Genomic DNA, 288,358 nt, shown 5'->3' with positions numbered 1-288,358 from the left:
ATGACTGCTTGCAGGTCCATCAGGTATGTAGCTGTCAGTCAAACATCTCTGCACAGGAGAAAGACATCTTTATTGAAAAGGAGTTACAGTACATCATCACAAGTGAAGAATCAAAAAGAATAAACTACAGTAGTCATATTTTGAATAATATTTTTTCCTTGAAATAACAAAGACAAGTGTCATTGGAAGTTATACACTTTTACAAGAAATTACATGTACTGCAAGTAGAACTCAAGATTCTGTTTAATAATTTTGCAAACATAGGATGTGATGAATATATTCACCACATCTGAAGCAGCATGCTGGACACTAAGATGTGCAATGACTGTTCAGAAATTTATGTCCAGTTAAACCATATGTATGAATAATGAAAAGTGTTCAACAACAGAAAGAGGCTGTAATATCATGAGATTCAGCTGGTCTTGGAAAAACCTTGTCCCTTCAACATTTAGAACTATCAGGGCTGTGGTAGTGGTCTAAGACCAGCATATTGAAGATCTATGACCTGATTAATTAGGCAGTAGATGACACATAGACTAAAAATTTAGCTCCTGGATATCAGGACATATATAAAAAATGGAACATGCTTTTTGTTACAAAATATGTAACAACCAGTGAGGAACTTGGAAGCTGACACGTAGATTGCAGTAGTGAATATTTTGAAGAAATACCTAAAATAGGCTTAGGCTACTATCCACATGGCTAGAAGACTAATTGAAATTTTAAATTTCCTAACATCTCATCATACAGAGTTCAGTTTCCCTGGTGTGAAGTTCTGTCATGCTAATAACTAGCAGATTGTGTATAAAACAACTATTTCAACCACTTTTTATACTGACTGTAAAGTGATACAAGATAGGACAGATCTTCTTGAAATGTATTGAACTTGTGATTTTTGAGCATCTAATGCCAGTCTGAGACCAAGATAAGGAAAAGAAGTTGTTGCTTTAGGAGAGCTTCACATCTACCTGATACTGCTGTTGAAAGGAAAGCAGTTAGGCTAGCCCTGGGATCCACAGGAGGGGCTGGTGTGGACACTACCAGCCATAGTTTTTCCAGGCAAAGGAAAAACTGTGAGAAAAACACTCTAAACTTTTCCACCTCTTTATACCATCATAGAAAAATATGACCCAAAGAACCTGCAAGGCTTTGTTACTTATGTAAGTTAAGCAGAGAGTGAAAGTTCATGGTTGAAAAGCCTCCAGGTATCTTGCTTCAAACAGCGTGGGTAATTACCTTAGAAAAGGAGTAAATGGTTCATATTTCAAACATATTTTCCAGCATCTTTCTTCATTCTTTACAAAGAACCAGTTGATAGACATATGTGAATTGGAGTTTCACTGCGAATATTAAATGTTGATATCTTTTGCAGGTATCGATTTTCTAAGGAAGCAGCTCAAGTTTTTATTTTTAGTATATGTATGGGTCTGTTTCTATAACTGGAGCAATGATGCAAACTGTTAGAGAAATAAAGCGTCAGAAGTGAGGCTTGAGGAATGGGTATTTTCAGAGTAATAGATAATGCTACATAAGACCTCAGAAATAATTGTTCAGTGGGCCAGGATGAACACATAACCTGCTGTGGGTTTTAGTTTGTGTTTTAACTATGAATAGGTCTCAGTTCTGTTAGTGAAGGAGAAAGGGCAGGCAAGGTACAGATATTTCTGGACTGGGCTCTCTTTCTAATGAGAATCTAAAACTTTCATGACTCCTTGACTAATAAGCACCCCCAGCTGTATATTAATAACTGTTATTTCTCAGAGAAAAATCTAATTCTTCATGTAAGACCGGCCATTTTAAAAATGCACATGACAGACTTTTCTAACTACACTCCAGTTGATTTTCATTGCAATGGGTAACATAAATGGCACTGAAAGGTATCACTTGCTGCTTCCTTAGCAAGGAAAAACAACCAGATCACGTCTTCATACTGCATGTAGAATAGTCCCATTTCACATTCATTCAGTTAATTTGGAAAATTTATGGATTTGAATGTTTGTACAAATGGTGGCAAGATTTCCTCAAAAGATGTTTGTCATTATTCAAAATAATGAGCAGTTTACTATTTCGCTTATTTTGCAGCATAGAAACCAATTTCAGAAGAACGTTTGCACAGTAATTGTGAGTTGCGATACAGAAAATAATTGACATAGAAAGGAGTTAAGTCAGAATTAAACCTTGAAAATAAGCAATTTGATCTGCTGAGTAACTTCATGTGGTCAGAGAATTGACTGCAATATTTGCAGTGAAGAAAATGCTCCAATCTTGCTGATACTGTTGTTGCACATTGGGGGTTCCGAATCATAACCTCAGCCTCCAAAATGATGGATGCCACCTGCATTGCTCCATAACACTGCATGTCATGCTGCTTATATACACATAAGGAGGTGGTGTTAGTACAGACTGCAGAAAGTACTTCTGTGCTCAGAGCTGGAATTAAAGCGATAAAAATAGACTCTTGGGAGCAAGAAGTAACTGGAGATATACAGACATACTGAGTACTTTTAGGACTAAAAGCTCATGAGCCAGCAAAAAGGAACAGAATGATGTGTCACATTCATTCACGTGTGTGAATATCTGTGCAGAAAGAGTTTCCAAAAACATTATACTTATTAATTATTGTATGTTCCAAGGAATTATCTTTTCTGTATGCACAAATAATCAATTTACTTGCATTGATGGCATGTTTTGTGTTTGGTGTTTTCCCAACCTCATTAATTATCTCATTTACTTAAAGGTGACTTGCTACAGCAATTGAATGTGAATGTAACTTGTTAACAACGTTCATTCACATCTCTTCCTTTCAAGAGAATTAGGCCATAATTTGACATCATGACCAAAGTATTCTGTGAAAATGCTGTTTTGTGAAACAGCTGCTTTTAAACTGGATCCCCTTATGTTCTCGTAGTCTGGGTGGGATTACTGGATTGAAGTTCTTTCCTAAAGCTAGCACTCTCACTTTGGTAATATCATAGATTTGAAAGGAAGGACCTTTTAATTTTGAAAAGATCTGTATTTTCTTCTCTGTTCTATGCAACATCTCTTATAAGAGATTTCTTTTCCCATTCTTATAACTGCCCAGGCAGCTACAGTTTTTTTTCAAGTGTCCAGTGCATCTTCCAGGAATATTCCTTTATCCTTGCTTTATTTCCAGCTCTGTACACTTACACTTTTAGTTTCACTTCTTTGGTCTTCAGTATGCTTTCGACTAAATAATTTTCTGATGATTTCTTCTTGATCTCTGAGCCTTTCTGTTGAACTGAAATAGTAGGCGCAAGCATTTTTTCTATGCCTTTTTTTTAAAAATCCTGACTTTTTTCCTTTTCTATTAATTTCCATCTTGATTATTGGATACATTTCTTATTAGCCTCTTCTCTCTTTTTCTCCTGCCTCTAGCATGTTCCTCATTGCTCTTTCTTTTACCTAACACAAAGTTTTCATCTAGGACCTTTATAGCTTATTCTTAGACTACTTCTCTGCCATGATCTCTCTCAAATTCTTGCATCTCCAGCCTCTTTCAGAAGCCTCAAACCAGTCTCTAAAACTCCTTTCTTTTTCCTCTTGATGTCTTCCAATACTTTCCAATTAATTAATTAACAAAATAATTTTCCTTTCTATATAAGATTTACATTGTTAGTCTCTTGATTTCTTTATAACCTTTGCTATTCACTCACATTCAGTCTTACATTGTCTCTAGAATACCTATTTTGGTGGGGTTTTTGCTTCTTTTATTTTCAAGGGTCCCTCAAGACTTAGAAAGGAAAGCAAAATTTAATGGTAAGGATGAAACAAGTTTACTGCGAAGTAGCAAAATTAAGACTTTCTTTGACACCTCCTTTAAGCAATAAAGAGAATCGGGGTTAATAAAGGTCCCCAAGCTGAGTAACAAGTGGCCTGGACGCTGCTGCTCTGTCTCAACACCGTCACATACCTACCTGTGTCCTTTGGCCAGTCGTTAATTCATACCCTGTGGCCTTGTCAAGACAATATATTTCTCTTGTCTGGGAGAATGAAGGGAGGGTATAGCTGACTTCCATCACCCACTTCATAGCTGGAATGATGTATTACCTGAATTTCCTCTCTGTTTCTCAGCCTGAAGCAGGGTTATGACCTCTGCCTGAGGCAGGGGACCTGCCCAGTCTCAGTTACCTGAGCTACCTGGGGAGGCTAGCGGCAGGGGGGTCAGTTCTACCATCAGTGCTGTGTTCAGATTCACAACTTTGGTTTCTTCTTGATTTGATACTTTTGAAATTTGCCGTCATTTATTTCCTAGGTATCCAAATTGCCTTTGCTAAACCAGCTTTCTCCCATCAGTTCCAGTGAAACCATCATTTCACATAATCCTGTCATTACCATTCCAAAATTGATGTCCGCACATTCAAACACCTTAAAGTTTTCCCATACTTTCTCTTCTTATTATTCCACAATCATGTAATGCTTTGGATGTTGGATTTCTACATGTTTCTCTGTGTATCTTTTGCCTAATCTTTTAAACTATTTTCTTCCAGGGGACCTTTTTTCTTCTCCTTGCCAAGAAACCCCTCAGTAGCAATTGTCTTTCCTGAACCTACCCTTGTACCAGAAGACTTCTCTGTAATTGTAAGAAAATACTCTTGTGTGCAATAAAACTGGACATAGAGCTTGCTCTGTGTTTCTGTAGTGCAGTTTACATTTATGGCTTTTCTCATGTTTTTTTTAAGGAAAAGACCTTCCTTGAAATGGAACCTTCTTGTAAGGAAGAAGCCTTCCTTAATGTAACCTTCTTATGTTACTTCTCTTTACTGATAACAGGGTCAAATGAGGTAACATTCACAGAGAAAAGAATAATAATAAAATATTATTCTAATAGAAAAGTCAATAGAAGTTCACCCAGAGAATATTCAAGTGTGTACTTACAGATATTGTCTACCCATAGAAGAACAGTTCTCAGTGCTTCACAGACACTTTAAGAAAATTTGGTGAATTAGAGCCCTTACAAAGTCTTACAATGAGTCCTACTCCAGTGGAGCTGCCTTGCTTCATGTAAGCACAAATCTCAGTCCATATGGAACTGATCTTAAGAGAAGGACCTAAATAGCCAAAATGAAATGAAGTGAAGAAACAGAGGTGAGGGAGAGCTGAAAGAATATCATAAAATTATGAAAGAGCAATATTAGAAAGGATAGGATTCAGTATACAGCTCATTATCTCCTCTTCTTAATTTCATGTTTATGTTTTCCCCTACTCAGGCTTCTTAGTTTTAAAGTCCTATAAGTCCTGGGCTGCCATCTTCCACTTTTAGAAGGTGACACCATCTTCTGACTCCAACATTGTCATTTTTGCCCTACTCTTACTAAAAGTTTGATCATTCATTCCCTGTAATTCTGAATATTAGTTCCCAGCCAAGCTAAGGAGTGAAGTTCATTCTTTCATCTAATCAGTTGCAGCAGACACTTAGAGAGCTGAGTCACCTCCAACCCCAGAAAGCAATGGAGAAGGGAGTACGTGGGGAGGCAGCAGTACATTGTCTGATTATATGTATATCTGGACTACTGGCAACAAAACATATTGAAAATACTACAGCCAGGGACTTCTGTCAATGCAATATAATTTTAGTAAGACCAAAATCTATGAATTAACCAGTCAAACCTGGCCTTCCTATTTATTTTCTCCTCTCTTCATTTCTACTAGTTCAGTCTCTTCCCCTTTTTATTTGGGATGATGTTTAACCCAGATGTGTTATCTACTGCACACAAAACAGCACATTCCTTTTTTTTCCCCATGCAATTGATTTTATAATTAAGAGAAGTATGATAATTGAGCATGTCTCTGTGCGCTTTCACTATAGTTCTCTGTATCAACGCTAGAACCAAAATGAAAATCTAGTTTATATACTATTAATCTTTCTAATGAGTCATTCATTAATATTCCAAAGTCATTATCCAACATTTTAACCATTTTGACATCAATTAGATCTATAACCACATAAAGCCTGTGGCATCCTGTACCTTTCATAGTCAATCTTCATCTCAGATTGCATAGCAAATGGGAAACAAGAAGACACTATGCAGTCTGTAATACCACTGATATAAGAAGTAGCATACTGAATTCTAAAGCACTGAAATCATGTTTTAATTAAGATAAAAGATTAATAACTTCCTCTTCTTGGATTTGATAGTGTTAATACATAAATTTCATTGCTGTCCTTGACAAATGAAATATGATAATGGATTTCCTCATAGACCAATTAGCATTTAACAACAATTAAATGAAAAAAGATATGTAATGATCCAGATGGAATGAAAATATTTGTCACAGGCAATTCATGGGAGGAAATTATATATACCAGTCTGAACATGTTGAGGAAAATTCCCAGCTCCTCTACCTCTCGTCCAAACATATTTTAATGTCAGTCAAATGCTTATCTTGCTAGTGATTGGCATAATTTCCCAAATTCCATATCATCCACAATGATTGCAGATGCAGCAGAGGGGCACTCATTTTTTTTCAAAGTCCAGCTATTTTCCACAGAATAGGCAGACCACTAGGCAGGGTAAGAAATCCCATTCTATTCTTCCTTTTTTTTTTTCTCCTGAGATAATAATCATGTAACATTTTTATTTATCACCTGTCCCCCACTTACTGATGCCAAAACACAAGTACAAAAACCACCCACCTAAAACTGGAACAATTCTGGTGTAGTGTTATTGTGGCTATTATATATACAAACTTTTTTCTTGTTAACGTACATGTAAAATACAAATGTTTAATAAAAATGAAGGTCATTTGTAAGACAAGTGAGATGATGTGGCTGCTAATTACTCTGGGCAGGTCATGTATGTGTCTATTTGACAGGAGTAAAAGTCAGGTCACTGTGAAGAGCTCTTGAAATTCCACCCCTCTTTTATTTGCATTGGATGTCTGCTAGATATTTATAGGATTGAATCGATAAACTTTCACTTCCTTGTTCACATCACAGCTCATAATGACATTTACAGTAGCTAAAAGGTCATTTGATTCCTCTTTATGTTTTGGAGAGAAAAAGGCAGAATTATTAGGGAACATATTTCCAGAGATGAGAAAGTAAGAACTGTCTAGAGTATAAATAACAAATAAACTCTGCTAGTGACCTTTTGGTGATATCTTCCATGCATTATTCTAAAACTATTTTAATTATGTTTTTAACAGTCCTGTAGTCTTGGATCCAAGATGAAATACTGGTGAAAATCATGACTATTTTATGTGTGCATAAACTGAGATGCTATTATATTAACTAATTGGCCACTGGGCACCAAAATCTGACTTTTACTCCTTTATACCAAAAGTTTTAATTGCTTTCAGTGTTCTTTCCATTTATTCTTAATTCAATAAGGATTTGTATGAGTAGCTCCCAAAAATATTAGGAATAGCAAGAATGATTTGCATGCAACAGGATGAATACATAACCTTAAATTCACTATCTGCCCCCAAAACCAAGCTGAAATAGTCTGTTAATAGCAAATGTAATAATGACAGGTTGTGGCTCTGAAAGGCACAAGTAAAATTTTATGAATACTAAGGAGCATTTTTTAAAGTACCACTCTGTGTGGCTCATAGCCATATATTTAACTAACCATGCTAAGCTGTATATTCAACAGAAAATAGTTCATTTCTGTGAAGTTAAATATTTAAGTCAGGCGAGCTTTCAAGTATCATTCAGGTCAAATTGTTACTGGCCTGATGAAAATGGAGCACAATAAATTGCTAGTAAGTTTGTCTTGTCGTACCCTATAGGACCTTTCTGTAACATACAAGGAGTGATAGAAACGCACTGTGATATGGATATAAGGCATCATTAGACCATCAGGCCTTTCCTTTTTATGTCCAAATGCCACATTTAGATTTTATTACTATGCAAATCAAGGAGAAAAGTTCTTATTAAAAATCCGAAACACCTGCATTATCTATTTTAACAATAACTATAATATCGTAAAGATTAAATTCTATTAATGTTCAATTAGGAGCTAATATGCATGTGTTGATGGAGGCATATTTCATTAAGTACAGTCATTAAAAAATGCTTTAACATGCCCAGCAATATCCTTAATTTCTTTTGTTTAAGACAGAAGCATCAGAAGTCTCAAAGTAAAGCTAAATTCCAATATTTTCTTGCTGTTAGAGAAGTTCTGATTTTCTATTGCAGATAACCAGAGATGACATTTGAAGGACGGAGTATGTTCAGGTGGCAACAAATTAAGTGCAAGGAATGCTACTTTGCTAAAGTATATTCCTTTTAGTGAGAAAAAATGAAAGTTCGAATCTTTTATGAGCAGATAACAGCACAGCCAGACATTCAGCGATGGGAAAGATCATTCTGTTGTGGTCACTGCAGTAGTATAAACTGTGGTGACACAGAAAGATGGAGGCATAAAATATGCATTAGACTACTAAGTGCATCAGGCCGAAGTAATTTCCACGTTTTCTTTCTCGAGCATTTATGGCACCTTGCCAGTCATCTAAAATCCCCCAGGGATATCAGACACTGATCAAAACCTTTATTATATCATTTGTTTTTCCATATATGTATGTATGTATATTCTTTCTATTTGAAAAAAGGACGTGTGAAAGTGTAAAGGTCACACTTACTTGCCCTGAGAATTTGTGGTTTCCCACAAGCTGGGCTGTAAAATGGGCATTATCACAACTGTTTCATCAACAGCTGCGTTGATACGTTTCAGCCTGGAATGGAAAAAGCCAGAAACAAAGCCTGAATCTTTTGACTTTAGAAAGAAATGTGAGTCCTCCTCCTTCTCAGAAGGGCTGGGTGAGATGTGCAGCTATTAAAGGAACATGGAAATAATCTTCTGTCCTCCAAAACTCATTTCTGTGCTCTGAAGGATGTTCTGTGTGAACAAATAAGTGTAGACAGAGACCGCTAGTCCATTGTCTGTGGGACCTGGTGTGAAGAGTAAGTAATCTGACCCATGAACAACTTAAACATCTACCGTATTTATTTTTCAACTTAGTATACAGTATGTTGCCACTTCTTAACTAAGCTTATTTGACTGCTTGTGGAATAAAGTCTTACACTGTCCATACCAGCAGCAGTTGAAATACTTGCCTGCCTGCCTTCTCAAACAATAAATGAATTACAGTTGCATCTGTGAAGAAAGAAGCATTTATATCAGAAAATGTTTAAAGAAACATAATGGCATCCAAACCTGAAAAGGAGATGTATGAATTTTTACGATAGGATTAGATTTATAGCAAGATGCCCTTAATTTTAAAGCTCTGGCTTTATCTATTGTGATAATTTTAATACCTATTCTTCAGTCATAGTTCATCTATCCTGGTGTTACCAACAGTGCAAATAGAGCTTCAAGCGTTTTAATATAATGTCACATAGCTGGAGTGAGCAGCATTTATATCAGCAAGACTATTAACAATGGGAAGAATATAGTGTTGAGAAAGACTAATTTTCCTATCACTGATGCAATGTCAGTGACTAATACTTTGAGACAAATTCAATTATCAGTTCTAAGCTGAACTCCACTGAAAGACACATTGAAAATTAGAGTTGAAAACCTGGAAAAGAAAATCTAAGTCCTTCTTTATAACTAAAAAGGAAAGTGACTACTCTTTAGCAGAATTATTCATATTATTTTTCTGGTAATTTATTACTACAAGAGCAGCAGCTGAGGTTAAATGTATTTATAGGGCATACTAGAAGAACAGAATTTTTATCCCCTCTTCTGAAGAAGCCAGTTAATATTGTTTAACTTTAATAGAGTTAGATTTGAAATTCGTGTTGCCATTTGTTGCCATTGTAGATCAGATCTAAAATGGGTTTAATAGAATTTTAATTCCAGTAGGGAAAAGAATCATTGCAATATTGATCAATCTTACTTATTTACTTCTTAATTCTTGCCTGCACAAAAATCTTTATGAGGAAAGAAGGAAGATGAAATCTAATTTTTAGTGTTTAAAAACACATAAGCAAAGTTATTTATTTATTTTTAATAATTTTTGAGTGTTTACTGAATTTTACTGTGTTTTAAATTTCATACTGTTACGGTTAAAACCAATTCTATTCATACATCTGGACTAGTTGGTCTGAGCTGGGTATTTAGAATGTTTGGGAATGCTTAGAAAATGTAGTTGGATTCTGGAAAAATTTTGATGGAAAATGAGATTAGTTCTTGAACTATATAACTGGATATAGCTTTTTTACTAAGCTTTCTTGAGTTTATTACAACTTGAACACTACTGTAAAACATGACTAGCTCCACTGAGTCGCTTGGTGTGAGTATGAGCAATACTTCCATAGTGTTAATCTAACAAGCAAAAAACGGAAATGCCCTAAGTACCTTGGACACATAAACATCACATAAACCTAGGAATATTGGAAACCTGAGGATTGGGTATCCATCTACTGTTTCTATGAAATGATTATCGCCATTTCAATTCTACCACTGCTCTACTGATTCCTGCTCATTTACTGAACTCCCTTCTAGCCCAATCTAATACACACTCATATAAGCACAGTGATTAGCATCAGGAGCTATACATTGTTGTCAGTGTCATGCCTCTAGGTATCACTGTGCCAGAAAATAAATATTTGTGAGCCTGCAAGATTTATTATGAAGTTGTGATAAATTTTCATTCCTAGCTTTTATCCTTGCAAACAAAGGTGATTTTCTAGAGATTCCTCATCTGTGTTTTCTCTGGTAGAGGAATTTTTTTTTTTTTTTTTTTTTTTTTTTGAGGGGGTCATTTGGGACAGTGACAGAAATTAACTTCTGCCTCATTGGCTCATCTTCTTTGGCTCAATGTGGGTTCTGTATACCTGGAAATCTATTTTGAAATTCATTGTGAATTTTTCTGTGATTGGGAAAGATAAGTATCTCCCAGCAGGGATCAGTTTCAAGGAAGCAAGTAGCATTAGCATCAGCAGGGATCGCGTATGAGTCACACTTATGGAGGTGTTTGGAATAGTGTGTGGTGGGTGTTTCCTAATTTGATGGTAGCTCGCTGGTTAATCCTGAGGGAATGCCTACTACCCACTACTGTGTTTCAAGCACAGTCTTCTAGCAACAACTTGAAAAATAATAACTGATATAGACTTCTCTATTATATTAATCTCTGCAGTATTTAATTTATCCTTATCACAGTCTGGTGCAGCGGGCAAACATTTCTATGATATTGATGGGAAAGCAGGACACTGATAATTTCCTGTGAACTGCTGGTTGGAAAACAGCAATTGTGTCTTGTTTTCAGTGGTCAATCTTTTTGAAGTTTTCACCAAATCAAGGAGACCTACAAGTCTTTAACCTGGAAAAGATGATTGTCTCTGGGACATCCAGTTTAAGGCCTGTCTTCGTCTAATATGGAATAAAGCTCTGAACTTTGACCCCAAATTTCAGCCAATTGCTCTCAGTTACAAAGGGGAAAAAGGGAGCAAATAGAGGGGAGAGAGAGGATGGATTAATTTTGTTAGTCTCATTCAGATCTGAGAAAACAATCCAAAGAAACTACTATCAAAACCGGTATCTTTTGAAGATGTATTCAACAAAACAGCATACTTCGATGGGAACTGTTTTGTTAAAAACATTTTAAAAGCTCTGATTAAATTCTTTCCAGTGCTTTAGCTATGGGATTTTATGTGGTATTTCATGATAAATTTTATGCAGCAGAAATATTGTTATCTTTTTCACTGCTGAATGTATATATTTTAAGGTGTTTGTCTAGGAAAAAAATCAAAATTGTTTTGGAAAACAACTGCTTTCTAATTACCCAAAAAGAAAAACTAGACATAAAAAAAAATAAAAAAAAAATAAATTGATAAAATGCACATGTGTACAGACACTTATATATGCTAAGAATGAAAATTAACTTCACTCCTATGTAAATTCATTTATCATTTACTATAAGATTACCATACTGTGATAGAACCTCTATATGCTCCTCAGTTTAACATAATGATAATACCCTGCTGTATGTCCAAAGTTAGACTGACAGAAGCGGTACCAAGGAAATCAGCAGGAAACATAACAGCTGCAAGAATAAAGATGCTGAAAACAGTAATGCTGAGGCTCTAGTGGAACCGTGGGATGCCCAACCCCAGACTGGTATCCCCTAGGCTGGCAAAGTTTGCTTTTTCCAGACTAAGCTTGGGATACACGTACAAACTGAACTTGAAATGTACAATTCTAGGTAGCAAGGGGAAAGAACGACACTCAGCTTAACTGATGAGAGAGAACGTAGACAGATATTGCAATAAGCAATCTGCTCACTTCAGTATAAAGATGAAAATAAGTGGGCTAAAGGGAATGTAAGAAAGCTTTCTGGGGAAAAGTAAAGCAGAGAGCTTATTGCTTTATGGTTTTATGCTATGTGGTACTTATTGTGAAAACAATATATTAGTAGTCTATTCAGAACCTGTCTTCTAGTCATTTTAATCGCTTTGTTGTTCATAAGGTCCTGGAGGGAAGAAAAAAGAAAGTTAATATGCACGAGAAAAGTTAACGTGTTTGTGAAAGAGAGTCCAATGCATCTTCTCATTTAATTAGTGATAAAGCTGTGCAGTTCCAGAGTGAAGGGAAATGAAGGCTGTCAGATTAAAATATGTTAAGATAATATAAAATATTAAGATAAAATGTATTTGAAAGAGCCTGGCACCTGTAAAAGACAAAAATATATAGCTAGCCGTCTGCAATTTATGTAGTGTCCCTTGCTATCAACTTTTGAGCAAAGAGTCACAACAACTTTTTTCTGGTGAGCAAAGATACTGTTTAAAAGGAAGTTTTGAATATTGGTGTAGGGACCACTGCTGTTACTGTCTTTAGTATTGTCACAGCATACATATTTCATGCTGTCCTTAGACAGTAGAACAGGAATCTACTCTTCAATATTTTCGTAGTTCAGACAAGACAATCTTAAGTCTATCAGGAGGTAATTTGGTGAAGTAAAAGGCAGCAACACCAACCTGTTTTGCTGAAAGTTGTCTTCAAATACCCCAAAGTTGGAAGACGTTCCATATGAAGCAATGCAACCTTGTAGTAAACTAAATTTGCTGTGTATTCACCCAAAAGCTTGTTGGAATTCAGGCTGACATCCAATCTGTAGATACACACAAAATAGGTATGTAGTCTTGATTACTCTTTAAGATTTGATTTTACACCAAAGCGTGATTCTTCTGGTTAATTATTTGCAAGCATTTTCTCATCAGCACTTTATAAACAGTCATACAAATATATTTCTATAGATTTATCTATCAAATCTTTCTGAACCAACAATTTATCACATCAGAACAGTGAAAATGTTATTTGCAAAAGGAAAGGAGCTGTTTAAAAAGGAATAATTCAGAGGGAAGAAAAAACCCCAACCCTAATTTCTTCAAGGGACTGTATAAACCATGCAAAACACCGCATCGGAAGGGTAAACTTCACCTTTGTCTTAGAAGTGAAAGCTCAGCAGTTCTTTCAAGAAAGTACATAAGAGGGAGGTAGATCAAGGGAATTTGTCTATTTGCATTTACATCAGCTCTTCAGAATCTGTTGTTTTTGTTAAAGTTAGTTGCAGTAGCCGACTGACAAAATAATGAATCCTTTCTAGTTCTACCGAACAATTTGAGGCCCTTAGGACCTTATGTCAGTGCAATAAATGTTGTAAATGGCTATAAATCTCTTACCTGATTTCTGTTTCAATGCTTTCCTTCTTTCAGCTCAAAGTTTAATTTAAAATTTCCAAACTGGAAGTAGCAACTAGTTTTTGACTGCAAACAAGTATAACAGTGAAAGAATTAAAAAAAAAAAAAAAAAAAAAAAAAGGAGACAAGAGACAGAGAGTGGGAGGCAATATATTAGTAACAAGTACATGTATATTAAGTAGACTATATAGATTATATATATTGGGGAAGGAGAGGAAAGGAGAGGAGAGGAGAGGAGAGGAGAGGAGAGGAGAGGAGAGGAGAGGAGAGGAGAGGAGAGGAGAGGAGAGGGGAGGAGAGGGGAGGAGAGGAGAGACAGGAGAGGAGAAGATACAGCTGCAGGCAAACTTTTACACCTAACACTAATTCATGAGAATAAGGGGCATTAGCTGCTGTTCTTTCAAATGAAAAATATTAAGGAAGTTCCAAACAAGTGGGAAAAAGCCTGCTAAATCATACCATGAGCACAGTGCCTGGACCCACACTGAATGAACTCAAAAATACCATTGGCCGTAGGCAATACCGGTGCCCACTGTGAATCAAGCCAGTCTGCTCCTGCACAGAGATCAGTACACCTGGAAATGTTGCTTTTGTCCTTGCCATTCAGAAATTTTTCTTCAGGCGATAAGGAAGAAAATATCCTCTGTATTCCAACAATATGAAGAAAGCCTCAAGGCCAAAATGTCACCTTCAGCCTTTTTAAACTTTCTGTGAGTACTTTCAAAAAATAATGGGTTTTGTTTGATTTGTAGCCAAGTCACCTGACATGGTACAGTAGCACTGAGACTGGAACTGCAGGATGTTCAGTGTTGGGCACAGGGGCAGAAGTTCAAAAAGGTACTAGGGCATGCCAAGGCAGATGAATAGAATATATTTGTGTGTATATATATATACATTTATATATACATACATACATGTATTTGCATATTTAGTGCTTTAAAAGTAAACAGCTGAGCAACACCTATTGAGATTACTTACTTATTGGAAGGAAAACAAGAATATGATTCTAAAATATAGATGAATATGAAAAACACATGCAATTTTTTCTATATGAAGTGGGCTGACCCAGAGGTCAAGTGCAAGGATCTCCCTCTTGGTAATCACCAGGAGCTGAACTGAATTTCTCCAGTGCACAGGTCATGGCACACCAGATTTTGAGACAGCTTCTGTACTGGTTGAAAGTACAGAACCGATTTTATAATCTGTGATGGACAACAGCTGTGTATTTATGCTAAGTTTCCATCTTCCTTTAAAAAGGGAGAAACTTGGTCTGGTGGAACTCCCTAAAAGGGTGGAGCTTTGTCCTCTCCTGGAAGAAATTGAATAAACTCAGAGACAAATTCTTTAAGACTTCAGATTTTGAGACAGAAAGAGCTAATGCAAGGAGCTGGAAGGTTGCAGCACAAAGAGAAACTGCTGAGGAGAACAGACAGCAGCCAGGGAGAGCTCAGAGGTGGCAGCAGGGACTTTCTGCAGGCCAGTGGAAACTGAAGTATTTGTTGCAGTTTGGTATTTATAAAGTTATTTCAAAATTTTCTGTTCTTTTTAATCTTCTTTTTCTGTGTAGATTCTAATAGAGATTGTATTTACTGCTTAGTTATGTTCCATTTAATCTTCTTGGGGATCTCACTATGAGGAAGAAGTCAAGACAGATTCATCCCACAATTCCAGCTGACCTCAGTTCGGTCAGCCCATTCCCCAAGGGTTTTTATGGACCTGTGATTGCCAAAACATCTTTTCAGTTTTTTTTATTCTCCCCTACCTCATCTTTCTAACCACATTCTTGTTTCGAGAACCAGCAGTGTCTTTGCTCCTATCCCTGTTCTCACGCTACTTAGGATAATACTATGTATATAGTATAATATAAAGAAAGCCTCAGAAATATTCAGGAACAGCAATTACTGTAGGTACGTGAAAGCAGGGAATGAAAAATACTTGCAGTAAGGCCATAATGTGCCCATTCATGTTTATATCAAAAATAACCTGTCTGTGGTGAAGTGGTTCACTCTGGTTTGGGTGAAAAGACCTGCTTTTCCAGGATGGCAAGTGGCTCTGAGAATAGATAACAAAAATATTAAAAAATTGCATTCTTGAGTCTAGATTTTACTTACACTGGCCATTGCTCAAGAAATCCTAAAATTTAAAAGTCTGAAAAAACAAATGTGGGAAGAGAAGACATGAACAGTATGGTATTTTACCATATTACATGATTACATGATTAATTATTACAAAATATTACATTTTTTTTCCAGTCATGGGTATTTTAGTTTTTTACTTTAAAACTTAACACCTATTGACTGAAGAAAAAAATCCTCGCTATCGCTTCCTAGGTTAGAAAATGATTACAGAAGAGCAGGATTAGAAGGATAAAATGGAACATAGGTCTTTCAGGACAGTCTGTTTTCTGACCCATGGGACAGAATGTCAACATACTGAAGTTAAATTATTTTCCTTTGCAAAATTTTTGGCATTGGCTATGAAAAAAATTTAACACTTTAAAGTGGACATTGAGGGTTTAATTATTACATCATTTTTCTTAAGAAGTAATAAGACAACAGTCTTGCTCTAGGGATTAGGATAGAGCTGAAAGTGAGAAAGGAAGAATGTTAGAGCTAGCAGTTTTTTAATACTTTATGCTATTTATTTATTTGATGTTTTAGTCTGTAGCTTCCTGCCACACAGAAAAGAAGTGCAGTAGTTATCGGTAGCTCAAGGGCTATCGGAGTGCACACCATCTATTGCAGGGCAGTCAAAGTGACAGGAAAGTGGTAGCCTGCCAGAGGGTGAAAGGATAGGAAGGAGACAGTAAGAAGATAGTGAATTAAAGAACATATGAGGGGAGAAAAAATGGTAGAGGGGTTAATGTAAGTTCAGCACAGTGACAGAAATGAAGTCAAGAGGCTAAATAGTGAGTTCACTACCAAAAATGAAAGTCCAGTAGCAAGCTAGGCAATAAAATGAAACTTGGTGATTAGAAACCAAGAGATTTTGTGCTCTCCAAAACATTTGGGAAGGGATCTACCTTTGGAGCTGGATAGCCAGCTGAACCAATGCTGTTTTAGAGGATCAGTCAGCTATAGTGTGCAGAGCCAAACATAAAAAGCAAGAAACATGTGAGCCATCAGCGATTCGTAGAACAGGTTCTAACACACAGGCAGAGCAGGTAGTTGCCTAAGGCAGCAAAATATTAAGGGCAGCAAATTGTTTAGTGACCATTTATTGTGCCAGTGGAGTTTCACCTACGTGATGGTTTTCCTGATTGCCTGTGGCAGCAAAAACTGTAAAGCAGTTATCGCTAGTGTCAGCCAGATATCATCAGTAAAAAGCAGAGAGAGATTAGTTTTTCTTAAATGAGCGAAAAAATGCTGAAATGACTCATCAAAACTAGAACTAAGAATCATAGGAATTATTCCTACAAAAGTCCATTTTGTATTTTACAACTGTAGCTCCCACTGTGTGCGCGTGTGTGCGCGCGCACGCGTGCGTGCGTGCATGCCTCTGGTTTTGGTTTGTGTGGTTGGTTATTTTTTTCAAAAGCTCTTCTGATGCCAGATCCTATTGCTTCTGGAAAGGCTCATGCTTGTCTGAGTCCTCTGTTCTCTCATAAGTGCAGTCATGCTCAATACTTAGCGATCTTCCAGTGACCTTGGAGTCAGATCAATCTGGGCTGAATTAAAGCATTTAGCATTTAGGTTTTTCCATCACACTATAAAGTGTAAAAAAAAATAAAAATATCTGGCTGTTTCCAGATGCTGCCCCTTTGGAATTTTTATATGCAATGATTATGTCCAGAAAGGTTTTGGCTTCTAATTTTTTCCTATGTACCATGTTCCATATTTCCATAGTTATATGTGAGAAATTGCCTTTTATGTTTGAAAAGGAGTTTCTGATTTTTCATTTTCACTTTTGTTACTGTACTATTTTATTTTCTTCCAAGTTCAATATAAAGGCTTTTGCATTATTTTAGATCATAGAGAGAATTTTTGACTTTCTGAAATAGACTAGTTTGTTGAAGATCATTACAATGATTTTAAGTTGCAATCTCATAAATTATAGAAAAAACTTGACACTAAATTTTTTGTTTGTCTCATACTCATACTTTGTCTTTAACAGAAGCAAACTAACCAGGAATACACGAAGGCATCTGTTATGATGACATTTGTTTGTCAAATGACAGCTAAATAGATCATATTCATCAGATGGTTTCTCCTCACTAAGTCTTTGGGTTTTTTATAAGTAATTACAACTTTAGACCACATCTGCTTTCCTGTCCAATTCTATGGTTTGCACAATTAAGTTAAGCAAACTTGAAAGAGAATCGCATAAAAAGAAATCACAAAACATTATTTTGAGAGAGAAATTGGAAGAAATAACAGCTGTATCTTTCATTAATGTTGTCAGTTTGATGCACAAAGAGAAAGAAAGTTATTCAGTGCTGCAAAAATGACCTTAAAAATTATATCTTTGAACCGCTAGTACTTCCTTCCTCAAACACTGTCTTTTGGTTCCATGCTGAAGAGAAAAAAAAAAAAAAAAAATCAATAATATCTGAATACTTAACTAATGGATGTTAAACATTGATAAAGTAAACAAATACACAAAATTTTACCTCTTTTCTGATGCTGTGCACATTTTAGTTCTCTTCACAAAAAGAGAAGCTCGCTCTTTCTTTACAGAAGATTGATATTCAATAAAAAAATGTAGATCGAAAGGATAAAGATTTATGTAAAATTTAAACAAAACAATCAATTAAGGGCAGGAAAAGAAGTATAGGGACTGGATAATCGATGAGAAGAATTGGTAAGATCTATGCTTTAGATACAGAGCAATAACGTATAAAAGCAATAACTGAGAGTAAACTAAGAATATTAAGTGGAAACACCAGAAAATCATCATAGTCTATGAAAAGAACATTGTTTTTTTTTCCCCCCATTGTGGTTTTTTTCTGGCTAGAATGCTGCATGCTGAAGCAGCTTTCGTGCAGAGAATGTTTCCTAAATTACGTGATTTTTGTATGCATTGATGTGCATAATGTGTTAATATTTGTTGTGAAAAGAAAAAGGGAACTTCTTTTTTCATCCATCACATCTACTGTGACTACATAGTGTTTCATTACATAAGAAGAAAGGATTTCTTAGAGTAAGGGAAAGCATCTGAAACCTATCTTCTGTGGTACAATTATGTCTGAATGCTTTACACATTTTTGTGAGAGAGTAATTAATTTTAATACTTTTTTTCCCCTCCTCCTTTGAGATCTTGCTCATTGGCAAATACTTGTCAGCAATCAGTTAGAGTTTATTTCTAGTTCACTTCAGTTTGTCCTATTCAAGGAAGAGCTTTTAATCAGAAATTATATGAAGGATCCAATTGCAGGTGCTGCTAACAAGCCTTATGAGCTTTTAACATCCTGGAGACTGGTCTAAATAGTGCTGGGTTCTGAAAAAGCAATTCTGATGACATGCAGCCTGGCCAGGCTCCCCGTGAAACATGTTGGAGTGATTCTGCTGACCTGAGGAGCTAGAGCATTGTTGGAGACTGTAAGCTGAATTTGCAAAAGTTCTCTGCTGTGGTTGCTTTTATGGAAGCAAATGAGAATGTCTCTCTTAACATCCATGTAACTAGGCTAATGGTCTCTGGTTTGGGAAACATAACCCAATAGAACATGGATCACATCAAACCCAGGAAAAATCCTGTGGAAGAAGCATTGCCAACTGCGATACGTGATGGCTAACAAGCAAAGATACAGGCCAAAACAAGACAATTTGTCTGAAACCACACAGTAATCCTTACAGATATATAAAGCTTTAAAAATCAGACGTAAAATACATCCTGCTGAAATTCATGGACCTTGAAATGACATCAAGAAAAAAGAGAGAGTTAAAACCAGAATGAAAATCAAAACTCATCTCATTAAAAACACAAAGAACACAGAAATCAAAACCAACAGTGAGATCTACACACAAATTTGAACCCCAGACTTTCAGTTATTTTGTTCACTTGGATAACAGACAACTAGGTAGAGGGCAGCATTCTGAAAAGGTGCATGTTGGGAAAACAGCCCTGGCATACTTCTAATAAAGTCTGTCTCCCTAGGAAGTTACCAAAAGTGACTTCAAGCAGACTGTCAGTTCTAGTAGAAAGAGGTCTAGCTAAACGGAGAGAATAATAGCTTTAAGCTGCCGCTGCTGTTCTTTGATTATCAAGAGGTGTCATACAAAATTTGAAGCAATTTTGAATAGGCCATCAGTTCTGCAGGTCAAAAGCCATATCTCTAGTTACCTAACAAACCAGAACTGTATTTCTCACAAAGACTGAAAGAAGAAACTTACTGCTACTCTGTGCATCTTACTGTTGTCTTTTAAACTAATTTAATACCACTTTACCAGCAACTGATGTCATATGCGATATTTAAATTTTTATGTGGTTATGCATTAATATTTTTTGCTGCTGCAAATCTGCCATTTCCCCTTTCTGCCTTAATAAACTGCAAGCCCAGCTCACTGCCCTCCAGCTCTTTTCTGTCCTGTGTCCCTCGGAAACATTGGGTGAATCTTCGCCTTTAAGTTATAGAAAATCAAGGTATGAAATCCATGGTCAGTCTTAATTGATAATAATCTAAAGGTAAATATTTATAGACAGGCACTTTTTTTTTTTTTTAAATAACATTAATCTCATTCTGATTTGCATGTCTAAAGAGTCCAGAAAGACAAATTATCAAAACTATATAATCTTCATAACTGCTACACGTTTCAGACTGTTTCTGATTTCCTCCAGATTAATTCTTTGGCATGTGTAAACTCAAAGGAACACAAATCTTTGGGTAGTCTCATGAAACAGCAAATATTTGCCATTAGGCAAGAGAGCTGAAGAAGAAACCTTCTTTTTTTTTTACAAAGAACTATTCCATTATGTTTTTATACTGTTAATATGCCTGTAAAACCTTCAGCAAAGAAAAAAACGCTCCAGAGACATAGCGACATTTTGGATTATTTCCCTGATGAAAGCATTATTGTCCCCAAAATTCACTTTTGCTGCTATCCTAGCAATCTGTCGCTTTACATCCTAATTTTATTTAGCAAACAAAATAGTTCACTGTCATTGTAACATCATCAACAGCATGTTTTTTCATTAAATCTCAAAGCAGATTGTCATTAAAGGCTAGCCTGTTAGGCCTTTCACAGATATTTGTAAAAACCTGTGGTTTTGCTGTCCAATGTAATTGCAGCATATTTTCCTTTTCCTACATGTGGGAAAGCAGTTTGTTTGGTTCAGGTTTTTTGTTTCATTAAGGTTTGATCCAGTTGAGTTTGTACCCCCTGAGGTCTGTATTTGGTTTGAAATAATGATATACTTGCACACAAGCCTGAGTATAAGCTGACTGCCATACAAACCACACATCTACTACAGACCCAGCCTCAACCAGTAATTCTGTGACTGATCCCTGCACAGCTTCTTTGAGTTTGAAAATCAACCCAAGTTTTATATTGAAGATTTTGTACACTTCTGTTCAAAGACCACAACAGAAAATACATGTAATATTCCAGAAGCCCAGGAAGAAAAAACTAATAGAAGCTCTGGGCAAAAACTTGGCTGTGAGGAGCTGACTAACGTTAGAAGCAATAGTGCTTTTCTGGTCCTTGCTTTTATTTTCGCCTTGTTCAGCTTCAGAATACAATGAATCTTTCTGGATTCCTTACAGTTGTCACAAGAAAAACTATTGTGCATCTCCCAGCTCTTCCAGTGAATTATTTCTTGGATTTTCCTGTTAGATTTAATTGTCTTTCGTTCTTTACCGATCTCCGTGACTACAAACTCAGTCAAACTTTTTCCCATTTGTAAGGGTAAACAGAGACACTACTTTTCTTCTTAGTAATAATAAGAGTCTAATTTAGTCAAAGCTTTTAAAAAAAAGCTTCATCGAGGTCCTGGTGAGGATAAAGAGGAGTCAGATCCACAAAAGCACCTAAACGGATTTCAGTTCCTTTAAAACTGTGGTTTTAAACCCCCCATCTCAGTAGCTACCAAACTTTGGAGACAAGCAAATACCTTTGGGGCCATAAGTTTTATCTCACAGTTCTCAGATACTTCATATTTTATCTTTTTGCCTGTTGTGAAGAAAGAAATTCTACTCCAGGCTGAACTCTCTCTCATTTCAGCCTGACCCATATTTAGAAACCTTCACAGATTAGGAGAGCACATGCTTCTCAGAGCATGCCTGTATACACCTATGTATAAGGAGGGGTTAAAAGATGGAATTTTGGTCCGTGGATGAACACTGGGGGAGAAGTAGATATCCGAGAAAAATGCAGTCAGCACAGAAAATGGATGGTTTGTTGCCTGTTGCTTGGAATGCTGACCATGGAGACAAGATAGCTGAGCAATACTGGGGGAGGACGTGCAGTGGGCTGTTGCATGGTACAGCTGTTAGCATGGTCAGCACATGACTGCTGCATTATGAAAATATGCAGCATGTACAAAACCCATGATCCAATAGACAGGATCGCTATGGTGTGTGCAGTGCGCCTGGCCAGCGAGCGCATGGGTCATAGGCTCCCTATGTTACAACCAAGGCGTGTTTTTGCACCCGCTGGCCATGTGTGCCGAAACCTCTTCCTCTGCAAATGTATAAATACCGGGATTTCCCGAAGAGCATCGAGCTGGTGCTCGATGGCAAGACCACCGTTGCCTCCGTCGGGACACCCACGTAAAGCTGGCACCTACCGATTGCTGGGCCGAGCTCACGGCACAAGACGGCACAAGAACGTACGGATGGTCCATCTTCCTCATGGTCCTTGGGTCGATATGTTAATTTGCTTTACAAGATACCCTTAGCATAACACATGTCTGGAGTTAATAAATGCTTGCTTTTTCCCTTATAGTCAGTGTGTGTGTTCGCCTTCTCGGGAATCCTCGAAACCACCCTAAAACAACCTACCCGAGCAAACTCCTCACAAAGTGTGGGCTAGGATGCTTTGGAAGTAAAAGATATGTACTAGGTCCTCGTCAAGGCCTCTTGACTGAATACTTTTATATGTAAATTTATCGAAGGAAAAGTAAGAGACCTCAACATCACTAGCTCTGTGAAGAATGACTTTAATTTTTGAAAGATATTGTCAGCAGAGGTTGGAAAGAAGTGCCTCCTTGTGTACAAGACACTGGTAGATCAGTATTTCTTTCAGGCCAACAGTAGGTACCAGTCTGGTGATAAAGTTGGTTCTTTTGTATTACTTTTTAAAGTACCTATTTTATATATATATATATACATATATAAAAATTATAAATAGATGAGGTGCCAAAATAGGGTTCTGGATTTAAAATACATTAATTGATTAAAGCCCAACATCTTTTGACAAAATATATGCTATTCCCTTAGGCCCTTCTCAGTTGATCTCCAGAGATTGTTAAGTGGTTCTACTCCTACAGCTGTAAATTTGAGGTTAAGGATATGTTTCTTTATGAGACATATTCTTTGTATAATTACATTTTTGTATTTTCAGAGCCTTAAACAAATAGTTTTAGGAAAAAATCTTACCATGTTTCTTTATGTGCTTATATTTGAGTGCCAGGGTTCTACTCATACTTCAAAAAGTAAACACGTACATGAGTCATTCCAAATTTAAGTCTCTATTACTTCACATTAATATATATTAATATTATAAAATTATCTTTCCATTGGAATATAGACAATAACTTTCATATCACTCCTGATAGCTTGTGGAGAATCTAGGAAATTAATATCAAATATACGTATATTTTATATAGCAATAGTCATGCAAAAATTTAGCACTATTGGCATTAGTGAAGAGAAAATGGATTCCTGAGGGAAAATAAAAACCAAAGATAACTGGAGTGGAAGACTAGGTTTAATGAGTGCTTTATTTCAGCTGCTGCAAACTTGCAGGCAATTACAAATATTTACAACTCCTAATTTGGGGAATGGTGTATTAAACTGAAACCACTGAGAACAGTTCTGTGTCCCTGTTCTAGCTGCTTTGCATAGCTTCAAAACAGCCGCTAGAAAGTTGCCCTAAAGACTCATTCTAGGTTTTCTCAGAAGTGTATACAATTATCCTGCACCGACCCTTAATTCCTGAGACAGAGGCAGCTCTAATGCTTTTCAGCTGATAGGAATTTCAACAGAAAATTTTACAGTAGATGTGTGTGTGTGTGTGTTGGCCTGTATGTAACACAGAGAAGGCTTAAAGGAAAAATATTGCACAAAACAACAGTATATGTCATTGATTATAAAGCCAATACCAGTAAGATTAAAATATTTAGTTATAATATGATGGAAACCAGAAAACTAGATCACTGACTTTTCTGTTTTCTCCTATGCACCTCTTCTCAGCTTAGCCTGAATTGTCCACCTTGGGCATAGTCAGAAAATTCCCAAGCGAGGGCTACTGTGCAGGCACACAAATGCAAGAGCTTTGTAATGCATTTACTAAACCTGATTCTCAAGACTGAAAAACCCGATTGTTCACATTCACCATACGAAGGAGGGCTGAAGCATACAGTTATACAATAGACTCACACCACTCATGGACAAAATCACAGGACAGTTGGGATGCTGGGATCTTCTTTCTCCTCCATGCTGTTTTTCATGCTCATCCTGAGTTGCCTCATGCCCCCCTCTCTAACTTTGGGTATAACCAGAACTACGCCTCCCCCCCCCCCCCCCCCCAATAAGTACAACTGTGTAAGATGATGATGGACTTGATGACAGCATGTGCACTTTCCATGCTTAGCAGGAGGAAAATATGGCTCAAAGAGTTATAAAAGTGTGTTGCCGGGGGTGATTCTTACTATCCTCAAGGTATGACAACCCCAGTATGAGAAAAGGAGAGGGAACACTAAGCAAAGGACATAGGGCACAATAGCTAACATCCAAATGACTTTTGGCAGCCTAATGGTCAAATCAACTCTTGACGTAAACTGGATGTAATCTTCCGCTAGCATGGGTATCTCACCTCCCCAAGGAGTGTCCCAGCCACCAGACTGCAGGTCCTCTAAATACAAGGCAAAGGAGAGGATTTGTCTCCTTATGAAGAAAAACTGTGCTTGTTATTTTATGTGACATATTTTCTCTCAATTATATGACCTTTAGTGCTCCTGAAGTGGAGGGTGAATCATCTAAGAACAAATGTGCATTTTTATTCTTAAATTTCTCCCAGAACAAATAGGCCAAAGGGTTGAAAATGTGCCTACACAATTAAGAGCTGGAGTTCTCTAACATTTTGCTTCTAAGACACTTACATATCTTGGACAGTTTTCTTTAGACCCTCTGTAAATTGCTGTCATTCTTTCCGAGTCAACAGAGTGGTGATAGCCTGTAATACTGGCCCTATGTTTCTAATGCCATAATTATTATCGTGTCTTTAAGTAGCTATGCTTGCCTGAGAACATTTTATCTTTTTATATGCTAAATGTCAAGTATTTCCATAGGATATAGTTATCAACAAACTCTAGATTTAGGAGAAAATGTTTGCTTTTCAGAACAGACTAAGATGAATTGCGGACTTACAAAACACATTTTATCTTCCAAGTCTTTATGCAATTGGTGCCTTCACCCACATTATTGTACAGTCTTTACCTGTTAATAATTTTTCTCACCTGTGTAATCTTTTATCTTAAGATAAAAGCTATGAGAGCACATGGTCCACAAACCCGTGGTTAATAAAAAATGTGGCAATTTCAAAACTTCAATTCACTCCAGCTCAGTTTACTCAGAAGTCTTTCTTCCCTTAGATAACTAGAGCTATGAGATTTAGATAACTGCAAAAGAAAGAGGAACACATTGATTAATGTAAATCCCTGTACTTCGCTTGGCTAATAATGGCTACTTGCAATTCAGGGTATGGGAATTTGCATACTATGCTAAATTACTAAGATAGAACTCTGTTATCATTATGCAAATATAAGTGCAAGAAAATGAGTGACTAAGAAATAAGCATGCATACTGAGCTGTAACGGTGAGTCAGGTAAAAATGTAACAGCATTCCTGAACTCTGACTGGCTGAAACATTTCCAATTTTGAAGCAATAGTGCTGGGATAGTTAAAATATGCAGAAATATAAAATAGGAAGAGGAAGAACAGAGCCTGAAACAGTTTTCAGTGACTTTCCTAGAAGATAATTTTCTGCCAATATTCGTATTGCAAAATGAAGATAACATTTGTTCACCTTATGAAGATGTATGGGCTCTTAAACCCGTAATGAGGTCTGAGGCCCTTAAATGAAAGAGCTAAACTGGAAGTCTTAGGTGCTATAAGAATGATGATTAGTGTTAGGAATACACTAAAAAAGACAATTATTTTATTCATGCTTCTATTTAAGTTTTTATCTGAGGAAATGTATGTTTTCATGACATTTGGAAATTATATTGACTTTTGGCTATTGTTTAAACTTAGGTGTATTTTTTCTGGGTATAAATACTATGGAATGGGTCTAAATGTATCATAGAAATGAGGCTTTCCTTATTTGCTCATAGCCGATTGAGTGCTCATTAAATGGCACGTTAAAGTAAACATTCACTATGCATTCTAGATATTCTAATTGTAAAGGGGACCCTGCTCATCTCAGATCAAATTGCGTGGTAACTATTGCCAAGATGATGTCAAACCTGTTACGCATGATATAATGATGGGATCTAGGAAATGGATAATTGTGTTACCTTGTCCTGTACAAGATTTTCCTGACATTTCCACAAAATTGTCATAGGATGAGTCTGCTGCCTGAGAGTATATCAACAATATTGATCACCAATTAGACTGTATGATTCAGCATGAAGTTGCCTGGCATCTAGACTGCAGGACCTCAAGGAAGCTCTGTCTCCATGAGATTTTCCCCTCACCTAATTGCTTGTTTCAGCAGCAGAATGAATAACCAAGCTCATAACATCTTGGACACATTAGCAAATTATAAAAGAAGCTGTTCTAGAAAATTGGAGAGAAACACTATGGTTTCTGTGTTTACATCATTGTTTACATCCTCTATTTTAAGTCAGACTTGCTTTGCTTTTCTGTTTTCACTTTTCAAAATGGCAATCATGATTTCACTGCCAGCAGCCATAAAATATCACAATGAGTTTTACTTTGCCAGAATTATTGTCCTATGCCGCACTCTACAGGGATGTTCTCACACTTTATGCCTGCACAGGCCCAGTTTTGTTGTAAAAGCATTTCCACTTCTGATGACAGAGCACTGTCTGAGCTCAAGCAAGAGGGAAAGGGATGGAAATCAGGAGAACCAAAGGTACATCTGCGTGGTATACAATCCATGAAACGCCATCCGTTGGATCATGTTGATACTGTTTGTCAAGTAAGCATTTTGTTGTCAACATGGCATTTTACTTTCCTGTTGCCTGATACGTTCCAAGACAAAATGGCATGACCACAACCAGCACTCACAACTATGAACTGTTGGTGTGGTACCAAGAGTACTTTGAGAAGCAGCAACAGAACCCAGAGGTTCCTCCAAAGGTCCCAGTATAAAACTCACACGGTCATGTCAGGGCTTTAGCCAGTCTTCTTTTTCAGCTGAAGAATTGACGGTTAGAAATTATAAGGGAATTCAGACTGCAAGGTTGATTTTTTTTCTCACTGTCTGTGATATGAAAAGACATAGCCATATGTATAATGATGAGAGAAATAATCACTAATTTCAGAAAGGAAATGTGTAAGGACATAAGGTGAAAGCGAGAATGGGAGCAGATTGTAAGGAAGAAGTTAGAGGAGACAGATGTTGAATATGAGAGATTTAATTCCTCATCATATGTCTGTCTGGTCTATGCTGCTGGCCAGAATAAAATATATGAACTAGGGACCATATGAAATAGGGTACTCGATATGTTAAATTCCCCTTCTGGAACTTCGCAATAGCCAACAATGCAATTATAACATTAAGAAACTTTAAAAAAAATAAAAAAATCCTATGCTGAAACATCTCTCCGCAATGTTTATTTTTCTTAATCACACTCAGAGGATGTTTATACAAAAAATACACCTGGAAACGTTGAAAGATATTGATATTTTATTCTGCGTTCCATAGAGTCAGAAACAATGTCAGCTGCAGAAATCTTTAAAGATACAATTGTAACATGATGAAGTAAGACAGCTGAATTTTTAAATATTAATTATTAAACAACATAACAATATGATAATTCAGTTCTACAAGCTTTTTAAAGTTTCTTTCTTTTTTTTAAAGACATCTCTACCACCACCTCACTATGAGTATTTTTATGAATATATATCTGTAAGTAAGAATATGATAAATAAATGAATAAATAAAGGATTCTAAATTATAAAAAACAGTGTTCAGGTCTAAAATATTTCTTTTTCAATTTTTTGCTTGTTTTCTTGCTTGTTTTTGTTAAGTTTGATTTTGACCCAGTTCCCTCCTACCCCATTTCTGATTTGGAAAGCATGGAGGAAGACTGTAAGAAAATGTTGTGTTTCAGGTAAAAACAAAATACATTTTTTCACATATATTTGTCACTTCATCCCTTTGAAACAGCATTCAATGCACGTTGAATAATGTTAGAGCAGTGAACCATGAATGGCTTTCCTGCAATGGAGAAAGTTTTTCCTAAGAGTACATGAGATTCATTCTGACACAAAAGAAGAAAAAGTAATTTTATTCTTAGATATTTCATGGTGGTACAGAAATATTTGGGAAAGAGTGGTCACAGGCATAATTCCTTTTTTGATGGCAATATGAAGTAATAACCACAGTAATTTAATAAATAATACTATACAGTACTCCAACGTATATCTTAGTTAACAGCAATACATAACATTATTTAGACAAAGAGGATGAAGATTAGGGAACCGTACATGGTCCCTGGGTTGAGCTAGAGAAAAGGGAAAAGTAAAAAGCAGAGAAATAGCTAGCTGAAGAAAAAGCAGGGGAATTTCTTTATAAGACTGAGTTGCGATAATGGCTCAGGTGATGTAAGAGTAGTCTTCTTCGACACAACATTGCTCTAAATAGCTTTGAAGCCAGAAACATTAGGTTTCTGACAGTGAGATAACTGGAGAGTTTCTGTGCCATATTTTTGAGAGCTGAAAGTCAGAGAACAGAAGTCTTCAAATAAGTGCTGATTGAGTGAAAGGGATGTTTTGTATTAGCACTTTTGTGAAATGGAAGTTTGCCCCACAGGGCAAAATGTAATCAGCATCTTTCACAACCAGGACCACTCCTTCTCTGCCTAGCACTATCCGTCATGTTTGCTATTGATCATTCTTTCAGGGAAAGAATAGCAATAGCAATCTAATGTCCTACCTTACAACGTCTAGGGTATAAACTGATGGCCTGATGGAATTAAAACATAATTTAGGCTTAGATTCTGGTAGAGACTCACTGGTTTGACAGTGCGTTCGTTGCAAAACAGGGATGTAAATTTTTACTACTCTCAGTAGGCAGTATGTTTAAGATAGAACAGAATTCAGACTATCTAACATTAAACACCCAACAGGCCAGTGACATCTTTCTAGAGGATGATTCAGGGGACTTACTTAGGTTAGAAAATTCTCCTCTTAGTTTTCACATACCCCTAACTCATGATATTCATTCCAAGAAAAGGTAAAAAGTTTATGCAATAGGTAAGCAGATATTACATGATCAAAATATCTGGATCCAAAAGAATGCATTTCCGTTGATGCAGCATTCATGGAAAAAGAAAGAGATAAGGTTAAGTGATATTTAACAAATATTGTTTCAGTAATTCCGCAGACTCAGAAAATTCCCAAAGCCTTAAACCTTACTTAAAATTTGTAGAATGGCTGAAAATGTTCATGAATTGCTCATGGCTTGGCTTTGGGCCATCTAGTTTCTAATCAGGGAAATTAATGAGAAGGGACCTGTTTTGTCATACTTTACAATGCCTATACAAAAGATAACATCCAGAATATCAAGAAGTAAATGTGCATAAATTCAAAAGCATCTTTTCCTCACTAATATCCGTGCATCATTTTTGTTTTGTCTCCCTTAATGGGAGTCCATGTTTTTATACAACAGCTTTCTCAAAGACCTCAATCTTTGACCATTTTCTTATTTTGCCAGTAGCTAAAGAAAGTGCTTTTCTTTGGTTTTCCTCCAGTTGCAGACAGCGTCAAGCACTGATGTAAATGAGTGTTGGTGGCCACCATTGACTTTATGCTGCAAGCAGAATGTTGTCAAATGATGTGAAAGAGATAGAAGGTCGAGAGATTATTCTTCCCCTAATTGGACAGTGAGAAAGAGGTTGCCTTTCCTGACAGCTGTTTACATATATATAGGGGCATAAGAAGGGGCTTGAGCCTAAAAGATTTGGCTGTGATATTTCCTCATTCACAAGGTGGTTGTCTTCCTTTGCTATGATGATTTTTCTTTATCCCATACTGCTACAAAAGATGCGATTATCTGCAGAAATAATATTCAGGAAATAGTTTTCAAGAGCAAATGTATTGGAAAAAATTCAATTTCTTGAAGAATTAAAAATTCATCTAATACTAAATTTCTCTAAACAAAACTGCATCTGGAAGGAGGTACCTGTTACAATTTAGTGATGCATATGTAACAGTTTATGAGCACATCTACAATGATAGGTGGAGATCTCAATTGCATGCTTCTTAATTACAACTGTAAAGGTTATTTACACATCTCAGTATATATTCCTTAACCTCCCATTTTTAAAGAGACTGAAAAACACAGAACCTCATTTTCAGACCGGTCATGTTCATAAACAGGACGTTCCTCTGGATTTCTAGTGTGAATGTCTGTCCAATGGGTATTCTGAGGATACTTAGCATTCACCAACTTCAGGAATTACTTTCAAAACTTCTTTCTTTTGAAATGCTGCTGGAAGTATCAATAATGTTAGTATTCTTTACAGCTTTCCTTAATGAATTGTTGGTGGCATTACTTACAGCCTTCAAGCTTTCCCCCCCCCCCCCCCCCCCCCTAGATTTGCAGACATGTTTTGTTTAACCAGAGGTCAAAGTGCTGAGGCCAGCTCAGGAAGTGTCAGTCCTGGTTTCAGCTGGGATAGAGTTCACTGTCTTCCTAGTAGCTGGTATGGTGCTGTTTTGAGTTCAGTATGCGAAGAATGTTGATAACACTGATGTTTTCAGTTGTTGCTCAGTAGTGTTTAGTCTAAAGTCAAGGATTTTTCAGCTTCTCAAGCCCAGCCGGTGAGAAAGCTGGAGGAGCACAAGAAGTTGGCACAGGACACAGCCAGGGCAGCTGACCCAAACTGGCCAACGGTGTATTCCATACCATGGGACGCCACATCTAGTATATAAACTGGGGGGAGGGGGGACGGGGGGAATCACTGCCTGGGGACTAGCAGGGTGTCGGTTGGCTGGTGGTGAGCAAATGCAGTGCGCATCACTTGTACATTCCAGTCCTTTTATTACTACTGTAGTCATTATAATTATTAGATTCTTCTTTTCTGTTCTATTAAACCCTTCTTATCTCAACCCATGAGTTTTACTTCTTTTCCCAATTTTCTCCCCCATTCCACTGGGGGAGGGGGGAGTGAGTGAGCCGCTGCATGGAGCCTAGTTGTTGACTGGGGTTAAACCTCGACAGTGTCTTATATTCTCAAAGTGAATAGGGAGGATGATGTATTTCTTTAGCTGGATAAATAACTCTATTTAAAAAAAGTAAAATGAATAGTGATAGGCAAAAAACATATACTGGAATTTCTTTTCATGATTTAAGATGTACAGAAATAAAGAGCAGTTTGATTACTGAATTATTCAATATACTGAGAAAATGTCTTGCCACATATTGGATCTTTTTCCCATTTATGCTACTGGAATGAAATTCACATAGAAAAGTATGTCCTCAAAATGACCTGTTCACAGAGAGCCTGGAAAATGGAGAAATATTATGATAATACACAAGAAATCTTGTGGTCTAGAGGTTTCTATCGGATACAACAGAAATATTTCTAAAAGACCAATTCCTACAGTGTTTAGTCATTCTTCAGTTACTAGTCATCACATCATGTCCCTAGGAAAACTCAAGAGAATTTTTAGGAATTCAGGTAATAACTAAGCTCTTTACTAAAGACAGATAATGCAAGTTTGCTTGGTATCTTTGTGTTGGCATCTTAAGATCTCAAGGGGAAAAACATTTTGTATGCAGTATTTTTGAGAAGCAATACAAAATAGTACAATCTTTGCTCCTTTGTTCTTTGATGAAAAGGACAAAAAAAGGTAAGATTTTCTAAAAATGGTACTTCTCAATCAAGCAGATATTTATTGCATGCTAGAAAAAAACCTGACTCTACACTTTACTGCATTTTTTAAGTCACTGAAATAGAGGCACCAGGATATAAACTGTTCCCAATTGTTTATGCCAATAAAGAAGGTGAAAATCTTAGGAGAATTATCTGCAGAATCTCATTCATTTTTAAGAGACTGTATGAAAGCAATATGTCATCATTTTTGTACTGAGACATAGATTTCATGCTGCACAAAGTCAGTTGTCATAAATGGGAATCCATATGTGAATTCATACCCTCCTGACACTGAACAAGGTCTAATTTTTGTATCTCCTAACCTCCTGTTGTTCAGTGAATTTTAGAACTGTGGAATTCAGATTGTTCAGATTACAACGTAATGGAAAGAAGCAAGACCATGACTTAACTAAACAAATGACCTGGAATAGACCTGGCATAACACATTTGAGAAAGGTCAGGGTTATAAATAAAATTGATTTGATCATTTTAATAGTTTCAAGGGAATGAAGCAGTCTTCACAATTGGTACAATTTTAAAAATCTTTTATAGAAATGATACACTGATGCTTACCAGGGGAAGTTAAACCAAATAGTTGGCTGAAAAATGCTACAAATATTGGCCTTATGCAGTCTACAAGGTGTTTCCTGAATATACAGACTTCACTTGAATATCTGCTAAAAGAAACTGTCATTATTCTGTTTCTCTCAGGAACGATCATTTTAACAGTGAAACCTTGCCATCAGTTTAATCATATTTAATTCATGTAGCAGAGACAGTGGAGTAGAGCAATGCCTCCTGCTTCCTGCCTTGAAAATGCTATCCCTCGTCATTGGGACATTTAGAAAAAAGGTCATTCACAGGGCAGAGAGGGAAGCATTAAGTTCTGACTTAAGAAACAGTCTTTGAGCATCTCGTGTTCACGCCAAAAGTAAGTGAGGAATATCAATATGTCTCCTGTGGTCTTGGGAGTTAAAAGAGAATTATATTACAAAAGCCTAATGTAAATCAGGCTTCATACACATTACTGTAATGGAGAAATACTAGATTACTGCAGCTGAAGATATGTTCCACAAATGAATGTAACATGTGAAAGACAAATCAATTTTCCATCTCCTCTTAAATCCTAGAAGCTCGAGAGTATTTCAGAAATCAATCTAGGATCAGGTCCTTCTCTCTGGAGAGACTGATCTCCTATCAGGGGAACACCGAACTCTAACAGAAGGTGAAAAAGATGTAATACTGTCATTCTCCCTGATTTACGGTTTTACCGTTAAATAAAACAGGCAACAGTGTAGGATTACGGGCACTTCCCTATTGCTGTTTTCAGCATGCTGCCGCTGAAGGCTTGGCCAGGGGGATGCATTGCCCTGGCCCTGGCTGCGGGGAGACTGGATGCAGCTCTGAGGGCAAGAGAATGTAGGCACCTGCCTGCAAGTGATGCCATCCCATCTGGCCTCAAAACCCTGTGCAAGTGGCCCCTGGGCTGTTATATTTAGGGAGTTGCTATTTTTTGACTATTTATCAGCCACCGAGAGAGCGTATACCTGAAAGATGCCGTGAAGCACACCGTATCTGCATCCTCACCACGTGGCTGTAATAAACACCCTACAGGCTACCCAAGTGTGCAGAAAACCATGTTCAGGCATGTTATGGTGTGTGTCAGGCTAGAAGCCATGCTCAGGAATTCAGAGGTCCTGTGCTCGGGAAAGTGGGTTTGCAGGCTCTCTCTCCCTGTAGACGATGATAACCTTGGTCTCAAAATACCGCTGAGCTGTCCCCTAGGTACACCTTTGTTCTCAACTAGTTCGCCAGATTTTCTGGAGGATATGCTATCAATGATTCGTGAAAGATAAGGTTATGAAGTGATTAGATATAATTTGCCTAAAATGCAGTTGGAATCACTAAGGCATGTTAATATTTGTAGGCTGCTCAGTCCGTAAGTCAAGTCACTCATTTCCTTTCAGCAGATGTGTCTTTAATCCTTTTTAAGAATTATTCAACCTCAGGCTTTCTTCTGCTAAACAAATGTAGAGTAATACATATATTTCTTATTCTGTTTTTAGTGGTAGTCAGATATTTTTTCCCATCTTCTCTGTTAAAGGAAGACTCTTGCCCAATTTAGCCAGGACGTGTCTACCCACTACATCAAATGAGAGGAAACAGATGAAGTGATCTCATTTCCCCTCACAAGCACTTAACATTAAACCAGAAAAACTAGAATTGCAAAGCAGACATAAAAATGTAGTGAGTGAGTCTAAAACCAGATGAAAACTTTAAGATTGGAATTAAATTAGAAAAAAAAGGATAAATTAAAAGAAAAGCTCTTCAGAAATGGCAATATAAGCCACAAACATTTCTAATTATCACCAAATCAAACAAAAAAAGTAATTTTTTCACATCAGAACTGCCATAATATTTTAAAATGCATATAATTTTAACTTTTAAAGCATATGTACTCTGCACAATTTTTCATTTTTATAAGCAAGGAGTAATCATCTGGATTTCAAAAGTGGAGAGTTCTGAGTAATATACACATCTTCACCAAGTACTAAAAAAACCCCCATTATTTATGCAAAATATCCTGATTTGGACCATTCATATCAAGCTAAAGAAGGTTTTTGAGAAAGGAGAACCCTGACATGGACTTTGCTGATTATGTTCCCTATCCGACATAAGTTTTATATTCTGCCCTTTGAAGTCTCAGATGCCCAGAGAGATCCTGGAGGTCAACTGTACCTTATCTATGGTTCTTGGTTTTCCTCTGACTTTTTGAGATTTCTAAGAGGCTGCATGATAGAAATTATGCTGAGGCTGACCAGTTCAAATAATCTGCATTATAGCATCTAAAATAAATATAATAATTTTGGGTTATATAAACTAAAGATTTTTAGGTTTTATATTACACAGAGATAATTTAAGGAAAAAAGCCACCAAGAAGATGTAAAAACCTTAGCATTGTTACATTTACACAGCACTGTATTTTCATAGAGTGGTTCATACTTCATTTTAAAGACACCTGCTATGATATATATGAGATTAAATTATCCTATGTGTAATAAAAAGATTATTTTCATCATGAAGAGGGAGAAGTAGAAGAAATTTTTTTCATGCTAAGAGAAAGCAAAGCCAAATGTTCAGATTTTTTTAGTATAACTTTATGGATAATTCAAGTAAAATAACAAAGTATTTCATAGCTGCAGAGAAAGCTGAAAAGGAGTCAGTATATGACAAATCAGAGTATTTCAGAATTTATATAGAATACTTCTGAAAAGAACTACAGTTCCATCTGATAAGGGTTTTTTTCCAAGTTATATATTGAGCAATAACAGGAGAAAATAGTTTTCTCTTTAGTTTTTGCTACTGCCAATTTGATAGTCGTAAGTGCATTAGCTGCCAAAAATAAAAACTTGACTGAATCTCCAACTGGACCTTGTTGATAGCAGAGTTGCTTAGGAGGTCATAATTCTGCAATGTTTCAGGTACAAAACAACAGAAATGGCAAATTATCACCATTGTCTGGGACTCAGACTGAAAAGGTTTTCTGGGCTTGCCCATCATACATAATGAACTCTGACATACCACCGAAGTATTTAATAGCATATTATTTACATGGTAAAAAAGCGGTCCTGTAACAAAAAAGAGCAATTCTGGATTGGAAGAGAAAAAGATTTTAGAACACACTTCAGCACTGACACAAGACATTAATGTATTGAGAAAAATGTTATGGCTACTTACTCATGGAGATTTTCAAGTATTGTAATGTCACAATAAGGGCTAAATTGAGTCCAAAGAAAGCTGGAAGAAAAAAAAATTCTCTATAGTGATTTTGCATTGGCCATGAATCTAGAACAAAAATGCTTCTTTCCCCTTTCCTTGAACTTTGAGGAAATCACACATGATGATTTAGGACTCAGATTGTGGCTGTCCCTTGAAGTGCCTCTCTGGATTGCTGTTTAAAAAACCCCCAAATACGTTTTGCTTAAGCACCCATGTTTTTAAAAAAGTAAGCAATGTTTTCCTTACACGCAGTACTTCGTGTTTTCTTGGTCATGTTCCAAACCCTGCTAGGCTGTAGCTTTTTTTGATATGCCAGCTGGATTCAAGTTATTAAGTTTTACAAGATATGGACTTGGCAAATCTTTATTCATTGTGAATGAAAACACAAAAAAGTAAGTAAGTTTCTTCAATGATCATTTGCACTTTCTGTACACATATTAATAAAGGTAAAATCTGACTAATAAGTCGTTATTTCCACAAGGAATAACTTTATGAACTTAAAGTCAATTCAAAACTTTAACTACACAGTATTGAGTAAAAAGCATTTTGTGGCTAGTTTGCCAGTATTGATTTGGACCTGAGATATATTCTCACTCACTCTATTACACCTCTACTATATGTGATTTATGGTAATGTCTACTTTCTGCATCCATGACTCCCATTCTATTCCCCGAATTCCCACTGGTTTCAAAGGTTAAAATAGGCTTTTAACACTGTCTTGAGACTACTATTTATATCTTTCTGGAGTACAAATTACTCCTGCTGTATCAATCTGTAAGCAAGTCATAAAGTATGCCCGCTTTAAAAAAAAAGTTGCTAAATACAAAGGGGAACTTAAAGCTGGAAATCAAAGCACGACTGATAATGCATGGCAATCCTGTTGTAGGAAACACTTACCTATGTGGGCCAGGTATGTGGTGACTGTACTCCACCTGTACTTCTGTGGGACTTACCCATGAGTTTAAGTATCTCAAGTGATGAGGCTTCCTTAAAAGGGAGCCTAAATAGCTAACAAAAGCACACTACTCAGAATCCATCAAAAGACGTCTAGGATTTAAAAATGCATAGCTTTCATAGAAACAACAACCAAAAAAAATTAATTTCATAGCATATTATAATCTTTCCATCAGCCTATGTCCTATTATTATTCTGCAGGTGTCAAAACCTCTCTTTCACTCTCTTACAGGTTTCGTAGGTCCTGTCTGTACAGATAAATGAAGGAGGGTCAGGTTTGAGATGGTACCACAGTTATGGTCTGTAACTGTATCATGGTTATAGGCTGTTACGACTGCATGCTCAGTCTTTGCCATGTTCCTTCCTACAGCTCTGGCCATGGTTAGGTGGCATTCTGCCCAAACAGAGGTTGGCTTAAATAGCACATGACAAGGACCGTGTCACACAAGCAGTTTTGATGTTGCCCACTTCTTTTGGGGGAGAAGAGTACAGGCATGTGAATGTGAGCTAGGCAGTGTCATTTTGATCTCAGAGCTAGTGAACAGTTCTTGACAACCTTTATTTGCCACTATACTCAGCCCCCGGGACCACCAGATGATCTCCGTCTTTACAGAGAAGAGATCTGTTGGCTCTTCAAATGCTAATAAAGCCTTTCTTTCAAGTTTCTAATTGATTAGTGAAAATATAACCAACTATGATTTCATGGATGTTTTGCAGCCAGCATAGGAAGCTCCAGCCTCGATGCCATGTCCCACTACTTTTAAAACAACTATTGGTAGCTACATGTTACAGATGCATAAACTGAAAATAAAATATGCTCATAGTTACAAAAATGCTGTCACTTAAAGATAATTTGGGAAAAAATAGTTTTTCTGAGGATTTTTATAAAGCTGTGGAGCTTTGAAAAGATACATAGATGAGGCTGCACTTCTCTAACATGTAAATTGAACGTATTATTGTAGAAGGAGGAGGAGTACTGGATGAAAAGGATAATGTTTGAAGAAATAAAAGTGTGAAAATTAATTTAGATTTTGACTTGAGCGGCGACACTGGTGTCAAAAAGAAAGGATATGTATTCGTATTAATGATGCTTTAAAATGTTATGCAATAATTTATTCCATGGTGATAAATTCCTGTTTGCCAATTAAGAAAGGAACACTGTGCCAAAAAGCAGATTAACTCTTCATTTAAAGTGAAGATGATATGAATAATTGCTAGATTTGGCCAGAAAAGGGGAATTCTATTCCATAAAAAAAATTTATGTTTAGAAAACAAGTTCTTTTCTGGGAAGTGGGGAAACAGAAAGTGTCCTGAGAAAAGCCCACACTGAGAATATAGCTCATGGCCTGGTGCTTATGGCTGTCATCTACTTTGTGGATGGCTGGGGTCCAGCCCCTATTATGTTGGTAACATGCAGAACATTTCAATGAATAAGCATATGTTGAACAACTCCCAGAGAGCACCAACTGTTTTAGCTGTTGTTCCCACATAGAGATCAATTCTCCTGCTGTTGTCTAAGCAAAATGTCAATTTGCCGTTGGGGAAGATAGAGTTGACGGTACTTTACACCTGTGGAATACAGACACAGAAGATGATAAAATTGTTAAGGCAACTCTTTCCTATGGTCAGCCCTATACTGCTGTTGGAGGGACAGAATTCAGGCCTCTGGTGTTTCTAGTCACTTAAAACCATATTTGAATATTATGCATTTGAATGCTATGACAATGCTTGTCAACGGAGAGAGTGAGTGTTGTGGAGATAGTTAAGTCTGAATCTGTGGGTGATTTCAAAGCACAGAAACACCATAATATATAGGTCATCAACCTTCTCCTCTTTAACAATTGAGAAAGGCCTCTGCGATCTCATGAAGTTCATTTTGCCGTTGTGACAGGCAGCAACCCTCTCCTGTCTCTGTGAAATGGAAGGATCCCTCCAGAGCTCACCCCGCAGCCGGGGCACAGGGGTGGTACAAGGCGCCATCGCCATCGCCGGTCGACTCGGGGTCAACAACCGCGGGCTGAGCTGGCGGGGGCAGAGCCAATTGTTTGCTGGGTCTGGTGATTAATCCTCATCTGAGGTTCAGGGGCATTTCAAACATCTCAGAAAACTTTTTCACGCCGTCTACAAACTCAGGCAAACAACTTACTCCTTACCTCCCAAAGGGCGCAGGATTTCAGACTGTAGTTACAGGCTCCTTTCAGTTAACCTGTAGTGTGGCCTGTAGTACCACACTTCCCTCTCACTTGGATACGATTTGCTATTATCACTATTCCTACAAGTTTAGATACAATATTTCTTAAATACCTTGGAGAATAGGCATCTTGGAACAGCGTGATCGATGCTTGCATTACATTATTGCAGCGGGAGCACACTGTTACATGTGGCCCGGCGGATGGACAATCGCAGTCATTCAATCACTTTCTATCATTCCTAATACATCAGGCTGAGCTCACACATTAGACTCCAGAGGGTCCTGCGGTCCACATTTCCATCCCTGTTCTAATACCATGTAGTATATAATACTTACATTTCAATTTAAATTATTTTTAATTTTAATGAAATCATTGCATCACTCACCTTGTAACTTATCATGACCTCAAAAGAAAGGGTAGGGACTTTGTTCTAGTTGTGAAGATAAATCTTTTGTAGTCAATTTATAATCGTATGGTACGATGCTGCCATTGCTGTGTGGCCTATATAGTTGCTTGCTCCCACATTCCCTGTGATTCTGTGTTCTCCTGGGCTTTGTTTAGTAAAATAAAAGAAGACAAGCTCTACCAGTCAAATGAAAGGTTCTTTGTCTCTATACCCATCCTAGTAGACCTTGACTGCAGGTTCCAATGTGAATTCTATTTTCCTGAACATTGGCAACCAGAATTATATGTAGCTTTCCAGATACGGCGTTCTCCAGTGCCTCACAGTACTACTTCCTCTGCTAACAGCAAAGTGCTTCTGAAACCTGCTGGTGGCTTCCTCGCCCTTCTCATTTTAGGCTAAATATGTCCCAAGATTTAGGAGAAACATGATTAGTTTCTAATTATACAAATTTAGATTTTGTACTGCTGCAGTTCTTTCCATTTGTATTACTTAAAGTCACTGTGTTGTTTGGTTCTATTTCACGTCTATATGATATGCCAGTTCTGTTTCGTTCAGAAAATACTGTCTTTGTTTTGTCAGCACTTTTATAAGCATAGCCTAGGTTTCATGCCAAAACCATTAACAAACCTATAAAACAAGATAGAGCACAAGACCAGTACTAGCGGAAATCTAGTAATAAGAGTTTTTCAATCTCATTTGACTTTATCATCAACTAGTAACAATTATTAAAGAAAAAAAACACTTTTCAAAAACATACATTTCACTGAAAACATTTATGAGTTTAGTAGTTATGGACCTGATAAACTTAAAAACATCTGATTATTAGAATTAGTTTAAATTCATCTTTCAGCCACATTTACTATTCAAATAGCAGTAAGATTTTTTTTCCCAGTAAAAATCCTTGTCAGCAAAGATGATTTGGATGGGCCTTAGAGGGTGAACTTGTAGAAAAAAATATCAATCCAGTTATACTTTAGTTTTCATTAACCTAATCAGGTCTGAGAAAGTACATTCAGCCTATTCCTATATTGTCACTTCTGAAAGTGGAAAATGTAGTCAAAACCCCACAATTACAAACAAACAAATCAAAAGGAGGAGAGTGATATTTTTTTAAAACAAATCCTGAAAAAACCAGACCATCTATCTATGGTAGCTACTATTTTCAAATGTTGACATTTTTAATTGAACTTCAATTATATCCCTTAGGAAGAATTATCTTTCTTGTTAGATTTGTGGTAAAGAGGCTAACTATGTACAGTATAGAATTGTGAAAATGTGTCCATATGACTCACTCTCTTCCTAAAGTTCATGCATTCTGCCACACAACATTTGAAAACTCTTGGAAGATTTAACCTATTAAGTCCCAATATACTGTGCAATGTAAGGATGAAAAGGCTATTATGCTTCTGCTTTGATCATTTTATGGGCAATTTTCTTAGCATATTTGCTTATGTTGCTACATATGTATTTATCATTCTCTTATAGCTTTTATGTTTGAAGACTATATTTTACTTATTGCAAGCACTGATCATAAAGAATAGTATACTTTGGGTGAAATCTGTGTTCTTGCTTTTGTACAGTTCTGCTTTTACCTGCATTAACCATTTTTAGTTTCCTACCTCTTTATCTTATCTCTTCATCCTTTGGTCATGTTCTCTAATTTTTTCTCTACTTTGGTCACTTTTCTTCAAATCCATGTGACTTGAGGAAGAAAAGTAGGACACTTGAATATTTTCCTTGAGTGATAAGCACCAGGGAAGATACATTAATATGTACTTCAAGTAGTTCTCTTAATTCCCATATATTTTTATGTCGTTAGAAAATGTTGCTACAGAACTTTGTAACCAAATCTATAGTAGTTTAATTCTCTGTTCTAACTGATATCAAACCTAAAGATAAGTATGTAGTAAAGAAAAAATGTGTCAGAGACTGACAGGAGTTTTGTGAATATAACAAGTATAGATCTTTCTTGACATTTAGATTCAGATGTATCCATCTAACCTTATGTGGTTCATCAAGGCTCTTGATATCAGTTCCTTAAATTATGCTAAATGTATTCAATCTCTAGGATTGCATGGTACATGCTGGTTGCTGGAAATGGAGGTGAGCCAACCTGTTGTACATTTCAAATATATCTGTGTTTCTAGCAAGCACTTAATCCTTTCTTACTCACTAAAACCCCTGTTGTTCTGGCCTGAAATGTTACAGTGCTGTGACCCATGAGTTAAGAGATTATTCTCTCTTTAGAACTTGTCTTCTTTCTTAGTGTCATGCCTTCGGCCTGGTGGCTTTAACGGGTGTCAGAGGAAGATCGCATTCCCGTATCACTTTCTTATGATCTTCTGTATTTTCATGCAACAACACACACTTGCCTTTAAAATGCAATATAAATATATTATAAAAATAATTTTCAGTGAAAGCGTTAAGTCAATAATAGTCCTAAATCTAAATGTTTAGGACAGAGAATATGGAATTTCTAGCTTAAGAAAGCAATGCAAACAGTGAATTAAACAAGATGATATTCAGCAAAAAAAATTTGTCATATTTTCTCTTGGGCATAAAGCTTTCCCTTTTGTGTTACACTTTTTCTAGCTCGAATAAGAGGTTCATTAACTAACAATCAGTGGAGTATTTTCATATTAAAACTCCACAATTTTCTCGTTTGTTTTTGCTAAATGCACAAAAGCTTTCATAATGTATGACCTTGCTGTACATATCTTATACAGCCTCAAAATCAATGCACTGCATTAGTTTGATAGGCTTAAACTAATAGCTTAGATGGTTATTGCATCAAGGCTTAATTAGAAATTTACCTTAAGAAGAATCTTTCATTTTAACATATTATAGGGCAAGTTTACTTTCAGCCAACTCAATGAAATATACCTACTCCACAGTGCTTCAACAAATTGTGCTGTAAAAATAAAAATATTTAGCAAGAAAAGACTATATTTTAAGCTGTAACATCTACTTTTTCCTGTCTGAAAATTAGTTAGGAGTAAAAAATGAGGCTTCCATTTCCTTGTCTCTGCCACAGGGCACTGTCTAAAGAAAATGGTTAAAACTTCAGCAGCCAAATTTATCTTCTCCTGTGGGTGAAATGCTTTACTATGGGAAGACAGGCTTGAAGAAATGGCAATTAAAGAGGACTTTGAGTTATACTGTGCATTAGTTCTAAAGCAAAATGAAGCATTTTTTTCCCTTTAGAATCAGCTTCAGGAGAGTGATACCTGTAACAGTAAAAGGTTTTTTTTTCACATCATAGAGACAGTATTCTTTAGTCAGCCTTTTTCATGTGACCATTACACCTTCCCCAATGTTCATGTTTAGAAACCAACATACATAGAGATATAGGAAAATGTAACTGACTTAGCCAGGAGTTGATTTTTTTTCTTTACCATCCTGAATTTTTCTCTCTCTTTCAGAATGTGAATACTCTAAGAATTTGAAACATATTTCTTGCTGTCTAATTGCAACATGCAAAGTCTTGATAGCTGTAATTATAGTTATTTTTTGCTTTTGAATAATGTAGTTCCTAGTGCTATGAAGAAAAAGAAAGTTGTCTAGTATTACAGGTGGAACTAACCTACACATAGTCACTTACATGAATTTATTATTTGTTTTCTAAAACAAATTTGTTTCTAAAATTTGGGGTTTTTTTCTAAAAAGCAAAATATTGAAACATTTAGAACATTAAGTGTGAATGCTATTGACTTTAAACACAAAAGAAGCTCTTTCTGCATGACTCAGATTAGTTTGCAGATAAATACCTAATAATACAATGCAGACACAGGAAAACTTTGTTTCTAGAACGTAACACATGGAAAACTGAATCTGACTTCCCTATCCCCTATGTGGATACAAAGGCAAACTACAATTTTAAGTTTTGAAGGATTAAACTTCATCTTACTGAGATGGTTGGGAGGACTGGAGCATGAAGTTTGTGCTTCCATATATGCAAACAAGGTGAACAAATGAAAGAATGGAAAGAAAATTCATAACTAAAATATATCTTAATTATTACTTTTGTGTCAGTGTTGTATCTGATTATCTTTGAACTTTTTTCCTTGAAAAGTCTAGGGTGATCTTCGATTAAAAAGGACTGTGAAAGTGGAGTTTCCTTCATAACATGGTCTTGGCTCTATGGGCAGCGTTTTCAGACTAAGATAAAGAACTACATTTACAGATTCTGGTTATATTTTTCAACCACATATGTTTCTTAAAAAAATTTAAAATATGCAAGATTTCCAATAGACATCCAACTCATAAAGTTCCCTTTTTCCCTGAGTGCATTAAAAGACTCTCATCCAACATATTGTTAAAAAAATATTTTCTATTTTCCCTTTGTTGTAGATGGGAAAGCAGATTGATGCAAACTGCGAGAATTTTAATGGCTTGAATTAATAAAAATGGAACATTTAATCCATTATGATTGAGGATCATGGTGATTTTCAGCTTTTAGCTCCCAGCTACCTCAAACCTGCCAAGTTAAATGTCTAGTCCTCATTCTCATTGAAGAGAGTCCTGTTTATGTTCCAAAAACACTCCTGCATTTTCTCATACATTTTAACAATTGGGTTTTTTCATTTTACCCCAAAATATGCAAAAAAGTGTGTCTGTGACAAGCACAGATGAAGAAAAGCAATAATAGCAGATTTACAGAGCTAACAAAAAATTAAGCATTTTTATTGACCTTTCCATGCTTTCAGCTTAACTTGTGCTTCATTTTTTTTCAAATGAATATAGAGGTGTATTCTGATCATGGTGAACAAACTATCAAATTTTGACCCTAGAAATTTACAATAAGTTTAAAGATTTCATGTTTTCCTTTACTACATCCCTAACACTAAGCTTCTTTCATATTCAGTATTTTCTAAGTGCTGCTGGTTGCATATTACATGATACAAGGTTTGAATAATGAGGTAAAGCAAAGTCAGTATGTGAACCTCAGTGCAGCAAAACTAAGAGGTTGACACCATGTCTTTTGATGGAAAAATGTGCAAGTGATCTCTAATATTTCTAAAAAAGAAGTTCCAGATACTCCTTGCTGATGACAGCAAATTGCATCTTAGGCTTCTTTGGGCTGGACAAAGTACATCTTCCTGTAGCATTGATACTGTGAGCATCTTTGTACTTTCAGAATATTTTGAAAAAAAACCCCTCTAAAATTAGATTTTAAAAAATTACATTAAAAATTGAAGAAAAATTAAAAGCTAGAGATAAAAAAAAATTAAAAAGAAAACAGAACTGTGTAACATTATTACCTCCATGGTTACATAGATCATACCTAGAGTTTTATAAGTTGATATTCCTGAGCTGCCTCGTACAGATAGAAAAGGGTTCCAAAACTTGATTCATCAGAAATAAACCAAGACAGTTAAAACATATACCAGTACATGGTACGTAGCCAAGCATAAAGGAGATATAGTACGAGTTAATGTACACTAAAAATACATTTTTTTTTACACACAGCAATAGTTTTTAACTTTACTGTGCAGGAATACAATTCTTTGCAGAATTTTATTTTTTTTTTAAGATCAATACCTTGAAATTTGATTGCAGAGACTGCAAAGTTTTTTTACAAGCAAGGCAAAAGCACAAATAGAATAATTTTGTAGTGAGAAGCAAAAATCTCAAAAAGCTGAAATTCTGTATTTACATGGTAACAAGCTGAGAAAAAGATCAAAGGCAGAAAGTGATGAAGAGGAGCAAGAAGAACAGAGTTCACAATTACAATGCTTATTAAAAATAAAATAAATAAAGTTGCTTAACACTCTAAAAGAGAATACATATGAAAAAACACCCCAACCCTTTAATGTTTTGTTGCTGCTGTTGGTTTGTTTTGGCTGTATTTTATAACCAGGTGCTATGTAACTTAATCTTTGAAATGCTTATATGTTAATTTTGGATAGATTTCTTTAACTATCCAGAAGCATATGCTGGTCCATGCAGTATTAAAAAAAGGATTGCAATAATTGATTTTTCAGTTTGGCAGCAAAACTGGGGAAAAAGTACTTCAAAGTGAAAAAAAAGGAAAAAAGTAATTTTCCCTTACCAGAAATGAAAATTGAAGAAAATCAAATCATATTGTTATTGAACATTTTTTTCTGTTCATCTTAAAGCTCAGCAGTTGAAAGAAAGAAAAACAAATGAAAGGTAAGGTTCATAAATCACATGTAGTTACTTTTATTTCAAATCTCAGCAGTTAAAGTTGTCAACCAGGATGCAAGGCAAACAAACAACAACAAAAACACAAGGAGAAAACTAGTTCTAGCTCTCTCCAAATTTTTTTCCTGCCTCCTAGTGGAGTGCCTTTATCTCACAGCTACTGAGCAATACTTACCAGGGTAAAGGTAACTGGTCTTTCTGGATCTATTCCACCTTGAATAAAATACTTATTTCTTAAGCGTTAGACATATCTCTCACTAGAGAATATATGTAGTTATGTACATGCAGAGAAAAACATAAGATTTTATCTAGCATGCCTATGCCAGGGTTGAATGAGACTGCTAGACAAGTCTGAAGATCCAGAAAAAGTAACCCATCACATAATATAACCTTTCCTTCAACTTATACATGGTAACTCATAAGTTATACAAAGTGGCTGTATTTTTGTTAACAGAACAGAAACCAGCAGTATGGTTTTTTTCTGAAACAATTGTGATTTACTAGCAATAAACTCGGTAAGTTTTTTCTATGGTTGTCGATCAAGTTGTGTCATTCTTGTATTCTTGACTTTCCATTGCTAATTAGTGTAATGAATGACAGTATTGGAAACACCTCTTATCAACCATAGAGAAGTATATCAATTTTGAGCACTTGGGAACTGTTAACTATAGTGCAGCACAGCCAGGGTTGTATTGGATAATTCATGTAGCCCCAAAAGAATTGATACAATAGTTTACAAGAGATGACAACAATAGAATAATGGTAGCGTAAATCTGTTTAATTACGACAATGGGGTAAGTTGACTCGAACTTATGTTTTATCCACTGTTCAAATTACTCCAGAAAGAAATGTATTACTATTGCAATAAAGACACTTGTATCGGATTTATGTGGCAAGGTTTTAGTAACAGTGAAGGGGCTGCAGGTGTGGCCTCTGTGAGAAGACACCAGAAGCTGCCCCCATGTCAGACCGAGCCAGTTCCAGGCAGCTCCTAAATGAACCCACCGCGGGCCAAAGCCGAGCCTGTCAGTGAAGCTGGTGACTCCTGTCTGATAACGTATTTAAAAAAGGGTAAAAATGCTGCGCAGCAGCTGTGTGAGAGAGAGCAGTGAGAAAAATGTGAGAGGGACAACCCTGCAGACCGCCAGGTCAGTGCAGAAGGAGGGGGAGGAGATGCTCCAGGCGCCGGAGCAGAGATTCCCCTGCAGCCCATGGTGATGAAGACCGTGGTGAGGCAGGCTGTCCCCCTGCAGCCCAGGGAGCTCCACGGGGGAGCAGATCTCCACCTGCAGCCCGGGGAGGAGCCCACGCCGGAGCAGGTGGACATGCCTGAAGGAAGCTGCAGCCTGCGGAGAGCACACGCGGGACAAGGCTCCTTGCAGGAGCTGCGGCCTATGGAGAGGAGCCCAGCTAGGAGCAGGTTTTCTGGCAGTAGCCGCATCCCGTAGGAAATCCACGCTGGAGCAATCTGAGCCTGAAGGACCGTGACCCATGGGAAGGATCCATGCTGGAGCAGTTCATGAAGGACTGTGTCCTGTGAGAGGGACCCCAGGCTGCAGCTGGGGAATAGTGTGAGGAGGGGGGAGCACAGGGAGGAGCTGTTATGGACTGACTGACCGCAAGCCCCATTCCCCATCCCCCTGTGCCGCTCAAAGGGAGGAGGTAGAGGAGTCAGGAGTGAAGGAGTGAAGTTGAAACTGGGAAGATGGGGGAGGGGAAGGTATTTTTAGTTTTGTGGGGGTTTTTTTGTTTGTTCGTTTTTATTTCTCGCTATCTTACTTTGTTATTAATTGGTAATAAATTAAAATTCCCCAAGTTGAATCTGTTTTGCCCGTGACAGTAATTGGAAAGCAATCACCCTGTCCTTATCTTGATCCTCGAGCTCTTTCATCTTATTTTCTCCCCCTCTCCTGTAGAGGAGGGGGATTGACAGCGGCTTGGTGGGCACCTGGCAGCCAGCCATTGTTAACCCACCACAACACTGCAAAAAGAGAATTTTGATCAATTTATACCTAATTACATGTAAGCTTTCGTAAGGCATTTAAGTTGGAAAACAAATCATTGTTCCATTACATGTAGTAAAAGCTTTCAAACTTCCTATTCCACTCAACATGATTTTTAAGAACATATCTGACAATACATAATAAGAGCAAAATAAGGTGCAGAATTAGCATACAACAAGGAAAGAACAAAATATGTGATTAATCCCATAAATTTATAGTCTTATGTCAAAATGCTTTTGGGATTAATTTTTTGTTGTTGTTTTTAAGAGTGGATATTTCAAAATACATGTCTAAGATACCTCAAAAGACATTAAAGATGCTGTGTTTCTTTGTTTATGCTGTTAAGGGCAGACATCTCAAAGTTTAAGATTCTTCCTTATTCTGATTTATTTTCTTAGAGAATTACCATGGCACTAACTACTCCACACAAGTTTTTCTTTTTTTGAAAGGGACTCCAATGATTTCACTGAACTCTAATGAATGCCAACAGGATATTAGGGAACAACTACAGTGCCCTTCAGAAATATGCTGCCATTTCAAAATTATCAAAGCTGTGCCTCTTCAGTTCTGTTTGTGGATACCAATAAAGTAGTGCCATGTTTAATGAGAAGCTATGTAGAACACTGGCTGTTGAATCCATTTGTATTTTTATTGATTACCTGACTGGAAGAAAAGCATTCATTTATTAACAGAAATATAGTCTATTGTACATGTACCATAGCATTTTGTTGAGTTAATGAGATTAGCAAATCCACTTCTATCTTCTGATGTGTTCACTGATTGATGGTATGCTAATACTTCTTCATTTTAGACTGTCTTACAAAGAAAAAAACCAAAGCTTAAATGATAAGTAACATGGCTTTGTTTGTCCTTTTCTTATCTGCATTTTCTTCCTTTCAGATGTTAATAACCTTAAGAATCCAATCTTAGCATAAGCAGTCATTCATGGCCCTTTTCTAATTACAATCAATTGGCTCCTGAAATGGCATTGCCTGGAAAATATCCTATTCATGATTAAAGCAGTCTAACATAGTTATATTTGTTGAACATATTAAGAACATCCCTTGAAATTAGTGTTTGATTTTTAGATAATTTTGATTTAGATCGTACAATATGAATATACCTTTTTGATTTCAGTAGAATAAAATTGCTTGCCTTCTTCCTGAAGTCATGTGATAAAAGGTCTGTCATGGTAAAAGGCATCCAAGAATCTTCGTAGTTTCTGAGAAATAATTGCTTACTGGCATATTTTTTACTTAGTGTTGGAGGATTTTTTCCTCTTAAGGTGAGGAAAATAGACTGAGGTTACTCTGAGATAGCCCTTCAGTTGTGGTAAGATTTAATCATGGAAGTCACAGAGACAGTAGGACTTGGGGAATAAAAAGGTAGAGATTTCAGTAGGAAAAAGTCACCAGTTTTAATTAAACTCTGATAGCTCCCACTCTACTGGAGACAAAGGTTAGGACTGGTCATATGTTTTTCATAGCTGTTTATCAAGTGAACAGTAGAATAAGTATACATTGTTCTGGCATGTATCTTGAAAAGTGTTTACAGAAGTACTGCAGAGGGAGATTGAGACATCTCTCAGAAAAGTAGTGCTTTATTTAGGAAGGAGGAGGTCAATGAGCCGTCTGTTTTCCGCACGTCAGTCAACACAGCACAGTCAACATGGGTTCACAAAGGGAAAGTCCTGTTTAAATAATTTGATATCCTTCTATGATAAGGTTACTCAACCAGTGGATGAAGAGAAGGTGGTGGATGTAGTTTTCCTGGATTTTAGTAAGGCTTTTGATAGTGTCCCTCACAGCAATCTTCTGGACAAATTGTCCAACTGGGGAATGACTGGGTTCACAGTGTGCTGGGTGAAGAACCAGCTGAAAGGCAGAGCTGAAAAGGCTCTAGTGAATGGGGCTACCTCTGGCTGGTGACTGGTCACCAGCGGTGTTCCTCAGGGTTCAATTCTAGGGCCAGTTCTGTTCAATATATTTATCAATGATCTGGATGCAGGAGTTGAATGCACCATTAGCAAGTTTGCCGATGATACCAAATTGGGAGGTGCTGTTGACTCTCTTGAGGGCCAAGTTGCCTTGCAGAGGGATCTAGATAGATTGGAGCATTGGGCAATGACTCGTGCCCTGGCAGCCAAGAGGGTAAACCCCATCCTGGGGGGGCATCAACCACAGCATGACCAGGCGATCATAAGAGGGGATTATCCCGCTGTATTCAGCGTTGGTGTGGCCTCACCTTGGGTACTGTGTGCGGTTCTGGGCCCCACAATTTAAGAAGGATATTAAGGTACTTGAAAGTGTCCAGAGGAGGGCAACCAAGCTGGTGAGAGGGCTGGAAGGCATATCCTCTGAGGAGCAGCTAAGGACTTTGGGTTTGTCTAGTTTGGAGAAAAGGAGGCTGAGGGGCAACCTCATTGCTCTCTACAGCTTCCTGAGGAGGGGACGTGGAGAGGGAGGTGCTGAGCTCTTCTCCCTGGCATCCACTGGTAGGATGCGTGGGAATGGTTCAAAGCTGCATCAAGGGAGGTTTAGGCTGGACATTAGAAAGCATTTTTTACTGAGAGGGTGGTCAAATACTGGAAGAGGCTTCCTAGAGAGGTGGTCGATGCCCCAAGCCTATCAGTGCTTAAGAGGCATGTGGACAATGCCCTTAAAAACATGCTTTAACTTTTGGTCAGCCCTGAACTGGTCAGGGAGTTGGACTGGATGATCATTGTAGGCCCCTTCCAACTGAAATATCCTACCTTATCCTATCCTATCCTAACCTAAACACAGTGTTAACCACTGTTTCCCTATCGACTGCTAGATGACCATCAGACCACATAAATCATTCTTTCCTATCTTTCTGCATTTGTACAATATTAAATAATATACATGTTTATGGTATTAAACAAGGTTTAATGGAACTTGCCAGTTGTGAAAATTATTTGTAGGTCTTTCTATTACTGTGTTTATAATCAGTTTGTAAAACCGATCCACATAAAACATTCATGCTATTGATAATCTTAAAAAAAGAAAACAAGACTAGATTTTGTGAAGTTTTTCTAGAGAAAATCCACTTTTTTAGGCACCACTCATCTCAAGAGATCACCACTCATCTCGAGAGAGAAAGAAGAACAGCTAAATGGTTTGCAACCAGATTTAGGGTTAGGACTTTTCCTGACTTTCCCATATTTATCCTTAGTGATCTTCAGTGAGTTCCTTCTGCACAAATCTGTCTGTCTTCCATGCCCAGGTATAAAATGTGAAGAGGAATGGATGGGAATACTGGTATATAGCAAATATCATGGATGTATACTTAAGATCAGGAGACATTCTAGTATTATGATGAAAAGGTCATAAATTAACATTTTCTGACAGTCTCAACTACAGCCAGGGCAATCATGTATCATCATATTTTGGCTCACTTTCAAGTGACTAATTTATGGGTTTACTTCTTCACAGAGACCTCTGAAGTTGTTTGTGTATGTAGTTGCTGAAATAAATATTTTATATAGTTAATGGAAGCAGCTGAGTTTTCTCTTACTCAGGGAATAGGGAGAAATAATGAAAAATGAAAGCATCTTGTGTGATCTATCACAATCAAGCAAGAAAACTTAAATAGCGCAACTAAGAAAGCACTTGAAAGTAAACTATGATCAATAAGTGATTACAAAGAAGTGTGTGGGATAAATTTGAATATTAACTATCCACAAGAAATTATAATTTCCTCATGAGAAATAAAAGATACTGTATTGATATTCTGAAATTATAAATTTCAAAATTAGCATCATCTGATGATCTTTTTATTGTCACCATGACCTTTGGGCTAGCCAGGTATATCACACCTGTTGGGTATTATAATACAGTTAACATGTACTAAAGGTTTATATGGTACAGCCAGACAGAGCAGCAGAAGCTAGCTTCTAGTTTAATATCCATCAATATCCACATTACGCTACCAAGCTGTTAGCACAGAAATGTTCTCCAGCACCAATTAAACATCATTTGTTTTTCTTACATGTTTGGAGATACAGAGGGGGAAAGACAGAATCCTAGCTTCCCCAGCAACTCATAAAACTATTTGACTTGATTTTTAACCACGGATATTACTGTGAGTTGAGAGGAGACCCTGGAGCTTAAAGAGATTTTGTCCAGTTGCTGAAACCCTAGGGCTTTATCTCTAAAAGAACCATATTTCTAATGGCTTCTTTGAAAAAAAAAAAAAAAGTCTTGTCTCTAAAGCTTATCTAAATGATACAAGCTTTTATCAGTAATCTGTTGTGTGGCATTACTGTATTTTCAAGTGCTTCAGTGTAACCATAGAAGCACATTTGGCTGTTACAGTGTTTGAAAATCAATAATTATGCACTTTCCATTTCTGTTGTGCACACTGACATTTTCAATACAGCTATGTTACACGCTGGGCTGTCATGAAGACGCTGGCGTAAGAAAAGCAGATGGAGTATTAGAGAAAGTCAGTGTGATTTCACAATCATGGAACAAGGCCAGAGTTCTCTTGCTTAAATATAAAACCTTGAACCAGTAAACTAAGAAAGGGAGAATGTTTGGATTAAAAAAAAAAAAAAAAAAACAACAAAAAAACCCACAAAAAACCTATTATGAATCTTATTTTTTGTCAATTCCTGTGAGTTTTAAATGTTTAAACATAAATTGTCTCACAGTATCTCTGTACCTTGTTGATGAACTTGTGTATCAGTTACTGGCAACAGAGAAAGACAGTATCCCTTCATCGTGTATCCCTTCGTGTATCCTGAGAGGTAATGGCTGGGATTAGGTCAGCATTTGTAAACATGAAATAAGGTTGTGAACATAAGAAAGCAGTCAAAACACAGATCCTTCTACTTTAGTATCCCATCTTCAGCCGCAGCCAAAAGCTGGTGCTCCGGGAGGGCCATAGGAACCAGTAAATCCTGCTGGCTGATCCCAGCCTCCAACCCTTTGCAGCTCAGGGAATTCCTGGGCAAAGTGTGATTCTTATGTAATTAATAAATTTTAATGCTTTCATGAACCTGACCAACCTACACTTGAAGCTAAGCAAATTTTAACTATAGACACACTGTCTTCACAAAGACTTCTGTAGCACAGTTACCTGTTGCGAAAATAGTTGTTTCTTTTTCTATGGTCCTGGGAAAATTACAAGAGAAATCAACAGGAGATCGCACAATCTCTGCAGCAGGCTTTGAAGGAGAATGTAATATATTAGTAGCAGGAGAAACACTGTTGGCTTTAAATACAAGTAGAATTCTCTTACAAGCTTTCAGTTTATATGGATATAAGGTATGAAAAAAACCATATTGCTGAGCAATTAGAATGCGTTTACAGAATCTTTATGAAACAGAATCTGCATATACCCATTAACAACTCTATATGGCAAACAGCAACCCATTATAATTTGTGTCTGACTTGATGGCTGAAAGTTGCTGTTGTTTTTATAAGTCATGAATTTTCTAAAATTCTCAAAATCTGCTTTTGCAGTTTATCTTAATATATTCGTGTTACTTCCTATGTGATACTTACAACTTTTACACGGAAAGTTAATAAACTCAAATTTAAATAAAAATGTGATCTATACATTAAGATAAATTTGAGATGCATTGCTCTATGTATTTCTATTATGTCATGTACATTCTAAAGTATTTTTTCCCGAAGGTAAACTATGGGACATGTTAATTAAAGTCCACCTTTTGCTTTCAAAGAGATCAGTTAAGATGATTGGAAAAGAGGACAGACAACTGCCAACAAAAATTCTAAGTTGGTACACACTGACACTAGCATATTTTCCTTGGTTCTTATAAAAAAATCTGGAATACATAAGAACAATGCATACAGTGTTCCCATATATGTCCGGCATGCACTTCTTCAGTGAAATTTCCCTGTAAGTCTTTTGTCCCTCTTTACTATGAGCCTTGTTGCTGCTGGGCTGTTTGATGATCTCCCACATCTTCACTCACTGTCTTTGTAGAATCTCCAGCAGCATATAAGGAACTTTGTCTGGTCCCAAATCCTGAGTTCACTTTCTTCTGTCTCTTTACCCTGAAATGAAATTTTTAAAAAAGTGTGACCACAACACTAAGCCGAAAAACCAATTTAAAACAATTGCAGATCAAATTTCTTCTAAGAAAAAAGTTTCACTAGGAGACAGTAGAATTTAGATGAGAAAATCCTTCAGTACTGTTAACTTTATAGAACACATTGGATACTTTTTCAACTGACTCCTTAATAAAGAAGAAAAAAATATAGGGTTTCAAAGCAATTACTTGGAATTGTCTTTAACAGTGAGAAACAGACTACACTTGCTTGCTTCACTTTTGATGACTAGGAGCCATTATTTATTGATTGACAGTTCTGAACTGCAGTACTATTGCTATTCAAGATACATTTAAAGTACTTATATATAACTCATGAATCTTTATTGGAAGAAGGGAAAGTGGAGAATAGTGAAAAGGATCAAAGATATCTCAAATCCCTCATGTGACAGAATTCTAGCCACTAGTCCAGCATAATATCTTCATATTACATAAATAGCAATAGGGAGAGATTATTTACAAAAGCATAATCATCATCAAGATTATCATTGAAACACAACCATGCCAAAAAGTATATTAGCTTTTATAAATTTTGGGTTGATAAATCACATTCTCAATAACAATGTGCAGCAGAACAAGAACATCTACTCAAGCTGGGCATCAGAAACAGGCTACTACACTCTCTGGAATTCAGAGCACAGGGAACAGACAGTAACCCTGCACAGAACAACAAAGATTTATGAAGATTTAGGAGCTTAAGTACTGCCCAAAGTAGCTACACTACAAACTGACCCAAGAAGACTGCATGTAAGAGTGATTAAATCCTGGCAGATCTAAAACATTTCTGTATATTACTAGGTTTTCTCTCATCCATGGTTAATTGACAATTTCCCGTGCTTTAAGATTAGGGGCATACATCTCCCGTTCTCTCCATATCATCTTTGCACTTTCATGGAAATCCTACCACAAGCCACAGTGCAATTCCTGCGTTTCTTGTCTTTTTTATATATCTTGAATAGGTTTTCAGAAAAGGGAATTCACAAACCTGTTGGTTTAATCCTGACTCTGGGACCCTAGAAGTCTTGTGAACAATGTCTGAACAACAAACATGTCAAGGAACCTGAGATTTTTTACCAAACTGTGGAACATGGTGATCTCCAGTTACTTCTTCGTAGCTGTAACCCAGTTCCTGGCAGTGTGACTGGGTTAGTCATGCCAGTATACATAGACATTGAATCTAATCTGTCTACTATTTAGAAACAACTATGTCTTAGAAAAACCCAGCATCACATGTCAAAAATCACTCTGGGTTAAGTAAGATGCCAAAGTGTAAAAGCCTTTAAACTAGCATAACAATGTGATTGCTTACAGTGTCACAGACCCCATGATGCTCCTGTCTACTGATGAACATGTCCACTAAGCATTCCAAATACAAGCTGATTGCCAAGCCCTACATCAATAAGAATCAATAAGCTGGCAAATTCTTCACCCTATTGGACACACAAGACTAGGCTGATCAGAAACTTAGTTGTCACCACTGAATTTCACTGGATTTTTTTTTGAAAAAGATGGCTGTTTCTTTTTTAATTATTTTTTATTTAATGATTTCCAATAATAACTTTCCCTTATTAAAAATTTTGGATAAGTTCTACTAACAACTCCTTGTTATTAAAAATACTTGCGTGAATATATTAAGGCAGTATCACTCATAGTTCTTTCCTTTTGCATTCATTTTGCTAATCTAAAATATATTAATATAAAGCAAAAATAAAACCCCTAAAACTAGTAACTGAAAGAGTTGTAAATTAAATTTAAAGAAAATAAACTAAAAATATATGAAAAGTATTAGCTGTAACTGATGGCTATGGGCTTAAATTACCTCTTGTTCCCCTGGGAATACACATAGTACATTTTCAAGACAAATCAAGTTATTTGTTTTTAATATGTCTAACTTAAACATTTTAGAAACACTTAATCTGGTGTTTCTAGATGTCGTGTTAGTCTACCCAGCATCTATAAAACAGTAAGAGAGTTTCATTCTGACTTCTATTTCATAATCAAATTAATGCAGTTACACATATAAGCTACTACTAAAACCAGTATGTGAATACATAGAGCAGTAAGCTTTGGATGTTGAACGAAAGCATACATACTTGCCAGAAACCAATAGCATATAGACAATCTTATTTAAAGACTTGTCCCAATCTGTAATGAATTACAAAACTTAAAGAGTGCCCTTTGACAAGCTAACGTACAACAACTTCCTTTCATTTCCATGCTGGTTTACAACAGTCTTCAAACACCTCCTGTAAGAACCCCTAGGATCACTGCTTTACGGAAGGGAATTTTTGCCAGGCAATAACTGGAGTGTGTCATGTGTATGTCAAAAGGGTTTGGCTCCATTGCTCTTCTCTGCTTGCAAGATATAATTCCTCTGAGCAGTTCTGCACTTTTGAGACTTCAGCGTGTGTATTCCATGTGATGGCAGTAATGAATAGCCTATTTAAATGTGAACATTTAGGGAGCTCGTGCCATTAAAAAATTAGGGAAATCTTTCCCTTTGGTAGTCTGCACCAGCCAGCCTTGACAATGCCTGACATTGAGGGAAGGATGGGGCAAGAAGTTGTTCTGTTGTGTCCCTCGGCCACGTGATGGAAGGGCACTAGGAGCCAGGTGAAATGGGAAACGTGTCTGCTTCCAACCGGAGCGTGCCGACATTCCTCAGGGCACACAGGGAAGCAGTCAATTGCACAAGTGCCCATCCTGGTTGTGCAACACCCGGTCAGCTCCGCAGCTCCTGCTGTTGCTTCAGCCCTCTGTTTCGCCAGCACTGAGAGTGAGTCAAAACTCCTCTGTATGGGGAAGTTCTATCAACTGCATTCCAAATTATTGCCAGACAGGGACTAAAACTGTAGAAAGCCTAACAATAAAAGTAATATGTAACTGCTCTAGAAAAATAAATAAATAAATAAGTTGGGGGTACAAATGAATAAGCAAAATAAAATGCATGGGCTTTGAACTCCAGATAAAGGAGCAAAACATTTTAAAGCCCTTTTCCTAACAGCCTACAAACAGAAAATGCTATCAAAGTCGGCTAACAAAATCATGAAAATGCACAGGCATATAAAAAGGCAGCATACCATATGTCCACCAATATCTAGTACAACAGGAACATTAAGAAAGCCATTAAGATAGTGTCCCCATTGTGCCCAGGTATACAATAACATATGGTACATTTCCTGCTTCACTGTGCATTTCCTTGCTTTCATTGTTTAGCATCACTAATTTAAAGCTCAATTAATATAGTTTGTGTGTGCAGTTTTCTGAAGAATATTTTAAAATTCTTCATTGCTGCTTAAAATTAATCTTTTTTTCAGTGCAAGTGCACAGTAAGTATTAACATAAGTTAGGATTTTTTCCAAACCTTAATTAAATGGAAGAGCTAGATAGAATTATTTTAAGGTAGCTACACATGATACTTAAATTATTATTGTCTTCTTATTTAAATCCTCACACAATCTGCTGTAATGATGCTACAGAGAGACATTACAAGGTTGTTGTTGGTTTTAATCAATGAAGACTTTCCAAGGACAGATGTGGATATCTCTCAGGAGTGTAGATTAGAGGCAAAATAATAAGGGACTAATGTAGCAGTGTTAAAGGAAATACAACAAGAAATATAAGGTGACTATGTACTGATAAATGTCCACCTGTACATGTGGAGAAGAGAGGGAAACCAAGATGTCTGAAAGATTTTTCTTCTTCATGGACATTTATTCTCAAAACCCTAAAGGTTAAGGAATCTCAGGATTCCCCAAAACAAGATGAAAATTATTTGTAAGACACATTGCCTCTCTCTTTTGTATTTACAGATTCCACCTGTCTCCTAGAAGAGATGAACTTTCCAACGCTAGCTCAAGCATACCAAGGTTCCTATTTGATTTCAAGACTCCTTATGGAAAAAAAAAAGTTCTCTTCTCAAAAGAGTATTGTTAATTATCTTATCTGCCTTTCTAAAAGATTCTTATACTGTTTCATGAGTTTGATATAGAAAATGAAATTAGAATGAAAATAAAAAAATCCCACCAACTTCTCAGATGCTTGCATCAGAAATGTTTAGATCACATAACTGATTATATCAAATAATTAATATCCTAATATTTAATTTTAAAAGATAAAGGGTGAGAGTTCACTTAATAATAATAATAAATAATAAAATCAGTCCAGACTCACTAAGATTTGCCATTTACTGTCTCACCCATGACAGTGGCGCTACGCAGTACTATTTGAAAAATCATGCATTATTTATTTCCAAGTGTGGATGGGGAAGGAAGGGATCTTGGGTATGAAACCAAATCAGAATGAAGAAAGGAAATCATTACAAGCTTGAGTTAGTATCTTCACTGGTATAAACTGTAGCTCAATTTTAGACATTTATTAATGCCTAAAATAATTAATATTCTGAATGGAATTATAGGTTCCTGACCAAATTATAGTAACACAGATTTATGTCAGCTTCTGATTTAATTAAAGCACATTTGCCATTTAGCGTTAGGGGACTGTTACAGACCACGAGAGAACATATGGATATTGAATTACATTTCATATCTTTACAAGGCAGAAATTTCTTAGACCCTGTGTAAACTCATCCACTATGCAATTCCAATCTCTAAAAATACTATATGGGCTCTCAAAAAAATACTATATGGGCTCTCAAACAGTATAACTTTTTCTTTAAATGTTGTGTTTCCTTTGAAAGCCACAAGACCCCAGGTCATGTTTTTCTGTATTTCTCATTCAATTACTTTTACTTCCTTGGAACTCATGCAAAATCATGCTTTTTGATTTTCCTTAGAAGAAAAGGTTTGTGGTTTGCCATATAGTTATATCCCCTTTTAACTTCAAAATTTGTCTCACAATGAATTTCCATAGTACATTTCTGGGTACAGTGTATTAGAATAGCTACCACTGAAACTTTTGCTACTGCAAACTAGAATCAACACTTTGCAACTGAATCACTGTAGTCGTACAGATCAGAACCTGACATTATTTCTAAAGATACATAGTTTGAGTAAGTCACCGACTTTAAGAATGGTAGAGGATGAACATTACGCAGTGGGTACCTAACAGAGAAGGACTCCTTGAAACACCCATTCATAAATTCAGGTGTTGTTAACAGTGAGGTTTTCCAAAAGAAGAATTATTCCCATTTATATCATAACAATTTCACTGTTCTGGCACATAATAAAAATTAAGATGACCTTTAGAAAAGGTCTGTTTTTTCTTGAATTGTTTTTCCTTAATTCTCAGATAATCACACATTTTTTCTCAGTTGACTTTGCCTAATAACACCTTTCTTCAATTCTAACATTTTAGAATCTGATCATGCCAGGCTATGGCATGCCCAAATAAAATCAGTTTTCTGAAGAAAATGCTTCCTTTCAACTACATGATGGAAGAAAAAAAATATATCCACTCTCCTCAACAAAATGGACATGAGAAATAAATAATTTTGACTTTTAGGGAACTGACAGTAACCTTATGGATTTTCTAGTTTTGATTTTTCGAATACTCTGAACCTACTGGAATGAACTAGAATATCTATACCATCTGTGTTTACAATGAAAGAATGCAGAAAAAAGCACACTTTTCACAACTTGCTTGAAAAAGCTTTTTTTATTACGTCCATCACTATTTATCAGTCTCATGTAATTCTGCCAATAAATATGTAATTCTTTTCATATTACAATAATGGAAAAGAAAATATCCTTATATTTGAATACAAAGCATACTTCAGCTCTTTTCCTATTGCTAAGCATACATTAAGGCTAAACACAAATTGGTTTTGCCATTCTTCTCTGCAAATCATTGTGTTTGACATTCATATCACAAGCCTTCAGAATTTAAATACATTGAAAGGCAAAAATTGAAAAGGAGGTGTCAGAAATATTGAATAGTGATCAACACAATACAATCAATATGGTTGGGGTTTTTTTTATAGGGTCAGATTAAAATAGAGAAAAGAATAAAACAACTCATGAACTTTTAGCTAAATGACTTATTGTTAAAGAAAACAATCTAAACTCTACCTGGGAAAGTAGATACTGTAAGCGGCTATTTTAAGACTAATTAGATAGTATGAGACTTATTTGTGTAACATGGTTTCATATTTCTTTACAAAATATCTTATGACTTCTGAACACAGGAACAGTTCTTTTAGTCCCACAGAGAAGAAGTTATCAATAGTATATACACTCCTTTCTGTACTAAGAGGTGTGATTTGCATGGAAGGCTTTTTGTGGGCATTTTTTTTCAATAGCTGAAAAAAATGATAAAAAAGTACACTTGGCACAAGCTCTTTTCTCAGTCCTTTTTTTATACATTAACATTGACTTTTGACAGTAATATTTTCACCTACATAATCTCCAGGCCAATAAAAAGCATGATCATTTCCCTTCCCAGTAATTACATGGTTGCCAGCTTCAATTTAGTTCCATTTACCCTTTCAGAATTCTTAACTTTTAACAGTTGCTCAACATGCATCTTCATTACTTTCCTCTTACTTCTTCCAGGTATGAAAGGTATTCAACTCTGTAGCAGACATTAACTTTCCTCCCCCTTCTCGCCTTACCCACTTCCTATTCTCCATCCAAATTTGTCTTGAAACTAAGTGGGCTGTCTTCAGACTCATGTCAGGTAGGCTCTTTGTTATGTACTGTGTTTTTCACACTGAAAACATTGCACTACCCTAATACTTAAACTGAAAACGTAGTTCTCTTCAAAATAAGGAAAAAAGCCATGTACACTCAACAAAATCAACCATTTACTTCCTGAAAAAACCTACTCATTATACTGCAGTATCATTCAATATTATGCCTCCTAGTTATAGTCATTGAATGAAAATTATATGAGAGTTCTGGGAAGCACTGGAGAGTTCTGCCATACACCATGTTCTGCCTTAGAACATTGCCCCGAACACCGTTCATCTTTGACAGTATTAAAGTCTGATATCTCTTGAACTGGCTGGAGTGGAAACAAATACTGTACATCACTGCTGTGCTGTGATTAGGAGCTTTGCAACAATGAAAACATTTCTTTTAAAACTTCTAAGGCTGAGAGATATAATGTGAATGTGCACATTACAATTACTTATTCTGCTCCCTTCCATTCCTCCCAGCTTCGAATTCTGACATGATAGTAGCTACTATCTCACAAGCCTGTTAAAGGTAACATGCAGCTAGAAAATTATCTAACTGGAAGTTTGAACCTCGGCTTTCAAATATCACAAAGCACTAATCTTTAGCTCTGTGGTTTGTAAGGTTTTGACTGAGGAAATCATTTGGGAGCTGAAGTGAAAAGCAACAAATGGTGATGGTAATCTGGTGATGTGAAGGTTTCATTATCTTAGTGCCTACCATGTCTGATAAAATAGTACAAGTGCTCTCAGGACCAGTAAAATTATCTTAAGTATGCAAACAGCAGAGGAAAAGCACTGATCGCTAAATGACAGTAAAGCAGACAAATACAAAAACAGACAAAGAGTAAAGCAGTTAAAGACAAGAGGTAAAACACAATCAGATAAGCCATAGAGCACTCTTCCTTTTTTTTTCCTTGTCCATTTTTTGTAACAATGTTTTATTTATTTACCAATGTGTTAGAATAACAAATTGGTATTTGCTAAATACAATTCGTAGATCTGTTTTCATAATGGGAAAAAATAATAACATGTGTTTTCTGAACTTTTGGGTAAGAAAAGATGCCTGAAGTTTTCCACATCTCAATCACATTCATAATGTACCTAATTCTCAATACAGTTCAGGACACGTTGACCTATTATCTACAAACTTCTTTGAAAACTCTAATTTTGGTGTCTCTGATTGCGATAGTGCCAGGACATAAGCTGTGTTTCTACTGTCTATTTTTCTGGCACTCCTCCAGCATTCCGAACCGTCGTATGAGGAATGTTTGGGGATACATGCCTGCTTAGTACTTTCAGGATGCTCTTATTGACCTGTTGCCCAGCAATTCAAATAATCCCTTTTGGAACCAGCCAATACACTCTGCCTGAGTGATCTCTTAAGGCAGATTCACAGCAAAGAAGTCCTCAATCATTTTTGTGACCCTTTGTAGACTCCCTTCAGTATGTCCATGTCTTTCTTATACTGTGGGCCTGGAACTGAACCCAACAGTCCTGATGCGGTCTCACTAGTGCTGAGTGGAGGGAAAGGATCACCTCCCTCAACCTGTTGGCCGTGCTCATCCTCATGTTGTTGGCCTTCATTGACTTGAGGGTGCATTGCTGACTCATGGTCAGCTTGTTGTCCAACAGGACCCCCAGCTCCCTTTCTGCACAGCTGCTTTCAGCCAGTCGGCCCCAAGTCTGCCCTAGTGCAAGAGATTGTTCCTACCCAAGGGCAGGATTTGGCATTTCCATTTGAATTTTATGAGGGTACTGTCTGCCCATTTCTCATCTTCTTGAAGTCACTCTGAATGACAGCACAACTACCTGGTCTATTAACGACTCTTCCTTGTTTTGTGTCATCTGCAAACTTGCTGAGGGTGCACTCTGTCCCATAATCCAGGTGATTAATGAAGTTAAACAGAAGTTTAACTAGCTCCAATATTGACCCATGGGGTACACGACTAGTGACTGCCCTACAGCTACACTTCATTTCACTAACCACAAACATTTTAGCCCAGCAGTTCAGCTAATTTTCAGTCCACCTCACTGTTCATTTATTTAGTCTGTACTGGAACAGATTGTCTATGAGTATGTTATGAGGGGCAGTGTTGAAAGTATTCTTAATGTCAAGATAAACAACATTCATTGCTGTCCCATAATCCACAAAGCTAGACATTTCATTATAGAAGGCTGTCAGGTTGATCAGGCATAATTTCCCCTTTATAGATCTATGCTGACTGCTTACAGTCATCTTCTTGTCCTCAATATGTCTGGAGATGGTTCCCAGGATTAGCTGTTCCATCACCTTCCTGGGGATCAAGGTGAGACTGACCAGTCTGTGGTTTCCTAATCCACCTTCCATCCCTTTCTGCACAAAAGGCTGCACAAACTGCTGAGCCTACTTGCTGCTTCTGTGATTTGTGCTGTCCTCCTGGCTTCAGTGCTACCTAGTTCTCATATTTGGTCAACAACAGTGGCATGTTCAGCTTATCCACTACCCTCACGATTCTGTAAATCTCATTCATACCCCTTGCAGTTCTCTTCTGTTCAAGTCAAAGAGACCAAGACTCTTTCCTTGAAAAGCAACCTATCCATCCATTTGACCCATTCAGAAGCTGAAGCATATACAACTGTGGTTTTATTGTGTATTTTTTCTCAAAAGTAAAAAAAAAAAAAAAATAATAAAAGGCATTTATCTATTAAGATGGAATATTAGCAGCTCAAATTATATGTAGTTGAGGTTAATTTCACATATTCTGCAATTTTTTTTATAAACTTCAGTGAAAGAAAAAGCCTTATATTTTAAACATTCTTGCTTTCAGTAACAGTACAGAAAACTTGTATTTTCTCTTTTTTGTCTGGATAGATTAATTTTATTACTGTTGAGATTCTCCTTCTGTCTTTCACTTTTCAATTCCTTGGTTTTCCATATCTCTAAATCTTCTGTTACTTTCAAAGATTGAATCTGTCATACTATTCTTTAGATGCCTTAAACCCTCTACTTTTCAAAAATATTGTTGCAATAATAATAATAAAAAGATGGTTATCTTCCTATTTATGGCATCAAAAATTAATAGAATATTGGACTGACACACTATGAAGCTCTCCTGTGACCAGAAACAGAATCCAGCTTTTTGTTATGTTGTTAAACCAGGCATAACTGATTCAATGTATTCTTTTTAGTTCCTGAAAATTACGAATCACAGCGGGGGATTTCGAGTGAGCATCGTTCTACTGGCATCAGAGATAGCAAAAGCAGGTTGAGAAAATTGTCTGCATGGTAGATTTCTTAGGTTTTAGGAGCTTTTACAGGATTTTATGGAAGATACAGAATCCACACGATTGTTAGAAAGTAAATGACATCACCATAGAATGTGTAGAAGTCAGAGGCAGATGCATTATCTTTACTATTTAAGAAATACAAAAAATGAAAGCAAAAAAGCTATTCTTTTCATCATATGGTTCTGAACTCTGTTCATATGTTGTGTTGTAGGTGCTGAATTTGATCAATTTTGTGCCAGTATAATTCCATTAACTTCATAAACTGATGCAAGAAGAGTATTAGGACTATTCACTGTGAGATTCTTGAAATGGATGGCCATGTCATTTTGGTAAAGTAAGCAGCTCATCTCTTTCAAGTTATATTAGATAGAAAATTGAGGGTAATATAATGATATATGAAAATATAGACAGCTGTTTGTTACAAATACATGTATGTGTATGAGTTAATTTACGTCTGAATAAGAAGACATAGCATTTATTCATAAACCTGATGTGAGAAATATTGTTTCCCCCTGAAAATTGTGAAGTAAGCACCACCAACAGCTCCACACTGATGTATCTTTAACATCCATTATTTTACAAAACTAACACAAGTCCAGAGCATACATAAATAATTTCATGGAACAAGTTTTTTTAGTGTTAGTAAGAAGTCTTCCCTCCTTATAGCCTAGAAATTTAGAAACAATACACAAATAATATGTATAATCTCAGCTCAACTTTTACTTTACAGTCTTTTAGTTTGGCACAACTATCACTTGGGAATTTTTATGACAAGTGCCACTGTACTGGGAAGGGAAAGTAGTTCCTTAGTGGCAGTGTCATCTTCAGAATGAAGCACTGAAAGTCCCTCCAAGAGGAATACATTTGCATTCTTCAAAAGACTGTAGGTCTGGGGGAAGAATATATGCCCAAAACATCCTCGCCCTAACAGACTTCTTAGCTTTGAACCTAAGAACTATGAGAACTTTTGAATGCTACATCTTCTCTTTTCTACTCATTTTCTAAATTTTGGAGCATATCTTAGCTGAAGCATGAAAACAACAATGAAAAGTAACTTTGACAAATACTTTACAGGTAATAGTAAAGAAGCACAAGCTTATAAGCAGCACAAATGCTGACAGGCCCATGAATATCCTCCTGATCATTTTCTGTAGATAAATATATATGTCTGTGTAATGGATACAGAAAAAATATATTACTGTTTCTCTGTCTAGAAAGATAGAAGAAAAAAGTGCAGTATTTGGAGTTTGAAATAGGCTCAAGAAACAATTTCACACATCATCATTCAGGATCTCTGAAGGATGGAGATGAATTGCAGTTGCTCACAGTGATATGGAAGAGAGTTATTCCTTGCCTGCTTCTAATTTGTCTTTCAAAAAACCAACAGAAGAATCTAAACAACTTGCATGCACAGTTACCTAACTTTTCGTTAAAACAGTGATCTGGAAAGATGTCAAGCATTTCTGAGCAGGAAGAAAGTATTTAAATTATTTGTGAATTACTAGACATACCTGTACTGTAAGAATAAATTAAGAAGTTAAGAAGCAAAGATTATTTTTTCACTTCTTTGTATCTTGCCTTTTAACTTCTTTTCCTTTATTATATTCCACTGTAAAATTTCATATACATATATATTATTGCAGTCTTTCATATATACTTTGCTATGTAGTTCGGAAAGTAACTGTATTCATACATCTGATTAAAATCCCATGTAAATCTGTACATAAATTTGGTGTGAGTTTTAGACAGGTGGCAAGCTGCCCAGTGGACAATCAGAATTTAAAATTTTTCTATTGTTGACTTAATGTAACAAAAGAAGAATTTTTAGAATGTTTTATAACAAAAGAAAAGGAAACAAACCCAACATAACTAGTAATCTTAAAGTGAAAATTTACAAACAAAGAAGGTTTCTGGAATAATTATTTCCTGTCAGTCTTTATGTAGCAGGATAGAACCATTCAAATTGGGCTGTTGCACAAAATCCAGAAAATGCTATCAAAAATTGTAATAAAAAACCCTTGTGACATAGAAAAATCACCAGTGTAATGGCATTAAGAACAGAAACTAATGAAGGTTGTAAAAATATGCCTATAAAGATGATAGTTTCAGGTAAGTGAAGTGACAGTGAAATCAATTCAGTGAGAAGTGATCATCAGACTGTCAATATTCAAAAAAGAAGAAAAAAGTCATTCAGGAATAGCTAACTTCTGATTAGTTAGAGACAAGTAGATTCTAAATAATCTGAAGGCAGGACTGGAAGAAGCAAGCTTCTGAATTATTCCATTTATAAAACTAATTGGTTTTTTTTATTTACTCCATTGCTTTTTCAGGGAAAACATGTTGCTCTTCCTTGAATGCGAAAAAGTTGTTAATTATGCAGAATTTGAAAAGTGATAAGATAATGTAACTATGCTATGGAACAGTAAAGAAAAAAAAAAAAAAAAAGATGTGAACTATTGAAAAAGAAATGGAGAACACAATAGTTTTTATGCTACCATATTAATCCAATAAAATGACCCCATCTTGAATACTGGGGTATACAATATTCACTGTACCTGAGGGGAAATCACACAAACCAGGAAAAGGTTTGCAGAGCAACAAACATGTAAACAAATGTATGGGATGGTTCCACAGGAGGGATGACTAAACAAACTTCAGGATGCATACCATGGAGTGAACAGGAACAGGTCATAAACTCTAACACTATGGAAAGTAGGGAGCATCAGATGAAACCAGCAGAAGGCAGGTTTGATGCAAGAAAGAATAACTTTGAACAGAACACAATTAAGTCTTGAGAGCTCTTGTAGTAGGCTGTTACAAAAGCTTTACAGGGATCCAGAAAGCTATTGAACAATTTAATAGAAGAATACTCCATATAAGGCTTAAAAGATACCGTCTCTGACTGAGGAGTCCGTGACCTTGATTTTCCTGGAATCTGGCACTGTGCTCCTGGGACATATATCTACCTGTCTGCTTTGCTCTTAGTCTTACACAAATCCACTTTTGTCCACCACCAGAACCAGGATATCGGTTTAGATGGAACTTTGTGTGGTATTATTCTGTCATAACTGTTAAGCATTAATGAGCATAAAGAACAACATTTGAAATTAAGATTATTTTTTTTTCAGACCCCTTCTTCAGTTTGCATCAGAAGAATTGTAAGTGTGAAATGCACTCTGCTGGGACTTGAAGGACTTTTTGCTTCAGCTGTTACATCCTCCAGCTACATTTAAGACACATAGTCCTACTGACCAGGGAGAAACTTTCAGACTCAGAAGCATGGATTTCTAGTTTACATTAAATTAGTACCAATGTCTCAAAGTGCAGGAAAAGAGAGCACAAAGTTCAGGCTTTTATATGTCAGATTGTGACTTCTCTGTGTCCAGTAAAACCCAGTGGTATTTTGCATGTATTATGACTTCAAGGGTGAGAGGAAGTTACAGTTTCTGCTTTGGAAGACATCGGGCTATCTTCACCATTATATTTCCTTGCAATCAATATTAACTTTCTTGTTAATTTGATGAATTCAAGGAATTCAGATAATTATTATAATTTTATTTCCTTTTTGAGATTGAACCTGGCCTAACAAAATGTCAAAATAACATTTCCCTATTTCTCACTTAAGAATTAAAATCCATTAGAATAGTATTGGACTCCAACAATGCTGCACCTTATTAAAATATGTGAAACTGGAAGCATCACAACTCTTTTGCAACTTTGCTATATATGCTCCAGTTTCACACAACATCATAGCTTATTTGGCACAAATTTTGCAATATTGCTTCTCTAGCTCTACACTTTCCCATCATCCCATCAGAAGATATTTCATTTTTCAGATCTTATGGAACCAGTTTTAGTTGCAGCCTTCCTCCTTAAAAGGGGTCATGACACTAGAATATGGAAGTAGATCTTCTAGGTACTTATGAAAATAATTAATCATTCAAATGACAGGTATCCAGGACCTTCCGCAAAATGCATTTCTGCTTATAAATCCTAGCAGTTGGTCATACATCACTTTCTAATTAGTGTACAACTTTCACACTACTTTCCACATTCTCACTCTTCTATTGTGTCTCTTTGTTGCAACTGTATCAAGTACTTTCTTAATTATTCTGAATTCATGTACTTTGCAACAAATAGCAAGCTTCCTGGTAGTTCAGGTCTGGGTAGAAGTATTAATTTTTCATTTAGCTCTCAAACATAAAAGTTGTGCTTCTGAATTATTCCCATTTGTCTATTTAAAACTACAATGCAATAAAGAATATACATTCATATTTACTAACTGGCTTCTTAAATGAACTAACATGTCATCAAATCCTGATTTGTGTGTGTCAACTAAACAATCTGGCTTAAATTTTGAAAATTTGTACTTCTTCAAAATCTAAATATTGATCATCAGATTTCCTCATATTTAGGCCAGTGATCACCAAAACAGAAGTTTTATTGAAGAATAACTTTACCACAGCTACTGCTGTGATGGGATGATACCACACCCTGGTGAATTTTCTCGGATTGTGTTTTGTGAGAATTGTCACAGAATTTTAATTGGTAACGGTGGTCACTACAGAGATGTGACGATGCTTCAAAATTCTTCCATGTTTTTTGTTTGCTGTAATATCTTTAAACATGCTTCCAGTGCGGGCAAGCAGACAAAATCAATTATTTAAAAGCATCTCAGAAGCTTCTTTCACAAAAAAATGAGTAACATACATTGATATTTTTTTGCAAGTGACAGTAAATGCAAATCACAGCAGGAGGCTTTCAAGTATGGAGCTGATGGATGACAAACACGTTACCCTAAAAAAAAGTGTATGCAATGTAAGCTTTAACTTTTAGGAAATATTGTTGAAAGTAGCTATCTCATAAAAATGCTTCACATTACTATCTGAAAACTAGAAAAAAGGTGACTCTTCTGGTCTCCAGAATAAAATATAACTGAAATATGTGCTGAGAAGTGATAAGCACATCTAAAAGATTTAATTAAAGCTCTCAGGAATAAAGGAAAGAGCTACTGACACAGAAACTGTCATGACAAATTATCTGTTGAAGAATCTTTAAGAATCAGAAAATACACAGCTGACTACAAACAATGTTTTAAAACTCTTACTGAAGAAAATTAGCTAATCTGGGCCATGATAGACATTTATAATGTTCTGTATAAGATCATCCACTAATGCTGATACATTCAGAAAAGTTAAAATTTGAAATGATTTGTAAAAAGAAGTGTCTTTCTTTTATAACTCGTATGCAACCAGTGTGGATCCTTACAAACCTTTTCCATAAAATTACATTTCAAGATTGTAATATTTAGTATCAGCAGTAAAGCATTTGGCTGTTTCATTACCAGGCTAGTAATTCTACTAATCATTCTACAAATGGTGCTTGTGTTTAGTGACAGAAAAATTTCAGGAAAGATCAGTGACTCATTTTAAGAGCAATCATGGTGATACTCCACCCTTTTCTGAATGCTATATTTAACAAAATCACGAAAGTTAGCTTTAGAATAATACACTGGTTATCTCTACCTTATATAATAACCATTAAATGAATTCAATCCCATTGAAAAACTGGGTTATTATCATGAATAAGAAGGTTAAGGGGAAAAAAAAAACCAACCACATATTGAATCTAATTGTTTGTTGCCTTAAAAAATGCTAGCGATTTTACCAAATACTTGTTCCACTAGTGACCTAATCACTTCTAAATAATAAAGTGAAATAGATAGTATGCATCTTGTTGACGGAATTGTATGTCAGGTTTTTCCTTTTGGATTGGTTATAGAATAATGTCAAAATGCTTGTGCTTACTGAGATGGATATTTAGTTCAGATACAAAATACAAAAGAAGATGATGTTAAGAAAACATTCTTTGCTGGTAAGTAGATAATAATATATGTATATACTGTTGATATTGGACATAAGCAGCATAGCATAAAAATATCCTCATATATTGAACTTACCCAAACCCATAAGAAGCAATGTGGGTGATACTGTGAACATTACTATATTGTCAGTCAAAAAGAAAAAAAAAAAAAGACTTGGATTATTAGATCACTAATTTTTTTTTTCTAATATGGAAATGCTGTCATTAAATCACTAGCATGAACAGTTTAGCAACTTTTGCAGCTTTAAAGAAACCGATGAAAACTGCATATAAGAGGGGCTAAGTGCAGAGAAGCAGGCTATAATTTCAATGGATCATTGATCGAAGACTATTGCTTGGCTTTCCAATCTAATAAGAGAGGGCAAATACAATTATAGAGTGTTCTATGCAACTCAAAGAGCATGGAAACTCTCTTTCTGTTATGTTCCCCTAAATCATAAGTAATCCATCCACCACCTCCTTATATTTGCTTCTGCATATGTTCTATTAAACATCAGAAAACTAAAATTTAGTGACTTTTTTAAGAGATTGTATGCATGCAAACAACACAGAGAAGTCTTATGAAATGCCTGCTCAGAATCAGCCTGCATAAAAGTTTTAGAAGAAGTATCAAACAAAAACATCTTGCACAAGTGTATTTCTCATTTTCAAAAAGCTGCAGGTGAAAGTATTTGAAAAGAACGGCAACTTAGCTCAGGCACTTTCTAATTAAATAAAGAGAATATAAAAAGAAGTAAAAAAGAAGCAAAATTTATCATTTCCTTTCCTTAGTTGATTTCTGAATTGAATTAAGGACCTGGGTAAATGCATTTTTCCATGTACATTTGACAGATAATTCCTCATAAAGACTATGAATGAAAACAAGTTACTCAAGGTCTTAATAAATATATCATGAGATAAATTCATTGCTGATGTTAATTTAGAAAACAGATTCAATTTTGAGAATGAAGGATAAAGAAAATGTAATATATTTAATTATTAATTTAAATTTTCTGGAAGACCAATTCTAAAGCTACAGAGTAACAGTATTAGTATTTCCTTATTTTGCAGAAGTAAATAGTGCCAGGATGCCATGCAGTTTCTCCTTTGCCTGAGATTTTTTATCTGGTAGAATATGTATGCAAGATCTTGTCTTTACAAAACTGTTATGTATCATTCAATGTTCTTCTGCCACATTCATTTTACACACCATAACATAATCTTTCATGTTCATTGAAATAGTATCCTTGTGATTCCTGCCTGCCAACTTGTCAGGTCAAAAATGTGAATATTTTAATCTCTAGATTAGAGGAAGAGTTGCTATAGTATTACAAGTTTAGAATCAATCAATCGCCATGAAGTGATTCACTTCCCAAGGCCCACTGATTCAATTCTTTGAATTGTCACCCCCACTGTGATAAATTAATATATATATATCACCATTCAAAAATTAAAATAAAATAAAATAAAATAAAATAAAATAAAATAAAATAAAATAAAATAAAATTTAATTAAATTAAATATCCTTTCAAGGTACTTAATATCCCCTCTGCAGTGGCAACAGCATCAAATGCAATTCTTCACACTGTTTTGCTAAGGGGAAAACCCATCTTTTTTTAGAGCCAACTTTCAAATAAACTTTCCATTTTGAATTCGATAAAAGCATAAACATTTAGCAACGTTGATGAAGTCACAATGTTTAGCCATAATTTACTGCTCCTGCAGGAGGTAATACTATAGAATGCACACCAATCAGATTTTAACTTCTTTGGGGTTTTGTCAGTTCCAAATCTCAAGTATCTAATTTTATGTTACTGAAAGTTTCACCTCTTGTCATTCCCTGAATAGCAGGATCTGCTTAAATACATTTTTATTTTTAGCAGAAAGAGTGATTTAAATAATTATTTCAATACTTATTCTATAGATTTGTTGCTTAATGCTGCTGGTAAGCTAATCAACTATATAATTTTAATTAAAGTTTTTTTCATTCTCCTGTGTGTGTAAATATTTAAAGAAATATGATCAAATCCTTATTGAAGACTTTTATCCAGTAAACACAAAACATAGAAAAGAAAGCAAACTCAGAGTAATTAAATATTTGCTGAACCTCAACATTTGACAGCTATTAGGGAAGGCAAGTTTTCAGTGAAAGAAGGTTAAGCTAGATCAAATAAGACTACTGCCCCTGTAAGTATTTGAATAATTTATTTTTTGTATAGTCTGAAATCTGGAACCTTATTCCCAGATGACCAATTTCATTTCAAGAAATTAAAATTTTATAACTTCTTTTCAAACTATTTTTCCATGGAGGTAACTCGTGTACTTCCGAGAAAGAACTGAATTACACTGGATCACGGATTCATAAGATCATAGACTGGAGGTTAAGAGGCCCCTTAATACAGACAAAACATTTATTTTCATTCTTTCAATCCTATGTAATAAAAAGTTAATTTTCTTCCGTAAAAATGGAGATATTGATCAATTTAATCAGATCAGTCTTTCTGAAAAGTTTAAGTTTGCCGTCTCCTCCTCCCTTGCTCTTGGAAGACATACTGTTACTGGCAAAAAGACAGAGAAAGAATTTGTCTCCACAGAGATTTTGGGCAGAGGGAAGTGACACAGAACTGCAGATTTTATCTTCACCTCAGTACAGGGAAAAAATGAAAAATTCAAACGGTGGAGCAAACGCGTTATGGAAAAGTAAGGCTTATGGCTAGGCTGTCCTATTGCCTGTTGCTACAAAACCTAAAGAGGTATATGGTTTCAAAATCAAACATCTCAAAAATTACAGAATTGAGATCACCAAAATTTTGTTGCACCCAAATTTTACTTATAATAGTCTTACTTGCATGGTTGAGGACTGTTCCCTTATTCCCATCTGCCCTGTTAATGACCCTCTGCTCCTACTCTCCCTCCGTCCCATCTCCTCCTCCTATCTGATTCTTTGGTTTTTCCTTCCTATTTCGCCTCTGATCCCAGTTCCTCCACTCTGCATCATGCCAGGTCCAGCCCTGCTGCCCTTTGCCAGTCTCAGCCATGCTGCTCTTCCTCAGGGTGTGGGTGTTGGGGGGAGTGTTGCAAACACAGAGCAGAACCTGTCCCAAAACATGGTGGCTGGAGATGTCCTCTGTGGCTGGAAGGAGCAGTTGGAGCAAATACGCTATTACCTTGCGAGTCAGGATTGATGCATGCCAGGTACACAGAGAAGCTATGAAGCATTTTGCTGCAAAACTCTTAACAAGCCTCCGATGAATGTGGGAAATTGATTTCTACAGGCTTCATCAGAATATTCAAGCTTTCATGGGAAATGCAAAAGGCATATACCTGACAGCAGAATAATCAATCAGCCTAATTTAAAGTCCCTACTCCAAAGCACTATGAGCGAAAAAGTTTAAACTTAAGAATTATTTTAACATAGGCAAATCAGCGCATGGTCCTGGAGGCTGCCAAACCCTTATAGCAGCTTTATATAGTTATATACACACACAGAGGCACGTACACCCATCGCTTCAGGCCATCCAGCACAATGTAACACTCTACCATAGAAGTCTGCCAAAGTTATAAGCAGATAACAGACAAAGGGTTTTAATTGTTACTATTATTATTATATCCAGGTACAATGATTGCTATAAGCATAAGCTATTTTTTAAGTAAACCAATATAAAACCAATGTCTTTTTCTGTATAAAAGCAAGCCTAGGAGATTTTGAAAATGGAAGTCTACCTTGTGAGAGTCTGATCCATCCAACGTTCTGAATATCAAGATTGGTCTCTTCTGTTGTCTATGAGCTGTTCGTGCATGCTACCCAGCTGGAACAGAGCTTTTCAACATTTATGGGTACAATTTTACTGATGTCCACAGGGGAGTTGTGAAATTCTCTTTGTTACCAGGAGGTTCTTTTCCAATCTACTAAACACAGAAATAAAACTGTACTCATTGCACAGCTGTATTTTTCATTAATTTCAGAGAGCTGCAGGTTTCCTAATAGCCTCCATGGCGTCCTCTGGCTTAAAGTTTAAAGTGATTACGGGAGCTAAAATCTTGTCATCCTTCTCGTAACCTGCAGGAGAGCAGGACATGAAGCTATGATATACTTTCCAGTGTGCAATAAAACCCACACTTACATGGTCACTGGTGAAATTAGAGTGGGAAGAACTGAGACAATCTCAATGTTTATTCACATATTTCAGAAAAGATTGATTGATTTTGAAGGGGAAAGCCCAGCATTTTCCTGTTGAGCCAGTTCTAAAAGCAAATACACATTATATTATATTCTGAAATATAATCTTGAGAAAAACCACATCTATATTTTGTATTATATTATAACGTGCATTTGGGTACTGGTCTAATTCATTTGGGGATCTTTTAGTTTGGTTTAGTTTGTTTTCCATCTTTTCAGTCATTATTTAATACCTGTAAGTAAGTGAGAAATACACTAGATGCATAGCTTGTGAAAAGGAATTTCAAACAACAAATGAGTCAGGAGTTTGAAGTCCAAAACAGGTGAGGCTGAAAAATGTGCTAATGCAAGCTCTGTAGCACTGATTTGTCAACTAGCTGTTGAACTCTTACTCCAAATCAAAACCAGTTCACTAAAAATGACAACTTGTATTTGAGGAAGAGCAGTGGGTGGTGCAAATGGTGTGGGAGAAAAAGCGTAGAATGGTTTGGTTTTCCTTTTTCCCTAAGTTTTCTTTGGTGGTAATTACGCTATTGTAGCAACTTAAATGAACAAAACTCATGGAGTAGGTATCAGTTTAATCTCTTTTCTTAAACTACAGAATAAACTATAGCAATAGTACTAGAGAAAATTATATAAAGTTGGAGGTACATGAATCTTTCTTCCAGGAAAATTATCTGGTATTTTCCTCTACTATTTTGAGGTTTCTTATACAATTGCTAAATATTTTTGAAAGGTGTCAGTTTATAGATCTCAGGATAGCAAGAACAATATGCAGAAAAGTATGGATAGGTCTCTGTGTCAAATATAAGCTTTACAACCCCTGAAGAGTAAACAAACTTTAAAACCCCACCTCTCTAGTTATTTCAGGTTTTCACTACAAATGCAGGTGTGACTGAAATACCTGCAAATCTTTTTCTTTATTCAAAGATAATTTTTTTAAATTTTAAAAACCTTAATTAAATGCCAGTAATATCCAATACAGACTTAGCATATGAGTATGTTAAAGAATTTATGAGACACCCCTTAAATGTTTCAATTTTCCATTACTTAGTATATTTTGCAGCTATATTTTATCATTCACTATCAACAGTTTCAGTGAGATTGTGTAAATCCTGACTTTTTAGACAAAGGCTTTAACAACATTATTTTAAAACCAGAGCACACCAGTAGTTTGAAATCTATGCATTTGCTTTTAAAATATTTAAATTTATATGTATTTTGTTTGTACTTATTTCCCCTGAAAATTAATAGGACCAAATGTTACTCAAATTTCCAGTTGATTGAGAAAAGTCAAAAAGAAATTAGGAGCATCCCCCAAAATAGATATATTTATCTGAAGAATCAGGTTATGTGTTTCTAAATTATTTTCAACAATCTTGAGAAAGCTGATGGGATCTTCTTGATGGCTCTGAGGGATATTATATGCACACAGGAAAACAAATAAAACACTAAAGTCTTTTAAATTGAAAATGTTCTATTTTATAACATTAGAGTGTTTATATTTTTAGAAAAGCCAATACATCATATAAACAAAATGAGCTGCAGTATTAATATCTTGTGTGACAAGCAGATGCAATCATGTCAGTTATTTTCCTCCAAAAATGATTTTGTGTTTGAAAGTGCAGCCTTCTTCAGGTACTGCAATAGCTCTACAAGATGTCTGTGTTGATCAAACCAGTATACTATTAGTGTGGGGACTCACCCCACCCCTCAGATACTATCAGCCATTTTACAAGAATATATATATGAATTCAACCAAAGGCTGACTGGGAATAATTTGTGTAATAGAAGATATTTAGTATTTGCCTTAATCCTGGATTTAAGAGTATTATATTCCCTTTCCAAATGATTTGTTTACATATGCTGACTCTGTCTTGTTAATTAGTCTTGCTAATGCATTTGAGAATGTATTCTTTAGCACCAGTGGTGCCACAGGTTTGAAATACATCTCCTGATGATTGGAGCCTGCCATATACAACATAGGCCAGTTGTGATAAAGATGCTAGGAACTCAGTTAAGAGTATTACATATGGACACTTTCCTCTTTGGTTTTACTTTGATATGAAAGTGTTATAGTAAACAATTTTTACATTCCTAATACTGGTGCTTTGTTTCAAGGAAGTTTGTCTTTGTTCTTGGCATTATTGTTTTGCTCACCATTTATTTTATCCTCCGTTGAACAGGCACATTAACATTGGAATACACATGCCATTCCATCATATTTGTCCAGCTACTTCTAGCTGCTTTTTTAATGCAGATATTTCAACAGCTCTAGACTACTGTCATTCATGGTTGCTGTGCTGGAAGTGACAGCAGCTATCACATGAGCTGAAAAAAACCCAAACAACAACCCAAACCACAAAATCCCATATAGCAACAATACTCATATTTTGAGTTTTATCCCTGGATAGAAATATGGTTGCTTCTTAAACTGCTTCCTAAGTTCATTAAAATGACACACCACTGTTTGAGAATACAGGTTTAAATTACTTTATAACGTGTCTCAGAAGATGGCTCTATGGCCTCACTACATTGAAGCAATATTTTTATATTTCTTTGTTAAAAAAAAAAAATTCCCCCCAAATAAAAATAATGGCTGCAGCTGGATTGATAAATGCTGAGATACAACATTCAGAATCAGGCACTATTCTATAAGTTTTACTGGGCATTCCTAACTTTAGCTGGCATGTCCAACAATTCTCCCGTTCTTTCCACACCACAGGCTGCAATTCCCCCACAAATGTACTTTTCAGCTTCCCCATCTATCTGCTAGCCTGTTTGTATAGGTGGTAGGTTGTGGTTTTGTTTTGTTAGGTTTTTTTTCCTTTGTTGAATTCTATAACAGTATTCAAAGTCTATTTGTTCTAGCTGAGGATTTCCAAACACACTGAGAAAAGCAGTGCCAGCATGAATAACACTTTTATGTTCAGTATGATTGACCTTATAGGTAACCAAGGCTCGGAAAGGGATCAAATGCTGACCATGGAGAACAACTTCCTTTTCAGTCCCTAATGTGTTAGATGGTAATTAATACAGACAGAAGTTTTGGATAATTAGAATAAAGGGATTGTAGTTAATACAGACCCTGTAGCAAGTTACTGTGCTAAATTACAAAATGTCAGAAGCAGTGGTTGAACTTGGCTTTTCCACTTACAAGATTAAGAAAACTCATTTTCCCCTCACATACTTTCTTTTCTTTTGCCTGTGATGGGAGGAAGAAAGGATTATTCTCTCAGTTTGTCTTCAGGCTAGATCTTTGGAAATGGTGTGGATATGCTTTTGCTGCCACAGATGACACCAGTCTGCCTGTAGATTAAAAGACCCCATACTACAGAAGGGAAAATACTGGAGGAGGTATAAGAAAGTTGGTCTGGAATACTGGCTGTATTCACAAGTCTAGGTAAACTAGTTTTGTCTTAACAAATGGAACTCATTTAGTTTTATAAACAAAAATTTTCATGCTATTGCACAGTAAATGGGACATGGAACTTGGAGTCAGTGGTCACTCTAGGGAAAGCCACAGCAAAGCAGAAAGGATAATTAACAAAGCATGTGAGAAACACTGTGAGGGCACCATGGAGGCCCGCAGTATGCTGCCAAAGACATATTTACAAACCAAGAAGAAAGTTTGGACAACACGAGGTAGTGGAACAAAATGTAAGTTAACTCTTAACCTACGTTAAGAGTTAACATAGGTTAACTCCCTGTTAACATAAGTTAAGAGAGACTAGTTGAGATCATGAGGAACCAGGGCAATGTGGACAAAGCTTTTCTATGTTCCCAGTAGGAATGGGAAGAAAACAACAACAAAACCTGTTGTCAAGGTTTATTCTCGCCACCTAAAAACAATAATGATGTCAACAAGGTCACATAGAATCATGGATATCTCAAGTGGGAAGGGACCCAAAAGGATAAAGTCCAACTCCCTGCTCCTTGCAGGACTAGCTAAAACTAAATGATAGACTAAAAGAGCATCATCCAGACGCCTCTTGAACTCTGACAGGCTTGGTGCTGCGACCACATCCCTGGGAGCCTGTTCCAGTGACCAACCACCCTCTCAGCAAAGAACCTTTTCCTAATGTCCAATCGGAACTTCCCCTGACTCAGCTTCATTCCATTTCCTTGTGTCCTGCTGCTGGTCACCAGAAAGAGGAGATCAGCACCTCCCCAGCTGCTGTCCTCCTTGAGGAAGTTGTAGACTGCCGTGAGGTCACCCCTCAGCCTTCTCCTCTCCAAGCTGAACAAGCCAGGTGACCTCACCTGCTCCTTGTAAGTCTTGCCCTCGAGACCTTTTAGATGATAGCAGGCACGATATACTCCTGTGGGGAAGACTATTAAATGCATGTGTTGGAAAACTGAGAGATCTGGCATCCAAACATATATCAGACATGTCAAAGACAGGATTAGTTGACAGGCATGTGATTCCAGGGTACAGTGCAGCCGGTACAGATTCTCAGATTCTGGGGAGCCTTGGATGTAACGTTTGCAGGTAAAAAAGGCACAACCTAAATAAAGGGAACAGGATTTGGTGCAAGTTCACAGGCTTCAGGAGACACCACAGGCATGGAACAAATCAGGATGCAGACATTATGGCCACATGAATATAGTAAGGAGAGGAAAGAGGGAAACAGAAATATAAGTGTTCAGCATAAAAACAGCTTATGGTGCATAGAGTAGATAATGGGAAGCCTTTCTTGTCACAGTAGAGGCTTGCTTGCTTGCTTTCTGGAAGCTGTATCCATAAAAATGGGAATATATGTAATGTGACTTTAATGTAAGACTAGTGAAATACACGAACTGTGGAAGCACGCTAGCTACTATTCAACCAATAAAATGCAACTCCGCACCCTGAAACTCTACATTTGTGTCTCTGTACAGAATTTGTCTCTCTTCTCCAGATTATGAAGGATTTTTAGTTCAGGTAAAGTAAAGCACAGCTCCAAAACAGAAAGCAGCTTGGATTGGTGCAGCATGCAACCAGATAAACCTTCCTTTAAAACACTGACCTCTGGGGACATTATAGAGAGACGTCTAAGTAGTGTGCCAGTTACGCTGTAAATTTCTTGGCCGACAGATATGGATACAGTTTAATGATGCGTATGATCTGAACAGTATTTTTTTTTGCTCTGTTCACATTCATTTGAAGCTTGCAGAACCTTGAGACAGGTAATACAAACTGAATCAGAACAAAAGATAGAAATCAGGGACTTTAATGAAGGAAGAAAGCAGTAAGACTCCCCCTGGAACAGGTCAAGTCTCCTTGGTGCCTGGGCATATAAAAAGGGCATGGGGAATGGAGAAAGAGTTACTGGTTATATTGTTTTGCATGGACTGTTTCATCAATTTGCCTTTGGCCATACAGCAGATGTGCAGTCTGAGCAGAAGCTATTAGAATATATCATGAAGATGGCCCAATTGAACGCAATGCTCATCTAACTGCAGTGCCAGCTATTGAGATTCTAGCTCTGCAAGGTGACAATAAGGAATATCCCAGGAAAAGCAGTACTGTTGCCAGATGCAGTAACCAACTTCAGAGTACCACACAGATAGCTCTTTGGTACAGAAAAGACACACTTACATGCTGCTGTATCTTTGCTTCAGGGTCTGGGAGGTCCAGCAACCTGGGACCCAACTGAGCAGGCTGAGATGCTATGGAGAGCAAAAGAGTTCATGCTCTAGAGATTGTCTAGACCACAAATAATCAGGTAAAAAATTAGCTGCAAAGAAAAGATGGAATTGTGTTTACAAGGAAGTAAACATCAATTCTAAAATACAGGACATGCCATAAAAAAAAAAAAAAAAAAAAAAAAAAAAAAGGCAAAAAAAAAAAGCAATACTTGAGAAGCCAAACTTCAACTGTATGAGGAATTCACATACGGAAAGAGTGAATGACAACAGAAGACAACACTTTATTTTCTGTAATACTCAGGAAGTGTCCAATGATTCTTCTTTCTGCCTTCCTGGTCTCTAGGCATGTATGGATCAGATTATAATAAAATAATGAAGTCAAAGAATTAGGGTTAGGAGAGGCTTTAATATACTGTATTAACCCCTTTTGTACTTTGCTCTTTCAATGATCGATTTGTGCAATGAAGCCTTGACCTGGTGGAAAGGCCCTACATGAAACACAAAGCTCATAAATCTTGCCATAACGCATTAAGTAAAGGAATATGCAAGAAAGGGTTATTCATAAAGCTCTAACATGTTAACAGTAATAGTGTATGATCCCATCTATTATGGAAAAAAGATAGCAAGTAATAATATTTATGTATGGGATAGTTTATTCTTAATTACTTTCTGCTACTGATATTTTCCTCATAGCTACTCAAAACCCTGCAATTTTAAATATAAGACAAGTTACTTTTCTCAGAGAGTATGATATGATGGATTTCAGTTTATTATAATTGCTTAACCTCCAGTGATTTAGTTATAGAGTTCTTATATGTTTGTAGAAATAACCAAAATGAATTACGTCTTATTAAGAGTAATTAGGAGGCAATTAATTAAAGAAACCCTTAATAAGAATGACCCTCTTTTCAGCAGGTTTCCCACTTCAGCTACAGTCTTATTGATTTAGAAATCAGATACTTAAGGTTTTACCGATGTATTGCCGTGGAAGACTTGGAATAGTTCATGTCACAATTAGAGGAATACAAAAATGTTCTGATAATTTGAAGAGAAATATTGTTGGAAAACTACTGACAGTGTGATGGCCAAGAATCATTAACAATCTGGTGCTTATTTTTGAACAGGTGTACAATTTAATTATCAAAGCCAATGGGCAATATTAATGCCAATTTTAGAGAAGCAAAACACTGCTGGAGGTTCTGAGCCAACGAGCGAATAAATATCTCATTTTGGTCAGACAATCTAGGATAATCAGGAGTAGTCAACAGTGCTATGGAAAATACTGCAGGCAAGAAATAAAAATGGTACTTTAATTCTCTGTGGTAAAAATAAGCAGCACTTGTCATACTGACACATTCCTGCCAGAGTATTTTGCCCTTCATTAGCCCCTGAGATAATTCCAGATCTCATGCAGAATTACAAGGGACAAGATCTAAATAGATAAGATACACATAAGTGCTACATGCTATTATTTGGATTCTTTTCCTTTTTTATTTAATTATCTTAAGTGACAAGCTTCTAAAAGTTTTGACTTAGAATAATTTATCCAAACCCCCAAATGTATCAGTCTAGAAGATGCTATTTCCTTAGGTTCTTAGAAAAAAAACCTTCTAGGTGCTGGAATAAAATAGCTTTTATTTGTAAACTCTGTTAATTTTTTGAATACTATTACATTGTACAGAAAAACAATTTTAGTTAACTTTTTTTGAAAAATTCCAGTAGAAATTATATTAGTATTTTTGGACATTATTCATACCAAAAAGAAGTATACTCTTAGGTAATGCCCAAAAGTGAATAACCAGTTTAAATTATTTCCTGCAAAAAGGAAGATCTTATTCTAACAGATTCTTCCATCTTAACTTTTTAAGATTCTTTAAAATTTCTAATTTATTTTATTTATAACATTTATAACACATCAAATATTTTTCTACACATTTTAATGGGTAATTTAAAAAATGTCCCTGCTCTCCAGTCTAGTTTCATATGTCAAAGTCAAAACCATTGTTTCTTCACAGAGTGTTTTTGCTTACATAGCTTTCTTATTCATGTTCACAGCATAGAACTAAATCTTCATCTAATGGATCTGCAATAAAAAGTTTTCCTCAAGCTTCCATTGGTCAAATTTTACAGTGTTTTACACTTGAAGGCCTCACTGGTGTTTTGGGGATTAAATAGCATGAAATTTGTTCCTTTTGACAGACCATGATATTTACATGGTTAGGTCAAAATCACAACAAAATTGACTTAGATTGAAAGAATCAAATCTGAAATCTTTTCTTGGCCATGTCTGCTTAACATAAAATATGAATCCCATGGCACTTTTGGGCAAGACCTATGGCACTTATAAGGCATGGGCAAGGTGTAATAAGTTTAAATAATGAAACGTTCCAACCAGTCTGCATAGGTCAGTGTTCTGTGGTCTGCGTGAGCTTTAAATAAACAGGGATAACTCAGCCGTGTGAGATACTCGGTGATTTACAATCTGGTTCTCCTGCTGCTGCCATAGTTGAAAAAAGCCGTATTGAATCTGGTGATCCATGGTATTAAAACAAATTAAAAATGAAAAGAGGGAAAGAGACAGAGAGGGAGGGGGGAAGAGAAAGAGAACAAGTGAGGGGGAAAGAGCGATGGGAGGAAAGAGAGCTAGAGAGACAGGAATGAGCTAATAGTCTTCTCTCTTAGCAGCTCCCTGTTTTGGTACTCTTGCCTTGATCTGGCAGAACTGGGATTTGTCAACTTTCAGGACACTGAAAAATACAATTTTCCCCTAAATGTTTGGCCAAGGCACCTCTGTCACTCTGAGTTTATACAGCTGGTGTGAAACATACTGCATCTTTACTATACTTAATTTTCTTAATTAAAAATATTTTTAAGTGTATTTAGGCAGATGCTTGCTTTTACGTGATTGCACACTGATCAATTAAAGAAATTATTTCTGCACACTATATTGTCACCAAAATGTTCCTAGAAACTATGTTAGAGGACAGTAATGTTATGTCGACGTGCAGAGATGCCGTTAGAAAAGCAAAAGCTCAGCTCAACTTAAAATTGACCAGAGATGTCAAAAATGACAAGAAAGGATTCCTCACGTATGGAAAAAACAAGCAGAAACAAGGAAAATACTAGCCTGCTGTTAAACAGGAGAGGTGAATTAGTCACCAACAACGCTGAAAAGGCAGAGTTTCTCAACACTTTCTTCACGTCTGTTTTTACCAGCACTGTTGGGTCCCAGGCCTTGGGAACAAAAATCCCTGTTGATGCAAACCTGCTGCCAGTGAAGGAAGAGTTGGTATGTGAACTATTACAGGAGCTTGATCCTTAACAAATCAATGGGCCCTGAAAATATCCACCCAAGGGTGTTAAGAGAGCTGGGTGATGTCGTTATGAGGCCACTCTCCATAATCATTGAGAAGTCATGGAGATCAGGGGACATTCCAGAAGACTGGAAGAAGGCTAATGTCACCCTCATCTACAAGCAGGGCTTAAAGGAGGATCCAGGAAATTATAGGCCCATCAGCCTTACTTCAGTCCCTGGGAAAGTTATGGACTGAATCCTCCTGGGGGCTATCACAAGTCAAATGAAGAACATGATTGGGAAAAGCCAGCAGAGATTCACCAAGGGCAAATCGTGCTTGACAAACCTGACCACCTTCTATGACAAAGTAACCGGCTTGGTTGATGTGGGGTGAGCAGTGGACATTGTCTACCTAGATTTCTCCAAGGTTTTTGATATGATTTCCCTCAGCCTCCTCCTAGAGAAACTGATGCGTTACGGTCTAGAGAAGTGGTCTGTGCAGTGGGTGGGGAACTGGCTGACAGGCTGCACCCAGAGGGTGGTGGTCAATAGCTCCTGTTCAAACTGGCAACCTGTCACAAGTGGGGTCCCCCAGGGATCGATACTGGTCCCAATGCTGTTGAATATCTTCATAATACCAAACTGAGCGGGGGAGTGAACACTTTGGAAGGGAAAGCCACCCTGCAGGAAGACCTGGATGGGCTGGAAGAGTGGGCTAACAAGAACATAATGAAGTTCAGCAAGGACAAGTGTAACATCTTCCACCTGGGAACACATAATCCAGGAGTGCAGCACAGGCTGGGATCTACCCGGCTGGGAAGCAGCTCTGTGGAAAGGGAGCTGGGGGTCCTGGTGGACAACAAGCTCAACATGAGAGAACAACGTGCTGCTGCAGCAAAGAAAGCCAACAGGATGCTGGGTTGCATCAACAAGGGCATCGCCAGCAGAGATAAAGAAGTCATTATCCTACTCTACTCAGCACTTCTCAGGCTGCACCTAGAATATTGTGTTCAGTTTTGGTCCCCACTATATAAAAAAGCTGTGGACAGGCTCGAGAGGGTCCAGAGAAGGGGCACAAAGATGATCAAAGACTGGGAAGCCTGCCGTATGAGGAAAGGCTGAGAGAACTGGCTTTGTTCAGTCTTGAGAAAAGAAGGCTTAGGGAAGACCTTATCACCATGTTCCAGTATTTAAAGGGTGTCTACAAAGAAGATGGAGACTCCCTTGGAAAAGACGAGGAATAATGGGTACAAGTTACTCCTGGGGAGATTCCGACTGGACACAAGAGGAAAATTTTTCAGTGAGAACAATCAGCCATTGGAATAATCTCCCCAGGGAAGTGGTGGATTCCACAACCTTGGACACTTTTAAAATTCAGCTGGACAGGGTGATGGGTCATCTTGTCTAGACCATGCTTTTGCCAAGGTTGGACCAGATGATCCTTGAGGTCCCTTCCAACCTGGTATTCTATGATTCTGTGCTAAAATGGCTTGTTAATCTTCCATGAGACAAAGCCAAGATGTTTTGGGAACCTTACATATGTTGACTACTGTAACTCTATTATTTCATTTGGCTGATCACGGCTTGCAAAGGACAAAGTAATATCCAACCTAAACTCTTTAATTAACTTATTCTGTAATTAACTTCATAAGTTACTTAATTGCAATGTTTCTTTCTTTGGTAGAGTGGTTGTAACTATTTTTCAGGCTTTTTGTTTCCCAATGTTATATTTTGTGTGTTTGTGTTACAATGAAGTTTATTCAAAATATTAAGATTGAATACGACAAGATTTTTCAGAGATTCTCTTTATATTTCTACATAACCTCAAATAAAATCTGACTTTCTTCAATGGCCTTTCTTAAAAGGGTTTACCTCTAGATGTAATCTTTGTGCCAGGAACCTATCATTATTCATGAGTCACATTAGTATTCACATTAGATTAAAAATTCAAGTAAGCAATTAGAAACTTTTGGGGAAGCTTAAGACATCACTAGGGGATGACAACAGCAGAAGTAAGTCAAGCAGCCTGCAATATGTTCTTATGGTTTTTAAGATCAAACAATACAACAAACGTGAAAATCTTTTCCCCTGATGTGATGCAAATATACTTCAACAACATCAGAAATGAAAAGACTTGGGGTTTTGTTTCTGTTCTTGGTGTTACAAAAAACCTAACAATACTGACAGAAAACAAAACCAGCACCCCAGCTATTCCAAAAACATTAAGCTCTGAAGAAGGCAATCTCAACAATAATAACTTAATCAGGCAGTCTGGCAGTTTAATACATAAACACAGCTATTATAGTAGAATAAAGAAAAAACAACAACCCAAAGCCCAGCCTTCTCACTCAGCAGGCTGAGTGGTGTCACTCCTGACAGTAATTATACGGTGCTCTGCTACATACAGCACATAATTTTGTGTTTAGCTGATATTTGTAAATTACAAAAAAGCCAACCCAGCAGCCATAGTTTTGAGTCATACATTTTAATCATTGTTTACTGCAAGCATTTGCAGCTCATATTAATTTTAAAGAACTGCATAAGTGCTACATTCCTAGTCATCAAACTTTTAATTAAAAAAAAAAACAAAACCAAACCTAAAAACCCAAAAAGACACAGTAAGGTAACTTTATGTATGCAATTTTTTTTTTTTTTCTTTTTCCAGTGCTCAGGGCTTGATGATGACCTCCAGCGTATGAAAGAGTATTGCTCTGGAGCTCACATACCAGAAAATCACAAGGATCCAAGCCAACGTTAACTGAAAACTCAAGAAGCATAATTGATTTTGCAATCCACACAAGGCTGCCTACTGCCCACTATCTGAGAACCTTTATTAAGCCAACACAATATCACAGTCCAAGAGAGCTAAAAATTCGACCGTTCACACCAGAAATTATACCTCTATGAAATAGTCCCATGGATTTTTCTCAATGTGTCCAAGCAGTTGCCTACATATTACAAATGTGAATTTCTCAACATTACCAGGAAAATCATTGCTACATTCCGATGAGACTTCCAGATCTCTCTTACGTAAAAAAAGAACAACAACACCTCCCCCCCCCCCAAAAAAAAAAACCAAACCACAAAACAGAGCTGTAGATTAACTTCCTGTTAGTGTTGCGAATGTTTAAGAAAGATCTTTAGCAACACAGGTCAGACAGACTATGGAGGCCATATTATATTTTCACTGCAGTAAGTATGAATGTCTTGAAGCTATGCAAGCATCCTTTCTTTTATAACCTAATTTCCTACAGATGACAGGACAGAAAACATTCAACTTGGTTTTCCAGTCAGAAACTCTGAAACCCAAAAGCTCAGGAGAAGAAGTATTGGTTCTTACCTATGTATTCATCAAAAGAAAAGAGAAAAAAAAATACTGCTAGATTTGACCATTTAAATTATTTGAAAGCTCTTGATTTGTATAGTCAGTATTTCCGTCTGTAATCTATTTCTGTTTGTTTACATCTCAAATGAATCTCTTCAACATTACTTTCCTAATGGTTAAAAAGAAGGAGGTTTGAAGATGACCTGCTGTAAGAAAAGAGCAGAACCAAAAGGAAGACCACAACTTAATCATTCACTGAAGAAAGGTTACATGCTGACATAAATAATTAATTTATAAACTACAGCCAAACTTCTGATCAAATGCTTTTCATGGAGTATCAGTATATGAAAAAGTCTCTGTTTATTTATTCAATTAATTTGCTGCCAAGTAACTCCACTGCAGTAGAGATAATTTAAAAATAAACTTACTGTTTTGTGATTCAAAAATATCACCAATAGCTCTAGAAATAAGCATTTTTTATATCTGAATTATTATTACAATTACTATTTGCAAAATAAGAGATCTTCTGTCCTTGAATACTCACACTGAATATGATTTGACAGGCAGGAAAGTTTACCACGGAACCGAGGCTGGAGAAATGCATTGAAGTAGGGGCTCTGATATTTGGTTTTCACTTTCGTAGCTGGAACAGCAAATTGCTAATCTGAGTAAAGCAAAGCAGGAACCCAACCAGTGGTCCCCCGATGGGGATTCTCATCACTGAGCTATTACAAGATGACAGGAACCCATAGGACATTTCACAATATAATACTTTTGTAAGGAATGGGTATTGTTTTAGAACATGAGAAGCTCCTAGCTAAAAATAATTAAGAACAAATTTCCAGTGAAGAACATCTTTCCAGATACGTTTGTAAAGATATAACTCTTATCTGGCTAATGATGCGGTGCCGATTGGCAGGAATGTCGTATACAACAGCACACTGTGTCTAGTATGATCCTGTCTAAGGCTGTTATGAATAGATTACAATTGATTTTCAGTATTATTTATCTGAAATGCTGTATTTAGTAAAATCTACCCCTAGCCCTGGGAACAGTTCATAACACTTTTTGCTCTGTAGTGTTAATTTCTACCCTTGCCCCCCAAAATTTTCTAAAGGGCCTAGTCTTGGGTTACAGTTTCTTGTGAAAGTCAAATTCTTGCTTTCTTTGCTTTCTGCACTTCTGAGCTTCATTTTTTATTCTAATTTTGACATGAATAATTTCTCAGCACTTTTAGCTATGAACTGTTGTAATAAAATGCAACATTGTGAAGAAACCGGTTATTATAACTCTGATTATAAATTTAGGGTGAAAGTCCCTTCATCAATCCTTGCTTCAATTCAGATAGCTTTCACGTTAGTGGCTACTCTAATTAGAGGGTATAAGAGAAAGGGAAAAAAAGACACAAAAGAAGACAAAAAGGGTTCCTCTCAACTAGAGAGCTGGACACAATGTGAGAAAGAAAGTGATTCCAGGATCCTGTATCATAAAAAAAGAAATTGGAACCTCATAATAACAGTAGAAACCTACAATACCATCTGAAAAATGGCATAGACAATATTTCTTTGTATTTTGCTTACCTTCCAATGAAAGTGCTCCCATACTTGATTTCCATACTAGGAAAATATTTGTTAGTGACCTTATGCAGTGACACAACTGACACCGTGGGGTTAAATCTCGTATAGGTACGCAATGTAGGACTGAATCTGTTTAATACGTCCGAATGTCAGTTTGGTATCTATTTTTCCCTTCATCCTTCTGGAAGCATAATTGGAAGGTACTAGAAAAAGCTTGCAGGTTTTCCTTTCATAGTCTTTCAGCTTTCTCCACTTTGCAAGTGCAAACATTCAATCTGAATTATTTAGATGACTGCCTGTGTTATAAATTAGAAATGCCAAAGGAAAGTAAGGTTATCAAGCTATAAATATGATAGTAGTGTTGAAATATCTAGCTGGAAGTAAAACCCAGATGTCAGGTCTTTCTCTACAGAAGGTAAGGGCTGTTCTGAAAATGAATATTGCTTGCTGGAAACAATACATAGAACAGTTCTAATTTGTTGTTCACATATGCCTTGAAGCACCATATAACTCTAACATTCCTCTTTACTGTGAGCTGTTATTTGACTACGAAATTCATATCGGCCTATGCACAAGCTCAACAACTTCTGACTAGACACGGGGAAATGCTGATTGATTAACATCTCCATTGTACTTTTATTGTACTGTTTATCCCAGGTTCTCTTTCTCAGCAAAAATTTCCATCAGCCCAAGTTTCATGCCATTACTTTATGTTCTGTGTAGTCCCCTATTATGCTATGCATTGTTCTTTAAGTAGAGCAAGACTTCCGAATCCTATGTCAGAGAAGTGCTGTTGGTAGCAATGAGACCTCAGTCCTATCTATATCCATCTACTACATTCCTAGAGAAAAGGTTTTTGTTCTCCAAAATTCTGTAGTCACAGTTTTGTTCCAAGAGGACGAGTGGGTTTTGCAATTATTGAGAAGCATAAGACTCAGGAAATTAGATTTTTGGAAATTACTGCTTTTGAATTCTTACTTCAAGAAACATAACCCTGCTTGAAATCTGGCCCTGCTGACCTCATTGATTTCAGAAGACCAGGATTTTAACCTGTGTTTTAACAACTCTCATTTCTCCATTAGCTTGTCTCTTTTCTCAGGCTGGTTCCTGAATAAAATTTGCTTTACCAGAATGCATACATTCCTTTAATGTAGGAGGAAAATGGTGGTCCTTTTTGTATTGTACATTTGCATTTAAATTGCTGCTATGGAATATGGGGAACACATTACTATTTAACTTTTTTCTCTTATTAAAACTCATGCTATCAATATTCAGTTATTGTGCTTCCTTCACTATTAGCATGGCAGTACAGAGAGTTAATTAGTCATGTTAATAAAATGTGACTGTTCCCTAAAAGATAATTATTAAGTAGAAAATTGCAGCTTATCAGCAAAATATTAGCTTTTCCTCCTGAAAATTTTTTAAAAAATTGATTTGTCTCTAGAAAAGATTATTAGATGACTTTAATTTTCTCATGTTTTTCCTTTATTTATGCTAAAATTGGACAACCATCATTTTTCCCATCTACCCTTTATGGTTTATTAAGAATCTTTAATAGAAATAACATTTTTACTCATTAGTTATGTATGCTCATTGAACAGTGTTGTGAACATGTGGCTTCAGCTTTATGAAACCAACAGAACGTACTTAAATTACCAGTTCAATGCATGTATTAAGTAGACATTTTTCATCTTTCCAATTTCCTGAAACAAAGCTTACATTGGGCACTAGATCAATCTTCACTTATTCTGATGAATACTGTCTAGAATTAGGAAGGATCAGCACTTTAATAATGTAAATTTAAATTCCCATGAAAATATTGCTGAGTGTTTTCCTTTCTCATCACTTACGTTTACACAGTTCTTTACGTGTGTATTTTTTAAAAGTGAGGTAGGGGAAAAAACCTTTGACAGTACATTAAGACTAAGCAGAATGGTCACTGTAGCCATATCCATTTGCCCATCATTTGTTTTATCATTAACCTTGCACTTAGAGATTAAGAACTGCAGATTAACTAAGAATAGTTAATGTCAATTTTAGGCTTGTGTGAAGCTAGAAACCATTACCAAATAATCAAATATACACTCCATTGTACACAGCCAACCTCTTTCCTCTCTATATTCCTTAGATTCTGCTATATTCAGTCTGTGGAGGTGGAAGAGAAGGAGTAAACTAAAATATAAACCAGAGATAATAATTGCATCAAGTACTTGCCCTTGCCTTCTTACTTCAGTTTTAAGAAAGAAGTTTTAGAATTTTAGTACCTTCATTTTAATAATATTCCTCTCTATTTTCCCTTTTTGTTTCTTTTTCTTTTTGTTCATTATTTTCTGTGTTCTACATTTTCAACAAGGACATCCAGTATCTACTTGCTGACAAACAATGGTACAAACAAAAGACAAGAACATCTTGCTATAGAAAGCAAACCAAGATATAAGATGCAAACTGTTGCCAGTTCAGGTGGATTTAGGAAGTGGTTATATTTGCCAAACAGGTTTGCCATAATGCTAGGCTTATAAAGTCTTCCAGCCCTAACCTCACTACTAATTAGGTCACAGTGACAGAAGCAAACTCAGACTACAATAACTGAAAAACTGAATAACTGTATAACTGAAGTTATACAGTGTTCTGCCTTGCATATTTTACATTAATAACAAGGGATTTAATGCCATTAAAACACAGTTTACTATTGTTTTAGAGACATTTAAAAACTGTGATGAAATCAAAGAATTTTAAATGGGTAAAACATGGCTCATTCCTCTCTACCATATAAATGTCAAACATGGATCTTGGCCATTCTCCCAGCATACATGTGATTTTTGTAACAATATAAATAAGATGCACATGTTAAACTGCCCTTGTTTTACTTTACTTCCTGAAGAGAAAAAATAAGTCCACCTAGGTATCAGTATTTTAAATGTAATCTTGTATAACTGGCAACAGGTTGTCATGATGAAACAATTTACTGAATTTCATTGATACTAAAATAAATTCTAAGCTTACAGAAGGCTTCAGTTTATTGCCACCTATCTTTTACAGCATAATTTTCTTACAGAAATTATTATAAAATGCTAGAGCAGTAATGAAAACTAGTCTTTCCTGAGATAGATAGATAGATATTTTTAAGAAGGATATTATATTATGTCTTATTAACTCTAAACACAAGAAAGGTGCTAATTTGCTTAGCAGCAAATATTGAGAAATTTTAGAAACTCTTCACAAAGTGAAAGGAAGAAATTTTTACCAATACTTCTTCATGACCACACGAGAAGAACAGATGGTAAGTGCATACAGATGCTGCTGAAGGGAGATGACTACTGCTCAGTTTCAGGTCTTGAAGTAAACAGTAATCTAATTACCAGCAATGGATTGTCATTGTAATGAGAGTAAACAGTAAAATAAAACTGAAGCATCATAATTTTCAGGAGCAGATGCATGCTCTAATCAAACTAAACAATACTAATTCTTATATGTAATTGTTGATAGTGTCAAGATACGACAACATATAAACTGAATTGGTAGGATAGCAGCCACAAGAAATATTTCCTCCCCTTGACAAGCAGACAGCCAAAGATGCCATATACTATAAAAAGGACACAAAAATTCATACCTCAAAAAAGACCCACACAAAGTATGACTGTTATATAGTCATACTCTAACATTTATGATTACATATGAACGGAAATACAGACTTTAGTTAAAGAGAAAAGAAATATAAATATCTGCTAGGAGAGAAGAGTAGAAAGTTAAATGAATAACATTATGGAATAATATGTAAGATCACATCATTCTGGTGATCTGTTACTCAGCAAATAAATCAGAAAGGCCAACAGATATTTTGCATGCAGTATTTGCTGAGAATACAGTCATACTTGAAATTTTTCCTCTCCTATTTTCTTAACCTTTCCTTTGTCAGCTAGAACTCCAGATAAAAATATTAGTCCAATATTGATATACAAATTCTCTTCTAGCTCACTAAGCTTGTATAGGCTCAGTGCCCATTGTTTCTTTTGAAATTTAAATTAATTGAATAGTCAATAATTTGTGTTATTATTACTTAAAAAAAAAAAAAAACAAACCAAAACACAACCCCAAACTTTCTTCCATGTTCGTGGAAGCGTTACAAGCAAAACGGACAAGAGGAGGACATTCTTTTGTCTGTGCTTGTTGCTTTGATTGTTTCTTCTGTTGTATTTTGTCCTCTAGTTTGCCACACTGACTGACAGGAGTGATTGGTATAAAAATGTAACTAAGTATTACATCAATCTGCTATCAGCGTTCAATTCCCATTTCAAAAATGTCCATACTTCTGAAAAATGAGTACTATGTCATTCAGCTCTTCATTTTAGACATCTCAGTAATAGCTCCTCATATTAATTTTGAATGACAGCCTCTAATGAAGGGCAACTCCATTAAAATGGAATGGTAAATGTGTTTACCTATGAAATTCATTTAATCATTTTGCAGATGGAACATTTAATCTTGCACCACAGGGAAAAGTGATACAGTAAGCATCCATGATTTGGACAGCTGCAGAAATGATGTCTGTTTATTTTGACTACAAGGTAATTGTTTTGTTCAGAACACAAACTCCAGGATGCTTTTTTTTTTTCCTTCTTGAGAGACAAATTCACTTTGCCATGCACCAAGAATTTATATTGACCGTAGGAAAGTCTATACAATGATATTGTGTATCTAGCCCCTTGTTCCAGCTCTGGTTCAGACACATATCCATCTTCCCGTTTCCCCCAATGCTAGAGGCAGATATCTTGCTCCCTGACTGTAACAGAAACAGTATTAACCTTAATCCCGTTGTATGGTACCAGGTATCAGTTTCTAAGTTTCAGCATTTCTTATAAAAAAAGGGAACTTATCTTTTACTTTCACATATTGTGGAAATAATGCACTCACTTCTTTCACTTTATCAAAGATTTTCCTTCATCTTTTAAAGCACTGGACTTTGAAACCTGACTATGATTTATACTTTCAGTATTTTTAATGAACAGCAGTTGTCATAACCTATATCAGTGAGAAAAAAAAATCAAAATGATGTATATAAAAGTTAAGTGATCTTGAATAAATAAAAAATAACATTAAATGAAGAAATAAGTAGATGAAACCCACAGAAAACAGGAAAATAAAAAAATACCTTAGTTTGAGATTACAGCTGGCAAGGTTTAAAGAAGCTCCTGGGCTAAGATAAAAATGCATTGCTTTGACTAAATCAACGGTATTACGCTTGCTTAAACTAGATATGAATTTATCCATTTCTTTTACTCTCTTCCAATCTTTCAGAATCCTCTTAAAAACTTAGCTTTCCTTTATTGCCATAGAACTGTTGCAAATACCTAGATAGCTGGTATCTCAGAAGCAAACTGTGCTTGTTCCTTCAGACAGTATTTTACCGATCATTTGTTCATCATTAGTTAGCTTCCTCTCAGAAGCTTACCTTATATTGTGTTTAGGTCGGGGACTGTTGTTGAATGCACAGAAGTAAAGTTCCAACAAAAGAGGTTGCCTGGACAAGTTGCAGAGTCTCTGTTGCTGGAAACATTCAAAGCATTGACTGGGTAAGGCTCTGAGCAACCACGTTAATCCCTGAAGTCAACTCTGCTTTGAGCATAGGGTTGGGCGAGATGTCCTCCTTTTCTTAGGTCCTTTCCAACCTAAATTATTCTGTGATTCCAAAACGGCACTGAAACTTGGCTGGAATATATAGGTCAGACTAAAATGCAAAACTTCATTTTTCAATTTTCCTTCTGCTGAAAAAGTAATGATTGTTAAGCACTTTGAAATGTTTGGAAAACACAGCATCTTGATTGATTTTTATTACCAAGTATCTTAATTAGAAATAAGACATGATGCTAGATTCTACAACAGAGAATCTTAGGTACATTTAGGTACATTCACTATTTTCCAGTGTGTTATTAAGCATAGTAAGTTCACATGGTTTACTTTTAATAGTCTGATTTGAAGAAATATACTGTATTGATAATAAAAATGTGGATGATTAATCATTTGCAGCTTAGTTACTCTGCTAAAGACTTTAGCTTAAGTATGATGTTTGTAGATTGAGGATCAAAACCTATCAGATTTGAGCCAAGATTTGTATCAGTTGCAATTAATTTGATTTGAAAAATCCTGAAAACATAATTTCATTATCCAAAGTCTACATGAGTTCCAGAACTTAAATTATCTTCCTTATTAATTTCTGAAGGTGAGAGGGTTTAAATTTCCAGACACAAGGCATGAATATGAATTTGTGTAGGTAACAGCTATAACTTACTAAAAATAATCAGATCTTCTGTTGTACAAACTGAAAAATCTGTTATTTTATGTTTCTAATCGTATGCTATAAATTTTACAGTATCTTTACTTTGTATTAAGGAAAAACAGCAACATAAACAGAATTTAAACAGAAAAGTGTGATATACAATGTAAACTATAAAGGCAATATTCTTCTTTCAGCATGCTATAAAAATATAGTCTTTCTCTTTTTCTCCCCTCCCCCCACAAAGTAAGGCTAGAATCTTTGTTTAATTCTTAGTCTCTTCTCCTGAATATCCTGAACTAAAATTACTTTTATGTAACAGTCTTTCGAGGATTGTGTTCACAAAACTGTCCTCTTTAAATAGACTTATTTTTACGTTTACCAAGAAGTCTTGTAGACTTTGATCATTTCTGAGAGTAACGACAAAGAAAGAGTAATGTAGACACAATGTGCTTCAACTTCTACTGCAGACATAGAACTCCCTTTCCCAGGATTCTTGTAGAATCAGAAAGCATGGAAATCTTCTGATAAGTACAGACTGAAATATTCACTATGCCCTCTTTTCCCTAAGCAGCAATTTCAGTCCGATAAGGAAGGAGTCTGGGGAAGAAAAAGAAAAAAACCCAAAGAAATTTAAAAAAAATTGTCTCTGGACATTTACTAAAAAAAAAAAGAAAAAAAAGAAAATAATTGATAAAGAAACACTGATCACTAATCTTGATCAGTGGATGAGTAAGTGAAAGGGCTACTTACATAAAAAGATGTCATCCAATAAACAGGAGTTAATTTATTATCAAAGGAGCAACATATACAGCATACAACAGTGTCACATTTAAATAATCCCTTTTAGAATAGAATTGCATTTAATATTTTTATTTATCCATGTAATGGCAGCAGTAATAGCATTTTCTCAAAATTTCTCTGCTACCATTTCCCCATACGTCATATCTTCTGATAAGAGCACTAGCCCTAGGGTCCCTGCTGAAACTACTAAAAAAAAAAAAAAAGAAAAAAAAAAAAGAAACCCCAAACAAAACAAGAAAAACCCCAAACAATAAAATAAAATAAAATAAGCAAGTCCAATTACCGATTCTATGCATTTTACATTACAATGCAAGCAGATTATCTGGTGTTATTTTTACTACAATAGACACCCTTTTGGTTCCTGGCATAAAAATAGAGGCAAAACAATGCTAATGAAAAATATTAATACATAAATGAAATGAATGAAGGAATCTGAGTTCTGGGTTTTTTTTGACTAACCGTGAAAAGATGGGCATGGACACATGCTCAGATAACAATGCTGGTTCCTGGAGGGTGTGACATACAGGAAGGAAGCAAGTTAGACCAAAGCCAAGGGAAAAGACTGAGAAGAAATAAATTTGCATTATTAGTGCTTTCAGGTACCAGCCTAGCCTTGAAACCTGGATCCTAAAATGGACTTTCTGATTTGGTTCCAGGTTGCACATAATTGCCGGAAGTGGCTTGGGTCTAATTAATTGACTATAAAAGCCATTAGAATTTGGTGTGTTTAGAAATGAGGAATTATGCTCTTTAGAAAAAGAAAATATCAGTAACCAATACTATTCTATGTAATAACAACAAAATACAGAAATTCTAGCAACGAGAAACACAACTAAAATTTCTATCACTGCAGATAAACCTTAGATGTACAGGTTTATACTGCCAAAATTTGAACTTGCAGAGTCATAAAACAGTGTACTGGAATAGATGAGGCTCTTAAAGCATTTAAAACCACTTTATCTTCACAATAGACACAAACAGCAAAAGTAATTTATCAGTGAACTAACAGATTGATGTGTTAGAGCAATGAGACTAAAATCCATTTCTTGGAAATACTATTTCCTAGCACAAAGTAAAGAAGAAAACATGGATAATCAAGCTGTACTGTACAAAACAAATACTGAACTTGGAAACCTTAAACACAAAAGTAAGAGAAGTATAAACTTGCAGCAGTTTAGATATATTATGTTTAAATTGTTATGCCATAAACTGCAAAGCAGCATTGGCTTTATATGCAATGAGCACATTTACACGAAAATAATGGTCTACAAAAATTGAGGTTGGAAAGCTAGGACAGTGTGAACTACAGCTGAGTCTTGGCAACTAAACCCACAGTATTTAATGCTTTATGAGGGATGCAATAAAAAACCCAAACAAATGTAATAATACTAAAACAGAAATCACCATTAGAAAGGGGGAAAGAAAAACACCATTAATGCATTAAATGAGATAATGTGTTAAATGCACAACATGAAGAAATAACAATGGTTACTGAGGTCTAAACATTTCTTCATCCTAAGGACTTCAACTGGAATGCAAAAGCACCCTGAAATATCCTGAAAGCACTATATAACTCAATATTATCCTTTTATGTCAAACAAGGTCTCACTAAAAGGAACCATTAAGTATTAGGGTTATGAAAAACACATGGATTACCATTACCTGGGCAAGGCTATTAAACAGGAAAGTGTCAAAATCCATGAAGTCATCAGAACAAATTAGAGTAACTCCTTGTAAATGTAAATTTCAATTCTGAAAAGTTTCATTATAACCAGGACTTTTTTTCCTTGTCATTTATAATTCAGAAAAGCAGACCATAAACCACTGAAGGATTCAGACCTCTTACCCTGAGCAGGAGATGATTCTTTGGTGGCAATTCATTACCCTTAAAGGTTTGGAAAATATATGCTGCTTTTAGGGAGGCCTGGAAAGTCAGCTGTTGCATACATTACGCACAGATGAATTATTTCAGAGGTTAGAACTCAGGCTGTAAAAGATCTAGATTCAATTCCTTCTCTGTCTAAATGGATCTGAACCCACATTTTCCACTTAATGGAACTGTAAGTTACAAAGTAATGTCTAAGTAAAGTAAAATCAATAGACTATGTGTTAGAATATTTTGATTCTGTAATGAATAAATTAAATTCCAGTGCAAGAGTAAATAGGAACTTCATGGCTAATGCTACCCATCTAAGAGGACAGATTCTTTGATTATATATTTCATGAGAAGGACTGTCTTACTATTTTACATGAAATTTTTATTTGACTTGAATATGAACAAACAGAAATGGGTAAGGAACTTCAAGTCTGCTCCCTCTTTCCCCAAGGTCTATTTTCAAAAAATATTTTTTCTGGCTAATAAACTGGAATATATCTGGTAAACCAAATGCTTCAGTTAGTCTGATGCAAATTAGAATGAAGCACATATGGTAATAAACTTTTCTTATCAAAATGCCTGTGGCAGGAAAATTAGGAATAAGAATATAGACTATGCTAAAAATTAAAAGTTAAAAAATTAGCTTTATTAATGGGCGAGGGAAGAAATCCCTTGGAAAAAGGTATTAACAAATGGCTTCAGTGGTTTGGACAGAATTGCTATGGACAGGTTACTATGTGTATGCACTGTACATTTTTCATGAACTTACAGGGTAATTATGCTTTTCTTTTCTTAGACAGAATTATCCAAGTGTCATGAGAAGTTTTCTTAAAAACAGAAAAAAGAAAACCATTTATATGTTCCTGCTTTTGATCAGAAATATTTCAGTTGAGTACTTAAAGAATATTTTGAATCAATTACAGCCTGTATACTTTTTAAAAGAGTATCTATCAGAAACTGGTTCTAGTTGGTAACCATTAACTTTTTCTACTAGTGGTTCAGTCATATATGTCATTATAACCATTAATAGTCACATTTTAACAATGATAGGAAAAAAAATGTGCATCTGTAGGCATGGCACAAATATCATCTTTCACTACTCAGTATACTGGAACCAGCTAGTGTTCAGCTAGAGATGCTTAGTACAGTGAGAAGTGACTCTTCACAAACAAAAAAACCCACAACAAAACCAAACCAAGACATTCTCTAGAAGCTAGATTCAACCCTCTTTTAAGTTGAACACTACCGCCTTCTGGGAAACAGGTGTTTCCTGCAGCTTATGATTAAAAAAATTATGTATGCATTTCTAATTAAAATAATCTTCAACTTTTGTTATCGAACATTCATATTATTACTTTTATTTGCTCTAAGCTGGCATTTTCTGTCATTTACAAGCACCACATTGGTTGTTTCCTTTTATAACATATGTGTTCTGCTTACAGGATATACATGAACATTCAGTTTTTCTTTAAATTTCACAAATTTAATTTTAAATCTTAAAAAAAGTCATATGTAAATGTACTTTTTTCAAGCTAGAACACCTCTATTAATCTCCATAACTCATTAGAGGTATGCTGCTTTTCCAAAGCTGCTAAATGCTTTTTTGATCAATTGCAAAGATGATAGAGCATTTGTAGGATCAGACACAATAAATAATTCCAAGTGTAGAACAACAGTGAATATAAATTAAAAAATTACTGAAACAATTCAGCTTGATCATTATGTTGCTGTATAGTTCATGGAACCATAACAGAGAGTCTAAACCCACGAGGTCCTCAAATGTTTTCTCTCCATGCAATTCTAAAATAAAATATGTAAATACTTTGATACATAAAAGATAATGATATAATGAAAAGAATTAAAGAGAGCACTCATTAACCGTATTAGGGAACATGAAGTGTTCTTATTATCAGACTGACTAGTGCTAATGTAAATGCTGCCTCACTGCAACAATGATTTCAAATAATTTTGTTATATTTTAGAAAAAGCAATTAAGATTTAATGTACAACCTGATTATTCATTCATGAGGCTTGATTAAATCTGATTTTTATTTTAATTCCTTTGTGACAAAGAACTTAACCAGTAGACCATGGAGTTTTTCTTTATGCACTCTTCCCAGCCAATTCAAGCAATAAACCTGGGAAAAAAGTTTATTAAAAAAAAAAAAAAAAAATCCAAATAGAAAACCCAACCCCTAACACAATTACAAAATTATAGAAAAAGAAGTTTCTTCCTTGCTGAGATTTCTGCTATTTGGGTTTCAAAGCCCACGTTAGTCATAAATCTTTGTCTGCAGGCAGAGGTTTGTAACAAATACTAAACTGAACCCCCATGAACACATCTAAATCTATGCTCATCTGTTAAACACAGCCATACACTTTGAAGATCAAGCATCTTCAGTTAAAATCTGCTCTATTTTATACTGGCATTATAGACAAAGAACTTTGAAAGACAAATTATTGAATACTCTCTTCTCACCGTAAATAACACCCACAGACTCATAACAACCCTTTCAGAACCTTTTGTTTCTTATTTTTCTACTCTAAGTCTTCATTACCTGACCTTCATGAGAGGTCTTACTGTGTCTATGATTTTCCATTGTAATAACACCAACGCACAGCAGCATGCCCCCATTTTTCACTAGAACTTTAATTACAAATGGACATCAGCTCTAGATTGCTAAAGATAACATATTATAAAACTTACACTAAAGCTAACACCTTTTGTCTGTTAGGATAAGTCAAAAGACATTTGCATAAAAATTTCTTTCCTAAAATCTTACCTGAGAGTAAGATACAGAATGAATACAGAAGTTAAAGGAAACAGGAAAGTCCGTAGCTTTCAAACATTCCAATACATAGTACTATTCAAAGGTAGTACAGGTTATCATGCTTACTGAAATGCAGCACTGCATATTTGAAGTTCAGCTATTTTTTCCTTTCCTTTCAAATGCTACATAAATGTTACACAAGGAGCCACTATTTTGCATAATAAGATGAATGAGGTAGTCAAAAATAAGTGGAAAAATCATTAATTTAAAGTAAAACCTTTTTTCAGTGATGCATGCCATATTTTCATTGAGAAATTTGGCATAATTTTGCTTTCAGCTATCAAAAGAGTTATTTTGGCAGTTTCTATCTAAATTATTTCAGGTTTTCTATAAAATTATTTAAAAGCAACTTATTACATAAAAGTATTATACATACAGGCTAACATATAAACACCTCCCTTATCCTGCCCCACTCCAAATAGTCTGGAAACTTCAAAAGTTTGCCATATATACTGAGTGAATTCTATAAAAACTAACCTTTAAGTAATCATGTCTTGATTTTCTCTTCTAAAAATGTCTGTCCATGAAAATATAAATACTATTTCTGAAGTCTGGCTCCAAGTCACAACTGCTACCTTTGTAGGAATTTGAGAAAAGAATAATAAACTTCATCACAACATTTATTACACATAAGCAAATGTGAAACACAGCAAGTTGAACCATTTTTATATGATACACCTTAAAATTTTACACAGTTCAAATGGCTGTATGGGCAGGATTTCAAAAGTCGGGCTCAAAATATATCAAGATAAAGGGGTAACTGAGGGAGTAAGAGTACATCAAATGCGAACAGTAAATTATACTGAAATTCAGAGTTATCTCACAGAGGAAGCAGGATACTAGTCAATGCTCACAGGTGCATTTCATGGACTCTGACCCTGAGCTCAAGGAAGAAAAATATTTCAGTACACGCGTAAAAATATATAAATGGCTGGCTATTAAAAAATAGACTAGTTGGCAGAACAGTGCCCTAATGAGAAAATGGGAATAAAAGTGTTTCTGGGTGATTTATTATCAGCATCCTTTCTAAAATGAGATAAAATGCCTGGAGAGATACACAGCCTACTCCTTGACCTTGCTGAGATACGTCATATGAACTGCAGAACCACAAAGCACATTCTCTAAGGAAACAAATAACATATTTATGATTTGCTTGAGTTCATTTACTAGAAAAATGGTTAGCTAGCGTTATCATCCTACCCTGTGAATAAAAGTATTTGGGAAAATTAGTAAGACCAAAATGCACCAAAAATTATTGGTATATGTAATCCATAGCTGAGTTAGTATTACAAAGAAGGCTTCTACATTGTCAGTGAAAAGTAAATCTAAACTTTGAACACATTTATTTCCTTATTTTCTAATTATGAACAGAGTTATAACAAAGAAAGAACACACAGAAAATGTATCTATACAGAGAAACTGAGCCACTATGCAATTCTCAAATATAGTCTAGCCTGCCTATCCTTCCTAGACTCACTATAAATTTGGTATCACAACACAGTAATATTATTGAATTTTGTTTTGTAAATGCATTAGTAATTTAACTACGATTAGAATTTATGTTTTAGTGCAAGGTTGGGATTCTTTGTTACAGCTGAGTTACAACTAGTTACAGATAAATACAACTCAAACTGAAATGAGCCACTCAAAATATTTTTGTGTTGTTGATATCAAATGTAGCCAGATTAGATTGTATCAAGATGTCGGAGTTAAGATATTAACATAAATTAAGCGTAAGACATATTGCCAAAAGTATCATCTCTGGCTGCCCAGAAAACTATATATATATATGAATTTAACTATTGTGCTGTAAAACTATAACCACCAAGGATTAGAACTATAGGAATATTTGCACAAAACACTTAAAATTTTATTAGGGATTGGGACTTTTTTTCGTGAGTTATTTCTACCTGATCTTTCTACTTTATATTTAAACATCAAAGTTCTACTTACGTAAAACATCAAAGTTCAAAAATCAGCACCTTTCTTTATGCTTAGTGCTACTTCTCCAAAACAATACCAGAGGAGCTTCCCGCACAGAGGAGAGTATCAGTGCATGTTGTCGCCACCAGCTGACTGTGAGGACAAAGGTACAGTACACTACAGACTTTCCAGACACAGATTCTCACTTCCAGCATGTCTAAACAAGTGCAGAGAAAATTACGTGGATCTTTTTGTTGGCATTTGGTTCCCAGATGATTGCTCACAAAAATCAGCAACAATCTTTGACTCGATGGCACTTGGTTTTATGCATTTGTTTTATGCACTGGCACAGTGTATTATCTAACTTCCAATAAAGTCAAAATTTCATGAAACAATTCCCATGATATCAAAAGACATCTGGTAACTTCTTGTCTTAAAAACCAAACCACCAGCAACAAAACCACCAAGAAAATGAGACTGAAAGAGGGTTACTATCCACTTGCTGCCAGAAGACCACCAGTACAGAAGTAGAGGAACCAGCAAGCTACCATGCAAAACAGAAAGAGGTGTTAACAATCTTCCTTCTCACCTGGAACGAAAATTTACATTTGGAAAAAATAAAAGAAGAAAACAAAAAGAAAAGAGAAGGAAAGAGGGGGAAGAGGGGGGGAGAGAAAGAAAGAGGCTGAGAAAGTTGTTGGCTGCAATATCTTTTTTCCTTCCCAAACTCACAAATAAGAAATTCAGATTTAGAGTGGCCTCCAACAATAAAATGTAAAGATGTGCTGAGAGAAACTTCATGCTAAAGATTTGAGAACCTAGCAGGCTTAATTTTTACAGATTGACTCAGGAAAGTTATTTTACCTTAAACACTTCATGTAAGTGTAATTATCACAACCTCAGTGACTTTTAAGTCCTTCAGGAATATTTATACCCTGAAGTGCTAAAATTACAGCTGAATTTAAATCCCAACTGTTCTAGATATTACAGAAGTGTATAATAAGGAGTATTTCATAGTCTAAAAAGACAAGAAATTAAAATGAAGAGACAAAGAGAGGATGCAGAAGGGGGGAAAACAGGCCCAGAGAAGAAGTTATTGATCCAAAATCTACTGCAGAGTCACTGGGAGAGAAGAGCGTGTCCCAAATCCTAGTCTAATCAGTTCACTGGTAACCCAGAGCAGTAACATTCATGTCACCGAAGGGAAACAGTGGTTTCATTATATAATGAATGTATCTTATCCAGTAGACACAATGAGAAATGGAAAGAATTTTATATTGAGTAATACTCTTTTCATATATAAACCCATTTCTTTTTCTTTTTGCCATCACTATGCTTTAACCGAGTCTCTCAAAGTCATTTAGCTTGAAAGTAACAGGGACTTGCCTTTGCCTAAATATCGCAGCAGCTCTAAGGGAGGCTTTTTAGTTTTATGCAGATTTTATGAGCTCAGACACTCTTCAATACCATCCCCAGTAAAAAAAAGTCATCTTTTTAACATCAAAAGACACATTTATTACAGGTATGCTGATTCACATCTTTACTGGGAAGCTGAAGTCTGTTTTTCTTGGGAACACTACAAAGTGAAACCAATGTTAAAATACTGTCAGAGGCTAAATAAGAGCAGGTAATGACCACAGGCAAGATCCTGTCTAAAGGCTAAACTGTGAACAACTTGTGTCAATAAAAAGTTACTTCAATCAAAAGTGGAATGTAAAATTCCTCTAAATGAAATCAGTGGATGAAAACATTTACTTAGGACTTTAAACTTAGTCTAGTTAAGGTAATGTGCAAGAGTAGGGTAAAATTTTCATATCAACTTTGTCTCTTACAATCCGATTTCTTGAACTGAAGCTATTATTCCAGTAAATCTAGTGGGCATTTGTCCTGGTTTCAGCTGGGATAGAGTTAACAGTCTTCCTAGTAGCTGGTGCAGTGCTGTGTTTTGAGTTCAGTACGAGAAGAATGTTGATAACACACTGATGTTTGCAGTTGGTGCTCAGTAGGGTTTAGGCTAAAGTCAAGGATTTTCCAGCTTCTCATGCCCAGCCAGCGAGAAAGCTGGAGGGGCACAAGAAGTTGGCACAGGACACAGCCAGGGCAGCTGACCCAAACTGGCCAACGGTGTATTCCATACCATGGGACGTCACATCTAGTATAGGAACTGGGGGGAGGGGGGGCGGGGGGATCACCGCTCGGGGACTGGCGGGGTGTCAATCAGCAGGTGGTGAGCAATTGCATTGTGCATCATTTGTACATTCTAATCCTTTTATTATTACTGTTGTCATTTTATTAATGTTATCTTTATCATTATTAGTTTCTTCTTTTCTGTTCTATTAAACCATTATTATCTCAGCCCGTGGGTTTTACTTCTTTTTCCCGATTTTCACCCCCATCCCACTGGGTGGGGGGAAGTGAGTGAGCGGCTGCGTGGTGCTTACTTGCTGGCTGGGGTTAAACCACGACAGCATTAAAAGTAATCTTTTTGAAAATATTCTTTAATTTGTTTTAAATATCAATCACAAAAAAATTAAAAATTATCAGCCAAAGTTGGAAAGATCTCTGAAGTAGCCTAGACTTCTAAAACAATTTTAATATATATCAGAAATGAATAGCCACTCATAGACCTAATCTGAATCATATCTGTGTTTCTTACATACTGTAAATTGATTTTATGGTGTTAGGTAATAGGTGAAATCTGTTATCCAAAGGTGAAAAAAGAAATATGTTGTCATAAAATGGTCTTCAGAAGGTTTGAATATTCTCCTTCTGAAATGCATGATGGTAGTTTACTTGGATGCTCTTAAGACTCAGAGGAAAGCAAATTCAACATGATATTCTCTTTTAATGAAGACACTGTTTCATAGCATCCGGATTCTTTCTTGACATACTATCTTCTCCTCACTATTAACTCAATTTAAGATGCTTAGTAGTGTTTAGTTGGCTGCATGGCAACAACAGGACATTTTCAGCAGAAAAACTGTAGAAAATATCTTGGACTGGTTGGCAGTGTAGGAATATATTTAAAAATTTGAAATAATTTAATTTATAGGAAGCAGCAGACAAGTGTTAAACACAGTGCTTAACTAATAATTCTATGAGCATAATGCAACATAACTAATATCCTACAAATCTTATGAAAAATAATTTTTAATGAAAAAATAATTCTTTATATTAAAAAGATACTTAATTCTGCTGGAATGGTATATTTTGAAGATATGTACAAAGAGTAAGGCAGTGATAGCTATAAAATTCTCTACGTTTCTTAATAGCTACATAATGTTCTGTGACAATTAATCCTGTAAATTGTTTATTGGGACTTCATAACTCCATGTTACATAACTTAGCATTTGCAGGAATATTTATTCTTTGATTCTGGCTATTCTACTGAAACTCAATAACATCACACAAAAAAGATGCATCTTGGGTGCTAAAGAACCAGTATTGCAGGAAAAAAATCCTCAAGAATTTGAAAAAGCAGTCTGCGATATTTGTTTTTTCAATGCTTAAAAAAAAGTGCCAATGCATTACAATGCATAATATTTAAATTTATTCCTTTTTCTTGAAATGGTGAATTTCTGTTCTATGATCACATTTTTTTATGTAAGACCATTATTAGACTATACAGCCACTGATTTCTTTATCAATATTATTCAGTAGAAGAAAAGAATAGTAAAGAAATAAGCCTTTTTTTTTTTTTTTCTTTTTCATTTAGATGTACCTAAGGTATTTCACCTATGTCTATTTGCTTAGGTAAAAACAGTATTGTAGTATTGCGCACCTTTCTTTAATATTGTTCCATAGTTACACATAGCACTGCAAAATAAATAAATGGTAATATACAGATAAATTGTTTGGAAAGGGATGTTTTTATGTTCAGGGTAACCATGGATACAGAAAACAGCTGGTCATTAAAAGCTCATGGAACTGAATAACTCCAGCAGTAGCCCAAATTTTTATTGCAACCCTGCATTTTCAAATACAATCCCATCTGCCGACATGGATATAGAGGTCTCCTGTGTGGTTTGCAGCTTTTCCAATACCTGCACATTCTGTCAGAAGTGCACTCAGACCCCGCAAAGAAGTCTGCCAATTTTAGTATGTGAATTAACATTTTCTTCATTATTAAATCCATACACCTTCAACTATCCTAAGAAGGTAACACCACAAAAGCAACAAGAATATTGCATTTAAGAGCTTACCTGTTCACTTGTGGTAACTGGTTTCTGTAATGTGGCTGGCAGCATTGGCATTAAAACACCTCACATACCCAGCTGCTCTGCTGTTTTGTAAAGTAGGGGCAAACAACTAAGAGGTTATTTACAAACGGAGTAAATGTTAAATCTTTTTGATTTAACACATTGCTAATTGTCTCCTTAAGAAAGTAGCTTTCATTCAGAAGGCTTAATCTGTAGGAGGTCTGTAGCATTCAGACTTTGCTAAGGCTGCAAATTACATAATCATGCCGTTAAAAAGAAAAGAGCAGCTGTTAATTTTGCCGTGTCACAAATACACGTGTACTACCATCAAACAATGCTATTTCCCTGACCTTTCATTGCTCACTGTTCTTAATATCCATCTCTGTCAAAAACATGCTGTCGTGTTTATTAAGATGATATTGGATTATAAGGTAAACATTTGGACTTCATATAGAACATCCACAGAAAACAAAACAACAACAAAAAAGTGCTACTTAAGAGTAAAGCAGCTGACCATTGCATTGTATCCAATAGATTGAAATAAATTCTGAGTGTGATAACACAAATGACACCAAATTTTGAAGTAAATTGGAAGGTTTATACAACGTTATTTGATGTGGACAAGCCATGTTTATGCAATTCAAGTATGCTACAATAAACTCAATTTGATGACTGGGTGTATTTCAGTGACAATGCAGGAGAGCCTGCTCAGTCCTTGGGTCAGCTATAACCTGTAGGAAAAACAGGTTTGTCTGGACCGATGTTTATGCTTGCATGAAGCCAAGTCAAGTTTCCTGGAGAGGTTTTTTGAAGGCTGTTACATTTCTCCATCAGGATATTTTTCCAAAACATTTTCATTCTAATTAACTTCCTGGAAATTGAATGCTCATATTACCCAAGAGAAGCATAGCTTCAGTATTTTTTATTATTATATTATATTATATTATATTATTCTATCTAAGAATCAACACTCCTTATCCAGCCTAAGATTTTTTCAAGGTTGCACTCTTCTATTAAGTAGCAAACCAGTTATTAACTGGGTTACCACAAAGGGATATACTTTCAAGAGTCAGACTTGTCTATTATCATTTTCCACATCAACTTCCTTTTGGTTAGCCTTTCATTGTCATGCAATTTATTTTTAATACCAGTTACATATTATGTATGCCAAATACCTTTATTTTCTCCAGAAACAATTAGGAACAGGATCTATAGGTACGACTTGTGTACGCATAGCCCAATTATCTATCCCTCATGAAGATCCTTCTCCAGGAGCATGATATTCTTTTTTCTTTCAGCAATACCACTGTTTGCCTGTACTTTGTCTTTACACTGTGTGGTGGTGCATTTCATTCCCCCTCTCTGGGCTGATTTACGAACGCGGGAAGTCTCACTAGGCCTTAGCATAAGTGTAATGAGTCGGACAGTTAAACATCCCTTGACGGTACCTGGAATTCTCACACAGCTAAGACAGGGAGTCATGTGGACCGTCCCAAGGACTCCCGCTGTCCAGTGAAAACAAAAAATGAAAGTAGAGATAACTAGTTCTCTCATGACAACCTTGAGACATCCCAGCCCTCCCCTGACAACCTTGGAGCATCCCATATCTGAATCTTAAGTCATCCTCTGACAGCCCCAGAGTCTTCCTTATCTGAATTGTAACTCGGGTAAAATGGTACCAGGGCAGCTGGAATCCCAGTAATTTACTGATCACTAAAGCCAATCAGCTCCTGAACCTACAAGCAGCGGTACTGAGACACTTTTTGTTCTCCTGGACCACAGTGGGCTGTGACCAGCATCTCCCTCGGAGCAGGGGATACCTCTCAGAGCTCACAAACTTTTGTTTGCAAAGATTGGAGGTCTGTTGCTGAAAGCCAACAACACTTGGGCTGATACTCTCCGCTCCTTGAGACCTGACTCTTCACCTGCTGAGAAAGATGCTGAAGCATTTGACATGAATGTTTTCACGGAACTCAAGGGGAATTTTTAACAGGTATACCTCTTTTACTTGCTTACTTATTCTAGTGCCTTTATGCTTGTGTGTGTACTAACCTGAATATTCTATAGCAAGTATATTACAAGTTATTGCTTTTCAAATCTATACTTAAATTACTGTTGTGAACTGTATTCCACTGTGAATGAATCTCAGGCTGCTATTATACTCATAATCTCTTTAGATATAAACTGTTGACCAAGTCTGGGACTAGGAGTTGATCGAGCTGCACCTAGACTCTGACAGGAGTTTAGAAAGCAATGGGGTCTTCTCTGAACCTTGTGACTCAACAGGAGGGTCTCCCTTACCCTTTTTACATTCCCAGTCTCTGTACAAATCATGAGAAATTAATTCTAACTCAATTTTCTTTGTATATTTCTCTTTTTTTTAACCCATTGCATTTTTTGGTGTCTGTATACCTAATTTTAGTCTGTTTCTAACTTAATTTTCCTGTGTGCATTTCGTCAATATACTAAGTAATAGAGTGAACCTTACCATCGAATTCTGTGAAGTCACACTTTTATATAAATTACTATTCAATCATTTTTCTTTTGCTGATACCATTAGAAATGATTCTTAAGCTGTCCAAACCACTCCCTGTCGCGACACATTGTTACATCTGACCCTAAACCCAGCATTTTAGATTTGAAAGCCAGATGCAAAATAGAAAAATAATAATAAAAAAACTTAACTATAACTATTGCTGTAAAGTGCAAAGCAAATCAATGTATAGTGCACCTTCATTTAATCTACCTATTTTAACATTACCATTAAGACCCAACTGTTGGTGTCATCTAATACGCTTTTCAAATGGCTAAACTGAACTTGCAGATTTTCTTTTGCTTCTCTCTGCTTATGCAGGCACTGTTGTAGCTTTTGAATCTAATTTAGCAAAACTTCAAGCTGAAAATAAATAGACTGATTTTCAAATTTCCTAAGTACATTTTTGCTTTGATGTTAGTTATAATGTAAAAGTAACATCCAAGAGTATTTGAAGCTGTTCTCTATACATGTACACGTTTCACTTTTTAAAATGTTTAACTTCAAAGAGTAGTATTCTGCTTTGCATGCCTTAAATTAAAGTTGTCAGATTTTATAGCATATATATCATTGTACTGTATATTCTAGGCTATACACAGAAATCCTATTGTCTTAGCTACCTTGAAATTCCGCCATTAAAATGTTATGTGACACTTTATGGACAACAGAACAATACGTACAACTTTCCCTCTAATCACAGACAAGGACATTTCTTTATCTTAACATATTTCTCCAGGTTGTGTGCCACTGGCAATAAAATATGTCACAAGACTGGAAATGCAATATAATACAGAAATGGTTTAGAAATAAGCCACATATAACTTTCATTCCAGAACTGTAATTTGCACCCTATGAAACCTCTGCAATGAAAAACTGATAATGGATGAAACTCTTTTTTTCTGTTTTTGATAAATAAATACCTGATGTATGACCAGCATTTTGTAAAGGCTTCATCAAAAAAGTTCTGAGCTTGAGCTGATTTCAGTGCTCCATGGCTTTGTGTACTTGCAGAAAATTGTTGACAGCCTGAGGCAAGTATTCTTACTATGAAGAACAAAAATCAGCCTCAAAGGGAGAAGTGAATATAATATGGCAATTAAGTTTCTAAAAGGTATAACCTGGGGGGTCAAAATCTTGCATTTATATTTCTGAAAATAATTCTGAGTGCATTGATGTGTATGCATACCTATAGTGGTAAGATTTATTAACTTAACATAGAGGAAAAACTTTTAATGAGAGGATTGACATTATGACTCATTTACAGTTCTGATTCAGGAACATCTTTGCAATCAGTATCAAGCCACTTGTAAAGTATTCTGATTCTTTTCTAGACAAAGGCAGTAGAATACAATTATTGGCATCCTGAATTATTTCTTATTGGTTAACAATATGTAATTTTGTCCAAAATAATTCAAGACCATTTCATAATTTCTCATATTACATAAAATGTCATAAAATACAATTTATGAAAACATGTCTTATTGAAAATGGAAACAAAATGTTTGATATACTTAAATAAAAAAAAAATTGGTTTAGTTCTCTGAACTGACATGAAATTACGTATATTAAATTAGTTTAAAAAAATATTGATTTTCTGGAATGGTACTCAATCATAGCTTAGTATGTTCTCTTTAATCAGACTATATGTGTTACTCAGAATTACATGAGACAAACTTGCATCATAGTAAATATGATTCAGCCATGAACAATGTCCCATACTGGAAAAGTGACTTGAAATACTATTTTAAGTGGAAAGAAAACTTATATTTCTGTTCAGCTTTCATTCCAATAGTTGCTAAAGAGAAATCTTTTGTATATGATAAATATATTTAAAACAAAGTGCCATTGAATAAACTGTTCTCCAGGACTTCCAGATCTATTCTTGTATTCTTATGACTCCATACAAATATAGCACATTTTTAAGTTACTATGATTGTATTGTATATCTGACTGTTATCAGTCACAATAGAAACTGCTGTTCTATAGATCCTGTTACTTGATTACTTTGGGAAAAAGGATAAAATATTATACCATCGGTTGTCAGGTCAATGCCATTGACACGGTAGATAAGGTTTCCTCCTAGATATTAGGACAGTTATTTCTAACTTTACAATGTTATTTTGTGTATTACTTTTTAATCAAAACCGGAATGCAATCATTTCAGTGACATTAACTCCTCTTTTCTTCACTAGATAATTCACTAGTTTTGAAGGGCAGGAACTGAAAGTAGTCAACCACTCTGAAAAAAAAAGAATTAAGAAGAATAAAGTCTTGTCTTCAGGAATTTTGCACATGATAAATTTTCAAAACGTTTCAGATGCAATTCTTGAGCTTGGGTTGTTGCTTGTTTTGGGGGTGGGGCTGGTGTTTGGGTTTTTTTTAACAATTTATTTAAAAAAATATTATGTTTGGCAGAATCTCACACTGTTGAAGAAATCAGAAGTACTTCTTTTCAGGAAAAGTCAGACTATTTGAATAACAATGAGCTTTTAGAAGTTGTCATACCAACTTTCTGTAACAGTAACTAACTCCTGCCACTAGTACCAGCTTTCATGACAACATTCAGCTTACTAAATCCTGTCAGATTTGTTGTTGCATGGTATTGTAGGAACTAATCTTAAAGAACTGAATAAGGGTATCCATTCTATAACGGGATATGGTGAAAAAACCCAAACAATTTATACACTGTTGACAAATAAATCCATCAAACATAAGCCACATATCTGAGTCTGGTGAAAACTAAGACAATGTTAGATCATCCGTTGAAAGTGCATTCACTCCTCTCTGAGTGAGTTCTGCTTATTTTGCTGTGTTGCATGTGTTTCTTCCTGCTAAATAAGACATTTAAGCCTATTGTGCACAGTCAGAATGAGATAAAATAGGCTCTTTGTCCAGTACTTTTTAAAAAAGAAAGGACATAATGCCTAGTGGAGTCCTGGGCAATGTTATTTAAATTGTTTGTGAAATTGTACTTGGTTACTAAGCCGTGAGATGTAAATATAGCAGAATTGAATTTAACTGAGCACTCAAAAATGGATGGGAAAAAGAGACTGGCAGTTCTACTTAATGTACGTATTTCAGTATAAGGTGCACTACCTCTTGGGCCAATTTGGAACATGAAGACAGAATATAATTTCCATGTTGCTGATTTTTTAAATTATTCTGCATACAAGTAGAAGGCACACAGTATTCGTTAAGTTTTCCACTAGATGTAGCGGTTTTATCTGGCTTCATTTCCAAGTAAAGAGCACCCTCACTTTTATGTTTTGACCAAACACGGATAGGTCCCTGGAAGCTGAGTGCAAAAGAAAAAAATTCTCAGTATGCAAAAATTATATGGGTCATTTCTGCACACAAGTATTAGTAACTTTTTCTTGTCATGTTGCTCGTGTACATATCCTAGAGCTAATCTATAACTCATTGTTTTCACAAGGGAACTAAATCTTGATAATAAAGTTCATCATCAGAACTTGACACAAATAAGAGTGATAGGCATCCTAGTAACTATGAAGAAAGCAATTTTCTACAAGAGACTGAAGAAAAGTGATAGCATTCACTGATAATAATAAAGTAATATTTCTTGTTCTGAGGAATCAAAACCAATAAACAGGCAGCTTCTGAATGGGAGGGAGAAAGGCAACATTTGTGCTATTCTGTAGTTTTCTCAGAAAAATGAAAATTATTTACTTAAAAGGAAAACAAATTAAATAAACATGGGCAACCTAGACTTGAAAAAAAAAAAAGTTTTTCTAAGAACCATTCACAAGAGTGTTTGGGACATCAGCAGCTGACATGGTATGGTATTCACCAGACTCAAACTGGAGGGAGCACAAAATAAAATCAGTGTAACCACTTTGATGCCCTCCCATTTGTCTAGAAAACAAGTTTTCAGTTTAAAAGATCGTATGCTCTTATCTTCATTTCTCAGATTACCTCCCAACAATTAGCAGCACGATTCATCTGCCTTTCCAAGTGTGCTTGAATGTTACTGGCAATAACTAGTGGCACCAGTGACAATGGCTAGCACGCTGATGGAGGGAGAAGTCAATCATTGCCTTCTGAGTTTTCAGTACACAAGAGAGCTCCTCCTACAAATAATGCACACAGGGAGTTTCACTGCATACAAAATATACCAATATGCCTGCATCATTTCCTATGGTTTCTATTCACACTGGAATAACATCATCAGTTTATCTGGGAGGATCTGTCATTACAGAAAGTTTATTGTGAATAGAAGCCACAAAAATGAGCCGTGTTAGCATAGTCCCTAAGAAATAATAAAACATGTCCCAGCCAGATGGTTTAGTCACAGCAAAAGAATCAAGAGAATAAAACTCTTTAAAAGTGGAGTAATTAAGAGAGCTAAAGGTATGTAACTATCTTTCCTAATCATGACCTCTGGAATCCCTGAAGTTATGCTATGAATTTCTGAACAGCTTCAGACAAATGGGTTCAATGGATATACTACATTAACTTAATTCCTTATTACAGTGAATCTTCAGCTGCAAGGAAAGCAATATAGTCACTCTCAATATTTCCTTGAGATCATATGTAGAACTACACAAATTTACATTGATTACCTCAACTAAATGTAAAAGTTAAACTTGGAGACTTTTGGTGGGGTACATACATTATGATTTGTAATGGTGGGTGATGTTAAGAATTAAAACAAATCTATAAATACACAGAAACTAGAAAAGCTGATAAGTACGCTGATGTGATGGACTCCAAAACATTTGGGATATTTATTGGAAATGTAAGCCTTCAAATCCCAAAATCTTAGATCTCAGTATCTTTTCATAAGAACACAGAAAGGTGACAACACAGGAATCTCACTGTTGCTGAATTTAATTTAAAACTAAGGTTATGTTTACAGTCAAATAGCGAAGACTACATAGTAAACACCTCAAAATAGTATCATTACCCTAATACCTGGTAAAAATCTGCACCTTTGAGTGAAAATTCTTTTTTGATACCTGTGACAGAGATTAGAGAAGGAAGAGAGGGAATTCTTCAAGGACTCTGAAATGGATGTTTCTAAGACGACATTAATAGCTATGAGATCAAGTCTTTCACTAAGTCTAGTAAGATTTGCAATCGTTATAACTACTTTTGCAAGTACTTTGTTAGCCTATGCCTAAAAGTGCAAATTTTTCTGCATATATTAATATTCATTTCCTGTACTCCCATTTCTTTGCATGATTGATTCTGGGTATTGCTTTCTCATCATATTTTAGGCTAGACCTTACTGCAGAATTTTCTTACTCTGCATCTGTCGGTCCTAACCACAACTATGAAAGGAGTGAAGCAAGCAAATAGTCATGCATTTTGGAACATAATACAACTTTGTTAATAAAAAGCATTTGTTGTTTTTTTTTATTTTGCTTTGTTATGTGGTTTGTTTTTGTTTGGTTGTTTTTTTTTTTTGTTTTTGTTTTTGTTTTTTCCCAGAGGAAATAGATGTTACTTAATGGCAAGTTCATTTATTTAAGTTCCTCTACAAAGTATATCATCCTTAATTCAGTTGGGTTGCAGGACTGGAATAAACAGAGGTCCCAAACAGACTTCAATATATTAAAGTGTAACAAACTAATTAGACTCTAAGACCCTCAAGACCTGCACTGTGTTTGGTTCTGTGTAGACAGATTCTTAGCAGTAATATGAGCATGAGGATGCTGCATTGCTACCAATAAAAAATACTGGTTTAAACATAGAAAAACATCATCTATACAAACCCTAAAACAGAAATGCAGGTTCCTCAAATATGAAGGATGCTTAGCAATGTAGGGAATGAAAAACACTGAGCTGAACTGAAACCATACATAACTGTAGTTATGTAGAAAGTAATCACGCGATTTGGAAGGAGGCCAGAGAAACGCAGGACAAATTCTGCCATCTGTTACAATCATACAATTGCACTAAAATCAATGGACAGAGTTTGGCTCAACGCTGGTTAAACCCTCTGAGTCATGGGACTTAATCACTGCAAGCGGCCAGGACCTTGGATCTGTGCCTCTTTTAAAGAAGGAGTAGACATTCAGCAGATTATCTTTAAACAGCTGCCTCTCATAGAAACCCTCCCAATCTTCTAAACAGAAAGAACCTTCTATTACCACACAACTGGGTTAGAACATGACCTGCCAGGCTGAAGGCATGGGGGAAAGAATCAGGTATCACATCTGAAATGGGCTATATTTGAGACCGATAATATTTCTTCCAGAGAATTAAAATTCTAAACAAAAAGTCATCTTTTATTTCTGAATTGGTTTTGTCCCATGGTTTGTAGCCAGTTGAAATGCTACATAGTAAAAACATCAGTATATCAGAAAAGATCTAACACAGGAGACATATGCAATTATCTTTTTTTTAAAGGGTGTCAATTCATAGCATGGAGAAGTGGCTTTCTTGACATTATAACAGCTCAGTGGCAGAACTAGAATGAGAATTCAAGGTTTCTGAGCCTTAATTCAGTGCTCTATCATCTGTTGCATGCTAGTGCCATCCACGACCTGAAATGTCTCTTAGAAGTTTTTATGACATTTATCTAAAACATAATTTAATGAAAATATTTAATTAATCTTACTTTTAATGTATCTCTGAACTTTCTTTTCCCTCTTAAACTTCTTGTCTTTCACTCTGTTGAGTGAATTCGTGGTCTTTTGAAGGACTCATGGTTCAACAAATGGAAGATAAATTTTAATTCCAAATAGACAAAAGTGGCCCTTCTTATGGGAAAGAGTTTCGCAAGGGGGATGGCCTTGCTTTTTCCATATAACAACTGTTTAGACCATGATAGCAAGCTTATCTCAAACATTCACTCAACCAACCATAGAAAAAAAAATAAATCTAAAACTGTACATATACAACAGCGCACTACTATTACACACACCTGAATAATGTTCTGTGTTTGAAATAGTGAAGGAACTTGGTAAACTTTATACCACAGTGAGCATATATTAAAACAGTAAATACATTGAGCCAGTTCTTTGTTAGTATTTGTCTTAAAATGTATGGGGTGTAAAGTTGCAACAGCCTTGAAGTCACTGAAAAATAAAAATATAAAACTGTAAGGATTTTGCTATTAGATCTTGGAAGGTTTACTCAGCCAATATTGAGCTAAATATGAGGGCTGTTATTTCTTGAGGTATGAAAGATATTAATACTTATTTTCAGGAAAAGCAGTTAAGAACATAAACAGTACCAATTCATTTTTTTCACCCATAACAAGATCTGACTCTAGAACACAAAAAATATATTTGTACTCTTCAGGTACAGACATCCTTTTTTTTTTTTTCTTTCACTTTGCAGGAACAATATTGCTCCTAAGAAATTTGTGGATGGCCAAATATTCAGCTAACAGAGTTATTTATTAAAATCAAAAGCTGTTAGTAATGCCTAAGGCCACTCAATCATTTCTTGTGCTTAGGTAACATCTTTTAAATTATTTTCCCTTTATAATAATCAAGCATGTGCAGAAAAGTTCCTGCTGAACTTGTTATGCAGAATCAAAGTCACCTGAAACCCTGCAGAAAAGAAAAGTCTGACAATTTATCTTCTCAGGTCTTTTGGTCTGAGAATTTTGCTTCCTTTCAAATAAATGCTAGCAAGATACTGTACATTTAACTTCTCAGAATTCATCAGCTTTCTCAGCTACACGAGTTACGTTTTAGAGATCATTGTGAGAGATGTGGGGCCATTATCATGTCTGTTCTCTACCACTGCAAGTAACAAACTAATAAATCTGCTGGATTAAAACCATGCACTTGTTTTTAGACAGTTATCACACATTCATGCGGTATATTAGTGCATTCTATGATCCTAGTAAAAAGTAATAATGAAACTTTTTATTCCTTTCAAAGACTTTCTCATTTAAAAGCTATAAAAAACCTGCATTTGCTCCCAGTGATCAGTCAGCTAGAGTAGTCACATAAACTCACTCAAATATAAATATTGCAGTATAGCGAGTATAATCTAGACTAATCCCTCAGATACTATCCATATGCTTCTAGATATCTTTGCCATAACAAATAAGCAACAAAACTTTCTGAAGGCATGTATGGTAAGGATAGATCTCTTCTACACAGTTTAAAAAATAAATATGAAGAATTTTTGTAGCTCAGCAAGTTCGGCTGATCAGAAAGTAACCGTTAATCTTTCTGTTACTTCAACATTTTTAATAGTGTTTTTTTTTCCTTCCACATTATTGTGATTTTCTTTTGTTCTTCCTCCTTTTTCAGTGCCCAATAGTATTAAGATGGACATCCAAGGTACTTTTCCCAGCCCTCCTTCAGAAGCACATCTTTTCACTGTATACAGTCCAAAGAATCCTTAAAACAACTTTTCTAAACCTAGAAAAGTGTACTAACAAGCATGGTCTTATTATGGTGTTTTCTAAGTTACATAGTGTAACACCCATAAGATACAAAAGAAGATTTATAGATTAAGCAAATTATTACCACAACTTTCATCTGTCTGCCAGGTGACAGTAAAATGATGTTCCTAGTGGTTAATTTTCAAATCTCTTCTTCAACTTGTACTTGGTTTTGATCACAGATACAAATTTTGAAAGAGAAAGGCAGCAAGCATTTCAGGATCCACCCCTGCCCCCCACACGTCCACTAAGTTGTCTTCCCCATTCAGCAGTGGGGCCACATCTTCTCTGACTGGGAGCTGCTACAATCCCTTCTTGTTATCCTTTGCATTCCTTTCCAGTTTTAGATCCTGCTGTGCTTTTGCCTTCCTAATTTTATCTCTAAGTGTCTGAGTTTTACGACTCCTCTTTTGTAGACTTGGTCAATTTACACATCTTGAATGCTTTGTGGTTTAATTCATTAAGAAGGCCACGTGATCTTCCATCAAATTTTCCAGCCTTCCTGCACAAAGGATGCTTTGCTTCTGAGGACTCAGTAAATTTTCTCTAGAACTCAATTTCCCAGCACATTCTTCCCTTTATGGTAGTTTTCCAGAAGATTTTACCTTATAGTTCCCTAAACAAGCTGAAATCCAGTTTCCTGAGTCTGAACTCTTCTGCTCAACTTGGAAGACTTCCTGCAAATCCTGAATTCAGTCAAATCACGGTAGCCACAGCCCAAGCTGCCCAAGATGACCACATTTGTCACTGCTTGGAAGCAGCAGGTGAAGTAGAACTTTACTCTTGTTTGGCCCTGAACCTGTGAGGGGAACAGTTCCAGGTGGAGATGGAGAAGTCACAAGCTTCTACTGCCAGAAAGTGCATGTCCTCTTTTTGCTCATGTATTGCCTAATTTGTACCCTCTTTTTTGTCTTCCTGAGGTTTAGGCTCTTGTCTCTGCAGAATCCTTCAAAGATTTTTCCAATCTGTTTGCATCCCTGAGATGGTGGGAACCTGCTCACCTCATGAAGCTGTCTCTCCTGGTGCTACAGGGAGTATATAGAGCATACCTCCCAAAGGTGAGGCTGTCAGCAACACCCGTCCTGATCCTGGCCCCAGGATGGAGAACAGGCCCACGTTTGCAGTAGCGACAGAAGCAGCGGATGCATTTGCCAGGGCATGGGATCATGTCATATTAACTTATCACCACCATCTGTTCCTCTCCCTCCCTGAGCAGCATTTCTGAGTGAGCCCCACCTGCTACACTGTTTTATTTCTGTTTGGACATCATGATCAACGGATCTCCTTAGTGTCAGATATAACGGATGGTGGACATGAGTTCACTCCATCACTCCACAAGATTTTACACTCAGCAAAGAATCATTTGTGCTTTCTGTGGGTCTTTTTTGTTTTGTTTTTTTTTTTAAACTTGTGATTTGTTAGCCTGCTGCACTTTTACTCTTCGCATGTTGCAGGCCAAAATTATTTGTATGTAGTGTGTCTTTCCCTTCTTGTTTATCTTTTGGAGCCATAATATCTAGCAAACAAACTGTTATCAATACCAGAGTCTGAAGAGCACAAGTCATGATCCTGCCTAATAGGAGTCTCATTACCTCATTTGCAATCAGAGGCTCAAAGGCTTCATTCACCTTGATAAACTTTATCAATCTGAATGCATTCTGTGTCAGTTGTTTCTGAGTTGCTGTACACCATACTGTTTTAAAACAAATCACTAATTACTGATACCACTTGCAGTTCAATTACTTTTTTTTTTTAAATTTCATTCTGTGTTGATCATACCTCAAAACGCATGCATTTCATTAATTTAGCCTTCATCTGGGCTAACGTGGTTGAAAAACTATTTCCATATGCTTCTCATCTACAATGAGTATTGAAACACCTCAATTATCATGATATGTCATTTTAACTATATGTTTAGTTCTGATGCTAGCATGCCATTCTGTCATTTTCAAATCTCTCTTGATTTGTTGATGTCTGGTCCATCAAAAGAAGGGCTTACATTTACCTAATTCTGTGTTTATCAACGATTTCATTTCACTGAAGATAGATCAAGTAAGTGAAGAATTGTTCCTGGAAAGGAACTAGCTTTCAGGCATTTTCTATTTCTTCCATTTACCTTATCCTAGAATCATTTAGGTTGGAAAAGACCTTTAAGATCACCAAGTCTGCAAGTCCTCTTATTACAGCTTTACGTGGAAAAAAATCCCCAAACTTCTCTTGCCCATTTTTTCACTTGAGTGGCATCAACACAGGTAGTTAAAACAGTTATTCTTGCAATTATTGTCTGCTATTTGACAGTAGACTATACTAGCATTGCCTAAACCAAACATATGCTACCATATGAGATTATTTTATACATATCTTAGGTGAACATTTCACATATCAGGATTTCTACACACCTGTTCTAACCTATATTCTAGAATACATAGAGCAGAGTTATCTGGTGTTTGTGAACAATGCATGGGGATGACCTGGTTCTGGTAGTTCTTCAAGGTGGTAGTTTAAACAGATTTTATTAAACCCCATTGAACTGAATTAGTAAGTTTGCATCACTAGTTTATGCAAACTGCTATCATTTAAGAGAGGTGTAGTTTTGATAGAAATTAAAATGAAAGGACTATTTTAACAATACATTACAAAGGCATCAGTATAGAGTGAGAGAAAGTGTCTAGGAGAGAAAAAAAAAATGACTCTGTCACAGTAAGGAGCAGAAATGAGATCAAAAGCAGGCAAATAAAGCCAGGAAAGGAAACAGTCGTGGTGTTGAAAGTTTTTCTCTGCTTTTCAGTGAAAGGTTAATTATTTTTTTTTTCTTGAAATGTTCCATGTGATCATCAACTTGAAAAACCATTAAGAAAAATTGCTAGTCTACAGAAAGAAAAGGCATAAATCTGTTTAATGATTGCAGCTTGTAAGGGTAGGAGCTGTGAGAGGCATTTGAAAAGAAATGGTTGAAACTGAGAAAGGGAGTATGCTGTTATCCATCCTTCAACTAACTAGTGCAAAACCTTTCAATGAGATTCCTTGTGAAATACTTAAAGCAGTCTGCAAAACAAGTAAGTGTTTAATATTCTGGCCGTGGTTCTAGTCACCTTAGAGTTTGCCTTCACAGAATCACAGAATGGTTGAGGTTGGAAGGGATGTCTGGAGGTCATCTGGTCCAACCCCTTTTCAAAAGCTGGTTGCCCAAGACCGTGTCTAGAAGGCATTTGAGTATCTCCAAGGTGGAAGAATCCACAACCTTCCTGGGCAACCTGTGCCAGTGCTCAGTCACCTGCACAGTGACAAAGTGCTTCCTGATCTTCAGAGGAAACCTCCTGTGTTTCACTTTGTGAAAATACAAAATAGTTAACACAAAAAAATTTGGAACAATGTAAATACAGTTCTAAAATGACTATGTGAATAACATGCCTCAATTATTTACTGATTAAGAAGACAGAGCACAAGACAAAGACCAAATGCAAATTCATGCTAACAAATTAATTAATGAAGCAGTATCTTACAAGATCCTAGCAGTGTAATAAAATATAAGTGTTTCTGATTTTATTTATTCACGGAAGAGTTTTCTGCAGCAAAATTCTTTTCATTTCTAACCAGCTCCACATTATGTTGTTTTGGGGATAAAACATTCTCTTTGTTTATAAATAATTGGTATTGCTTACACCTTGTTCAGCATGTATAGTCTAGTTGCATAACTGTGTTTTTATACAGCAAAAAATATTTGATGTAAATCTTTAAAGGAATATCTCTTTCTCATCTCTCATGACAAAAATATAGTTTTTCTAACTCATCATAAAGAAGTTCATCTACAACCACATGATTAGAATCTAAACATTTATAAACATAGGGAAAAAAAAAGAAAACATATTCTATTGCTCATTATTATAATATCTTCCTGTACTCTTCCTGTACTCTAACTTTGCTGGAAACAAGGTATTACTATTTGCTGGAATATCTAGAGCTGTACATAAACATAATTTTACATACAAAACGTAAGTGCTACATATTGTTACCACAACTGTAAAAGTTATTTCACTTGAGAATAACAAAGCTAAAGAAAAAATGAACCTCTTTATCCTTGAAATTGGAGACTTTACTATCAACTCACTGACAATAGTGTTTGGAATCACACTTACCCCAGAAAAGCCTTGATCACTTCAGTGATTCATGTCCTAAACAGTACAGAAAATAATGAGAAAATCTGACAGTACCTCAGATTGCTGCATTAATCTGCATAAATCAGATTAAGTATTAACTGCATGTAAAATATCCCTTCAAAATCTGCTAGGTTAGGCTATGGCCATATAAATGTACTCCTAAGAGGGCTAGTGAAAATTACTATGGATCATATAGTAAAATAAAAAGTAGCGGAGTCAGAAAGACTGAGAACTTTCCATCTTGCTATGAGTCTGAGAATACATTGCACATTTCATCTGAATACACAAGGTAATTTCCTGGAAATGAAACAAAGAAAACAAACTACTTTTGTGGTGTGTTAAAGACATATTACCTGTAGTGTTAAGTACAATTCTTTTGTGCAATGTATATTAACAGTGAACATCATACTGTAGTTAAGTGCTATCTGAAGAAACTTACATTAGCATTTAGTCTTCTCCCTTTATTTCTATCACTCAGATTTAAACTGAAAACAGGATCTTCACATGTTTGCTAAATCACTGATAAACTGCTGTGTTAGGGAAAAGAACATAAGAATAAATGTGATACTTTCTCTAAAAATACAATGTATCTCTCTCTCCCTTTATACAAGAGGTTTTTAAAGCAATAAAAGAAAACATATTACTCCACTACTGGAGGCATTTTTCCTTTGCTCTACTTATTACCCCAGAAAGACTCAGAGATAAGACTTTTATTGAGTATCAGGGAATTCAGTAGGTAAACAACGTTATGGACTTGAAATCTGCCTTTTCACAAAACAAAAAATGTTCAAGATGAGAAGTTGTTTTACAAAATCCCCTTACAGTATTGTAACTTGTATATTTTAGTAAAGGAAGCTAAATTATTTCATATTAATTCCTTATATAAACCCTCTCCTGACACTTACAGCAGATGTGCCAATTAATTTCAGAATCACAGAGTCAGAGAAGTGCTGAGGTTGGAAGGCACCTCTGGAGATGGTCTAGTCCAGTGGTCTGGAAACACCTCATGCACCTTTATCAGTAAAAAATGTTTGAGCAGGCACCCCTGATTTATGTATATTTATTTATAATGTACTGCTGTATATTATCGATACTATATGGACATTATTGATAAAAAGTATAGAGACATGGTTCCTAATGCACTGCAGTCAGGGTCTTTTCCTGGCATGATAACCCTACTGACTGTATCTCAATAGTTTGTGAATCTTGATATGCTACCCAGATTTTTAAATAACTTGGAGCCTGTGGCAGTTAGAGTTGCATGTATGCAGCTAATCTACAAGCAAGCTGTTGGGTCACCTGTTAAAGCAGAGGTGAGGTTCGGCTCAAGACTAAGGAAGATCATGAACAAGCAAGCTATGATACAAATTTCAGTTTTTCCAGCTAGACTGGGGCAACTGAAGTTTCTAAACAGGAATATATATATATATATATATAGCAAGAGTTTGAACTTAAAAAAACCACCAACAACCAAAACCAAAAAACAAAACCAAACCCCATAAAACCAATAAACCCAAAAAACTTATCAGTGACTACCATCCTGTATTTTCCTATTAATCCTACCATTCCTATCTTTTCTTTGAGATCTGTTTGCTTTGGTCTTTGGGTGTATTTGACTGTCAGAAAGTCAACCACGGTAAGTGAAAAACCTTCCAACAAAACCTCAAGTTAAAAAAATCCACTCACTCTTTCAGGGTAAGGGAAGAACTTCTTTTTTTAGTTCATCTTCACTTGAGTATTTACACATTGTGTTATTTCACAAGGGTGATATTCTTTGATAAGAAAATGTTTACCCTTACACACTTCTATAGAAGAAAGAAAAACTCAAAGGTGAATGGTAGGGAGAAGTCTTCTTTACACTGTATCATGACTATGATTACAGAAAGGACTTATGGGTTTCAAAATGCAGCTAGTGACTCACTTCTGTCTGCCCCTTTCCATGAATTCAGAATAGAGTAAATATGTGTCTTCCATGCACTTCTAGAGGAAGAGTAATCCTTGAAATGAAGTGTAATAAGTCCAGACATTTTGCAGACAATGAGAAAGGCAGCTACTTCATGACATAAGAATACTTTACTCACAAAAAAGAAAAAAAACCCCTTTGAGGCTGGTGAGAAAGCATTTTTTAAGCTAGATTATTTTCAGAAAGGACAGACAGAAGAAAGAAGAATGCATACCTTGCACAGACAGTTTTAAAGGCAAAGGTTACTATCTCTTTCTTATAATGCCTCTTTTGAGGGAAGTATAAAATTAAATATTCATGAGGATCTTAAACCTGAATTTAAAGAAATTGCTAAAAATTATTTACAATTACAGTTAATTAACAATGGTGCATTGCTTCTGCCCAATACCATTTTTTAGATACCAAACTTTAGTTTAATTCCCATCTCATTAACAATTTTAATTTATAACTCCTTCAGTCCCCTTCAAAACAAATAATTCTGAGACCTGAGCAAAAATCAATTTCTTTGAATTTATACTAACATGACTGTTGAAACTTAGTTAATTACGTTTTAAAACATGCATTAACATTTTACCATCAAACACATGCAGTGTTTTACAAATTACCCTGTCATAATCTCAATGATGTATACAAACACTGACAAAAATGTCAAAGTGTATACATACACACACCCAGAGGTAGGAAGGCAAATACATGTACAGACGACAGATATGCAAAGAACAGTATCAACAATGGATTAGACCGATCCTTGTCTAAATTCAGAGTATAAGTCTTGATTAATTTCCAATAAATACATAAATTTTCAAAATTAACAGTATTACTTTTTCACATGCCAGTCAGCTGCTTCTGACAAAATATCATACTACTAGTCACTTCTACTTTGACCTACCTCAACTTTTGCCTCTTTTAGCTCCCTAAGAATTCCTAAGAACTCTCAGTATTTGAACTTCAGTTTCATGCTGTTCTACTTCTATGTTTGCATATATCAGGTCTGCTACTTTTTCTTGATACTTCTTTTTTTTAGCTGGGTATAAGCATGCTGCAGGTTTTGGAGCTACTTTTAATTAAGAACAGAAAAAAAAAAACCCTGACACTCCAAGATCTCATCTAGAGTTAAGCCTAGAAATCTGACTACTGCTGGGGAAAAAAAAGCATTATAACATTTCCCATTATGTATGGACAAAGACACTGTATAATGGTACATAAACTGAAACATATACTGTATTTTGTTAAGTCTGTATCTGACCACATTTGCTATATTATCTATGGTAAGACTTTCAGAGACAAAGATTTTTAAAAAATTATTTTAAAAAATTCCTACTTTATTTATACTAATAAAGGTTATTTATACTAACATGTATGTTTTTGTATTTGAAATGTAAGTAACGGCAGAGATTATTTGGAAAAGAGAATGGGATTTAAAAAAAAAATCCACTGTGACATATCTGCAGCTGGTGTAATTTGTCAAAGGTCACTGCCACAGTTTATCACAGCATGCTAATTCCCTTGTTCCAGACACTGACAAAGAACTAATAGTGCTTTCAGCAGAAAGATTACACAACTATCTAGCTATCACTGTTATCTTGTGCTTTCCTACCAATCCTGTGCACAATCTGCTATCTCCTTCTAAGCGCTGGTGTTGTATATGGACATTGAGACAATACTGTACCTCCCTTGTGATGAAGCTGGCATTTGGTGAGCAATCATAAAATCAGTGCAGGTGGGGAAATGACAGCAGGGCTTATTTTATATCTTTAGTTTGTAAAGGTAGAGCATGGGACCAACTTTTAACAGAAGCAAAAGCAATATAGCCTATAAATGTGTGAAAGTGACTTAAGAAGAAAAGCTGTATTTCTTATCGTCTTGGTGCTTGGTACCATTAGACTACCGTGGAGTACCGTTACACTCTGGTGAGAGCAAACAGAAAAAGTAATCATTACACTGAACAACTTAGAACATAAATAAGATGAAACTTGACTGAAAATAAAGTCTGAAGAAATCTGGCCCATCAGCTGCAAAGCTGAACAATTATTATTGAATACCATAGTGTTAATTTTTCTTAGTATTGAAAAAAGCACATTAGTGATTATATAAAAGAAATGGTCCATAATTCCTATCTCCACCATCTATTACTGTAATTATCACCTCTTGTAGTTCCCAAATGGTCAACAATATGTCAGAATGACGTTTGTAATGACTGAACTGAATAAAATTTGTTTTGAGCCTCTAAGTGCAGTGAATTAGTCATTTCTAGACCTTGCACACTCATACCTCATCCACTATGCTTATGTTGCATGTGTGACCTGTTAGATAACAGAAATTTTCAGAAAGACATCCATTTTAGGATGAAATGAACTGTACCCTAAAATAGCCCATTCTGCTAAATTAAGTGAGTTTCATTATATGTATCCAAAGTTACATTCGAAGCCTGAGCTGCATTCATGCAGGCAGCGAACTTGCAGACAGAAAGAGAGACAAAATGAATATTTCTATTCAATTAAAAGTAACAGAGAAATACTACTGTTATGGTGTAAGATAGTAAATGGCTTTACTAAATACACTTTATTTTTCAGCTAATTGCTCTGTTACCAGCCCACATCCAGAAGACCAAGGTTACACAACCTGCAACCTTTCTGAGCTAAGGTGTAAAAATATTCACCCTCCTTCAGAGAGTAGACCCTGAATCACCAGTATTTAGTTAGCTACAAACATAAATTAAGATTCTACTGCTATTTAGTATTACCAGTGCTTAGTTCCCTCCCTTCTCCCACACAGATAAATATGTATAGACTGTATTGTCAGTAAAAATGGTCTGGAATAATTCAAGAACCATGATTTGAAATAGGTTACTGCATCTATGACTTTCAAAGTTGACAAGATTCACTCCAGATACTTCAAAGTATTTATGTCCAATTCTCTGACAACTAAAAAGCACTTTAGAGATAGCAGTGTCTGTAAAAAGTTATGATTAAGTAAAGAGCCTTGCAGAAAACTAGTATACAAAGCTTCAGCCTGTGAATTCTGAATGTTAACAGACACATAATTTAAATTTTTTTAAAATTCATCTATATGTCTATATTTACCTGCTTCAAATTAGTTCAGCTGCTCTAAACACATGCATTAGTATTTCTGAGACAGGTTACTGTTTTCTGTCAATCAGTTCTGCATTCAGTATCAATTGATGCAAGAATATTGACTAGATGAGGATAGCTGTCTTTACTTATGAAGTCGACTAGAAATTTACCTCACATAGATGCTGTGAACATCATGAGATCTTGAAGAATCACAGGAAATCACCTAAATATCAATCCCAGAAGATCATCACTTCTCAGAAAAGCAGCCATAAATGAACATTTATTCAGGTTCTTCACCCAGAGGCAAATAAATAAGAATTTCCTTAATAGGTAGAACACAATGATTACCTTTGGGCTAACTGAAAAAAAAAAAAGATACTGTTCTAAGGGTGACCTCTTATTTGGAAGTCAAACCCATAGGTGAAGAAATGGGGAGAGGGTATAATATTGGCACACAGTGACACCATTTATCCACACTAGAATGCTTCAGTCCCACAAACACATGGTAACCTAATCTTAGAAGTGATAGCTGAAGGAGGAAACAGAAATTATCTCCCACCATGGCTCTAATTTTCAATCTGGAAATTAAAGCAAGAGCACTTTTTTCAGTTCAGTACCACAAGTTTTGCCAAGGTTTTGTGCAGTGTAGAGTATACTGGATATATTACGCACACCAAGAAACTGCAGAAACACTGTCTTTTGCTGCTGCCTTTTGCTTCACAGGTGTGGGATTCAATCATATCAATTTAGATTGTGAGATGATGAGCCATCATGGTAGTCTTAGATCTATTATCTCCTAACATTTTTAATATCCTTTTGTCAAAGCAAGCTGGCTATTTACATGAAGTGGTAAAACAGTGGGTGATACTAAAACTTTTATCCTTCCTACCTACCAGAGAAGCCAACACAAAAAATATCTGACTATAGGTAAGCCATGGAGTGCTGAGTGCCTAAGTTTTAAAAAAAAAAGTCTGGCAGTGAAACTAACATTTGTTTGAAAAAAAACCCTAACAAAACAAACAACAGCCACAAAAAAAACAGCAACAACAAAACGTGACTGCGGTTTATGCTTAGCTGTATCACAACTCTCCATGTCACAACCAAGGGTTGCAAAGAACTTTGCCTGACAATGCGTGAATGCAAAGACTCTGTGTGTGTGTGTGTCCATATAGAGAGCAAGAAAAGCAACTACATGGGAATAAACCAGCAAGGTCCGTATTAAAATATGCACACACCAGAATACAGTAATTTCATTTTGAACTGTGCAATTCATTGTAAGTACAAATCTGTACACAGATACATTTTACTTCAATTCAAATCAATCATTACCCAAAAGCTGTCAAAAATCAGCATTAATAGCTCAGCTCCGGTGCATTTAGCTGTAACATTTGAAGAGGTTTCTACTACCCCTGCCCCTCTCATCTTTTAGTATCTATCCCCACAACAGAACGTGAAGAAAGAAATATTACCTAAGTTTGAATCCTCCAATTCACAGTTTAATTGTTAATGAAGTTGGTGAGAATTCGAACTTTTGTGCTAGTTTGTAAGCTTAAAGGATTTAGGCAAAATTAGTATAGCTATAATTGATTCCAATATATGAAAGGATAACAAAATTAAGTGACAGGTGTCACTAATTAAAATGTCATTCCAAAGATGAAATATAACTTCCAACATCAAGCATCAAAAAGCAAAAGGTGAAATTCATCCATTACCTAAGTACCAGCTGTTGTCCTGGACTGCCAGAAGACAGACAACTTTCCTGGAAATCTAGGACACCTACAAAATCTAACTTATCTCATAATTAAGGAGAACCAGTGATCTTTTTTGACATCTGCTCTATCACACATCTCATAACCTAAGTCTGTAACTTAGGCTACTGGGCAACTGTGAAAAAGTTGAAAAAAACATGTAAAGACTGTTCTGACAGGGAAAAATATAATATCCTAACACCTTCCTGTGTTGTGTGGCAACTATCATAATCTCAACACCTTTCTGTGTTGTGTGGCTACTATCATAATCTCCATTTATCAATCAAAAATGTTCATCCTTGAAGATGCAGTGATAGTTTTGTTTCTGCTGCAGTATGTGATATAACGTGAAAGCAGAAGGAGAAAGGCAGGCCTTCTTTGGGGTTCAAAGAAGTCACATTTTGACAGCAGTCCATATTTTGGCCAACAAACCAAGAAACAACCCATTCAATGAATGAAGTGCCAGATGTTTGAAATCAACCTTACCTTAACTATTCGCCCAAAATATTTTTATAGTGAGTTTACAAAGAGTGATTCAAAACTTAAGTACAATAGAGAAGGGAGAAAGAAATGTGAATAACAAGATATATTGGGACTTGGGTTTTTTTAATTTGTCTTTGTTTAGCTGTTATATACAGACATTATGCTACTGCAATTTAAATTTTTAACATCTACTGCTAGATTCAACAGAAATCACTCATGTTGTTCTTTCTTGTCCACGTAACTCTCCTACCAAGGCAAATTGTAACATAAGATGAATCTGGTCTTATTTCCACCCATATTTATTCTCTCTCTACTCTGTAATTTTTGGTAGCTTTTAACTGCTGTCATTTAAAAGCTGAACAAAGGGTAGGCAAAGTCATAGGAAATGTAAATTGCTATTATCCATAAATGTAGTTTTTATAAAGATGTTTAAGTTATTTTTGGTTTTGATGTGATTATGGACAAAGCTCTACTTTTGGATGAAATATACGACATGCAAAAACCTTTAACCTTTCTTTAATGAAAAAAAAGGTATTATAATATTTTTCTGAGTTTGGAAAAAGGCAAGAGAACAATACGCATCCAGATGTCTAATATTAATACAGCTGCAGTAAACTGAAAATTATGTATAGGAGCAGACCAAGTTGGCTCCTCTAAAAAAAAAAAAAAAAAGGAAGTTTCTCTGTGGGTTTTTTTTTAACTTTATCATATCAGCCCCATATGATGAAAGGAGTACCACCTTCAGTTATAACTAGTATATGCCATTTTTTCAGGAAGAACCTGTTTGCAAGTGAATAATAATGCCTCATTCAACAACTATAGTAGAACTCTACTTTCAAAACTGTGTCCTGCTTGACTGCATTGTGCTGATAGCCTTGTTACACTCCAGCTAGGTTTAACAGGGGGCATGTACAGGAACAGTTATTCTTCCATGGAAACAAGTTGATTCAAGTACAGAATGTACTAACACCATAATCAAAGCTGTTCATTTGAAAGTGAGTTAGACACATCAACCATAAGCCAAAAGAAGCACATAATAGGAAAAAACCCAACAACAGACAAAGCATTATGCAGAGCATTGAAGTATGTCTGGTGTCCCTGGGCTTGGTCTTATCATATTCAAACTTGAACTTCAGCCAAGAATACCAGCATACATGAACTTCACTACATGGTGAGTTGACCCTGGCTGGATGCCGGGTGCCCACCAAAGCTGCTCTATCGATCCCACCTAGGCTGGACAGGGGAGAGAAAACATAACAAAAAGCTTGTGGGTTGAGATAAGGACAGGGAGAGATCACTCACCAATTACTGTCACAGGCAAAACAGACTCATCATGGGGAAATTAATTTAATTTATTACCAATCAAAATCAGAGTAGTGTAATGAGAAATAAACCCAAATCTTAAAACACCTTCCCCCCCATCTCTCCCTTCTCCCCGGCTCAACTCCACTCCCAGTTTTCTCTACCTCCTGCCCTGCAGTGGCACAGGGGGAAGGGGAATGGAGGTTTAGGTCAAGTTCATCACACGTCTCTGCTGCTCCTTCCTCCTCAGGGGCAGGACTCATCACACTCTTCCCCTGCTCCACCATGGGGTCCCTCCCACAGGAGACAGTCTTCCACCAACTTCTTCAAGGTGAGTCCTTCCCACGGGCTGCAGTTCTTCATGAACTGCTCCAGCATAGGTCTCTTCCATGGGCTGCAGTCCTTCAGGCACAGACTGCTCCAGCGTGGGTCCCCTGGGGGGTCACAAGTCCTGCCAGAAAACCTGCTCCAGCCTGGGCTCCTCTCTCCGTGGGGTCACAGGTCCTGCCAGGATTCTGCTCCAGCACAGGCTTCTCACAGGGTCACAGCCTCCTTCAGGCACCCACCTGCTCCGGCGTGGGGTCCTCCCCGGGCTGCAGGTGGAGATCTGCTCCCCCGTGGGCCTTCCTGGGCTGCAGGGGGACAGCCTGCCTCACCTTGGCCAGCAGCAGGTCCATCCTGGAGCCGGCTGGCATTGGCTCTGTTGGACACAGGGGAAGCTTCTGGCAGCTTCTCACAGAAGCCACCCCTGTAGTCCCCTGCTACCAAAACCTTGCCATGCAAGCTCAATACACATTAAGAGACAGTTCAGGCACTAAAAAAACCCCAACAACAAAAATTCAAAAAAATAATAAAAATTCTATTTAGGACAATTATTTTTTTTTCCAAACAGTCTCCCACCATTATTATTAAATAGATTTGTTTATATTAAAAATTACATTTCTCTCCTTTTGCATTGTCATCTGATTTTAGAAACTTATAGCAAAAGTTCTAGAAAGATCAGCATGAGTAGTCAAGAGAGCTAATCAGTAAAAAATAACATGCAAATCACCTATCACAAAAATATTTTTTTAAAAAAGAATGATTAAAACACCCACACCCATCAATAAACTCACATTTTAACTACTTACTTATATTTGCAAAGGGAATTGAACTACTAGATCAGCCTGAAGAGTAACAGAATTATTATTACCTGTTGCATCAATACTACCACACCGTACCTGCCTGGCTTCAAGCACACCATCAGGGCAATGTTAATTTAAAGACCTGCTGTTAAATATCTTTTGTATAGAGGACAGGATCTACCTTCACAAGAATGTCTGTTCATATCCAGAATCTACTAGCCCTAGAATTTGCACTCTTTCTGCTGAAACTAGGAGCTCGCAGCTAAAATGCATTAATTAATAAGATATTGGTGACATGTTTGGTCAGACTGCACCAGCACAAGACATTTCTTGCATCTGTTACCCTTTCATCTGCAGGTGAAAAAGTAATGGATATCTTCTCCATCAAATTTACTCTCTACTTGAGTTAGAGTGCTGCCAGATTTTGATGCATTGGGACTTTAGATGAAGAAAGAAAGTGGGAAAAATAAATAATCATTGACCCTAAAGAAGCAGAACAAAATCTCAGGGACTTCACCCCACTCCAAACTCTTGCAAGTCCATAAAACTTCTTCAGCTTTTCCTGATGGCCAACACTACAAGTTAGTTTCCAGGAAGTTTTCCACTAGGCATTACTTACTTTACACCCACCGACAACAGACATATTCCTTTAAAAGGTTCAACAACATTACTCTGGAGTGACTAGCATCCTACTTGTCTACTTCACAGTAGAACATATATTTCTGAATCCTTAAACAAGTAGGCTCCTTAGGGCAAGAATCTGCAGCAGCGTCTAGTTAAGCTATCAGTGCTCTTTGGTTGATCCCTATATGTTGTTTATTCTTTCCTCACAAAATAAGAGAAGTAAGAGCATCTAAGGAGCTTATATGCTTTAGTAAATAACACCCCACCCAATCAGCTAGGCAATGGCTCTATGCAAGTAATTTCTGAGGGGCAGGGATTGGGGTATGTGTAGTATGTGAGATCACACAAGGTGATGCATAGAGTTGCGTGCTAGTGCAAGATGGGGCAACCCATTACCAGTTTAAGACAGTAGGGTCAGGCCTAGGAGGTGGTGTGGGATTTGGACTATAACTCATTTCACTATCATAAGTTATGTGATAGCAGAGCGTAGGGATTGTGGATACTGGAGACACAGCTCTGCCTTTTGATGCCCCCACCTGACAAAGAGTCAGGTATTGCTTTTTCCTAGAGTGTCAGTGATGTCTGCTGCTAGGAATATTACCCAAGTATAGAAAGTGTTACCCAACCCACCACTGATAGCTGAACATAAGTATCTGTTCAAAAGGAAATGTCAAGTCAGCTTTTTCTATTGGTTGTTCCAGCAACCAATTAGACATTGTGTAGATTTTAATTGTAACAGTTTTCCATTCTCCACATTTCATTGTTCTTTGTGGTTATAAATTCAAAATATACAGGGACCTTAATAAAGCAAACCAAGTTTACTTTTTCTCATTAGCTTCTCCAACACTTTGTAACTTACAAAATAGGGATCTGAATTTCAGGATATTTCCATGTTCATTGAGCTGCAATATTTCAAGACTGTGGTTTTATTACTTTACTTCTATAAATGATTGCCTAATACCCAAAGAGGCCATAGAAAAAGTACGCAAGCTGATACAGATAGTGGTAGTCTACAAACACTTTTCTTTTATTGCCTTAAAAACAGATAGTAAATGGATTTACCTATACTAATATTCTGAGACCAGCCTCTGTGGACAAAATTAACTGTGCATAGTCTTAGTACTATTTCACCTACTCACTTTTGTGCTCTGAAACTAAACGTTTTTCAGCTCTCACTTTTACATAAATAAATGGTCAATCTATCTATCTATTATAGTTAATCTTGAACACATTCATTTACTGTTTTGATCTTTATGATACTTCACTGTATATCACAGAAATATGTATGTCCTGTCTAGCAAACAATATTCTTGATTTTGCTCTCCAACCCCATTTTGATGTTAATACTAATATGTAGCCCCCACATTGACCTTATACATAGTAATCAGGAACAAATTCTTATAATAACAAATATTCATCAAACCTGATACTTTCTTATTCAGACTGAAAACTTCCTGAATGCAGATGACTGAGGGCAGTAGTGAAAAATTAATATATAGAACCTGGAAACTAAAATATTAATTGATCAGAGTGGAGGGAGGGGACCTTGAATATCTAAGCAACTTGGTGAAGGTAAAGTAAGGGGGAGAGGAAGGAACATAACAATAGCAACTGGAGTTTTAATTATCAGATGTCAAAGGACATTTGAAAGTGGAAAGGAAAAGAATCCCTAAGAACAAAGTTGTATTTCAAAGTCTTGCGAATCTGCGGAGAGCAAGCAGTGAAACAGAGTCTCATGGGATAGGAAATGTGGTCAGGATGTTCTGGAGGATCACAGATATTTTATGGGAGACAGAAGAGGAAAGAGATTGTCACCGAACCGGAGGGACAATGAAAACTGTGTCATGAGGTCCTGCTTCCATTAAGAGACAACAAAGTCTGCATCTCTTGCATCTTATTTTATCACACTAACAAAGCTTGAACAAACATACACTCTCCCGCTATTTGGAACATAGGAAAGTTAAGAAATGAATATGTAGCCACACTCCTCATCTGAGACTCGGTCCTTGAGGTTTTTGATACCCAGTAACTTCTCTCACACTCTGATATAATGCACATAACACCATGGTATGAGTTCATCTCTTCAGATAAGCTGTAGTAGCTATTGGTCACATAAGTCCTTGTAACCATTTTCTCTCTTTCTGTTTGGCTACTTACAGTACATAGACCCGCCAAATCACACAAATTCATTTTCCTTTAGTTTCTAAAGTACCATATAAAATATTGCATAGTACATTAGACAGAAAATTTTAACATAATGTACGTGGAAGGTCAGAGTGTAGAGAAATGACTAGCTTTATCAAACTAGTTAATACAGAAGGTATTGTTTGTTTTAGAGGAAAAGAAAAGCATAGAAATGTTTGAATCCCTGTTATAAATTTTCATCAGGTTATGAAATCTTTTATTATGCCTAGAGATTCCCCAGCAATCTGAAATGAAATGGCCTACCTCTGAGGTGCTATTAGGATAAGAATAACTTACAGAATAAGCTTTTCAAGACACGTAGAATCAATCATTTTTACTATTATAAGCAAGACAAATTCCCATTAGAAACTATGCTACACTTACAGGCATCTATTTTAAATTTTTATATACTTGGTGTGCCCAACATAGCAGCACTGTGTCTCAAATTACTTTTGTAAATCTAATTGATTTAATAAATTCACACTTAAATTACTATTCAATTACTTACTCTTCTCTTCAGCAATTTTACAATCTTGAGCATATAGCAGAACGAGAATATAATTAAAGGGCTTATTCATTAAAGAAATACTTCTCTGCTGGTAGGTCACCTGGGTTTTTCTCGAGATATTTAAGCTACACCACTTCTCTGTAAAAAGGGTATAATGGAAAAGTGGAAAAATATAAATATTTGGTAATACACAAGAGACATGCCTCGCCATGCAGTGAGTATAAAATATTTTTATTTATGTCATATGAACATATATATTCATTACAGATTCATTCATAATGTTTATTAAGTGTATATCTGTGGCTGACTAGGTCTATATACATTTTTCCAACTTTTTTTTAATTTTAATAGTTTATAGTTTGAGGGCAACAACTTTCATATAATTACATATATGAATGATATATAGCTAAAAATCAAGCAGTAAAGTTCTTCTCCATGTATGCACATAGAAATGAAAGGTAAAGCTACTCACAGCCATTTATGTGTCACACAGGTGAATTGCTTAAAAACCAAACCAAGTGGGCCAGTCACGTGGCAGAGATCACAACACAATGAAGAAGTATTAGTATGCCAGTACATAGAGGTACTGTATATTAGCATTTTAAGTTTCTCTGGTACTATGGACACAGTACCTAGGGGCCCTATAAGCAATATTTTTTATTCATAACAAACTACCAAAGTAGGAATGTATCATCCGTTTTGACTGATGAGAAATGTGAAGCAGGGAACCACTACCTGTCTTCTTCAAGCCTGTACAAAACTGATCATACAGCACAGATCAATTAATCATTAGGACAGTGCTTTGATCAAGACCACCACATCCTCTTTTTTTCTTCTTCTTCTTTTTTTTTTTTTTTATCAAGAAACTTGTTTCAGCTTGAAGCTGCAATAAATCTTGCTAAAGTGAGATGTTACTCCTCCAAGCACAGCCAGATTGTCATTTCCCAAAAGCAAAAAGTCTGCTTGCTCTGCAATTCCAACTTCCTGCTTAGCATTGCTTAGACTGGTTTCCCAAAAAAATCTCTGCTACCTAGAGTAAATGTGGAGAGGGAAACACTGGCACTACTTCTGCCTGTGGGCTAAGCAAACTGTTCCAAAGAACAGCTTGACTCTGCTAGTAGGTGGTGGATAAGCTAATTCAGCTTTTCCTCCCTTTACACTTTGCAAGAAAGCTTGTATATTACATGTTCTGCTCTTACAGATGTTCATACATAGATAAAGACTTTATATTGCTTTCTACATTTGACTTTCTATATTTTATTTTAATGGAGTATTTATGGTGCTTAAAGATTTTAGTTAAATGCAGAAAAAGAAAAACAAAACAACCTTACATATGGAATATGACTTTTTCTCCTAATACATGAAAGTAACACTCTTATTGATTTCCATATGTCCCGAATTAGAGTATTCACTCTCTTAAATATGATCAATCCAAAGGAAAATCAACTCCAAAATTAGAATTCTACAAATTTACTGCAATTCTATTCTCTGCAATTTTAATAGTGAAATAGACACTAGTAAAAAATTATAAAAATATTTTGTTAGAGCTCTCTGAAGACATTTCATTCTCTAAGCTACCATATATTAATTCTCTACTTAGCATATATCCTGATTTGTTTAAGCTAACATTCCCTCAAAATAAAAATTAAAGCAAATTTAACTTTTACCTCAATAAACCTGCTTAGGAGTATTAAGAGCTTTTTTGGTTTTGAATCATGTCAAACTGTACAGACACTTATAAGGTTTTAGATTGGATTTTAGACCAATAACAGATTTAATGTTACAGTTTTTAGGCTAGGACTTTGACCAGAATTGTATGTTTGAATCATACCTGACTTCTGCACAAAGCTTTTATACCACAAATCATCTTTGGAAAGTGATGGGTTCAGGGGTTTCATATGTTACTATGAGGGAAAGGTTTATTTTCTTCAACGTTATCAGTTACCTTGACATTTTGATGTACCAGCATTTTTTTTCCAGTCCAAACAAGTTAAACTTTGGTATGATCTTATCTGACTGTTAGATAAATCTTACAAAAGGATTACTGAGGCTATGAGGAATGATGCCTCTGTTCTACAGAATTTTAACTGGATTGTACCTATGCATCACCTGTATGCATCTGAAGAGCTGCACTGAAATCTGGACTACCTGCACATGGGATACTAATCTATTAGCATTTTCTTTTTTTTAATGGAAGTCACAGTGCTTAATTGTTACTATAATAATGCAATCACTGTACAATCATATTTTTTCTAATATAATATCTGAGCACCGCAGAGAAAAATGTAGAAATATGCTGGCACTCTTGCATGGAATCTTTCTTACAGAAAACAATTCCAAAAGCTTTGTATTACAATTCCATGTGTTTTCTCTTTTTTGACTTATCTAAGAAAGATGATTTTCCTATCTAGAATAGAACATGAAGTCACCTGCATATACAACATATGTACTTTTTGCACCTTTGTGCCCACAACCCATTATAAAACAGAAAATGAGTATGTCAAAATGTTGAGGAAGATCTCAAAAAATATTCCTAAAACGTCAGCATCTTCTTCATCTCTGACATCCTTCATCCTCTTTTTCTACCTTCATGAACAAAAAAATGATTTAACTGTTACGAAGATGACAAATTCCTGGTTTGAATAAGGTGAAAATGGAGGGAATTATAAAACCCTAAAAGAGTGACTTGCATTTTTTTCTTCTTAAAACAGGGAACTGAAAGCTTATGTACAGAAGAGGAATGTGGTTCCTTATCAGAAAGAGTCATTTAGCTAGGACTCAAACTGCTAAGTCATTTTAGGTCAAAGCAAAACATTTTAATCATCACTCAACAAATTGATTAGCAGCCAGCAGTGACTGAGAAACTCAGTGATCTTTTTGCCTGAAACACCATTTAGTAATTGGACTCCCTCTCATTTTACAAATCTCATCAATCATGAGAACCATGACGAAATCTCATTTTCATTTCTTCTCACATAAACAGTATTACACCATTATATCCCATTGAGCTTCTGCCAAGTAAACCTGACCACATGCAAACATGCACATATTAGTAGAAAAAGTGAGATATAAGCATTAATACTTCCATAGCCAGAGCCTGAATACCCAACAATCCACGTTTACTTCAAGCATTCCCATTCTAAGCCCGTTTATCGCATTGAAAAGAACAGACAACCACATGCAAGAAAAAATGCCCACTGTTACTTTTCAGATATATCAAGCACAAAACACAGCCCTTCTGAAGTTAATGATTGCTGCTGCAGTCTGCAGTTTTGTCAGCAACATCTCATACTTGATTGTTTCCATGGTAACCAACAAAATAAAGGAACTGTTGATATTCTGCTATCTGTTGTCAACAGAATCTTAGTGCATTACATTTATTTCTTTATTCTACCCACATCTAAAACCTAATTGACTGAGGATAAAAAGAACTTTTGGCATCATAAGAGCTGTTTTCTGCAGCTGACTCCTCAAATAGTCTTCACCCAAGAACAGGCAATGAAGAACAAAGCACTACTGAAAATTGTATTGCAATCAAACATTTCTTTCCTTGTACAAGCATTAAGAGGTGTTTGGAGCAAGGGGCTCACATCTTCCCCCTCAACCGTGATGCTTAGAGCAAAATAAACGCTACAGATGTAATCCACTTAGGCAGAGCACCTTCAGTTCCACAAACTGTCATACGGTAAACCAAACTATGATGGATTTCACATTTCATCCCCTACAGTCCCTCCCTTTCAAATGCACAGAAAACTGCTCTATATAAATAAAATATTTATGATTAATTGGAAACTTTATCATGAAAAAAATGAAGAGAGAAAACTAGGTTGCATTAATCAAAGGTCCAAAGTGATGGTTATACTAATTGTTTTTACACAGCTATTTTAGAGACCGAACACGTTTCTATAAATAGTAGAATTAGTCCGCTGTCCTATGCGTTATTTGCTCTTTAACTTCTCTTATCTTCTGTAGGACACGTACTAGATAACAAACAATATGCACTGTGACTAATCCACAATTTATGTGCAATGCTGACTGGCTGGTCAGCTGTTGCCACAGATAACAAATACCAGTCAAATTTTGTCTGTTTTCTTTACCCACTCCCACTGAAGAGAAGGAAAGAAAACTAATTTGAGTCTTTTTTCCTCTCGCAGGCAGGGTGATTTTCACAAAGCCTGTAGGAACCCAGTTATGGGAAGCATTTATCATTTGATTTAATCATTTGACTGTTATTGACTAACAGGTTCAAAAGTTATTGGAAGGAAAATGTAGATACATCTAGCCTTACTGTCATTACTTGGCAAAGCAAACTAAACCAGAAAGAAAATACTACAGTGATAAATGAATGTGCAGTGAATAAATTAAAAATCTCAGCAGATTGTTCAGGTAATGCAAATGTACCAGGGTCTAGGGAGACGTTTATATACCTGAGATAGACAAATGGTGGTGGTGAAATGATAGAGCAGCAGAGAACCTTTCATCTTCTTGCAGGATGGCCATGTTAACTATCAGCAGTTTCCCTGCTGCTACTTAGAAATAGCCAAAAAAGCTTGTTTCTGACCAAACTGACTGAGCCACCTCTTAGCAGGGCAGTATTCTTCAGGCTCTCACAACTCTAACAATAGTATCTTTCACTTTTCCAATCTGTTCAACAGTTTGTTGTAGGACTGCTCTGGATGACCTGAAAATGTCTGAAGAGTCTCTGAATTGCACCCACGTTAAATACCATCGGAAGATGATGTCACTACCCTCTCTACATTTTTTCTTAAATTATTGTTAAATACGAGTTGACATTCTCTGCCTGTTCTTTGATTTTAGTAGCTGTACTTAGGTGTAGAATATGTTTCAATATGAACAATATATCCTTAATGTTCACAGAAGATTAATTTCCATCTTTTATGTTTTACAGTTTATATGAAAAAAAAAGTTTAGAATATGGATAAATTTTAAGAGTTCATTTACCAATGCTAATCCAAAGGCTTGCTTAATATTTCAGCTTCTTGTTTAAATTGCAATCTTTGCCAGTTTATAAAAGTTTTTATATTCTCAACATGATCAATATGCAGAATCCCAATGAATTCAGTATATTTCTTATAAGTTAAAGCCCACAGATTTGCAGCTTTATTAATATTTCAATTATTTTTATAACTTACTTTATGTACTTAAAGGTTGTTTTTAAATCAAAGTAATGAAAATAAGGAGACATCCTTACAAATACAATTCAGTTGAGAATCAAGATTTTTAAAACAAAAGCCTCTCTACTTAGGAGAATGATCAGTGGAGGCTAGCTAAGAAAAACTTAGGTGAAAAAAAAAGTATAGTAATTTCAGAACCTATCCTACTCAGTTAGTGCTGGACTCCCTGCTAATTCCTGTTATAAGATTATTCAGGGAGATTTTGATTACTTAAGACAAAAAAAATCATTGCAGATACAGAAACTCTAAATCTAACACTCCTCTGTTGAAATATACCATGCCGAAATTTAACTGAATGTAGATGTCTTCCTGATGATAACCCAATATGATTAAACTTCTTAACATGAAAATTCTTCTTTTCCTGATTTCTTCCTCATTTACTTTGGTAGAACATAAAGATATACATATATATGGCAGTTACACCAAAAGATCCTCTGTTCTTTTATCCTATTTGTCTCTGATTTCTTATAGCAACACTCAGAAAAGAATCACAGAGATTAAAAAATTTCCCCATCATAAAAGGGACTGTAGCAGTGGCTACAATTACCTACACATCCAGAAGTTTAATGCTTAAAAAATCACTACCTAGCAGAGACCTGCTGCGTTTATTGCAGTTGCTTACAGTATAGTATATCAACACTAAAACAAGCCACAAATCTTCTTTTCACTTTCATTCCTATTGCATTCATTGTCATCTTTTCTATGCAATTTCTTACCTTTGAATGGTTTCTCAGCTACAGTTGCTGGACTGTGTAAATGTAAATGAAAATTAGTGCTCCTAAAGCACAGAGAATGAAACAATCTCAAAGCTAAGCTTTATTGGTGTGGCTATTATTTGAAATCCTTATTCAGATACTGTATCTTGGAGCTACTATAGATACCGGAAACATTGCAAATTATTTAGCACTACTCATCAAATATACTAATGCTGACTATTAATTATTACTGATTAAGATCAAATTCTGAACAACAATTAAATAAATATTTTATCTTCTAAGTGTATCTCTTAGGCCCTCTGCATTCATATAGAAATTTGGGAAGACTTAAATTTGACTTTGCAGTTAATTTTATGAGATACAGATATTCAATCACCAGCATTTGAGGTATTATGAAAGATGGAAGTTGTGCTGAATGAATGATGTGCTTCAGATAGAGCAGTCTCTGTTGATCCTTTAGGCCATTCATTAACTTTTACAGAAAGATGTGTAAGCAGGATTTATACATTGTTGAGGCTTAAGACAGCGCTTCTTTTCTAAATGGCCACCTCATTAATGATTGACAAGGAATGATTTTCAACATGCAGCAGCTTTAAGAGGCAATTTCCTCAATAAGATCATTATGTGGGGGAGACAGAGGAGACACACGATTACAGAGCTCAACTAGGAGGAGTTCTCTTAAACTTCACATAACTTCATAAGTTTGGAGACACATCTGCAATATGTTTCTGTCTTTCAAAATGGTACACAAAAAATTGTCACATTGATGCCATGCAGATATTTATGGTAAATACTGTTGTGACCTCTCACTAATACCTGCTGTTGATGACTATCATTGCTTTCATACTTGGTCAGGACCAAATAAAGAATAGTGCATTTTTAGAGTACTGGGAAAAAAAAAAAAAAAAAAAAAAAAAAGGCACTACAAATAGTTTATTTATTGATGTAACTTATGTGCATTCCTCTCACAATGCTTGAAAATTCTCCAGGGCAGGTATAAAAGGCATAAAATGCAGCATACATCGAAACTTTCCAGACTTATCGATTGTCAGTTTGGTAGATGCAGTAAATAAAAACCTCATATTATCAGACAGTTTATTGCTCTTAAGGCATTGAAACTTTTCTTCAAACTATCATTACTTACTTCTAATAATTATTTCTTTTAACTCTGAAATGTATTTTCAACATTATTAAGGGACATATCAAAGAGACTAACAAAAATCAGGGAGCAAGAAAATTATTTCTTCAGCATGATTGTCTATCCACAAATTTGAAAAAAGGAGTGTAAGAAATCAATGCTACCATCCTTATTTGCCAAAAATAAAGTCTCTGAGTAGATCTACATACCTCTAAACTAGGTTAAAAAGCAGTTGCCTGTATTGTATTTTAGCAAATACGTGTATGTGGGGATTGAATTCAAGCTAATACCCTCCTGATTTTACATCTAAGTTTTGCTTAACAAGGGCAGGTTTCCACAGATGTAAAAAGCCAAATATAGAAATTCTGCTTACCAGCCATGAAGTATACCTGACAACAGCATTACATTACTGTCAAGTTTATTGATGCAAACATTGTAAAATTATGAGTCCCTTTTCCTCTTAAAAATCACAGAACTATTATGATTCATTTGTCTAATGGTTCTTCAGGTCTGTTGTCAACAATTGTCAGAGAATGACAGGAAGAAATAACAGAAATTCTTAAGACAATCATGTGATTCACGGAAACAGAAAAGAAAATTCAACAGCAAATGTAGCTTTTAAGACTGCAGTACAGACATTTATGGTGGTATAGTGATCCATACCTACAAATCTGAACAAGCAGAATCCATCAAATATGACCTAAGTCACAGCATTGCCTTAGCTTTTCTACCCACAGGAGTTCAATGCATCAAAGACCTAAATTTTCAAGGTAAAAGAATTATTATCCTCTCTGCTCAGAGGACATAAAGAACTGTCAGTTTACTGAATCTAAAAGTTTTTGATTTTTAATGAGTCAGAGAAACTGGGGAAAGAAATTGCAGCTGCTGCAACCATCCGCTACAGAAATACTTAATAGGGCAAAACAGCAGTTCAAGGATAATTTTTAAACCTACTAATACATATACACTAGGATGACATCCTTCTTTTCTTGATTTTTCTTGTATTTCTCTGTTAAAAACCAGTAAATATTGTCCAAAGGTTTAAATCCATTCAAAACCATAAGAACAGAGCCAAAATTACTAGTCAAGGCTTCTTGCTAAATGTTTTTGTTTGTTAGTTTTCCACAATTATCAATGAGCACTCATAAGATCAAACTTCCAAGATAAACTTGTCCTTTTGACTTTTTCCTCAGCCTCAATCCTAGCAAATTCCTTTACAAGTAGTGTCTTGGAAATATTTTAGGAAGGAAGTTATTTGTGACTGAATGAGTCCTTCCTGCTACTCCCAGGCAAATCATTTGCTTTTCCAGGTATCAGCTGAACCACTTCCCAGCTTTCATAGGTCATCATGTGATCAGACTTTGGTGGGATGTAGTATAAACAGTTACTTACGGGTTTAAACAAGCTACTCTCAAAAGAACCCACAAAACCCAAGCCATTTAGTTATAGATATTTACAGCACTGTAGCAAAATTTTTCAGTTCCCCGTGTTCCTTAGGCAGAAGGATTTTAAGCAACAGGTGTTAGGACATATACATAAATATAACTAAATGTTATTACAATCTGGAAACATTTTAGAGCAAGGGAAGAGACAAATCTTTTTCTGTTTTGTTATCAGTTAGGAGCTGGGAAGCAGAAAATGAGAAAGACAGACTGTTCCACTTAAGCTGCTTAGTTTCACAATACACCTCTGGAGACATCACTTTCCCTCACTCCTCTTAAATGAAAAATTAAAACTGAAAATTGGTCATTGAGTAAGGCTGTAGACTATCAAGCCTTGCATCTTTTAAAGAACAGGAGTGTGTATATGCTCAGAGGTTTCCCTCTGCAATTCTATATTGAGTAATACTTCACTTTCATTTTTTTAAAGATTAATGTTTTTTAGTCTTTTTCTCCCAATTACTCTTAAGCTATTGACAATGAACCTGATACAACTTGATTTGGAGCATTCAGCCAATTACAGTAAAAATTATACAGTAGATTGGCTATAACTACCTGCTAGAGGATCAGCAGTTAAGCTTCCAACAAACTTCTCTTCCATTGAGTAGTCTCACTCATTTAAATTAAAACAAACAAGCAAACAAACAAAAAAGCAAAAAAAAAGCCCCCCAAAACTCCCCAAACCCCAAACCAAACAACAGAACAAAATCCAAATGAAAAAAATCCACACAGTAAAGGGTGTCTGCATGGAATATATTTCAAAGTTTATACTGAGGGTGTGGTGGTGATGCCACTACATGTAGTGATTTGCCACTACTAGTAGAAGGCCATGGGATTTCTATTAACTTGGCAGTGAAGCATCTCAGGTATTGTCTTGACCAGAATTGACATTAGCTTTGATATAAAGTCTAACAGTCAAGTGACTATTGTCTGTGAATATTATTTATGGCAAAAGTCTAAGGAATCTGTAAAGTTGATGAGTAACACTACCCCTTTATGTAAAGTGGGGTTAGAGGAGGCCATCATAGAACCTGAACTAACAGCAAAGGGGTGAAAACAGTAACACTTTAGGTAGCAACCAGTGAAGAAAAATCAAATAAAGACGTGGTGTTTGGAAACATAAAAAAAATAATCCCACAGCAGACTCAAGTCTGAGAAGAAAGAAATGCTCACCTCCAATCAAATACTCCTCCATGCAAAGAACTCAGGACGCAGAACAGACATTTCTGTTCACCCCATCCCTCTTGAGGATGACTACCGACCTTAGATACTAGGCTGACACCAGAAAGATGAACAAAACATCAGAGAAAAGGAGTGGAAAGCTTGGGTAATTTTGGTACAACAAATTTAACTGTATTGCTACTGAAACTTTTCTTTATTACCTAGATATTTTGGCCTGTAATTGTTAGTGTCGTTGTAACTGATATAGTAACTGCATATTTGAATTACACAGTTAAGGCTTTAATTAGAGTAACAATAAGTTATTGGCTCTGCATGTACAGTGTGTTCCTTTTTGCTCTTAAACCTTCAAGCTTTAAGCAGCTCCTGTTTAAATAGTGCGTAGTGCAGAGAATATAGATGGTTAAATGGAAACCGGGAGTTCTGAGTAAAAGGAGCCCTTTGGGAAATGAAACCACTGTTCATCTCCCTGCCTACTACTCCTACATCACAGACAACTAGATTTATTCCTTCCAGATAAAACTTCCCATTGGGATCTATGATATACAGGAAATACAAAGCATGATTAGACATTTTAAAGAAGTGGGTATTTTTTACTTCAAAAAAAAGTGAGTTGCCTGAAAACTAACTTATGCTGTCATGCAATCCTTGCCTCCCAGGAATATCTAAATAAGGCCTGCAATTTCTGCAGTAAAGCTGAGAACATATTTTGTTAAAAAATGTTTTTGATCTCGTGTATTTTTAAATGCAACATTCAAAATACAGGTAAGATTATGAATACTGTACATAAAAATATGCAAAGGTTTTTATGCTAAGGACCTATCCTGGCTCCTATTAAAATATCATCAGTAGCTTTTGGATGGTAAGCCTCTAGATATGCAACATCTTCCAGAGGTATTATAACATAAAGTGTGGATGAGCTTCCTCAATTAGTACCACCATCATATGCACATCCTAATTTCAAGATATCCTCATTATGAAATACGTTGTTTGCTGTTTTCTTCCTTTGTCTTATTCTGATACAGCTACCGCTGCACAACATTCATCGATCACTCCAAAAGAAACAGAAATAAATTAGGGACAAGTTCAAAGTTCATTATGCTCAAAATAACACCAACAAACTGATTTACTCATAATAGTGAAGTCCAAATCTTAAACAGAGTGACAGTTAATTTTCACTGAAGAATGTGATAAAACAACATTTAATGAATGATTTCTTCTCTAGTGTCTATTCCACTATGCCAGCAAGACAAAACAAACAAACAAAGAAAAGGATCACCATTCTGAAGAGACTACATACTTTTCTTCCTTGGAATTTTTTCTTTCCTCTAACAGGACAGGTATCCTTCAGATCCTGGAGCATGTGAATGCTATCTAGACACATACTAATAATTGTCACTTTACCTAATCTATTGCTTATTGACAGAATTCAAAGAAAAAACAGCAACAGCAGTAACTTTACTCTGCTTCTACTCCCTCTTAGTAGAAGAGAAAACCCAGAGAAGCTAGAAAAATTCCTATGCAACATTTATTGTTGTGGATCAATAAGCAAATGAAATTTGAAAATGAATGTCCTAATCAGTTGTAAGAAAAATGTCCATTTATGCTGCACAAGAAAAACACACTTTTTTTCCCTTTAATTTAGATAGATATTCTATTTATTAAGCTAATAATTTGACAAACTGACAGATATGGCAGACCTAGTCAGATATTTTCTGCTTTATTCCAGTCTTTTTATTTTGAGATGTGAAGGACAACTTTACACACCTATAGAAAAAGTGCATTGCATGACAACTGCATGTCCTTCAAAGAAAGATGGAATTTAATGCCTTTCCAGAGCTCAGTCAGTAAAAAAAAAAAAAAAAAAAAAAAAAAAGCCATTAACTGTTCTGAATGCTGTTGATACATAATGAAGGAGCAACTGAAATAACAGAGCTGAACTCTAATTATTGGTATTTTATATGACCTTTGTATGTTGATGGTACACAGACAAAAAATAAAAACATTTAAAAGAACAATCTAAAATACCACAAGGGGACAATAATTAGCAGTGATTTTCTTTTTCGGTCCTTAATCCTGCCAACAAGAGCGATGGTCTTAAGAAGCATGTGCCTGAAATGAAATGCTGACATTGCAGCTAAGATTGAACTATGGCAAACAAAGAAGGAATTATCTTGAAAAAGTGAATCTTCAAATATGGTCAAGTGAGTAGAGACAATAATTATTTAAAAAAGACAAATTTTATCACAGAAGAATTGCTAAAAAGGAAAAGAAGCCAATTAAGAACTAACCAAGGATCTCATTTTAACTTGTATTGTAAATTCCATCTTTACCACTCCAAGATTGATTTGTTAGACTTTCAAAATACAAACTTTAGAGGGGAAAAAAAATCTGTAATTTTTATCAATATTCAAGTGGAATTTCAGCTACGGTCCTCCCCCATACAGTATCAGCCTCATTTCATCAATACTTTAAACTTTTGTTATGCCAGATTCTAAACATAAAATTTATTTAAACTGAAGTGACAACTGAGATGCTCTATATTTTTATTTATTAGGAGAATAGAATTTCCAGCATGGCAGAAAAAAGCTTTTGGGTGAGTCTGGAAGCATGTGATAAAATTATTATTTAAATAGATTAAAAAAAAAATAAATAAAGTTTCTTATGCATTTTATTATTTAAATAATAACATATGAATTTACTGTTCTCTGGTTCCTTTAGTTTGGCTTTATTAACATTGAATTAGCTAAAATTATTATACCAGCCATTTTCTAACGCAATCCTGTCCAAACCGCAAAACTTCTCATGTTATTATAACATGTTACCACAAACATCATATATTTAGACCAATAGAATTTTATTTTTTCCCTCAGTAATATATTGTATTGGAATGATAGTAACAGAAACCCACACTAATATGCAGTCATCCTTAATTACACAGAGATGGTACTTTTTTTCCTAAGTATTATTACTTTTCTATCGTCACGATGTATTATGTAAAAAAAGGGCACATGGAACATTTATTTTTGAATAAAGATCAATACAAGTATCCTGGTCCACCTCCAGATCATAACTAAAACCTGTTGCTCTAAAGCCTGTGAATCTATAGCTGACAAAAACGTACTATTGGAAGCAAATGTCCAATTAGAAATGTATAATGGTAGTTTTTCCATAAACATAATTACATAAGTATATGCTATCTGCATTGTTTAGTTTCATTCAGTCTCTCTGTTCACTGCCTAGATTCTATCAACAAAAAGAAGTAAAATAAATTATTGAAGTAGATGCTTTAAACAGATAAGTAATATCTCATTTTAGGCAAAGTAATACTGCTTTAACTTGTCTTTCATAAAGAGAAAAACGTAACCTGAAGGAATCTTTCATAGATGTACTGGTTTTGGTTGGGATAGAGTAAGTTTTCTTCATAGCAGGTCATATGGTGCTGTAATTTGGATTTGTGACCAAAACAGTGTTGATAACACACCAATGTATTAACTATTACTGAGCAGTGACTGCGCAACATCATGGCCTTTTCTGTTTCCCATGGTGCCCGTCAGCGAGGAGGCTGGGGGGGGGCACAAGAAGTTGGGAGGGGACACAGCCAGGACAGCTGACCCCAAGTGACCCAACGGATATCCCAGACCATATGACATCATGCTCAGCAGTAAAAGCTGGGCGAAGAAGGGGGGCATGTTCAGAATGATGGCGTTTGTCTTCCCAAGTAACCATTATGCGTGATGGAGTCTTTATCTCAACCCATGAGTTTTCTCACTTTTACCCTTCTGATTCTCTCCTCCATCCCACCGCAGGGGGAGTGAGTGAGCAGCTGCATGGGGCAGAGCTGCCTACCTGGATTAAACCACAACAGTAGATTGCAGGAACCATAATTGAATTACTGGGGTAATTTTTAGGTTCTAACCATAGTATCAAGAAGCAAGACTGAGCAGAAAATGAAGGACTATAACAGTCATAAGCTCAATGCACAGGATTAAAAGACAGGGAGGAAAAAAAATAAATGCAAAACTGCTTTAACAAACATCCATGCACCACATCGTTATTTCTCAGGCATGTCATGAAATGCAACAGCGTTTCATTCGTTCCTCAAGCTCTGTTCCTTGAAGCATGATTTAGTGCCATTAACAAAGAGCTACACATATTTAAGGTAACAGAATCATGCTAGGGAAATAATAAAAATCATCCTTTGTAACACACCTTGAATATGAAGGAAAGCTACATTAAGTTTTTATCACCATTTACCTTTCTCAGATAGTCATGCTGCTCTAGCATTCAGCAACACGTACATGTGTCCTATTTAGCACATGAGTACAGTTAATCAACATTTCCAAGAAGTCAGATCTATTGGGTATGATGCGAACAGATGGTATGAGCACATTCAGGAAAGCCAACACATTTTTCTCATGCCAAATTTACCGTGTGTGGTCAGACCAATGATGCAGAGCATCTGCAATACAGCTTCTGCATTTGCCGAAATCAGGGCATCGCTTCAGAAGTCTTATGAAGCTCATCTGTATAATGGACATGACCAAGAGCCCCAGATTTTCAGTTATGAAATCTTGTAATCCATTCAAGACTTGTACTTTGAACAAGACTACTCCCAAACATCTATAAATGAGACCTTTGGATGCCACTTGAATACAATTTCTGGGGGTGAGGCAGGGCAGGACAGAGAAGAGGTATGAACACCTTAGCCTAAAATAGCAATAAGGTTTTTGTTTGCTTGGGTTTTAATGCAACCTTGTGCTACATCTTGAGCTGGATGCTATCACGTTGACAAAACCATTAGTTTTGCCAGTGTGTATTTATATAATTACAGTCCCACTGTAAGTACAGTTCTTCTGTAGCATACGTTATCTTATATACCTAGTGCATATCTTAGTCTAGTTCAATTTGCTAATTCCATGCAGCTGCTGCCCATTTAACACACATAGAAAAGTTAAAAGCAACCTTCCCATCTAGATTATCTTACTGACTTGTGCACACAATGTCATACAGTCATCCTAAATACACATTAGGACATTATATTAGCATAATATAATATCTTATTCATACTTTCTGTCTTACTGATCTACTGTACCTAACTATATTTGTAGACTGAGAGCTGCCCACCTCAGAGAAATACAAAAACATTGGTAGTGTGGTTAGGCTTTTTTTTAGGGGGGGGAGGATTTGTTTGGGTTTTTTTATGAACAACAGATCTGTGCAGTAACCACACAGTATTGCTACCTGGCTCAAAGGATTAAATAAAAATAATAATTTAAAAAATCTGTATAATTTTGATATGTTCCTAGAAGCCATTGAGTGAGTTAGTACAGTGTGGTGGAAAGACTTCACAATAAGCAATTTTCAGAGCACACCTGAAGCCTTCTTGCAGGATAATATTGTTATCTCGGATCTTGAAAAAGGAAGTATGTAGCATTACTCTTTCCTTAGATCACCAGGAAGGTACTTCTAATGCATGTGCTACAAAACCAGTAAGGCACTTTTGACAGCTCTTTAGAGCAATTTACCTGAGGACTATTCTAAAGGAGCATAATTTTCCTCTCAACTTTTTCTAGTGTCATCAAGGGAATTATGTCTGGTCTAGCAGTAGGCTAGGGTAAAAGAGTAAGAGGACACAATACATGGAAAAAGACAAAAAGTTTAAAGATGGAAGTGTTATAACATTCTTGGTCTCTGAAGGCTATGCATAGAAAGATTGCACCATTTCATAAAAGTTTCTAGTTGGTATGCATGCTTTCCCACCATTTCCCATATATGTTTCTCATACCAAAAATTCCACTTTGCCTTGTCTGACAATTCCTCAGTGGGAATTCTTTGATCAGCCATTCAACTTCTGCTCAGCCATTTCCTACCATGCTAATGACAGACTTACTACCATATGTATAAATAGTGGAAATAAGTGATCCTGAGAAGAAAAACGATAAAAATATGTTTGAAAGTCTGGATAAAGTGACTGACACAATGTTATGGTAACCACTGGCCCAAAAATATGTGAATATGCTAATTCAGTGAGGACCATAACAGACATTAAAAAAAGGAAATTTTTAAAAATTTGAATCAATAATAAGCAATGTATTTTGCTTGTGTAAATGAGATAGGTAGGACACTGGATAACCTTCAATTTGATACTCGGCATCAACAATCTGTGGCTATTTCAGGTCATGCAAGACAGCAGACTACTCTGTATTCTTTATTTCTTGAGAGGCCCAGTAGCTAGGTAATAAGTACATTTATAAAAATGGAGTATTCTCCATTCTCTGTATTCTCTAGACTACCCTAAAACCAAACCACTAGCAACAACTATGGTGTTACCAAAGCCTTGTTCGGTGAGCATGTTGAAATATATATTTGTATTGGTTTTGTCTGGCAAGGTTTTGGTAGCAGGGGGGTTACAGGGGTGGCTTCTGTAAGAAGCTGCTGGAAGCTTCCCATGTGATCGAGAGAGAGCCCATACCAGCCGGCTCTAAGACGGACCCGCCGCCGGCCAAGGCCGAGCCCATCAGTGATAGTGGTAACGCCTCTGTGATAACATTTTCAAGAAGGAAAAAAAGGTTGGGACAGAGAGAAACAGCCGCCGGAGTGAGCAGTGAGAACATGTAAGAGAAACAAGCCTGCGGACACCAAGGTCAGTGAAAAAGGAGGGGGAGGAGATGCTCCAGGCGCCGGAGCGGAGATTCCCCTGCAGCCCGTGGTGAAGCCCCTGGTGAGGCAGGCTGTCCCCCTGCAGCCCAGGGAGCTCCACGGGGGAGCAGATCTCCACCTGTAGCCTGTGGAGGACCCCACGCCAGAGCAGGTGGGTTCCCGAAGGAGGCTGTGACCCTGTGGGAACCCCGCGCTGGAGCAGGCTCCTGGCAGGACCTGCGGATCTGTGGAGAGAGGAGCCCACGGAGCAGGTTTTCTGGCAGGACTTGTGACCCCGTGGGGGACCCACGCTGGAGCAGTCTGTGCCTGAAGGACTGCAGCCCATGGAAGGGAACCATGCTGGAGCAGTTCGTGAAGAACTGCAGCCCGTGGGAAGGACCCACATTGGAGGAGTTCGTGGAGGACTGTCTGCCATAGGTGGGACCCCACGCTGGAGCAGGGGAAGAGTGTGATCAGCCCTTGCCCTGAGGAGGTGAAGCAGCAGAAAATAATGTGTGATGACCATAAACCCCATCCCTGTCCCCCTGTGCCGCTGGGGGGGCTTGGTGGTGAAATCCGGGAGTTGTGCCCGGGAAGAAGGGAGGGGTGGTTGGGAAGGTGTTCTGAGATTTCGTTTTATTTCTCATTACCTTGCTCTGGTTGATTTGTAATAAATTGAGTTAATTTTCACAAATTGAGTCTGTTTTGCCCGTGATGGTAATTAATAGTGAATGATCTCTCCTGTCCTTATCTTGACCCGCAAGCTTTTTGTTATATATATTTTTTTCTCTCCCCTGTCCAGCTGAGGATGGGGGAGTGATAGAACGGCTTTGGTGGGCACCTGGTGTTCAGTCAGGGTCAACCCATCGCAGTCTTTTATTTCAGAAAGACAATAATATTAATGATGTTTCTTATGTTTTAAGTAGGGAATATAGACAAATATTTCATCTGAAATGAAGTATAATCATACTGATGACCTTAACACAAAGTATCTTGAAACTAATACTGATAAATCAGTTTTTCTGTCTCTGGAGATTGTTTACAGCATATTTATGTTCAAATACTTCATATTACCCATTCTTATCTGGCATAATAAATGATAATTCATGGCTAAATGTCTCTAAAAAGGTAAATCTGCTTGTGTATCCAATGATTTTTTAATATCATTTAAATAATAAAGACTCCAAATAAGAAACAGGCTATACGACCACAAAATTTCACTAATGAAAATTTTGAGTGAAAGGTTATATTTACCTTGGGATATATTAGAAAATGCCACCATATCACTGGTGACATTTCTAAATCAATTTATCTGATTTTATAAAACACAGCTCCTATTTCTCTAGACCCAAACTGAACAAACACTCTAGCGCAAGACAAATTCCTTAGCCCCACAGCATTGTTTAAAAATAAGAAAAATACAAAGCCTTATAATTTTGTCTGCAGTTCAAAGATAGGTATGAAATACTCCAACCTACATACACATCCAAGCTGGATTTATCAGTCTACTCTCACTCGTCCAAAATGACAGTTTACTAGTCTATACCCAGAGCACTCATTTTATTTCAGATCCTGAATATCAGAATTTATAATAATTCTTCTGTTAAAAGAAATATGCACCACATAGAATAAAAAAAAAATGCACAATATCTGTTTCGGAGTTCATAAATAGTATCTGTCAAGCATTTCTGATGAATGATTCTACTATTATGCTGATTTACTGCTCGGAGCTGTAAGACAGTGAATTCACATCAATGTACCTGAGTTTTGGAACATGACATGAATTGGATGATTCACACTTTTCCTATGATTCTCCGACACTACAAAACATGCTTGTTTATCTTTATATTTAAATATATATTTTTATATCACAACAAACCATATATACTAATAAGGAGTATGTAACAAGGCTATATTTTATCAGTTGCTTTCTCTGTCATTCGTATCAAGTGTTTTAGGTTAAAAAAAAAAAAACCCGAAGTTTTGTACTTATGTCTCACTCATGTACAGAAAAGCTATTTGGTTATTTTTTACCTTCTGTTTAGGAGCAATCCTAACAACAACAAAAATAGTATATTTGAAATACAATGTACATTTTCAACACACCAGCTTACAACTCTTTCATTTTCATAAAACAGCCCAGTTGCAGTTTGGAATATACTTTCAGGACAACCAGGTTTACAGGTTAGGGTTTTTTTGGGTTTTTTTGGTTTTTTTTAAGGCCTTGTTACTTTAAAGCATAATTCCATTTTCCTATTCTTGGATCAAAGCAAGAAGCCCCACATAAGTCAAACTTAATTTTTACTGTGTCTAGCTTTGTATGACCATTTATAGCAGTTTTCTAATTACAAGTGATCCTAACATCATTTCTTTATTTTTTTATATCCTTTTCAGGATAAAGAAAACACATTGTATTTAAACATATAACAATTTAGAGAACATAAAGAAAAAGTTAAGTCTTAGCTTACAGTACTGAACACCAAACACCTTTTCAAATACTTTAGTATTGCATTGTTTTGATTCTAGATGTATTGGGTTTTTTTCATCAATTGAATTTATAACTTCAGTATGTAAACACATTTTTATAATGGACAGAACACAAATGCATGGGATGAACAGAGATGTTCAGAAAATTATAGAAGATGATATAGAACATATTTTAATATTCTACAGTACTATATACAAGTTAGGGAATCATATCCAAGGTTTAGAGACAAATCTTGTTTTCATTAAGAAGAAAAACAATCTTTTTCTCTGCAGGAGGAATAAATGGGATTTGAAACATTTCTAGTCACTGCTTCTCATAAACTCCAGTTTTCACAACTTGTGTTTGATTGGCATATGACCTTCAGCATTCCAGAGAGCAAAACTTCTGCTTCACACTTACAAGCCTGATTTGTTCTTGTGAAATTTAATATAGGAATATCCTGGAGCACTTAATTTAACATTTCTGTGCAGGTTGCATCCACTGTTCAATGAAATTAACCTATGTGTTTAGAAGCTAGTAAGCACCACACACTCTGAAAGGTCTTGAAAACCTCTTGTGAGTTGTCATCACAGATTTGGGTCACTAGTAATAAATTCCTTATAAATAAATTATAAGCTGAATTTCATGACCTGTCACATTTCAGAAAAAATAAGCACTTGGAAAACACATAAGAACACAAATTGTTCTTGGATAAGAAATAACTAGTATAGTGAAAGATGGTCCTGGAAATTAAAAACATGTGATTTCTAATCCTGTGTTACCTAATCAATTAGTTACAGATTAGTAAACTGTAGTCACAATAGTGTCAGGACATATCAACTTCATTAACATTTATTTCTTCCTACTTCAGAGAATGCATAATTCATCAAATAAAACTATAAGTATTCAAGGCTTTTAAATATCTTTGATATACTTAATCTCTTAGTGTTAACACGGCAATTTTTCAACATTATTGAAGCATTCAGTATTTCTTGATGGAAACAAACTTGACAGTTTATAAAGTACAAGTTTTTTGTAGAACGTTTTGAAAACAGAAGAGACGAATAGGGTCAAATTAAGTTTTGTTGAGAAATGTGGGATTTTTTTTTTGCACATTTAAAAAATGTAACATCTTTTCTTTAACTCATATTTTTTCCAAATTTAAGTCTCTTGTTCTAAAAACAATTGTTTCCAAAGCACTATGGTCATCAATTCAGATTTTCACCACTCCCCTGCAAAGTAGTAACAGATTCACAAAGGTCCTTACAAATTCATAGTTTCATTGCTAAATTATTTCTAGTACCACAGACTAATTAATGCTGTTTGCCTTACATCAGGACCATACTTATTTATTCTTTCAATATAACAATAAATCCTCACTCTTTAGAATATCTTCTTAAGCAATTGAAGGCCACATGAAAGTGTTATACACTGCTATGAAGTAACTGAATATAACATAGTTACAGAAATACTAGTAAAGCAAACTCCTAGGTATTCAAAAATATTAAAATATTTTTCATTAATTAACAGTAATTGGAATAGCATTGAACCTAACATCCGTTGGGTTTGCATATGGCACACTTGATTTATGAGTTTGTTGTCTCATATTTTTTTATTTTTATACAGAAGGATGAATGGCAGTAGTTAATTTGGGATTTCCAATTTCTTTACAACTTGTTTGTTTAAACAAACAAATAAACAATGCCCCCAAAACCTCAGAAACACATAGCTCTCCCCCTTAGATCAATATCTTGAGTTATTGTCTAGTGATTTTGGAGTGTCTCCAGTGGAGTGAAAGCATAGTGGTTTATCAGTTTCTTGAGTATCACCACTAAGCGCTTCAAATTAATTTGAATAAATTCTGATGCAAAATATTGCCAAAATTTTTTTTCTCTACAATACTTATGAATATACATGACAGAGTGATTTCATATACATGTAGGGCTACAAATGCATTTGCATTAATAGGAAGAAAGCAGTGCAGGATCACCGGGTTTTACTGTTTTAGGACAAAGAAGCAGCCACATACAGCCACAAATGTAGAAATGACAAAAGGACACTGCTATATAAGCCCATAACACTGGTATTTCCTCATAGATAAACATGGACAAATTACTTTCTCCTCATTTTTCTACAAGAGTTTCCATAATATTATGACAAATACCCTGAGGTTACAGTAAACCACATTATAAAAAAATCAGATACCATCCATTATCTACTATGAACCAATGGCGCTATTATAAAAAACTTTGAAAGTCTGCAAGAGAGTTACATCATGGACACTGTACATTAGGTACTCACATTTTATTGTGTGGTTTTCTCTTTGCTGTATCAAAACAACACACTTTATTTTTACTGAATAAAACACATATGAAGTAGAAGACAATTTGTAATGGTTACAGCTAGTATATTTGTCCAGAATCCCATTACAGATGTGGCAAATTGGACCTCTTTTAAATTGATCCTTCATAGAACTTTTTCTTTTATGCTTCAGAACAATACACAAAAACATTTACATTACCTAGAGTTCTTCTTAAAATAAACATTATTACCCAGGCATGAAAAAAGACATTAAGATGAATAAAGCTTAAAAGTTTAATAAAATGGAACATGTATCTCAAAGAGTGTTAATTCACTGCCATCCTTTAGTCCTTCCTATGGCAACATTTAAAAAACATTCTATACTACAGTATTTCTGTCTCCATAGATTATAACACCACTGGAATATATTTCAATACTTTTCAATATAGAAATTGACACCATGTCTGTTGTCAGAGTACTCTTGAAGAATACCCATTTTTTTATTTTTTAACCCTAGTCTGGTTGTTTGGGGTTTTTTTTGTAAGAGAATTGGACCAACACATGTACAAACAGACTAAAATATCTGATTTATTTCCACTTTTTAAAAGTTACCCTAGTTACTTTTTACATAAATATTTTTTATCTAATCATTTTATTAATATTTCAGATAAACACTCAAACACTATAATGAGGCCAGCTATCAAAACTTTTGCCACATACACATTCATTAAGGATTTACTTCTGAAATAAATTTATTAATGAGAAGGAAATTAGTGACATAACCATCTAAATAAAACATTCAGCTGTGTTACCTCTGGCAGTCTTTTTGTAAAGATATAGTAAGGCAGGCCAAATATGATATGAGGAACAACTTGCAGAAGTTATAAAAACTATTATTAATCCTTTTTCTAACAAATCAACAGCAAGAAACCTGATGGTCTGTTGACCATTACACAATCAGGATGAAAAATAAAGGAAGCAAGAGAGCTCCTTGAATTTCCTCTATATTCACATAGGAGAAGCATGGAAATAATACTGTGCTCATATATTATACATTGGCTACATCATAAGATCTGTCTCAAATTGAACATTGTCATGAAACAGACAGACAAGACAGGTAGTTAAAAAACCCTGGGACCAGATACCAGTCATTAAAGAATTCAGAAGGCCTAGAAGACAGCTAGCATAATAACAATTTTTTAAATGTTTCAAGAGGAGATCAAAGAAAAAAGAAAGACCTAATACCTGTAACAGGAAAACTTACATTCTTAATTACAAATAAGATCACACATCGACAAATATAATATACTGAAGAAGAATCAAAACAATTTTTGTGCAAAAGAACGTCGGTCTTATAAATCTCTTTCAGTTTTCTGAATCAGTCAATAAATTGACTCTGCTCGGTCAGAGGTCAGGCAGGTGTTCAAAAGGCATCTAACAAAGGCCTTCCACACTGATTCTTACAGAAACGTAGCTGACTTGGAAAAAGAAAAGGCCCTCACATACTGGAATGCCTAGTTATTAAATCAGGAAAAGATAAGGGAGAAGGGACAAGAAGAGAGAAATAAACGACGAGTTTCCATGCTGCAGGAAGATCATATCTGTAGACACCCAAAGGGAACCATTCTTGGCTTTTGCCACAGAAAAGAAAAATCAAAATTATTTAGGAAGCTGGGTAAATACAAACAGAAACAAAAATACCAGGGGATTAAAAGTAGTAAAGTCTTTCCATACTTAGTGATGAAAAGAGAAAAAATACAAAGTAATGACAATCAAAACACAGTTCTGATTTTACTGATAGAGGTGTAGCTCTGAGTTTACTATTATCACTCAAAATGAGATCTTACACTTATAAAAGGATTTTTTAAAAATATTGTGCAATAGCAGTAAAAAAGTAAACAGAAGATTAAGAGTTATTAGGGAAAGCGTGTTAAGTGTAACAGAAAATATAATTATTCCAGTCATACGTTAACATCTTCAATAGTGTATTTCTTTTTACTATTGGCTGGACACACCCCACACCCCTATTATATTCTTTTGGAACTGGAAATTCAGAGAAATAATAATAAGTGATTGATGGTAAGGAATTCTTGGTATATAATACTTGAGACGGAGGGGAAAAAGAAAAACAAACTGAATTGCCATATAGGATCCTGGGGTAGATGGAGTGAAGGAAGAGGGAACTGAATTCATTTTCTATTTCAATATAATGAATTTGCAGGTGTAGATTTAAAGCAAACAGTGCAAATACTTCACCCAATGTACAGCTAAATTTATAATTTTTCATGACAGGCCACAGTGAATGTTAAAAGTTTACATGTGTTCAAAAAATAATTGAAAAAATTCACAGAAGAGATATTTCAGTAAGAAGTATTGAGTTGAGTAAGAGTTGAAAAACACCACTCTCATTCTGGAACATTCTAAGCCATAAATTATGAACAAGCCATAACAGTGCTCTGGGAAAGTATTCTTATGCTCTCCTTAGTAAGTCTTCCATACACATTCATTTTTGGTCAATGTCAGAATACAGGGCTAGAGGAACTTTTGTTCTGATGTCACGCAAATACTCTCATGCTACTCTGCCAAAATAAAAAAGGTAACTGCATTTGACTGCATTCAGTCTGCCACAAACTAGACCTTCTATTATTTTATGATTAGAATATATCCCTTAGTAAATTATCATATTAAGATATTCACACTTTATGAAAGCTAAAGGACAATGTTAAATATGTACTCTTAAGTCAAATCAAAACCTCGTCCTAATTAAGAAAAATTACAATATAGAGTAGCTGATTATACATACATGTCAGCAAAACCTATACTTTTTCTGGGTTTTATCATTGCTGTAAAACGTGTAATTCAAAATTTATATACAATCTTTCAAAATTTTATCACTACAATTTACAGGTCCATTCAAGAAGTTAGAAAATAGGAGATAAAATATTAAACTTAAATGAAAAATTTGAAGCATACTAATGCTCTAAATGTTATGCCACTAGTCACATGCAAATGACAGATTCATTTTTAAATCTGGTCTTTGACCTTCAGCTTCTGCTTGTCAATAATTCTGAACTCATTATTTTTGAAACTGCAAACAATTTGGTGAGGAAAGTAAAAGTGCTGAGTGTTGATCCATGACAGTTTGCAATCCAGTAATTTTTTTCTTTGCTATTATTAAACATCAGCATAATTTGCTAGAGGAAATGAACACATCTGTAAAACTTTCTTTTTATTTGTTTTTAGTTCTACATTTTAGCAGGTTTTCTAAAAAATTAAAATGAGCATTTCACCAGAAAAGTAATTAGAAAAAAAAAAAAAAATCATATAAAACCCCGCTGTATCCCAAGTGGTAATTCTGACAAAACATTTTGTGTTTTAAAAATCTGCTAAGGGAGCAAATTCTGCAGCCAGTACTGCTTTACCATCACAATAACCAGCCCCAGAGGTTTGCACTGAAACAAAGATAATTCTCCATTGGATGAACAGTGCTAGGTGAAGTATCAAAGTGTTTAACAATGATACCATAATTATGTCTTCTCTTGAGTTTTGCTCTGATAAAGAGTAAAAAATATATTAAAAACTCAATTCAAGAGATCTATGACACAAAACCAGGAATGAAACACATGGCAATTAGTATAAGCCCTTATTATTAAAAACTTCTCTCACATCATCCAGGCAAATTATAAAATTCCTCCTCTGTACTGTGCTGTCTCCTCAAAACACCTCTGGCAGATCACAGCATTCGGATAGTGGGCAGGCAGAACGCTATCTACTGTGATCACTGTTGACACGGAAGCAATTTGCATCTCCTTTTGTACTTGGCTTTATTCACACCAGTAAATCAGCACAGCAGAAGTGGAAAAGTAGGCTGCAGCAGCAGGTGCTGAGGCCCGTGCACAAACACAAGAGCCTAGGTTTTGCCTGCTCCTATGGCCCTTAATCCACATGCAGTATGAGGCCACCCCAAAAACTGTCAGTGGTCCAGCTCTGTCCACTGCCTTAGGGCTTGGACCATGAATATCTGAAGCAGAGATTCCCACATAGTTTCCTTCAGAAGGAATTAAGTGTGCACAAAATCACTCTGAACTAAAGCAATACCAGTTCAAGCCGGGGATGATGAGGGGATCTTCCTTAAAGCCTCATTACTTCTTTGAACCAAAATATTATGGTCTGCTAATGCAGCTGCAGCATTTGTCACCTTATCTCGTTCCATTAATTTTTCTCAACCACTTCTTAAATTTTATTTCACAACTGTACTTGTAAATACTGTTCTAGTCAATAATTTGTGATAAGTTTCTCTGGAGCTTGGAGTAATAAGGCTGTCTCTCATTAAAACTGTTCTATTGTGGCAAGTTAACCTTGGCTGGGTGCCAGGTGCCCACCAAGCCACTCTCACTCCACCAGCTCAGCAGGACAGGAGAGAAAATAAGATGAGAAGCCTCACGGGTCGAGCTAAAGGCAGTTTAATAAAGAAAAACCAAAAAACAAAGGCAGCATGTGGAAGCAAAGCAAAAAAAACCCCAAACCCGCCAAAACCCCAACCTATAAACAGAGATGCATTCTCTACTTCCCACCAGCAGGCGATGTCCAGCCTGCTTCTGGGAAGTGGGGCCTCACTACACATAGAAGTTGCTTCAGAAGACAAACACCTTAACAACAAATGCACCCCACCCCACACCCGCCCAGTTCTCTTAGCTTTAATTGCTGAGCACAACATCATATGGTATGGAATATCCCTTTGATCAGTTTGGGTCAGTTGTCCTGGTTGTTTGTCATCCAAACCTCTTGCCCACCCCTAGTCTACGGGCCTTTGCATGGGAGGTTGGAGAGAAAGCCTTGACGCTGTGCAAGCACTGCTCAGCGAGAGCCAAAACATTGGTGCATGATCAACCCTGTTCTAGACACAAATACAAAGTACAGCACTGCACGGGCTGCTTTGAGGAAAGTTAACTCCATCCCAGCCAGACCCAGTACATCTACATTCAAGTAAATAGTAAACAGTTAGAACAAACAAAATTGAATAAACTTTAAAATGATCTACATATTTCTGGGAAGAATAAAGTACAGTATGAACAATCTTTTCAGCTGCCTGTAATGAATATTTTATATTATTTTTCTTAGCAAAAAGAGAAAAGCATTTAATACTTCAGTTGCCAAAACTGTAACTGAGATTTTGCTTTCTTAAAAAAAAAAAAAGTAATGTATGTGTTTTATATACCATATAAAATGTGTGTTACTAAGGTGTGATCTGATCCAACAGCTTCTCATCCAAAGGGTTTACACACAAGTAGTGGTAATCCATTAAAACCCAGAAGGCACTAGAAACAAAGAGGTCTGATATATACAGCGATCTTTAAAAAACAGTCTGTTCCTAACTAAAGATGAAAAATAGCTGATAATATTTTTCCCTGAATCATGAAGAAACAGCACCTTATGATGCTGAAAGTTTAAAAACTGTGGTATTTTTAGTTCTTTTTCTTGAGAATCAAGTATGTAGTGATTATTCCCATGAATTTACAGTGTTTCTTTCCTTCAGTTAATCCACCCAATACTTCAATCACTTTGAAATCTTTGCCATACAATTGCATACCAAGACAGATCACAGTATATGTATTTTGGTAGTTTGTTTGAAACAGTAGCTTAATCTACAGAGAAAGGTAGAAAAAGATACTATCTTGATAATAAATCTGGAAGTGAGTACAAGCGTGTTATAACATCATCCTTAGAGATGTACAGAAAGAGAGAATTTTTGTTTTGAAATTTTTGTTAATTTGATTTTTCTAGATATTAAAAAAGGAATGATTGATCTTTGTTTTCTAATTCAACTAAAAAATAGATTTAGGGAGCAGTAATTTAGTCTCACAGCCTTTACTGATGTTTTTTAATTAAAGTTAGGAAGCACATCATTCACATTACAACTATTCCCATATCAAAATTTTGCATTCACAAAAACTAAGGTTTACACACTGATTTTGTGAAATTACAAAGGCTTTATAACTACAGCAGGGTAACTAGTTTCTGCCATATAAGAAAACCATCATCAAATTTCTCATTTTGTAATTAGGAGGAGGAAATACCCCTTTCACATTTTTGTCTAAGGAAAAGGAGAGAGTGGATATTGTCCCTCTATTTTAAAAATACGAAGAAAACCAATCTCATTTAAGTTGCTATCGTAAAGATTAATTTTTGCCTATGAAATGTGAGGAACACACCCACCTCTAACACAGTGGTGGGAGGGCCTTGGCCGGATTCCAGATGCCCACCAGGCTGCTCTCTCACCCCCTCTCCTCTACAGGAATAGGGGAGAAAATAAGATGGAAGGGCTCATGGGTTGAGATAAATTACCCTCAGGAGAAAAATAGACTTGACTTGGGGAAAATTAAATTTATTGCCAGTTAAAAATAGAGTAAGATGGTGAGAAACAAAGATGAAACTAAGAACATGTTCCTTCTCTCCTACCCTTCTTCCCAGTCTCAACTTTACTCCTTTACTTTCAGTTCCTCGATCTCTTCCCTTTATGCACAGATGGTGAATGGTGGGTTATGGGTCAAGTCCATAACAGCTCCTCTCTGCTTCTCCTTCCTTGCCACACTGTTTCCCTGCTCCAGCTGGGCATCCCTCCCATGGGATACACTCCTCCATGAACTGCTCCAGAGTGGGTCCTTCCCACAGGCCACTGTTCTTCAAGAATTGGTCCAGCATGAGTCCCCCATGGGCTGCAACTTCTGCCAGGAGCCTGCTCCTGCATGTGCTCTCCACAGGCTCCACCTTCCTTCATGGCATGTCCACTTGCTCTGGTGTGCGGTCCTCCATGGGTGGCGGGGTGACAACCTGCTTCACCCTGGTCTTCACAGGTGGCAGGGGAATTTCTGCTCTAGCTCCCCTTCTTTCTCTGGCCCTGCAGAGCAGTTTCTCTCACATTTTTTCCTCACTCCTCCCTATCACACACTGCTGCTCAGCATTTTTAGTGTATCTTAAGTGTGTTTTCACAGAGGTGCCACCAGCACCACTGATGGGCTTTGGCTAGTGGTGGGCTCCTTTTGGAGCCAGTTGGAACCAGTTGTCTGGCATGGGGCAGCTCCTGATCTCTTCTCACAGAAGCCACCCCTGCAGTCCCCCTGCTACCAAAACCTTGCCATTGAAACCCAACACAGACCGGTTTTTTAAGTTATTGCCTAAAAATTTGAGTGCTTCCTACTTCTGAAAAATCAAACGGTGTTGATGAGTTTAAACCCATCTTGCTGGGTAATGTTAAACTAAAAAGGTTTCATCTTAAAAATACATGTTGTCCATCATTCCACCTTTAAAATTTATGGATTTTTTTCCTAACACCGTTATAAACTTATCATATTAAAAAGGGAAATTAAACTTTAAAAAAAAGAATTTAGTCTATGCCTCCACAAGCTCCATAGTTTAATATTCTACACTTAAATTCTGTACAAGTCCACTACAAAACATATTCAATTAATCAAATATTCAATAACCAGATCTTTACCATAATAATTAGAGATAATATAGAAGAACAGTTATTCTTCCCTAAAATTAATTTAGAAATTTCTTTCAAGGTCATACTCACAGATGATGAAATAGAAAATATCTTTCCATAAACAGCATGTTTGGGGTATTGATCTATACCATCAACAAGGGGTCTTTTCCTTCATTTTATCCCTTCCTGGATGAACCAGTTAGATCCATTTAATATTTGTTGCCATGCTATTTGTCAAATAATAAAGCTATTAATTTAAACAGTATTCTCTATTCCAAGAAGTACAATCGATAAAATCACATACTAACAATGTCTGTTGTCAATTGTTTCATCAATTCTGCTCATCTCGTACAACAGAAGTTAACCTTTCAAAAACTGCATATGGAAACATTTTAAACCAACATACTGCCAGCTAAGAATAATATTAGGGACTCATTTTGTGCAAAACATAATATTAACTTTGTGTTCAGAGCTTCAATCTTCACGATTTACTACCATTAGTGGCAAGAGGTTGCGCATATTCTATATTCTGTGAACGTATACCTATTAAAGAGCAAGATAACTAAATGTCAACATAAAAGCATTTAGACAAGGATGTAAGGACTTCACTTCTGTATTTTGATACCATGTTTAATCTTACTAAAACTGTTATTAAAGAAAAAATGTTGTCATTGTTTATACCCTTTAAATGTATGAATCAGCCATACATCAATTAATAACACTATATATTTTTCTAAACTACAATGGATCTCCCAAATCATCTCACAAATACAGGTTTTGGAGAAGCTAGGGTGTTAGGCAACTGTGTTTTGCTCTGGAATTCATTCCATAACACATTACCAATATCCCTTTTGTCTACTCACTAAACAAAGCCCTAATCATTCAGATTAAGATGCAAAAGATCTTGAGAGTGTTGTAGTTTCAATCTTGTATATGATTCCCTTTGCTAACCTAAACATCTAACCAACACCCATATTTTACAGAAATCATCCTTCTGTACTCTTCTAACCCTGCATATAACACGTTATATTATTTGAACCCAAGCTACTATCCCAGAAAAAAAGGCTGCTGAATCAGAAGTCAAAGCCATTCTTTTCAGGTTTTTGATAGTACTAGATCAAATTAGACAGAGACAGTCTCAGAAATTGGAAAGGTTCAACAGTGACATTAGGTTGTCTCTACATAGGAATAGACAGGTTCTATCTAAAATATAAATTGAGTTAGGCTGGAATCCTTGAAAAAGCCATTCTCTCCTTCCTTAACCCCTGTTTTTCATTTAATGTCAGCAGCTAGGTTAAAAAAATATGCTAACTAACTCTACAAACCACCATCTTCTCCACATGTGGCTGGCCAGGTCTCCAGTGCCATGACTGATTTGGAGGTGAACTCATTGCTAGAGTATTTTTTCTCATAAGGCTCTTTCTATCTTACTAACTTTTTGCTGCTGTGAATAGAGTTCATTGTGGCATTAAGGATACACCACAGTCCTCCTTTCCTCTAATACTGTTGACCTTTAATTTTACTCCTGTTGTCTGTGGGTGTTTGGCTTCATAGAAGACGGGCCAGGAGCCCTGGGCACCATGAGCAAATATGCTTTAGGATACTATGGCAGGCCCTGGCAAGGAGTCCTGGCTGGAAACGCTGCTGAAGACTACAAGACTGTTCAACCTTGGTGGTGATGCGCCACAGGGCAAGGTTCCCAGCCCAGAATGGAGAAACTACTCCTGGCACAGCAGATGCCTCTATTCACAGCTCTGAGGGAAAATGCTCCCATCAGGGCCATTCTATCTCCCCCTAAAGCTGGGACAGGCAGAGGCAATATCCTTGCCTGTAGATGGCATGCTCCAATCAAAGAAGTTCCGTAACCAAGTTGAAGAAAGGGGCCAACAGGTACCTTGTGAAATTCAGCAACAACAAAGTCCTGCACCTGGGAAGGAAGAGTCCCTTGCAACAACAGAGGGGGGGTGGGGGTGGTTTTTGCAGAGTAGCTGTTGCTTGGACTCTGGCTGGGCATCAGTCTGTTGGTGGTATGTGATTGGTTTTGCATCACCTTCCCCCTTCCACTTATTAAACTGTCTTTATCTCAACCCATGAGTTTTTTCTCAATTTTGCCTTTCCAATTCTCTCCTCCATCCCACTGCTGGGGAGGTGAATGAGGACTGTGTGGGAGCTTACCTGCCAGCTGGGGTCAACCCATCACAAACATGCTGCCCAGAGAGGTTGTGCAGTCCTGGAGGTTTTTGAGACCCCACTGGACAAAGTCTTGAGCAACTTGGTCTGACCTCAGAGCTGACCTTGCTTTGAGCAGGAGGTTGGACTGAGGATCTCCTGAAGTGCATTCCACCCTGATTTGTTTTGTGATTCCGTGATTTGCAGTTCTTCTAAATCAGAGATAGAAACAACTGCAAACAAATCAGTTTTCACCCTAACCTTTGCATAATAACTGTTACCAATCCAACAGATGACAGATTACATAGTTTCAGCTGACACTAAAGTACAATTTTTATTTTTTTCCTTTAAACTGATAATCAATAGTTTTGAAGACAATCTTATCTTAAAATCATCAGCTAGGAAAAGGCAAACACTGCAGGGATATTCACTTTTATGAGAAGGAAAGAGAGATGACTGAGCTCCATCTCAGCCTTTTGACTTTGTTAAGATTTGTGAACTTGTGTCAGTTAGTGTTGAGATACTAACAGAGTTGATCACAGATGTCTAGTATTCTCTGCAAGCAACATTTTAAAAAACAAACAACCAACCGACCCAGGCCAACCATGTAACTAAAAGTTATTTGGAATACAGTAACATGCCTTAGCAGATGAGCATCTTTCTGGCCACATATCCAACCTCAAATTTCTTGCATTACAAAAGAAATCATTAAAATACTGATACGATATGGTATGATACGATATGGTATGATACAATAAATACTAGTAAAGGAAAATCCAGAACAGGTGTTTGTTATGCAAGATATTTTATAAAGGTAACCTATATGTGTGAATTGCAATTTGCTGCTCCTGAGCCATCACAAAAATATAGAAAAATCGTATCTTTACATTTAAAAGCAGACCTGAAGTACAGAACCTCTCTCTCAATCTTTCCCAAGAGAAATTACTTATTGTAACTATACCCTAAATCCGGTCCTAGTTACTCAGATTGCCATTATTCAAGAGTAAATGCATATAAATGACAGTAAATTATTTGTTATTTGAGCAAATAAGAATGTTAACTGTTTCATGTTGCCCAACTTGTAACATCAAGTATTTATATTTATTGATTGATTGGGTTGGTGGGTGTTTTGCTTTCTCTTGCACAGACTTCAGAGTTTCAGTGAAAGTAAGAGCCTCCTGGATCACCACTTAATTATTGGCATGGAAAACCATAAAATAAAGGAAATACCCACAGCTAAGAGTCTCTGAGTAATTTATCACATCATTTTTAGCAGTACAATAAAGTTTAAAAGTGAACAGAATTTTAGAGGAATAAAAAATTAAGAAATAAGGCTCTTCCTTCAGTTCTCTCTCCCCTAAGAAGTGATTCAATATTCAGCAAGACAGAGGAATGATTGGTCTCACAGCTTTTTTTGCTTTGACCTTCATCAGGACTCTATAGCTACCAAAGCTTACTTAATCTCTTCTGTTACTCCCAGTCTTCACTTTTGCTCCCTCATCTTGTCAGACTTGACATCTCTCCCTGCTCCTTTTAAAAATAAAAAAGATATTTCTTTCTGTTTCTGTACCCTATAGAAATTCAAAGTCACTGAGTTCTAACTGTCCAGGTCTGAGATGCAGACAAGGCTGTTCTGTATCACACAACCCTTGTTTTAGGGGCACAGTTTGACATTATGAAATAGTAATTATTTTGGGGAATGCTCTCCAAGTAATCAAACTAAGCAATGAACATACCTTATTCTTAATTAGCAACTTATTTGTGCATTTTGATGATCACAATTCAATTTAGTTAGTGTTGCTTTATTTTTCATCTCCAGAAGTCCCTGAATTTCTTTTACCTGCAACTTCAGTCTTCTGTTCTCTTCTTCCAAACTTTGCTTTCCTGCTTCAAGTCTCTCTCTCTTTCCCCATTCAGAGGTATTCTCAAACTGCAGTCTTTCCACCTGGCAAGGATTGTGGTGGGAGAACAACCAAAAGAGAGAAAAAGAAAGAATAATAATATGATTAAAACCCCTTGTTATTTACTGGGTGAGGCTAATGGCCTCACCTCAGCGTAAGGTAGGCATCTTAGAAATCAGTCCAAGGTATAAGTTTTCCATGTTTCATAATGCTAAGTGCTTGAATTTGGAGAGAAAAAGAACAAAAGAGTAAATTTTTCATTAATTGTACCTTTACCTAAAGTATAGCTAATACTTTAGTATAGTAACTGGTAATCAAATCTTATTTCTCTTCCTGCTATTTATGGAACAGTATTAAAACCAAACCAAAACAAAAGACTGTTTTAAATATAATTGAGACTGATATTTGGTCTGACAGTGTCAAAGTTCACTTTTTATTCCCCCAAAGAGCATATTTTTAGTTATAGTCTGTTTACACTTTAGATGGACTATAATGTATATTCATTAAATGGAAGAAGTTCTAAAGTATGTCTTCAGTAGTAGAAACTGCTATCCTAGTGACCAGATGAAAGATCTTTAAGTTTTCAGACTACTCTGTTTCTTGAGGTCACAATTAATAGTCTTAAGGGAAATATTATCTTTTATGGCCAATGTTGTAATCTTAACTTAGGATAACCCATCTTTCTGAATCCATTTATCTAATCCACATACAGGAGGAATTACACATATCAACAAAACGTCATATTACTAAGTCCTATGAAGTTATGACCTAACAACTGATTTTATTTCCCCCTCAGAGACAACTAGACACAGGTTTGCCAAGAATGTACAAAATGCTCCTCAGATTTCAAAAGAAAAATTGATAAAATGAATGTATTTGTATAGGACAAAAACGGTACTTATCAGGTACTAAGAGATATTTATCAGATTATTATTGACAAGTACTTACTATTAACAAGTTATTATTAACTGGTACTTATAAAAAGATTAAAGGAGATTAAGATAGATTAAAAACTGTGAAAATTAAAGGTTCCAGATCTTTCATCTTACATAAAAAAGAAGAGAAATGCTAATACATAAAAGTCAGAATTTTAATAAATTTACAATTTTCAGTTCTGTGAAAACTAAAATTGGTTATTTGATGAAAGTATAGACTGACAACAGTGCAGGGCATTTCACTGAAGAAACAGGATATCTGTATCAACAAGGGGTTAGAAAGGTCTAGGAAGGTGTACTTTTTCAGATATTGGTTACTTTTATTTTAAAATCAATTTCTGGCAAATAATGAAAAGCTATTGCACATAAAGCAAAGAGAATGAGGCATTACAGCATTAGAAAAACATAATTCAGACCCTGTGAATTGTAACAATGTAATTATCTAGCTAAATCAAATAGTAAAGTTGTCTGTTCCTACCTTATTTCTGAACAAATAGAAATAATTAGATACCCTATAAAGTTAAAGAGGCTCGTTCAAATTTTCAGAGGAAACTAGAAATGCTTTTTGAGTCTCTCTTAGTAAGGACAAAAATCATATTCAATGGAAAATGACAAGTGCTTGTTTACAAACAATGATAATATTTTTCCAGATATTCCTCTAGCTAATATTCTATACATGATAAACTAGAGGATTCCCCAGAAGACCAAGTAGGGGGAAGGAGGAATAAAAAAAAAAAAAAAAAAAAAAAAAAAAAGACGACCAAGTGCTTTTTTTCTCCACAAGCTTCATCTTCTCATGATGAAGAACGATAAAAGACAAACAGCAGTGCTGATGTTTCAAACAGCTTCCATGTATAAATCAGACCCCATCCATAAGTTTATCCATTTGAAAATGAGGTCCATAATTTCCAAAGGTTTATATTATTTAGGTATGGACACTTCATGAGCTAAAGTTGCATCTAAATACTAAAGTATATTCCTTGGAATAAATAGGAAATCAAGAATAAAAGAACTAAGACATTACAAGAAAATACTTAATTAGCAAATTAATTAGAGTAATCTTTAAATTCCAATTCTAAGCCAATTCACATAATGTATGGCAATCACCAACCATATGAAATTTAACAAGAGCAAGTGCCAGATTCTGCACCTGGGATGGGGTAACCCTGGTTATATGTACAAACTGGGGGACGAGAGGCTGGAGAGCAGCCCCATGGAAAGAGATCTGGGGGTCTGGGTTTATGGCAAGCTGCATATGAGTCAACAATGTGCCCTGAGAGCCAAAAGGGCTACCCGTGTCCTAGGGTGCATCAAGAACAGTATAGCTGGCCGGTCGAGGGAGGTGATTGTCCCACTCTACACTGCACTGGTGTGGCCTTACCTCAAGTACTGTGTGAACTTTGGGGTGTCTCAAAATAAGAAGGAGATCAAACTATGCGAGTGTGTCTGGAGGAGGGCAGACAAGATGGTGAGAGGTCTCGAGGGCAAGACTTCTGAGGAGCTGGTGAGGTCACCTGGCTTGTTCAGCTTGGAGGAGAGAAGGCTGAGGGGTGACCTCATGGCAGACTACAACTTCCTCAAGGGGGAGGTGCTGATCTCCTCTCTCTGGTGACCAGTGACAGGACACAAGGAAATGGAATGAAGCTGAGTCAGGGGAAATTCAGGTTGGACGTTAGGAAAAGGTTCTTCGCTGAGAGAGTGGTTGGTCACTGGAACAGGCTCCCCAGGGAAGTGATCACAGACCAAGCCTGTCAGAGTTCAAGGAGCATGTGGACGATGCTTTTAGTCATACGATTTATTTTTAGGTAGTCCTGCGAGGAGCAAGGAGTTGGACTCAATCCTTATGGGTCTCTTCCAACTTGAGATACTCTATGATTCTAAATACAGACAATGAATACCAACTACTTCACTTAGAGAAGTCAACTGTCAAAGAGTTAAAAACTGAATGGATTATGTTTAAAGGCATTTTATTCCACCAGCAAAAGACAATTCCTCAGGCTGTTCCTTCTCATCATGGATTATTTGCTTCCCTTAACAAAGCAAACACAAGAACAACAAATGAGCAACCCTCCACACACACCAACAGAATTCTTAAAACCTTTGCCAGTCTTCACATAATAATACACTGTTGGAGAGTATTATTTAGAGAGAACTCTGAAACAGTTCTTAAAACTGAAATAGGCCTTTGATCTAAGATTAGGCAAACTAGCAAGTAAGAAAGGAATATATTCCTTTGACACTCTGTATCATATTTGCAGACTAACTGGGAACTAATTTTAACTTATTAAACAATTATGCTATTCAGCAGTTGTCTTTACATTATGGACTTTTTCTTGCATGAAAAGACTTTACACAGCTACAAAACTACTGGTTTTAGGGGGTATGGTCCATCTGGGTAAAATACAACAGAGTGAAAAGCCTATATTTTATGTACATGCTACCTCACAGTCTTTAGAGGCTTTTTACCAAGCTAAATTCCTTAGAAGGTGATAAACATCTGTACTGAGATTAAACAGGGAATCAGGGAAAGATAATTTTATACCCCTGGTTTTGGGTTTGATATTTTTTGGCGTGGTCTGCCCACTGATGATAGAGTACAAGATGTTAACTCCAATGCACAAGAAAATGTTAGATGCTCGCATATTTCTAATGAGGTCTTTAAACTCTATCCACTAAATTTCTGTACAACTGGAAATGAAGGGATGACAAACCTCTATTTAGCACCAAAACTTTTTACTCCCTCCCCCCCCAAGTTGTGCAGATTTATAGTTGTTCAAATACCATCTACTGGATTACAATCACAAAACCTGTATATTTTCTAAATAAATATGCAGGCATAATGTCTTACAAGTACCCATGAAAGATCTGGAACACAAGAAAGCCCTATGTTCTTGCAAAGTATCTGCCAAAACACACACAACTCAAATTCTAAGCCTGAAAGTTCACCTTTTCACACCGATGACACTAATCAATACCAATTCATTTTTGGCAGACTTCAAGTAGAGAGAAATTACAAAGCCATCCAAGGTTGAATTTCAGTCAGGCAATTAAGCACGAGATGACTACGAAACCAAGATCTGAGTCAAAGATAAATTTACTTATCTCTCTGTCTGTAAAATTTCAATTCATTGCACCCAAGATGTCTACAAGGTCCTATAATGATAAATTTAAATATTTAATATACCATATAGATGAAAAACTCCATAATAAAGTCAGAAGAAAAATATTAACTTGTACAAAATCATGAATAGACAATTTTGGTATAATTGATTTCACTATAAATTGTTGTCCAGCAAAGTACTAGAACTCATACTGTCTGAAATACTAATTTTCAGAGTGCCAGTAATCAGGTTTGTTATGCATTAAAGCTCTCCCAAACTATACCTTATGCGTATCCCAAATACCACTTTTCATATGATGCTCTCATAGGAAGTATTTGTTCTCTTTTTCTTCTTTAGTAAAGAACATGTGAAAAAAAGTGAGGTGCCACATCCCAACTTTCAGTTTCCAGGTCAGAACACCAACTTCACAGAGTCATCATGTGTAATTTTGTCACTCGCAGCTAAAAAGATGCACCTTCTTTGGAGTAGACAGAATTTGTCTCTCACACCTGTGCAATGCATTCCCAATCCCACTCACACCCCAAAACCCCTGTCAGGGCCCTTCCAGCTCCAGGAGTTCAGCTGGAGGCGCTCAAGGCCAGCTAGCTGATGGGAGCTGTTGTAAAGAGCTGAAAGAAGACTCAGCAGAGGAAAGTCTCTCTTTGCCTCAGGGCTGCTTTTAACCTGAATATTCCAGACCCCATCCTTGACAGAGCTATGTTGCAAATATTTACATATTTGCATTTAAAACAGACAGGAAAGGTTCGTATCAATGTAATACAGATTGCAGAAAACAGTTTTGATACCCTATTGTTTTATGAGGAACACAGGTGTTCCTGAACTGACTAGTCTCATCCTTTTATATGAATTTTTCAACATATTTTATCTTGAACCAAATAAAATTGATTTTATTATACTTATAAATTACATATAATATTTATTTATTATATTTTAACTCATTTAGTGGAAACCTGAAATATTGCTATTAAAAAGGCCATGAAGGAGAATTTACCTTTTTTTTTAATGTATGAAAACTGAAAATTACTGACCAAGTATTTGTTGGTAACACCTTTGCTAACCTTCCTAAAGTAAAGAAGGATGCATACAATTATTTTAATTGAGAATTAAAGAATGTTATTTTGCATTACATTTTCTGAATTTTTGTATTCTATATTAATAATCTAATCAAGTCATTACCATCTTTAAGCAGGATACTTCTGGCATGCAGAATAATGAGCATGTGTAAAGATACATGTTGATATTTGCAGAACAAAAATTCAAACAAAGAAAAAATATTTGCTGTTTGCAATATTTTTCCAATTACATACATGAATCCAGTTTTAGTTATCAATTGTTACTTGGTCGTATTTCCAAAACGATTTAAGCAACTCAACTCTTTAAGCAGTATGGGTACTGCATGTATCAGGTGTGAGAAGTATTTCCTATGCAAGTTCAGCTACTTGTTTCATGAATTAGCTTCACCCTCTTAATTTAATTAGGAATTAAAACATCTTAATGGCTTAATGGTTGCTCATGATAGAAGCAACAGTATGTTCACTACAAAGGCCTACTGTGAAAGTACAGTATTATTACAGCTTTTAGTGGCGCATTTAGATCCATAAAAAAAAAAGAAAGTTGGGTTAATTTTACTTTTTTTTTTTTTTGAGTTAGAAATTGCAATGTTATATTCTCTTGCTGTTTACCTTACTTCAGAGATGAAAAACAGATATACACAGGAGTAACGTCCCATTCAAGAATTGCACTACTGTTTTTCTAATTGAATTTTTTCTAACTTCTAAGAGTTTTATTTTTATGTAAGAGATGAAGGTACATTCCTATAAAACATATAAACTTAAACACCTTGGAAAGTTGCTTCTCCATCATTGAAGTCATTCTTCCAAAATGAATAGGGAGACTAAAGCAAAGAAAAAAAAAAATCAGGTCTGGAATTAAGTTAGGAAGAACAAGCAAAATTAAGTATTTCATGATCTCTTCAACATAATTTTGTGCAAAAAATCTTGCAGGTTTATGGTCTTTAAGAACACACCCAAGCCTGCTCATTCCTCTTTGAGATGTTGTAAGAAGGGTCTTTTTATTACTTGGTGCTTTAAATTCTGGAAAAGAAAAGATTAAATGCAATGACTAAAGGCAATGCTAGGTGTTAACTCAGATTTTTGAGAATGTATTCCTCTCATTTAAATGAAGCAAAAGAAAACAAAATAAGCTTCAGGAGTCCATTTCCCTCTAGAAACAAGACTTGGAATGTTGTTTGTTTTTTTGAATTGAAAAAGCTTACCAACCTTTTTTTCCAATTATGAGCTCCCTGCCATTCGAGAAAGTAACTTTTTCACTTAAAAAAAAAAAAAAAGAAGATAAAAAAAGAGTAGTTACATATGCTGATGGGCTCTGTAGACTGTTTCATAATTGTACAACTAGAGCTGCTCTGAGATGGACCCATTCCCCCTCACTGAGCTTGAATGCACCCCTGGGATCTTTTGATCTACCCCATGCTACACAGTTTCAAAAGGCTGAACCTCATCCATCCTGCAAGTAACTTGTGCAGACCTGCTTTCCTCTCCACTACACCGCCAGAGAAAACAAGTGTTGTGAGACCTAATACAGCAAGATGAGGAAAACAGCTAGATGAACTTTTCTTACCAAGGAAGTTGAGCCAGATGCTATTGAAAATGCAACACAAGGCAAACATTCAAACAGTGTTAGCTGTTTTGAACTGACCTAATGAAATTTTTGTGGACATATAAGTGTATATAAAATACATACATGCATGTATACACATAGACATGTTCCTGTGTTTCTTTAAAGGGAACCTGGCATTTTTAAAATTTTTTTTCATCCTTCCTTACATAAAAAACCCCAGATCCTTTAAATGAAACTATTGCTGCCTTAAAGTCTATCTCCTTTCACTTTTCACACAAAAACATTTCACAGGAACAGGAATACTTATGTTTAATTTTGAAATTTATTACTGAAACTTCAATTAAAAATGCAAGTTGATTGAATAGCAGTGATACTTATCTCACACCTTCAGTGAAAAGAATTTCACAGTTTGTTTTCCACAGAAAATATATATTGCCATATGTGTACAGAGAATAAGAATTTTAGATGTTCTCAGGTAGAGCTACAGGTTCTGATTTATAAAGGAATTGAAAGCTTATGAAACAATGTGCAGTATGTGGAAAAAAAAAAAAACCCTCAGGATGTTTCATTTTCCCTTCAAGTGTGAATATTTTCTCTCCAGAAAATACCTCCACAAACTTGCACTGAATTTAAGTTTTCAATAGGATGACCAGAATAATGGTGGAAGCGTAGAGTGAGGTCAAGGTACTGTCAGTGAAGTGGATAACTGCTAAGGTGAATGGTGGAAATTAAGTACAGTGTACTGACCTTTTGAATCTGGCTAATTACATCTTAGAGCTAACCTACACCATTTTATGACTAGTATTAAAGACAGAAAAAAACAGACACAGAAGAAGGAACTCCTCCTGGTACAGTTCATTAGCAGGAAAATCTTAATGCTCTCTTCAGTTTAAGGCAGCACAATAGTGGTTGAGGCTCAAAAAGTTTTATCAAACCAAGTTTTTTTCTCCTTCCCTTTAGTCAAGGGAAGACAGAGTAGGATGGAGGACAACAATTAAAATGCCTGCCCATTTTTAATGGGACTAATGACAGCAAAAAGAAGTATGATGAAGAAGAGATACAACAGTCAATATTATTTCAGATGGAAAATGGAAAATTTTTCCACACACTCCCCAGGAGAAAAGGGGATTAAGAAAGCCGCAATTTTTTGTTTGGTTTCAGCACAAACTTTTGTTAGCTTCCTATAAAACTTGGGAAAAAGGGAGGAAAGTATACTTAGAGAGTTATGACCTCCAGCTTTCTAAGGGAAGCCTTTAAAATAGAGATGGACAGAGCACAAGCATTATGGTAAAAAGCTATAGTTTTGATATGATCTGACTGACAATGATAACAAACTCATGTGACTGAATGACATAAGAAACAAAAAATTCCAATTCAACCAGAAATTCTCTCTGCAAAAGGTTTTTCTTTTCCAAAACTGGCACTTTTTAACAACCATATTTTCTGAGAAAAATTCTCCAAACATCTTAAATGAAAGTTTTCCATACATGATGCTTCACATGACATGCAAGGCCTTTTCCACAGCAGAATTGACTGAAAACAGAAGTTTCATTTATTTATTTACAATCTGAACCTTAGTCAACCCCACCAAAACATTAACTTCTAATGCTATCTGTCTTCATACTAATAATCTACATATAAGCCAAATATGACCTACAGACTTGTGACCCGTAGAGGCAAGAATTCCTGTTTAAACTAATGAAAAGAAACCTCTGGCAGCCTCACTCAAATACCTGTAAAAGATCTGTTTCAGCTTGCACAGATCAAAAATGAAAATTTAAAATCAATATGCTTTTTTTATGCTTTAAATGACTGCACAGGGCTTTTAAGGGTTTTAAAACAGGATGAATAAATACACATTTTCAAGATTCTTGATATCCTCACTATATTGTGCTTGGAGGTCATTTCCACTCATCTATGCTGTAAATTATTCTACAAACTCAAAGCAAGAGACAAATTAAACTGAAAGTTTAATAAGTCACAGGTTGATTATGAATTAAGGATCATGTCACGCTCCTAAAAAAGAAAACCTATTGAAATAACCATAAATTCATAAAGAAATTAGTGAATTTGACTCTTGCAGATCTTTTCCCTGCAGTTACTTACAAAACTCAGCAAAGAAAGCCTTTTGTTTCTGAAGCAAATGTTCCTTTTCTGTAACTCAGACAGGAATACTAGCTCTCATATCCAATAACTTTTTCAAAGCCAGAGCCAAGAACATGACAGTTGTGCAGTTTTACCAAGCATCTTCCAAGTTACTGCACATTGACAAGAAATGCAAGGACAGAGAATCTGCCATTTCACAGTGATAATTTTGTTTATTTATGAGACGTCATCAACTTCTAAAGTATTCAATGTGTCACAGCTGCTAGAAGGAATGACAAAAGTGCAATTTCCTTGAACGTGGCACCTAGGTAGATTGGATCAAATGAATTAAAAACCAAGCTCTGCCTGAGGAGTCTACCATCAAGTGGAAGCATCACCTTTCTTCATTAAGAGTGCACTGTGAAACATAGTTACAATTTGTAAGATAATTATAATACTGGGTCTGACGCTCTTTTATCAATGGTCTAAAAGGAATGGTATCAAACTGTTGAAGATACTCTCAGCACAACTGGGAGAAAAAAAAACATGTCTGTACTGGAAGATCAGGAAAAACCTGATACAGGCAGAAGCATCTTAAAAGAGATGTTACATACAAGCAGAAGACATCAGTTAGATTGCTGAATCTGATTCTCTGAAATCCCTTTTGGTTTTAGATCAGAAGTGTCTAGAGAACTTGGAAGATGACAATAGCTTCATTCCACTGCACACCTCCCTTTGGGAAAAGTGTAAGAGGAAGACAGACTTCACGTAAGCAAGACCGCTATGTCCAAGCAGATAGGAAATATTTTCTAGAATCTTCATTACCTGCAATATACCCCTCATTTTGTTTGGGAATTTGAAGTTTTTAAGTTTATTTTATTTGTTCTGAGATTTCTACTGCTAGAAGTCTATAAGAGCTTGGTGACAACTGCAAAAGCTCCTAAGGTCTGCCTGCTTCCAAGCCCAGCACTGCCGTGCACAGATGTGATGTTTGCTGGCAAGCAAAACTATTACTCACCATGTGTGACACTAGGCAGTTTTGCAATTATTATTTACACTGTATGTGACTGTTTCTAGAATTCTTTTCCTTTTTCTTCTAAAAGAAGTAATCAAAGTCTACCAGAATCCATAGCACTCCTTCCACAGGAAAGGGAAGACAAATGTTGGCTACCTTTTTATTTGACAAGTACTTCAATATTTAATATAGGAAAAAATAAATTTACTCTGCTTTTTCTCTTATTGTGAGCAAGTCTGCCAAGAACACCATTTAGTCCAACAGAAACTATAAAAGCATGATAAATGTTATTGTGCCTGACAATATCTAGAGACACCAAGCCCTGTAACAAATTGAACTTTTTAATGAATGCTTATATTCATAACAATGCATGTATCTGAGCACCAGCGTGTTTGGTAATCAAATATTTCTTCCTTCTGGTACTGCTCAAATGTTTAAGTCTGCTGCAAGCTGATATCATTGCACTATGTTGACATTAAAAGAAAATTCCCTGATTTGCTGGCATTTGTTTTCCTCTTCCCCATCTACACACAAAGAAAACTTTTGTGTGTATGACTAATTTACCGCAAGTGATTTACTCAGGAATATAAGTTGTCCATAGATACATACAAAACCTAAAGGCTGAAACTTTACATCAATCACGAATAATATATGCAGAGAGCCTAAATAAGTTCAAGAAAAGAAAATGCTGGGAGTGAGGTGGGGAAAATTACCCTTGATCTCACAGATCTTTCTTTCCATGTTGATTGTGGCACTGCTTTTATCAGTTTCTTTTAAGTTCAAGTTGATAGGGACTATGTATTACATTAAAATAAACTTACCATCTTCACTAAAAAACTAGGAATGGTGCCCATTTTAAATAATCTTTAATGCAGCTTTAATAGTCCACATTAACATGCATATCAGGACATGATAGTCCTGACATTTCAGATGATGTTTGCTTCATTCATGGCTAACGTGTACATCTGCATGGATTGTAATGTAACTGGTAGAGCCCCACTTCAAACAACGAATTCACATGAAGAATTGTTTAACATCAACCACCTGCTGTTCAGGAGAATCTACTATGCGTTCAAGGAAAAAAAAAATTTCTGTCAATGACTATCAAAGAAAGTTATTCATAATGCTTGTCCAAAATTCTACTTTCACCAATTACCTGAAAATAATTAAAAACTTCAGAGTAACTACTTTTACCTATCTAAAATGTTGAGATCACTAAAGAGAATACCAACATATCATCACTCATTTTTAGTGGAAAATTATGAAGGGACTTTATCTTATTTTAAACAAAAGAGATATTTATATTTTTCAGGTGGAAAAGATAAGGAAGATGACTAAACAAATACTGAAAGCTTCTTGCTGTATGCTAGCCTTCTTCACTGTAATGACAATTCATAAAAAGATTGAGACTAGAGGAATATCCAAACTCTCAGTGTCTACCAAGTTGTACAGTACTACTTAGTTATTTCACATTTTCATATGCAAATAACAAGCTATTGCAAAAACTATTTAGAAAACCAATTAGAACTGGAAAGGACTGTTAGAATAAAGATATACAAAGACATGCTATAGATAAATACCTGATAGCTATAAGATGTATAAATAAATACCTGATAGCTATAAGATGCAAGGACAATTCTGTCAAGCAGACATTCTTGTAGGTTTGCCAGAAAAGTATGAATGTTTGAATGAATATGTAAAAACAAGTAAGAGTATGATTATCTTTTCTGATACATCTTGTGCTATTTTAGCTGTCTTCTCCCACATGTCTATTTTCATATTTTCATAATTACATGCTCCCCCTTAGAGCCCTACTGTCTCAGATTCCTCCTGATTTAGTATAACATTAAGTAAACAAAAAATTCTGTGTCCCCACCTTCCCCCCCCCCCCCCCCCCCAATTTTACTGTTGATGGAGAAGAAGAGTAAATCTGTCAGGTAAACTATGACCTAGCCAATAATTAAAGTTTAGGATTTAAAACTTAAGGGAAGTAGTTGGTTTCTTTCTGAAATCTACATCCACCAAATAAAATTAAGACAAAAAAAATCTGCCTTAGTTACACCTGCAGGAGAAAGAAGTCTGCATTTGTACTATCTTCAGGCCAAAAAAGGGTCTACAATAACAATACTTGCCAGTGCCCAAAACTTGGTGGTAAACAGATTGACTAAAAGGTTGTCCTATCAGAAACTGAAAATACATCTTACATAGACAATACACTACAGTGTTTAAATAATTACAATTAATGATTAAAGAGACTTGCTACAAGTATATTTCATTTTGCAGCTAAACCCAATGAGCCTTGACAAAACCAGATCCACTGAAAAGCATCTACAATCTCTTCAAGACACAGTAGTCACATAAACCTGTGGTCCTTAATTCTACAGTTCTCCTTATAAAAGTCTGAAGGATAGTATCCTGAAATATATTACTCTTTTAGAAAAAGAAAGAAATTCTGCCACAAGGATTCAGAATCCTTGTAATTCTGATTGTATCTCTTTAGTCTTTCTTCTAATAGCTGGTGATCTGTACAGCAATAAACTGTACGCAAAACAGTGTGGTATCAACAGAAGGCATTTTTCAAATGCAACAATAATATACTTTTTTAAATGAAATAAATAAGCTTTATGAAGTTCTGCTGCCAAATCATTAGCATACACAATCAGAAGCTACAGATTAACAAGGAATTTATACAAAGCACCTGTGCACTTACCCCTAAACTAATATGAAAATCAAATTTCCAGAAGACCAAGTGGTATCAAAAGGAGATATCAATCATAATTTAAATTCAAACCAAACCAAACAAAAACCCCCACTAAACAACAAAGGTTCCCATTCAAAGGGGTTTTTTTGTTTACTTTCTCATATATATATATATATATATTTAAAAAAGCAAACTAAGGCATATATTCTTGAAATACTGAAATTTACATTCACACTCACACTATAAGGAAAAATCACACATCTCTTGTCCTTTGTTTTACTGAATGTATCCAGGGAAAAAGGGATGATGACACGTGTTCTAATAGCTACATAACAATAAAGAATTTTTCCAGACAAGAATACTTAAGTCATCTTACATAAGAAAACAGTTCTATTGAAATATAAGCCAAATGGTAAACCATTTGTAGGCTGTCTTGGAAACTGAGGGGCTTTCACCCACAGTCTAAAGAGAACAAAGATATAAAAGCTTTATTCATTTTTATAGCCAGGCAATATATCAAACATGTCCACATGTCCTGATCAACTAAGTTACTAATGCACATGAAAAATGAACCATGTACTTTATTATCTTTCAGAAGAGAACTCAGCAATCTGTAGTTCAAGACGCAAACCTCATACATTACCAGTCCACACAAACACCTGTCGTTTTTCTTATCAGTAAAGTGTGTTTCAGCTGAGAGAAGTGCAGAAAAAACTGATTCCTTGGTCACATATATATAAAAAAAAGTATACTTGATTATTATGAGCACTAATGCATTTTCTATGGGGAAATTCAATCAGCAAAAATAATAAATACTAAACATGAATATCATCTACCTTGCAAAATAAAACAGAACATCAGCATCACCTGTCTTCATTCTCAATGCAGCTTATATTTGCCAATATAAATATTTCAATATTTTACCACCATTCCTGGCTGGGGAGCTCTCGTACGCCTGTTTGCAGTCAAAAATGTAGAAGGCCATATATATATATATATATACACATACCTCAAAATAAAATATTTGGGTAAGAACTATTCCTGACTTTTATCATCAATATTAATAGTCGCTGAGTTTCTAAGTAGCCTAGATTAAATAATCCCTGTGTGTACATTCTCCAGGTTGAAGTTGAAAGTGTTCTGGTTTAAGTCGCTCCTTGAGTTTCTGGGCACTTTCTCAGGGATCATTGAGGGACTCTTGGGAACCCTCTGAGGTACTGGTGGGTACTGCTGCTGCCACATAAGGAGCCACTGAAATAACTGTCCCTTCACTGTCAGAATCTTGGACCCAGACAGGGCTTCAGGAGGAGGATGCAGCTCGGGAGTGTCGGGCTGCAGGGAGTCCCTTGAGCCTCTCGCTGAGCACATGGTCTCCTAGCCTGCAGGAGGTGTGTAGCTGTCAAGGGGCTGTGCTTCCTTGTGAAAGACCTGCGGGAAGAGGCCACCAGACTGCACAGCATCAGAGAGGATGAGAAACAGATGGACTAGATTGTCTCTGAGACCTTGCAGCTTCAAGAGCCCGAACCGTCAGCTGTAGGGGAGGGGCAGGAAGAGCCTATGCCGATGAAGCTGGAAAGTGGAAACTCCCATGACGATGAAGGCTGGAAGCTAGTGACTTCTCACACTAGGAAGAAGGTTTATGCCCAACTTGATAACCTGCACTTTCAGAAAAGGTTCACTGGCCTTGCATTTGATGAGAAGCCTCTCTGGTGGGTGAGCCTGAGGCACTCGGGATCACTAGAAGGAAGCGGTGAATAATAGCAATAGGAGACTCCCTGCTGCAGGGCATGGGACATCCATCTGCTGATGTGACTTGTCAGAGGGAGGTTTGCTGCCTGCTGTTTGCTGCGTCTTAGATAGAATGAATACCACACAAAAAAATTGAAAATCTAGATTTCTGAATTAGAAAAAGATAAGAAATCTCTACAGGATGTCTGAGTCCTGTTCCTCCTACATTTTGACAAATTTGCCATAATGTTTTACTAGTTTTAAGCTGGTTTAATAATATCTCTCAGTTACAAATATCCTATCTGTCAAGATACTGGGAAACATTCTGAAATTTTCCTCTCTTCCCCCATAAGATGAACACATTAAGTGAGACCTATTTACTTACTGAAAAACTTTAATTATAATTAAATTACCAATAAGAAATGGTCCATCAAGTCATTGTTCCTTATACTATTTAAAAGAAAATACTCAGATTTTCTCATTTTACATATACACAACCTATATACACACACATATAATTTTATGCAGACACACCAGTTGACCTTATAGCTATATTACATTATAGGCAACAGTAGACGTACTGAAAGATTTTTATTCCTTGAAGAAAAAAGTGAAGGATATCTTACCAATAGCTATTCCCCATGTCCTCCTTTTCATTCTGCAAGTAGTATCCTAGAATCACAGAACGGCTGAGGTTGGAAGGGACATCTGGAAGTCATTTTGTCCAAACACCCTGGCTCAGGCAGCACCACCCAGAGCCAGTTGCCCAGGACCATGTCCAGATGGCTTTTGAATATCTCCAAGGTGGGAGATTCTGCAACTTCTCTGGGAAACCTGTGCCAGTGATTGGTCAACCTCAAAGTATAAAGGTGTTTCTTGATGTTCAGAGGGAACGTCCTGTGTTTCGGTTTGTGACCGCTGCTTCTGATCCCATCACTGAGTACCACTGGGAAGAGCCTGGCTCCATCTTCTCTACACCTTCCCTTCAGGTATTTACAAACATTCTTAAGAGACCCCTGAGCCTTCTTTTCTCAAGGTATCTCAGCCTTCCTTCATATGACAGATGCTCCAGTCCCTTCGTCATCTCTCTGGCCCTCTTCTGGACTCTTTCCAGTATGTCCACGTCTTTCCTGTACTGGGGAGCCCAGAACTGGACCCAGCACTCCAGATGTAGCCTCACCAGTGCTGAGCAGAGGGTAAGGATCACTTCCCTCAGCCTGCTCGCAGTGCTCCTCCAAATGTGGCCCAGGATACCATTACAACTCTTTGCCCCAAAGGCATGCTGCTAACTTCCATTCAAATTTTATTTAATATTCTCTTTTTTTTTTTTTTCTTCACTCCACCCCCAACATCAATGACATTACTAGGCTTTTGCTTTTACTCAGTCCTAACATTATTTTCCAGCTCTGACTGGGACTAAGACCTTCACCTCTGGCTGACACCATGAAAGCCCTTGCACTACAGATCTCTTGGCTGTCCTAACTTTCCTTGGGCCCCCTAATTCCAGCCTGTCGTGGTTTCAGCCCGGCCGGTAACAAAGGACCACGCAGCCGCTCACTCACTCCTCCGCCCCCCTCCGGTGGGATGGGGAGGAGATGGAGGAGAAAAAAGAAAAAGAAACTGGAACCTCGAGGGTTGAGATAAAGACAGTTTACTGGGACAAACACAAAGAAATTGCAACAACAACAACACTAATGAAAAAGTATACAAAAAGAGTGATGCACAATGCAACTGCTCACCACCCAGGACCCGACGCTCCGCCACTTCCCCCACCGAAAACAGAGACCACCCCCCGGCCCGCTCCCCATTTCTATACTGAGCATGATGTCACATGGTATGGAATAGCTCCTTGGCTAGTTCAGGTCAGCTGCCCCAGCTATGCCCCCCACATTCCAGGTTCCTGTAAAAATTAAATCTATCCCAGATGAACCCAGGACACAGCCCTACTCTAACAACACCTTTAAGCTTTCTCTTTTGCTCAACCCTAACCCGCGCTTCTGGCTCAGACTGGGACAAAGAACCTTACCTCCAGAACTTCTGTCAGTATCACTTGCAACCTCGCCTGCTCTGTGTTTCTTATTTTCGACACTGTTCAGAAATATTGCCTCCTACTTCTATGGCTTTGGTGTATTTTAAAAGTAATGGTCATGGTATAAAATGTACGAACAATTACATCAAAGGTCATATTGGCTTTACTCGGCTGTGCCAAAAAGATGCTACGCTAGCATACTTCAGTAATTTGACTCTGCAAATTTATTACACGGCTTAAGAAAGTCCCCGTTTGCTATGGTCTTTCAGACTATTATCAGCTTGCTACTTGGGATGCATTCTACCTACTTCTTCATATTAGCCACTTCCAAAGGTGTCCCAGTTCCTTGAAACTGCTTATAAGTTAAACACTTTTTGTTCCTCTTTGTACAAATCTGAAGAGAGTGACCCTCAGAGCAATTCCTGACTGCAGAAACAAAAGCTGAAAACTTGGTTCCAACAGAATTCAGTAACTATATACTCATAACTTTAATATTGGGCATCCTTTATACAGCCTTTGACTTCAAGGTTGTTTTTTGAATAATGACAAAACCCCTCAGACTCAGGTGCTTCCCATCATTAGAAACAGAGACTGAATCTAAACTCCTTTGGAGGTACTGGGCATCTTTTTGCAACATCCTTTTTACTGCAAGCTTTTCAAATTATCAGTTTTCTGTTATGTTTAGCAAAATATTGGTGCCTAGGTAGGCATGACCTTACATAAAAATGGCATGTACAACATGACCATTTGCTATATTCCTAAATGCAAGTGATATTTGAGATGGGATTAACATGACTTAATTCTCAAACTGCACTTCCTTTTCTGCTTAGAGCTGAACAATATAATTATACTTCCAGCTGAGATTAATCTAAATGAACATTATACAGTGGTTTAGGTGAATGTAGAGTGTTCTCTAATCTCAGTCAAGGAAAGAATTCACATTTCAACTAATCCCTTGGAGAATACTGCTTGAAATTTGTAAAGGACACACGTCAACCAAGCTCTCAAATCTTGACAAGCCATCATTCATCTGGAGAGTGAGAACTCCAATGTGCTAACAAGTGCATAGTTGCTTTTGCTACTATGCATGGAGAGGTTGAATATCGAGGGAATAAACAAGTAAAAATTCCCATGTTAACTAAAAATCAACTGATCTAGGAAATGTATCTGAAAATAATTTCTTTAAAAAAATAAAAATAAAAATCACACCTTAATATTTATGTCTCACTACCAAGCAAGGGAAAACTGGAGCTCTCAATATTCATACCAAAAGAGTTTTGTTTGTTTGCTTTACAAACAGTAGCATGCTTTTCTTGCAGTTGATTGTATTATGACATAACACAGCAGGGGTGATGGTGGTAATAGATTAAACAAACTGTGTTAAAAAAATTAAGTAAATGGCAAAGATTGTTTTAGGCATAGGGATTATAGCAATTATTTCTCCTAATTTAATTTGAAATCTCAAAGGGCAGTTGGTTTGGGGCATTCTTAACCAAAAAGATCTGAAGCTAAGCATAAGCTTTCATCCTTTAATTTGCCTTAGTGACATCTTGGCTTTATGAAAAAAAACAAAAAACAACAACAAAAAACCAAACCCAAAACCCCCTACTCACTAGTTCCTAGTGTGCTTAAAGGTTGAATACTAGACATTTTGGTTTATATTTCAAAAGAAGGTATAATAGACCTCTGCTGAGAACCTTTTTTTTTTTTTTTAAAATGACACTTGAAACTTTTTATTAAACTTTGCTTATTTCCCTTTTCATATAAGTATGGGCAACTTCAGTATTCCAATAAGTTTAAGAGTTATGATCTGAAGTCAGTTAACTTGTTATTAGTGCTCTTATCAGGGGGGAGAACTGGGGGTGGGGTGGGGGTGTGTGGCTTTTTGGTTTTCTTTCCTCCCCAAACCTAATAAAACAAACTTCTTCCCAAAATAAGGAACACAGACTACGCCCTTAGAAAGCTGAGCCTGACTAATGCAAATCTTTTCCAACACCAAGATAAAGAACAGATTTTTCAGTTTGTATGCCTATGAGTAGAAATACATACACAGACTGTATTGGAAGTAAAATTAAGTTTCTATTCTATGAAAAAGTATGACTGATTAAATTTTTAGTCTTAACTCTCAGAACACTAATAATTTATCTATAATTTACCAAAGATAATTTAAAAATTTGGGATTTTTACTGATAAACAGCATACAAATGTAATCGTAGTCCAGACTATAACAGCCTGCCTCACTTTGCTTCAAGTTCTTATCTATTACTGTGTGTTTAGTAACACTATTAGTTATTATTAGTAACTAATTCAGGGACTAAAATAAGCTATGAGCCATTCTAATAAGCACTGTAAAATGAAGATGATAACCCCTTTTTAAAAAAATACAGGGATTTGTCACAAGAAGATGAATGTAGGCATGCAGAAAATCACATGGGGGAAACAAAAAAAAAGAGTAAACAGTGCAATGGGTAATCTCTCTCTCTCTTTTTTTTTTTTAAATATATTTTTGAAGTTTTATTTTTCATACAGAAGGTCAACACCTCCCTGCTGCCAACCAATTTCTAAGCCGACCTTCCATCCTGACTTCATATTGCTGAATTGAGCCAAATGTGTAGACAAATAAGGAACTGTAAGAAAACAGTAAATCAATAGTGGTCAGCACAATTGGAAGCACTCAAAGCAAGTTCAGATTGTCATCAGTCTCAAGAATTTCCTAGACTGTATCAATATGATGTGCTGCAGATCAGAACATTGTTCAACCCAACTTACTAGAAATTATTAAATTAATAATATTAAAGACGTAACAAGAATGACAACTGATAGACAGGAGAAGAAAATACTGAGCAAAATTATCTCAGTTTACAGTACATTTTTTGATGTAACTGCTTATGAATCATACCAACAATACTTCAAAACCAACAGCAATAGTCAAAGCAGTCTACATTTAAGTTAGGAACTATGCAAGATCACTTTTCTTACAGATGAAGATTGTTGACTTTGCAGATTAATAATTAAGCAGTGCTGGGAATAGGATGTTTGCTGTAATTGTAGATCTCTAAAAATAAATACATCTTAGATTACTAGAATACTTAATAGTGTGAAACCACACTAGAATTTGTAATCATTACTTTCCTGTAGGCAAAACAATCCATACCAACATACTTAATAAAAATTTGCAAGTCTGATTGGACATAACATTAATTTTTCAGGAAAATCAATATTGCATCAAAGTTGCTCGATGAATACCAGACTATTATACCAATGTTACTTCAAGTGCAGGTAATTTGCTTTGTACTCCAGATTCCAAAATTTGCCACGTTCTGGTGCAGTGAGCATTCTCGTTATACAACCGCCTATGCTGAAAGGGACAGATTAAGCCAGTATTTGAGCTTATTTTCTCTTCTGAACTGAAAGTTCAACAGGATTCAAGAAATGCAGAAACTGACTTTGTTCAAAGAAATTTTAAAGTGTTGTGTAGCTTAGACTTCAATTAAATATGGTAGACAGCATTGTCTCTGCACAGCTCTCCTTTCAGCATATGAACCTGAAATATACAGCTTTAGTCACTTGATCTAGATAAAAAATTACATAAGATAATTTCTATAGTGCTATGGTCTAGTTGCAAGTGCCTGTAGAAATAGTTCTACTGTTTCCAGTATGGTTTACGTGACACCTCTTCTGTTTTATCTGAACCATGCCTATAGTAACACATTATCTTGGTATTTTGAAGTTACAAAGGTCCCTGAAGAATCTTCTGGCACAGTTTTTGATCACCTGTTACTACACAGTTCAATTTAAATTAGGAACTAATCCAAAGTTCATTGACATCAGCAGATTTCTCATTGATTTCAGGATATCACTTATGCTGTTGCTCAAAGAGCATATTTGCATATTTGCTGCATATTTGCAGTACTCCACTGATGTAAACAAGAAAAGTTTTATGACTGTATCCAAACACAGCACTCATTAATTTTTCCTAAGATTGAATCCTTTGTTTGAAAGTAATCTGAAAATATAATGCTTCAGTGCAGATGCACCTACTTCAGTGCCAGACAGTTCTCTTTAAGCATGAAGACCAAAACGGAAAATTCCTATCACACATTGCAAACAAAAAAGAAAGAGGAAAAAAAAGGGGGGAAAAAAACCCCACCAAAAACCAGAAAAGCATGGCTGGTTCTCTTTCCTACCTCCCATGAAAGTACTACTACTTTGTTCAGGAAGCAATACAACTTTCTTGTATATACTATAGCTGAGTCAAAAAGAAAATTCCATTTCAGCAGCCACAATGAAACAGTAAAAACTGACTTTTTACTCCTCACACATAAGTTGGAAAGCAAAATTACCTAACTATCCTGAAAGTTGTATGATTATAACTATATCCTAGATGGCAGGCATGAAGCTACATTAATTCTAACACTAAATGTTTAGGCACCTTCTTTATTTCATAGAACATGACAAGAACCTTTAGAAACAAGAAACTTCATTCCAGTTCCTCACATGTTTTCCCTTCAAAGGCATGCAAAAAAATTACTTAATCCATTTACCATACAGTAAACCTGAAACTCTAGATTACTACACAGCAATGGATTTCACAGGCCTTCAAGGCTTGCGTAGACTTGTGACTCAACATAAGCAGTGTTCCTAACAGTCCTGCTGAGTCCACAATGGAAACCGTTCATAAGTACGAAGGTGTTAGATCCTGGATAAATAAGGTTCCACATATGCATTTCTTATTAACATTATGACAAGAGCTTGCAGGGTGACAGGGTTACTTTCCATGGGGGGAAAGAAAAAATAAATTAAAATTAAAAAAATCTGAGATAGGAATTTGTTGTTTGGGTTTTTCTTTTTTTCCAAGAAAGTAAAGCCTTTTTTGGGTTGTTGGTTTTTTTTTTTTTTTTAGTAGGAAGGCCAAATATTTGTCATGTCTAAAAAACAGCATTTTTTTTTTTCAGAAACTAAGAAAGAGAATGATCTAAGGCTATTTTTCCAAACAAACCTCCGCCCAAATTAGGTTTTTATTGTTTAAGTGACACATTAATATCTTTATCTGGATAAGGATAAAAAAAGGCAACTACATCATCAAGTACAAAATCCTTATAACTTTAATTCAATGTCTTTAACATGTCATACATTAAATTCAATTTTGTACATTCTACCAGTCGTTACATTTAATTTATCAGGCTTTTTTAAAAAAAGAAACAGCTTATTTTAGCACAAGTTGATTTTATGTGAATTGCATAACAAGTAAGCCTACTAGAAGAAATATTTACTTAAACAAGAAACTAAGTGAATACCAAAATATAATCCTGAAAGGCAAATTCAGGATATTTAAACATATTTAATAAAGCTTTTGGGGGGTGATTATTTTTTTTTTTTAAACTATACACTGCAAAAAAATTGATTTCTGATACAGAACCATGTAGTGAACTGACCACACTAATACATTATTAAGAAGTAACTTTGTCATCATTTTGGGGTTGTCAGTCTAAGCTATGAAAAACTGTTTTTGTTAAAAATGCAATGCTGACCTCTAGGACAAAGATTGCTTCCTGTATATAAACACACAAACATATATACACACATATATATAAGTGTGCATGTGTGTATATTCCTCCCTTGTCTTCAAAACATTTCCTCACCAGGTTATACTTTCTGCCAGTGGCAGACCAACAGGCAAAACAAACCTGTACAAATGATGCAGCTTTGGCATGATATTCCTCTCACAGAAAATCAGTATGCACAGATATATGTCAGTATGCACACATATGTTTCTTCTAAACATATTTTCTCACAAATAAATATGAGGTTTCATCTTTCAGTTGTAACAGAATGTCCTTAAATAAAAAAAAAATCCTGGTCTTGGTTTGTATTTTCATTGCCAAACATGTAAGGAAGACCCAGGAAATACTGGCAAGTACAACTCAATACGGTTTAAATATCTTGTTAGAAGCCAGTATGGGGAAAAAAGTCAATGAAACTATTTTTTCCAGCACTTTCTAAATTACGTTTGTAGGAAAAGAGGCAATCACATGGAACCTTGATATTGTGCACCATCACAAACTATACTTTATGTTGGACAGTAAAAGCATTCACATTAAGTACATAGCTTCTGGAGGTAACACTGAATTTGAACTAGTACCTGTTTTATGAAAACAGAAGAATAGTTAAGGCTCTACAAGAATTCTTGCTTAAGCAATGCTCCAGAATTCTTTCCTTACTCTCAAACTACCTGCAAGCTATTGTAATTTAGGCAGGGGAAAAAACCAAAATGTGTATATCTAAAGTAATTTTTTTCAGGACTTTTATCAAACCAGGAATCAGATACATGGTAACATCATCACCCCATTTCATTCAGTCTGAAAATCACACCAGCCTCTCAGACAAATGAAGGATTGAGCCTAGTAAGGAACACTCCAAATTCTAGACCTAGTCTAAAAATAATGAGATTTTACCACAGGAAAATTAACTGCATTGAGTTTCCACTCTATAAAGTCATTTGAGTTCTCAAATAATTCAGATGACGTTTTCAGAAAATTGCCTAACGATATTTTAAAACTCAGCCTTGAGGATTCTCTTATCAAACTTTATAAAGATTCCTTTAGCACACTAAAACAAACTACTGGCTATTCTATAGTATATAAAATCATCACAAATTTAATTTTGGGGACATCATTTTAATCCTATGATAGCTATGCATGGTATGCAATATTTCTGTGCATCTTAGGAAAGAATTAAGCAGACCAATTCACAGTATCCATTATAGCCATTAAGGATCCTGTAATACATCTGATAATAATTATGTTTTTTGCAGGATTCAGGGGACAATCAGAAGGCATTTTTGGGGTCAAGCAAAGAGTACGGGACAGAATAGATAGTCTTACTACAGGTGTCTATATTTCCTGTAAGGTTATCAGAGTATCACTATTTCTAATTCATGTATATACTAAGTGAATTAAAACAGCAATTATAGGTAAGCAGCTCTGCAGCATCTTCACGCTATAAGGTAATTTCAGAAGAAAGATTTCTGGAAAAGGTAGAAATCATGCAGAATCTTTAACAAGAACTAGCTGTTAACAAGCTGAGTCTCCAAAAAGGCTGTTCCATTTTAAACAGCATTTAAATATCTACAGTGAGAGTAGAAGCCTAGATTTATCCAGAAGCCTGACTCGCCTCAGTGGAGTTTCCTCTACCTGGGAAATGACAGGTAGGGAACAGTTACTGTTCTTTTAAAGAAAGTAACGTACCTATGCATAGATTGCCATAATATACAGCGTAAAACATCTATATACTGAGAGAGAGAACAGAAAACATTTGTTTTAAAAGATTTTTAAAGATATTTCATTGGCTTTAGTGCAAAATCAGCAGCATTTGTGACTTACCTTCAACTCTGTACAAAAAAGAGGAAGAACAGAAATGTCTCTGCCTAAGATACAAAATGCTAATTTAGCCTGTGCTCATTTTCATCTAAGGATACTTCTTTTGATACTGATGTTCCAATAGGCTTTAAGTACCAATTAGTGTAATTTTTGCCTCGTATCCCACAAACTGGAACATGAATTTCCCTCATTAATTACCAACATACTAGACAATGTAGAGTAAAAGCACATTCTGTACTTCAGCTAGCAGAAAATGATTTTAAGCAACTCAGAACTACCTATAGTGGCATTTGTAAGTCTACAGTGCACACCAGTGGAATGTAGCAGTATGTGCATTTTTTCAGTTTTCAGTATAATGTAAAATTGCTTTGTAAATATTCCATCCTTATTTAATGATTAAACCACCAGAAAAGTATGTCCTTCAGAATGATAAAGACAGATATAAAATGCTGAGGAAGACTTGCAAAGAGTTTAAACAAGAATGTTTTATTGTGCATGTTATAAGATTAAATGAACATTCTAAAACCTAAAACTTTAACAGGCTTGCTAACTATAATTCTGTGTTTACAAACGTCAGGGCAACACCCCAAGGATTTGCTCTGTTTTATGAAGAGTCCAAAGACCTAACTAATTAGACTCAGGTACAATTTTCTGTATTTTTTTTCAGACTCTTAGTTAATTGATCTGTAAACTAAGTTGTATCTGACAAAATTGGATAGCCCATTTCCAGAGACAATCAACCAGGAATGTCACTGATGTCAAAATTTTCATGTTCTTCAGAGAACTTAAAGATTCCTAGTTTTTCCTACAAAGATTACTTTAAAAAAATATATATCTACTATCAACACCTTTTATTTATTCAATGCTTTTTCAGGCTTGATCTTTGTCCTTCTGTGGATTCTCATGCAAACACAACAATAATGCAAGTATAATTTTATACTGAGAAATTGCTTCCCCCTTTTTAAGAATAACAAAGTGTTGTTAATAGGTTAGTTGTAATACATGTGAAAAGAAAGGCATAGGAAATATTAATTGATTTATTATCCCACTGAGAGCTACAAACTCTTCTAGAAGGAGAACTGAAGCTCATTAAATGTATTTTGTACATACAAAAATGTTTTTGACAGCTAAGAAATGTCAAATAAATCTTAGTTTAAGATGCGATCTTATGGACTGAATATTGTGTAACAAGATCACAAATAGGTAACTTCAAAAGCGCCAAACATATCTAAATCTCTGACACTGATAGCATTGTTAGGCCACAAATTCACAGTAATTTGTAAGATGGGCTCCAGAGAGTACAATACATTTTTCCTGCAATAAGCACAAAGTGGAAGGATGGGACACTCTACTTCCATTCCTCCTTTCTCCTAGAAAAATATTTGGCAGACACAAAGCCTTAATTCACTAGCTCTCTAAAGAAAGCCAAGACACAATTTTCACTATCTAGTCAGCCAAGTAAGGTAAAATTTAAGCCCTAATCTGTAGTGAGGAGGTAATCTTTAAGAAGAATATCCAATTAGTACTTGGTTTGAAAGTGTTATAATGAAAGAATACTTTAAATTAAGGAAAGGCCAGAGAAAGCTAAATGAATGAGGACTTCTAAGTGTCCTTAGAGAAACAGACAAATTGTGTGCAGTAAAAACAGATGACATTTGACTGCTTGCAAATAAAGAAAGAGTGCTGTCAAACATCAATCAAGATTTGAACAATAAGCTTCTTAGTGTTAAGATTAACTTATTTTACTATTTAATGGGAGAGCAGAATTTTTATAACAGAAAAATAAATGATCAATTTCAACACTAAACGCAACTTCCTGTGGTATCTGTTAAAATGGTCTAATTTATAACCCCAAACAGGTCAAGTTCAATGCTAGTGTCACACAAAGCCACATGTAATACTCATTTACAATTTCCAAATTGATGCAGAATGCATCATTTTTGGGGAAAATCATGTGTGTCATGGTTTAACCCCAGACAGCAACTAGGCACCAGGCAGCCACTTGCTCGCTCCCGCCCCACTCTGTGGGGCAGGGGAGAGAACCAGAAAAAAAAGTAAAACTCACGGGTTGAGATAAAGACAGTTTAACAGGACAGAAAGGAAGAAAATAATAATGATAACGATAAAAATAATAAAATAATTGGAAAATACAAAACAAGTGATGCACAATGCAATTGCTCACAACCCACCAACTGATGCCCAGTTAGTTCCTGAGCAGCGATCCCTGCCAGCACCACTCCCTACAGTTTATATACTGGGCATGACATCACACGGTATGGAATACCCTGTTGGTCAGTTTGGGTCAGCTGTCTTGGCTGTGTCCCCTCCCAGCATCTTGTGCCCCTCCAGCCTTCTTGCTGGCTGGGCATGAGAAGCTGAAAAATCCTTGACTTAATCTAAACACTACTGAGCAACAACTGAAACCACCAGTGTGTTATCAACACTCTTGTCATACTGAACTCAAAACTACACTGTACCAGCTACTAGAAAGAAAATTAACTCTATCATAGTCAAAACCAAGGCAGATGATTATCAAGGTAACCAAGGCTTTCCATACTTAATTTGTTCCAAGATGAGTGAGTACTCATCTCTTGACAGAAGGTAATTAGTTACTGGGAGAGCTGATACTCAAATCTCGGCAGCTGTGAAGCTTCTGCATTACACAGAATCTCTCAGACTTCCAAAAGGCTAGCAGAGCTAACTCTTCCTAAAAATGGTTTAATTTACCGTGGCATTGTCACTTGCGCGCCAAGTATATTTTTCCACATTCCCAGTGGGACTGTCAGATGATCTACCAAAGGAAATAGCAGATTAATTTATGCATGACTGAAAACAAAAATGCTTAGTCAAGATTATGAAAATAATCCAGAGGTAATGATTAATCTGTTGTTAATCTAGAAATTCCTTTGTGATTTAATATTGCAAGTGTGTACAAATCAGGTTCCATGCTTAGCCTAGTATGTGTCTGCATTTTCCTTTATTTCACTTTCAAATTTTTCACTGTCAAAAACCTTGTGTGGTGTTCCAGCATCCACTTCTCAACAGTAATATATAGTAAGTGAAATTCACAAACACATTGCCAACACACAATATTTGTGGTTTTTTTTTTTTTTAATAAAGGAAGAATTTTCACTTATAAAAAACCCACAAATGTAAGTAATTTCATTCACATTAGTCAGATTCATCAAGACCAATGTTTTCCTGTAATTTACAAACTAGATGTATAAATCTTAAAAATCTCAGAAGATAAAGAGAATGCTCAAAATATCACCTCCTGTTAACAATTAAAGCAATTCAGCATGTTCCCAAGGAAAAAGCAGCAACACATATATGTGTGTATATGCATGCACATACATAAAAATTGAAATCTATCCATCTCCAACAAATTCTCAGCACATTTTTACTTCTTGTTACTCTATTCCTGCTGACAGTGCCATAAAACCTAAAGACTACATTCCTTAAGCAAAACAATTAACTAAATCTAGACTTCATTGTTGTATAGAAGTATGACAAGATAAAGTCCTACTTAATGAGCAAGCGGAAAATAAAAGAACTAAAATCTGAAGGAACTCAAATATGGCAGATAGACATTAATTTGTCACTGTGGATGTTCATCTATGAAGGAAATTCCATTTACATATGCACCAACTTGTAACTAGAACTTGGAATTTAATAGACTGCTTGCAATCTTTTCCAAAACATGAAAAGAAAGATAATCAATTTTCCTGCTTTATTCCAAATCTGAGATGTTAAATTTATAGGAAATTTTAAGTTCTCTATCTATATTTGGTTATATAGATACACATTTTGAGTTTTATTGATCTAAGAGATCCTCAACCCATTGTTCTGAACGCTAAATCCTGAAAGCTGCAACACAAATATTTCTTATTCTTCTACTCATGAACTTGGATTGAAATGAATGCTTCTTTTCTAACACCATTCCTACATAACCAGGCAACATTCTTAAATTACTCCTTTGAAGGCTGATCTCCTTTATAAAAGCACATCACTTTCTGGCATCAGATCTCCACTAAGAGTTCCCTACTAAGCTAAATCAGTCTCCTGACATATCTACCTGTTCTCCTGAGTATTAGGACAAACCTTTGTTGCCCTTGGAAGATCCTGTACTTCAAGACCTGACAGCTTTGGTGAACTCCTTTGTTTACCAGTCAGAGCTGCCTTCTATGGGATGCTACCTAACAGTTCCTTGACTAAACCAACATCCTGCTTTCCTTAGGTTCAGGGTCTGTACTCTGTTGCTCCTTTCTCACTTCCTTCAGGACCACAAACACCACTATTTCAAAGTTACTACAGCCAAGGAAATTATTCATCATCAAACCCTTAACTAGTTTCCTTCGTATTAGTCAACAGCAGATCCAGCTATGCATCACCACTGGTTGGTCCATTTAATACCTACAGCAAGAAATTATTCCTGAAACCCTCCAGGAATCTCTTTGATTGCAGCACTCATGTTGTCTTTCTAGCAGCTGTACAGTCAGTCCCCCATGAGAACCAGGGTCTACAACTCAGAGACTTGAGGTCTTTAAACACTTTATTTGCTTTCTCATCAGGTTGCCTGTAACAAATTCCCACCACAATGTCAGTCTTACTGTCCCCTCCTCTGATCCTGAGCCATAAGTCTGATTGCCACCCATCCTGCAGGAAAGCTCAAAAGATCTGAGCAGCTTATAGATCTGAGGGTAACTTCCATCCCCTCAGCATTTCCTTGTCAGTCTTTCCTGAAGTCCTTCACAGTACTCCAGTGGCATGAACCTGGCACAGCATCTTAATTGCTGCAACAATATTGTAGTTCTGTAACCACATACAGCTCTAACTCTTCCTGCTTGTTTCCCAGGATGCATGCATTTCTGTACCAGCACTTGAGAGAGCTGTCCCTTCAACTTGTTTTATCATTCCTGAAGTCTTTCTTGCTCCTATCAACCTGCACCCTGACCTTTCCAGCCCTGGCTACCACTTCTTCACTTTACTGTGGTCTGTGATCTCCCATCCCCACCATTCCTAGTTCAAAGCTGCTCTCATTAGGTTGGTCAGCTTGTTGGATCAAGGAGACAACACCTGGCCCCCCACGACCTCAACCCTAGAGCTGTGTAATCATTCCCAATATGCCTCCAACTGGCGCCCATGTGCATGAGCAGCAGGGAACAGTAGTAGTCTAAGGACTGGACAGACCTTGGCAATCTCTCTGCAGTGTTCTGGATCCAAGGCCACAGCAAGCCATATAACCCTCAAAAAGGCAAGCGGGGGACACAAGGGTTTCTGTCCCCACAGGAGGGAGTCTCCTACTACTGTCACTCACTACTTCCTCCTGATGTTAACGCATGGTTCAGGTTAAAAGTGGCTCTGATGCCTCCCCAGTTTCTTCTCCCACTCTGCTACAAGGCTTTTGAACCTATTCTGCAACCTCAGACCTGCATGTGGAAAGAGAGCCATCCTCCAGTTGCTGAAAATCAGGTTTCCAGCCTTCCTACTATAGGACTAGTCACCTCACAACTGATTGCAGTCTCTGGCTGCCTCTCCTGTGTGATTCAGACTTTCTTACCTCTGGGGACCATGTGAAGATCCTGTTAATATCCTCTTTGCCTTCTCTGAGCCTGCCCAGCCTGCTCACTTCCACCTGCAGCTCAAAAGGGGCAATACATTTCCTCAACCAGCGTACACCTCTTGTAGGCATGGGCGCTCCTTTCCACTGCCCCAGCCTCAAGGGAAGGTATCAGGCACTGCCTGCAGCCCAAGGCCTGGGGACCTACAACCTCCCTCAGCAACTCTGAGCCGAGGTCTCTACTGTGGCAGCGGCAGGTGCTGGGGACCGTGCCCCAGGGTGTGCCGCTACTGTTGCTGATGCGCCTCATGCTGCCATCAGCACGTTTCCCACAGGCAAGCTGCTGGACAAGCCACCGCTCCCCACAGACTCAGCCTGGGACCTGTGCGCTGGGCCTGGCAGTTACACAGCTCTCCCCCGGTGCCGCCTGAATGGGCGCTCACAGCTCTGCCTAACCAGGAGTTACCTTCCTCGGCCAAAGAGTAGATCTTGGGATGTCCCCGCCACCTCTGAGGATGCCGCGGCCTCCCTCCTTGCCAGGTTGCTACCCCCACTATACCCACTTGGTAACCCGGGGGCAACATCCTCACGGTGGCGGGGCTTCCCCACGCACCCCCTTGGCTCACGTGGGCTCCTTCTGCCCAAACATAAGCCCAGCTGGGCCCCAACCATGGCTGGCTGTACATCAGGGCCACCACCCCACCACACACGGGGACAAGGGCACCAGCACCTCCCTCCTCTGGCCAGTCCCCTCCTGTCAGACCACAGGGTCACTCTAGTGCTGCCCTCGTAGCTCCCCAGCACTGGTGCCGCCATCACAGTGCAGGGCTGGGCTTCTCCACACACCCTCGGCAGGTCCCTCCCTGCCAGGCTACGGGGATAAATCGTTAATAAATGGTTGATTTGTCACATTCATAAGCCCTAGATATGATTTTACTCTCATTAACGAGACAGGAAATCGGAAGTCTCAATTCTGTGTCTTACTCTGTGTGACAACAATGTACTGCTAACATACCTGTTTCAGGCTTTCCAGCTTGGTTTGTCTCAGTTCTTCATATTTCCATTTCCAAAGAAATAATTCATTTTCTATCTTTTCCATTTCTTTTTCCAGAAATACATTCATTCTGAAACAGTATTTTAACAGTCAGCATTACATCTTTTTGAAGTTGACAACAGATAATTACTTTGAATTTCCTTTTCATAGCCTGAGTTATATTTTGCTGCCTTTGTCAACTGTATACCTGATTCTTATTGAAAACCTATATTATCATCACATAATTATTCCAAGAGGTTTACCAAGAATAACAGACAAAGAGAACAAAGAAATCCAGCAGTACAGAATTAATATTCTAAATGAAATGAAATTTCAGGATAAACTGAAGACAATTTGGAAATAGACTTCAGTTAGTGATACAGATCACCTAATACATGGAGAGTTAGTGAAAATCCTCAGACAAAAGGTACTGTATCACTTTTATTTGGGTACAGGCAAAAGATTATTTTAAACACATATATATGGGGGAATATGTACAGTATGCAGACAGTGCTGAAATGAAAGATAATCTACTTTAGATTTTTTAAAAAATTATTAAAATATGTATATTTCATGTTTCAAAAAAATAGTTGCTCTTGAAAGAAAATGCTAGAATAATTTTAGGAAAATGTATTATTTAGCTCAGAGGTACTACACCCTCATTAAGCGTTTCCCTCTGGAATGTTATTTGTGCATAAGTCCATTACTACATTCAGGAAAATTATTTAGGATACACAATTCACAAAGAACAAATGATGATTCCTTGTAGAAAGGTACTGTACTACTGAAACAATGAACTTTGATATTTATTTTTACACCTTTTCTAACCAATTAAAATATTTTCAGTCTTTCAGGAAACAATGAAAGAAATATGAAGCAGCAGAGGCACTACAGATGTTCTTGTCTTTGAGACCAATTAAAAACTTATTTCTGTGTTCACAGGAAACACTATTATCCAAGTTCCAAAGCCAAGAATGAACTTCTCATAATTTCATTTTATGAAATTCCTTCATAATTTCATATTTGTGTAATGCGTATGTGTGATTTTGCAATCTTTTAACAAAATAGAATTTGGAACATAAGTAAAAGTGAAATAAAAAATTCTTAATTACAAATAAAGGCTTTCAGATTATATTTCTAATATTTCTATGAAATAAAATCACAGTTTAAAATTCTGGAATATTCCATTGGCTATAAACATCAATATAGGAATAAAGCCTATAAAGTCAGGACGCTGAAGCAATCTAAAATCAAAAAACCAGTAAAACCACAAGTGTTATTATGTTGGGAGATGAAAATTTTATGTTATGTAAATTCTGTGAAAAGGGAGGAATGAAGGGCTGCTATACCAGAAAAGAGAAAAATATTGAAATAGTTGAAAAGAAAATTCTATTACTGGCAATAAAAGAAACTGTTGTATGCCAGAGTAGTTACTATCTATACTGAGGCTAATGGACTTTGTCAACCTTTTTACTAAAGATATTATTGCCAGGCTGACTATAACTACATTCTGAGAATATTTGGTATAAAATTAATCTTCCACAACAGCACTGTTAACTTTAAGAAATTAAAGCAAAGTGTATGGATGAGATTTGTCTGGGGCATTTCTGTGCAGCATACTGTAGGCTTGCACAGAGATAGCAAGAGCTACCACTGACTAGTCTGTCTCATGTACTGGAAGCAATGTTAGCTACATTAATGAAGCAATCCACTTGAGTGAAGTACCTTCTTCTTCTCTCTTCTTTTACAGCTAAACCTAGTGTTCTTGAACCAGGGATCTCCTTTTTCTGCATTGATACAGCACACAGCACAGCTTATCTTAGTAAACACCTACAGCTCCCATAACATTATACTAATAAAATAAACACCATCACTCACAAAGCAAAGTGGAGCAAGATGACTTCTATCACATATAAAGAACCTAAAAGACATGCATTTCAGCTGAATAGTTTTTCTTCTAAAGTAATGAGATATCTAATTGGAACAGTATCATAACTTAATTAGGGAACTAAAAGAATTGTTAAGAAGGATGCTTAATACATTAGAAAGTGAAAGCATGAAAGATGACAGTTTAATACTTGAATAATAGACTATTGACTGTACTGAATGCACTGAAAGCCCTCAGAAATGGGCTAATCTGAAAAGTAAAAGAGGAATGTCCAGTATGTTGTTACTAGATACTATTACTAGAAATTACTGTTACTAGATACTATTTTTATTTTGTGTTACAGTACCTCTTAAGTGATATCAGATCTCTCTGATGCTACTAAATGAAACGGATGATCCTAACTACATAAAGCTTACTATTTAAAGAAAACAAAGAGTGGAAGAAAGAATACAGCAGAGATGGATGAAGCAGCTTACTACTAAAACAAAAGATCAAGATCAGAGCATTTTTAGTGGATCTTGTAACCACCTTTTAAAAAAAAAATAAATCACAGAATTACACAGAATGGTTGAGGTTGGAAGGGACTTCTGGAGGTCACCTAGTCTAACCTTGCTGCTCAAGCAGGGTCACCTAGAGCTGGCTGCTCAGGACCATGTCCAGATGGCCTTTGAATGTCTCCAAGAATGCAGACTCAGCAACCTCTCTGGGCAACCTGTGCCAGGGTTTGGTCACCCTCACAGGAAAAAAAATGTGTTTCTTGATGCTCAGAGACTTCTGTGTCCATTGCCTAAGTCTACCCATCCAGCTCTAAGGAATTCCTCTTCAGCATTATCAACTACCAGCGTAGCAGGTGGGCTTTTGGTTTTAGAACAAAGAAACACTTTTAAGTTCAAAATGGACTAATCCAAAAGATGACTAAAGACAGCTATTTTAGGCAAATGATTCTTTAAAGTGCTGAACAACTCATATGGTCTTTAATTCCTACTCATGTCAAAATATACACTACTCAAATGTGTATTTGATGTGAGCCACAGTGCCTAGTAGAGGATTTTGGTATGTGATTTTATGTTGTAAACTTCACACTGAAGTTCTTTGAAAGTCAAAACATAAACTTTGAGCTCTTTATTTTTTGTACTTATTGTTTTTGGTTTAGTGCTCTTTTCTTTTTATATTTTGCAAAGTCTGATCCATGGCTTAAGAGTATATTGGCATTACTGAAGATGGCTCTAAACAGAATGCAAGAAGCATAGGTCCTCTCAGGGTGAAGCAGCAAAACATTTTATGGAGAGATTAGTCAGGTAACTAGGGGCAGGTCCAAACACTGGATCTGCATGAGCAAACTTGACTCTGGAAAGAAAGCAGCCACAGTTTGGGAGTACTGCGTGTAAATGAGAAAACTCTGCTGAGAAGTCCTGTGCTGTATGAGTAAGATCATACTGACTGCCAAGGTAACCTTTGGCCTTGGGGTTCAAGCTGTCTGAGATCCAAGCTTGCTTTTGATGCAGCACAGCTGTAAGTCCTTGGCTCAAGTTTACTGAGAAAATTGCTAAGTTGTGAGGAGAAAGCTGTGAGACAGTACTTAAGCTAGAGACATGCAAGATAAAAAAACCTAAAAATGCAAACAGGGGTGAGATTATTAAGATAGTCATTATTAGCAGCTCCAGGATCCAGGAGCAAAAATACTGACACGAACAAGTACAAAACCTAAGAGGAAAAACTGGAAATCTGAAGACGGAAACTCAGCAAAATCAGCCAATTCCACTAAGCAATAGAGACCAACCCTTTCTGAGCTGGCAGACCACAGGCAGCCCAACAAAGACTCATAGCATATCTCAAGAGTCTGGTGACTATGTTAATACTTATCCTAGTAACATTATTCCTAGCTATTTATTGTGTTCATTGCCAAAAATAATTGTTTCCTACTTCTAAGCTTTATATATTCCACTTACAGAACATCTTTGCACGTGGGAAATGTTGCCTGAAGTGACCTAGAGAGGGAGTTGTTACACCAATGCCCACTGTTATGTGAAAATCACTGCTGCCTGAGGTTGGCACTGCCATATGTTGCATGGTGTAGACATTCCCCAGTTCTTACCGTGTGCCAGTAGATTTATTACTGTATACCGCAGTCAGTATATATCCAGGCATAAATGGCAAAATCTCTCTCTGAAGTACAGTTACAAATTAGGTAGAGATGCATGTGAACAAACAAACTAAAACCCGGAGGTAGAACCAGTGTTTATTAAAATTTTGTCTAAGTGTTTAAAAAATAAGAGTTGAAAAATTATGCACTTTCTAAAAGGGAAGTTTTATATATGCATGCATGTATCCTGTGATTGCTGTTGAAAAATTAAGTACCTAGGACCCTAAATAATTCAAGCAGAAGTAAAGGCATATGTGAGGCATCAGTCTCTTAAGTCACATATATAAATATCATGACAAGCTGGAATAGTTAGGCATTCTGGTATTTTTGTTTCCACAAAAAACCAAAATCCTTTCAATGAGATAGAACATGCTTCTGGTCATCTGCTGCAATATGATTCAAATACATAATACTTTATTACCTGTCTTCTACAGGTAATTCATATAACAAAACACAGTTAAGTAGTAGTAAGGAATTTAAAGGACTTATTTACACTGATTTATTTTTTAAGTTTGTTTTTTTTTTTTTAAACTCAGATGTGTACTATCTACAGGACGATTGTGGAAAAAAACACCCAAATGTGACAGGAAAGAAATTCTTCATCATAGTTTACCATCATAGACTCTCTGAACTGAAACTGTTGAATGTATTTGCAATGGAGGGGGAATTATCTTTCTTTTTATTTTCTAATGATCTTCACCTGATTTTGAAGTTACAGTCACATAGTACCTGAAGTCTCCTACTACACCCATCATACATCACATACTGCATGTATCCTTGGAAAGCCTTTTTTAGTGTGATTCAATCTTGCCCAGTACTGATTATCTATACAAAACATCAAGGAATTCCTACCAACACAGACTCACATGCTAGCATGTAGTGTGTAATCAACATATGACTTCTTTTACGCCACCAAAATGCACACTTAGTATTTATGTGAGGTAAATTTAATATGAAAAAATAAGCATACACTAAGTGTGTTATTCTCTCTCTGTTATCTGCTTTTGACATAGACCTTCCTAGAAGTGAAGAGGTTAAGATTAACAACATTTTACAGCTGTATTCATGTACTTTTAATTCAAAACCAGCCTTAGTCATTCTGCAGTTGGACTCTTTCAAAGTCTGCTGGTAGAGTATATGAAAATTTGCTATTATGCACAAAGCACTCCAATAACTGAGCATAATGTAGATACCACTACATTGATACCAAATTGCTAGTAATTATAATATTTTAATTAACTGTACATTCTAAACTGTTCTGTATAAAGCACTTAAGTGACAGACAAGCCAAGGAAAACAATAAGCACGCTATGCTGAATTTTATCTCTAAATTCTTATCAAAGCCTTGTAAATAGCAATTCATAAAGCTTAGAAATGAGAACATATGAGCTATAAATGCAAATATCACCATAACTATTTTAGAAAGTGTCTTAAAACCCTCAATTTTTAATAGAGATTTCCCCAGTAGGATGTATTTTGCACTTACTCTCTTTCCTTCTGCAAGATTTTCTGCATCTCAGCCAAATGCAAATGCAAGACCGAAACATGTATTAAATCATTCTCTGTTGTCTTAGTTGTACTGTCCAAACTTTTTTTAGGTTCCTCCAAACAGATGCTGAGAACTCCATGGGGAAAGGAATCAGGAAGCTTTGGAGTGATTTTGTTATTGTAATTACTTCGGCCTTTGATTATCTCTACATCCTAAGAAAACAAAAATACAACATCTGAGAAAAACATAAATGAAGGGAAAAGTCTAACATAACTTCTGCAGGGCATATCAAGCCTCTTTCTTCCAGACATTTAAGTCATGTAGGAGATAAAAGGCAACAAGTAACATCTTATACAGTTGCACTGTATATGGATAAAATGTGCAAAAAGAGTAATTGTAGCTGGATCACTGTCATTTTGTGACATGTCACACCTTCCATTATGACAAGTTTCATATTCAAAATATTTCTAATGTGTCTTTACTAAAGAAATAGATTCCAGTTGTCACTAGTTGGCTATAACTATGGTGAAGACAGAATGCTGGAACTAACAAAACCAGGAATGCAATTTATGCATACAAATAATATATTGAAAAACTTTACATTAAGAACTCTTAAAATTCTAATGTAAATCATTGAAGGAAGTGATGGACTTATAAGGAGCAGCTCCTTTTGTATAAGGAGCAAAGTTACCTGCATAACATATCAGTCTGGATCCCATTCAGAAACTAAAAGCACTATAATATCTATTTTGAAGATACATGTTTTGCTTACAAAACATAAGCAAGACTAATAATAGTTAGAAAAAAAAAACAATTAAAAAATAAAATATGTATTTTTTAGAAAGACTGAACATCTCTTATCAACCATAGTTTCCTTTAGAAATGCATTTAAGTTTTATCACTTCTGACAAATTGTGTTTAAAAGCTAATATCATTTTCGCAGATTACCAGCAGTCCTATTTCGTACTACTCTGTTCAAGTTTTTAAAAGAATGCCTGAAATCCACATCAGAAAATACTAGAAGCTGCTGAGAAGGTAAGACTGTTTGCCGTTCACATATAAAGTTTCAGTTTACAAGTACTGCATTATTTTATACTAAGGAGAAAGAGAAAGAGTTAAAATATATTGTGTGTTATTGCCTTCCTATAGCCCATTTCTCTGGCCAAAAATATGAAAGGCATGCATTTTGGGGGCAAATTTATTCTTAATACTAACACTGTGGCATTTTTTTTTTATTTTTTTTTTTCAAAACTTACAGGAAAATAATGTAATACATGTGCATTACAGAGTGAGTGAAAATTTTAAACATAATACATTCAGACCTAAGATCCTGAGAATTTCCATTGAACTGAAGTAAAAAAATTCCCACGTTTTCCTAAAACGTAGACAAACATTTCCTACATCTACAATGACTGCTATCTATCAGACAAATAACAAGTATAGTTTTTACATGGTGCTGTCTATGAAGACTATGTAATGCATGCCAAGGCACAGAATTAAAAATGGTAAAACATGGGGAAATAGTTCCATTTTGATCAATGTAACTAGTTCTTTTGTATAGAACTAGGAGCTGGTTTTAACCATGTCCATACTTGATTGTTTATTTCTGTGTAACAGTTTAATTGCTTTCCTTACCAACAAAAACCCCTTGTGACTTTGCTGAAGAATTTGCCTTAACTTTTCCCGGATCTTAGAAGTTGCATTAAGGGAGAATTAAAATATTTTATTTTAGAAGCCAAGAACCTATGTTGGTTTTGTTTTTTTTTTTTCTGGGGGGGGGGGGGGGGGGGGGGGGGGGGGGGGAAGTAGTATAGAAAACATGGAGAATTCAGATAACAGAGGTAATCTGTTACCTTAAAATATGACAGAGTCAGAACAATACTCCAAGTTATTGGATATAATAGTCTGCCTCTGTTACTTAAATGTTTAGCCATAGTTGAAGGATATGAATTGTTTTCTGTATTTCTCTATATTAGGAATATTAGATGAGTGAAAAAAGTGGTTTTGCTATTGAATGGATCAGGTAGTGTTTTGGTCAAAATCCTTGAAAAAAAAAACCTTATTTCTAGATACACATCTATAGCTTCCCACTTTTTCAAGAACTAAAAAAAATTCCCCATTCTTTACCTGCTTTATACCTTCTGCCCCAGGAATCTTCTTGGGTTTGCTCGGTTCTTTCACAGGTTCTTGGTCCAGAAATGTTAACTGGTTTAGATCTTTTTTAATAGAAGAGATTTCTGAGCAACTGAATTCTGTTTTCCAAGCAGGTACATTTTCCAAGTTTTCCTTCTCACTCACTAAATCTTGATTTCTTTTTTTAAGCATACTCAGTTCCTTTACAACACTGTCTAATTTGATTCTCAATTGTCTTGCTTCCTCTCGGGCTTTATTTCTTTCTCCTCTAACTTTGCTCCATTTCTCCCTCCAGTTAGCGGTACAATCAGACCACCAACGCATGGTCTTCTCCATTTGGGCTGCTCTGTCTTTGACTTCTTCCAGTTCCCGAATTTTTACTGCTTCAAAAATTTCCCAATCGCTGCTGTAATTCATATGCATATATGGATAATGAGATGAATATGGGTAGAAACTTTGAGATGGCAGATTTAAATTACAGAGATGGCCACCTGGTTGACAATCTCCAGCTAATTTATAAGGTTGTCTTGGTTGGGTCTCAAAAAGCTGCGTCTCTTCCATTAGTTTCTGAACAGAGCCTAAATTCATGTTTTGATTCATCATCTAATTTCAATCCTAAAAAAGACAGAGACAATAATTTATCTTCCCTCAATTAAATTATATGAATAACTTCAAACAGTAGTTTATTTTACTGCTATAATAAAGAGATAAACTTAATAAGGCTGTCGATGTTTTAGAAATGCGATTCATCAACAAGAAATAGCTATTAAAATATATTTTATGAAATACTTTAAGTACAGCATAAACAGACATACCTATTACTTGATAGAAATTAAGTGTCATTAAATAGTCATAGTGCTCTCGAAAATTTTTGAAACACACTTCTTTCAACAAAGTACTATAGATGTCACCTAATAACAAACATTACGCTTGCCCAAGGTTTTGATTTTTCCATAGACCTCTAAATTAAACTTATTTCGGTGAACAGAGGACATTTTTAAACTGGAAGATAGTCAAAGGAGATTTTTTTACTATTGAAGAATTATTTGTTCTTTAATCTTCAAGTGAGGTCTTCAGCAAAGAGGATGTTTTTTTAATATAATTGCTTGATTTGAAAAGAAGAAAACCCCACCAAATTTCAAAATGATGAAAACCTGCAAAACCATTCAAGATCTGGTTTGTAGAATCATCCCTGTAATTTTTCTTATTAGTGCTTAAAATGTAAGTCAAATAAATAGGGACTTGTAGAACAGGTTGAATAAACTGAGAACATTCTTGTCAAGTCTGTGGGATAATGTCTTAGGAGGAAAAAAAAAGAACAAAAACCCCAAAATGAACCAAAGCAAAATAAACAAACAAACAAAACAACAACAAAAAAACCTTAAGGAAAGCAGCTAGAACTGCACCACTGAGCAGCACTTTTGTTCAGCAGCTAGTGTAACTTCCTGAAGACAAACTGATACCTACGAACACACATTATATTTATATTGGTAAAAAATATCATTTAACTGATATCTGACCATGAATAATCTTAAACATTGATGAAGTAGGTACACTAGATTAACAACAAGCACAACAGACCTTGTCTTTGGTCTCCTCTTTAGCAGAAGCCAAATAGCAAGTCATCAATACATGCTTACATTTCCACCTGTCAAATGAGGATAATTTACTCTTTGAAACAGTTATTGAGAAGCACTGCTCAAAGAATGAAATGTTATTACTGCTAGGTGTGCAAATGGTTTTCTTTTCAAATAGAAGGACAGCACTGAAGGGTTCACACCTGAATCCATAATTGTTGTACTGAAAATACATCTTTGAAATATCTGGGTGTTTCACTACGTAGAAATCCATGCAAGCTTTCTTTGGTCAGGTAGTCTGTTTTCACCCTGCTATATGCACAAAAATTTCATTGCTTGCAGCCAGATTGTGTCACTCTGTCCCCTTTGTACACAATGCAGACAATCAAATAGCATAGAAGCACAAAGGAAGCGGTGAAGCCAAATTCTCAAAAATAACAAGAACGAAAGCTAACTAGAGCCCACGATTCACTGAAGGCTTTTCAGAGCTCTACTTCATCCATGGGATTTTTTTCCATGCAATTTATCTTAGCAGTTTTATCACTTACTAAAAACAAGTGAAGTGTACAAAAATGCTATATTTCTTTGAAGTCTTTTAGATTTTTTTTGTTCAGTAAGGTGCTCACTATAAATACCTTATAATTTAACATTACTTTTAACAAAAGAGACGACATGAGTATGTAGAATGTGGGAAGCATAATTCATGACTTATTGTGATTTTATTAATTTAATAACAACCTCAAGAAAAACATTAATCACACTACTGTTTTTACTTTGTTGAATTTCCATTTCATTTTATAGTGAAACATACACAGGTCTTCTGCATACAGCTCTGGTTTAACTGAAGTAAAAGGGTGTTTTCCCATTGGCATTAATGAAAGCAGGATTTTCTGCTTTGCACAATTGCTGTACTTTTATGACCAGTGTAACCCAGCACAAATCCACTGCTGCTGAAAAGATAGCCTCTCCTTTCTCACACATGCATCTGCATGTTCTTGATTAGTTAGTTTTACCTCTTAGTAAAACTAGTGAAATAATCAGATTAAACAGATGCAGCATTCCCAGCTAGACATAGAAAAGTAATTCACTGTAAAACACCACAGATCTACACTGAAATTTGAAAACTCTCATCTATAAAGCATTACCAGTCTGTTCCAGGGGGGAATAAGAATAATTTCTAAGGTGTATGTCAAAGATAACTAAGAGAAGAAAGCTATGTGTTAATATTGTTCGACACAGACCTCTAAACAACAGAAATTTCACAAGTCTGAAAAATTGACAAAAAAACCCCACAGTCTCCAGCTAGTTTTAAATTTGCTAGCTTGAATTTGCAGCAGCAGACTAGCTTTCACAGCATATAGAGCTCTGTGAGCATAATTACCTAATAGATAATTGGAAGGAAAGATAAGATAAAGTTAGAAAACTGGATGAAAGTGGGGATTTTCTGTCCAGTGAAACCTTCTGATAGTTCCACTTTTTACAATTCAGGAATGAGAACGAACACACTTTAAGAGTAGCTTTTCTTAACTGAATACTCTAAAGTAAGTATGCACAAAATATAGGAAACAATATTCATTGTATTGTGAGGCAGGTGGAGACAGTATGAGAGGGAGAATTGACAGTTCTCAGAGAAAAAACCAGGTGCAAACATTTGGCAAACACTACAAGGAATATAGGTCTGAACCACATTTCATTACATTGTGACCTTTACTTATTTACCTAATGGTCGCAAACACTAGTAAGAAAAAGAAAACCTCTTGATGTCTTATTGCAGGCTATAATTGTTATGGGCAAAGAGAAATGTATTAACCCTTGCTAGCACAATTAACAAAATCACCAGGAGAGTTACTACACTTCCCCCATGTTAATACCTGCTGACTAAACTCAGTTTTTCCAGTGAGTTCGGTAGCTAGGTCAGCAACTTGAGCATAATATTTCAACACCCTTTTACTAATTGCATGACTTAATCCTTACTTACATACCTCTTAATTATGAGGACGTCAGCCAAACTTTTTTTTTTTTAAAGGGTTTCTATGTCTTTACAGAAAATGTCTGCTTCAGATTAGACCAGCTAATTCTTCTTTTGTATAATCTACCAGTGTAATAGGGCAAAATGAACAATTTTTTGGTAAGCACTTTTGTAAGTGCTACTGGAAAGTCAGAACTTCCCATATTGCTGCAGCTACTTCTTTAATCAGCAACCCCCTATTGTCCTGGTTTAAGCCCAGCTGGTAACAAAGTACCACAAAGCCTCTCGCTCACTGCTACTGCCCTTGGTGGGTTGGGGAGGAGAAAATACAAAGAAACGCTCATGGGTCTAAACAAGGACAGCGAGGGATCACTCACTGCTTAGGGTCACAGGCAAAAGACAGGCTCAGCTTAGGGAAAAAAAATAATTTACTTTATTGCCAATCAAACCAGAGTAGGTTAATGAGAAATAAAATCAAATATTAAAAGCCTCGTCCCCCCACCCCTCCCTCCTTCCCAGCTCAACTCCACTCCCAGTTTTCTCTCCCTCCTTCCCCCCAGCGGTGCAGGGTGACAGGGAATGGGGGTTGGGGTCAGTTCATCACATAGAATCATAGAATCATTTAGGTGCAAAAAGACCTTCAAGATCATGCAACCATCATCCATGCCCACATGTTGTCTCTGCCGCTCCTTCCTCCCTCAGGGGGAGGAATCCTTGCTCATCCCCTGCTCCAGCGTGGGGTCCCTCCCACGGGAGACAGTCCTTCATGAACTTCTCCGGCACGGGTGCTTTCCATGGGCTGCAGTCCTTCAGTCAAAGGCTGCTCCAGCGTGGGCTTTCCCAAGGAGTCACAGCCATTTTTGGGTGCATCCACCTGCACTGGTGTGGGGTCCTCCACAGACTGCAGGTGGGCATCTGCTCCCCCGCTCACCTCCATGAGCTGCAGGGGCATCCCCTCCTCTGCCGCTCCTCCTCCCCCTCCTTCCTCACTGACCTTGTTATCTGCAGAGGGGTTCCTCTCACTTTCCAACTGCCTCCCCACTGCAGGTTCCCCTTCCGAAATCCGCTCTCCCAGAGGCGCGACCGCCGTCGCTGAGGGGCTCGGCCTGGGCCAGCAGCGGGTCCATCTTGGAGCCAGGGAAGCTTCCAGCAGCTTCCCACAGGAGCCGGCCCTGCGGCCCCTCCCCCACTACCAAAACCCCACCACACAAACCCAAAACATCCTATAAAGTAAGAAGGCTTAGGGAAGATGGCCAGGGGTGATGAGCACATTATGGGGAGAATGACTGACTGCCACTCCCTGAAAACTCTTTACTGAAAGCTCCCTGGAGACTGTTTCCAAGGGGCTGCTAACTACCAAGCCATCAAGTGGAGAAAAGGACATCAAATTATGGGTGCCTATTTCTATTGTAAAACTGATTTTAACTAGTAAGCCGTTACCCTTAGGGGTTCCACCCGGTGGCTAGAGAATCGGGAGAAAATATTGGCACGTAAATAGTAGAAATGCATGGGGGAAAAACCTCCACACTGGAAAATGATTTAGGATATAGCTCAGTCTAAGAACACATCCACAGAACATGTATCTAGTCACCAAACCCCTAACATTCCTGAGGCAACACAGAGTCAGGTAGCTGATCATTTGGCTAGAATAAAAGTAGCACAAAACTCTGAGGCAGAATGAGTACCTGGTTACAGGGATGGCATGGACACACTGGAACATGTGATTTATTTCAACAGGCTGTGAGGAGAGGATGCACAGTGGCAAAAGCTCTGGCAAAACACATGGTAGATTCATGTCATTTTTGACAAACAATGGTACAACACATCACCATCATTTTACCAACTTCAGGGAAGGTAAACTAATTTGGGAAACTTTGCATGTAGATTATACTGATCCCTTAGAACGCACACCTGGAGAGTGGAAAGACATCCTTACAGGAGTAGAGATAGTGGTATAGGGAATGCACACCCTGTCTAAGGTACTACTGGTCTCACAACTGTTACTGCTTTACCCGAGTGGTTTGCTACTTTTCCCTCACCCAGAGAAATATAACCTTGTAATGGATAAAACTTAAAGAATAAAAGTAGTACAAGCTTGGTGTGGTTCAAGTGTTGTACAATGGATTTTCCACCCACTGTATCAACCTCAAAGTAAAGGAATGGTAGACTGATGAAATAGATTACTAAACCAGCAGCTACACAAGAGTGAATCTATTAATACTCTAAGGGGGGATCCTATCTGTGAGAACTTGCAAGTTGGCTACACAAAAGACAAACCCCCATGGGAAGTACCAAAGATAAGGGATTCATGAGCAGCTGCCCAAATCCCTGTTAAAATGAAAGTAAAACTCTCCTGAAGTCCATAAAATGAGATTGCAGTTAAACCTCCACCTCAGGGGTTATCCAGGTGACTCTCCTTTTACAATGAAAAAAGGAGCACGGGATGCTGTAGACACGAAGGGGAATGAGTTAACAATAACTGAGGTTTGGATTATGTCCAAGACCTGAGTGTCGTCTTTTGCAGAATATGTGGGTTTACCACATCACCGTAGCAGCACTGATAACTGGAACACATAACCAAAACTTGTCCTTAACAGGTTCTGCCTTTTAACATCGCCCATGGAACAACTCAAGTATTGCAGATCAGTCATAACCCACCTTTAAAACTAGTTACAGGCCTAATGCCATCTGTAATACCACAAGGACAAGTACTGACATTAGGTGATAATGTTACATTAACCCTAAGGTCTAAAGTTAAACTGAATTTAACTATATGTGGTGTCACTAGATGTGAAGCTGTACGTGGTTGTGACAGAGTGAAATGGGTACTACAGACATGTAAGGCAGCTAGTCATACACTAGTGGCCCACAATACTTACACTAACTGTACACAATGAGAAAATAACACATGGCACTTTTTTCGTAAACACTCCTAATAATCGCTGGGCAAGTAAGAGGACAAAATTAAGATACCATTTGTTCCTGATTGTGTATCTTAAAAAACAATCCAGACAACTTCTTAATAAAAGTACCCTTCAATTAATGCAATTGCATGATGGACAAGAGCCTATGATTATAGCTTCAAAATTAATGACAATGAATGTACTTTTGAACTTAACTGATATATACGCTCCTGCATGGAATAAGACTTGTACTGGTTACAGTGACCATCTCTATGACTCGTGGCTACAAAGTTATAGACCAATAGGACATGGAACTAAAAGACATATTGTTCAAACTCTTTTGGGTGAAATTGGTATAAGAATTGAATTAATTTGATACTGAAACCCTAGAAAACAAGTTGTTAGTATTAGGACAAACTGAAGCTAGGGTAACCAGAATGACCTGGAAAATGTTTAGAGGAAAGAAAAGTAAAAATACGATAACAACGAACACACAGCTCATGCTAAACCCTGATGTATGCTGGGAGCAGCACCATTATGTCAAAGCAAGAGCAACACATACACAGGACAGAGTGGACAGGCAGAGATGGAGGCTGATGTCACCTGCAGCCATCACCTTCTGCATCTTTTCAAAGTATCTGCCTGGCAGTTTCTTCAGAATCCGCTCACTCATGGAAATGCTATAGACCAAAATTCTGAGCTGAAAAGTTTAAATACCTCAGCTTACCCCTAAAGTTTTTGAAGCAGATCCAACAACAGCCAGATTGCTGAGGCTTTCATGCTCGCCAGTGCGATACGGGGGACACCCACACCATGTTGGAGGATAAAGAATGACGACACTCACCAACAGCTTGGTAACTATTTTGCTCAGACAAGTTACAAATTAGAGAACTTGTGAGTTAGAGAGTTCATGAATTAATGAAATAATGAATTAGTGAATTCACATATTGGACTAGTCTGTATAAAGATGATTCAGCCATTGTTTGATGTCTTTATATGTTGGGGGGGACAGGATTTTTTTGGAGAGGAGGGTTTTTTGTTTTTTTTTGTTGTTTGGTTGGGTTTTTTTAAATGGGCTCATAAAATAAAGTTTAATTTACAGAGTGCATTGTGCTGTAAATTTGAGAGCTCCAAACAGACCATAACAACATATGTAGATTATCATACTTCCACAGTCTGGGTCTGATCATGATCTCTGTTAGCAAGTCAAGAAAATTGGCATTTTAGAACTGAAAATTAGGAGATGGTGATTTCAAGACTTTTCAGTGCACAGCCAATGAGCATTCTGGGTTTTTTTCCTACAGCTATAAAACACAACAATATTAAACCATATGGTATATTTTTGTTTCCAAACATTATATTCCTTACATGTGTCATCACTAAAAATCAGCCAAAAATGTCCTGAAGAGACAAACAATGCAAATTATTTACTTCCTGTTAGGAGTTACATTATCATTTTTCTTCCGTGCTTACACTTCTCTAGCTACATTCCTTCTAATATCAAAATACCAATACAAATCTAATTTATTTCCAAAACCTGCTTTATTTACTACTTATGTCCAGTAACTAAAAGCACTTATGCTATGAAAGCCATAAAATATAAAGTTATGTTTCTCTTCACAAAGAGAAACATTTGTGGGTTTTAAGTTTGTTGGGGTTTTTTTTGCCCAGTTATGAAATCCGTAAAGTACCTGAAAGAAACAGATTTTCTCACCACATCAATTTAGAAAGCGTGGTTTGTTAAGTGTCTCTCTGAGATCAAAAGAAATCACGGACACCATTCATTAACATCCTGACACATAAGATAAAAATTATGCAACCTCATCTTCCTTCTGCAACCTACCCTCAGCCTAAACTTTAGAAGTATAAGACAATGTCTGGCCTAAACCTTAATTTCAAAGTTCCTTAATTTTCAAAGTTCTTGAAGGACAGGATTAAAGCTCAATGTTTTATCCCCCCCCCCCCCCAAAAAAAAAACCCCAAAACCCCACAACCAAAACCCCGCAAAATCAACCCTAAAGATAAAACTGAGAGAAAATATACCCAAAATATTTAGACTGGCTGAGAAGGAGTAAAGACAGAAGTACTGAGTAAAGTCTCATACATTTCCTATAGGTCTGGCCAAATATAAAGTCTTGGGAAAACAGAATATCACTATTTTCCTCATTACTTCCTTATGGTATAAACACCTTTGCCTTGAAAAAAAAAATTTATAAATTTAATCTCAGGAGAGGTTAAAAAAATTCCAGAGGCAGTAAAAGGAGTAGGACCAAATATAAGTACGTACTTGTTAGTAGAAACTGTGCAAAACTGGAGTCAGATCCCACTTCCAAGTTAATCACCACTAGATGATGAGAGGGAATAATATGACACAGAGAGAGAAGAGGGGGGGGGGGAACCCACAGAAAACCCACCAAGTTTCAGCTTGGCCTTCTACTGAAAAAAAAAAAAAAAAAAAAAAAGACAAATTTTGTTAACTACTCTATCAAGCCTAAAAAAGTTCAAAACCAGAAAGTAACTTCAGGATAATGGTAGCTCTGCAGGGAAAATTGCATTTTACTACCATATAAAATATTGTGACAGACAAGGTGTTTCTGAAGTACCCTCAGAAAGTGTATTATATTAGCAGTCCATGTATAGCTAAATTCCCAGGAGAAAAGTTAAAGGACAAGCACATTAAAGAAAGTGACTGAAAGACTATAAACCACAGAGGGATTTAAGTGAAAGGAGTACTTGGGAAATAGCTGAATCTTCTTCTGATTTAAGTCAGAAGCAAGACAGGATTATCCAAAAAAAACCAAAGAAAATAAAGCAATCACTGTAACACTGAAATAAGCATTTTACACTGTTCAACAATATAAAGTATACTGTTCCTCAATATTCCAATATTCATGGTAAGAAACAAAAATTCCCTGACTCAAGAGGAGGAATTCTTTCTATTGTTAGTAGTAGCTTGCTTCTGCTGAAGGTTTTCAGAATTCGCATGAAGATACATAGGGTAAAATTTTACGTGTGTGTATATATATAATTTGTAACTTCATGAAAAGAAACATTAAGTAGCCCTGAGTGGCCCTCAGGCTGGCCACACCAGTCACATTGCCAGTTTATCCTCATTTGCTATCTTTCCCCATAACCTACTCCAATCCAAGTGGAAGTGGTCCTGCCCATTTTAGAGAAAATAAAATCTCTAGTCTAACAGCAGTTCTTTTGAAAAAAAGGCATGCTATACAGAAGTCCTGAGTGATCTGCTCTGAGTAGGAGAGCTGGATTCTATGATCTCTAGAGGTCCACTCTAACCTCAGCCGTTCCATCATTCTCTGAGCAGTGCGATTCCTGAGGAGCTGTGCTTGCCTGCTTCTCCCAGTTTTAATAACATTACCATAACAGCCAGGAAACAGGAGGAGAAAAAATAAAAATAAAAATCAAGACCACAAATTTTGAACCTCTGAATATGTAACTTTTAGCCAAATGGTTCACAAACACCATGTAAGTAGAGAGAACTGTCATAATAGGCCCATTTTGTGACAACACTGCCTTAGAAGCAGCAGTTCTACATTGTTGTCAAGAACCGTATAGTATATCCACATTTTTTACTTCTGCAATTCTTCCAGCTAATTTCTTTTTAAAAATCAAGTAATTTTAGAATGTAAATAAAATTTAATAGGAAGAATATAGGAATACCTGGAGTTATTGATTTTCATGTGAACATATTCATGCTCCAGAACTTTGTTCTAACCAACTTTATTCTTGAACTTTTAAAAAACACCAGCAGATTATGGGGGGGAGGAGGGGAGGAAGGCATTTTGTTTTCAATGTTGCATATTATAAGTATTGATTTGTTATTTACATACTCTAAATAGCAAAATCTTGATATTCTATTATACATGTTAGCATCAGAATTCCCTCACACAGTTACAGAAAAAATAAACACATTGTGTCTCTTTAAGAATTCAGTGACATATGGGAAAGATTTTCTCTTAACTACATTCCCATTTAATCCATTTTCACTATAACAATTGAAAGGTAAACCCAGACTATCTGCTTCAAAACACCTGCCAATTTATCTTATGGTTCAAGGGGAGTAATGTGTTTTCTTGGAATTTTCTTGTTTCCATTCCAAACTAAAAAACAACACAAAACCAAATTAAAAAAGCCACAAAGCATGCTACAGTTAACACTTACATATTTAAGACTGCTACAATCCACTCTTGAAAATCTCTAATTTGCTAAGAACTGGATCATTTTATGGGATTATATTTATATTGCTTCTGTAATAGATATTACGGTCTACAAACTCTCATCCATGCATCAAACAAATATTCTAGAAAGAAATGCAGTTTTAAAATGTCTTGATACGAAACCTGATTGCATATTAACAATATACAATTCAACTGGGTAACTTTTCTACTTGATTTATCACAAGTCTCTGCTTCTTGTTTCCAGGAGATAGAATAGAAATGCTGATATACAAAGAAAAGATTTGTTCTTAAAATAAGTTTGCAGAAAGCAAGAGACACTCAAAAGTACATCTACTCCTCACACACCAGACAATACTTGAATCTGTAAATGAGTTTAAGTATGTGAAGTTTGGAATGATTTAATACTTGGCTAATTTAGAACCAAGCAGCACCTAGAAAGACAAACAGTGGATATATGCAAAACCAGAGATGTAATTAGTTAGGTATGAGAAAAATTTTAAGAAAGTTAAATCCAAATACATACCACAGTACAGAACTACTCTGAAAATAAGGACTGTTACCTTATATTTCACATAACTAACTTTTTCTTGTGGTGGAGGGGTAGCCAGATTGTTAAAATCTGGAAGACAAATCCCTATTTGATTACCCTTTTTCATCTTTAGATATTTCTCTTCCTTTCTGAGAAAAGATCTATGGTGCATGCCTAATACTATTCTCAGGGAGGCACTTGGCTTCTTATAGAGATAAGATGCCACACAATTTTCTTCTCTCTTCATCACTTTCTAAGCTAATTGAATTAGAATAAAAGTAATAGTCTTATTTCCACTATGGGGTGGGCACTGATACAGCAATGTGGAAAGGCACAGCTGTAAGGCACAAGAAAAAAAGAAAAAAGAAGAACATGTATAAACCTTGACTTTATCCCCATAAACCTGTTCTGTCAACAGAAATCGTGACTATTCAGAGCACTGTGTGTGAAAAAAAGTGGTGCATTAGAAAAATCAAGTATTCCCAGATACTTCCCAGGCTGAAAGTTGATTCTAAGCACAGGTGGAAATAATTCAGAAACAGATATAACTGCAACAGCAACAATTAGCAACTTGCAGGAAATATTTAATACTCCATAAAGTTCCACAAAATTTCATATTTGGACTGATGTTTTTATTGAAACTATTAACTTTACTGTGATTCCTGTAACCATGAGATAATATATTTCTCTCAATGTGTGAATAGCTTCTGTAAACTACAGTGGAAATTTTCTGTGCCAATAGGACAATTTCACCACAGCAGCAGTCAAACCAGCATGGCTAAAAGCTTTTAAGAGCAGAGAATTTTTTTTTTTTTTTTCTTTCCACAGAACAAAAGCACACCTGGGTAAAAGAGATTTGGGTCTTTTAAGTTACAGTAAGGTGCCAACAATTAAAAGCAGTAACTAAGGACAAGAATTCTTTCACAGCATATCTTACATTGTTTTTGCCAATTGTGGTCTTAGAAGTTCCTGCTCAAAATGAAATGCTGTAATTCTGTTTGTGAAAGGGTGCACCAGAAGAGAACTTGGTCCACTTCTCTGTTGTCCTACATACTGCTTTTCCTTTTACCATTTTCTCCCCATGTCTAAATCTCCATTTTAAAGTAAAATCCTCTTCACTGTTTCAATTTCTTTTTAAACACATGAATATATTTTATATAATATTATACAGGTTATATACATACTGTACACATACACATTCATAAAGAGGACAACTTGGAAGGTAGTCACAGATTACATTAAATTTAAAGACTAAACATTCTACTCCTTTGGTTTTTTTTTCTTCTACTTTTTTGGCTGCCACTTTCAATAAACTCTAAGCAGTTTGGATACTACTTCTTCAAGATAAGAATCAATATTATATACTCATTGTGATTTAGGTCTAACGGTTAACACAAGTCATTACATATCATTGCAGTAGCTTCCAAGATCTTTTACATTGACAAGCTGATGTTTCTTCACATGTATTTGAAGCTGTATTCAAATCCTTGGGGTTAGATATAGGTAACATAAATATTTGTACGTACAGATGTTGTCATTTACAACCTATAAGGCCAAAAGCAGCTCTGAAGTACTGCTTTAAATATAATTTACAGTAAGTTCATTTCCCCAAGAATGTTTTGATTACAAACCTTCACAATATATCAACCATATTTTTTAATACATTTGAGTCTGTAGAACTGATACTCATTTCTTAGCCACTGCACTTGAAAAAATAAGTTGTTTAATCAGATCATGGGGGGGGGGGGGGAGGGGGGGCGCAAGTGTGAAATGTACAACTTTCCCAGACAATCTCCGACAGAACTAAGTATTAAGCAGAAGCCAAGCCAAGCTTAACCCAATTTAACTAACTGTAGCTTTTGAAACACAAGTTTGCTTGGCTAGCTCTCCTTTGAGGTTGCCTATCACTTTTTATTTGGATATGATCAAGAAGAAAAGAGGCAAAGTCAACTTCCTAGGTAATTAGGGTAAGTGAACTGTCAAAGTTTTAGATCTTTTCAGGGTAACATACTTACAAATAGTTCTACAAAACCCAGTGGAAAACTCTAGACTAAGCAAGTAGCTGACTCAGAGTTCTAATCTGATCTCATTGATTCTATGTGGAGATTGGTAATCTACCATGGAATACCTTTATTGTCTGAATGATACTCTGTATGATTTTAGGAAAGACAGGCTATGAATAAATTATCTTTAAAATAACTTCAATTCATGCCAAATTCAGCATGTATTTAAACTAAACAAGGGTAATTCATACAAATTAATTCATATCAGTTAATATTCTGATCTAATGGGCATCTCCTGAATAGCACAGAGATATTTTTTTAGAACAATAGTAATCTGTTCTCAATCTTGAAGCAGGTAATTGTTTCGGAGTAATAGGGTTCACATTAGTTAATATTGGTTCAGTCAATTATGGCTAAAGGTGCAAATGAATACTTCGTGCAATTTATGAAAACATATAAGCATCCTGTTCTTCAGGCACAACAATATTTGCTCTTAATCCCATTAAAATGGTTTGATTTTTTTTCAGCAGTTCCACAGCTGAGGCAAAGAATAATCAAGTGTATAAGTCTTCCTCTTCTGTTTGCACAGAAAGCAGAGTAAGTTAGTTTCAGTGAGTATTTAATGTGACAAACATTTTTTACCCCACATTGAAATGAAAAGCAGTGTTAAGGGTGTCACAGCCCCTTTACGGGAGATGAGTAGGCTAAGCAGGTAGCAGGTTGCTCAGCTCAGTTGTGACAGAACCAGTTGTCAGCCAATAACAGAGAATGTCAAAAGACTCCACACAATCAGAATGGTCAGTGTGTTAATACAGGACATGCAGCTCAGCCCGTACACACATGCACTATTTTGCTTATACTAACAGACAGCCCTTTGGCATGACAAAATATATCTGTCATGGCTTTGCTCTGAACTTTCCAGAAAGAGAGAAGACTCCGAAAATGTATGGGAATAATAAAAAAGACATACACCATCCACAAGGTTAGATCAGCCTTTGAGTATGTCAATCATAATTGGTTTTAGAAGTCTTAAAATTTACAAGCATTAAAGCCAGTTGTAAATTAAAGTCAAAGAAGAAAACTGAAAACATTTCATTCAGCTGTTCATTTTCATCCAGGCTGTTTGTTAATCAGTCTAAGATATCTGAAAGATATATATTTAAAGCTTACTTGCAAATAAGCTTACAGTACGCTATTCAGACCAAAGACCATTGTATCATGTCAGGTTCTCAATGGTTAGATTCCTTTCCCAGCCATTGCTAACATTAGCATTCTACTACTACTACTTAATGTTTTATTTATTTATTTTTAAAGCCAAATTAATCTCTTTGTGAGCACCTCTGTAGAGTTCTTATTGGATACAGCCAAAATTTAAGATGTTCAGCTACTCCCAAATGGCACTGAGGACTTCAAAGATCTGTGGTTTTGTTTGGGTTTGTGGTTCCCCCGCCTCCATTTTTCAGATTGGGCTATAGATTAGGCCAGCTGGGCTCCTTTCAATTTTAAAAGGAAGTTGAAAAAGGCAAATGAAGATGGACTTCTTTAACCATTCTGAAGAGCACTTTACTGAACAGTAATTAGGTCAGACACAATGCTAAAACCCGTCCATCCAAGCAGTAGAGGTCACTTAAATGTATTGTATCATCACAGGTTTATCTTCTATAGTTTATACCACATTTCTAACAACTTTTTGTGATACCCAGGTGGAAAGTGACTTTAAACTGGATAGCTTCACTTTCATTTACAGCCTGGTTTTCCTCACTAACAAAAACAACACTGAGGGGGTTTATTTTTTTGTTTGTTTTCAGTATATGAAGATGTAAAGGCATATCCCTGAAAAAGTTAATTTTTTAATCCCTGCATATAGCCTGAGAGATTCTTCAATTTTTTTAAATTCTTGACAATATCTTAAAATCATATGCTTTATGATACGAGATATTTTCGTTATAGTTGAAATAATTTATGATCTTTTTCTATTCAAAACATGACCTACTTTCACAAGCAATTTCATAACACTGGGAATGGGGAAAATTAATCACAGGTATCCGATGCATTGTTTCACACGAAGGTGTAAAACATTCCAATGCTTATTAGGACACAGAACAATTTTTCTTCAAAACACTACTCAGAGTTACTCTGGAAACAAGTGATTTTCCCACCCACATAAGTAGACAAGTAAGAATGCTCATGAATATTTTGTTTTCTTTGGGCCAGAGCCTGTCCCTTTAGCTTGTTCAACTACTTTGATATAGTTGTATCAGAATTAACAACTCTGCTTTGCAGAGATGTACTCAGTTTTATCAGAATAGTTTTAGAAGCCTTTTTTTTTTTTTATAATTTTTAAAAGAATATTCTTTAAAGAAAATTACTTTTTGGACATTTATATGCAATTATTCTTACTTGTTCTTAACCATTTCAGTATTTAAACACCATTTTATGTCTTTCAACTGTTCAAGGAGTCCTTTGTGGGATTTAATGCTGTAAGATAGTGTCCTGTGATGACTCCAACTCCATTGAGCGTTCTTTGAGGCAAATGTACTTAAGAAAAAATTCATATTGTCACATAAGCCATGGTTCTACAGTTACTAGAGTTGTCACAAAATAATCCACAGAGTACCATGTTTTGCATCCTAGACGTCACTTAAATGCATAGACAAGCACCTCTATTTATTCTTTCAGTGCCCACAGCAGGCTAATGAGTAGTCCCACCAGAAGATAAGAAATTAATTGTATAAGTAATGGTTACTCAGCATACTTTCTTTTGAATATTGTCCTTCAGACAGAGGGGAAGTTGGCATTCTTTTTCTAACAGATACTTACAAAAATTATGGAGAAACCTTCAAGTCACCTGAAAATACATTTTAAAAAAAATAAATCAAAATAAGAGCTTTTATGGAACTTCCTCCCTGGTATTCCTCCAGTAACGTGATTGACATTAAATAAGAATGGATTTGGCATAAAACCTGTCCCATTTAACCCAGTGTAAATCAGACCTAGATTACTCAAATCAGCATGAGCAGATAATCAAGTTGTTCAGGGAAGATCATTTTCACAATAAACCAGTCAATGAAAGATTACTGTACAGACTACAAAGGGAATACGAGCAAAAGTGTGCTTTGATTAGAAACCTGCTTTTCCAAAGGAATGCAGAATATGGTTTCTGGCAGCCTTAACAAGAAATTAATACCAAGAAAATGCAGTTTATATATATAGATACAACTTCATGTGATGTCAGTTAAACAAAAAGTGAATCTCAGTTGTACAATCCTGTTAATACCTTATTGAAAGACACGGGGAGGGGGGAAAGGGGTTTCTAACAGCTTGGAAAAGAAAAGCCCAGTAAGGGTCCCTACAAATGGAATGGACTATTAATAACAATAAAAGTGTTGTTTAGAAGCCAATTTACCTATTTTATCAGTTATATAGTTACCAGACATAATTGTAACTGCAATAAAGATCTCCTATTTTGGGAATGCAGGAAAAGTCTTGTACATTAAAGCAGCCCTTACAAAATTGTGAGATTAATGTTCAGTTTTCAGTTACCATTGTAACTTACTGAGTTATGTACAGTGGAAGACTCAAAGCTGAGAAAGAAGTGAAAAGTAGAAACAAGGAAGCTAAAGAACAGACAGTCATTAAAGAGGATGGACACAGAGAATTTCTAAGAAAACAAGTTATACATCAATCCGCATTAGGAAAACAAAACACAGAAAATTAAATTGAGGATTTCGATATTACTCAAAGATTTGTTGTTATTCTTTCTTCCCTTTTCTCCATTTTACTAAAATATATTTTAATATAAATGCAAATAAAGTACTTATCTGTTTGCCATAGGACTTCCCCTAAAACTGCTGCTTCCAAATGCAGTTTGCTTGGGATACCTCCATCATAGAAAGGTAATTGCCTTTAGACTTGCTGGCGACTACTTATTAGATAGGTCATATTTATGGAGTTCACAATGCACCATAACCACACCCACAGTCTTCTCAATTAAAGTAACAATAATGACATTAGGAACAGCACCTTCCACATGTATATAAATGGCATAGAAGGAACTGTTTCCTACCTCCTCTAGGGCGCCAAATTTCATGTCTCTCTCTGGAAAAACCTTGCATTGCACAAACAAGGACCCTTGGAACAGGAAAGTTCATGCTTGTGTGATGATTTTTTTTTTTTTTTTTACTCTATTTTAATACCTTGGTAAAACTGTTAGTGATGGACAGCAGGACATGTCTACTCAGCAGCCTGGAAAGCTTGCATGCACCATGGTGCCCTATATTCCTTTTCTTGATGCTGGAGCATTCAGTGGGTTGTTTACAGTTTTTGAAGTGGACAAAATCAAGCCCAACAATGAAAAGCACTTCAGAAAACATGCTACATATGCCTGTTTACAGATCCAATTAATGTAGCCTGAATGTCAATGTTGAAATTGCTTTTCCCTTGGAATTCTGCTTATACTTTTTTCTGTAGCTGTATTATTGTAGTGGCTTCTTCATTTACTAGCAACTGGTATAAGTATTTGATATAGAAAAAAAGGCAAAAAAAAAGTAGAAAGCAGTATTTTCATAAAAATAGCAAATACTTCATTGTAAGAATATTTCATAGGCTACAAAAATATAGATAGTTGAACTAAAATTTGCACTAGTAGTTTTTCCTGACAGAATACTGCTTTAAATGTCCATATGTTCTTGCCAATTATACTTCAGAGGAAAAGGGTAAAACAAAACTTGTTTAATAAAAGTGGTAGTAGACATGTTTCTTTATTCTGAATGCTTTATGAAAAGCAATTTGGAACATAAAATTTTATTTTTCTGTTTGTTAAATCTAGCAGATTCTAATGGAATAATGGTTATCCATATGGAATTATTATTGTAGGTAACATTTGCTAGTCTCTTCAATCCACAGAAGAGTCAACTAGTAGAATATCAAATTTGTACGCTTTAAATGATTCCAAGATTTACCCCTCTTGGTGCTAAAGTCAACGACAGCATCTCAAGTCTGTTCATTACCAGCTGCTTTAGAGTATTCATGTTCTAATGATTTATTTCTCAGATCTACATGGTTAACATTAAAACCTTATATTTAAGGTGAAAGAGTGGCTTCAATTCCAAATCAGCTACAAGCAAATACATAAAAATGACAGACATCTTATTTCACATTTTTCATTAAGTTTTCTGTAGAATTCTCCAGGAGGTTTCATGACAGAGCAATATAACTAGTTCTATTAATGATACCCAACATATTACAAAAATCCTTTTATCTTCATTATACTATGCAAGGAATTGCATTCAGAAACTCCAAAAAAAAAAAAGTAGGTTTACTAACATAGGTAATCTAAACCAAAAACTAGGCTTCTAGCAATCGGATTATTCATAGCAAAGTCTGCTTCACAACACAGTTCTCACTGATTATTACAACCAAGACACAAAATGCAGCTATCTCGATAGTCCATAGGAGGCCTGTTAGTAGCATTTGTTAAATATACTTATTAAACTCATCAATATTACTTTTGACATTTGGCTCTTGGTTCTCATTGGTGATGGATCATCCATATAGTCTTGTACCATCTGGGATATTTGCCTTTCAAATACTGACAACCCAAATATCTTTCTCCAGGACCAACAAATCATAGTCTCAATAAATTATATTTCATTGCATTAGAATAATATTGTATAGCTATAACACACTTTTTTCTTATCCTATCACCAGATATTTTCTGAAGTAATTTACAATTCTACAACTCATTAGTGGAATTCATGGAAATAGAAACACTGTGAAAACGCTGCTTTCTAACAAAAAAATGCAATATGAACTGCTGCAAACTCGTAACTACTGTCATGACACTTCTGTTCATAATACCAATAATGATTAAAAATTTACCAAAGCTTTACCATTTTATCCTATTGCAGATGCATTTCACATAGTGATTTAAAAAAAGTTTTCAGTATTGAAACAGTATAATCTTTCAACTTTCTGCATTTACTGATTTCTAAATCAAAAATAAGAAATAATCATTTAATAAGCTACCACTTCGAAAATTTTGAAAACTTACCTGGTTATGGTAAATAAAGATCTTACTACATCTGAAAAACAAGCTATATTTAATAGGGTGTTAGCATTAGTACTACCCGATAGTAATGAAAAGGACAGAAGAGAAAAATCTAGCTAGTTCTAACTTAGCCACATATTTCAAATACTATCTGTTTTCTGATCTTCAATACTTTTGCTGGATATTTAAGATTATTTTCCTCCTAACCATCAGCATGATAGTAACCCATACTTTGTCCCTGAAGAGAAATACAAGAATTAAACAGTAAACCCACAAGCTTAAGACCCCTTACCCTCTGGATTTGCTGGGCTCTTGCTTCTCAGTGTTACAGACACATGTATAAACAACAGAATTTCCTGCATCCTTTTCTCATCTGCACAGTACTGGGACTTGGCCAACGGAATTACTTACAGCATTAAGGCCACTCCACAGTAACTTGAACAAGATTCTCATTGGTCAGGCTTTATCAAAACTAGAACCACATTTTTAAGCACAAGTAATTTATCCAAAATAAAACTTTCTGCCATATTTTCACTAAGTATTGTTTTATTCAGTTTTTATTTCTCCCTCCCTTTCTAAACGGAAGACTGTGACCCCAGTCCCCCAAATATTAGGTATAAACTTGAATTGATTATTCTAATCACAGTAGTTAAAGCACAGGTACCAGTCTTTTCCAGGTTGGGTAGATTCTTAATGCTACTACTTACTCTGAGTATACCTCCTGAGTTTTAAATACCTTATAATAAGACCAGTTTTTCCCTCTGCATGACTTTATATCATGTAGCTAATACACATATTTTCATAATTTTCTCAGTAATTAGCCAGAGCCTGTTCAACATTATTATGAAAAATTCTACTATTTTAGATTATCAGAAATATGAAAGAGGAGGAAAGGTAAAAAAATGGATTTTGAAAAGCTCATTTCTGAATAATGAAATACCTTTACATTAAAATTTACACTATTAAAATAGGAGGTAAGAAATATTTCTTAAAAGAATATAAGCCCAAACATTTTTGTAACTGACATGCGACAGAGCATGACACCACTGTCCCAAGACTGATATCACAGGTCATCTAGGCGGCAGCTCCTCGAGGCATAAAACTGATATAGACAGACACAGCTAAAATGATTTGCCATAGCTCTGAAAAGCTAAATATTTCTAATAAAAAAACCCTCATCATGTACAGAATACTGAGAATTCCTATGTCATGATCTCAGACTGAGAAGCCAGATTTCTTTACTCATAGCTTTAAGGAACCTTCCTTACTAACATTCCACCACCTAACAGCAGTATAGCAGGTAGTCTTTTCATCATGAATAGCAGCTACAGCTGCAGGACTCTTCACTTAAGGGAATTGTCTGATACTAGGATTATTATTTTTTTTTTAAATTTATTTTAAGGACATGAACAAGCAAAACTTCCCACTCCTATCAATTATATGGGCATTATGTGACTTCTGTGACTCGAGAAATCTATTCCACTGCCAGGAGACAAAAGATGCTCAGTAAAAAAGGTGAAAAACCCCCCTAGACATTTCTATTAAAAACAAAACAAAACACAACAACACAACAAAAAAAATCCACATCCAAACAACAAAAACAAAGAAAAAACCCAACCAAAACCCAAACCAAAGCAAAAAAAACCCCAAACCGACAGAACCCCCCCATAACACAAAACAACCCCAAACCAAAGCTAAAAAAACCCATACCACAAAACAACCCCAAACCAAAACACCACACAAAACCAAAGCTTAAGTCTGTATCAAGTTAAAAACAACAAAAAAACCCAACAAAACCAAAATCCAAACAATAAAATAGTAAGACAACAGCTACTTTATGTACCTTTCGTGGTTTCTTTAGCAACTACATATATCTTACCTCCCACTAAGATAATGTCTGGCTACGTTCCATTATTCCTACTGTAGGAAATCAATTCACATTTTAAAAATCAAGTTATATACACATGATAACTTACATGGTATGTTATTCCTTTGTAACTAATCACTTTTCCACCCATTCATGAGACACAGAACTCACTTGCCACCTGTCTTCACTTCCTGCAATCTCTGAATGCATCCATGGAGCCTGTTCCATTGCCCATACCTCAAACAAATTCTCAGTTTCTGAAGAAATTGATGCACATTTATTTTATCTGAGAGGAAATTAAGTAACGGATCACAACTGAAAATACCTTCAGAAGTGAAAATTTGTAACAGAGAATTTATCATTCAAAAATAATAATAATTTTAAAAAACACAAAAAAACAAACAAATGAGTCAGTACACCATGTGAAAAAAGGTAGTACTATTGGGAGTACTGCTAAGGATATGTCAAATTCTTTGTCATGGATGTCTTAAAAATCCTCAGAACCTCTTTTTCAGTTCTTTTCTCCTGGACATCCATTTAAAAACAAGACAAAAACAATCATTGTCATTAACTACTTTTTGGGAAGGAAAACTACTCTTCAGGAAAAAAGGCACAAAAAAGAATCATGCATAATAGACCAACAGTATTACTATAACCAAAACTCAGGTTCTATTCTGTTATATTCTATAGTAATCGCCAATTCCTTGAGGAATCTTGATTTTATACCATTGTTAAAGATGCATTCAAATTTAATAAAAAAAATTATACTGTAAATTTGGGAAATTACCATGTGAAATTGTGTGGACCAAACTGTGCAGATGACAGCTTTTATAAGCTTTGATGAAATATATCATCGACTTTGATAAGAGAATCAAATTTATGAAACAAAACAAAACCCCAACAAAACCAAAACCTTTTTGTACTAAATAAGCTTGTGGATTGCAAGTCTTCATGATACTAGGGAACTACTAGAGAAAGTACTATGAGGTACTATCAGGGAAAGGTAGGAAGACACCTGACACACCTACAGTGCTAGATTTGATAAGCAATTTTACATGTTTATTGAAAAAAATAAGTGGAATAGCCAGCTAGTTTTATACTTTTACTTGCAAACATATCCTTCCTTTTCAGTCTCACATGACCATTGACCTTGATGTAGGCCTATCTCTGTAATAATTACAGAACAGATTTTGCCAACATGAAAGCTTGCTCACACATGACCTTCACATAAGGAACTGAATTGTCTTCCTAGAAGTCTCCAGGTATATAAACTATTCTTACTAAGTACATACTAAGAACATTCATACGCTCGTCAAGAGAATGAGACTGTGGTCATTCTTTTTGTAAGAAAATTGTACAGTGAAAATATGATAAAGACTGTAGGCAGCATCAATAATCTAGAACATATGTTTTGATATGGTTGGCTTTAGCTGTCAACTGGACTGTTGCATCCCTGACTAGTGTGGGATAGACTCCCTTCACTTTGAGTACATTTGAACATTGGCAGTATGCCTGACCTGCTTTTTCCAAGATCCACAGAGAAGCATTAACAGAACATGAAAGTTAAATTTTGATTTTTTAAATGTCAAGACCCATCCCTTTGGTGTCACAAAGGAAAAGACCTGATCCTTTTCAGGATTATTGAGCCAATGAAGAAGATTATTTAATTTGTCTCAAAGGAGAAAGTTAGAGCAAGTCTTTTTCAAAACATAGAAGTTAATAATATTTACTATATTGATGCAATTTCCTTAGCAGATATAAGAAATTAAACCACATTATTGTTCAAGCCAAAACCAATAAAGCACTTCAAGTACAAATAGTAATAAATCAGAACATTTCTATTAGCTAAATTGGAAAATAGCAAGGGGTATAAAATGCTAAAATTGGAACCTTTTAAAATTGGGCTTCCTGAAGCATTCTCAAAAAACCACATAAATAGGTCAGTTCTTTTTTGTTGATGAAACTTGTTTTTAATCTTACTATTATTTCATAGTATTCCTCACAATTTCATACAAGTGAAGAAATAAACATCACAATGCATTTGAAAATATAAGGATAGAAGGTCATCCTTTACTGTACCTCAACCCCAGACATGCTCCCTTAGATGATGAAAATAAATAGAAGACAAATTGACAGTAGAAAGTACCTTCAAAGCATGAAGGAGAAGAAGACAAGGGCAAAAAAATCATATAATTTTTAATCTCATCTCTGCAGCAACAGCAAAGACCAAACTTACATAATAAATCAAACCTAGGAAGATATAGTTAGTTACAGAAGAGATAAGTCAGTAACAAAAAACACCAGAAATGAGACACCACAAAACCTTGTGTATAGACTAGTCAGTGTGGAAAAACATGCTGTAATTCTGTTTCTTTGATACACAGAGTAGGAAGAAGACACAGTGTACTTGTTTTCTAGAAACTCTCTCTAAAATTAGAAATTGAAAAGAGGGATAATGTTTTTCCCCCACTTTCTTCCAAGTTCTAGCATGTACTAAACAAGCAATAGTAACGAAGCTTTGCTTCTGTTTTTTCAATTCAGTAGTATTAATATAACATCATCCATTAACAATACTAACCTAAAAACTTAAGTAGTGATCTTTGAACGAAATTATCATCACATAACCAGATTATTTATCATAAAACCTTCAAAGCAGACAACAACAGGCTACACACAGGCATAACAGGATTACATGAATAAAACCACTTACGCATTTAACACCTCTCTCCTACCTAAGTAACTTTAAAATGGAACATAAAACTTACAAGCAACATCAAACAACAACATCTTAAGAAAACCTCTCAGTTTTGTTCTAACATAGCAGTAAAACACACCAGGAAGAAGCTTATATAGAGGTAATACTTTGCCTAGCTCGTTAGTCCAGTTCTGACTTCACCTGTGCAAGTTACATTGATTCACAGGTGCAAAGAGTTACAACAGATAAATGTAGACAATTTATCTTGTACAGGTCTGTGCTGCTGATTGAAGTTCTTCTTTGCTTATTAGAAGTGAAACAAGAAAAACTACATATTACATTTGACTGGCGTTAGGCTATTCATTACTTCACAGCACGTATAGTGAAGTTGTGGTAAATTACTTTTGTTCTTAAAGATCCACTGTAAATATAATCTTCACTCTCTGTTGTTCATTACACTCTTTAGTGAAAACTAACATGAAACAACTGAAACTGGATTGCTCATTATAACTAAGTATACTTCAACAGGCCTCAGCTTGGCAGAACTACCACTGATTCCCAACATCCAGAAATATAAACAGAGCAGGTTATAAAGTAGGCTTTAAATTTGAAGATTCCTGTACTCTAGAAATTATTCTCACATGGTAGCAGAATTTGAGCATTTTATGTTAAAAAAGAAACAAACGAACACACAAAAAAACCCTAGGAGAAGCCAACTCAGTTATTTCAACTGTTCCTCATTTTATTCCAGGTATCTCCTGACTGTTTGATGGTTATTTTTACAGGAAACTATGGAATTTGCAAGAGGACAACACTCCAGCAATTTTAAGGTGAGAAATAGAAGCAAAAATGCAAAAAGAATTGTTCTTTTGTGATATTTGTATTATTTTCTACTGAATGCCTACAGAAATGTTCCCCCTCTCAATGCATTTTAAATAACTCAACAAAATAGTTTCCAAATAAAGCCTCAATAAAAATATCATTAAAAATTTCTGGTACATCTGATAGAGAAAACACTAATGTAACTTCATAATTTATGACTGCAATTTACTGTTGAAGCAATGAAATGTTGAAATAGAAGCAACATACTTTAGAAGAATTTTAAATGGAATCAAATTAACACTAAATTAAGCAGTTTCTTTTTTTATGAAGGAAAAAAGGTTGTTTCTAGTCTGAAACGTCAATATGAAAAACTAGAAGGAGTTGAGTCAAACAGATATGGTTATTCTTGCTCTTCAGTGTAACCAGAGTGTATGGAGAGGCTGCCTTGCCAAACCTTTCATTAACTGCACACAGGTGTGATGCTGCTGTGAATTCTAGATTTGTTCCCTGATGCACTGATTAAAAGATATGCATATGTGGTTGCAGAGAAGATGGAGACTTCGCAAATTTTTCATTTCATCACCTTCAATCAAAAACAAATTCCTGACTTTGAATCAGTACTAATCAACACATTCTATAAAAGAAATCAAGTAATCTCTACGTATATTTCAGGTGAAAAATGTGAAAGGACCTCCATTGTAACAAGAATTATGAAGACTCACATTTTTATGGAAAATTTATTTCTTGATGAATCATTCATATGCTCAGATATCTTGGTTTGTTTTCCTCAGATATCAATTTTAAAACAAATGTATTTTTTCAGAAAATGTTGACAAATACCGTAATGAAGTGTACAAGAATTATGAGTATCTCCCAACATCACATTGGGAAGGCTGCAGGATGAGATACTACTTTTCATCCTTAGAATGTGACTGCTATTTATAAGTACAGCTTTAGAAACATCCTTTTCTTTTTCCTCCTCCTGTAACCTAAGAATAATAGTAACTTCCGCGTGAATACCTCTGCTCTAGACAGGATTGTAAAAGCAATGTGATGTGACTAGTGTTTCATCAGACCACACCTAAAGCAGGGAAGATATCTAAATTTGCATTATAAACACCACCTAACCCATTCTGAAAAAACAATTCTTTCCAATTTTTCACAGTAAATGAAAACTCGTAATTTTACTTTTTGATCTAAAAGTAGTTATTTCTTTTACTAGGATAGCATTACTGCAGGTACTCAATATTCAGACAGCAACAGTGAGTGCCACAAAAACTTTAAGCACTGTAAATACAGCTACTGAGTTAGAAAGTTATGGTTTATTCACTTTTACAAGCAACAGTACCTCTCTGGCTGTAGAGCTGCCATTCTCAATAATGAAAACATCTTGTATCTTCAGCATTTTAAGTGACAAAATTTGGCAAGATTGAAGGTTCTATGTTATTAATAAAAAGAATGTTTTCATTTAGTTTTCTGAATATCTGGACTTCATTTGTATCTATTTCAGAAAAGAAGCTATCACAATTAGTTCTTTAAATCAGTAGATTATAAATAACCGAGTAAAGATGTGTTCCTGACTTTTTTCCTGTAGTCCAAAATGAAGATGAACATCAGCAGTGTACAGATGTTGAAATTTAGTGTCTTAGCACTGCTTATAAGTCAATGGCAGTAAAAAAGGCCTTGAAAAGCTTGAATATATTTAAGATCTTGCTCCACGCTCCTGTGATGACTTTGATTAGGTCAGTTGTCCTTTCCTACAATTAAATCAGAATTAGAATCCAGATCACATTTCTATGTAGAAGGCCAAGCATGAGTCTGTTTTTTGGGTTTGGATCAATGTAATTATGTTTGGTTTTCATACACAAATAATAATTACAACAATAGAATACTTTTATCTTTCTGCAATTTTCTTTACTCAAGGCTATTCTGCACCACTAAAACATGATAAAAAATGTACTGCTTTTGTATAATTCAATAAGTAATTTTAGTTAGTAGGGAATTTCTCAGCAGCCTAATGAGAAAAACAGGGATCTCCCCTGCTAGCTTTTACTCTATTGTTCATTAACCTACCTGTTATTGTTGTAAAAATTAATCACAGTTTCAAAACAAATATTATTAATCACCCAGGACTACTATATATGGCATAAGACCATACCATTGAGAGATACACAAACTACTTCCTACAGTATTACTGAAGAGCGTAAAATAAAAGAATGCATTGGTCTGGGCAGAACATCAGGCAAATGTCTTGAATTAAAGCTGTGGTGCAAATCAACTCTCAGTTATGACAGCAGGAGCAGTATCTATAGATGTACTTGTATGTTATAAATAAGCTGCAAGTACTACATCATACCATGTACTACAAGTGCTTGTAAAAGAGAACTGACATTAATCTAAAGACAGGAATCTTTACTATAGTTCAAAAATACCCCCTTATTAAAAGTACTATGCACAATTTATCTGGCTTTTTCCATATAGTCTCAGAGCCATCTCTATTCACATTTCAAAGTTTACCTGTCAGCAATGGTCTGAACGGATGCATACCATGAAGACAGCATGATGCAGCTGAGGGTCAAGATTGCCGCATATGTCTTGCATCTAAGATAATGCACACTTCTTGCAGTACATCTTTTTTAAATACTCTTCCACGTAGCCCCTCAGTAATGAGAAGCACCTTGGTAAACTAAGCCATTCTAACTGTACCCTTGAGAGGCCTAAAGCTAACATCTATGGAACTGCTATGGGTTAGCCTGAGAAGTACATCCATTTCCCAGGAAATAATTAAGATTACGACTGAATTGATTGAATTTTATTTTGAATGGTTATGTTCAATGGGAACATATCAGTGGGAATCCTGAGTCCAGTTTAAAATTTATTTTCCACAATAATGAGACTAGAGCTTTGGCCATGTTGTTTTATGAATTTTTTATTGTAATGGAAAAGGATGCTGCTTATTACCTGCATTCTAGGCTTCTCGGGGACTTAACGTGTCTTTGTCATTTCTAAAGGAGTACTACAGAGTGTTGTGTATGCATTAAAAATATTTACTCTCTCATTTAACACTTTCTTTTACATTTTAACTTCTTCATCTTTTTCAATAGCAAAGTGCTCAGCACAACCTTGTTCTGCTTCAGAGTATCCTCTCACTAATGTATTCTGCTTAATCTAATTCTTTCTTTCTATGCTTAGTGGCTTTCCATTATACTTAAGCACAGGAATGCCCAGCAGAAATGAAAGGATGAACTTTCCCAGTATTCAAGATCCTATCACAGATAATCCAAAGAAATACATTCTGTACCGTTTAACTCAAACCAAGCTGATGGCTAGCATTTCTTCTGAACAAGAAGAAAAGGGCAGGAAAGCAAGAGAGAAACAGAATAAAAACTGTTTTGCGGAAACTTCGCTCATTAATGCAATTCAGACAGATAATGTGAGCAGCTACGAGGATAATTTTCAAAAATCTAAAATATTAGTAACTTAATCCCTCATTATATTATTTGGGATAGTTAAATGAAGGTGGGAACAATATATGGAAAGTGTGTGTGTGCAGGAGGAAACTAAAGCAAGCCAACCAAATTGTGTATGAAAGTATCTAGAAGCAAGGATCCTTCCACCCTTACAGCAGCACCTTAAATTGAATTCTAATAAAAATAGTTTTGTCCTACACTGCAAGCATCCACTCAGAAAGTGAACTTCGGTGAGACTTTTCCATTCCTTGTTCTGCTAAATCTCCACTCCATTCCTTGCCAAAAGAAAATCAGTGCTAAAGTAGAGAGAGATCACTTTCTAACACAAAAGGACTTCTGTCCTCCACCTCTCATAATTTAGCTATGAAGACTCAGCTTTAATAATCACTAAAACCTGTGTTGTTGTAAATTAAAAACATGTTTCAAAAATATGGATTTGCAATGAAAAGAAATATGCATGGAAATTCAGATATCAGAATTGGAAACAGAAACCATCAATAAACTAATTTTGTAATACAAGCATACTTAGATTACTGATAATTTTTTATTTTTTTTTTTTAGATAGGTGGTGGCTACTATCAGTCTGTCACAGTGATAGGCCTTAAATCTTTTAGTGCCTGATGAGTTCTACTGTTCTACAAACAGGGACTGAGAATTACAGCCTGCCTAATACCTGAACAGGTGATCTGCTTTTCACTTGTCAGAGTTTGGCTAGAATCAGCATCATTTTGACTGATCGCCTTAGCCAAGCATGAATTCATCTAGTGTTTAGAAGTTCAAGGTATAGCTGAAATTTTCTAGCTAATATAGTCTTGAAAAATGTTGAAATAAATTAATTGCAAAAAAATCTTATGGAAATATCAAAGGACATCTTTAATTGTATCTGCACATCTAAAGCTTTTATCTACAAAGATCAAAGGATCTGTATAAAAAATATTATGGAATTTTGCTGGTGATATGTCTCTGAAGAGGCAGAGGAATTCAATATAAAACTTCTATTGCACCTTTACTGTTTCTTTTTCTCCTCTCTGCCCACCCTCCAAGACAGCTATTAAAGGTAGAAAGGTGGTAAGAAAGGAAAACACAAGAAATTTTAAAAACAAAAAATCACCATTTCACCTGTCTGATATTTTGCTGTATTATGTGATATATTGTAACAATTTAATTTACCACAATGAAAAGTTTTAGTGACAGTAGGAATGCCCTATTGATTACAAATCAAAACTATGCAAGTATTTATCTTTTTAAGCTAAAGTAGATAAATTGAAATGTAGACAGTATTGTGAAGGGATGATGGCATCAAGTGAGGAGGAAATCATTGTTTGGCTTCTCAAATAAGCAAAACAAGAAACATTCCAAGTAAGTGTTAATTTTGTCTAATGTATGTGACATTTAGAAAAGCAACTACAATCCTGCTCTCAGAACACTGGATATAATAACCTTTTTCTTAAGAAAAAGAAACAATGCCACTTTCTGTTAAATTATCAGTACTTACTTTTATTCAGCTCACAGTAAGAATTACAGTTGATGAAGGTAAGTGGTAAAAGTTCCACTGTTTCCTTTTGACTAAATAGGCAACGCTGTTGGCAAATCTGAACTTGAGTTATCTAGTTGTCAACAGTCCCATGACTAAAAGAACAGATTTAAAAGACAGATAGATAATTTATTTTTCTGTTGATGTTTTTCATATACACATATTTTCTGTGCAATGGGATTACATTTTTTTTCCTATACCCGTGGCTGATTTGAACCCACTGAGGTCAATCTGAGGAAGTTAACTTGTTAGTTTTAATTATGTGTGGTTTTAGCCTTGTCTTTATTCACAAATAAGTGCAGTGTTCTGTTATGTATTTTGTGACCAAATTATCTGTCCAATGCACCCACCCACCCACATTCACGCATATGACCATGGATATATTTTAGTTCAAATGAATTTTATAGTCTGGCTACAAAGTATCTTAATTTATATGAAAAGATAAATTAGATGGCAAGCTGATATTCACTGAAATAGGAGATGAAACCTACTACCACCCGATTACCATTCCTGAAGGTTGTGTGTATAAATAAAAGGAGAATATACAAGTATATAAGGTGGAGACAATACAAATAAATCAAAAAGATTAATAATCCTGATACTAATATGCCTTTATGCTCAAAAAAGCACTCATGAAATAAGAAAAACACCTTTGACATGAGTTTTTTCTTCCTTACTGGCTTTAGCAAATATTAATCCTAAGAGGAGACATATGACATCTGGTTATTTAAAATCAACCACATGCTTTTGGCTTTAAACTGTTCTTCTTTATGTGCACCAAGATCTGACATCTGGCTAATAATTCATGAATTCTGCTTTATAAATCTAACTGAAAATGTATTTTGACCTGTTAGTCCTTAATTATTAATTTTTCCAAATTCAGCATCATATATTGTTAGAACATACCTTATATGCACACAGGTGGCTTGTGGCCTCCAAGGCCAAGTTCTACCATTTCCATATTAAATATAGGATACAACTTTCAGAGTACATTTACCTTACTCTATCTCATCTAAAAGATTATTATCTTCCAAAGCTTGAAATTCTGAGCAATATTTGGAAAAGGCTCAACAAGATTTAATTAACAAGCAGAAAGATAGAGAAACTGGAAAAACTGCTTTCACCAGATTTTAATCCTGTAGCTGTCTGACTTTCATGCTGAGTGAGCATTGGTACTAGCTTTTACTGCATTTCCTGCTGCGGCTGTCCCTGGGCAGCTGTGGGAACACTCAGCCAACTGTAGATCCTTTCTGGCATGGAAGGTAGAACTGCCAAAGCTGCCTTGGCCTGAGTGCCTTGCACTAGAGCCCTAGGTCTCTCCACGAGGATGGAAAATTAATTCCTTCCAATCCTCTCCCAGTCACTTAATACATCCCCTTAGTTCTCTCTGAGTTGTGCAATATTTCTAAATGAAACCAAGGAGATGCATGGCAAAATTTCCTCTCCTAAAGTTCATTCCATGTTTTTTTATATAAGGCTGAGCACACAGTTAATTTGTACTAGTACGGTTTACGAGCTATTTCATCGGAAGTATGCTTGATTAAACTAAAAATATTTTCTTTGCCGGATGAAGACTAGATTCAACTGAATTCAGAAAGAACATCAGTAGGAACCTTTCAAATTCTAACTGAGGCTAAAAATCAGAAAAGATTATGATTATGCTGATATTTTATGCTACAAAGGAATTACTGTCAACCAGTGCCAACAGCTGCAACTTGAAAAGTAGACCTGATGTAGTTTTTCATCTTAACATACTCCACTTGAGGAAAGTGGATAATGTACAGAACCAAAGAAGTGGTGGTAGCTTGCTCCTACCTTACCAAAGATAGTATTTTTAATGTTTCAAGGCACTGAACAATTTTGCATTCTGCCGATTAGATGTCCTGTTCAAGTTCTCCTAAACCCCTTGTTAGATGCATGATCACCTAGATGTATGAAAGAAGCAAGATCTTTGGGAGAGGTAACATATCTTAGAAAAGCTTGCCTCAAAAGATGCCTTTTAATTGCCACAGTATAAAAATGTCTAATACAAAATGTTAACTACCTGTGCAAGTATTGTCTTTCTTACTCAATATTTATTCATTTATGTATTTTATAATTCTCCTAATATATCTACGATATTTCAATTGCCATACTAACATAACTAAATACACAAACAAATTTACATTGGTAAATGTCAACCGAATACAGCTAAGAAAGAGAATAGGTTATCTAGTATTAAACAGGGTGAAGTACAATCAGGCTTTCTGTATGTGTTTCCTGAAGTAGACTACAGCTAAAGTTAGAAGTTATTCTGGTATCTCTTTTTTCCCTGTAAGCATATAACTATACTTAGCTCAGTTTTTTTTCTGCTAATAATATTAATATTCTAGAACAGGAGAAATGGAGAATTTTAGAATTCTTTATTACCTGTTTCTATTAAAGTGTATTTATGTTATCTCTATGAAATTGTGCTGAAATCAAGAAAATCTTTGCTTAAATAAAATCTTCTGCATATACTACGATACAAATGATTTGCAAGCTTGCAAAACTGAACTGTCTTGAGTTATGGTAACAAATAGAATTTTTGAGAATATATTTGTATATATTATTGTTTATAAAATATCTAAAATAACTAATTTCCTTCTATTTGTCTTTGTTCTGATAGTGATCAAACATTCTCTAGGAAATATTTGCTTCTGGAGCAATAGTTGTGCTGCAGAAGGCATTGTTTATAAATCTAATAAGGTATGAAACTACAGATTCAAATTCTGACAAAGAAACCTTAGCTATAGTTACACAGAAATGATGGCTTTTGTCACCACGGCAAAATACAAAGAGAAAAAAATGTTTTAGATGGAAACTTTTTTAACTTCCTAATAAAACTGAGTCAGCAGCAAAAATGTTCTGGGACAATTCTCAGCACATGTGCTATCATTTCCAAACACGTGAAAAACATCAGTTCTGCCACCTTTTAAAGATTGGACATACACGTATTAGTGTTTTCAGATGTTTTTTTTTTTCACAATCATATGGCTACATTCCAGAAGGGATACATGTTTCCAGGTAGTTAGAAACACATTCTGTTTCAACTTGACTCTATGTGGCTCGTGCATGGGAAAAGATTAAATCAGCTCCTATGTCAGTTTTATTAAAAATTTTATGGTTTACTTAAGAGAGTCCTGGTTGGACCTGACTAGTGAAGCTGAGACAATGGTACAGGAACTTGGGCTTAAGAATAACCTGTTTCAAATGAAGTGTACCAAGGAAATATTGATAAACAGTTAAGTAACTTTGTAAATTATTTATCCATAATGATGTTTACAAGACTTAAAAATTAGTAACAAACAGTGTTTTGCTGTTCTGTGGAATGCTATGTACCTTATGCACTGTGACTCAGACTATAGTATCCAAACTCAGCATTACTATATGATCATACAAAGCATTTGTACTATCAAAATAAGCTTAAAAATCAAATAATGTATAACGAATAAGCCACAACTCCTGCCTGGTTCATTTCCAGAAGTGAACACTGTGAAAGGGCCCTGAAGAGTGAAGATGGACAGTTTTATTCACCAAATTCCACCCAGCCTGAACCTGCTGTGAGACTGTGGCAATATAGAGGTATTTGAATAATAATTCAACCTGTGTGTTGTAAAGCACAATAGTTATGGAAACTGTTTCAGCAGATTTTGGCTGGGGTATATCATGCATACGTATGAAATAGTCTATCTCAGTTCTTCATCCACAGATCTCAGCAAAAAAAACCCAAATCTCTACAAAGCAGATTTCAACAAAAGCAAAGCTATCATTATTCTTATCTTCTCATACAGAAATTAGGCGGAAAGTTATTTGACTTTATCATACTTATAAGCACCTCAGCAGCAGAATCATGAAGGAAAGAAAATAACGTCCTGAGCATCAATGCAGTAGTACTAACTGGTCTATATTACCTCCCTCGTGGTTAAATTTCACCTGCTCCTTGAATCGGTACTAATATATTCATTATGAGACTGTAACATTTCTTCCAGACATCCTGTGCCTTGATGAATAGTCCTGTGCGTAGGAGTTTTTACCTCTAATATTCTCCGAACACAGTTTCATGCAAGGTGTCAGGGCACCGTGGGGGCCAGGATGGTGGCAGGGGCTCCCCAGGGCTCCCTCAGGGCAGGGCCTGGCAGCCAGGGCCCGTCCCACCACCCCAGCCAGGAGCAGGGCGGCCGGGGGGGGCACCAGGGCAGCCCCAGCCCCGGGCAGCGGGCACCTCCCTGGGGACAGGGATGGGCCAAGGCCGGGAAAGGAGGTGGTGGGCCCATGGGTAGGCCCGGCTCGGCGGGGCCTGTGGCCGGGCAGGGCAGGGCTGTGGGGAGCTGGAGACCGGGCCGGCCGGGGCGTCGCTGGGGCAGGGGCTGCAGTGGGGTGCTGGGCTGTGGGCAGGGTGGGGGGAGCCCTGGGGGTGGGCAGGAAGAGGCAGGGCTGGCCGTGCCTCAGGGCCATGACACAAGGCGTATCATTGTGTCTTTTTTTCCAATTCAGTCAATATCGGATATTTTAAAACAAATCAATATAAAACAAAACCGTATTACAGAAGTCAACTTAATTACTATATGAATTTAAAAAGATGTAATTGTCTTTGATACCTTTGATAGTTATCTTTCATCATCGTACCTTCATGCTTGGCCATGACTTCATACCTGCATGCAGGGACGTGAAATTCAAAGCTAGACTTTGCATAGATCGTACTTGTACAATGAAACCGGTGTCTTAAACCATTTATGCTATGCTCCTTTGCCCATTTTTCCCATCTCTGACTTTGATTTTTTGTTTCACTGCCTTCTTGGCTTCTGTACCAGTGCTTTTCTCACAGTAACCTCTCTCTTTAATTGCTGTGTGACCCTCTGCTGTGGGGTTCAGCTGTCTGAGATCCACGGCCCTAGTTTGTACGGCCCCTCTGCCTGACCTTGGCTCCAGTTCACTGAGAAAATTCTTGTTTAGGTGTGAGAAAACAGGCCAGCTAAAATTAGGCAAGATAAGGAAAGTAAAAACAGATGGAAGTGCAACCGTTGAAGCAGCAACCATTAACAGCTCCAGGGCTCAAAGGGAAAAGTACTGACGTAAAACTGTAAGACCTTTCCCTCCTGCCAGCCCCAGGGAACTGGAAGAGAGTAACTCAGCAGCAGCAGGGCAGGTCAGCCCGTTTGGAAGAGTCTGGCCCTTCCCCAGCTTGTCTGGCCCGTGAGGACTCAGCCGCTCTCAAAGGGGTTGCAAGCACATTAATACATAACCTAGGAGCTTGCTGGTTCTAGCCCGTCATCACATCTGTTACCCAACAAACAACCCCTTCGTACCCCTCGGTTGTACCTTGCTCAACAGTCTCTGCTGGTGGTGAAAGCTGCCCAAACGAAGGGAAGACAGATCAGGGTTTTCAGCTTCTAAGAAAGGATGCCCTGTCCATTTTACAGCTAGCAAGATGTTCTCCTGTCCGGTGAGAAATTAGACTAAAAAGCGATTATTATCCAGAAATCTCTAACAATCAACTGTAAAAATATAGAAGAAAAATTTAGAAAGGATAAAATGAGAGCACTTAATGTCTTTATGTAGTCATCTCAAAATTTGTGACTGAAAAAGACATTTTATTCATTTTAAAAATAGTGCCTTTTTTAGAATTTGAGCCCCCCTTTTCTTTGTAGCCGTGAAATGTTAATTGAAGACAACACTTTTGCATCAACAGTCTTGTTTCTGATATGCATTTTCAGTGAAAAACATTTTGCCGAAAAACATTTCTTTGGATTTGGTATGGGTCTTCCATTAAAATAAAGCAGACTAAGCCATGATAGCTCTAGAAAACTGAAGTTTTTAGACACCATTTATTCATCTAACACCACTATGGAACAATCCCTATAGAAACTAATTTTCAGTTACTGGCACCCATGTTCTCAGTGTAAGCAGCTAATAAAAGTACATCTAAATCAGCATGCATGGAGTGACACACACCCTTCTGATGAAATCCTGTTAAGAAATTTCTGCAGGTATCCGGAAACAGAAGATTCTCAGAATATCTAAATTCTCGGAAATTTATGTTGGCACACTATTTCCCTTTCTTGAAACTAAGACCCTAAGACACAGTGACTTCTCAGAAAGAAAGTCTCTGGCATAGCAGGTTATTAAATTCTGTCCTTTAGATCCTACTGCAGACTTTACCTGGGACTCGTGCCTCTCACATTTTCCTTGATGTTCATGGATATTTCAAATTCATCCATATTGTATTATAAGGTTTAATGTTAAAACTATTCTTATAAAAACAGATGCTACTACAAATAAAAAAAATAATGTTAAACTATACTTTATAAGCAATGATATCAGGGGAAATTTGATATCTGGGATAAAGGAATGACAGAAATTACAAAAACTTTATTTCATGTAATGTGTCAACTTCTCCCACATTGCCTTTTCACTGTATAAGAACTTAAACTCCTTAATCCTTTTTTTCATATTGGTATTGGTATAATGCAGGGAATATCTATGGATCATACATAATATTGACTTATTTAACTTGAAGCCAAAGTAAATCTTCCCAGAGTGAGATTTTTAATTATATGTGTAGTTTATATGTTCATATTCTTCAGAGGTAATGTTCTGAACAGCATAAATTTTCTCTTATGAGACTTCTCAATGGAAGGGATTAGTGTGCTTTACAAACATTAGATCCCACAACAACCTTAAGATAATATTTTTTTGTGTCTTTGCAGATGAAGTAAATTAATACAATGTATGTCACACAGGAAGTAAATGACAGATGATATGGAATTCAGACTCGTAGACACTGCCAGATTAGAATCTTTAAAAAAAATGGGCAGAAACCCAATTCTTAGATATAGGAGAAAAAGACAGTGCCAAAACAAGCAAATAAATTTGAAAGAGTATAAATAAAAATGCTGGGAGGTTTTTTTTTTGTAAATTCAAACAAGATTGTATGATTGCCTACCAGAACATAATGTTTTCAGGTCAATAAAAGCAGAATAATTTCTCACATGAATGGAAGAATCAGAACAAAATAACAGCAACCCTCAAAAATATTTTTACCAGATATCTCATTTAGTCACTTATTATGTTAGCTCTTCCAGTTTCTGCTGCTGCTAATAATCACAGGATGCTGACATGTGTACAACTAGTTTCTGCCAATCCAAGCAAACTGTAGTAAGCATGCTGTAATTTACAGTCCAGAGATGTTGACAGACTGGTTCACAAGCCAACAAAACATTACTTTCTTTTGCAGCTTCAAAGCCCAAAAGGAGGACATAGAGTTCTGTGAAAATCAGTGGGATGCTGGAAAGCTAAGGCATAAGCTAAGCTGTTTGTTACAAAGATGATGCTGGCCATCATTCCAGAGGGGATATCACAGATCTAACTTCAAGAAAACATCTGGCAACAGGGTTGTTTTCTATGCAGGCTGTAAAAAATAGGCTGAGAAAGTTTTTCTTAGGGGCCTCAGCCTGGTGTCCAGCTGTGTGTCTATTTGTGCACTACCAGTTATGGAAAGCAGTAATATTTTATTCGTGTCTATTGTATTGTCTGTCTAATTCTGTACCTTGTGCAGGTACTTTCCTGATGAGATGAGTGTGTCCTTTTGAACTTTTGGCACAGCGTTTAGAAAGTTCTTCTGTAATTATACTTCTGTCAATTACATGAGGTTGGAATCCTAAAAATCTCTGTAGTTGTTATTGAAACTCTTGTCTGGCAAATGCTGAATTTTTGCATGTGTAATTGTGTCTCAAACCCCAAAGAGGATGGATAATATGTTAATGCTTTCAGATTACTTTAAAGAAAACTAAATCTTACTTTTGAACCATGGGAAAACATTAACCTTAATTCTAAGCCTCTAACCTCAGGACAATGGGAGATTACAAAGCTAGGACAGAGCAAAGGTCATCACAGCGCAGCACTGGAAGTCTAGTGACAGAAATTGTCTGGCTCTAAAAGAAAATTCACAGGACTGTTATTCACTTGGATGTTTAAAATACCAACAACGATCTTTGTGGGTTCTGCCGTATCCTTCTATTCAAGCAGAACACTCTCACTTGCGCTCTGCAGCAGTCAGCCCCAGCTGGGCTGGTCTCCAGCTCCCACAGCCCTGTCCTGCCCACCCATGGGCCCAGGGAATTGCCTGCTGCCTGGGGCCGGGGCTGCCCCCGTGCCCCCCCCCGGCTGCCCTGTTCCTGGCTGGGGGGTAGAACGGGCCCCGAAGGCCCATAGGGAGCCCCCGCTGTCCTCCTGCCCCGCTCCTGGGGCCACCAGCCCTCACAGCAGCCTGAGGGCTTCTCCCTTGGTGCTAGGCAGACTCAGAGGCTCGGGCTGTTGATGGACGCCCCGGTGGTCTTCAGCTCTTCTGGCCATGTGCAACCACGGAAAGACGTCCTGCGTGGAAGCTTGTGAATGTAATGCGGTTTGAGTTCTGTGTAACATACTGCGGCGACTCTCTTTCAAAAGAAGATGACTTTTCTTATGCGGAAAGTATACAGAGATACAATACAGAAATCGTAATAGTTACCAGCCAAAGAGGTTGGTTTTCTTTAATACAGTGTCTGGTTTTTATCACAGCTATTACATTAGCACCCCACAATCTGCTTGCATCCTGTTGGCTCTACAAATACGAGCTCTGCAGATGTTTGCTATTACCCACAATTTAGAAACTATTTTGCCAAAGAAAAAAACCCTGGGAATTAATTACCCTCTTTGTCAAAGGGCCCTTGAACAAGCAAAAATGTCAGAACCATTGAAAACAAAAATGTGCTTGCATGTCCATCTAAAACAATATAACGTTGTTCTTATTAAATGAAAATTATTTCTTTATCTTTTTTTTCTCACCATGCAAGCATATTACAGCCCATGCTACAGTATGTCTATAAAACCCACTCCATTAGAAGGAGGAGAAAGAAAATACTTAGGTATCCAGTGATACATAGACATGTGCAGCCCAAGAGTAACAAATTAACTTATTCAAATTCGAGAAGGGTAGTCATCATCATACACATAGTGACACATAACTTGCATAAACTAAATGGGATTATTCTTGTGTGGTTAATGAGATCTATAGGTACTACAATTACAGTGGTTGGTATTAAGAAGTTATTTAACTCACATTTCATCTGATATGGCACTTTAATCTGAAACTGCAAAATAATTTTCTATTTTAATTGTAGAAAATTCTAACTGTGGGGTTGCCAAAGAAAGAATAAGGAAGCTACAGAACAACTATACTTATGTTTTGTCCCAATTCCTCCTGCAGATGTTGTATAGTGTCTTGTTGACAATATGCTTTCCACATATGCGATATATGGCCTAGTGAGGGGTGATTTTTCACAGTATCAGGATAATAACTTATAGTAAACTATTTAAATAAAATAAATTTGATTTTTTTCTTTATTTGCTTTTGTTTGCAATTGTTTCCTTCAAAATATTTCCATCCATTTATCCTTTACATAACTGGAAAATTATATCTATGCAATTTCTAGTCTGCATTCTGAGCATACAGTTAATTGTGAATAGTAACTGACTGCTTTGGCTGCTAGGATCAAATACAATTAAAATCCAAGCTCTAATACAAATGCTTGTTTATTATATTTTATGTCCATAGCTGTGATATTTATGTATATTTTCTTACTGATGACTAATTATGAAAATTAAATCGGGCACATAAAATAATTCAAAATTGGTAGAAGTATATTTTAAGCAAATTGATGAAAACTATTAGCATCTCATTATTCACCCTGTAGTGAATATAATAATTAACAGTTGAATAATTAGAAAATTCTACTAGCTACTTAGCTACTAAAGCTGTCTCCTTGATTGCACAGGCATAAGTAATTTCTTTGGATGAAAATTATATAAAATAATATTATTATTAGCTGGACTCTTCACAAGCAAAATGTCCGGGTTACAGAGTAGGTGCAATCAGGATGAAGTCATATATAGAAAAGCGCTGTATTTCAAACTAGAAAATGTAGTCTTTATATTTCAGATATATTTGGCACTAATTTTGAGATATAATATACGTAAGTTCTACACATATGCTGTGACTATTCTCAAGGCAATGTAGTTATCACAGGAGAAAAGATCCTTAGCATAATTTTTGTAGATTCTCCCTTTCATGTAAGACACCCCTGGTTCCTTTGCATTTATCTTTCCTTGGCCAATGCAATTTTATTTCCCAGACGTGTAGCTGAATGGCTACTTGTTAGAATTAGTGATTTTGCACTCCAGGTGCTAGTTTTGGCTTTTGTCATGGTTTTATTACAGGACTCTGGGTTATCTCTTAAAGCTGCAGTGCATAGACACCTCACTTTCTCTTTTTTGTGTGTCTCGGTTTCCCAATCTCCAAAACAGGAAAATGCTGTAAGTTTTTCTGAGAGTTTTGCTTTACAGAATCTACTTATTGTTACTTATAGGGGAACAAGGAGTGGGGGGAAGCAAGAAACTTGAAAATCTGCAATATTCTCTGTTTCTAAAGAATCAGGTAAACACGTAAACTTTATTTTATCATCAGAGGGCAGCTATGCTTTGATTAATGAAACTGTTATACAGAGGTCCTAAAAATAAACAAACAAGGATGGTCTGCAGCATGTCTAGACAGAGCACTCATCTTCTGTAAAGGCTGAATCTCAACACTGCTTGCCTGTTACTGTATTGCCATGTGTCAGCTGGCTAGAACATGATTTATCCCAGATGGAATTCTTAGTCCCTTGATGGCACTAGTGACGGTAACCCTCTCCGCCTACTTGATTTGTCCCTAGGGCATGACTGGCATCTTTATGTAATCTGCAGTGCACCAAATCTGGTGTATTTGCTTCCTGCCCTCAGGATCAGCAGTTACAGATCCACTCTGGTGTGATGGTGAGGGACACGGCTCTGCCCTCTCCGACACAGGGCACTGCCCACGGAGGCAGCTGACAGACACAGCAGTTGGCACAGAAGGGTGCACAGAAAGGGACAGACGCTCTGCCAAGAGCGTCCCTGTGCTCAGCAGCAGTGGTGATGTCCCACAGGGCACAGTCCCCAACCTCCTCTGGAGGAATTAACCCTGCACAACAGAGGCCTCGACCCAGAGCGAGCTCCCGAATGAGCTGCAGCTCTGCAGGGATGCGGCTGCAGGGATGCCTGGGGCCTCTTGCTGAGGCTGGGGCAGGGGCAGATGGGCTCCTTGCCTGCCTGCTCATTTTGTCACTGAGTAAAGGAGCTGCAGGAGGAGGTCACCAGGCTGTGTGGCATCAGAGATGATGAGAAATAGGTTGGTGTAAAGGTGCACGTGGAAGAGGAGAGCACCTGCTTCATTAAGGTCATAATCTGATCAAGGACATTTCCAATGCATTGTTCACTCTTTACTCAGTAATGAGTAAAGGGGGAAACCATAAACAAGAGCCCACAGAGGCACAAACCTGGTCACAAACAAGGGATAACAGGGACAATGCCAAGGACCAGGAGCCTCCAGTTGCTAACTGATGGGCCATCAAGAAACTGCAGGCACAGCTTTGGAAAGGGCCAACCTGGACCTTGTAACTGGTAGGAAGTAGGAAACAAGAGGAACATGAGGATTTGGGATATTCGAGGGCAGCCTGTGGGACCATGCAAAACTGTTGAACGCATGTTTAGAGGAAGAGGGTCAGGGAGGGACAAAGCAAGAGACGGACACAAAGGGCTATAAAAGGGATCAGTCACATGTAAAACACAAACGGCCAGTGCCCTTTGACCAAGCCCCCTGCCTGATGGCTGCAGTCTGTCCTATCCTTTCATTAAATCCTTTCTCAACTATCTTTCTATGGAATCTCTCTATCTCGTGTGTCTGAATGCTGTAAGGGCTAGGTGACAGCTACAGGTGAGACAGGTGTCAGTGGCTTCGTTGCCAGCTACTGGAGCAGGAGGAGCACGAGGAGCAGGAGGAGCAGGCATCAGTAGCTGAGGGGGGGGGCATAGCTTTTGGGAACATCTCTATGGGTCCCACAGACTTTGTGTTTGGTGTGCCAGCCTCTGGAAGGACCAGTGAGTGCAGACAGAGCTGGCGACTTGTCGTGGTTTAACTCCAGCCAGCAACTAAGTACCACGCAGCCGCTCACTCACTTCCCCCATCCAGTGGGATGGGGGAGGAACTCGGGAAAAAAAGGTAAAACTTCTGGGTTGAGATAAGAACGATTTAATAGAGCAGAAAAGAAGAAATTATAATGATAATGATAACACTAATAAAATGACAACAGTAGTAATAAAAGGATTGGAATGTACAAATGATGCACAGGGCAATAGCTCACCACCCGCCGACCGACACCCCGCCAGTCCCCGAGCATCGATTCCCTGCCCCCCCCCCCCCCCCCCCCCCCTTCCCAGTTCCTAAACTAGATGGGACGTCCCATGGTATGGAATACACCGTTGGCCAGTTTGGGTCAGGTTGTGTCCTGTGCCAACTTCTTGTGCCCTGGCTGGCCATGAGAAGCTGAAAAATCCTTGACTTGAGTCTAAACACTACTGAGCAACAACTGAAAACATCAGTGTTATCAACATTCTTCGCATGCTGAACTCAAAACATAGCACTGTACCAGCTACTAGGAAGACAGTTAACTCTATCCCAGCTGAAACCAGGACACGACTGGAGTCAGACTGAGGGTGCAGGCACCCCTGGCCTGTGGTGTCAGCAGCTGGAGTGAATGGGGGTCTCTGCTCCAGCCACTGGGATGGGACTGGTGGGTGTCCCAGGAACAGCTACTGGCAGGGACTGGGGTGAACAAAGCGAGTGAGAGGCTCAGCGACAGCAGCTGGAGCAGAACTGTCAGTCACAGCCCATGTGGCTGGTGCCGGCTGCTGGGGGTTACCAGAGTCTGCATCTTCCCCAAACCTGGTGTACTTGGGAGTATGTGTGTGTAATGCACTAGCAAACTTCAAGCCGGACTGGAGGGTGAGTAGGAGGCCCTGGGTTTGGGCACAGGGTCTGTGCTGGGGGGGGACCCATGAGTTTGGGATGCCTGTGAGATGCCTCTGTGAGCACATGCACGTTTACTAGTGAGCGCAGAGCTGGACAACCCAGAGAGTACGAGACCTGTGGAGCAGGTAAGAGGACCTGGGATCTGGACAGTGGTATCGGACAGACAGAGGGGCTGCGCTGATACTTAAGGAATCTATGACTGTACATGTGGTTCTGAATACAGAGTGGTGTGTGCTCTCATTAATGAACTTCTACTCTACCAGCCAAAGAGGAGGAAGGAGACTAGCCCATCTACGTTTATATTTTATGTGAGTCCTGCATGTAGGTGCTGTTGAAGGCAGCACCTTGCTTATGTCAGTCTGTGTAGCCTGCCGTGTCAGTGTCCTTTGTGAATCTGTGTCTCTGGGATACACATTCAACTTTGCTGCTGGTTGAACATGCAAACAGGAAAGCAGCAGCCAAACCCATTGACCTGGGATAGAGATCCCCATCTGTCTGGGCACACTAAGCTGGGTTCCAGTGGCCATGCAGGAGGAACCCCTGTGCCTGGAGGTGATGGTCACTTATAACATCCCTTAACAACTGGATCTTCTCCAAGACCCTGCAACTTCAAGAGTCTGAACCTTCAACAGTAATGAAGGGGGTGCAGGCAGAGTCTGTGCTTACAGAGTGTGAAAATGGAGCCTCCCATGAAGGTGAAGACTGGAAGCTGGTGACTTCTGGCACTCAAAGGATGGCTCCTGCTTCACCTCCAGATTTGCAACTTTTTGACATGCAAGTGTCATCACTTACATGACACTACCCAATCAGGTAGTCATCAGAATGAAAAAAAAAAAAAAAAAAAGCTATGTAACATTGTTTATCAGCAAGGAACTTTAGTAACTTTAGTAACTTTAGAGCTTTAGTAACTATCATGTCAAACACTGACATGACTGAAAAGTCTGAAATAGGAAAGATAACTCTACTTACTAGTGCTAAGAAGCAATGAATTTTTATTTTTTTAAAAAAAAACTGATAAAACCTAATAGGAAAATGTATTCTAGTTCAACTTTACATCTGGTGTCAGTTCAGACCATGTGAGACATATAAGTCATTCACTCCATGCCATTGGGAGCCTTTCCCTTAATAAGTGAATGACAATAATGAAAGATTGCTTTCAGATCCTGGATTCTGCACAGTTCCATCAAGTTAAAGAAGAACTTCTTGCCAAACAAGTTGATGTAAATTCCAAAAGCATTATTTCTTTGGCTGCAACTGTCTTTGTTAAAGAAAAACAAAATTTGCAAATACAGGCATTCAGTTTTCTAGGCCAGGTCTAAGAATCACTGAGATGTACAAGTAATCTTTGTTTTAATTACTTTTGAATTAGGTTCTTAAGAATTCACTAATAACTTTGTCCATGTGTCATTTCAACTTTCTGCTTGTCTGCTGACTCCAACGACAAGGTTCCTATTTGCAAGGTAGCATCTGCTGCACACCAAGAATACTTCTAAATTTATCTGACTACACTATTACTAATGTGTTTTGACTTAAATTACACCACCAGCTTGTCAACTAACATTAATTTAAAGCATATTTTCTTTTGTTTTCTTGTTCTTTCCTCCTATATGCTGAATATTTTTGCTAGGAAATGATGTGGCTAAGTTGGGGAGAAAATACTGTTGAGTAACTCTTTACATTTCCTCTAGATCTCCCAAAAATACCATGAATCTGTTCTGCTTCCTATAGTCAGAGTGATGGGCAAGTTTTCTGCCAGCCAGCAGAGGAGTGAAAATTAAAGTATAATAAAACTAAATACAAATCTTGCATAGGACAGCTCCCTAGAGTTGCATACATTTCTTTTGCCTGAATTATTCTCTTGGAGTTTCTAACTATACCAAATCAGTGTTGCAACATACACAAAATCACTGTACTAAGCATAATAGAAATTCAGATGTGAAAGCCACTCCTCAACTGAAGTGCAATTGTAAGCATTGCAAAAAAATCACTTCAAAGTGTCTGTAAAGTTTTCTTAATTAAAAAAAACCACAACTAAACAACAAACCTGTGTTAATTGGCCCTTAAAGACTGACAAATGACATCATGGGCACAGATCTGATAACTGCCAAATGAAAAAAAACCAAACCCCAAACCAACCCACAAAGATAATTTCCAATAAAAATAACTGCAATGCCAATTTTGTTTCACTAAGGTAAAAACTGTAAAACCGCATTCTAAATTTGTGTAAGAATGTTCCTATGTTACTTGTATTCCTTGAAGTGAATAGCATTCATTTTAGCTGCAAAAATTCAGTTTGACTCCCACCCACCCCCACCCTGTGTAAAATATAGATACCTATCATTTAAACTTGCTTTGCAGTACATGCCACAGGGAGAGAGAGGGTGGGGATTATTTTTACCTAAAAGCCAAACCTTGCTGCTGGTTAAGGCCATGGCTGGACAACAGCGCCTGTCCACCTGCTTGCAGTTGCTTATGGTTATGCCCAGCTGCGTTACAAGGAGGTCATGAATCTGCTGGAGCTGTGCAAACAGGTCCCCGCTGAGGGTGGGTGTTGAGAGCTGCTGTGCCAGGATGGATACAGGGATGGAAACTGGAAGAAGCTGCTGTAACACCAGAGGCTGTTGCTTCAGGATCTGCCTGACAGTCTGGGCATGGTGTGAGGAGAGATCTAACATTAATATCCCATGTAATTACCTATTATGCTGTGCAATTACCTGTAATTACCTATTATTTATAAAATGTGATATGCACGGAGTATTATTAAAACTTTTCTATGGTAGCATAGTCCTATTCTTGCGCTTCTAGTGCAGAAACCACTTCCTTTATGTACTAACATGTTGATCTGGACACTAAACTGCTTCTGATGTAACTTTTTGGTCATCAGAAAACATCTTAAAACAGAAACAAAACACATAAACTGAATACCAAAAACATGAAAAGCAAATACTGATTATTCTAACATTAAATTTTGGAAGAAATGTATTTTTACTTCACTTAGCCTATAATATGCCCAAATCTCTCCTCCATATAGGTCTGATAGGAAAGATGCAAAAAAATACCCACGATCAACTATGAGAATAAATATCTGGTACATACTGGCTAATATGTAAATGTTCTCAATTTAATTTTCAAATGATGTAGTACCATAATGTCGGAGGGTATAAATATAAGTGATATATTATAAATGATAAAGCAAGCCTTAAAGTAAACCCAGACAAAAAAAGGAAAATATTTTTGTAAATACACCCAAAGACCACCAGGTGTCTCTGTAGTAAAAGAAATGTAAAAATGTAATGTTTAAAAAAAATTCAAAGCCCTCTAAGGATGAGTTCAAGCTGTTCTAAAAACTAAAATTATATGGAAAGGTGAAATGTTAATACAGGATCAGCCAAATTCTGCTGCCAGTGTCAACAGTATTGATGCCATCACAATTATGTTTTTAATTCAGATTCTATGTCATGTTGCGCCTTGCAAAAACTGAAAGCATTCTCATACAAAGTATGTGAAAAAATCCCCAAAGGGTACCAGAACACATGCAATTTTCTGTTCCTCTAATTAGACATGAAGTTATTTCACTACAAGTTTATCACTACTTTGAATTTAACTATGATTAATGACAACCCTATAACTGGTTTAGTTCATTTTATGACACAGGCTTAGGCTGTATCTATAGGAAGGTACTGACACAGTTCAAGTGGTACAAGCCCACTGTCATAGGTGCAGTCACTACAGGAAGATACTATGTATCAGTACAGCTTATTCCTGTAATGGAAGAGCAATAAACAGCACTAATATAAACTATTTATAGCAGCATAACTTTGCATAGTGCCTATTGCAAAATTCAATACTGAATGATACAGTGACTGATATTCTTGTTTGTAATAGTACTTGTATTACACATGAAGGCAAACACTTGTGTCGCTGGTATGTAATTTTGAGAGTGCATGGGTGTGTTCTGTAAAAACGTAATAACAAAAGAAGTGTTTGCTCATAAATGTGCACTTACCACTTTCAAACTAAAGTACACGTCCTCCCTTCCCCTTCACTGCTACAGTCTATCTGGTTTATGTGAAAAGCAACTTGAGTAGTATTTATTTAGATTTTTGTTTTGCTTACTATGTCTTTGACAGCAGTTCTTCACTGCGAGCACTGTAATCTTAACTGTTTGATAAAAGATAAATACCAAAGACGTGAATATTCTCAATCTATGGAACACCTGTACCTTATTAAGTAATAAGAAATATATTTTTCTATACTTTCAAAAAGAAATCTCTTCTGATTTTGAAATTACTAAGGTAATTCTGGGACTAATTCTACTAGAATTAAAATATATTTTTTTCCAGACATTCTCAGATTTCACATAACAGCAAGGAAAACATGAATAACTGGAAAACATTTTGTATAAAATCTTTGTGTAAACGTTCAGAAATAGCATTTTGTAAACTTCATTTTGATTTTTACATGTTTCATGTTCTATAATAGCAAATATATTTAGTAAATAATATACAATGAAGTCAAAATATACAGTAAAATTTATATAAGACAAGTAATAAAATATGCCCCCAAATAGTAGCATCATTGAGAGATACTACTGGTGGCAAAATAAGAAGGTACGTGAATTTCTTGGTTTGCCTTCTTCATTAGATAGAACCCATTCTCTCTTCAGCACCTCAGCTTCTTGGCTTTTCATAACTTGTAACTTCTCTCCTCCCTATCATAAGCTCTAGATGTAGGTTGCCTTATCATCTCACCTACAAATCCAGCTCCAAAACTTTGTCCATGCTCTTCCACCTTCTTCTATGCCTCTTTTTCTTGTTCAAGCTCTCATTTTGTGTTCTTTCCTCTTTTTTCCCCCATCTTTCTTTTCTTTGTTTCCACTCTTCCATCCTCTCTCTGCGCTTTTAGGCTGACCCTTCCCTACGTTTCATGCCTGGCTGGTCAGTGCTGGGAAGTCTCCTTCAGCATGGTGTCACAGACACACTGTTCACTGTATTATAATAAAGATGTGCACGAAGAACTTTAATACTCTAAGTATTTTATTTACGCCTATGTATATCAAAACCAACCTTGCTATTCTGTTTACAATGTTAACGAATCTTAGACAGGAAATTATGTGGAAGAGATTATTTCTGTTGAGGCAAAATTCCACACATTCCAGTAAAAATAAGTCCACACTGTACAATTTAGACAGCGTTACAGATAAGTCCTTTTCCCAGCCTTTCACACAGGGCAAGAAGAGCAGACAAACTGCACAAACAGACTGGAAATCTTGTAACAGCAAAAAAGCTCTGAAAAGCAGCCTTCAGCAGGCCACGAGACAAAGCTTGTATCTTGTCCTTGTTGAACATCCTCATCTGTCAGGTTCAAAACAAGAACTACCTGAGACAGCAGGACCATGAAATCTTCCTACACAATATGGATTGGAAGGAGCCTTTGAAACCTTATTCGTGAATTTGTCTTTTAAATTTCCGATGTTTCACTGATTGCTGATCTCCCTGCAATTCCCACTTTTTCCTGCAGTCCCTCCCAGGATTTCAGCAGTATTCTCTGTGCTGTTTGCTTCTTATCCTTCTCTGTAATTTTTTTTTTTCATACCTCCTGCTCCATACCTCCATTTATCAAAGTCATCCCTTTTCTTCTCTAATTATCTTTCTTACACTAAACTCCAATGAGTTTAGTAACCTATTAGTAGTAATCTATTAATCCCATATTTCTTTTCAAATGAAATGCTAATAGTAGAAATAACACAAACACAAAACCCCCATGAGATTTCTCTAGACCTCATCTATCATTATCTTATTTATGTCTTTTGCATGCCATCTGCTTTTCCCGCAATACTTTGTCACCTGGCTTCAGTGCAAGAGCTATCTTTTACATGCATATCACATTTTAGGCAGTAAAGCTGTACTATAAATTGTATAAATAAATATAGCACAGTGTTGTGTATGTGGGTATACATAAATTTAGTTACAAAGGTGTAAATAAGCACTGACTTCTTCAATTTCAAAAGAATATCATTCAAGAATAATGTACAGGTTTGCAGAAGATGACTTTGGGTGGCAAAATGCAAAAGTTAGAACGATCATATTCCATTATTTGCTGAGAGAATAAACTTCAGCGTTGACTAACAGGACTTAAAGGATGTGCAAATAGCTTTATTCAAATCTATACAAAACTAAATAAAATGTTCCTTTCACTTTAAAATTTATTTAACACCCACCATGAACTGTCTGAGTAAGAGAAGAGGATTATACCAATTTAACAGTTACTTGTCTATTCCCATTTTCTCCAGTATGGATTTTCCACTAAAGGATTGATAGGGTAAATTGTTTTCATTGTCTCAGTCTAGACAGCAGCTAGATTAGGATCAAAACAGATGCCAGCTCTCATTTGGTCAGGCATACAGATACCACTTAGCTAATGGTGGTATACAGAAAGTGAAATGCTGTGGAACAAATTCTCTGTATTCAGTGAATAGTTCTCATAGTTTATCTAATACAGATGTTACCTCTCCTATTGATGGGGGTAAGGGGAGGAGAAAAAGAAAGTTAAATAGTCTTAACAAGATGTGTAATACTGCATAATCTTTCAGTGAAACACGGGTAAGAAAAAGATGCATCTACCAGAGGCCAGAGTCAGATACTTTTGAATTCTAATGTGAGCCATGGCACACACTCTCAGGTTTTGACCTATTTCTCAGCCAATAAACCCGTGATATGGTGGTTGGCTTTTTCAAAGTGCTGGACAACTCTGGGGATTATTTGATGAATCCAACATATATACCCAAAAAACATTAAGTGAAGGGGAGGTCCTCACCAGGCCAGGTATGGGCTATTGAGGAAGGTAATGAATAGCCAGTTCATTTTTATAGCTAGAGAAGGAGAACGTGTATCTACTTACGTATAGATACACGCATGAGTGCACACACACACACACACACACAGAGAGCAGCCCAAAAGTGAGGCAACTGCAATGTTTGCTGCTTGCAGACCCTATTGTTAGAAGAGACTTGCACACTTAAGTCAGAGGAACTGAATTGTCACTGGAAAGAATCTATCCTTCTCCAACAAAGGCCTCAAACATTTGCAAGCGCAGCTGAGGAAAGTAACTCCAGTATAGGGGAGAAAGGTGTATGTAAGAACTTATACTGAAGGAATCAAAACTGAAAAGGAACAGATTATGGAATCACAGAATGGTTGAGGTTGGAAGGGACCTCCGGAGGTCATCTGGTCCAACCCCCTGCTCAAGCAGGGTCACCCACAGCTGGTTGTTCAGGACTGCGTCCAAGTGGCTTTTGAATTATCTCCACGGTGGGAGACTGGTGGGCAGTGCTTGGTCACCCTCACACTAAAGCAGTGTTCCTAAAGTTCAGAGGGAACTTCCTTTGTTTCAGTGTGTGGCCATTGCCTCTGGTCCTATCACCTGGTACCACTGAAAAGAGCCTGGCTTCATCTTCCTTATGCCCTCCCTTCAGGTACTTGTACACCTTAGCAAGATCCCCCCGAGCCTTCTCTTCTCCAGGCTGAATAGTCCCAGACCTGCTTGAACTGAACTTTTTAAAAAAGGGTTTCTCAGCTGGATTACTTGCCCTTCCAGGACCCGCAGATCTGTACTGGAAGAAAGACAAGCTAGTTGCAGATAGGAAAGACTGCAACAGGTTTGAAAGAATGAGGAAAGCTGAAGAGAATGATACGGATGTTAAGCAGCAGGGAGCAAGCCCCTGTTTTCATAAACGTGCTGAAGGAGGGTTGCTGACACAGCAGCAGCAAGTGGTACGGGATGAGTTCTATCCGTGGAAGACAGCTGGCAACGAGACAGGTGGTACACGTTTTTCTGCCGAAACTCACGTTCCAAGGAATCAGAGCATTGATTTTACTGAATGAGAGAGTCTGGCGGGCCCCAACTCTGGAAACCACCGGGAAGATGACAACGTCCAGCCACGCCGCGTCCCGTCACCGTGTCAGGGTGTCACAACGCCCCCCCCCACCCGCCGCCTCCGAGGGCGCCTTTCGGCGGCGCAGAGACCCGGGGGTGAGCGGGGGGCACACCGCCGGGCCGCCGGGGGTGAGCGGGGGGGCACGCCGCCGGGCCGGCCCGTGGCTGCCGTTACTCCCCTCAGGCAGAACCGCCGCCTCCGCACTCTCGCGCGCGGGAACCGACCCCCAACGGCCGCCCGCGGCCCCCGCGCCTGCGCAGCTGGGGGAAAGGGCGGCGCCGCCGCGCGCCGCTTCCCCTTCCGGCCTCGCCGGGGCTCCTGTCAAGATGGCAGCGGCGGGCGGGTGGCGGAGGTGGCTGCTCTGGGCGGCAGGTAACGGCCGGGCGGCCGGTAGCCCGAAGCGGCTGCCGCCTGGTCGGGCGGAGGGGAGGAAAAGCGGTGGGGTTCGGAGGCGGGAGAAGGGTCGAGGGAAGCAGCGGGCAGCGGCTGCCGCGGGCGGGCGGGCGCGCCGTGCGGGGCAGCGGGGAAGGCTGGGGCTGTGGGAGAGGGTTGGAGGGCCGGGAGGGGGGGGGAAAGGTGCGCTGGCGGTGAGCCTGTCAGCTGGCGTGGGTGAGCAGCCCAGGTTTGGTTTGGAGATCGGCCACGGTACGCTTTTTCTTACCTCGCAGTGGTTGCACATGCGGTGGCATCAGGTGCCGGTTTTGTGGAGGATCTAGATGAGTCGTAAGTACTGGGGTGCCTTGCCTTATTCACTAAAGTATTGTTTTTCTTTTTGCGGGGTGGGGGGGTGAGGGGGATAGTCCAGGACACACAGCTTCGTGCAGAGTGTGGTTGTCAGGAAAACTACGCTGGAAAAGTTTGTCTTTTTCTTAGCAGGAATGGCAGAAAGATTGTGGCCTGTATTAAGTAGGTGCAATTTAATGAAGCTGAGGAACACTTTAATTTTGCAGTTCTTTTTAAAGCTGTTATTATGGGTGCTGTTGCCAAAAATGTTCTCAGGCTTCCTTGCTCTTTCTTTCTTTTTGGTAGAGTAAACGTATTGGTAGATTGATGCCTGCCCCAATTAAAAGCTGATTGTGCTTTACCAAATTCTTCAGTAGGGTTTGCTGCGTAGATGGAGAACGAGTATAAGTGCGTTCATGCATGGCCAGAAATGGAAGAGAGAAGGAGGCCTGCAGGACAAGTTCATGGCTGCTTGAAGTCCCAATTATATTCCGGTGTAAAAATGTGCTTTTACAACAGATTTAGCCCTGAGACTCTGGAGGTGTTGAAATGGGTAGTCCTGCCCTTGACTTGGTTATGTAGTGTCATTGTTCATGTACTCCCTTGCTTTTAGCAGTTTGATGGCTACATACTTGCTGTTTCTAATAAAAACTAGCTTTCCAAAAATGAAATTTTTTTTGTTTTTGTCAGATCAGCTGGTTGATCTAAAGTGCTACAAAGCAGAACAATTATTATCATTGAAAGAGAAGGTGTAGAAAATACTAGCTGGTAGGGGAGGAGAGGGTGGTGTTAGATGACTGCTTTATGATGAATTTAAGCCAGTCGAAGGTGATGTTTTCATGAGGGTTCAATCCATGATAAATTGCATCATTGAGCTAAAAAGTCAGAAAACCATTCACTTTTTTACCATATTGCTTATTCAGCTAGACCAGATAATCATAGGATCAAATGAGGTACAGTGGAATTATGGGGGAGAGAATGAGAATGTATGGAAGGGGTACTGAAGAGAGATACATCAGCATCTCTGACTGGTGTTTAAAGTGTTGTAAAAAAGCAACTGAAGCACAGAAACTGCTTGGACTTGATTTTCAAAGCTTATTTTTGAAACATGCCTCATATTTTCAAGGACTGAAGATAAAGAGGCTAACTGAATAAAATAGTGTGTATCTGCGCTCCCCTGTCATGTTCCCATGTTATGTTTCCGCAGGTATAAATTTAAATGTAATTGCTGTTTTGGAGTGAAGGAAGCATGATTTTGTAGTCACATAACTTTTGTGAAATAGCTGATAAAAGAAAATCCTGTTTTAGAATACTTGGATTTTTCAACTACAAAACTATACAGAAGTCTGTATTTGTAGTTGGGAATAAATATTAAATGGGGATTTGTTCAGAATAGGCTGTAGGTTTTTTGTTTTTGTTTTTTTTTTTCTTTTTAGCTAATTGGCAAATGGTGAAGAAAGTCAGGAAAACAGGTTAAAAAAAAATTGGGAGCAGTGACTGGTGAAAGTTTCAAGTTTTCTATTTTATAGATGCCTAAACATCATGGAGTTTTTGCTGTTGCTGAAAACTTTGGGTTTTATTTGAATTTTGGTAGTTGCAAACAATGCCTACTAGCACATGGTGCAGGTCCCTTTCCCAAGCTTACAGGATATAGGAAAACAAGTAGCAGAGAAGAACTAAGAAAGATGCAAGTTACCCAGCATCACCCAACTGGGCTGTGGAAGGGATGCAGAATAAGAGCTATGGTTCCTATCAGCTTATGCTGATCGAACTGCTGGCTGCCTCAGATCAGTACTCATCTTGCAATATTTGGTGACTTGTTCCAGTGTGACAATGAAGCAGATAAGTAACCTCTGTCTGTGAGGTTGCGTTGGTGGCTCAACTCAGGAACAGAAGCATCAGAAATAGTGCCGGGGGGTGAGAAGGGAGACGGGAAGGAATAGAAACAGCAGCTGGATTAGTTTAAGGCCATTGGAATTGTGGCCTTGGTCTTCAGTTTTTCTTCACACCAGTTTCTTTTAACTGTTAATGATTAAGTGGGGTACATGGATTAAGTGGAGGTTGAGGCAACTTTTGATCGTGTAGTGCCAAATGTTGGGAAATTATATGTATTTGAGCAAATAATTTTGATTCAAGGATATGCAACACCTATGTCATTTTTCCACCAGTACGATTGTGCCTGTGTCAGCTGACAGAGAGAGGATTGCATAGGACAGTTAAAAAAAGACTGAAATTTTGCGCTTGGAAATGTATTTACAGGGCCTAGAAACAGCACCTTCAGAAAATGCTTAAATACCCATTTGTACAGAGATTTCCATTTTTCTTCAACAGTATGTTGAACTTTCTTAAAACTATCTAATAGTTCAGTCATTGACATTACCAAAACTAGAATGAGTTCAGATAGTTGGTTTTTGTCACACTTCATATATTGGTTTCTGTGGAAGTTGATTAAATAGGCGCTTGTAAATGAGTGGTAAAGATTGAAATTTGTTATTGTAAGAACTACAGTATTTTTTACAGTATCTTAGGCTAAAGTTGTTAAATTCCATTGAAAAATGTTCTGCCTCCAGACATTTCCTTTCTTTCCCTCTTTTCCTTGATGTCTACTGGTTTTGCAAGATTTCAGTCTACCTTTCTCAGTGCTTTAACGCTCTCTGCAATCTCCCGTAACAGTCATACTGTGGCAGGGGGAGGAGTACATTTCATTGTACGTTCTTTTACAAGCCAAAGGTGGTGGCACGCTAAATTGAAGCACGGCCCAGGATCTGATGATTCAGTAGGTGCTTTCTGCCTTCTGCATCATAACGATTATTTGACATTGTAATTGGAAGTTAGCTGGAGCTTCACTAGAATTCTCAAGAGACACTAGACTCTAGCTAGTTCTTTCATTAGCTCTGTAGCACTTAGGGTGGTGAAGTAAATTTTTAGTGAGGTGGTCAGCTAAGCAATTTTGTGACTTAAAAATGCTGCTTTCCTGTAGCAGTTTTATGTTAGTCACTGCAAATACCTTTTCTGCTGTACAAGAATTGCAACCTTGGTATGCTGTCAATAAAACAAAACAGGCTTGAAATTACCAGTGAAATGCTGCAATTTTAAGTTTAAAATACTCAGTGCTGTAATTAGATTATATTCATGATTTCTGAATTATTTCTTTCAAAGAGTAGGCCAGCATCAGCATTAGTATTTCTTCAAAACCATTATGGACCATTACAGGTTTGTTCAACTTTAAATGAAATATAATGAATGTTCTCTGATTCTGTTTGCCACCTATGAGCCATTTATAGGCATGCTGCATATTGGGAGTTGACAAGTTGGGCTATAATTTCTATTAATTGGATCTTAACTTGGAGTGTAGATCACACACTTATTGAGTAATTATAAATATATATATTCATCTCCTTTCACAATAAGAGTGGTACAATAAGAATGTGTGTAATGTATTTTATAGCACGTTATGTTACTCCCAGTTCTAGTCACTTTTACGAAGCCTATCTTTTACAAAACTAAACCTTAGATTAAAATTCTGGCTTATTTAATTCTCAACATAGAAATAGTTAAGTAATGTGATAACTTCTATGATCTTGTATTGACAACAGTTCAGTGAAATGTGTAGGGAACATTTCAAGAGGTAATGAGGAACTTTGATTTATCATGTTCTATTTTTGTTTTAGAGGTTTTAGCATTTAGTGACAAATTTACAGTTAATAAAGCTAGTCAGTTCATTAAGATATTATTTTTCTAGCATTAAGAGTATTCAGTAGTACCTGTTATCTCTGGTTTTTATCAATAACTTGGAACATTTATATTCCAATAAATTGGTTTCTGTTGTGCACCTTTGATAAAAACAAGAACTGACACACACCTATAGTAAAATGTTGAAGGAGGTTGAATTAAAATTGCTTTGCCTGTTAACATTAAAGATAATTTAGTTAGTCTATGTTCAGTAAAGCTAAGATTAACAGTGTAAACCAATGGTCTAAGAGTCTGTATCAGCTGATCTGATTTTCTAGACAGTCAACAACAGTATTTAATATAACTAGAACAGCTGCAAAATACTTCTTCCCCTTAGATTACATATCCTAATCAAATATCTTTTGTGTGTTTTGGTGTGTTTTCTGATTTCTTACTGTTTTTCTGGTTTGTTTGTTTTTTTTTTTGGTCTTGGCAAATAGTTATAGAAACCTAATTGGTACAACTGAGTATGTAATTTCATGTGTGGGGGCAATCTTAATACTGAAAAATAACTATTTCCTCCTTACCCCCACCCTCAAAGAAACAAAACCCCAGAATTCTTGTATCTATAGTTTATACCAACTTAATGGTAGACTTTGCCTGTTTCATACATGCGCTTCACTTATTTTCAAATATATCACATACTGATTTCATTTTTTCTCCCTCCTAGGTTTAAAGAAAACCGTAAAGATGATATTTGGCTCGTAGATGTGAGTATATGAGAAAAATGGGAAGACCTGCTAGTGGAAATCAAAACACAAAATGTACAATGCTACACTCTGTAGTAAGGCTGCTTCATCATTTGGAAAATTGCTTGTACATGGCGCTGAAAAATTACATGACAGTAATTCTTCTGACAGGTTGGATAAGCAATCTGTCTGTGTTCAGGATGAACCAGGAATTAGACTGAGTACTGGATGCAGACAGGATGCTTCATCCTGTGTTTTACAGTCCTTAAAAAAGGAAAGCAGATTACCTAACACTTAGAGTCAGGAGGTGATAATCTCTGTTCAGAATTTTTAGTTCCATTCTTTACTTACACCAGCTAATTTGTGTTCTAGACATTTAGCACTACAACATCAAATATATGAGAGTTTTCTTTTGCTTTTCTAACATACATGGAAAGATTCAGTGCTTCTTATTTCAAGGAATTATTTAAAAGATTGAGCTTGTTTGGGAATGAGATAAAATTCTCTTTAGCTCATCCAAATATGAACTGTAATTCCCAAATTGTATAATTCAGATTTGTGATTTTTGAATGGGGAAAACTATATATGCAGATTCAGAATTGATCAGTAATGTATAGGAAAACAAAATCCAGCTTCGTCAAGTTGCGACCTGATCTTGTTATACCAAAATATTGGTATCTTCCCTATTAATTTCACTGAGGTGTTGCAGCCCTGAGCTGTTGTTGGCTCTGAGAAAATGGGATAAGTTTTACAGTGTGTTTCTATAAAAGTAGTTGCTGAAGAACTGGAATCCAGAGGGCATTATATATATATTGCCATTCCTTTTGAAGAATAGTGTTCCCCTATTGGTAAATAAATTCATATTCCTGGGTAGATCAATTACGTGATCTTTTAACTTTCAAAAAAGGAGGAAAATATTTCAAAAGAGATTTAAAAAAAAAAATAAAAATCTTACCACACAGTCTATTTTTAAATAAGAAATGGTATAATAGTACAGGAATTGAATGTATTCTTTTCAAACTTGTGCTTTCACATTAAAAGTAGCACCAAATCATAAAAGCTCTGTCACTCCAGCATTGTAATTAACTTGCAGTTTTATTAAGACTTAAATTGCACCATGACTGGAAAATAAGCTTTGCTGATGTATTTGAGGTTAATCATAGAATCAACTTCTCTTAATTATTTCTCTTCATTAACTTATCTTTTTTCTTTTTTTTTTAAATTCAAATACATTTGCTTCTCAGTTTTATGCACCTTGGTGTGGCCACTGCAAGAAACTGGAGCCTGTCTGGAATGAAGTGGGTATAGAAATGAAAAACATGGGCTCTCCAGTAAAAGTTGGGAAGATGGATGCAACTTCCTTTTCTAGTAAGTATGGTTTGGTTAGCGGTAATTTCATGAGAGGCTCTGTTTTGAAACTGTTCTTAATTTTTTTTCATTAAGTCATTCTTCTCTTCTGTATCATAACAAATGTATGCAAACAGTCATTGGAGAACAATTTCCTGATCTTTTTCTTTCTAAAAGTGACAACATGCTGTAGTATGCCTTTTTTATCACAGTTGTTTCTGCTTATGTAGGGAATTCTTCCTGACAAATGGAAGGTAAAAGCTTTTCAAAGATCCACTTTTGATAGGCTTCTTAGAGTACCATTATACAAGCATCTTCGTGGTCCGTGTCTTGACAGCATCCAATTTTAGGTTCCTTGTATAATTGTTGTACAAGTGCTTGTGTTCTTGCTATTATTCTTTTCAGGCAATCAGTCCTTATGACGTTACACCAAAAGCCTGCTGAAATCACTGAAGTCATTACATCAGTGTTGAGCCAATTTCTCCCCGTGTTTCTCTGTAAATGTCTTCTTGAAGAACCAATTTCAGCTATTTTAATGCTCTCTTTTTTGATGATGCCTTTCATATGTACTGACCTTTTTGGAGAAACCCCAAAACTTTAGGTATTTAGAGAAGTCGTTTGGGTAGACATGAGAGGATTGTTGCATGCTTAACAGTATTTTCTTAGTTTTAGTGTGCTTGTTTATTGTCATTTCACTTAAAAGTATGTAGAACCAGGAGGATATTTAAGAGGGAAGGAATAGGGAGCAGTGGGGCCCAAGTGAGATCTGTATGTAGTATATAATGTATGTAACAGAAACTCTGTTAATACATGTAATGTTTTTAGTTAATAAGCATTAAACCTGATTATTCAGGATTGTTATACTTGCATAAAATATTATGTAGAATACTTTTTTTCTGTGATATGCCAGTTTTTCTGTGCCTACATATGGCAGAGTTTGGTCTTTTGAGATCAAAATGATCTTGTCTCAAACACCAATTTATGGTATTTTCTTGTTTTTGTAAAACCACATAAATTTGACCTCATGTTTCATCTTAAAGATACTTATTTGCTAAAGCAAAATAAGTCTGGAGAATGAAAAGTTTCAAGATCATGCAACCAGGTAACTTTAAAATTAGGAATACATTTGGTAGATCTTTAACATTCCAGTCATCTATATAAAATTTTTAACCATGCAAATTGTATAAACTCTTACCCTGAAATATTCTGGCATCCTGATACTAAATTTTTGTATTTGCTACCAAGAACAGAATTGGCATGTTGGTTTTGTTATAAAATTCAGTTTTGCATTTTTAAAAATTACTACAAACTGCAAGGGTACCTTTGTGCCCTGGAAATATTTTTATTCTCAGATTTGTTACTAGTTTTATGAAGAATAGAGTCTGATAAATCTTTTGAAATGGTTTCATGCTTTTATTTTGAAAATGGAAATTTTACAACATCTGGATATGAAAAGCACAGTTAACTCTGCTTAATGTCTTCCCAATCTAAAGATTCTCTGAAATCAAAGTAATTCAATCTTGAGAACATCAGAAGAAAATGCAGCTGGGCACATGCGTGTAACTGGGAAGGAACATGAATAGTGGGCTCTGCACAGTTTGTGTTCCTAATAGGAATATGAAGTAGTGTGAAATATCAGAACTTTGGGTAGCTTGTCATCAAAGAGTTGAGATCACAGCTGAACATATAAAGCATCCAATAAGCATTGCCTCTGGTAGCTGTGTGGAAAGAGGATACAGCAGTTACATCAACAGAACAGCCACCTGGTTTGGTATCAGTTGAATTCTCATGGGGGTTAGCCTCAGAAGTCCACTGAATGTGATCAAAGTAGAAATATGTCACACCTGGGGCCTAGCATAATTGCTGCTGTTTGCCTATTCTGCATTCTTCATATCAACAAGTGGAGGTGATGATGTAAATAAGTAAGTCACTTCCATGATGTTGAGAGGATTTTAGTAATCTCCATGTTTGGGATGTTTAAAAAAATAAAATTAAAGAATGTCTATTTTGTAGTTCTCCTGACTGTGCTCAAGAGCTGTACAAAGAGAAATTAACTGCTTGTCTTGTGATTGAATGGTCTAATACACATTTTAATGCATTCTAGTTCTATGTAGTACAGCTATGAGAGAAAAGGATCAGTATCAAATTCATCCCGGTATGCATATTTCTTGGATCAATCTCCTTTGACTAAGATGCTGGTAGATTTTTTTGTAGTTCTGTGCAATTATGGTTTTGATCCAGGCAAACAGCCTTAGGGTCACAATTTCTAAACTGTTATTCAGAGCCCTGCACACAAGTTCTCCCACATCTGCTGCTCTGGCATGTGGTTGTAGCTTCAGAATGTTTATGTTAAAAAAGTATTGAATCTTGGTGCATTTTGAGTGCAGGGGTTGTTTTTCAGTAGGGAACTGCACAAGCATTGTCAGAATTTTAGCCTTTTTTGAAGACTACTTAGTTTTTGGAAAACACTGAATTAACTGGAAAGTGTAGTTTAAGGTGGCAATTGCTATGCTCACAACTGGAAGGTTGTTTGGAAATTGTACTCTAATTCTAACTCTAAAAAAAGTTCTGCAATTGTCTTACTTTTTACCACTTTAGTAAGCAGCAGGTAAGTAACTGATTATATAGAAAGTGTCTATTTCTGATGAAGTTGATGACTGTAGACATTTACCTCTGCAGAATATGCTTTAAAAACTGACTTTTTTGTAACTACTCCAGTATGATACTGCACTTCTGTTGTTACCCATTACTGTAGCACAAGTAGTTAATTGTCTTTTATATTTCTTTTAAGCATTAGTGTTTACAACTCTACATGCATGATGCTTAATTCTTGCCTCTGATATTTTCAGCCAATTGTATATGCATATTAAATGCATACTACCTTTTGGTGAAAACTGACCAAGCATGCCTGTTTAGAGGATTCTCATGCCATTTGACTTGTGGCATGTGAATTGAGAGCCTACGAAGGGACCCTGCAGTACCTCTGAAAGAGGTCCAAAATTTAATGATATAGCTTCATAACAGCAGCTGCTTGAAAGCAAGTAAAATAATTCATACTGAACTAAGTGGTAGGTTTTTCATTTATTTATGTGGCTTGAATAGTAAACTATGTTTAAAGATTAAGGTAGGAGAGCAAGAAAGTCTTGGTTCACTTTGGCATTAACACATTTCTTTCAGGTATTGCATCTGAATTTGGAGTGCGAGGCTATCCAACAATTAAGCTGTAAGTTGATGCTTCCTGCTGAGTTTTGAACAGTTATGTATCCTACTACTGACTTTATGACAGTAAAAAAAATAGTCCTCTCTACTTAAAAATCCCAAACAAACGAACCACAAAAAAGCCCTAAAACCCAAAACAAACGAGTACTCCACCATCTTGTTCTGACATTATCTTTGATTTCTGCTGGACTGTTTTGCTTTGAAATTCAGTAATATCAAGCATCTTATTTAGAAACAATTCTTAAAGGCATGTTAGCAAATTTAGAATTCATTTAACTGCTGTTTTCTATGCAACTTTGTAAAAGTGTATGTATATAAATATATATATTTTAAATTATTACTATAAGAAGGAATTTCTATGCACCAATTGATTTGACACCTTTAGAGTTATTCAGGCAGTAAGTGCATACCTGAGTCTTCCTGTTAAGTTATTGTGAGTTGCTGATTGCATTTTCTTGTTTTTAATTACTTTTCTCTTCAGTGTACCTGAAAATCTTATATAAATGACAGTAGTGGTTACTATATAGGGCAAAGTGTGAGAGCAGTTGTTTGACAAGAGAAGTATATGTAGATTTCTTTCCTCATGTAATTAAAAAAGAAAAATCAATGGAGGACAAAATTTATAGGAAAATACCAGTCCATAATGATACTATATGTACTTGCTTATGTACTTTTTACTGTGAACATACTGGGTTTGTTAGCAGGTTATTGCTTAGGCAAAGAGTATTCATAATATATAATACATCTTGTCAAGTTAGTTTTCTCAAAAAGGCGGCAGAGATGTTCAGCTTATTAATCTTTAAGAATGAAAAACTTTATTGGCATATAGAGGCATAGAAAAATGGGTTTATGATTACTTTTTTCCTGTGAGTTTCCTAAACCTATATGGATTTAGAAAAAGCCTGTTAGAATTAGTAAAACTTCCTTGAATATTCTTATAATGCACGCGTGCTACATCCCCTGTCAGCAGAGTACAGTGAACTGACCATCACTTCATGGAAGCTTAATTTAAAACATAAATTCAGAAGGTTTTGCAGGTCATTTGATACTTTTCAATGATAAAAAAGCATTAAAGAAGTTTATAGGTTTGTCTTTTAAAAGGACTAATCCCTAAGTGGCATAAATGCTGAATGTTTGGAGTTTGGTTTGGGTATGGGGGGTTTTTTATGTGGTCATAAGCAAATGTTCCAAATGATCTGTGTGTTTACAAAGTAAATTACTTCCGTGCATTAGGAAAAAATAATTGTAAAAGAGTTTTTAATTATTTTTAAAAGTCAGTAAATCAGATGATGTGTAAATAAGTTTTTAGTCCCTAATTGCATTGTATTGTATTATTGAGTTTTACATTCTGCTGATCACTTCTTTTATCTGACTATTTGAAAAATGATCTTGCTTATCACTTGCTAAAAGGCGACTGTAATAAACGTGAAGATTGAGTAATTCTACATGTGCAGATATAGTTTAGTTGTTTTCAATTCTGTTCTTTTTTTGTTTTCCCTATTTCTTTAGCTTAAAAGGTGACTTGGCATACAACTATAGAGGACCTAGAACCAAAGATGATATAATTGAATTTGCTAATAGAGTGGCAGGGTAAGTCTATTCTTCTGTGAGACTGGTTCTGGTGACTTAATAATTCTGAACGGTTTTAAGGTTGCCCAAAAAGTAAATCTATTTAAAAAAGGACAAGACATTGACATGAAGTTAAAAACTAGAATATGTACTGTACGTGTGGTTGCATGTGAGACTGGTGGTGAGTGGCACAGAGAAAGTAAGTAGAGACTGGATAGTCACAATCCCTTCTTTACAGTGCAAGAACTAAGGGCTTTTCAAAGTAGTGGAAACTATGAACAAATGAAAATCATGGAAGCCAGAAACAAGAATACTGACCTAAATGTTGGCGGATAGATAGACATCATTACTAAGGCAGAATCTGTTTAATACTCAAAAGTTATCTTATAAATATTAGTTTAATATATGCTTATCCACCTGAAAAGTTATGGCAATTGACAACATAAGGAAATTGCTTTTACAGAATTGTTCATAACAATTTCTGTTGGCTTTTTCCTCCTTCTCTACGGTGGCCTGTGGCTTCAAAATGTTATAGATGGTAATCTTTGGAGAGAAAAAAGAATCACATTTCTGTCCTTCATTCTTAAATATAATTAAGAAGCATTCATATAGGTACATAATATTAATCATTGTTCAGAATTCTGTAGTTTAAGAATATCAGTGATCTCTAATAATTTACCAGAATGTTGTAGGATTATTTATTTCTGAGACCACATTTTCTAACTGTTGTGCTTACATTCAGAATTCTCTCTCTCAAATGACTAATGCCTTACTGTGGCTGGGAAGACCTCGTTGTGGCCTTTCACTATATAAAGAGGGCTTATAAGAAAGACGGAGAGAGACTTTTTACCAGGGCCTGTACTGAGAGGATAAGGGGCAAAGATTTTAAACTTAAAAGAGGGTAGATTCAGATTGGGCATAAGGAAGACAACTTTTTGCTGTAAGTGTGGTGAGGCACTGGTACAGGTTGCCCAGAGAAGCTGTGGATGCCCCATCCCTGGAAGCGTTCAAGGTCAGGTTCGGTGGGGCTTTGAGCAACCTGGTCTAGTGAAAGATGTCCCTGCCCATGGCAGGGGGGTTGGACTACATGATCTTTGAAGGTATCTTCTAATGCAACCCAATCTGTGATTCTGTGGCCAGTAAATAGCATGCATGTTTACATCATAGCAGCATTTTGTACTAAGATATTAATTTCAAATTTAAGTGTGCTGTTTGAGGAACGTAACAGGTTTATTTTCAGGGGATTTTTGGTTTTATTGCTTTTAGCTGAAACTGAAATAATAAATTGAGAAACTAAATGAATTTGCATTGGGGAATTTAGTTTTTTTTTAAAAAAGAAAACCACAAAAACTGTATGGAATTTTGTTGGGGATTTTTATTTGTTTGGGTTTTGCAGCTTGGAGAAACTGAGATTTTTCTTTCTCTTTTTTTCCCTCCTCCCAGACCTCTTATCAGGCCACTTCCTAGCCAGCATATGTTTGAGCATGTGCAAAAGAGACATCGTGTACTCTTTGTGTATGTTGGTGGTGAATCTCCTTTAAAGGTTTGAAGCTTGATTAAATAAAGTTACTTTTTTTGGCTAGTCACAGATGTATTTTAAAATATCTTCTAAAAGACTGAAGTGCATGCTTGTAATAAATACTCATCTTTTTTTATGTTTATTGAAGTGTTCTTACAATCTTGTGTCATAACTGTATTTTGTAATTACTCTTTGAAGATAACGTATGTCACAAAACTTCCGTATGAAGCATACTAGAAGTTCAGAAATTAAAAAACATTGTTTGTATTTTTGCAGGAAAAATACATTGAAGTTGCTTCAGAATTAATAGTTTATACGTACTTTTTTTCTGCCTCAGAAGATGTGCTGCCTGAGGTAAGCTGTTTCAGTTCCTACTATTTCCACAGAAATGGTATAGTTCTCCTTATATATGTAATTTTGCTGTTTTGATGGCACAGAAATTGCTTCTTACAATATATTTGGCTTTGATAAATTTCAGTCTAATTACACTGAAACATTTCATTTTTGAATATTTGGGGAAAGGATACAAACAAAGTTTGTCTGTCATTGCTTTGTATTAGCCAAATTACTTGTTCAGTCATATTAATAAAATTAAACAGAAGATATGCAGAACTCAATGTGTACCATACAACCTGCTCAAGAAGGTAGATATTTTGATTTTTAGGCAATGCAAAGCTCTTGTTGCTCCTGACAGCCCTTTCACCAGCCACTTCTATAACTAGTTTGGGGGTCTGTGGCATGGAGTACCACTGGTACCCTAATAGAGAAGTAAGTGAAAAGGTAAGTTATTTTCACCTTGTGCAATACAGCTGATCAAAACATTAGTCTGCCCAGGGATCAACTGATCCAGTCTACTGGCTGCAGAATTCTCATGTGGCTCTTTGGAGGATTCTGTAACAAGAAAGTTATTTACAGTTAGTCACAAGGGTGGAAAAAATTGCTACTGCTATTGTTAGTCTAACTGTTGTTGCTTATGTGTTGAAGCAAAATTAAGAGGCTTTTTAATTTATTGTTATCTCCAAGTGGGACCCAAGTCTACTCCATGCCTGATAATGCATGACTTTGAAATTAGTTCGGGACTAGCAGGGTGAGAACTAGCATCACTTATTTTTTTTAGTCTCCTGCATTTTCCAACATCATAAATAGAACTGGCCTCATTATAAATAGTATATTGTTAGATTTCCAGAAGCCTTGTACCAAAAGCTACCTCAATTTGAATATTGCTATTTGCACTTCAGCCCCAGCTGAGCAAGAAAAGTACTGTTCACTTGTGCAGTGGAAAGAGTGTAAAAGGCTGGAACTCTCTGAGATTCTGTGATCATAGTGATGTAAGCAGTGAGCCGTTTTTCCCACTGGATGTGATTTCACACAAATGTCATTTAAACTGAAGTAGTGATGGTATGCAATATTCTATGGAAAGAAATAAAAATATTACAAAATCACTGGTTGCTAGTTGTAATGAGGCTTTGCATGACAGTATTCACTATTAGACTTTGTTTCATCACCTTAGGTAATCTTCTTCCAAGCTTCAGGCATCTTTTGCAAGCCATAAGCTGTATATAGACTGATTTGCCCTTTAAAGATGCTAAACTGTGTTTTGGGCAGATAAGAGAATAAAGAATCACCTAGAATTACCACCTTCTTGCTCATTCGTATAAGGTGTTACATTATAAACCTACTGGCTTTTACTTTCATTTCCAAGGAGGATAATGCAGAATGATTACAGAAGGCATGTCATTTGCAAAAGTGCTCATGATACTGTTCTTATGTTTCCCAAACATATCTGTAAATTAGACAATTCAGCCAATGTCATCATCCAAACTAAGCTGATGATACAGTCCTTTCTTAACCACAAATACTATTAGAATTTTAACTTAGAATGGTAGCAAGCAGTAAGGCATAGAGGCAGTATTTCTTCTGTGACAGTTTACTGAAAACATGAGCTGAATAAGATTCTTTTAAGTTCCAAGGGAAAGGTTTCTACACCTTGTAGCTTTTTTTGAATATGTTGCTGACTATCCTAAATATCATCTTTAGGGTGGTAATGCAGGCATTCATTGTTCTGTTTGCCTAAATTAGGGTTATTTGGAGCCCTGTCTGCTGAACCTGTGTCTTTATATTCCCATTAGCCTGAACTACAGGAAATAGCCCCGATTTAGCGGGGCATGTTATCAATGTTACTATTTTACTCTACAATATTAACTCTCCTTTTAGTAGAAGTAACAGTATGACAGGTATGGTGACAACAGCACGACTTGGGAACAGAAAGCACGATTGATAAAACCTTCAAGTTATGAACTCCTATCTAATGTTCATGTCCAACCAATAAAATATTCTTTGTGCTACTGCAGATACTAGTAAAAATCCTGCTTCACCTACAGTTTGTGAGACCTACCTCTCAAAAATATGTTTATGTTGTGTTACTTTTTAATACGTGGAAGCTGATAAATTTATTTTAGTAAATGTAGACAGAAAACACTTTAATGTACTTTGAGATTTTCCCCATGGGCTACATTTCCATATTTTAAGATTTTGTTTGTTTGTTTAAAAATCTTTTAATCTTCCATGGATTAAATGAAAACCACCTCTTTCAGTATGTGACGTTGCCTGAATTACCTGCTGTTGTAGTCTTCAAAGATGGAACTTACTTTGTTTATGATGGTAAGTAAAAGTGGACATTACCTTAAAACAAGATATTTAAAGTATATATGTAGAAACTGGAACAGTTGGGATTTTTTTGAAGGTTGTGTTGGGGTGCTGGGAAATTCCCCAGTTTTATGATAAATAACAGCTCCTTCATGAAGGAGAAGAGAAAAAACTAACTAGTTCTTATAGAACAAATGCATTTGAGAAGAAATTCATTTTAGTAATACTGATGTAGAAGTGATGATGTTTGCTTTGTGTTATCAGTAACATATAGCTTCTAATATTACTCCTTTGCTGGCATTAATGCACTTTTATAAGTTGTCTCTTCACTCACTGACCAAATTCATCATGTACAAAACAGAAGAAAACTCTTGCTGAAGATGAGTCACACGTAAGATGAATTTACAGTTCCAAATTTAATCAGATTTTTCTCCTAAGTGCTCTTCCTGACAGTCAGATCTCTCGAAGTTAACTTGAGGTTTTTATAGATGTGTACTCTGCTCTGAGATTGCATAAAAGGGTCCAGTTTGAGCTTGTTGTGCCTTGGTGAGACAGGCTGCATACTTTCTTAGTACAGCAAGCCTTCCTTCGAACACTGTGAGGGAAGAGGAAAATAATTCTGCCTTTATTCCCAATATTAAAATTTGGAGGGCCTTAACTGATAGCTTTGAGCATATGTGACTTTCACATTTGTGTTACTTGGATATTGGTAGTGGGAAAGGATCAGACAGCATAACCTCTCCTTATATAACTGACGGAGCGTACTATGCATACATAAGAATGGTTGACCATTCAGTCTGTTTTTCTCTTCCTGAAAGTGTCTCTCTCAAAAAGAGATTAAGGAGACATGGACTGTTGATATGCAATTTTAGGCTGGATAAATTACTTTAACTGGCTTGTTGAGCCTGTAGGCTGTAGAATAGCCACCTGAGACTAGTAGTGTTTCATAACACCACTGACAGCAGTACGCCTGCCATTTATATAAAAAATGTGTATCCATGTGTGTGGATATCCATATACAAGTACTAGATTATACTCAGATTATACTGTAACGCCCATGCTTTATAGCCTGTTAGGTGCATGTACACACATGCACTTATGTTACATATCATGGGTTGGCTTATAGGTACACCGCTTATTTACAAAAATGTCTAGTCTTGATTTAGATTGTTTTAAATGCAGGTTTTTACTTTAAGTTGAAAACTTATCACTTGGAAGATTATTTTCCTGTTTTAATTTCTGAAGATCAGTAGCACTACAGCAAAATACTCCAGATGGACCATCAAGGATATTCTTTGCAATTTCATGGAGTGGCTGTACTTGTATTCCTCATCAGTCTGTTGCCTTACCAATCATCATCCAGATAAAAATTCACTCTACAGCCTCCTTGATTTGCATTTTTATTTTTTTATTAATGTGCTTGGAGAAGGCAAGCTTGTCAAAGAGAAACACTTCTGAACTGCTTTTTGCTGCATGGCCCACTTGCTTTTTCCATACCTTTCAGAAGAAGCACAAAACTCGTAATAATCCAGGACTCTAATTTACTTTGTAAAAATTTTACTCTTTTATAATGTACTAGAAACATTATTGTAAGTCAAGCAAGTTACAAAGATGCAGTATAAGAGACTGGATAAGGTTATATGTGCAGCTGTTATGATTGGGCAGAAATTCGAAGAGCTCGCTATAAGAAAATGGTTTAGCAAAATCCATTTCAATACTCTGGCATTGTCTAGTGGTTTTTTCATTTTTTTCTTCCCCCGCCCCAGTAGGCGAATGGGACACAGATCTATGGGAAGCTTTATGCGTGGAATTGTTTGCTGCAATCTTACGACAGTTAGTTGTTAACCTGAAGTTATTGATACCTCACTCTATACTATAGGATTTAACATAAATTTATTTATTTAATGTACATTTATATGTCTGTGTTTATATATATGCATAATATATATGTTTATACACATTTTTCTTTTTTACTTGTGATTGTGATCTAATTGTAATGGTGTTGGTGGTATGTGTTAGAATTTGATTCCTTATGGGTTAAAACATCTAGCATCTGAAACTGTAGCCTTCAGTATAACTGATTCTGAATCATATGTAAATATTTGTTCATTTACATTCACAATGCTGTTAATGCAACTACTTTTTCTTGATTTCTTTCCATTTCATTTAAGGACTCTCACAAATACTGCTTTCTGTATTTTTATATCTCTTTACTTTGAAACTTGCCGCCCCCACCCACACCCCTTTAAAAACAGGGATTGAAACTGTTCTTTCTGCAGTGGGTCACAGTTATCTTCTAGAATAGTATTGTTTATCCTTGATTTGGGAAAAAATAATTATCAAATCAGTTTTTCATGCTTTGCTATAATACACTTCTTGTTCAACAATTGAAAATAGCTTTAGAAGTTTTAAAACTGAAGAGAAATGTCCAGAAATATGTGAGGTCTTGTCTAACAACAAAAAAAGGAAAAAAAGGGAAAAAAATAGTGTTTGCCTCTATAGTACTGAAATAAGTAAATCTGATTGCCCACCTTACCAAAAAAAAGAAATATATTTTTAATGCATTCTTTTTTTTTTTTTTCTCCTTTTTTTAGAGTATGAAGATGGTGATTTGTCATCCTGGATAAACAGAGAAAGATTTCAAGGTTATCTTAATGTAGATGGCTTTACGCTGTATGAACTTGGAGATACAGGTAAGATGCTGCTACCACTAAACTCTTTGGCATGTCTTGTACTTAACACTAAGAAAAATTAAAAAGCACTGTGAATGTGTTTTTTAAACCTCGAAAATTAATTAATCTCAGAGTTAGAGTTGATAGTGCCAGTCTTTTTTCTGATGTTGGTCAGACCTGTTCTATTGACTAGAGGCTTCATCCAAAGCCTACACTTTCCTCAAAACTTAAAAATTAGTATATGTAATCCTGTAGTATTCACAGAAAATTAGTAGGACTTTTAATTTAGGAGCAGTTTAGGTTTTGTATAAATTACATATTAGCTCTTGCAATACCTACAGGGAATTTTATGGCTGGAATTAGAAGTATCAAATGTGGATTGGTTTAGACATGTCTTACATCTACTAGATTTGGGTATCTTTGAACTAGATATGATAAAGAAAGAAGGAGAGTATGTACCAAAGTGGACCTGTCCTGGAATACTTTAGCTTTTCTCTAGTAAAATTTTTTGCACTCCAGAAGCTTTAGTTAATCCAGCTGATGACAGATCTGCTTTTCTAATAGGAAGTACTTGATCTGGAGAACCTTTGGCCAGCTTTCTAACATATTTTGATCTGGTTCACCTTAGGAGGCTTTGGATTTTTTTATTTTAATCAGAAAAACTTCACAAAGTGAATCCTGAAAAGATCAGTACATTCCGGTGTTTGGTGGTCTTTCAGCTTTTCTGACAGAGGTCTGTGAACTAAGTTGTTTTTCTGACGTAATGAATTCTGGACTCTGCTAGTAAATTTTCCATGGGTGTTTTTGTGAGGATAATACTCCAGATTTTCAATAGTGTGAAAAATAGTCATTACTGAATCCATACAATCATGATTCAATCACTTAGAATCAGCTTGTAATTGCCATTCTATAATAAAGGTTTCCATAGCCTCCTATTTAGGTATATGCAAATATGCAGCTTGAGTAGGGAATTAATTTTTATCTGTGTTTTTCCCCTTTTAACTTTCCTATAGATAGTCTTTTCATTGAATGGTAGTAGTATGGAATTAAGCCACGTCTTAATTTATTTTCAGTAGCTTTAAGAAAACCACAATTTGGTCAGCTAAAAGAGGCTATTTAGCATCAAGATTGGTTTATACTTAAAATAATTCCTGTCCCTGGAGAGTATCTGATCTAGTAGCTCGGAGTATTTTCCATCTGAGAATGCGTCTTTCTTTTTAAATGTTTTCAAGCATTTTATTCCTTATTTTAGGAAAACTTGTCGCTATTGCAGTCATTGATGATAAAAACTCTTCAGTGGAACATACCAGGTACAGAATTGAGTATTGTTGACGCTATGGGAAAAATGTGCTGGTATCACACAGAGAACTTTGGAAGTTTCTTTAGTATTAAAAAATACTAGGTTAAATGAATGGTTTTAACTTGTGGATGTTATCCAATTTATGACTTCAGTCTACTGAATTGACTTAATTTATGTCTCTGTTGAAATGCATGTGAGTTCAATGAGATGATGGGAGTTCCTGTATCAGTCTTCTGCCATTTGGTAATGAGAGCACAGGAGCAAACAGTGATTGCATAGCTTTTTAAAGCTATTGCTTCACCTTTTAAACTTAGACAACAGTACTTGAGTTCAGGTGACTTTGAGATGAACTTAGTAAGTTTAAACAAATGATTGTTCTTTAGCTTGGTTGCATTAAAAATGAATTTAGTGATGCTTATATATTAGTTGTCTGTGGAACTTAGATTAAGAAGGGGCGTTTTCAGTTGGGATGGAGTTTTAGAGTTTGAGAGGAACGAAACCTTCCCCTGTCCCTTTCTGGTTGCATACATAATTAGACTAAGAAACACTGTTCAAGTACTGTGTGTGGTATTTTCCCAGATCTCTTTGGATTTTCTTCAGTCACAGGGCTGCATCTTGAGAAGGCAATAGATGGAGTGAAGCAGCCTGACTGTCTGTCTGTGTTTTTCTTGTGTTGAGTCTATATGGTAGATAGCCTTTCAACCCTTAGAAACCAAGAAAGATGAATGAGGTGGGTTTTGTTAATGTAATAGGGAATCCTTATTGCTGATGAGGTACTATTTGCTGTTTACTGGGGAAATCTCAATGCTTATTGGTTGTCTTTTGACAGAGTTTATCCTTGGATTAACAATTTTCTCCCCTCCCCCCCCCCCCCCCCCCTCCAGACTAAAAACTATTATTCAGGAAGTTGCTAGAGATTATCGGGATCACTTTCACAGGTAGGTACATATGGTATTATGGTATCTTAAATGAACTTCTGCATTAACCTTTCTAAGGCAGCAGTTATTTTTTTCTACATGAAAAATGCTATAGTGCCTGCTTTTATATTCATATACTGACATTCAATAAGACCATTCCATTAACTGAGTGTGTTTTGGGATGCTGACTGTCTTATAGGTTGTCAATTTTTGAATTATGTTGCTGAGTGTGTGCTCTTATCTTCAGTTATAGGAAAAATGTTTAAGGAAAAACTTTTGCTGAAACCCACTATTCTGTTTTCTTTTTCCTCATTCTGTTTTTCACTGATTCTCTTACAGGGATTTCCAGTTCGGCCATATGGATGGAAATGATTACATTAATAGTTTACTAATGGAGTAAGTAAATTCTTATTTGAATATTCTTTCTGATCTTGTATTTGTTGCTAAGTATATTTAATTGCAAACAAACTTATGAAGAATTCTTGACTTTCATGGGTTAAAAAAAAATCATTGTCCTCAGAATTCAACATGTAACATAGTGTCCATTGTTTTTAAATTAAACTGCATAATTTAATGTTGGAAGTTTGGCTTACTGATAATGCTGATTGACAAAGCTTATTTTTTAGGTCTGCTTTGTTAAATTAATTACTCTTAGAACTGTGTTGGGGTTTTTTTTCCGTCCTTAAATGTACAGGGCACGAGACAAAAATTATGTCAATTTGTAACAGGAAATGTAAATAATGGTTATGCATTATCTATGGTTTTTATTTGTGGAGAGGCACACTTAATGGTTATACATTATCTATGGCTTTTATTTGTGGAGAGGCACGCTTAATTCTTGATACATTTTTAAGACGTGTAGAAATACACTTCTGCAGAGAAGCATAAAATGCATGGAAGATGCTGCCTGCACTTGATATGTACATGGTACATTTTGAAATATCTAAGTAGTTTGACAAGATGCTTGACATTTGCCTGTATTGTGATCCTTGTCTAAAAATGCCTAATTAGAAAGTTAAGTTTCTTGGCATTTACATTTGACTACTTGTTCTCCTCTGGACTTTTGAGTGAAAGAAGAGAAAAACGGATCAATATGCCAGCCCTGTAAGTTTTCCAAACACCCTTCTCGGGGATCAAAGCATGAACAAGGCATGTGTTTGTGCCCCTAAAGTTTCTAGGAGCTTCATGAGGACTCAGGAGGTACAAGGTCTGTTTTTCTGTGGAATGTTTGTGGATTAACACATGAATACAATTAATTTAAAACCAGCTCAGTTGAAGTGATGTGATTGATCTAGTGCATTATAGTTGCCAAAAGTGAGACCTTCCTTACTTCATTAATTTTTCACCTATGCAGGTTCTTATGTCTGACTGTCTGCTGAGCTGGTTCAGCCTGTTTTTCTGGCAGAAAAGTGTTTACTTTTTTGGCTAGGAGACTAGGGGAGTTATTTTGTTGATCCAATAAAACCCTTGAATGTCTCCCCTCGTATTCTGCTGAGTACCAGAACTGATGTGCAAAGAAGCAGGGGAGGGAGATGAGGTCCCTGGGAGGAAGAAAATGAAGGGGAAGACGACAGAACGGCCACTTACAGTGGTAGTGATCTAGTGGCAAGGTCTATTCAGCTGGATTGTTTAACTTAATCTGCAAAATGTCTGATTTTATAATTTGTAGTATATGGGAAATGGCTGTTAAAGTGCTCACAGGCTTTTAATTATTTTCTAAACAGAGCGTATATATTTCCAGCATAAGTGGAAAGCAGCAAAAGAATGCAGCAAAATATGTTCAGTGTTCTAAGCAGCTGCTCTTCATGTGGCTACTTGAATAATTCGAGTAAAACTGTATTGCAAGTGCTTTAGTTTTCCACGAGATGGCAGCAAGTGGAAATAGAAAAAGCCTCCTGAATCGTGAGAAATGTATTACAGAATACTTTTCTTACTGTGCTAGATGCACATAGGAACAAATTCTGTTTCTTCACAAAGGACAAAATATTGTATGATTCATGGGGATAGAAGTAGTAGTCCCTGACAGAAGCACTTATGAACCTGGCTGTAACTCCATTAGTAGACATTATAATTTTTCTGTTTCTTCAGCAGTGGGTGAACATGCTTTTCTTGGATTAAAAATGGTATAGTTAAAGCTATGCACAAAAGAAGAAAACAGAATATTATGTATTTTTACTGAAAGCAAAGATACTTTTGTGTAAGCTAGGGCATATACCATTATTGGAATGTCAGCTATAGGTATATGTAAAGTATTAATTCCCCAGCTCTTGGAAGAAGCATTAAAACATTATTAAATGTGTTTTTATGAATTTCTCTGTATCGTATAAAATTTGTATATGGAGTTTTATCTTTCAACTGCTCTACAACCAACTCCAAGAACCTCAGTTACCAGACTGTTAAATGTAATAGAAGCACTTTTTTGGTGGGGGCAGAGGGGGATGTTTTCTGCACCCAAGTAATAAAACTTGTTCTGTTTTGGCTGGGATGAGGTGTTTTGGCAGAGGTTGATAACTTGTTACCAGGCACTCGCAGAAACATCTGATTTAGTTTGATTGCCTCCTACTTACATTTCTTGTTTGTTCATAATAAACCTAGAATAAAAATGTCAAGGGAAAAATTGTATTTAGAGAATCTTATGTTGCAGGTTGTCATTGTTGACAAAGCTTTGCTGTTTGATTGGGGTTTTTTTTAAAGTTCCTTTGAAAGGATTAAATTATTTTGTTATCTCTGTTGTTGGCCTTATATTTTTTGAGGTACCACCATGCTTTCAACTTGAGTACTAGGAACGTGGTCTGCACCTTAAGTCTTAAGAGTATTCAGATTTCTAGGAGTTTAGAAAATTTTCATGTATAAGTATTAAACTTGTTCACTTCTAGGTTTGGAATTGAACTTAAAATAAACAAACAAACCACCTAAAATGTGTGAGAAAAATTAGAATATTTTCTATGACTTCAAAGAAAATGGGTATCTTGGGTAAATGCTAAACAATATTTTCATGAAATAATTGATTATGGTTTGATAGCCACAGTTAAGGCTGAAATCATCGTCAATATTGCATGGATTACAAATGTACATGAGTGGGGCACTATTAGACAAGAATGAAACTGTAGAAGAACAAGGTTTGCATCTTCTGCTGTGAAGAAAAGCCACCTAGTATTTAAGTTCATTATTGACAGAAGTGTAGATAACTGGCAAAGAGTACAGGAGACTTTTCACCTTGCTTACTTAATGTATTTTAAGTCTTTCTTGTTGAACAATGTATTTGTGCAGTATTACATTTTCCTAAACCTAATCTAATTTTGAATTTAGGGCTACTTTGAACAGTAGATTATACTGGTTTATCTCCAAAGATAATTACTAACCTTTTTTCTTTTTTCTTTTTTTTTTTTCTTTTTTCTTTCTTTCTGATTCTGTGTTACTAAATAATGCTTATGCTCGTGAAGGTCAACTGCTGCGTAATAATTAAAAACTCTGTAGCTCATCTGCCATGTCTAAAAGAGAGGTAGAAAAACTTTGGTTGGTATAGCTTATTCTTTTGACTTGTCAGGTAGAGGTTGATTGATAGAGCTAATCAGTTGGACCATGGCTGTATGGGACTGAATTTTTGGACTATACATTTGTCTTTGTGCACTAAAACACTTAACATGTTATGCTAATAGTACTTTTCATATGCAAGGCTATTATTTGTGATCTCTTATTAATTGGCAAGTTGTACGTTACCTGATTTGCAGTCACTATGGGTATGTAAAATGCAATAATGAGCTTCAGTAGTGTCACTGACACAGATGTGAAAGAAAAGATATTAATGAGGAACATGCTGGTACTCTTCACGTGGCTCTCTTCTCCCTTCCCTCTTGCCTTTAAGGAACTGCTATAAGGAACACACATGAAGTGAAGATTAATGGATACCCTTTTATATGATGTAGGAATTATTTGCGTTGTTTTACACAGTAGTTCTTTAAATGTATAAACTATCTGTTTTATGTTTCCAGTGACTTGACAATTCCTACTATTGTTGTATTGAATACCTCCAATCAGCAATATTTTCTACCAGATAGGCACATTGAGAACACAGAAGACATGGTTCAGTTTATTAACAATATCTTGGATGGTACAGCTGAAGTAAGTCTTCATTGTGACTTGGAATATGTTGGTTGGTGTTTATTTCCTTAGACGCTAAAGTAGGGAAAAAATTTGGTTATTCTGACTGTTAACACCATGTGTTTTATCTGCCTGTCTTCCTGTCTTGGGTGGTGTCAGTGAATATGTGATTGTGAATTCTTGAGGTGTGCTGTTGCTCGCTGTTCTGACTGCAGAACCTCTTATAGAAAGCAAGCTTTTTTTTGTTGTTGTTTATAGCATAATGTTAGCTGACTCCTCTTGATATTCCTTTTACTGGTGTCACTGGTAAATTGAAAGCTTTTTATTCATCTCCTGGTTTGTTTTAAATGCATTTGTTTAAAATTTTTTTTGTAGTGCATAATTCAACTCTACCCTTTCTTTTGGGTGGTAAATTAATAAATCCAATAGCTTGATGAATGATAGGTTCAGATTAAAAAAACAGTGGTATACTTGCTTTGCATATTACAAACAGACACAATCATTTTTGCTCTAAAACTAGAAATGAGTTGTCTTTTGTTAAAATGACAAAATTAATAAATCCATCTGGAATTGATGGCTTCGACAATTTTTTAACGTTGGCAAAACAAACTCAGGTTTCCTTATTCCCTCAGTGTACTGTAAGTTGGACAGAAGGCTATGTTGTGTGGATGAAGGAAGAGACCATGGATCAGAGGTTTCATATGCCCTTATGGGGCAAGAAGGTTTTGCCACAAAGGGGGCAGTGCTAACAAATCGTTTGACTGCCTCCTGGGAGAAGCTTGTGGTGGTTTAAGCACGAATTCACTGTATATTGAATGCTTACTGCGTTAGCTGAATCCCACTTTACATTATGCCAACGGTTTTAGGCCATCGGGTGGTAATGACAAGTAATGATGTAGATTGTTTCAGTCATATGGGGTACTTTAGTTTATTTAATCTGACAGATTGATGTAGCAACATAATATAGGTGGGTTGGCTTGCTGTTCATGACTTTACTGGCCATGCTTCCAGCTGCAAGGTGAGGGGTATTCCTTTAACTTATTTGGTGGTTCTTTGTTCTTCAATTCTCACTTTTTTAATGCTTTGTTAACTGCCTTGAATTATGTTATCAACATCTGTTTGACTCTATTTAAATACATCCTTCTGGTTGAAACAGCAAATGAAATTGGTTTCTGTCTGTTTTTTAACTGTGAGGAGATTCGTTTGTGATGCCTTGTGGTTTTTGCCATAGTATCACTTAGGTCTTTCTACCTTTTTGTTGGCAATATTTCAGCTAGAATGATTAAAGGTTTGTCTAAATTCCTATCCCTATATGTATGTGAGAGTGCTAATACAAGACAGACAATACAGAATGTGATTTCATTTAAGCTAAATGGTGTTTATAGACATAAAATGGCACTAATTTGGCTACGTTCAGGCCCAAGAAATTGTGCAGCTGTTGAGGAATGACAGTCTCCAAAGTATGCTGGTAAACAAGTAATAGGATGCAGACTTTCTGAACCACAGTTAAAGTTCTGAGGAGTATGACAGTCACCGCTCTTCTCTTCCTTGGGAAGTGTTGGATTATTCATCTTGACTGTCTTGTTTTCTGTAAGGCCCCGTAGGTAGCCTTCTATGAGTCTGTTTCATTTTTGTGGACTTTTTTTTGTAATTTGAGGGGTTTTGGTCAGGGTCAAGTGCTGATCAGTTGGCTTCCAAAATGTAGGTTTGTTTCTCTGGCAACTCAAGACACATGAAAATTGGTCCTGTTCAACAGATAAATTGCCTTTGGATTCATGTAATTATTTTGAAGACTGCTATGGCAATGTAGGTATAGTCTGTCATTGCTTGACACAAGTTTTCTTTATTACACGTTCATATCTTTTTGTTACTTAGTTCTTAGATTTTTCTAACTGCTTCTGTCGTAATCCATAAATAGATATCCATCAGCTGCAGGAAAGTTCTGATGATCTCTGCAGTTTTGTAATTGTTACATCAGGACAGTTGGTAGTTTCTGTTAGTGTTGCTTTATGGTAAGAGAGTGGAGTGCCAGTCCACTGTTAAAGTTTGCACTGATTGTTCAAAACAATTGTGAGAGAATTTTTCATGAGACTATTGAAATGTTTATCCATGCTTGAGAAGTTGGAGTGGCTGGGCATCACGAGATGCAAGAATAATTACTTTTCATTTCCTTCTAAAGGGACTTAAGATTGCAAGGTCTGAAGAATGAACTTTTGGAATCATAACTGAAAAGTGTCAGCAGTTTTGACATGGTTCCATTTGAAATTTCAGGCACAGGGTGGTGATGGACTTCTGCAACGAATCAAGAGAATCATCTATGATGCCAAGTCTACTGTAGTGGTAAGTTTTATTTTTCATGAAATTAGATGGTACCCTTGTCAATTAAAATGCAAATATTTTCAAAGGTTTTAGAAATATTTTTATGTAAGTTTGTTTATATTATATATCTTGTGTATATATTATAGGTATGTATATATTAGGTTTAAGCCTTGTTTAAAGTTTTTAATATTTTCCAGTAGGCTAAATATTCAATATACATTAACTTCTTCATTTTTCATTCCTTTTCTGTATTAGTCTGACATGTACTTTAAGGGATAGAACAAGGAAAATTCAAATCTTTTCCTTGACCCTTTTGACATCCTTTCACTGAAATTGATAGCGTTTTCATGTACTGAGATATGTTATGGTTTCAGCCTAATTAGTTAACGCATAAGGGGATTAAATACTACACTTGGTGTAGTTTTAAAGCAAATATTTTTATTATCTTTCTTGTAGGTTAATTATGCTTAACAGAATTTTGTTTGGAAGATGCACACAAATCCATTTCTTCACTTATCCTACACAAGCAAAAAAACCTGTGCTGTGAGTTTAAATTGAAACTCACATGTTCCTGTATGAGCGGCTTCCAAACTTCTGTGAATGTGCAATATTTGGTTTCAGAAACTGATGGCTAAAAGTCCTTCCTCCTGTGCCATTAAACTACTCTGCAGTAGGAAGCTGTCTAATAACAGAATATTTCTGCAGATCCCTTATTACTCAAACTAATTTTTGAGAATGAGACACAAATAAGAGATGAAACTGGTTGCTTCAGTGTCATTTTAACACTGTTAGAACAACTGTTTCTCAAGCTTCAAACAGTGAATAGGATATACAGTTGGCATTTTAACTATCCCAGTGCAACATTGTGATATTTGAACTTCCAAGTCTTTTTTTAGGAACTTACAATAGGAATTGTTAAAATGAGGACTTCTCCTCCTTTCTGAAAAACAAACAAACAAACAAAAACCCAACCCCCCAAAAAAACAAAACAAAAATGAACCAACCAAAATAAAACCAAACTAAAAAAAACTGACTGTCATTTTGGATGTTTCTGAATAAATACACAGAGTAATAAGAGAAGCAATGCGGTAATTTTTTATATTCACTGAAAGTGTTTTTACTTCAAATTTGTGTTTCAACAGTCTGTGTTCAAGAGTTCACCACTTCTGGGATGCTTTCTCTTTGGGTTGCCTCTGGGGGTCATCAGCATTATGTGTTACGGAATCTGCACAGCTGATACAGATGGAGGGGTAGATGAACATGAGGCAGCTAAGAAGGAAAATGGTGATCGGGAGCTCACGGACGAAGGCAGTGAGGAAGAACAAGAGGAGGAAAAGAACGGAAAATACACAGAACTTTCAGATGGAGAGCTTAAACAGAAAGACATAATGGAAAAGAAAAAAGACTAACTTGTTTAGCAAAAGAATTCTCTAGAATTTCCAAATAGACTTATTTATTGAAGGCAGTCATTTATTGATGATCTTCATGAAAGAGGACCTTTTTGTCTGCATTATGGTAGTTTTGACTTGCATGTATTCAAATTTTCTGAGAAATTGATGGAAAAAAATGGATGTTCTCTTAATTGTCTTTAATAGATTAACAAAGAACAATTTAAACTGAAGAATTTTGCAGGTACAATTCTACACTGTTTTTTTTTTTGTTTGTTTGGGTTTTTTTGTGTTGTTTTTTTTTAAGATCTTTGAATTGTTCATTTCCAGAACAGTGAGATAAAGATAATACTACTTGACCTTAGTATATGTGATGAACTACTACTAATATAGCCCAGCAAAACACTCATTCATACAAAATTAAGTCTGAAAACTAAGAAAGATTAAGAGAGTTTTAAAGTCTTTCAGAGCCTGATAGCTAAAGACAAGTTAGAGTTTTCCAAGAATTCGCATGTTCTACCTGTTGCACATTATTTTGGAAAAAAAACCCACCCCAAACTTTTCTATTTTCTCAAGTTAAATGTAAATTTTTAGTGATTAGAGGACTGTTTTACTATGTAATAATATAATTATTGGCAGTCAAGAATGTTTACTTGATATAGGACGTGGAAGTTATATGCTAAATTAAGTCTTTATTAGTGCTTTAGCAGCTAAAAATATTGGAAAACTATATTATAACCCTTTTAAAACAATTGCCTGTTAAATTGTTTTGTATGAGTGCTTACACAAACTTACAGTGTTTTCTGAATCCACAGTACGACGTGATAAAGGAAGACAAAAATATAAACACCCTCTGACTATTTTGCATAAATCTTTAATGACAAGCTTTTGGAATGGTGTAAATTAGTTCTATAGTGTTTAATTGAGGTTGTTATGTATCTTTGAGGTAGTTGGTATTGATACTTTTGTTTGAGACTGTTACCTACTCTGAAGGAGAGAGTTAAGAGCATAATATTAACATTCATGGAGATTGGTCAGTATAATGCATTTTTTTACCTGTTTAATCATAAAATTTAATTTTAATACAACCCTATGACTGTGAAAAGGATTAGTTTGTGTCCTGGGTTAAAATCTCCAAGGATAAGCTATAAAGCAGCCTTTGGCATTGATGGCATGGAGAGTACCACAGAAACAAAACATACATTGCTTTTCCTCTTAGTATTCATGCTGTGTTTGGGTTTTGGGGGGTTTTGGTTTTGGGTGGGTTTTTTTGTTGTTTTTTTTTTGTTGTTTTTTTTTTAAAGGCGATATTACTGTATTATAAAGATTATAATGTCCTACTTATAAAGCAGCTTGATCAGATAAGAAATTACTATGCTATACCACTAAATTAAGGAATTTTAAATGAAAAACATGGGTAAGCTTAAATAGACAAGTTCTGTGTTTCAGTAAACCTGATGATGATATAAATCATAACCAGGGAAAATCTATTGCATCCTTTTTCCTTGTAGGAAAGAAACTTGTTTTTTCTGTTTAAGTAGCTTGGTAACAGCTGGCTTCATGTTGCAGTGCAGAGTACAGTAAGTAGATGCCTGACTTCAAAGATTCTTGTTATCTAATGGTGTAAACAATATCTAAGGAGATCAGGAATTTTTTCAGAAAAATTTCATGTCTGTTTCTAAGTCTAACCTTTTTTTTTGGGGGGGGGGAGAATTCATAGATTACTGAGCAGCAGGTGTCTGATATAGGGGTTTTTTTCCTTTTTTCTTTCCCCTTTTTCCTTCTGTGAATGGCCTTTTTTATTTTTTTATCATTATAGCTAGTTGTATATAGTGACTTGAGTTTTCTTGCTTTTTGATTTTATTTTAATTTTTTGGCGGAATCTTTGAGGTGTAGTTGTAGCATTTATGTGAAGAGTGAGTTGCTTAAAAATGTGTTTAGAAAGTTTTTTTTTAACATCATGTAGAGCTTTTGAGTTGATTTTTGAAAAAAAAAAAAAAAGTTCTTAACAAGCCTGTAAATTTCTTTGGACTTCAGCACGACTCAGTGCTGAGGGTCAAAATGTAGGACTATTAAGGCAGTAATATGTTTTCTTGGTTTGTCTCCTTTCTCAAGATTTCAAATACAGATCAATTACATATTTAATTTTGGCTCAGGCTGGAAACCTGCAGCTTTTGACTTAATAAAAAACCTGAGGTGGTCACTGGAACACTGCTGTTCCTTCTATGGTGTGTAATTTAAAAAAAAATAATTCTGAATTCTGCACTGTTAAGAACCATTTCAGCTATGAGCCTTAACTTTTGTGGTTATTTTTGTTTGTGTTTATAATCAGTAATAGCCAAATAACTTGCTGAGAAATCTTCCAAGATACGGACCTGAATATGATAAATACTGTGCAAGAAACAGATCTCACTAGGGTCTGTTAAAACTGCAACGCTTAACTGCTAGAGTTAGGAGGAAAGCATGTGTCTCAGTCACTTCTGAACTGTAGTATCAGTCAGATGTGTACTGAACTGTTGAAAATTAAACTTGAAATGTACTGCTGTTTTCACCAAATCCTTCTTCCAGCTATAGTCAACAAGACATCGGGAGAAGAAAAGCATACAAATCATATGCAGGGTGTCAGAAGTGTTGTGAAATTAAGGAGTTTGGTGTGGTCATGCAAATAATCTAGAAAGCTGTCTGAGGGGGGATCTGGTGTGGGGGTTTTTTTTCTTCAGTCTTTAAAGGTTTCCTAAAGCAACTTCACTATAATAACTTTGAATTCATGAAATAATGCTGCTTTTTTAAGTCAAGTGTAAGCCTTTTGTTTTTCTGTAATAAAAACATTTAAAAGAGCTTGTTTCCTTTGCTTAATTTACACTGTGTTAAGCTTAGATATTACACATTGTGTAGGAGGCCGTGTTTCCTGGGACAGTCATTGTAAGCGTACTTTATGCCTGGAGTAACGCAGTACAGAAATGCAGCTGATAGCTTTTAAAAAGAAAAATGAGTTCCTCCTGTCCGATACCTTCTCGTCAATATTTTGAAAATACTCTCTAGATGTAGGAGCATCCTAGCAGCATAAACCGAATGCATTTCTGAAAAAGAAATTCTAAAATACCAGTTAGTTCCATTAGCATACTGTCAAATTCTTACAAGAGTTTCAGTCGCAAAGGGAACCTGAGGCAGGCTGTTACAGTGTACATCTGCTTCTGGAAGAGCTTCAGTAGCCTTGGCACTTGGATGTGCACAGTCTCTTCGTGCTTCATTATTTACCTAGGCTGTTTTAACAGATACTGTCCACACTGTGGTGCTCACTGCTTAAAGAATGGAATGATTACACTCTGGTAGACCTGATGTGTTGAAGATGGCAAAGTGTTTAATTTTCATGAAGTATTTAAGTAAAAGGTTTAGCTTGCTCTGTTTTGGCCCAGAACTAATTTACCCTGTTTCTCTTTTGTCAGCACGTTTGAAGAAGTGGTTGTAGGTGGAGGAGTGGGAGGGTGGAGAGTTGTTCTGATGATAGCCAAAAGCTCAAGTCGGTGAAAAGCATGCAAAACCAGAATGTACTTCCCTTAGCTGTTAAAATCTTGTGAGACTACAGGTTGTAAGAGAGTGGTACTGGCTGTCAGTCTTCTTGGGAAAGAAGGCAACTTTCTGCTGTTTTGTCATCGCTGAGTACATTGCTAACAGATTGAATCATAGGAAACTGTTGCATGTTATATTGCTGTAACCCACAAAGACAATTTTGACAATATTGCGTTGAATGCTTTGTTGAACTCTTAACTTGCAAGGTTTTTGTAGACTGCCGAGGCAGTGTGTGCATTCCCGAAACAATTCTCTTACTGTGTTTTCTGAAATTTTGACCCTTTTAAAGGATTACTGCTACTATCCTGTATATCAATTTACTGACATAAAGCACCGTTTAGCAGCTGATGTGAACTCTCCTGTTGCTAGCAAACTTCCTTCTGCTTATACACCAAGGAGTATAGAAATGTTTGCAGTTGCTTAGCAAGATAAATAGACTACAAGTATTTTACATAAAACATTTTTGAATGGAGTATTGTGGCTTTTAACAATGAAACCTGAAAGATCTAGAAGGTCCTTTGAGGAGGAGCAAGGAGACTTTTAAGACTTTTACTAATGTGAGGAATAGTATTGCTTTCTAGGTCAGTTTCCCTGTCAGTTTAGATTGGAGAAAAGAGGAAAACATCACTGAATGAGTGTATGACTTGACAGCCAGTTTGTACTGAAAACAGTTTTGCTTTCTCGTGTGTGCTTCTGTCACTTCACTTCCATTGCATCGGTTGTAGTACTCGGCAGCCCCTGTTGCAAAGTTGGCGTCGTCTTCAGCTGGGTTACTGACTGTTCTGACCAAAATGATGTGTGGTTTTAGGTAAGCACTAAGGCTGACACATGAAGGGGATGAAAATGCATAGATGGAAGAAATGGGAATGGGAGAAAGGAATAGAGCAGGGCCATGTATTCTTGTATCTGTGTCTTATGCTTTGATACGGATTAGCTACGTTTAACATGCGTGCATAGCTAGTGGGAGTTTAAGCCCTTCCAAAAGAAATCTTGTATCTCCGTTTACTTTACAGAGGGCCTTTGGCTGGATAAGTTTGGCTGACAGAGAGTGAGTAGCATTACTACCCAGTCAGGATTGCTTATGGATGTTTTTGCTGTTTCTCAGCAGAAACGTACACTCCAAATCACTCAAAATAACGTACTTTAATGTTCAGTGTTTGTTTAAAAAAACCCCAAAACCCACCAAAACCAAACCCAAAACCCAATTCTCATCTTAGGTTGCTACACTGCTACTTTAAAGGAACGATAACTTAGAGAATATTTAAATTATTGCAAAGGTGGCAACTTGTAGTCTTAATGCTTTCAGGAATTAGAGATCTAATAAAAAATGTAGGATTTGTATTTTCATCCTAAAGAAGTGTTGTTGGGGTGGGGTTTTTTAATAATTAAAAATATAAAATATTGCAACAGTTGCTGCAATTTCATTCTCTTTACCTGAATAGTAAATGTTGACTCTTAATCCAAAACAGATAATGTACTGTTCATAGACTGTAAAAACTCTGACTCAAAAGAAAACAAAAAGACTTTGGGACTTAGGTACTTAAGTTTTTTAGTCGCATCCCAAAGTAGGGTTCGTTGTTTGTTTTTGTTTTTTTTTCTTTTATCCTTGAGTCATTTTGACTTAGAATTGATTGTAACTTTTTAGTTATCTTCAGTTTTTTTTTCTTAGTATGCTTCTCTAAAAGAATTTTTCTGAATATCCTGACAGTACACTGTACATTAAAAATTAAAATGCAGACTGGTGTTCTGGATGGCTACTGCCTAATTTTATTTCCTCTTTGCTTTTGTAAAGTATGTCTTTTTTTTTTTGATCTTACGTTTGTACATTGAGCCAGTAGAGCTGCTTCTGCTTAACACTTCCTGCAGGATCGCACAACTAAAAATTTATTAGTTAATATTTTCTAAAAGGAGACTTAAAAAAAAAAAAAAAAAAAAGGATACCACTTAGAAGCTATCAAAATATCAGAGTGGTTTTGTTCGACATTTTTGGAAAATTTTTTTGTCAACAAACATTTAAATCTTTAAATCTTAAAGCATCAGAAAAACTTCTCTGTCTTAAACAGGAGGAATTACACAAAAAAGGTGGTCCTATGGCAGACCGCATCTCAAGTAGCAGAAGGCATGTAGGTGGTCTATACAGAAACAAAGTTTCTAGGAACAGAATTCCCCTTGACGCAAGAGATCTCCTTTTATGTAAAGTGGAAAAAAGCTAAGGCTTCCTTCTTTTCAGTCACTACAAAAATTGCATTTGGAGGTATTTCCTGTAGAAGATGGGAGAAATACTTGTTGGCCCAGAGAAGTCCTTGACAGTGCCTTAGTTGCTCTTGAGTTGGACAAAGAGATTAATTGCCTTTAGCAGATTTATCATTTAGTAGCTATGTCAAGAGTCTCAGTGGAGAAAATA

At 36.2% G+C, this 288,358-nt stretch overlaps 2 protein-coding genes across 2 annotated transcripts; one reads left to right on the top strand and one right to left on the bottom strand.

Annotated features, from left to right (window-relative positions):
* Positions 1-53,345: 53,345 nt before the first annotated feature.
* Positions 53,346-204,347, bottom strand: CCDC102B (coiled-coil domain containing 102B). The gene is made up of 7 exons (XM_049830460.1): positions 203,742-204,347; positions 201,612-201,826; positions 196,077-196,185; positions 165,725-165,914; positions 130,103-130,116; positions 75,595-75,607; positions 53,346-53,428 (listed from the first exon to the last, which is right to left on the bottom strand). The coding sequence occupies exons 1-7, from the start codon at positions 204,345-204,347 to the stop codon at positions 53,346-53,348; spliced, it is 1,230 nt and encodes a 409-aa protein (XP_049686417.1).
* Positions 204,348-254,551: 50,204 nt separating this feature from the next.
* On the top strand, positions 254,552-280,936 carry TMX3 (thioredoxin related transmembrane protein 3). The gene is made up of 15 exons (XM_049830461.1): positions 254,552-254,615; positions 254,912-254,966; positions 259,369-259,408; positions 260,632-260,755; positions 263,912-263,957; positions 265,463-265,543; positions 266,966-267,065; positions 267,318-267,395; positions 269,636-269,702; positions 272,282-272,380; positions 273,612-273,669; positions 274,544-274,597; positions 274,916-274,972; positions 278,569-278,698; positions 280,857-280,936. The coding sequence occupies exons 1-15, from the start codon at positions 254,570-254,572 to the stop codon at positions 280,884-280,886; spliced, it is 1,065 nt and encodes a 354-aa protein (XP_049686418.1). The 5' UTR covers positions 254,552-254,569; the 3' UTR covers positions 280,887-280,936.
* Positions 280,937-288,358: the final 7,422 nt, after the last annotated feature.

This window comes from Accipiter gentilis, chromosome 27 (genome assembly GCF_929443795.1).
Source record: "Accipiter gentilis chromosome 27, bAccGen1.1, whole genome shotgun sequence".
Lineage (NCBI taxonomy): Eukaryota > Metazoa > Chordata > Aves > Accipitriformes > Accipitridae > Astur > Astur gentilis.
The sequence above is the reverse complement of the archived record's forward strand: the minus strand, read 5'-3'. Positions and strand labels throughout refer to the sequence as shown.

Excerpts from the sequence above, each read along its gene's own strand:
- TMX3 (XM_049830461.1), top strand. The coding sequence starts at position 254,570 with ATGGCAGCGGCGGGCGGGTGGCGGAGGTGGCTGCTCTGGGCGGCAG. Across the intron at positions 274,598-274,915 it reads TATCGGGATCACTTTCACAG|GGATTTCCAGTTCGGCCATA; the intron begins GTAGGTACATAT and ends ATTCTCTTACAG. Across the intron at positions 278,699-280,856 it reads TCTTGGATGGTACAGCTGAA|GGACTTAAGATTGCAAGGTC; the intron begins GTAAGTCTTCAT and ends TTCCTTCTAAAG.
- CCDC102B (XM_049830460.1), bottom strand. The coding sequence starts at position 204,347 with ATGAATCAAAACATGAATTTAGGCTCTGTTCAGAAACTAATGGAAGAG. Across the intron at positions 201,827-203,741 it reads GGGCAGAAGGTATAAAGCAG|GATGTAGAGATAATCAAAGG; the intron begins GTAAAGAATGGG and ends TTGTTTTCTTAG. Across the intron at positions 165,915-196,076 it reads AGCTGGAAAGCCTGAAACAG|GTGGAAAGACTGCAGTTTGA; the intron begins GTATGTTAGCAG and ends AATCCTTGCCAG.